Source organism: Canis lupus, chromosome 12 (assembly GCF_048164855.1).
Source record: "Canis lupus baileyi chromosome 12, mCanLup2.hap1, whole genome shotgun sequence".
Taxonomy (NCBI): domain Eukaryota; kingdom Metazoa; phylum Chordata; class Mammalia; order Carnivora; family Canidae; genus Canis; species Canis lupus.
The window spans coordinates 64,339,571-64,619,920 of NC_132849.1; the positions used below are offsets into that span (position 1 = coordinate 64,339,571).

General features: G+C 61.1%; 3 protein-coding genes and 1 long non-coding RNA gene across 12 annotated transcripts in view; 2 read left to right on the forward strand and 2 right to left on the reverse strand.

Annotated features, from left to right (window-relative positions):
• PXDN (peroxidasin) overlaps window positions 1-48,304 on the forward strand; it is a 71,795-nt gene extending 23,491 nt beyond the window's left edge. The window contains exons 2-23 of one of the 3 annotated variants that reach the window (XM_072771287.1): window positions 8,642-8,713; window positions 9,511-9,582; window positions 13,239-13,310; window positions 16,112-16,183; window positions 16,512-16,583; window positions 17,400-17,569; window positions 18,464-18,581; window positions 20,926-21,095; window positions 23,131-23,403; window positions 24,821-24,937; window positions 25,852-26,010; window positions 26,905-27,017; window positions 27,915-28,071; window positions 31,758-31,866; window positions 32,371-32,528; window positions 34,467-35,970; window positions 39,000-39,134; window positions 39,930-40,138; window positions 45,007-45,127; window positions 45,241-45,373; window positions 47,121-47,234; window positions 47,955-48,304. In XM_072771287.1, coding sequence (XP_072627388.1) covers window positions 8,642-8,713; window positions 9,511-9,582; window positions 13,239-13,310; window positions 16,112-16,183; window positions 16,512-16,583; window positions 17,400-17,569; window positions 18,464-18,581; window positions 20,926-21,095; window positions 23,131-23,403; window positions 24,821-24,937; window positions 25,852-26,010; window positions 26,905-27,017; window positions 27,915-28,071; window positions 31,758-31,866; window positions 32,371-32,528; window positions 34,467-35,970; window positions 39,000-39,134; window positions 39,930-40,138; window positions 45,007-45,127; window positions 45,241-45,373; window positions 47,121-47,234; window positions 47,955-48,074 — 4,240 coding nt within the window. In that variant the 3' untranslated portion in view covers window positions 48,075-48,304. Of the gene's footprint in view, window positions 1-8,641; window positions 8,714-9,510; window positions 9,583-13,238; window positions 13,311-16,111; window positions 16,184-16,511; window positions 16,584-17,399; window positions 17,570-18,463; window positions 18,582-20,925; window positions 21,096-23,130; window positions 23,404-24,820; window positions 24,938-25,851; window positions 26,011-26,904; window positions 27,018-27,914; window positions 28,072-31,757; window positions 31,867-32,370; window positions 32,529-34,466; window positions 35,971-38,999; window positions 39,135-39,929; window positions 40,139-40,424; window positions 40,569-45,006; window positions 45,128-45,240; window positions 45,374-47,120; window positions 47,235-47,954 lie in introns of those variants that run through there. The other 2 variants (XM_072771288.1, XM_072771289.1) reach the window with 2 other exon arrangements.
• A 26,160-nt stretch (window positions 48,305-74,464) lies between these two features.
• Window positions 74,465-110,330, reverse strand: TPO (thyroid peroxidase). Of its 7 annotated transcripts, none has more exons than XM_072771293.1 (16): window positions 109,812-110,330; window positions 105,213-105,297; window positions 99,755-99,924; window positions 98,819-98,951; window positions 93,631-93,760; window positions 90,825-91,031; window positions 88,957-89,493; window positions 85,911-86,169; window positions 85,327-85,497; window positions 83,725-83,830; window positions 82,848-83,056; window positions 81,963-82,133; window positions 79,223-79,354; window positions 77,852-77,951; window positions 75,429-75,560; window positions 74,465-74,653 (listed from the first exon to the last, which is right to left on the reverse strand). In XM_072771293.1, the coding sequence occupies exons 1-16, from the start codon at window positions 109,939-109,941 to the stop codon at window positions 74,593-74,595; spliced, it is 2,733 nt and encodes a 910-aa protein (XP_072627394.1). In that variant the 5' UTR covers window positions 109,942-110,330; the 3' UTR covers window positions 74,465-74,592. The 7 variants fall into 7 exon arrangements, with proteins under 7 accessions (XP_072627394.1, XP_072627391.1, XP_072627392.1 ...); XM_072771290.1 differs by having other exon boundaries at window positions 83,593-83,830; window positions 109,812-110,328; XM_072771291.1 differs by having other exon boundaries at window positions 83,593-83,830; window positions 88,957-89,466; window positions 109,812-110,208.
• Window positions 110,331-118,949: 8,619 nt separating this feature from the next.
• On the reverse strand, window positions 118,950-204,465 carry SNTG2 (syntrophin gamma 2). The gene is made up of 18 exons (XM_072768947.1): window positions 204,457-204,465; window positions 204,265-204,342; window positions 203,770-203,988; window positions 198,354-198,410; window positions 198,216-198,273; window positions 191,338-191,381; window positions 191,207-191,248; window positions 187,759-187,846; window positions 182,548-182,639; window positions 162,189-162,316; window positions 155,647-155,776; window positions 154,361-154,399; window positions 150,734-150,850; window positions 144,511-144,582; window positions 139,420-139,620; window positions 125,161-125,253; window positions 121,819-121,929; window positions 118,950-119,175 (listed from the first exon to the last, which is right to left on the reverse strand). The coding sequence occupies exons 1-18, from the start codon at window positions 204,463-204,465 to the stop codon at window positions 119,050-119,052; spliced, it is 1,704 nt and encodes a 567-aa protein (XP_072625048.1). The 3' UTR covers window positions 118,950-119,049.
• A 72,383-nt stretch (window positions 204,466-276,848) lies between these two features.
• LOC140600776 (uncharacterized) lies at window positions 276,849-278,208 on the forward strand. The gene is made up of 3 exons (XR_012003950.1): window positions 276,849-277,002; window positions 277,488-277,740; window positions 277,987-278,208. It is a non-coding gene; the product is annotated as an uncharacterized lncRNA (long non-coding RNA).
• Window positions 278,209-280,350: the final 2,142 nt, after the last annotated feature.

Genomic DNA, 280,350 nt, shown 5'->3' on the forward strand with positions numbered 1-280,350 from the left:
AGTCAGGGCAGCGTGGGAAGCAAAGCAGGTGGGCGGCCCGGCCTCTCGGAGGGTGCTGGGGGGCGCGGCCTCCGGTGCTGGCACTGACCTCGCCCTGGCTGCAGGCCACCGGCCGGGTGGGGGAGGAGGCTCAGGCCTGGGCCCAGGGCACAGTCCGGGGGCCACCCTGGCGTTCCGGGGGATGGACTCGCGTTGGTCCAGCCCTGGCGCATGCGCACGAGCTCCCCGGGAGCAGGGTGTCATGTCCGGACCTGGGGGCAGCTGGTCCTGCCTGTCAGGTGCAGGCACAGGTTCCCCGAGTTGTCCCTTGTGCACAAACAGCTGGTCCCGTGCAGTGCCCTGCCTGCGGCCAGGCCTCTGACCCGGGCTCGTTCGCCTCTCGTCATCACCCTGCACTGGGTTTTCCTTTGCTAACCTGCAATTAAAAAAAAAAAAAAAAAAGATTTTAGTAACTTGGAGAAAGGGGAGGGCATGTCTGCTACCCGTGCAGACAACACGAGCCCCGTGGGCTCAGCGAAGCCTTGAATGCGGGATCAGAAGGCGCTCTGGAGGTGGCGAGCACGGGCCAAGATAAACAGGATGACATCTGTGTAACTGCTGGCTTCCAGTCGTGGTGAGGCGCGGGACCGGCACGTGGAATCCAACAGCCTCCCTCCGGGAGGTCGTTTACCTGCACTTACCTGCCGGACGTTGGAGAGCATCTGTTGGCCCGAGGGCCCGAGGGATGTTCTGGGGCTAAGGAGTCTTGTGACACATCAGGCTTTGTCTTGGTTGCAGGGATGCTCCGAGCCAAGCCCGCCTCCTGCCTCTGCCCTCTGCTTTTCATCTGCTCCTTCTCCACCTTGTCTTCCCCTTTTCCTGAGTCCTTAAGCTCTCTTACCACTTGCGTTTTGTGTACGGGACTGAATTAAATTGTGTTTTTAAAAGATTTTATTTGAGAAGGAGAGACTAGAGAGCAGGGGAGGGGCAGAGGGGGAGGGAGAGAGACTTCAGACTTCACACTGAGGATGGAGCCATGCGGGGCTCGACCTCAGGACCCCAAGATCTGAGCCAAGACCAAGAGTCGGACATTCTACCCACTGAGCCACCCAGGTGCCCTTAAATTATATTTTTAAACGTCAGCTGCATAAGGACAGGTTTTAGGGGGAGACGTGAGTTAAGTCCATCCTCTGGTCCAGCTGCAGGAGCAGTGAGCACAGGCCAGAAGCCTGCGATCGGTTGCTGGTTTGCTGAGAGTTTAGGGCTCAGGCGCAGGTGATGCCGAGTGCTGGTTGTCTGTCCTGGTCAGAAACAGACGGTCGGTCTTACTGCTTCCCCTGGGCAAGTGGCCTGTGCTTCCTGTTCGCGTGGGTCCGTCAGGGGTGATGCAGGGACCCTGCTCCGTGGACAGGAGTGCTGAGCCTGGGGAAGTCGCCTTCAGGGTGAGTGGCGGGCAGGCTGGCATTGGACTGGCCAGGACAGGGCCTCATCCTGCAGGGCTGCGAGCTGCGCACACCGCCGGGGTGGAGGGGTCTGGGCCGTGTGTCCCCAGCGTGGCTGCGGAAACGGGCTGTCGTGCTGGCCAGACTGTTCCTGGGAGGCCCCTGGGTGGGGGGAGCTGTGTGTGGAGGCAGGAGAACCGCCGTCAGCCTTAGAGAGGTGACCGCGTGCCCTCTGCCTGCTTGCTCGGCAGACGCTGGCATGCACCCTTGCCTCTGGCTCGGTGGCCTCTGGGCAGGACATGCCTGCCGTGGTCCCGCCGCTCGCCCAGGACCTGCAGGGTCCCGGAGACCCGCCAAACTGCTGGCTCCCTGCTGGCACCGGTGGCGGTGCTGGCGGCTTGCCCTCTCTCCTGTGTGCTGCCCCGGCCCTCTCTGCTCGGGGCAGGCCCCTCTGTCCAGAGGATGCAAGTGCCCGGAGGCTGTTTGGTCCCCAGGCTCATGCGTTCATCCCTCCCCACATTATCCATCTGACCGCGCACTTTCTACTCAAAACCTCCGTTGGTGTCCATTTCAGGAGACGGTGGAGCCCTGTCCCCAGCCTCCTTCACCCCAGCCACATCGTGGTAGGGGCACCGTCCGGGTCTGGGTCCCAGCGGCGTCGCGTGCTAGCCGCGAAGTTAGGAAGTCTTTGCAGAAGTGAGCAGGCCGCAGCAGGCCGCAGCAGGCCGCAGCAGGTGCGCAGCAGGTGTCAGCTATTATTACCTGTGACCATCCCCCGCCAGCAGCGCGGAGCTCAGGCATCTGCTCCAGGAAGGCCTCCGCGAAGTCCAAAGGGATACCTGCAGAACGCAGGTCGCCCCGTGCGCTGGGTAACTGCGCCCACTGGAGGGGAGTCTGTGACCCCTTGAGGACCCCAGCGGGGTGACGGGCCCCTGCGAGGCTGTGGAAGGAGCAAGCTCACAACCAGGGAGGAAAGCAAAGGAGAGGCGCAGGTGCTGCACCCGTTGACTGTTCTGTAGGAAACGAGGGACCAGAGCAGGGGGCGGCGAGGGGTGGGGCCACGACGAGGGAGCCGCTGCCGCGGGGGCGGGGCTACGGTGAGAGGAGGCGGGGCCTGTGTGAGGGGCGGGGCCGCGGCGGGAGGAGGCGGGGCCTGCGTGAGGGGCGGGGCTGCATGCAGTGAGAGGAGGCGGGGCCCGAGTGTGGGGGGCGGGGCCTCGGTGAGAGGGGCGGGGCCGCGGTGAGAGGAGGCGGGGCCCCAGCGTGAGGGGCGGGGCTGCATGCAGTGAGAGGAGGCGGGACCCGAGTGTGAGGGGCGGGGCCGCGGTGAGAGGAGGCGGGACCCGAGTGTGAGGGGCGGGGCCGCGGCGAGAGGAGGCGGGGCCTGAGTGAGGGGCGGGGCTGCATGCAGTGGGAGGAGGCGGGGCCCGAGTGTGGGGGCGGGGCCTCGGTGAGAGGGGCGGGGCCCCGGTGATAGGAGGCGGGGCCCCAGCGTGAGGGGCGGGGCCGCGGCGAGAGGAGGCGGGGCCTGAGCGAGGGGCGGGGCTGCATGCAGTGAGAGGCGCGGGACCCGAGTGTGAGGGGCGGGGCCTCGGTGAGAGGAGGCGGGGCCCCAGCGTGAGGGGCGGGGCCGCGGCCAGAGGAGGGAGAGGAGGGTCTACCTTGGACGGGAAGCGGGACCACAGTGCAGAGGCCGGAGGAGGCAGGGGGGCCGCGGGCCCTCCGCATGCACAGTCCTCAACAGGTGCAGGTGGGCGCCCCGAAGGGCCCACACCGGGGTTACCGGCAGCTGGTGCGTGGGCCTGGGTCCCGGGGGCTGCTGGCTGCCTGTGGTGGAGATTTTAAACCAGTTCCCGCACATTCATTAAGACTGATTAATCAGGTGTTTCGGAGTTCTCCGTTGTAGTTTTATGGCATAAGCGTCTCAGGACACGTGGTCCTGGCTCTGCAGGTGGCCCAGAGCCTGTGGAAGTTCTTGGTCCTCGGTCAGCCCGCACGCGGTTCCCCATCGGGTGGTCACAGCTGCAGGGGTTCACCTAAGATGACGTGTGCTCCCAGTGGTGCCGTTTGGCCTGGTCTGGGAGGCCGGGCGGGTTTCCTGAGCGACCATGCTGCCCACGCAGGACAGGGCCCAGCTCTGCCCCGGGTTCTGCAGGAGGGCCGAGGGCAGGGGTCCTGCTCTGGGGCAGGGGTGCTGCCTTGGTGCCAGGAGCAGGGGGCAGTAGGGGTGGCGTTCCATCCCAGAGTGTGGGCCGGTTGCGGATGGGGCCAGGCCTCTCGCTGGCCTGCTGAGCGCTCGTCCATGGGGCAGGAAGGGGAGCGAGCGGTGGGAAACGTGCATCAGACCGCCTGGCGGTGCCTCGGAGGCAGGAAGTGCATGAGACAGGGTGAGCTGGCTCACCTGTCCAGGTGGCTGGTGCCAGTTGCTTGCTGCATTTGGAGAAGCAGATGGGGTTTGTGGGGGAAGAGAATGAGCTTCGGCTGGAGCCTGAGGTGCCTTGGGGCACCCCGGGGAGGCGCAGCCCCCTACACCGGGCCAGGCCGGACCAGAAGCGTGGCAGGCCTCTTCTTCTCACCGCTGTTGGCTAACGCCTTATTTTTGAGTGGCCACAACAAGACAGAGTGGAATGTGAGGTGCTTATACATTTTTAAGGTAAAATGCTAGATTTCAGAAAGCAGCGGCTGTGTTGAGTTGATTAGGGAGGGTCATGTCGCTCAGGTTGCCCAGATGCGGGCCACCCCTGCCCTCCCTCTGGATGGAGCAGGATGCCATGGGCGGGTCCCAGGGCCCCTTGCACAGCTCAGCCGGCTCCCTTGGGCCTACTGCCCAGCTCGGGGCATAATGCAGCATTTATAGTTCCTTGTAGAAGCAGGGCTGTGGCTACAGACACTGCGCACAGTCCCCGACTCACGATGGCTCGACTCACTTTCGAACTTCATGATGGTGTGAAGTTCTATGTGCTCAGAAGCCATACTTGGGATTTGGATTTTGGTCTTTTTTGGAGCTAGCGGGACCCAGTAGGGTCCTCTGTGATGTGGGACAGGTGTCAACTACTGATACCCGTCACCCGCAGCACTGTGCTCAGTAAATCACATGGATCAAAACGAGCTCTATGTGAGGAGGTTCTGCAAGCGTCTGAGTGCAGTAGGTAGTCCTGGCCAGGCACGGAGCCAGTCGGTTAGGTGGATCCCATGTCTTTTCAACAGGGATGTAACCCCTTTGCACATCAAGATCTTTACGTTTACGTTTTTCTCCGTATTAGGATTATTTGTGGAAATAGTTACTATAATTGTAAAAATAAGAATTATGCTTCTAAATTAACTGAGCAGTGCAGGCGAGGAGTGACCCTCCATGGTCTTATATACCATAGGGTTAGACATTTTGTTTCCCCAGGCATGTGTAGACCTTATTTTAATAACTTAAAAAATTAGAGAGGTACTTACAGTATAACTTGCTTTTAACCACTTTTTAATTGGTTTCCATTTAAATTTAACATAAGCTCTACATCAGTGATGACAGATGGCCTAAGGATCCAATGTAGAGGAAGACCGAGGGGACAAGCAGACACCTGCTGTGTATGTGTAGGCATGTGTGGGCACATGTTAGTACGTGTGCACGTGTGTAGGTATGTGTGCTCATGTTTGTGCACATGTGCAGGCACATGCATACACATGTGTGGATGCATGCACACCTGTGGGTACATGTGAACATACACGTGCATGTGTCTGTACATGTGTGCATGTACATTTGCATGCACATGCATGCTTAGGCACATGTATATGTGTGCATGTGTGTACCTCTGCATGTGCACATGTATGTATGCGTGTGCAGTTATGCGTATGTGCACATTAGTGGGTACGTGTGTATGTGCATGTGCATGCATGAAGTGCAGGTGCATGGTGTATGCACATGGCTGTGCATGTGTATAGGTGTGTGGGTGCCTATGTGTAGATACACTATGTATGCGCGGGTGTGCGGTTACATTTGTGTATTCCTGCATGCGTGTGCATATACACATGTATGCATGCACGTGTGCAGATACATGTATGCATGTGTGTACTAGATGTAGTGCACATATCTGCACACAGATGGGCACACTCGCACACACGCATGCAGTCACGCACATGCACGCTGCCCCCTCCCAGCGTTACTGAAGAGCAGTGTTTTCAAATGTCACCTGCTCCTCCTGGAGAGATGATTAAAACCCAGATTACCAGACCCCACCCCCAGAGCTTCCGATTCTGTAGATTGGGGGTGAGGCCCAGAATCGGCAGTTCTAGCAAGTTCCCAGGAGATGCTGCTGATGAGGATCGGGAGACCCCGCTGAGAACGTTGCTTAAGAGAATCATCACTCTTACGGAATTAATAAATCTCTCCCGATACTCCCCACACAGTGGGAACCAATTCAGCTGAAAAGGCCTCGGCGATCTGTGGTTATGACTGGGAATTTGGTTCATCCTGGAATCCAGGGCGGCTTCATTCTCGGGCCCCGTCTCTCCCGGGCGGCGTGGGGATGGGGGGCACACGGCCTCTGCCCATCTGTCCCGCTGCCGCTCCGGGGCCGTGTCTGCAGCGGCCCGCGTGTGTGCAGGTTGGAGTGAGAGTATAGGCGCCGTCCCCCCTGCATCACCCCGTGCGCCTTCTGGCTCCCTGCCCTCACGTTCACCCCGGTTCCTGCCGTGGTCAGGGCGGCCTTAAGTCCCTGCATGTTCTCTCCATCTCAGCTGTTCGGTGTTTCAGTTCCAGAATCTCAGGTCGCTTCCTTTACATTGTTTACATTTCTCTGTGCCTGTTGGGAAGGGGGCCCGTGCATACCCTCCACCTGGCTGGCCCTCCTAGGGTGGGTAGGGTGGGCATGTGGTCCTCTGATTGTCTGCTGCGAGAGCAGGGGGCTGGCCTGGATGCCTGGAAACAGGCCGCACCATGAGATGTGGCCACATACGGACATTTAGATGTCCTAGCGGTTTCATTAAAAACTAGAAAGAAACAGGTTAATTTTACTGACTTTAACTCTGTGTCCAACAGGCTCGTGTCTCGATGCGTCATCAGTGTGCCAGTGTGTTGACGCCACTGAACCCGCTTCCCCCTGAGGCCGTTCAGATCTGGTGCGGTTCTCCCCGGACCCCAGGTGTCCGTGAGGCCCGGTCCCACCCAGGCGCTCAGAGCTGGGTGTGCGGCGGCTGCCTGGTGTGCCCCCCGCACCACCACCCCCCGGCCCCTGGCACGGGCCTCACACCCGCGGGCCGGCCTTGCCGCGTCAGGAGGTGGCCAAGTTCTCCGGCCCTCGGTGGCTGGCTTTTGGGAGGTTTCTGTGTTGTCTCCCCTCTGTTGAGTCTGATGGGGAACGGGTGTCAGAAGCCGCGTGCGCCCAAGCCACCGTCCTTCCTGAGGACGTGAGGCCTGGCTTCTTGGTGGGAGATGTTGGACCGATTCTGCTGCGCGTGTGTGCGTGGCATTCCACGTTTCAGGGGGATGCGTTCTCCACGGAGTCCGGGGACGTCTGTCCCAGTCCTGTGAAAGCCCGTGTTTGTTACGTGCAAGGAGGGAGCTTAGCTTCTCCATCACCTGTTTACACTGAAGCTCAGCTAGCCAGTCGGCACTTTCACACGGGCCGGGTCGCGGGCTCCGGAGGCGCCTGCTCTCCCATTGGGGCCCTGGCTTCAGCATCTCCCCGGCGGAACCACCTGCAGCGTTCTCCTAGGGATGGAGGTTAACTTCTGCTGTACTTAAAAGCCACAGTCAGTGCGGGGAGCCACGTTGCCCCGGGGGGGACATGGTGGCTCTTGGGGACCCGCGAGAGCACACAGGTGAAGGCAGGTTAGCCGCCCAGGGCAGGTGGGGACCGACGCCCAAGACCTCCCCTTCCCGAGAACCCCACCCAGAGCCAGGAAGCAGATGCCCCACCGGGCTCACTCGGGACCAACACAGTTCATCTCCTCTCTGAGGAGCCTTTCGCCGCCCCGTCAACTCTAACCGGTTCTGTAAATCTACCATGACTCTTACATCGGCTCAATGTAAGCAAATTCCTGAAAAGTTCACGAACGTTCGTTAGGAAATGCCAGTGCGTGTCACAAGAGGAGCGTCATCCCCGATTTGGACCGGATGTCGCTCCAGGACCCGGGTTGGGGCCGCCCCGGGGCGCCCGCGCATGCCCCCCCCACGGAGCTCCTGTCTGTAAAGTCTCCGTAGGGACTCTCTCCAAACCCCAGCTGGGGTGCTGGAGCCGGACTTCCTGTGGGTGGGGGGTCCCCAGTCGATCCCGATAATCCTGCCTCACTGTCCTGGGGCTTGGGCCTGAGAACAAGGAATCTTAATTAGTCCAAGACTTTGATAAAGGAAGTGGCCTCTTACGTACTTTTCGGTGATGTTCACAGACGTTAAATTTATAGGTCTAAATTAAAGTCACAGACTTTAGTTTCACGTAACTGATGGATTTCAAATCAGAGGGTAAAAGCGGGCCTCTCTGGCCGCCCTCTGCCGCTGAGCTCGTGGCTCCGGGCGGCCGCGCACCTGCTCCGCGGCCGGCCGCCCCGCCAGCTGCCCCGTGCTTGCCCGAGGCCCCACCCGCCGTGGGCGGTCTCGCGCTCTGGTCTTCCCTGGGCTGCTCGGGTCGTCCCTCTGCCCCCGAAGCGTCAGTAACTGTTCTCCCGGTGCACGTGTAACTCTGCTTAAAACACGCGTGTGCGAGTCCCGAGTCTCCATCCACGCGCTGGATGGATGAACCTTCCCGGGTCACAGTGAGCTTCGCGGTTTTAAGATGTTGGGTCTAAACTCACCGAGAAAACGTGGTGGGCGGTTCACGGATAAATCCCCGAAATCCAGCTCGGGGAGGTGTTGGGGTGGGTGCTGACACGTTGACGCCCCCCCCACGGCCCCGGTGCTGCGCGTGCGGGTGGGCCTGAGTGTCTGGGGACGGCTTGGCGACCTTGGCGTGGTGGGTGGCCGGTGCCTGCCCGCCTTAGGTTTTTATCCTCCCAGAAGCGTGGTGGCAGCGGAGCTGCGTGAGGCCGTAGGTCGGGGCCCTGCCGTTCAGATCGCCACGCGCTTACTCCGCCCCCGTGAGATCATGGGCCCAGGCATGCGCTGCGACGGTTAGCTCCTCACCCGTCCTGTCACCGTGGTGAAACTCCGCGAGATGACGCGGCACCAGTCACGATGGCGTATTTCTCTGTATTAACGCATTTCTTTCTTTCTTTTTTTTTTTTTTTTTTTTTTTCAGGGATCTTCGCTTTAACAGAATCCGAGAGATCCAGCCCGGGGCGTTCAGGAAGCTGAGAAACTTGAATACGTTGTAAGTCCAGACATTCTGCTGGGCCCGAGTAGGACATGGGTATAGACGTCCCCACGGCTTTCGCTGTGGGTAGACCTCAGTGCCGCGCGGCCCGATGATCTGCAGTCGGGCGGGCGTGGGGAGCATGGACGGGGGACCCGAGAATAGAGCACGCACACGGAGATGCCAGGCCCGTGGGTCGGTGCCCGGCTGCCGTCCCGTCCTGGTCCCACACCTGTGGACCCCTGGGTCCCTCAGGAGTGCGTGTGACCCAGACCACGTGCTGCCCTTCTCCCTGTGGGGGACTCAGCCCCCTGCCCGTTCACCTGCCCCAGCGCATCTCCGGCTAGCCGGGCCCATGGGGGCTTGGAGCGCCGTCCACCTGTGCCCCACGTGGGCAGCGCAAGGCGACGGGCCTGGCTGGCATCCAGCAGTTCTGCGGCTGAGCTGGGCTGGAGGCTGGTGTGCCCTCGCCCTGGGACCCAGGGGGCGGTCGGACCCCGGCGGGACCACCCTGCAGGTGCACGCTGACCTCGCAGTCAGCCGAGGTGGACCGTGACAGAGAGCAGGACAGACCGATACTTGCTGCATAGGGAGGGAGGGGGACCGTGGGCGGCCCGGGGCCCCGTGCCCCGAGGAAACGCGTCATCGGAGGGTGAGCGCCCAACACCCCGTCGGGAACACAGGGCCCGGCCAGCGCTGGTGCCCGGCTCCGTGCCCCAGTCGTTCGGCGGCTTTTCCGGGCGGTGGGAACGTGTTCGCAGGACGCGGGCCAGACGTGCGGGCGTCGTCCTTCTAACGCGGACTTTGTCCCGTAGGCTTCTCAACAATAACCAGATCAAGAGCATACCCGGCGGGTCGTTCGAAGACCTGGAGAACTTAAAATATCTGTAAGTGATCCATCGCTTCCTGACCCCAAAAGCTTGTGTCGTCTGTACACCGACTGTTGCATCCTGGGCCTGAATTCTATGCAGTTTACAAATTAATATACATGTTTCCACCCGTTAGGGTTTATTTCCAAAAGGCTGGTGAATTTGCGGCTGGGATTTTTGAAGTGGGTTCTTACTGGTGTGAAGCGCTTCCCTGCGTCCCGGTTAGCACGCGTCTCCGCCGTCAGCGGGGCAGGTGGAAGGAGGTCAGACCACAGCCGCTTCTTGGGGACGCGTGGCCCCTCGCCCTGTGCGCGGCCGGCGCGTGAGCCCTGAGACGGAGGCCTCTCCCGCTGCGGCTCTGGTGCGGGAGTGTCACTCGTCTCTGCTCGTTTCCCCATCTTCCTCCATCTCTGCTCGTTTCCCCATCTTCCTTCCTTCCTAAAAACATAAACCTATGTTTTTAGGTAGTAACGTTGTAGTTTGCTTTTTAAAACTGATTTTAGTTCATTTATTTTTGAGCATTTAAAACGTCAGTTTGGTAGGTTAGGAGATGACCTCGCGGGCGAGTGCTGGCTTGATACCTCTGTAGGCGCTGATTTTAAGGCTGGAAGCTGTTGGGGTCCCTAGGTCCCCGCAGTTGAGCATCTGCCTTGGGCTCAGGTCGTGACCCCGGGGTCCTGGGATCGAGTCCCGCGTCAGGTTCCCCACACAGAGCCTGCTTCTCCCTCTGCCTGTGTCTTTGCCTCTCTCTCCGTGTCTCTCATGAATAAATAAATAAAATCTTGAAAAAAAAAAAAAGACTGGAAGCCATTAAGACTCACATTCCAATATTCCTGATTGTAGATAAAATACGTGTCCTGTGCTTTCAGCAACTTATTCTTACTTTTAAGACTTCGATGACCTTTCAGAGAGAATCATTTTAATGAGGGATTTAGATCAGTGGCTTTTTTTTTTGAAAATTATGTCATAAGTGAACGTGAACATCTGTAAATCACGTTGATCTTTAATTTTTTTTTATTTTTTTAAATTTTTAAATTTTTATTTTTTTCGTGTTGATTTTTTTAAAAATAAAGTCACATTGTTAGTGTATATTTTGAAACCCATTTGATTTTTAGATAACGTCATTGGTTCCTAACTAGTGATGAGTTTACCTGTGTTTATAGAAATACACATTCTTCAGTGAAAATCATCCAAAGTGTCCGGTGTACATATTTTTCCACCATGTTTGGTATATTTTGTTAATTTTTAGAATAGAATAATGTATGAAGATTTTTGTTTTGAGCATTTTATTTCTTTGAGAGGAAGAGAACATGAGTGGGGGCGGGGAGAAGGAGAAGCAGGATCCCCGCTGAGCAGCGAGCCCAATGTGGGGCTCGATCCCAGGACCCCGGGACTATGACCCAAGCTGAGGGCTGATGCTCAACCCGCTAGGCCACCCGGGCGCCCCACCTGTGAGCATTATTAAGCTTTGTTGCTCATGTTAAAAATGAGGGAAAGGCTTTCTCCTATTTATTCTTGAGTTTTTACTTATTTATGGTGTTTTGTTTTTGAATTTTAAGTGCTGTACAAGTTCCAGAAGAAAGGTTTTGCTTTCTGAGAAAGCAGGCCCAGTGAGCTCACAGGCAGCATCCGCTCTGTGTGTGCGTGTGTATTACTTTTATTTTTTATTTTATATTTTGCCTTTGGTTTGGATGAATTAAGAGCAACGTATTCTTTAATCTGCAAACAGATTTAGTGTGAAATAGTCTGGGATACCTTGTTTCTCACTCAAAAGGACTTTTTTAAAGTGATGTTTGTAAGCCTCGCCTCCGGGGACCTCCCCGTGCAGGCACCTGCTCCCGCCTCGGGGCGCCCAGCCCCTGGAGGAAGGCACCCAGGCCCTGGGGAGGGCGGGCAGGGGTCAGCAGGACAGGGCAGGGGCCATGGTGAGACGCGGCCGCAGCGGCAGGGCGAGAAGGGGTCCCCCTTCCCCATCTGACCCCGTCCTTGGCCCCCCGCCAAGGGTGCCCCCCGCAGCACCTGGACGCTGCGCGGTTTGAGGGCTCTTCTAAGATGGGTGGTTTCTGCCTTTGTGCTCAGTCAGCGCCTTGGGGAGCGGAGTGCTGGGTGTGCGCTGGGGCCCCAGCGACGTGTGGGAAGGCGTGAGTCGGGGACAGGCCTCCTGGGCCGGGTGGACGCTGTGGGGTGGTCTGGGGCCGAGGGTGCTCCCCGTCCCGGCAGCGCACTGCGTCCACGCGGGCCTTGGTGGTCTCGCGCGCTCCCGCTGCGTGTGCCGTGTGGGCCAGGAGGTGTTGGCCCTCGGGCGCTGGCCCTCTGGCTCCCCCCAGGGCCTCCTTCCGTCCCCTCCCTGCGTCCTCACTCATTCCCGTGATCCGGAACCACCGCTCCCTCCGCTTTACACAGGAGAGCGGTCGGCACTGTACCCAAGGCCACGAGCTAGTGGGTGGCCGGGCTCCAACCCCCCAGCGGGCACAGCCTCCGTGGCGGGCCCGGGGCCTGGGGGGTCACGCGGCAGGTTTGTGCTGACCGAGAAGTGGCAGCCGCCTCGCGGGATGGCAGCGGTTAGAGGCCGCGTGGCCGGTCCTGTGCAACTAGCCTGCACCGAATTCTGAGCTAGAGTCACGCAGGGTACAGGTCCCGGGGGCGAGGCCCCTGTCGACGGAGCAGGCGATCGGCTCCGCGGGTGGACGCCCAGCTGGGGTCGGGGCGCGGGGCAGGGCCTGCGGACACGCGGTGGGACGCTGGGGGTTGGATCCATCGGCAGGGGAGAAGCGCCAAGGGCGCACGTCTCTGTGTGTGTACACACGTCACCTCGACGTCACCACGTTTGTGGGGCCCAGGACACCTGCTGCCGCAGAGGCGTGTTGCTTCTGAGGACGGTACCCACCTGGGTCGTGTCCCTGGAGCCGTGGGGCTGTCAGGGCCTCGCTTGGGAGCCGACACACTGCACAGGACCAGGCAGGGCGTCTGGGGGCCTCGCGGCCACTGGGGAGGCCTCGGCGGCTGGACCGCACCACGTGGCCCCGGACGAGCCACACCGGCCCGTGTCCCGGTCGGCTCTGGACTCTGAACATCAGGTTTCAGATGACTGTCCTGGGTCACGCACCACCCGTCTTCTTTTGGAATTTCCAACCAATGAAAAACGTAAAAACCTTTAGCTTTTGCAGACGGGATGAAACGGGCAGCGGGCCATGTCCGTGATCCCTCTGACATTGCTTCTGTTTCGTAAGACTGGGACCTGGTGGGTGAGCTGTTCAGGGCACGCTTAGGCTTCGTGTCGTCGGCTCCCCACCTGGGTTCCGGGCATCTTAAAGCACCGGGATGCAGGACCTTGTGACCCGTGCCCGTCACACACGCGTGTGGGGGAAGCGGTTCTGTTCCCTTCCAGCTTTGAAGCAGGTGCATGGTCACAGGTCACGAGCCGCACTCCAAGAACCTGCGGGTTTTGGGAGGACGCGGCGGTGGTCGGGCGACCTCCGGTTTGGAGACTTCTTCCTTTGGGGGGCCGGCGGGGGGCCTCCGCCTGGGGCACCGCACTGCCGCCCGGACATGGTGCTCGTCCCCTCACATAGCCCTTAATTTAAAGTCTCTGCACGTGTCCGCGTGATTCCTCTGTCCGTGTGAAGTCCCGGCCTGTCGCGTGTGTGCTAATTCGCCTCCGTTTCTTGTTTCAGCTATCTGTACAAGAATGAGATCCAGGCAATTGACAGGCAAGCATTTAAGGGACTTGCCTCTCTAGAACAACTGTAAGTGTCCCTCTGTGTGTTGACTGTCTGGGATGTCACCTGCCCTTTGCCTCCTGCAGGGAAGGTGCACTAAGTGTGCTGTTTGCACGATGCATGTCTGTACTAACGGGGACGTAGGGACGCGTGCATGCCGGGGGGAGCCGGTCCGACCGAGCCCTCCACCCGCGGTGGGCGGCGGCCCCGGGTCCTCACTCGGGGCAGCGACAGCGAGACCGAGGGGCCCAGGCCGCCACGCTGCGCCCGCTGGCAGCAGGGACAGTCTCTGGGCGCGGAGGGGCCTCGGGGTGGGCTACCCGGGCCAGCGCGGGCCCAGCGGGGCCGTTTCCTGTCTGTGACTCTGCACGCGTTCCAGTTGACTGTCTGCCTTTATGTCCTTATTCTGGAGAAAAAAAAGGCACTTTCTCCCACGTGTTCCTACTTAGCACGCGTTGGGTGCTGTTTCTCTGGCCGCCTACGGGGTCCAGTGTTGCTGCGCAGCCTGCGTGTTCCTTTTTAAGTAGGATTCCCGGTAGAAGGGGTTTGTCCTGCTCGGTTGGGCCCGTTACTTCCCACTGAGCTGAAATGGTTCTGGGGAGTCGGGCCGGCCGCTCGGCTGTCGTCACAGGCCCGACAGGGCTTGTGGCTGTGACGCGGCCCTGTGGCCTTGGGCGGCAGCTGTCCGTGGGTCTGCGCATCTCCCCGCGGGCGGGTGGGCGGGCGCGGGGGCCTCTCCGGACGCCCAGCGGCAGAGCTGGGGTGGGGGCTCACCCCGAAACCGGGTGCTGAGGGGCTTACCCGAGGCTCCTGCATCAAGAGTGTGTTTACTCGGGTGTGACCCACGCTGCCCACCTCGTGGTGTGTGGGGCGCAGCAAGCGGTGTGTCGGATTCGTGTGATCTTCGCCCCAGAGAGGAGGCGCAGAGCACAGGGCGTGCAGGAACCCAGGGAAGTGTCTGGAAGACATCCAGGCAGACGAGAGCTCTTGAGGACTGAGTGCCCGCATCGGACACGTTCCTCTGGGGGCGGGGGCCGTGAGGTCGCCATCGCCGACACCTGGGAAGCCAGGTCCCATTTGCACATGCCGAAAACCCTAGAAGCAGGTGGTGCCCCCTACCGCCCCCCCCCCCCCCGACGGGAGGAGAGTCAACTCATTTTTAAGGAAGGAGGCCGAGTCTGGGGGAAGCACTACTTCTGAGCGACCGTCCCGGGGACGGCAGATCTGGTCAGGATGTCTTTGGAACCCCGGGTTGGGTGCTTAGTTAGGGGGTCCCTGCACGAGACGTGGCTCCCCTTCTGTGGATGTCGCGAGGGTCCGACGGGACACAGAGACACTTAGGACCGGCCCCCGCCTGCAGGGAGGGCGCCGCGTGTGGAGATGAGGCTGTTTCTGGGGTTGTGCACGGCACTGTGGTGGGGGGTGGCCCCTGCGGGGTTCCCCCTGCCCGGGGGCCCCTCCTCCCCGTCCAGAGGCAGGCCGCGAGGAGCACGCGTGACACCAGCATAGGGTGCGGATTGGAGCTGGGGCCCGGGGCCTCCTTGGGGCCTGGGAGGGCGTGGGGCACCCAGGTGGCCGGGGGCTGCGAGGTCTCTGGGCCTGGCGGCGGGCTCCACTTGAGTCCGGGCAGCGGATGAGGATGAGGACAGGCAGGTCGTCGGCCACCCTCCCTCCTCCCCGGGCACCTCCCCAGGCTCACCTGCCCACTAACGGGGTCTCCCCAACCACCCCTGTGCAGCTCCCCATTGGACATTCCTGCTGTTCCCCGGTCGCCCTACTTGCAGGCTTCCCGCCCCGGAGGGGAGGGGAGGGGAAGGGAGGGTCGGGTCGGGGGTCCTGACCGTGGGGGGCTCTGACCTGAGCTGTGCGACCTCCCCGACACGGGGTCACTGTGGCGCCCTCCTGGGGAGCTGGGCCGGGGGGCGGAAGGGGAGCAGGGGGCAGGGAAGGACAACGGAACGTGGTGACCTTGGTCACGGTGCTGCCACCATCAGGGAAGGTCTCTAAAGGCCTCGGGCTGCGTCTCGAGACCACCTTCTGGCGTCTGGGTCTGAGGACCTCGGGATCTGTGGGTGTCCTGTCCTCGTGGCCCTGCAGGGCCTGGGGGCACCTCCCGGCGGACAGTGGCGTGTCCTCTCCGTGGGTGGGGGGCCTGCTGCAGAGCACCCGGCCGCCACACATGGCCAAGTCTGCAGCCGGCGTTTTGCTTTAGGGGAAAGAAACGCCAATTTTTTCAAAGTGAGAGGAGCAGTTAGTATTCAGGAAAATGAGAAGAAATTAGTTGTACCAAAAAAATGTGCAAATTGTGGAAAAGCAAGGAGACAGCAGAAGAAGAGTGGATGCGGGACGTTCCGTGGAACGGGCGCACATTTGAGGAGACTCGTGGTCCTCGCTGTTTAACTGTCTGCACAGCCTCAGGTCCCAGTGGGAGTCCAGCCTCCCCTGAGGTCGCGGAGAGGTCGGAAGATTAGAACGGAGGTTCACGTTCTCACGTCCGTGCCGTCAGGAGGGTTGTGTGGACTTGGCCCCTCCTGGGCACCACACGGAGGCAGGGACACGCGGCGAGGCCTGGGCATGCAGGGCGTGCAGGGACTGGGTCAGCATCGCGACGCCCCGTCCACCACTCGCCCGTTGTATTTTTAATCTTGGTGTTTGGTGATTTCACTGGTTTCCCCCAAATGTAGGGCATCTAGAGAGTTCCAGACTTACGCATTTGGAATGACTTAGGAAGCATTTTTTTGAGCAAAACATCTAGACCTGTGCAGAGTGAAAGTGTTTAAAACCTGGTTCTTTGTTTTCTCTCCCTTTTTCCTTGTACGCTCTTCTAGGTACCTGCACTTTAATCAGATAGAAACTCTCGACCCAGAGTCGTTCCAACACTTGCCGAAGCTGGAGAGGCTGTAAGTTGGGTTTCCCGCCGCCCCCTCAGGTTGTGCGGGCGAGAGGAGGCCGCTGTCAGTCCAGACACCCGACGTCGCGCGGTGCGCGGTCTCCGCTCCGTGTCTCACGGTCCAGAGGCGGGGCTGACCGCCGCCGCTTTGGGAATAGGGATAAAATAGAAAAGAAGCCCAAGTTCTTTCCTAAGTGACGGTCTCAGATTCACTGAGATCAACCGTGCAGCCGCCGAGCTGCCTGCTAACAGCTGGTTTATCTGACTGTTGATGGTCTCTTCTACGCACGTGAGATGCGGTTTATAAACTCGGTTTGTCGTATTGTCTCTTTCGACAGATTCTTACATAACAACCGAATCACACATTTGGTTCCGGGAACATTCGATCACTTGGAATCCATGAAAAGACTGTGAGTGTGTGCTCGGCGCAGCCCCGATCGCCGCCGTGTGGCCCCGGGTCCCCAGGTCCCCGGCCGGGCTGCGGGTGCGGGTCACTCCCCGGGGGGCGGGTGGGGGCAGGGGCTCCGAGCCGTCCACGCACACGCCGGGAGCCCCGCTGACCTGCGTCGACCCTGTTAGAGGCGACCGGGACTTTTCCCAAAGTCTAAGTTCTTCCAATTAATTTCTAATCCCACGTCGCGTCTCTCTGGGCTGGGAGTGACATGCAGAGAGGACTCTGCTGTCCCCGGTGTTCAGCTTAACGCAGCGAGACATTAAGCAAACCGGGCTCGGATTTCCCGAGGCCTCTACACATCTTGCTTCTCTTATTGCGAGGACTTTGTTCTATAGGGTAGATGCCGTCAGGGCCGGTGGCAGCAGGTACCCGCCGCCTGCCCGTGGGCTGCTCCTCGGCCCGGGCTGGCGATCGTCCCGTGTGCCAGGGACGGGAGAGTGGGGCTGGGAAGCCCAGGTCCCAGGCAAACTCGGGTGAAGTCAGCGGCTTCCGTCGCTGCTCGGGGGCCTTCGGGTTAACGCCGTCAGCGGCCAGACTAAGCTGCACGGTGGGAAGGTCGCTCGGGGGAGCGCTCCCGTGATGGGGGCGCGGGGGCCGCGGAGACGGGCCGGAGAGGCCGGGCTGCGGCGGCAGGTGGGGTCGCCCGGCCCCCTCCACCGCCGCCTGCAGACTCACGGCGCCGTCCCGCCCGGACGCGGCCTTCTGTCCTGCGCGGCGGGCGTGCGGGGTCCCACCTGCCGGTGCCCGCGCCTCACCGTCTTCCGTCTGTCAGGCGACTGGACTCCAACGCACTTCACTGCGACTGTGAGATCCTGTGGCTGGCGGATCTGCTCAAAACCTACGCCAAGTCGGGGAATGCGCAGGCAGCAGCCACCTGTGAATATCCGCGCCGCATCCAGGGGCGCTCGGTGGCCACCATCACCCCCGAAGAGCTGGACTGTGGTGAGTGAGCGCCGCCGCGTCCCCTGGACCAGTGTGGCCACCGCAGGGCGCGGCACGTACGCGGCCCTTCCTGTCCTCGGGGTCGCTGGCCCCTGACCCCGCCTCGGGGGGACCGGACAAGGACGCTCCTCGTCGAGCAGCTCTCGGGTTCCTGGGCCTTTGTCGCCAGGCTTCCCCGCAAAATTAGCCAAGTGGACGACACGCTACGCCTCCCGCCCGTCCAGGCCCCCGTGCCTGTGGCCGCCGCTGGGCAGGGCTCTGGTGGCGTGGGGCGGGGCTGGTGGGGCTTGGTGCCCGCCGCCCGTGCCCACAGGGAATGCGGGGAATCACTCGCAGCAAAGGGGCCGAGTCCGACGGCCGGACAGACGCTTGCTGACCGCGCCCAGGGTCCTGCTCGGCGTCCTGGCGGCAGCACTGTGGGGGCCGCCAGTGGAGTTTCTCTAAAGCGTCGGTTATTAGCGTTAGAGATGGAGTCACGGGCGCTGGAAGCCCGACTGGAGGAGGCACCTGGTGTGGCCGCGGGGCCGTGGGAGGGGACCCCCCCCCGAGGACCCAACAGCTTGCGGCCCTCGGGGTGGCCGTCGCTGAAAAGCATTGTTTTCCGCTCTTGGGTTCCGTGGAGACGACTAACGGTGTAGGTGCGGTGTGCACAGGGGCCTCGCCCTCTTGAGGGTGGGCGGACGGCGGGGCCTGGCCCAGTGCTTGTCGCCACCCAGGCTCCCAGCGGCAGAGGTCTGTGTCCGCGGAGAAGCCCGTGCGTCCTCGTGGGAACGTTTGGGGTGGAGTTTATGTCTGCTTGGGATGTTCTCTTGAACGGGAGGGGTTTGGTTTGGGTGCCTCTGTGCTTTGCCGGGTCGGTTTAAGACTCAGGTCTGCGTTTCCTCCTCGGTGCAGAAAGGCCTCGCATCACGTCAGAGCCCCAGGACGCGGACGTCACCTCGGGGAACACCGTGTTCTTCACGTGCAGAGCAGAAGGCAACCCCAAGCCCGAGATCATCTGGCTGCGAAACAAGTAAGTGGGCACGGGGCGGGCTGCCACGGATGCTCGCCGTCCACCCGGGTGCCCGCTGGCTCCACCATGCACACACTCCCGACACCTGCGGACCCCTGACGCCTGTGACCCCTCGACACCTGTGACTCTCCTGACACCTGTGGACCCGTCTGACATCTAAGAACCCCCCGACACCTGTGCACCTCCCCAACACCTGTACACAACTCCCTCACGTGCAGACCCCCCCAACACCTGCACACCTTGCCAACACCTGTACACCCCCCACACCTCTGGACACCCCGACACATGTACACACCTCCGGACCCCTGATACCTGTGCACCCCCCGACATTTGCAGACCCCTGATACCTGTGATCCCCTTGACACCTATGACTCTCCCGACACCTGTGGACCCTCCAACACCTGTACACCCCCCCCAACACTTGCAGGCACCCCTCCGACATCTGCAGACCCCTCCAACACCTGTGCACCCCCCTAACACCTGTGGACCCCTCTGACACCAAGGACCCTCCGACACCTGTGCACCCCCCCTGACACCTGCGGACACCCCTCCAACACTTACGGACCCCCCAACACCTGTGGCCCCCCCCACCTGCAGACCCCTCTGACCCCTTCAGATCCCCCCACACCCGTGAACCCCCTCCACAGTTCTTTCTCTGCTGTGGAGGGAGAGGTCCAAGGGAGAGCATGTTCTGCATCTTCTGGACCCTAAGGGGTGCGTGCTGCCCCCCCGCTGGGGGTGAGGACTGGGAGGGAGTCTGGGCTCCTCGCCCGCCTGCATCTGTTGCGGGAACCAGGCGGGGCTGGTCACTGGGGCTCGCCGCTGGGACGCTGGGAGCGGCCCCTGGGTGAGGAGGGTCCTCCCGGGGGAACAGCGTCCAGGGACGCCCGTCGGGCAAACACGGCGTCCTTAGCTCCTGCGCGTCTCCTTTGCGCAGGGCTCTCCCCGCCCATCCACAAGCATTTTGGGTGTGGGGGGGTCAGAGGGGTGGGAGCAGGGTGCTCCGGAGTCAGTCCCCCCGAAGCCCCGTGTGGACGAGGACACTTGGAGGTGTATGGGGAGAACCAACTCCTTGGAAAGAAACGGCGTGAAAGCCCCTTGTCCTCGCTCTTGTGCACGTTCTCACGGGGACAGCACGGGCACCCGCCGCTCTGTGGTCTCGGGCCTCCCCTCTGAGCTCAGGGCCGAGTTTGGTCATGATGACGGCAAGGAGGACAGGAGCCAGGAGACCAGATGCCCCCCGAGCCCTCGTCCCTCCCAGCACGGGGCACCCAGCCCAGCAGCGTTCGCCCAGCAGGGTGCTTGGCATCGGGCGCCGTCTGGGCAGGAGGGAAGACGCGTTCCTGCCTCGGTTTGTCCCCATGACCCGGCTCAGCGCTGTGGGGTCGTGACACAAGCTGTCCCAGCTTTCAGATAATGCATTCCGGGTGACTCTGGGGTTATCCAGATTTAATACCCAGTGTTAACACAGGAGGAATAAGCATGTATTTAAAAGGCAGAAAAGCTTAGATTCGGCTGAGTCCTTCACATTTGCTTTCATAAATAAACACGTTAATACCGGGAATTAAAATGTCACGGCCAAACGTGGCGCAGTGAAAGCCCGAAAGCCCCGGGCCTCAGGTCTGGTGCCAGCTCTCCTTCCCCATCAGCTACCTCCTGGTTGGCCTCCCCTGAGGGTCAGCCTCACCTGCTGGGTCAGCTTCACCTGTTGGGTCGGCTTCACCTGCTGGGTTGGCCTCACCTGCTGGGTTGGCCTCACCTGCTGGGTTGGCCTCCCCTGAGGGTCAGCCTCACCTGCTGGGTCAGCCTCACCTGCTGGGTCAGCCTCACCTGCTGGGTCAGCTTCATCTGCTGGGTTGGCCTCACCTGCTGGGTCAGCCTCACCTGAGTGTCAGCCTCACCTGCTGGGTCGGCCTCCCCTGAGGGTCAGCCTCCCCTGAGGGTCAGCATCCCCTGAGAGTTAGGTTAACCTGCTGGGTCGGCCTCCCCTGCAAGTCAGACTCCCCTCTAGATCTGCCTCCCCTCTGGGCCTGCCTCATTATTTTGAATGAACTTGCCAGAAACCAAGGAAAATGTCTCCTTTGAATTTTCCCCACTATGTTCCTTTATCCCCTTTGGGAAGAGAACTGCTTTAAAACTTAAAAATCTCACAGATTGCACATGTGAGTAATAAACGGACGAATTAGAGACGCAGCGGGTCAGCACCCTTCCTAGAGATGCTGAGCCGGCCGGAGCCCGGAGGCAGGACTGGTTCCTGGCAAGGCCGGGTGTGGGTGCCCTCCCGCGGGGTCAGGCGTGTCCTCGTGCCTTACGACCCCGAGCCTCCTGACTTGTGCCTTTGTAGTAACGAGTTGAGCATGAAGACGGATTCCCGCCTCAACTTGCTGGACGACGGGACTTTGATGATCCAAAACACGCAGGAGACCGACCAGGGCATCTACCAGTGCATGGCCAAGAACGTGGCCGGGCAGGTGAAAACACAGGAAGTCACCCTCAGGTACTTTGGGTCTCCAGGTACGTGCAGAGGATGGCGCGCGAGGGCTCCTCCAGAACCGCCGTCCCCCTGCGCCTGGCCGGGTAGGGACGCGGGAGGGACGCCGGGGGGATGCACGTGTGCCAGGCCGCCACGCGCCCTCGGCCCGCGCTCTGCAGGTGTGGCCCTAGGTGACCCTTGACCTTTGCTCTGCTGTGTGAAAACCCTCAGACTGACTTTTCCTTAGAGGGGGCCCGTTTGCGTTCGCTGCCGCCAGCGGTCGCCTTAGATTTATTTGCAAGTTGATCCAGCCCGTTCCAAGCTTTGCAATAATTACCGTCCACCGGCCAGGGGAAGTCCCCGGGCACCTTGCACGCGTTCTTAGGTTTCCGGAGCCCAAGTCACCCGTGTCTGCACAGCAGGCCGAGGTCGGCTGCTTCCGCGGGTGGGACACCGACTTGGGGCCGCAGCGTCTTTCCCGCTCCCGAATCGCCCTCTCCCTGCGCGTCTGCCCCTCCACCAGCACCGCTTCCTTAGCGCCACGCAGGGCCAAGCAAGCCTGAGGGCTTGGGTCTCCCCCCCCCTGCGGCTTTAGCTGTGTCACTGGGGGCGGCTCGGGGCGGCCCACCCGGCCTGCGTGTGACGGTCGTGCAGGCCGGCCTTGCCTCTGCGTGTGTGCCTGAAGCGCTTGGCGCATGGCGGCGGCGGGAGCACGTGGCCGCCCCGTGCATTTGACTTTGGGGCTCGCGTCTGCGCGGTGGCCTCATCTGCAGCCTGCGCTCCTCCGGAATTGCTAACGTTAGGGTCGTTTCTGCGTTTCCGTCACCTGCTGCTCCTTAGGCACGTGGGGATGGAGCGTGAACGTTGACCCACGTGACCGACGCGCAAGTGTGTCTTCCTGCTTCTGTCCCCACCCACCGGCTTCCTCCTGCATCCCCGCGCCCCAGTGACCGCCAGCGTCCCCGGGCACCTGCCTGCCTGACCGCTCCTCGTGTCGGCTTCTCTCGCTCTTCCCCTTCCAGAGTTGGACACGTCACCCATCCGGTGGTCCCGGCTCTTTAGCAGGAACACCTGAGGCTGTCCCCACGTCCTTTGCTATTATAGGTCCATGTCCCTTCCTCTGGACCTCTCGGGCCTGATACCGTTTGGAATTCTGAAACTTGGGGAATTCCAGCGGGGTCCCTGGGTGCGGAACCTGTTTCGCTGGCCCGTGCTGTGCGGGGTCCCGGGTTCCACCCTGTGGTGGGCGCCTGCCGCGATCCGCGTGGACGTTGGCAGGACGTGACATACGCACACACCATAAACACCCCGTGCCGGATACGCCCAGGTTTACAAATAAGTTATGAAAAAGGGTTTTATTTTTGGAGCATTTTTGGATTCTGGAATCGGGGAGAAGCGTGTTCTGGCCTGAATAAAAACATCACAGGAACGCAAAAAAAAAAAACAAGCAAAACCCCACCCTATGTGGGTCCGTACATTGCTCCCCGGGCTCGTACAGTCCTGGGAGTGCCGTCGGGCCCGGGGGTGCGTGCCCGTGTGCCATGAGCGTCCCGTAGCCGTGCACTTGGTGCCACCGGCCCATGAGTTCTGTTGTGCACAGAATCTCTCACAAAACACACTGCTCCGGGCGTGGATTTCTCTTCTGGATTCAGATAGCGCAGCTTAAATTTGCATTTTTGTTTTCGTGGGGCAGATGGGTCATTTTCCTAGGTTCTAAATACAGTTTAAACACGGTGACTTCTGCAAGTAAGGACCTCTAGTGAGGTTTGGCTGGACTGACCGAGGTCCTTAGGATAAAGAAGGCGGGGCCGCCTCTGGGGGCTCAGTCCACGCTGCAAGAGGACGTGGCCTGGCCGCCTTTCAGGCGCTGACCGTCCGGACCCAGGCACGCGCGTCCTCACTGCCCGCACATTGTTTTTTTAAACGAGAAAGACGACGGAGAGAGCGTGCTGATTAAACTGTGTTTGCTTTACTCCTTTGAAGGGCGATAGATGGAAAGAAGATGGAAAAACCCAAGCAAAACGCGGCTGCTAACCTGGAGGAAATTAACCCAGAACTTGTGTTTCGTTGTGACAGCTCGACCCGCTTTTGTAATCCAGCCACAGAACACGGAGGTGCTGGTCGGGGAGAGTGTCACCCTGGAGTGCAGCGCCACGGGCCACCCTCCGCCGCGGATCACCTGGACCAAAGGGGACCGCACGCCCCTGCCCGAGGACCCTCGCGTGAGCATCACCCCCTCGGGCGGCCTTTTCATACAGAACGTCCTGCAGGACGACAGCGGCGAGTACACGTGCTTCGCCTCCAACAGTGTGGAGAGCATCCACGCCACGGCTCTGATCATCGTCCAGGGTGGGTCAGGGCGCCCCTCCCCGCCCACGTGCCGTCCCCGCCGCCCCCGCCCCACGGCTTCATTTCCCTGCACCCTTCCCACGGCTGACGTCTCCCCTGCGTTGGGGGGGGAAGGTCTCTTCTGAGTGGATGGACTTGCGTCTCGGGGCCTGGCGTCCGCACCCTTAGCTGACCCTCGGGTGCGTGAGGTCGGGGAGTCTGGCCTTCATCTCACAGCTCCCCGAGGACAGCTGTGGACGCAGGACGCTGAGAGAGCCTGTCACTGTGAGGCCTCAGCCGTGAATCTCCGAATGTCCCAACCGCCCCATTAGTGGGTTTAGTAGTTTAGAAATTGCCAAGTGGGGCGTTTGCGTGGAGGCTCCACGACAATATAGGGCAAAACGCAGGGAAACCGGCGCTTCCGTCCTTGTGCCTCCGCCGGCCCGGTCTGCCTGCAGGGACGCCGCCTCGTGAGCACTCTGCCCGGAGTCCCCCCTGCGGCCTTTCTCTGCACACGTGACACGCACTCCTGTCACCCAGTCAGTACATCTGTATGGGTGGACTCTGTGTGCACCTGGGCCGTGCGGCGTCAGCCGGCAGTTAACGGGCCCCTCCGGTCCCCTGCAGCTGTGCTTTGTGACTCTAAGCCACCTGCCTTGGGTTCCCCTCCCTGCCTGGGGCGGCTGGGGTGCCCTCTGTGCCCACTGTGCCCTCTGCACCCTCTGCACGCTCTACTTCTGTGCCCCCCGCACCCTCTGCACCCTCTGTGCCCTATACACCCTCTGCACCCTCTATGCCCTCTGCACCCTCTGCGCCCTCTGTGCCCTCTGCATGCTCTACAACCTTTGTGCCCCCTGCACCCTCTGCACTCTCTGTGCCCTCTGCACCCTCTATGCCCTCTGCATCCTCTGCGCCCTCTGTACGCTCTACAACCTCTGTGCCTCCTGCGTCCACTGTGCCCTCTACACCCTCTGCACCTTCTATGCCCCCCACACCCTCTGCACCCTCTGCACCCTCTATGCCCTATGCACCCTCTGCGCCCTCTGTGCCCTCTGCACCCTCTGCGCCCTCTATGCCCTCTGTGCCCTCTACGTCCTCTGCGCCCTCTACACCCTCTGCACGCTCTGTGACCCCTCTGCCCTCCGTGCCCCCTGCGCCCTCTGTGCCCTCTGCACCCTCTGCATGCTCTGTGCCTCCTGTGCCCTTGTGCCGGGTGGCCCGCAGCTGCCTGGTTAGCAGAGACCCCGACAGGATGATGCTCTTGATGTTTTCATGCCCTTCCCTATCTTGTCCCCCTGCTCGCAGACCCTCCGCCTGCAGCGTGGCTGGTGGCCTGTCTTGGTGCCCTGGCCTCTACAGGGAGCACAGACAGGGACGCTGCCTTACCGCATTTCTACCCCAAACCGTCTCTGAGATGTTTCTGTGTTTCCTTGCGAAGCTCTCCCCCAGTTCACCGTGACCCCTGAGGACAGAGCGGTCATCGAGGGCCAGACGGTGGATTTCCAGTGTGAGGCCAAGGGCTACCCGCAGCCGGTCATCGCCTGGACCAAAGGAGGTGAGCGCTGGCCGTCGCCCGGGGGACGCGCTGCACACACGGGAGGCAGGTCCATCTGCCCTTCCCCTGCCCCGGCCCCGGGGACCCGGGTGTGGGGCCACGGCTACCGCGCTGCACAAGCACACTGTCCCGCCTTCTGCTGCGCTCTGCTCCAGAGTCCCTGTCATACCTCGAATCACTTAAGGAGCATCTTGATGAAATCTAATAGCAGGTAGCGTAGAACTTTCCGGAAACCGTCAAAGCATGGGTTTCTAGAAGCTCGCTGTTGCTTCGTTCTCTGGGGCTGTGATGCCGTCTCTCCATCCGAGGTTAGATGGCCGATCCCCCTGATTCCTTGGCGCCCCCCCCACTTCAGCTGCGGGACTGCTAGCCAATGACTTGATGACTACGCAGACGTGCCCCGGGCACCAGTGGCCTGGCTGGGAGGTGGGGGGGGGTGTGGAGGTGGCCTCAGGGCTTGGTCCGGGGTTGACCTCGAGGACCTGCCGCGAAGCCCAGCCTTGCCCCGGAGGGCAGCTCCCTGCCTTCGTGCCGGAGGAGCAAGCACCTGAGGTCCCACCACCCTGTGCCCGGGCAGGAGGGGCTCGTCCAGGGGCAGGTGCCTGCACCTTCCCCGGGTGTTGCGGGTGTTAGGAACCTGTGGCCCCCGACCCCTCCCCAGCGAGTTGTCCTTGGGCCGACGCCCCTGAGCTCCCTGTACCCCCTCCCCACGTTTCATCTCTTCCCTGCTTCTGGGGAGTTCGTCGGAGGCGGGGGCGCCCTGTCCCGAGCCGGCCACACACCACTTGTGCTGGAATGTGGCTCGGTTGGCACCGGTCGGTCCTGTCGCTCTGCTCGCTCCAAGATCGTTCTGCTCCACTGGCTTTCCCGGGTGCCGCCCGCGCCCCATCGCACCGGTGCCCCGTGCCTTTCAGGGAGCCAGCTGTCCGTGGACAGGAGGCACCTCGTCCTCTCGTCGGGAACGCTCAGGATCTCCGGCGTCGCGCTGCACGACCAGGGCCAGTACGAGTGCCAGGCCGTCAACATCATCGGCTCCCAGAGGGCCGTGGCCCACCTGACCGTGCAGCCCAGGGGTACGTGCTTCCGGGCGTGTAGACCCGCTGCGGGGAAGGGCAGGCCCCCTGCCGCCGGCGCCACCTCCCTGCCCGTGACCAGCGCCGCTCTCCTCTGAACACCTGTCCCTAGCACCTGGGCCCCGGGTGCGCGTCCTGCATGGAATCCCTCCACCTCAGCCCGTGACCACGCTCGTGCTGAGCTCTGACAAGGCCGACTCGTCCGTGTTCCCCGGGGCCAACTGATTCCCTGTCAGGCGGGATGGCTCTGCGGTCCTCTCTGGGACGCTCGGTGCCGGGTGCCGGGTCTGGCGGCCGCTGGCCTGTGGACAGACCCTGACCATGTCCCAGAGATCCCATCTTGCCCGGCTGTCCTATGAGCCTTCAACCCCATCTTCCCTGTGTCATTTCTGGGAGCCCCCGACGGTCATCTCCACACGGGGCACCTGAGGCAGGGAGAGCTGAGGTTCGCAGGGCCTCCCCCGGTGCTTGGGGAGGGTCCTCCCCTGATGGCTGGGGCCTGGCTGGGTGTCCTGTTCCCTAGGCTGCTGCACTGGCTCTGGGTGCTCGGCCCGCCCTTCTTGCTCCCTGCTGGGCAGGGCTGGGGGTGCCTGTTGTGTGGGAATGTGGGGGGTCTCTGAAAGGCCAGGCCCCTCGACCCCCAGGTGAGACCAGCTTTTCTCCTAAGTGTGCATCTCCCGGCCTCACGCCAGCCTCTCCCCAGGGCCCGTCCCCTCTGCCCCCTTTCTCCGTGTTGACACAGCTGAAAGCAGCGGGGGGGACCTCGTGCTGGCCAGGAGTGCCCTGGGCCTGCCCTGGCTGAGGACGAGGGGCCATGCCCTTCTGAAGCTTTGTGGCTCAAGTGACGAGGATCCAGGTCCTCCCCCCGGTCAGCTGGCCCTCCTTGCCTTGCAGTCACACCGGTGTTTGCCAGCATTCCCAGTGACATGACGGTGGACGTGGGCAGCAACGTGCAGCTGCCCTGCAGCTCCCAGGGCGAGCCCGAGCCCGCCATCACCTGGAACAAGGTACCGGGGCGCAGGCCGCGGCGCGGGGTGGGAGCAGCCCCCAGCTTGCCGCTCCCATGCAGGGTCCCCGTGGAGAAAACCACGCACTGTAGCCCCGATGCTGTGCGACCCTTAGTAGCAAAACGGGAAGGAAATGGACCGGAACGCTCTCCTTTTCTCGTTCCTCTCAGTGACAAAAGCAAAGCAAACCCTCCGGTTAGATCCATGGCCCCATCGTCAGTAGAGAAGGTTTTCTATGGTTATCGTAGTTCTCTGCGTTGCTCCTGTGAAGCCCAAGACTAAATTGCGTTGCAGTTTTTGGCCATTAGTATCTAGGGTGTCACTGGGGTGTGTGTCCGTGGAGGGCAGGGGGCCCACGGCAGGGGGCCCTCCCCAGAGACCTGCATCCTGGGGGCCGCTTACCCCCCACCCGCCAGCTCTCAGCTGCCCTATGCCGGGACCCTGCGTGGCCGCCCCGCTGGCCCCGTGGCTGTGCTCCTGCCCATCCTCAGCCGGGCACATCGCCTGCCCTCCGCCCCTGTGGCTCGGGTGTCCTGTGTCCCGGGAGACCTTGGCCAGGGCCCTGCTGCAATACCGGGTGCCCACGCTCTGTGCCTTCTCCCGCCATCATGCAGGTCCCCCAGGGGGTTTCCTTTTCTGGGCCCCCACCGCTGGTCCTGCAGAATCCAAGGACCTCCCTCTCTGTCTTCATCTTTTTGGATCTTTTGCAAGAGTTGAAGACGAGTTTCAGTAAACTGGAGTGAATCCCCCCTTCTCTGCAGTTTTGCACAGATTCGAGCGGAGTGTCTGGGCCCCGCGCACCTGTGCGGTGCTCACGGTGGTCCCTCCGCCCCCAAGTAGAATAGCTCCTGCTTCCTGCCTAATTCCTGGCATCCTTTCTGTTCTGCTTCACTCCAGGATGGGGTTCAGGTGACGGAAAGTGGGAAATTTCACATTAGCCCCGAGGGGTTCCTGACGATCCACGACGTCGGGACCGCGGATGCAGGCCGTTACGAGTGCGTGGCGAGGAACACTATCGGCCAGGCGTCTGTCAGCATGGTGCTCAGCGTGAGCGGTGAGTTCGCGGGCCGGCGGGGACGCTCGCAGCGTGGGCTCAGGCAGCAGGGGAGCACGTGGCCCAGGGCATGTCCATACCCGCCGTCGGATTCTCGGAAGGCGGCGTGTCCCTGGTTGCAGGGGGCAGGGGGTCGCCAGGGCCCCGAGAGGGTTGCTGCCTGGCCGGCATCACGCCCTCGGGCAGCCGCCCCCTCTCGCTGCCGCCCTGAGACTGAAGGCTCCGTGGGCCCTCCTTGGTTGGGGATTCGGTGGTTGGCACGGCTGTCACCCAGACCCATTCAGATGGGACAGCGTGTGGTCGGGTCACCGTCTGGCGTGCCGAGCCGATGTGGCCATTGCTTTAAGAGCCGGTGCCGCTTTGCTGTGCTCGCTCTCGTTCTGGATGGGGCCATGTGTCTTCCCAGGACCAGTGTCCTCCATCGGGGGCCGTCCCCTGCCCTGGACCCGATTCAGCCGCTGCGTCTGCCCCTTGCCGGCCCCGTTCCCCCGTTCCGTCCACACACGGCCACCACCTTCCTCAAACTGCGGGTCCCATGATGTGTCCCAAATACCTCCTTGTGGGCCGTGGCTCCGGGGTGAAGCCCACAGTCTCAGATTTGACCCAGACTCACATCTCACACCCATCCCATCCCGTCCAGCTTCCCCTGTGCCATCCTGGGCGGCCCGGCCTGAGCGTCCACATCCTTCACTTGGGCCGTGTGTGTGGCTGCCTTTCCCACTCAAGCGCCCGCAGGTGGGACGGGGTCTGGTGGGCTTGTGTGCCCAGCACCCGCCGGTGCCTGAAGCCCGTGGGTGCTTACCAAATGGGAGCCATAGAGGAATAGCTGGGAGCCTGGTTTAGGGGGGTTTTAAAGGGAAAAATACCATTTTTTCATTGTATATGGTGTGTGAAATGGATGTAAAATTAGATTGATGAGTTCTGTGATATTAGTTTTTTCAGTTACAATTTTTGATACCAAAAAAATATTACTTTGATACAAATTACTTACATATGAGATTTAAAAATAATCTCCTACCCATGATCCTGCTTCCAAGAAATAACCACCATTGACATTTGGGTGAATTTCCTGTATTTTTTGTAAAGATAGATAGGTAGGTAGGTATATATTTTCAAATTATTTTTGTGATTATCATTTAGAGAAAAACAAATCCAAGTTGTTTGTAATAATGAAATATCAGTCACAAAAATGTGTAAAATCATCTGATTCATTTGTCTACCACTTGGCATAAAAATATTAGGTTGCACACCTTAGTAAATTTGGCTCCGTTGGAGACAAACCAAGTGGGAGTTTCTACATGAGGAAATGCTGTTGGGCCACGTGGTGCGCGGGCGGGTGAATGGTTCAGACGCTGGAGCGGCTCACCGGCAGCGGTGAGAGGGTCGGGTTTGCAGAGTGCGCAGGGGCGGCTGCACCGGGCTCTGTGCAGGGTGCCCAGTGTCGGGGTGCACCCGAGGGTCGCGTTAGGCAGCCCCTTCCCGCTCAGCGTGGAGATGCTGGTGGCGCAGGGACGAGGAGCAGCAGAGCCACCAGTAGGTTCCAGCCGGGAGCGTGGGGTTGGGGGGAGGCCCCCGGAGAGGACCACCCACCCCAGCAAATTCTGAGAAGCCGAGCCACGTGCAGCGGCCACTGCGGAGCCTGAGGTTGGATGCGTCGAAAACCAGGAGGCCCGGGGTGGCCCCGGGGAGGCCGGCCGGTCTGGGGCCTTGCTGGCCACGCTGTCCTTTGGTTCTTATTCCATGTACATGGGAAGTCCGTGGGTGGTCTGCTTTGCTCAGCAGTGGCACCGGCCGTAGGGACGGGTGCGAGGAGGCAGCGAGCCCAGTGACTGGCCGCAGATCCCACGGGCCGCCGCCGTGGCTGCCAACCTGGCTGACAGAGCAGGGCAGACCCGGCAGGGAGGGGGTGTCGACTTCTGTGTCCACAGGTCAGGGCTGGCGGGTGACCATGGCACCGACGGGATCGCCCAGGGGCAGCCTTGGGCAGGTAGGCGGCTGGCAGCTGGGCCCCGACGGCTCTGGCGGGACGAGGAAGTGGCCACACCCCCCTAAGTGGACCAAGGAAGAGTGGGTGTCGGGACGCCAGAGTGGGGACCAGTCAGGTCTGGGGACCTGTGGGTCAGACGAGGACAGAGAATGAGCCTGACCCTGCAAAGGATGGCTCGGAGGTGTGAGGAGTCGGCAGGAGGGACACCCCAGGCGGAGGAAGTATATGTATCCCAGGTGGGAGGAGGGATTTCCCAGGTGGGAGGAAGGATATCCCACACGGGAGGAAGGATATCCCAGGTGGGAGGCAGTGTATCCCAGTCTGGAAGAAGTGTATCCTGGCGGAGGGGGGGGAGGCAGTGTATCCTGGGGGAGGGGGGAACGCAGTGTATCCCGGGGGGAGGAAGCATATCCCCAGGCCAAGTGAGAAGCATTGCTCTAGGTCTTTTCAGTGGCGCCAAATTCCGTGGAAAGGCGGCGAGCCGAGGGAGGGCCGTGCAGCCGCTGGCCGAGTGCGTCCCTGGTGCCGTGGGCACCGGCCGCGGCCGATTGGCCAGGTGGGGGTATTTTGTTCGGAAGCTGTGGTATTCAGGGACAGGAAAGACGGGAGTAGGAAGTGAGGAACAGGGGCACCCCGGGGGCACAGTGGTGGGGCGCCTGCCGTCAGCTCAGGTCACGCTCTCGGGGTCCTGGGATCGAGTCCCGCGTGGGGCTCCCTGCTCAGTGGGGGGCCTGCTTCTCCCTCTCCGCCCACTCGTGCTCTCTCTCAAATAAATAAATTAAAATCTTTTTTTTTAAGATTTTATTTATTTATTCATGAGAATACACAGAGAGGAGAGAGAGAGAGGCAGAGACACAGGCAGAGGGAGAAGCAGACTCCATGCAGGGAGCCTGACGTGGGACTCGATCCTGGGTCTCCAGGATCACGCCCTGAGCTGTAGGCGGCGCTAAACCGCTGAGCCACTGGGGCTGCCCAATTAAAATCTTTTATTTTTTTATTTTTTATTTATTTATTTTTTAATTAAAATCTTTTAAAAGATGGGATCCCTGGGTGGCGCAGCGGTTTGGCGCCTGCCTTTGGCCCGGGGCGCGATCCTGGAGACCCGGGATCGAATCCCATGTCGGGCTCCCGGTGCATGGAGCCTGCTTCTCCCTCTGCCTGTGTCTCTGCCTCTCTCTCTCTGTGACTATCATAAATAAATAATAAAAAAAAAAAATTAAAAAAAAAAAATCTTTTAAAAGAAGAAAACCTGGCACAGCTTCAGAGGGTCGCAGGCTAAGCCGTGTGCACGTGTGCTCCCGCGTGTGTGGGTGGTGGTCCACCCGGGGTGGTGACGGGGATCCATGTCAGGAATCCGTGTCGGGGAGGGTTTGGCCTTCGGCGGGAAGGACCGAGCTCGAGGGTCGCAGGCCACCGGCCGTGCTGCCCAGAGCACCTGCAGCCCCGCTCTGCCGGGACAACTGCCCTGTCCCTTTCAGTGTCCCCTTTCCCGTCGTCTTAGGGGCATCGCGTGATGTCAGGACTAAGGTCTGTGATGTGTGTCCTGCTGGGAACTGGCCCCTGGGGTGACTGCAGCTTCGCTGTGCGAGACAGGACGCGGGGACCGCGTGCCTCACGTGTAAATGACAGCACGTGCAGAGGCTACCACGGGAGGCACGCGGGGGCAGTTTTTTGTAACGAACGGCTTCCTGTTTTCCAGTTCCCGACGTCAGTCGAAACGGCGACCCGTTCGTGGCCACCTCAATTGTGGAAGCGATTGCGACCGTGGACAGAGCCATCAACTCGACCCGCACACACCTGTTTGACAGGTACGGCGGGGGCGGAGGCGCGTGCACACCTCCGCTCGCTCGGCCTCTGGGGGGGCGCAGAGCCGGGACCTGTTGCGTCTGAGGGAAAACCTTGTAGTTTGAGCATCGACGTAATCGGCGTCGGCATCAGGTGTCGTGGGGGTCAGATCCCAGAGCCGCGCCCTGAGTAGGAGCCACAGAGCACACGTTCTAGGAGGTCTCGTCCCGAGAGCAGGCCCTCAGGCCGTAGCGTAGCTCGTTGGCAGCTCCTAAGCGTTTTATTCTGCATCGTAACTGGAACAGATGACCTGTGTTTTCTCTATTGACTTAATTGTTTGTTTTTAGTGTCTTTGGTTTTGTTGTGTTTGATGCCTTCCACTTGGGATGAGTAAGGTACGCAACATCACGTCTCTAGAAAAGTAGCTACAGAAATACTTAGTGGCAATAATTATATTTTTGGATGAGACTGATTTCTGTCCTCAAACGTTTCTTCTGTCTTCCCCGTGTGCTCCTGACCCCTGGCAGCCGCCCCCGAACCCCCAACGACCTGCTGGCCTTGTTCCGCTACCCGAGAGACCCCTACACCGTGGAGCAGGCGCGCGCGGGAGAGATATTTGAGCGGACGCTGCAGCTGATTCAGGAGCACGTGCAGCACGGCCTCATGGTCGACCTGAACGGAACAAGTCAGTCCCCCCCTACCCCCCCCACCCCCGAGCGCCAGCTGCTCCCCCATGCCCTGCTGAGTGAGGACATGCCTGCCCAGGTGTGGGCCATGCTGGGTCTTGCAGCCACCGCCTCCCGGGCAGGGTCGGGCCCCTGGGACCTGGCCACTCGGCTGTGGTGCGGGAAACCTGGACAGGGGCGTCGGGCCGCCCTGGTGCCGCGTGGACCTGCTGCCGGCACAGGTGCTAGCGGCCGGGGTTTCCACCCTGTCGGAGCCTCCCTTCTCCTTCGGTAGCGAGCGGCCGTTTAAAGCTCTCGTGAGCGTGTGCGCGGAGCTCCGGGGTCTCCTGACTTGTCAGTGGGCCCATCTTGCCATCAGGGTGGAAACGTCCTTAAGAATTGAGCGTTCCTGGATACAAATGTGCAATGGCAGGTGTCCGTGGGGTGTCCCAGGGGGACCGGGGCGGCAGGTGACCATGGGGTGTCCCAGGGAGCCTGGCATGGCAAGTGTCCGTGGGGTGTCCCGGGGGGGCCTGGCATGGCAAGTGTCTGTGGGGTGTCCATGGGGTGTCCCAGGGAGCCCGGTGTGCAGGTGTCCATGGGGTGTCCTGGGGGGGCCGGTGTGGCAGGTGTCTATGGGTGTCCAAGGGGTGACGGTGTGACGTGTCCATGGGTGTCCCGGGGGGCCTGATGTGGCAGGTGTCCGTGGGTGTCCCACGGGGCCCGGTGTGGCAGGTGTCCGTGGGGTGTCCCAGGAGAGAGGAACCTGCTGGCAGTGAGGTGCCTGGTGTGTGGAGCGCCTCCAGATGTGGCTGGAAGGTGGAGGTGACATCACTTGCTGCCTGAATGTGGGGAGTCAGGTGATAGGGTCTCTGCCCTGGGGGCTGTAAGTCCAGAGGTGACGCTCAGTGACCCAGAGGAGGGGGGGGGGAGGAGCTGTCTCACCTCCGGAAGCTCCAGGCGTGCACTGTGATGCAGCTCCCTGGGTCTCTGGTCCTGCTTCCACAAAGCCGGTGTCATGATCCCAGCAGAAGAGAGAGACCATCGGAGCCGCCCGCCGACAGCCCCCCGGGATCCCTGTGTCCCGGGCTCTCGGGCACTACCCGTCCTCACGTCTAGTGTCTTCGCGGGTGGCTACCTGTGTGTGTCCAGGGACAGTGCCCGTTTCTAGCGTGCAGTACGGGCCGATGTGGTCGGAGGCGGTCGGGGCGGTTGGCGGGATTCCTGGTGCGCGGCCATCATCGGGACTGGTTCGTGCTCCGCGGTGACCCGCTGCCCGGTTTTGTCAGAGGCGCGGGGCGCAGCGTCGTCAGCTGCTTGCAGCCCCGGCTGTCACACGTCTGCGACATGGGGCGGCCTGCGTGTACAGCCTAGACAGCCGGGGCCCCTGGGCGCGGTGCAGGAGGGGACCTCCCTCGGGGCCTGTCCGCGACCCCCAACCGCCGGGGCTGCTGGCACCCATGCCCCAGTGTCTGAGCCCGTGTCGGGGAGCTGCCTGCTGACGCAGCGTCCGGGGGTGCCTGAGCCTGAGCGCCTGGGGGCGCACAGCTGGTGTCCCGGGCCTCCCGCAGCCCGCCGGCGCCCGCTTCTGATGGCGACTCCTCCTGCCTCCCGCCCCGTGGGGGGTCATTCAGAAGCCGCCCCCACAGGTCGGGACTGGCCCGGTTCCATTACACCAAAGTCCGTGTCGATCGGCTCTGAGCAGACACTGCGGAGAGAGGTCGTGGTGAGGGGCTCCCGGCAGGGTGGGCCGAGGGTGCGTGTGCACACACGCGCCCCTGCCCGGGTGCGGGGGTCTGCAGGCAGCCCCCAGAGCAGGCCCCGGTGCATGTCGGGTCCTCCCTGCCGAGTGGAACCCGGGCTGTCCCCTCCCAGCGGGCAGGTCTGGGGAGGACTGGGGGCTGGGGCCGCGTGTCGCGCCACCGCCCCGGGGAGTAAGGCACTCCCCTCTGCCGCAGGCTACCACTACAACGACTTGGTGTCGCCCCAGTACCTGAGCCTCATCGCCAACCTGTCGGGCTGTACCGCGCACCGGCGCGTGAACAACTGCTCGGACATGTGCTTCCACCAGAAGTACCGCACCCACGACGGCACCTGCAACAACCTGCAGCACCCCATGTGGGGCGCCTCGCTGACCGCCTTCGAGCGCCTGCTGAAAGCCGTGTACGAGAACGGCTTCAATACGCCGCGGGGCGTCAACCCCGGCCGGCTGTACCACGGGCACGCGCTCCCCATGCCCCGGCTCGTGTCCACCTCGCTCATCGGCACGGAGACCGTCACGCCCGACGAGCAGTTCACCCACATGCTGATGCAGTGGGGCCAGTTTCTGGACCACGACCTGGACTCCACGGTGGTGGCCCTGAGCCAGGCCCGCTTCTCCGACGGGCAGCACTGCAGCTCCGTGTGCAGCAGCGACCCCCCGTGCTTCTCGGTCGCCGTGCCCCCCAACGACCCCCGCGTCAGGAACGGGGCGCGCTGCATGTTCTTCGTGCGCTCCAGCCCCGTGTGCGGCAGCGGCATGACGTCCCTGCTCATGAACTCCGTGTACCCGCGGGAGCAGATTAACCAACTCACCTCCTACATCGACGCCTCCAACGTGTACGGGAGCACGGAGCACGAGGCGCGCGCCATCCGGGACCTGGCCAGCCACCGCGGGCTGCTGCGGCAGGGCATCGTGCAGCGCTCAGGGAAGCCACTGCTGCCCTTCGCCACCGGGCCGCCCACGGAGTGCATGCGGGACGAGCACGAGAGCCCCATCCCCTGCTTCCTGGCCGGGGACCACCGCGCCAACGAGCAGCTCGGCCTCACCAGCATGCACACGCTCTGGTTCCGGGAGCACAACCGCGTGGCCACCGAGCTGCTCGGCCTGAACCCGCACTGGGACGGCGACACCGTGTACCACGAGGCCAGGAAGATCGTGGGTGCGCAGATGCAGCACATCACCTACCAGCACTGGCTGCCCAAGGTGCTGGGCGAGGTGGGCATGAAGGTGCTGGGCGAGTACCGCGGCTACGACCCGGGCGTCAACGCCGGCATCTTCAACGCCTTTGCCACGGCCGCCTTCAGGTTTGGCCACACGCTCATCAACCCCGTGCTCTACCGGCTGGACGAGGACTTCGAGCCCATCGCGCAGGGACACGTCCCCCTGCACAAAGCCTTCTTCTCCCCCTTCCGCATCGTGAACGAGGGCGGCATCGACCCGCTGCTCAGGGGCCTGTTCGGCGTGGCGGGCAAGATGCGCGTGCCCACCCAGCTGCTGAACACGGAGCTCACCGAGCGGCTCTTCTCCATGGCGCACACGGTGGCCCTGGACCTGGCCGCCATCAACATCCAGCGGGGCCGCGACCACGGCATCCCGCCCTACCACGAGTACCGGGTCTACTGCAACCTGTCGGCTGCCCACACCTTCGAGGACCTGAAGAACGAGATCAAGAACCCTGAGATCCGGGAGAAGCTGAGACGGTGAGTCCACGGGGACCGCGGGGCGTCTTTGGTCGGTAAAGGCCGCGCCTGGGAGCAGCCCCGCGGGCAGTGGAAGGGACCCTGGACCCCGAGCATAGAGACTGTAGAGGGGGGGTGGGTTGGGCGGTGGGCTAGCTGGTGCAGGGGGAGGGGACTGGCTGCAGGGAGCACAAGGGCCCCACCTGGGGGAGCCTGGCTGTGGGGGCACGCTCCTGTGGCCTCCCCTGAATGCCTGCGGGTCCTGCGGGGGGAGAAGGGTTGGGGGATGTAGGTGGGGATCTCTGGGGGTGAGCTGCGGGGGTGGGGGGTGGGGGGGGTGGGGTGTGTGTCTATGGGGGTGGAGCTGCGGAAGGAAGGCCTGCCAGGGGAGGGCAGCTGCAGAGGGGGAGGGCAGCTGCAGAGTGGAGCCCCCCCCACCCCCCCGTGGAGCTGCGGGGGGAGGGGGAGCTGCGGGTGTGGAGCTGCAGGGGGGGGAGTTGCAGGGGGCGGTGAGGAGCTGTGGAGTGGAGCCACTGGGGTGGAGCTCTGGGGTCATATGCAGGAGTGGAGCTGCGGGGTAGGGGGGGCTGCGAGGGGGAGCCGCCGGGTGCCGGGGCTGGCGGGGATAGAGCTTGGGGGGAGGTGGAACTGCATAGTGGAGCCACGGGGGTGGAGCCGTGGGGGGGTCTGCGGGGGGGGGTTAGCTGCAGGGGGAGCTGCAGTGGCAGGGCGAGGGGGGGGAGCTGGGGGGGGAGTTGCGGGGGGGGAGCCGCGGTGGTGGAGCTGCGCTGCGCGGGGGGGGGGGGGGGGGGGGTTGGGGGGGTGGCTGCGGGGTGGAGCTGCGGTTCTTCCCCCCGGTTCCTCCCCCACAGGCGGCAGAGGCTCAGGGCCACGTCCAGGAGGGTGGGCGCTGCCGGGCACCGGCCCCTCCTTTGGGCTCCGCGTCGTGCCCCCCGTGGCCCGCACGCTCGGCCCCCGCCCTCCTGGGGTCCCGCCCCGGGGGCTGCCTCCGTCGTGCCCGCAGTCCTGGTTTCCCGCCTGGAACGGCCCGGGGAGGGTTTCCCAGCGCTGACCCTGCATTTCGTCCGCGGCCACGTGTCCCGGCTCCCGCCGAGGCTCCTCCCGCCGAGGCTCCTCCCGCCGGCCCTCTGGGGTCAGGGCCCGCCCCGCCGCCCCCCGGGGACCGCTCCCGCCACGCCCTGCGCTTTCGGGGAAGCCCTCGCGGCGCGCCCCCAGCCCCTTGGGTCTCGGCCCGCGCCCACGCCCAGGCCCACGCCGGCCTCGGGGTCTGAGCACCGCGCTCCGGTGCAGTCTCGGCGGCGGGGCCCGCGGGGTTCAGTGAGCCGCCTTTAGTCCCGGTGGCCGCGGATTCCGCCCCGCGTTCCCTTCCTTTGCCCCCTTCGCTTCCCTGGCTCAGAGGCGCTAGTGCCCCTGCGGAGGGGCGGAGGGATGGAGGATCGCATAGGGTTGGAGAGGTGGAGGGGGCGGAGGGGTGGAGAGGCTGAGGGGCAGAGGGGGTGGAGGGGCGAGGGATGTAGGACCACGGAGGGGTGGAAGGGGCAGAGGGGGCAGGAGGGTGGAGGGGGCAGAGGGGCGGAGTAGGGCCGCGGAGGGGTGGGGCGGAGGGCTGGAGGGGGCGGAGGGCCGTAGGACTGCTGGCCGCGGGGAGGGGCGGGGGCTGCCCAGGAGGGACGCCCAGGAGGGACGCCCCGCGAGCCGGGGACCCCTGACCACGCCCCACCTTAGCGGCGGCACAGTCGCTCGCACTGTTGCTCCGCGGCGGCCACGGGGAGGGCGCCCTGAGGTCGGCCGCGGCCCTGCGCGCTTGGAGGCCGGCTCCTCCGGGCCGCGGGAGGAGGGCGCAGGGCCTGGCCGCAGAGGGGGCGGCCCCGGGCCTCGCGGGGAGCGGCTCCCGACGTGGAGGCTGTGCCAGCGGGGCTCGTGGAGGGCGAGCGGCGTGGCGGCCCCCAGGTGCCCATACCTGCCCCCAGCCGGCTCCTCGGGGACCCGCCGCGGCCCATGCCCTTCCCGGACCGTGCTGGGCGGGCCCAGGCCTGAGCCCCAGCCGCGGGCGTCCCCGCTGCGCGGCGGGGCCTCTTGTGCTCGGGACCCCGCGGCCGCAGGGGTTCGCCCAGCGTGTTTGTTCCCGAGCATTTGGGCCCCTTGGTCGTGGGCTCGCGGGCCGCACGTTAGTCCAAGAAGTATGGGAACCCCGGTGTTACAATTAGTCCCTTAAAGATCTGCCTCTGGGGGCGCCTGGGGGGCTCAGGCCGCGACCTCGGGGTCCTGGGTTCGAGTCCCATGCCGGGCTCCCTGCTCAGCCGGGCTCTGCTGCTCCTCGCTCTGCCTCTCCCCGTCTCGTGCCCGCGTGCTCTCTCTGTTACTCTTTCAAATAAATAAATAAAATCCTTAAAAATACATAAAAAAAGGGGATCCCTGGGTGACTCGGCGGTTTAGCGCCTGCCTTTGGCCTGGGGCGTGGTTCTGGAGTCCCGGGATCGAGTCCCATGTCCGGCTCCCGGTGCATGAAGCCTGCTTCTCCCGCTGCCTGTGTCTCTGCCTCTCTCTCTATGTCTATCATAAATAAATAAATCTTTAAAAAAGGTACATAAAAAAGTAAGAGTCTACATTTATTTATATGAAGTTTATTCACTTGTATTTATGAAAAGACACTGGAAGGGCAGACGTTACAGCGTCAGGGGTGGTTATTTCTGAATGGAGAATTGGAATGTTACTTTTCTTTCTACCAGCTTGGTTTTTGTTAATTTTCTTTGTACCAGCTTGGTTTTTCTAAACTTAAATGTGTGCATGTGTGTGTTTTATTCACGTATATATAAACAAAGTATGGAGATTTTTAGAAATATGGATAGATGCTTTAAATGAATAGAAGTGAATTTTCTTTTTCTTTGTTAACAGAAAGTGGGAAATATGCTAAATAATAATAAAAAATGAGGACTTTTTTCATGTTTGCTTTATTCACTGCTTACAGCTTTCTTCAGCAAATTTAAGGATTCACTTGTTTATTGTTTTTTTTTTCTTTTTTATGGTAGGTTATATGGATCTCCACTCAACATTGATTTATTCCCCGCCCTCATGGTGGAAGACTTGGTCCCAGGCAGCCGGCTGGGGCCCACCCTAATGTGTCTGCTGAGCACGCAGTTCAAGCGCTTGAGAGATGGGGACAGGTAAACCCAGGTGCCCCAAGGACAGGTGAAGTCTGATGCTATAGGGGACAGGTGAAGACAGGTGCTACAGGGCACAGGTGAGCGTAGGTGTCTGGGGGACAGGTGAATGCAGGTGATGTAGGCATCAGGTGAATGCAGGTGCCACAGGAACAGGTGAACACCGGTGCTGCAGGGGACAGGTGAATACAGGTACACTGGTATGGGTGAAGACAGGTACATTGGGGATAGATGAAGACAGATGCCACAGGGCACAGGTGAAGGCAGTTTACCATGGGGACGGGTGAAGACAGTGGTATAGGGCACAGATGAAGACAAGTACCATGGAGACAGGTGAAGGCAGGACCACGGGACAGGTAAAGACAGGTACCACGTTGACAGGTGAAGGCAGGTGCTACAGGGGACAGGTGAAGGCAGGTACCACGGGGACAAGTGGGTGCAGGTGTTCTGAGGACACATGAAGACAGGTGCTGCAGGGCACAGGTGAAGGCAGGGAACGTGGGGACAGGTGAGTGCAGGTGTCCCGGGGACAGGTGAAGACAGGTGCTGCAGGGCACAGGTGAAGGCGTGCACCTTTCTGGAGACGCAGGGAGGCAGGAGCCGTTGGTGGCGATGCTGACGGTCTGCCGGCTTCAGCCCAGATTCTCTGTTGTTTCTTGAGAAGGGAACCGGGCCCGTGCGTCGCCCCGTGAGTCCACGTCGACTGGGTGGCGTCGCGCGGGGACAGGCCTCCCGGGAGCGTTGGCGTTCACCCGTGTCTGTGCCTCTCTGCTTTCCTCTGGCCCCGGGGAAGCACAGGTTGTGGTACGAAAACCCGGGGGTGTTCTCCCCGGCGCAGCTGACGCAGATCAAGCAGACGTCCCTGGCCAGGATTCTGTGCGACAACGCCGACAACATCACGCGTGTGCAGCGGGACGTGTTCCGCGTGGCTGAGTTCCCCCACGGGTACGGCAGCTGTGACGAAGTTCCCAGGGTGGACCTGCGCGTGTGGCAGGATTGCTGTGAAGGTGCGCGTCCGGGGTGCGGGCAGGGTGCGCCGTCCTCGCCGCCTGTGGCTCACGGCTCGGGGCAGCCACCCACGGGGCAGGGAGGAGGGGGGCCCGGCTGGGTCTGGGTCTGGAGCCCGCGGGGGACACTGACTCGCACTCCCCAGGGAGCGCAGCACACGTCAGACTCACTGTGTAGACACGTTTGCTGCGCGTTCCAAACGCCTGTGCCGACAGGTCCTGGAGCGTGTCGTGAGGGGTCGTGAGCCGGGGCTGATGGGTCCTCGCGGCTTCCCCGTGTCCCCAGGTCCCGCTGTGGCTCGCCGTCACCATCTCCTAATTCGGATGTAATTGGGGCTTTACTCAAACTGCAGTCTGACCGCGGTCGAGGAGGCTGGGCGTGTCCTGGGCCCCCGGGAGCTGCTCTCCTGCCCCGGGTCGCGGCCACAGCTCCTCCCCTCCGCCCCCTCCTTTCTGCGGGTCCTCCTTGGTAGGGGCCCAGGGCGCAGGTTAGCACTGTTCTTGCTCTGTGCACGTCTGCGCGTGGCTGGGTGTCTGACCTGGTTGTGGCTCTGCCTCCGTCGGGCTGTCCTGTCTGCGTGAATATACTATGCGTGTGTACGGCATAGATGTGGCGCCCGGGTGTGTGGCACACGTGATTTGTAATAGTCTAGGATTCACGTGCAGATGCAGCCGGTTTACCGCCCACCCCACGTCCCGAAACAGTCACGTTCTCACTATTACATCCAAGGGAAACTTGTTTTTGTTTTGTTTTAGCTTTTTTTTTTTTTTTTTTAAGAAATAACCTCGCTGGTGTGTCCAGCTCCGCGTGCGTCTCGGTGGCTAGGGCGGCAAGCTGGGTCCTTGCACCCGCAGGAAGCAGCTCTTCGGAAGCCCCTGGGCAAAGCCGAATCTGCACAAAACGCTGTGTCCTTTTTTTTAAAAGTTTTTTTTTTTTTTAATTTTTATTTATTTATGATAGTCACACACAGAGAGAGAGAAAGAGAGAGGCAGAGACACAGGCAGAGGGAGAAGCAGGCTCCATGCTCCGGGAGCCCCATGTGGGATTCGATCCCGGGTCTCCAGGATCACGCCCCGGGCCAAAGGCAGGCGCTAAACCGCTGCGCCACCCAGGGATCCCAAAATCGTGTCCTGATAGTGTTACCGGGTCCCCCTGCTGCTCGGTGGTGGCTGAGCCGGGTTTTCCGTGGTCTCAGAAAACCCAGAGCCCCGGGACAGATGGGCACTGGCAGCGGGATTCGTCATCGGGCCGCTGTCCCCTCGTGCACCTGCTGAGACCCCCACGCTGTCCCTCCAGGTCCGGAACTGCCCTGGGTCAGGGAGGCTTCGTGAGCTTTGTCTTCCATTGTAGGTCAAAAGCCACGTTGGAAATATAGCAGAAAGACAAAGAATTGGGGTTTGATGGGCCCAAATGTCAGGTGCTGTTTACTTTGCGATTTAAAAAATCACAGAGCAGCTTGCTCGAGCTCCCGCAGAGCCGTCAGCGTGTTTGTGGAGCGAGGCGTGACGCTGGCGCGCAGGAGAGCCCTGAGAACCTCCGCGTGGGCAGTTTCTGTGTCTTCTTCTGAAGTGAGAAACTGCCCCTTTGTGAGGATTGATGGGGCACACGCATGCACACGCACACACACGCAAACACAAATGCACACAGCTTTTAAGTAATTGCACTGATTTTAAAATAGTATAAATGGTTCATGTACTTCATTGGATCTGTATGTTGTTAGTTTTATCACGTATCACTGTTCCCTCAATCCCTGTGATACTTGTGTCTGTATGAGTACATGTGCATACATGTGTTTCTGCACACACGTGTAGGTGTGCCTGTGTGCCCGCACGTGTATATGCACGCGCCGTCTGTACAAGCATGTGCACGTGTTGTGTTTGTAAGGGAAGACGCCTTTTTCCCTAAACTAGCAGAGGAGGTCGCAGGCAGTGTTCCGCCCTCCCCAGGAATGACAGGCGTGTGCAGGGGCAGCACAGGGCACACGTGCGCCCTTCCCACACGGGGGCCTCACGCCCAGCCCGTTGGCTGCCACAGTCCACAGCAGGAGCTGGGCAGGCCTTCCCCTGCCCTGCCTAGACGGACCCTCCCAGGCTTCGGTTCTCAGATTAGGTGCAGGTTGTGACATGGGCGGGGCTGGGGCCTGTGGGCGGGGCGGGGCCCTGTGGGCGGGGCGGGGCCCTGTGGGCGGGGTTGGAGCCCTATGGGCGGGGCGGGGCCCTGTGGGCGGGGCGGGGTTGGGCCCTGTGGGCGGGGCGGGGCCCTGTGGGCGGGGTTGGAGCCCTGTGGGCGGGGCGGGGCCCTGTGGGCGGGGCGGGACCCTGTGGGCGGGCCTGGGGCCCTGTGGGCGGGGTTGGAGCCCTGTGGGCGCGGTGGGGGCCCTGTGGGCGGGGCGGGGCCCTGTGGGCGGGGCGGGACCCTGTGGGCGGGGCGGGCTTGGAGCCCTGTGCGCGGGGCTGGGCCCTGTGGGCGGGGTTGGGCCCTGTGGGCGGGGCGGGACCCTGTGGGCGGGGCGGGGCCCTGTGGGCGGGGCGGGGCCCTGTGGGCGGGGTTGGAGCCCTGTGGGCGGGGCCGGGGCCCTGTGGGCGGGGCCGGGGCCCTATGGGGCGGGACCCTGTGGGCGGGGTTGGAGCCCTGTGGGCGGGGCGGGGCCCTGTGGGCGGGGCGGGACCCTGTGGGCGGGCCTGGGGCCCTGTGGGCGGGGTTGGAGCCCTGTGGGCGCGGTGGGGGCCCTGTGGGCGGGGCGGGGCCCTGTGGGCGGGGCGGGACCCTGTGGGCGGGGCGGGCTTGGAGCCCTGTGCGCGGGGCTGGGCCCTGTGGGCGGGGTTGGGCCCTGTGGGCGGGGCGGGACCCTGTGGGCGGGGCGGGGCCCTGTGGGCGGGGTTGGAGCCCTGTGGGCGGGGCGGGGCCCTGTGGGCGGGGCGGGGCCCTGTGGGCGGGGCGGGGCCCTGTGGGCGGGGTTGGAGCCCTGTGGGCGGGGCCGGGGCCCTATGGGGCGGGACCCTGTGGGCGGGGCGGGGCCCTGTGGGCGGGGCGGGACCCTGTGGGCGGGCCTGGGGCCCTGTGGGCGGGGTTGGAGCCCTGTGGGCGCGGTGGGGGCCCTGTGGGCGGGGCGGGACCCTGTGGGCGGGGCGGGCTTGGAGCCCTGTGCGCGGGGCTGGGCCCTGTGGGCGGGGTTGGGCCCTGTGGGCGGGGCGGGACCCTGTGGGCGGGGCGGGGCCCTGTGGGCGGGGTTGGAGCCCTGTGGGCGGGGCGGGGCCCTGTGGGCGGGGCCGGGGCCCTATGGGGCGGGACCCTGTGGGCGGGGTTGGAGCCCTGTGGGCGGGGCGGGGCCCTGTGGGCGGGGCGGGACCCTGTGGGCGGGCCTGGGGCCCTGTGGGCGGGGTTGGAGCCCTGTGGGCGCGGTGGGGGCCCTGTGGGCGGGGCGGGGCCCTGTGGGCGGGGCGGGACCCTGTGGGCGGGGCGGGCTTGGAGCCCTGTGCGCGGGGCTGGGCCCTGTGGGCGGGGTTGGGCCCTGTGGGCGGGGCGGGACCCTGTGGGCGGGGCGGGGCCCTGTGGGCGGGGTTGGAGCCCTGTGGGCGGGGCGGGGCCCTGTGGGCGGGGTTGGAGCCCTGTGGGCGGGGCCGGGGCCCTATGGGGCGGGACCCTGTGGGCGGGGTTGGAGCCCTGTGGGCGGGGCGGGGCCCTGTGGGCGGGGCGGGACCCTGTGGGCGGGCCTGGGGCCCTGTGGGCGGGGTTGGAGCCCTGTGGGCGCGGTGGGGGCCCTGTGGGCGGGGCGGGGCCCTGTGGGCGGGGCGGGGCCCTGTGGGCGGGGTTGGAGCCCTGTGGGCGGGGCTGGGCCCTGTGGGCGGGGTTGGGCCCTGTGGGCGGGGCGGGGCGGGGCCCTATGGGCGGGGCTGGCACTCTGAGCAGCTCCAGGAGGCTCCCCTGTGGCTGGTCCTCCCACTAGGCACCTGGACGCGGGTCACCTGGCTGGAGCATGAATTCCGCGTTTGCCAGGTGTGAGATCGGGAAGGTCTCTGGGTTGGGAAGGTGAAGGCCGTCGGTCTCGCTAGTGAGCACCTCCTGTCACCCCGAGGCCGCCTGGGCTGCGGGTCACCAACGCTGCTGGTGATGAGCGCTTCCCCCTCGGAGCGCGACCCGGGGCCTCCCGGGGCCTGTACCCTGTGAACCCGTGTCAGGCTGGGGTCTCGGGAGCTGGGCCAGGTTTGAGTGGGAAGCTGGTTGCTGCTAAGTTAAATCCCAGAATGCGAGGACGGGTTGTCTGCGGGTCTGTCCTGTGCGCGGCGGCGTCCTTGCGTTCCAGCGGCGGTCACGGCTGGCTGGCCCGGGGAGGAGCGTGCCAGCCTTTTCCGCATCCTTTCCTCCTCCCGGGATTTCTGCCACTGCTCTGGACACTTCAGCATTTGGGAAGGGCCGTTCGTAGCCTTGGCCACAGTCCTGGGTGGTGGGGCCCAGGCTGGAACCGGGTGTTGGTGGGATGGTGTAGTCGGGGCCAAGCAGAGGGCACCCAGGGAGCAGAGCCTGGGGCCGGAGGAGGGAGCACAAGGTGCCCCGGCTGCGGAGGACGGGGACGCCCTGGCCTAGTGCTCGGCCTCTGCGTGCGGGCAGGAAACACAGGGTTGAGAGGACAGCAGGTGCGGGGCGTCCCAGCAGGAAGCTGCCCTGGCCGTTGGCCAGGAGACCGGGCGAGGTTGGGGCCTCCAGGGAGCAGGAGGATGAGGTCCAGAGAGGCTGTCCTTCCCTGGAGGGAGGAGGGAGGCCACGCTGGCGTCGTAGATAAGCTGTGACGTCGAGGCGGCGCGTCCCAGGATGGGCACAATTGCTCCTGGAGGATAGCTGGCGTCTCACACCCCCCACCTCACCTCAGACTGCAGGACCCGGGGACAGTTCAACGCGTTTTCCTACCACTTCCGAGGCAAGCGGTCCCTGGAGTTCAGCTACCAGGAGGATGAGCCCACCGGGGAAGCAGGCCCCGCAGGGACCCCAAGGTACGGCCGTCCTTGGGGCAGGGTCCTGGGGCGGGGCGCCTGTGGCCCCCGGGACCCACGGCCTGTGTGACGTGCTGAGGTCTGTGAGCGGCTTGTGCTTCTTCCTTGTGCAGCATCGGGAAACGCAGGAAACATCCGGGCAATGCCACGGCCGCCTCGGGCGAGCACCCACAAGTACCGGGCGCCAATGACTTCAAGGACTTCGTTCTGGAAATGCAAAAGACCATCACAGACCTCAGAGAACAGGTACCTGTCGCTGCACGCCCTGCCCCGCGTCACAGATGGCCTTGCCCCTGCGACCCTGCTGGCATGACGTGGTCCCCGGCTCCCTCGTCGGGAGCCTCTGGGGCGTGTCACTTCTGTCCTGGTGGCTCTTCTCCTGTGGCCTGCGTCTGGCCACATGGGCCTGGCCCTGGGCTTCCTGGTGGCCGGGGGGCTCTCACGGTGGGCTGCCGGCAGGTACTGTCCTGGGCAGCCCGGAGCCCCGCAGCAGCCGTAGGTCAGGATTAGGGCCACGGAGAATTCAAACCTCAGGGGTCCTGTTCCAAAGATGCTTTTTCAGGAACGTCGGTTGACTCCTTATTCCGAGGGAGGGTCAGAGGTATTTTGTGGTCAGGCGCCCCTCGGTGCAGGGAAGGGGACCGGCACCAAGGGTTTCCGCCCTGGGCTCTTCTCCGAGGACTTTTAGGGTTTTGCAGAAAATGACATGTCTGCCTGCCCCACCGCACCCCGGGGGCTGCCGCCCGTGCCCCCGGGCCCGCCCATCTGTGAACCCTGCTGTGGCCTCATGGCTCCTTCCACCTGCAGGAGGAAACAGCACCGCTGTGCATCTCCTTCACTCTGCTCACCCTGCATTTCAGGGCAGGCTGCTTGCTGGTTGGGGGCGGCAGGTTTGGAGAAATGCAGGGGGAACATCTGCTGTGACTGTTGGCTGCTCCCCGGGGGACACGTGGGTAGTTCGTGGGCACTTCTCCGTCTGCACGGCCCGGCCTGGTTCGCACACTTGCAGCTATGTTCTAATTGTCTCCGAGGGAGACGCTGGCCGAGATTCGTCCTGCCTCTTCCGGCTTCCCGCTGAAATTTGGTCAGCGGCCACCGAGGCCCCCTTCCCCGTCCCCAGCCGCCCTGCCCGGCCCGTGGATGCGGCTTCAGGATTTGGGACCCGACTCTGAGCCCTGGGAACTTCAAGATCGATTATGCTGAGGAGCCCGAGTGCCGGAGGCAGCTTCCCTCCAGAGCCCACCTGAGAGCGGGCAGCGCCGGTCCCGGCTGCGGGCGGGGGGATGCAGGCCGCACGGGGCCAGGTGACCCGGGCCACGGAGACCATGGGTCACATCCCTGGGAGGCCGTGCTTTGCGCGGCACTGTTCCATGAAGTGGGTGGAAGGCGTTCAGTGTCCGCTGCGGGCGGTGTGCGTGTCCAGTCAGTCTTGGCGCGTCGTCCTTTATCAGAGCAGACGCATCGCCAGGTGTTCGCACCGGGTTGTCCACTCTCCTCTGGGGGGCCGGGAGATTCGGTTGCCTGGAAAACGCCCCTCGAGGTCCAGTAGATGAGGCAGGGGTTTCGTGGGCCGCCGGCCCCTCCACGTGCAGAGAGATAAGCCATCCAGCCGTGTGGCCGTTGGCCAGTGGCAGCGAGGAGGAGGGCGCCCTGGAAGGCCCGCGGCGGGGCTGGTGGCCGCTCGCAGGTGTCCGCGGCCGGGAGTCTTGGGGCAGGTGATTGTGCCTGGCGGTTGCCGCTGAGGCCTGTGGGAGCCTCTCCCTTGATTCCTGTCCTCTTGCCGGCCGCTGCCGTGGGGTAGCCTGTGCCCCCTGACCCCCGACGCGGCGGTGTCACATAGGGCCGTGCCGTGTGACACCACCAGCTGTGTGACGGGCGAATCTGAAGCATCCCTGTTGAGCAGGAGGCGTCAATGCAGGCGAAGGCACAGACGCACTTGCCAGGCTGAGCTCGTCGCCGGAAGTGACCGCTGCACCTTTTTGCTTTGCTGCAGATAAAGAGGCTGGAGTCCCGGCTCAGCACCGCGGACTGCACGGATGCCGACGGGGAGCCGCACGCCAACGGCGCCAAGTGGAAGCGAGATGCGTGCACCGCCTGCGAGTGCCGTGTGAGTACGGGGCTGTGCCATGGGAACGGGTGCGGGACCTCCCCCAGGACCCCAAGCTCTGCGCCAGGTGGCCCCACTGCCCTGGGGGCCTCGGCCCTCCTCTTAGAAGCCGGAGGCTCTCCCCCGGAGCACCGTGCAAGGCTGACCTGCACACACTGCCCCAGGTGGCCACGGGCTGTTCACGCCAGCAAGGAGCTGGGCCCGCCAGGCGGTTGTCGGTCTGCACAGAAGTGGACGGGGGCGCCGCGGTGGCCGCAGTGGCCACGGTGTCCAGGCTGGGGCTTCAGGGCAGAGGCTGGGGAGGTGGGTTGGAAGATCGGTGGGCCAGCCTGGTGCCTGAGGTGTCCACAGGGATTTGTTCCAGGGTCCGGGAGGGGAGGGTTCCCTGGGGTCCTCGGTGGTTGTGCTGTTTGGGAATGACAGCAGAGCGGGGATGGCATGGGGTCCAGCAGCATCTCCCTCCTTTGACCTCCTGGTGGACATCCTGGACGTGAACTTGGGGTCCCAGGGGCGGGCCCCGTGGTCCTGGGCTCTCTGCAGGGACGGAGGGCCGTCAGGGCGATGGGCGGGACCTCTGGACGCAGTGCGGGGTGTCCGTAGCTGCTCCTCAGCGGCCCTCCAGCCCTGTTACAGACCCACGCACGGTCGAGAAGGTGGACAGGCGGGGTGATGCCGACGCCGTGCCCCGGGAGCTCACGGTCCGGGTCCTCTCTCCTCCAGGACGGGCAGGTCACCTGCTTTGTGGAAGCCTGCCAGCCCGCCGAGTGCCCGGCGCCTGTGAGAGCCCGCGGGGCCTGCTGTCCGGTCTGCCCGAGAGATGGTGTGGGGAGGAAGCCCTAGGCGCGGGGAGGCCTCCGGGGTCCTCTGCGCGTCCTCGAGCCCCATGGCCGGCGCAGGCGTGCGCACGGGAGGGGCCCCTTCCGTGTCAGTGGAGAACGGGTGCTTCGGCCAGAGCATGCTCGGAGGAGAAACCACAGACACGTGTCCTAACTTCACGTTAGATTCTCAGGTTTTTATTTAATGTTTTTAATGAAATATTGGTGCTACTATTAAATTGCACAGTTAAGTCATCTAGTCTCTTAAATTCACTTCCCTGGATACCACCGTTTCTTCTCGACCAAAAGTGAGTCCCGCTTGGTTCTGACACCTGGAGCTCGCAGAAGAGCCAGCCGCGGTTCGGGCGCGTCGCGGAGCCGCCGGAAGGACACGTGCCGCGGCAGAAAGGGAGGACAGATCGTAGGGGTGACGGTCTGGGTGGGGGTGCAGGCCCCTGCGGCCCCGCCGAGGCAGCAGTGTGTGGTCCCCGGAGGGACAGCCCCGCCGCTCAGTCGCTCGCCCGCCCGCCCGCCCGCCTGTGGCTTCCAGCACCTCGCCCGTGAGACTGACAGGAAGCCGCACGCAGAAACGGGTTGGTTTTCGCCACAACTCGCGTGACGCTGCCTGGCGTGGACGCCCGCGAAGCCCTGTTCCTACGGAAGGCCCGCGTCCGTGTTCCGTCCTGCCCCGGCCGGGGCGCGCAGAGGACTCCCCCCGACGGAGGCGTCGGCGTTGGGGACTTCCTGACTTCAGGTCGTGTGAGTGCCTTACAGAAACGCAGTCGACCCCTTTACCTCATCTGTATTTCCAAAATGCATGACGTTGTATGAAATGTTGCCCGTGTTTAGGCGTCAGGAATGGCAGAAAAATCACTTCCGCTACGCAAGAGCTGTGTTAGAATTGAGAGAAAAGCAGCTCTCATACCTCATGGTCACTCTCTTCCTAATCGACGAAAACCTCCTGTTTTGTTCTAAACGGTGAAGTCACCTGTGTCCTGAGAAGTGTGTCCCTGAACGCAGCAGCGCGGCTCTGCAGGCCCGGACCCCAGTGCCCACCGCGTGCGGGCGCCGAGCAGAGCACACACCCAGGCCCCCGCCCCGCGTGGGGGGCCCCCGAGGACGCGGGTGGTCTCAGTACGTGGTGGCCGGCAAGTCCCCGGCGGGGGCGCCCGGGTGGCGGTCACTGTTCTGGCCTGGAGGTGGGGGCTCCTGGCGGGCAGGCACGTGGTGGGCAGCTTCAGAGCCTGGTCCGGCCCGACCCCAGGCAGGAGCCCCCCCAGCCCTGTGACCCGGCTGCCACGACCCCGGGGCGGGGCGAGCGCACCCACTGGGGCTTTAGACGCTGCCAGCTCGATTTCTCGTGCTCAGAACGTGAAGTGGGAAATACGAGCAGGTGTCTCGTGGGGCAGGGGCTTCCTGGGAGATACCGAGTCACGTGGAGTAACCAAATGTCAGAACCGATTTGTGTGGGCGAGAGAGTGGACGGCCGTGTGTGCAGCGCGGGGTCACGGAGTTGCTCAGGTACACGATGACCGCGCACCCGCGGCCCGTGAGCGTCTGGAGGCTCCCGCGCCAGTGGGAACGTGTGGCTGGGCCTGCGTGCTCGGGGGAGGGGCCGTCCGCGCCTGTAACGTTGCGGGCTCCCCGTGTCCTCACGCCCGAAGGGACCCTCGGCGGCCACGCGAGGCGAGTGTACATATTTATTTACCCCCTGACTGTCGCCAGCAGCCCAGCGCCTTCCTGTGTTCATTGTAATCAGTTCATTACCAAAGAGACGTTTGCACTATGTACCGATGCCGCCAGTTCAAATAAACGGGCACGTCTTCAAATGGAGCCTGGCATGCTTCTTTGGGTCCCGCCCGCGGCGCAGTGGCCGCTCGCGGGCGCCGTGCTGTGACAGCAGGGGCGAGGAGGAGCGAGGGCGGATTCAGGGGGGCTCTGATGCCAGGCGGCCTGGGCGCTCACGGGGCCGAGGGGCTGGCTCTGGGCCGGGTGGGGGGGGCCAGGAGAGCCTGCGGCGGCCGCCCCTACCCCCGGGTGCATCCTTGTCACAGGGACTGCGTGGCCCTGGGGACCCGGGATGGGAGGGCTCCTCTCCACGAGGTTGTGGGGTCGCAGGGCCGCCTTCCCTCTCTGGGATCGGGGACGGGGGGTGGGGGGGGCGGGGGCTGGGCAGCTGGGAGGACCCGGGGCCTTTCTCCTGCTTCAAGCGAACCTAATACAACTGGCGACGGCCGACGACCTGCATGTTGCTTTCAGAGTCACAGAGAAGGTCCAGAGACCCCTCCGCTGCCTTTTGAACACCCCTCACCCCCGTTCCCTGCTGCAGAAGGGGCACCGCTGACCTACGTCGTCCCGTTTTATCTGCTGAGTGATTCAGCAGAGAGATGCTCACGTGTGTCCACGGAACCCAACGAGCGCATCTTTTTTTTTTTTTTTTTAAAGATTTTATTTATTTATTCACGAGAGACACAGAGAGAGAGAGAGAGAGAGGCAGAGACACAGGCAGAGGGAGAAGGCAGCTCCATGCAGGGAGCCCGATGTGGGACTCCATCCCGGGACCCCAGGATCACGCCCTGGGCTGAAGGCGGCGCTAAACCACTGAGCCACCCGGGCCGCCCCCCAACAAGCGCATCTTAAACGTGTTTCATGTTTAGGAAACCAGTCCTGGCTGTCGGGGCAGCAGTTCCGGAAGTCACGTTCCACTCTGGGTGGATGGACCACGTGACGACCTGGCACTGCTGAAGCCGGGAGGCGAGACGGCGCCTGTCGGGTGCTGGGGGTGTCCTGTGGCTGCGGAAGGGGGGTTGTGGTGCCCGCCGCCTGGGACGCTGCGCCCGGGCCGTGGGGGCTCCAGACACACTGCCCAATCCCGCCACCTCCCCCTCGCACCCGCCCCGCCGCCTCCAGGCTGGCCTCCCAGCCCTCGCTGCCTCTCCCCGGCCAGATGGCGTTCTTGTTCTTCAGCTGTTGGGTGCCCGTTTGATGCTTCAGATCCTGGTTGTGGGTTCGAGGTCACTCGGGTTCAGGGGGACAAGCATCCTGCCAGCGGGGTAGCCGGTTTGACTGGAAGGTCCCAGGTGCCCTTGGCTTCCCGGAGCCCTATCCTCATCCTTCCCGCAAGCAGCCGCTGGAGGAAGGCGTGCACGTCTGTGGGATCTGCGGAGAGGCGCTGGGCTTCCACCTGCGGTCTCCGCGTCGGCCCCCTGTGCAGAGGCCCGCGTCCCGCCCACGGCGCGCACGTCCCTCTGCCCTTCTCGCGGTGGCCTCGAGGTCACCTTCTTTCCATTATGATCCGTGACAGCTGTGCCGGGAAGCTGCGGTTTCCAGGAATCGCTCCATGGGCCGTGGGGTGGGGACGAAGGAGGAAGGAAGCCCTCCCGGCCGAGTGTTCCCTCCCGGCGGGTCCCCGCTGTGCCTGTTCTCCCGCAGCCTTGGGCAACGGGCACGGAACCCGATTTTCATTATTCTTTCTGCCGTTTCCAACCCTGAGCGTCGTGTGAAACGTCATGGAAAACCTGACTCCCGGCGTGTTTCCCAAAACCGACCCCCGTCCGCTGGTTAGCGGGCCTCGTCCCGAGTTCTGTGGCCGCGTGACGTCATTGTCAGATGCTTTCCCAATGATCCACACACATCCTTCCGGCGCGCAGACAGATTTTCTTCGTTTTGTCCTCAGTGAGCAAAACCAATCAGGCGACCAAGGCAGCCGGTGCCGAGGGCCTCGCGTGAGCTGTTCTCAAAGAGCTTCCTGCAGCGCGTCGCTGTTTGTGCTCTTTAGAGATTTCTGCCCTAAAATAGTGACCGACGCCCACCGCCAGGGTCGCGGCCTGGAGGGGCGGGTGCTGGTGCGCGGGGACCATGCTGACCGGCCCCGCACCCCAAGGGCAGCCCGCCCGACCCCGCGGCCAGTGCTTCCCTCAGGGCACCAGATCCGCGGAAAGCCAGCGCCGCCCACAGCTGATTCATCGTGGATTCCACGCGCTGCGCATGCGGTGCCCGCGGGAGGGACCGGGAGGGACGGGACCCACGGAGGCTGCAACTCTGGGAGCCTGAACGCCTGGCGCCCCACTTCCTGTTTGCACTGACGGGCCTTGACCCTTGCCTGTGAGGCTGCTCCCGCCCTTCCCGCCCCCGCACAGGTGACCCGAGCGTGCGTGCTGCGGCCTGCACAGCGCTTGGGCTGCGTCCCCTCCCCACCCCGTGGCGCCCGAGCCCAGCCTCCTGCCGGGGCACTGCTGCCCGGGCTCCACAGGAGGCAACGCACGTTCCGTACGAACTGGAAAGGGCGTAGACGTGGGGCTCGGTCCGTCTTTCATTTGCTCCCTGAACTTAGAGGCCGCAAAGTTCAGTTGTGAGACTCCCCCCGACCCGGAACATCTGGGCCCCAAAGGCCGACGGCGGTGGCCCCGTCCCGCAAAGGAGTATGTCTACACATGTCTGCACATGCATCCCTGCCTGTGTCTGCCCTGGTCCTCGTCCCTCGTCCTCGAAGCGTCCCCATGTCCCCTTCAGGCTATAAAATTGTCCAGTGGTAAGAGTTTTTTGACGTGAACGCGATAAGGTCAGCGGGGAAGGAAAACGTGTGAGCTGCCGGGGGGCAGGGTGCACCCCGAGCTGGGGTGTCTACACTGCAGGCGGCTCTCCTGCAGAGAGAACGTGGTCCATGTCCCTCAGGCCCGTGGCCCTGCAGCACGACGCCTGTGAGCTTAGGGGGGAAGCCCTAACCCGTCCCCTCTTGCCCGTGTCCCAGGTGCTGCCCGCCAGGCTCTGGTTGGGCGCTGGTTTGGGCCCCACAGACACACCAACCTCGGGCTGGTGACGGGCTGTCAGCAGGTCTGGGGCTCGGCTGGGCCTTCCTTCCTCTGCTTGTCCAGCTGCTGACCCGTCGCCAGCTCTGTGCGGAGCTGCAGGTGGACGTGGGTACACGGGGCGTGGGGACAGAGAACCAGGCCAGGTGTGACACCGCGAGGACTGTGTCCACATCCCAGGGAGGGACTTCCTCACGACGCTCACACACACACACACACACACACACACACACACACGCCCTTGGGTCAACCATGTGACCAAGCGACCCGCGGGGGTGCACGAGGTGCCCTGGCTTCCAGGAGCCCCGTCCTCATCCTTCCCACAAGCAGCTGCTGGAGGAAGGTGTGCGTCTCAGGCCCCAGCCGCGGGGAAGCTGTCCTGCGGGTGGACTGCTCGCTGCAGGGGGTTCTGGTCCTGGAGCCCCCATGGCCGCGTGGGGCGCGCTGCTGGCGTTCCCGCTCCTGACAGGGAGGGGGTTCCTGATGGGGAGGGGTGCGGGCGGGGAAGGGGGTGGGCAGGGGCAGGTGGGGGTCCTGACAGGGAGGGAGTCCTGATGGGGAGGGGGGTGAGCAGGGGAGGGGGGCTGACAGGGGAGAGGGTTCCTGACAGGGAGGGGTGCAGGAATGGGGGTGTGGGCAGGGACAGGTGGGGGTCCTGACGGGGAAGGGGGGTCCTGATGGGGAGGGAGTCCTGACGGGGAGGGGGGCGAGCAGGGGAGGGGGGTCCTGATGGGGAGGGGGGCTGGCAGGGGAGGGGGGTCCTGATGGGGAGGACGGCGGGCAGGGGAGGTGGTCTGACGGGGAGGGGGTCCTGACGGGGAGGGGGCTGGCAGGGGAGGGGGCGGTGCTCCTCGAGAGGTGGCTCAGAGAGCAGAGGAGTGTTAGTGTGCAGGGAGGGGGCGTCCTGTATTTCTGGCCCGTCTACGCCCCACCCCACTGCACCCCATAACCAGAAGCCCCGCATTTCACAACTTTGGGTCCTACGTGGGGCTGAGGGCTTCTTCCTCAGAACTGTGGAGGAGGCTGGGGGCCGCCAGCTTCTGGAACACCCCGGGGTGACGTCCCCTGCAGGGGTGTCCGGAGGGGGGGAGAGTCTGATGAGCAGCAACTCCCTGAAGGCACGTGACTGGCCGGGAAGGACCTGGCCTGGACCCCGCGGGGCGTCCTTGGCGGCTGTGCCCACCACCGGTGCCCACTGTCCCCGCGGGGTGCGTGCACAGGCCGTGGTTTACCCCGTGGTCCCCGGGACTTGGAAGGCGGGTGTGCGGGGCTCCTGTCCACTGAGGCCCCGCGGGAGGTGTGGGCGCGTCAAGTGTCCAGCCCGTGTGGCAGAGAAGCGCTGACCCCTGAGGCCCTGATGACGTGTCCCCACCCTCGGTCTCGTCAGCTCATGAACAAAAGCGCCCGAGAAGGGAAATGACGAGTCCCCCGGGTCCCGTTAGAGGCGGCAGGTCAGGTGTGCGGGAGGTAAGTCCTGTCCTACTGCGTCCCCAGAACCTGTGACGTCCGGGCTGCGAGCTCGGGTTCGGGGGGAAGTGGGCCGCCTGGGTTGTCCTAGAGGAGCAGCTTTGTGTGGCATGAGGCCGTCACCCCCGTTGGGACACCCCACCCAGGGCCCGAGCCTGGCTCCCCCTGAGGAGGTCTGGGCATGGGCGGGCCGCGTGGGGGCGGCGGGGGCGGGGCCTGCGGTGTCCCTGGGCATCTCCGCAGCCCCCGACCCCAGAGCCTCAGAGTCCCGCTCGGTGGCCTTGAGGTCACTACACCTGCTGCCTCCCTTGGTTATTTTGCAATGAATCGGGTCCTTCCGAGCCGTCTGTGCGCGACCCGTGGGCTCCTCTGCTGGGAGGCCGGGCCGGGACCCCTCTCTGCCCAGAGCCCCCCACTGCCGCCCCAGGAGGAGACGGCCCTCGTGGGGACACTGCGGCCGCCGGTCCACATGGTGCGGCCTGACACCCGCGGGGCTGCCCATGGCGAGTCCACACAGGCGGGCGCCGGCGGGCCTGACCGCCCACGGGCCCGTGGGATGCTGAGCCCTGAGCGAGGTCCAAGGGCCAGCAGCCCCCATGTGCACCGTGGGCCGACCGGGCCTGGCTGGCGTCTCTGGGGGAGCGTGGCCCTGGGTGGGGGCGAGAGGCCACGCAGCCAGTCGCCCCCCATGGCCCAGGCACGCCCCGCCGGCCAACCCCGTCCCTGGGCCCCCGGCCCCCGCTTTCTCCCAGGGCTTCCCGGGTTCCGTGTCCTGACGAGGTGTTGATGGCCCGGCCCCTCATGTCTCTGCAGCGGGGACAGACCCCCGGGTGTAGGATGACCGCTCGGCCGCGCGACCCGGAACTAAGTGCCGACTGAGCGGAGGGCGGCCCGTGAGCACCCTGAGGGGCCCTGTGTGCCCCGGTCTGTGGCCCCGGGTCCTCCCCACCGTGGCCGCATCCACGAAGCAGACACACCAGCATCTGGTCCCTCGTTGAATTTTCAGGATCAAATCCGATAAAAAGTGCACGAAACTCGTATTGTGGTAGCCGGGGTTGTTCCTCGTCGTCAGCAGGAAGCGCGGCCGAGGGGCTGGCTCCGGGGGGCTGAGGAGCCCCAGGGGGTCAGGGTGCGGGTCGCAGCCTCTGTGTAGGACGCCTCCGTGCGGCGGGTCGCAGGCAGGAGCTGCTCACTTGCTGTCGCGCGAGGCCGCTGCTGGGCTATGACCTTCTCGGGGAAAGCGCTGCCAAGTGTGGCCACTGGTCGGCTCTCGCGGAGGCGCTGGGTCTGGGGGACGGCGGGGGCGCGGGGCCCAGGGCCCTGCTGGTTCGCGTCCTAAAGGGGAGCTCAGCACCCGGCACCGCATTCCCCAAATGCATGGTGGCCGTGAAGCCATCCGGTCAGCCCGCCCCATCCCTGCGGAGCCCCCCCCGGCCCCCCCCCCCCCGCACACAGCCGCCCCCAAATGCTCCCCTGGACGGCAGGTGGGATGAAGGTGACCCTTCTGAGGTCGCGAGTGGGTGGGGGGTGCTGGGCTCTGCCCTCTTGCCGTCCTCAGGAGTGCGGGGCCGAGGGGGCCAGACGGGGAGCACCCAGCCGCAGCAGGGGAGGACAGAGTGGCCGGCATGGGGGGCGCCCAGGACCCGGGACGGGGCGGGACCCCGGTTCGTGGGCGGGAGTGAGCGCAGCCGCCGGGCTCCTCCTTCCCCTGGGCTGCAGGTCAGCCGCCGCCTGCTTCTCCCGCTGCCCACTTCCTTTCCTGGCACAGCCTGTTGCTGCGGCGTGAGCACAGGGACGGCGCGGCCCCTCCGCCCCGCAGCGGGGTCCCCTGCTCTGTGGCCCTGCAGCCCGGGGGCCCCCGCGGGCCCTGCCCTCCGCTGCCCGGCACGGAGCCCCCAGGGCGGGAGGTCTAGCAGGCTGGGGGGCCGCCGGGAATCCTGGAGGGGAGCGCGTGTGCGTGTGCGTGTGTGAGACGCAGGTGACCTGAGGTCCATGCTCACCCTCGTGTGCTGCTCGTCCGCGTGGGCGCCCAGCCCAGCGTCCCGGGGCGGCGCTCTCCTGGACTTGCCCGGGGTGTCCTGCGTGGACGTCTGCTGTCCTGGAATCAGTACCACGTAATCCTAAGCGGTCTGAATGGTCCGAGAAGCAGGACGGGGTGTCTGCGTCCCCATGGAGTTCCGGAATCTTCCGGCCGGGGCGCCGTCTCTGTTTGGAAACCTTGCATTTGGGTTCTGGGAAGCGTTGGTGTTTAGTGGCCGCTGCAACAAATGTGCTCAGAATTAACCCTGGAACCACCCGCCTGGGCTTCTAGAGGCTTCTGTCTCACCCGGGCGTCTCCCTCCTCCCCAGGGACGGCACCGCTCAGATGTCTCCCAGCCCTGGGCCCCACCCGCGGGGAGGCCGCTGGGTCCCCGGGGACCAGACGACAGGCCGCAGCCGTCCTCCCCGACGGCCGGGTGGGTTTCTGGAGCCCACGGGCAGGGTCGTCCTACCAGCCAGACGGGGCCTCCCAGTGGCGCCGGCCAAGCCCGCGTTTCCTGGTGGGGAGTGGAGGAGGCAGCGTCTGGCACGGCCACGAGGGCGGGTCCCTCGGGCATTTCTCCCACCCAGACTGTCCCGAGCTCAGGTCCTGCCACGCACGGCCATCCAGCGGGAAGTGTCCCTGCCGGGCCCCGCCGCCGCCTCTGTGACCCGCCGTCCACCTGGAGTTCAGAGGCGGGGCTCCAGCGTGTGGGTTAACGTGTGATCCGGGGCACACGTGACGACCAGCCCAGCACGGGGGCGCCCCCGCGTCCAGCCAGCCCTGGGTCTCCTGGTTCCCGTAGGGGGTCTTGGGGCCGGGGCTGCGATCCCAATTGTCCCCCTGCCCTGGCGGTGTGACCTGAGCCCGCACACCTGCCCGCAGTCCCCCGAGGCAGCCCAGGGTCCCTGTGGGGCTGGCGGGGCCGCGTCCCGTGTGCTGTCCGTGCGACGGGGCAAGTCCCCCGGCTGCATTGCCCGTGGGACCGCGTGCTGCCCTCCCGCCCCCGCTGCTCGGTGGAGCAGAGCCGCGGTCCTCCAGGGGACACGGGCGTGCCTGCAGCCCCCTGAGCGTGGGCAGCCGGCGCCAGTGGGGACGGGGCTGCCACCGGACGTCCAGCCTGCCCGCGACCGCCCCACGGAGCGTCTGGTCGGCCCGCAGCAGAGCTGGGCAGGCGCCCCGGGGTTGGATCACCGTGACCCCTCGAAGCCCCGGGGGGACTCAGCCCCGCGCTCCGCCCTGGCCTTCTCGGGCTCTGATCGCCTCACCAGCTCCACGTGACACCCCTTCCTTCCCCGGGAGGGGTCCAGGCCTCCACCTGTCCCTCCACGGGGCGGTCGCTAAGGGGGACTCCAGGTCAGCCGTGGCCCCGGCCTCCCGCGTCTGCCCCGAACGCGGTCTGTGCACCCGGCACCTCCTCTGCAGCCACGCCCGTGGGGACGGCCTCCCTGAGCTTCAGGGCCACAGCGCCCCGACCTGCGGCTCGGCTGCCCTCCCGGATCCCGGCTCTGCACCCCTCCGCACCTATTCTGGGCGGGTCCTTCAGACACACCTGCCCAGACGCCTGCTCTCCCTGTGCCTGTGTCCTCTCCAGGCGTCTCTTGTTCTTCATTTCACCAAGTCCTACTTCTCGATCTTCCCACGTCCGGGCTCCTTCCATCTGGGCTGAGAAATCTTGGGGAACATTGGTACCTTCTCTTACGCGGCCCTCTAGAACCTTAACTCCCCCTTCCGGAGTTCGTTCTACAGGGTGTTTGGGGAGTATTTTTTAAACGATTTATCTATGGGACACCTGGTGGCTCAGCGGTTGCCTTCTGCTTGGGGGTGATCCCATGACCCCGGGGTCCTGGGATCGAGTCCCGCGTTGGGCTCCCTGCGTGGAGCCTGCTTCTCCCTCTGCCTGTGTCTCTGCCTCTCTCTGTGTGTCTCTCATGAATAAATAAATAAAATTTAAAAAAAATAAAAGATTCCTTTATCTTAGAGACAGTGGGAGCGCGAGCAAGGGGAGGGCAGACGGAGAAGGAGAAGCAGACTCCCCACAGGGCCCCGACGAAGGACGCGATCCCAGGGCCCCAGGGTCACAACCTGAGCCCCCAGGGCCCCCCAGGAAGTATTTGTAAGTAGGACACACCAGGGGACCCAGGCGGGGGCGCGCCCATGCCCGTGTGTGGCGACCCGGCACCCTGGCCCTGGGGGTCCCAGGGTTTGAGCACAAGCGTGGTCTGCCCCTGGGGGGTTGCTTCACCGGGTTTCCTGCGTGGAGACCACACGGCTGTGGCTGCTGTAGGTTCACGTCTGGGCGTGGAGATCCCAGCCGTGTCCCCTTCTTGAAGGTGGCCTGGCCGCTCCCCATCCCGTCCCCCGACACGCGTCAGCTTCTCACTGCCCCGCGAAGGAGAAAGGTCTTCAGGGATTTTGCTTTGCTGTTGCTTGGAGTCTATAATTAAATTGGGCCTCTAATTGATGTTTTCAACAACATTCAATCCTCTCATTCTTAAGTGCGAAATGTTCCTACATTTATTTATAATTTCTTTGTAGTTTGCAGTGATTTTTAGATTTCCTAAACGTTTTGCACATTTTGGTTATTTTCCCTGTTACCGCTATTTCATGCATTGCAAATGCTGTTTCTCTGAACATTTCACTTCCTAGTCATGTGCTGTTTCGATATGGAAACGCAGCTCAATTTTGGGCACTGGCGTCCAGTAAGCTTGATAAATTCAATTATTAATCCTAATGGCTTTTTAAAAATATTCCTTTCGATTTTCTGTATTTACAATATTTTTTTGTATGTCAGGACAGTTTTATTTGCTTGCTTGCAGCCCCCCTGGCGGTGGGCGCCCTGCTGGGCGGAGCCTGAGGGGTCTCACCTGGACGGTGCCTTCCAGGCAGCCAAGTCCCCGTTCTCACCTGCATGCACTCGGCGCTCAGTTATTATTTGTGGCCTATTTTTGGATCTAACTATTAAAGTAAATTTGGGTTTTTTTCTGCATGTTTAGTATCATTTTAAAAATATTTTCTTTGTGGTGTGTAAGTGTACCAAATATCCACATGGGCAACCTCACGGCTCGCGAACCTGGACCACACGTGTGGTTTCCTGGCATCAACGACACTGTATTTGTGGCACTAATGTTGAGTCTGGGGTGTGAGCTAGTCCGCGGTTAGTGATGTACGTGCTTCCACGTTCCCTACTGAATTCAGTACATCTTGTGCGGGAACAACCTCACCGACATTACTCCTCCCTTTGGAAGTATACGCCCACGCATGCACACGAGCAGGGTAGGTTCACATGCACACACACTGGGCACGTGCACACACTCACACGCACACCCACACGCACAGGGTAGGTGCACACAAGCACCCACATGTCCGCACATGCACACACAGAGTAGGTGCACACATGCACTCACGCCCACACTCACACATGCACAGGGTAGGTGCACATATGCACTCACGCCCACCCCTGCACATGCACACACACACGCACACGCACATGTACACACACAGGATAGGTGCACACACACGCCCACATGCCTGCACGTGCACACACAGGGTAGGTGCACACATACATTCACACCCACACCTGCACATGCACAAACATGCACAAGGTAGGTGTGCACGTGCACTCACACCCACACCCACACATGCACACACACACGCACATGCACAGGGTAGGTGCACACATGTGCCCACATGCCCACACACATACACACAGGGTAGGTGCGCACATGCACCCACGCCCACACCCCACACACGCCCACACACGTACACTCACAGCCCACACAGGTGAACACACACACTTCTGCGTCCTGCACCCAAGGGAAGGTCAGCGGCGTGGAAATTGCTGTATTTCTGTGCCAAGAAGGAGCCTTGGCTTGGAGCTCAGCTCCCTCCCCTGTCTTGCCCACCCCTCTCCTCCCTCCCATTTATCTCCTCTCTTGTCCACTCTCACCCAGCGGGTGGTTGCGTCCTGTCCTCCTTCTGAGAACCCTCCTGCGCATGTCTGTTCCTGGCCGAGCCGGTGCCCTGGGTCTTCACCCCTGAAGGAGAATGCGGGCGTTTGGTCACCTGCCGATCTGTCCTGCTGACGGGTCCTGTGTGCAGCCGGCGGAGGGCACGGGCACTGACGCCGCTCCCTAGGCCCCAGGTGGAGAGCGCTGCCTGGGGGCCTGCGGGCCAGCTCACGCCCCATGCGGGACGGGCGGCGCCCTGGTGTCGTGACTCTGGCTTCTTTCCCTCAGCCTGGACACCCATGCTGCAGCCCGGGTGTTTCGGGGCACCCCCCCGCCCTGCAGGTTGGTGGCCCGTGCAGCTGGCCCAGTGCTGGGCAGATCCCCAGGGAACCGCCCACGAGCCCGCTGCGCGCAGCAGCCCCTTCCCTGGAAAGACGAAGTAACCGGCCAGCCTGGAGGACCGGGGCTCCAGCTGACGCAACTTCACCATCACATTGAAAAGCTTGGCGGTTATTTTGGCAATAACCTCCGTAACAGGGATGTCCCGTGCCACCTGGTCCTGTCCTCGCCGCCTGGAGTGACGGCAGGGGGCTCCCGAGGGCTGTCACGGGCGAGCTGGGGACCTGCCACCGTAGCAGGGCCAGGTCCTGAGGAGCCGACCCCGCAGCCGGCGGGTGGCCCAGCGTGGTCCTCCAGGCGCTGGTAACCCTGCCCTCCCTGCGGGCGCCACGCCTGCCTCGGGGACAGACACCCAGTTGGTGAGAACCGTGATGCCATTCGCTGCGTCGCGGGGAGCGTGTGGGGTCTTCCGCTCCGTGCGCCTGCCCCTGGGCACCTTGGCCAGCCTGCCCCCCATTCCCTGCTGAGAACCACACTCTCCCCGCTCTAACCATCGGGGTCCAGAGTTAGTCCCGGGTCCGCCTCCTGCCCGTCTGGGGCCGTGTCTCCGCGGCAGGCTGGCCGCGATTATTTTGCTGTCTTTTTCAGAATTTCCATAAACCTGTGCCAGTTGCTCATTTCTCAGTATTAATTCCATACAAAGTTCATAAATTGAAATCAAGCTTTCTCTGGGTCTCGTAAGGAAAGCCTGCACGAGATAGCGGTGCGGAGAGCTCTGAAAGCCTGTTGTGGCTGCGATCGCGTGCCCCTCTCGCGGGGACCATGACAGCCTCACGCCGCCGACGAGGTCGCCACCCCAGGCTCCGGCTGCCCGTGCAGACTGAGCGTGAACATGGAGATCTCCTTTTCCTTTTGTTTGCTGAGGTCACGGTGTCCTGGTCCTTGAGCCGCACCTTCCCGAGCTGCGCCCCAGGGGTCCAACAGGGCCGCACCCCACAGTGAGCAGCAGGCGAAGCCAGGGTGCTTCCCCCTGAACGGCCCCAACCCCATTTTTTTGCAAGCGGAGGCTCACCTGAGGGAAGCGACGCTTACACGCTGGTAAGTGAACAGATTCCAGGGCGTGTCACACCCAGTGTCCCGGTGGGCGCTCCGAGTGCCCCGTTCTAGAACGTCCGTGAACGCTGGTTGGGCGCCCAGGGGAGCACAGGCCCCGCGAGCCTCTGGCCGCAGTTTCACCCACAGGTCAGCACACTGCTGCTCTGTGTTCCTGATTAAAGGTACCTTACTTGGCATGGATCATTGATTCATTAACGTGCAAGTCACGTGTGAGCTTGAAGGAAGGTGCCTACCGGGTGGATTTCTCCTGCACCCAGATCCACCAGATGACACCTCAGCACCGGGTGGGGGCATTTTAGCCAGAGGAATCACCACCACCAAGAAGCATAAAATTGAAAAAAAAAAACAAAACAAAAACTGGAGGGCGCCTGGGTGGGCTTGGTCGGTGGAGCGTCTGCCTTCGGCTCAGGTCGTGATCTCAGGTCCTGGGATGGAGCCCACGTCAGGCTCCCTGCTCAGCGGGAAGTCTGCTTCTCCCCTTCCTTACTCCCCCCTGCTCATGGTCTTTCTCTTTTATTTTTTTTTTTAAGATTTTATTTATTTATTCATGATAGACACACAGAGAGAGAGGCAGAGACACAGGCAGAGGGAGAAGCAGGCATCATAAAAAGAGCCTGACGTGGGACTCGATCCAGGGTCTCCAGGATCACGCCCTGGGCTGCAGGCAGCACTAAACCGCTGCACCACCGGGGCTGCCCTCATGGTCTTTCTCAAATAAATAAATAAAATCTTAAAACACACACACACACACACACACACACACACACACACACAACAACAACCACTGCAATAAGCAGAGCCTGAAAAAGGCCCTTGTTTGCAGGATGAGCTGAAAGAAGAAGGGGGAGTGTGGGCTCGTTCCCCTCAGCCGGCCGGTGCACACAGCTGCCCGCGCTTCCCGCTGCTCTGTGCATGCTCACCGACGGCCTCAAAGTGCTGATTCGGGGGTCACAGACTTTAGCGATGAGCAGAAGGAGGAAGGTCCACGATGATCACGGGAGGCGAGCGAGCTGGATGAGGCAAGGGACGTGTCCTCTCCTAGGCTCAGGGACAGTGCGTGTGTTGCCTTTGAGGGAAAGTGTAGTTCTGTACTGTTTGGGGTCTCGGCCCCAGGGCCTCAGCAAGCTCTGCTCGCACGTGGCGGACTCACGGCAGGCCTGGCGCGTCGGCACGGGTGCATCTCCCATGGCATGCGGCGGACGTCCGTGGGCCAACAGGATGCAGCTGCACGGCCCGAGGGGAGCACTGGTCCCGGGGCAGCTTCTCAAACGCAGCAACTGGTTCCCATTGGAGGGATCCGGCTTTGTCCGGGTTGCTCCAGGGGCGAGGCCTTGCCCCCCGGGCCCGAGCTCAGCAGCTTCCCCCATGCACCGCTGCCTGCAGCCCAGCTCCTCCGACGCGGAGTCGGGGCTCTGCGTGCACACACTTGGGCTGGAAAAGATGAAAAGTGAAAACGGAGCCCAGCTCCCCGCCATATGAAGGCCGTGCCCTTCCTAAAACCACAAACCGTAAGAAAGATGGCTCACCAACCGTGGCGTCCAAAGCATTTCCAAAGGAAAATTGTTTTTCCAGTTAGGAGCTGGGGGGAAGTGGGTTTAAGTGCTGCCAACAGAAAGCACTTCACATGGCAGTGGAGACGGCCCTACTTTCCCGAGGAGGAGTTTACGGCCTGGAGCCCGTTTGAGGGGCTTTGACCGAGTCTGTTCAGCATCCGAGGCTCTGGAAGCCCCGACGAGCAAGGAGTCCACGCACGCGCGGCCAAGTGGCTGGAGCCCGCGGCACCGTCGCTGCGGTCAGGGTCTGACCCGCGCTGATCTGCAGCCGTGTCCGCGGCCCCGCAGGACGGCCCACGTGGCCCGGGGCCCCGCGGGGGAGGGGGTGCAGCTGCCCCGACTTCCCCGCAGTGACGGCGCAGCTGAGTCACGACCGCCCATGTGTCTGCCTTCCAGAACCTTCTGGGAGCAGGCGGGCTCCACGTGGGCCGCGTCCCGGCTCCAGACCCTCCTGGACACCCTCCTGCTCGCAGTAACAGGAGGCGCCTTTCCAGGCGTCGCTCAGCCTTCTTCGCTGCTTCCTTCTCGAAACTCCCAGAGTCTTCTGAACCGTTTGGGATGAAGTGCCCGCTTCTCCCCGTTGAGTTGAACCTCCAGGCCAGGATGGAGACGGAGCGGCTGTCACCGGGGCACCCGGTCAGTGCCCGGAACCGTGTCCCCGACAGCCAGGTGCTCCCCTGTGCCTCCCGCCCCCAGCCTGTTCTGGGGTTCTCCAGACGGAGACTGTCCGCATCCTGAAGCAAAATAAAGTTTGTCACCGAATTGTCTTCTCCCAGCGGGTTCGATACCCCCAGAGCGCTCCCTGCTGCGGCCCGGCCCACCCACCTCCCCTCAGGACCCAGCAGGGGCGCAGGGGGCCTAGCAGCCAGTCTGGTAGGCCGCCCGCAGGCGCTCGCCTCCCTGTGCACGTGGGGCCGTTCCATACAGGGTGCAGGCGGGGCAGGTGGCCGGGCGAGGGGCGTCCAGGTGGATGCGGGGTCCCCACCTGCAGCACGGCCATGAGAGCCAGAAGCCCGGTCCGGGCGGGCCAGTGACCCGAGGGGATGCGCCGAGACCCGCGTGTCCTTACAGCCGTAAACCCCGGAGCCCCCCGTCGCGGGGAAGGATGCGCCTGCTGTCTCCTGCAGATGCAGTTCAGGATCTCCTGTCTCATGTTGGGGAGGCCCCAACCCCACGTCCTCTCCGACCACACCAGACACGCGGGGACCCTGCGGGGGACATCAGCACGCACTCAGCTCTGGCCTGGGCCAGGGGGACATGCTCCTCCAGGGGACGGAGCCGCCCGGGTCCCCCCGCACACCCAGCACCCTGGGGCCCCCCTCGCCGCCGGAGGCCAGCGCGGCCACGTTCCCAGAGAGCGGGAGCCGGTCCGGGTGCAAGCCGCTGGCTTCTGGCGTGACCCAGAGTGAGCCCCAGAGGCTGGGAGACCGGTTTCCATCGGTCTGTGGAAAATCTCGTGGCACGATCTCCACCCTCTAAGAAAATAGCTTTTCCAGCTCATGTTTTCATTTTCAGCAGGGCCAAGTCTTGGGACGGCTTCTGGTTCCCGCAGGCCAGCGAGCGGGGCCTCTGCGGGAGCGGCGGCCGGGCTGTGCGTTGGCGCGGGCTGGGGGACGTCCCCAAGACCCCGTTAGTTCTCCAGGCGCAGCGTCCGCGCCCCACAGCAGCCCCGCGGCTCCACTCCTCGTGGGAACCTGCGGATGTGCAAACCACACTCCGGGAAGCAAAGCATCCTGCCCCCGCCCTGGACTGGGAGGTGGCCGCCCCACGGAGGGGGCGGGGGGCTGGTTAGTGCTCAAACCTGGTTCCCGGAGGGTGGGTCCGGATTCCTGGAGGCTTCCGATTTCCCTCTGACATCACCCAGCTCACAGACCTGGAGATTCACACGTCGGGTGCACCAGCTCCCGCACCCCTGGCCCTGGGACCCTGGGACCCCGGCCCCAAGAGCACAGCCCCTGGAATCCCACGCCTGCCCGGGGGCTCCCCTCCCCCCTGGACGACTCTACCCGTAGACCTCATGGGCGTGGGAGCGGGTTTCCTGCACCCTCTGGTGGCACAGCCACGGGACCCAGGGTGGGAGTCTCATCATGGGGAGCAGGACCTGGGCTGGGCTCCAGCTGCAGCTTCCAGTGCTAAGCGGGCCTGGAGGCTGGGGTGGGCGGGCGTGGGCAGGCAGGGACGCGGAGGCGTGATGGGGAGGCAAGAGCCCAAGCCAGTACCCCACACTCCCCCGAAACCTAGAGCAGCGCCCAGCAGGACTGTCCCGAGGGAGAAACTGCGCCAACGCCGGAAATCAGTGGCACCCTTTCCGGGCCCCGGCGCTCGCCGCTCTGGGCCAGCAGCAAATCTGAGCGCTTGCCATGGCCACGCTCTGGACGCGGGCCTCCTCGGTCCCCAGGTGACCGCCCTGTGCTGGGGGACGGAGTGTCTGGGCAGCAGGGGGCAGGCGTGCGGACACCCAGCCTGTGGTGCCTGAGGCTGCGGGAGACCCAGGGCATCCGCAGGAGACACAGTGAGGGGCGCGACTCCCACCAGGACAGGACACGAGCTGTGAGCTGATTCCTCAGGACGTCCCTGAGCCCAGGAGGAAGGACGGGGCGTCCCGGGAAATCCCTGGTGTCCTGACCACAAGATGTGCTCCCTCTGTGGCTCCGGGGGCTGCAGGGTCGCTCCTCCTGCCCTTGACCAGGGCTGTGGCGGGGACGGCGCCCCGGGGAGGAAGGGGACGGCGAGGGCTGCGCCCGGGAAAAGCCCCAAGAGTGGCCGGCGAGGGCCCCCTGGGCGCTTCCTCCCGCAGGAGAGCCTGCCCTCCGCCGCCTGGCCCTGGGGACCAGCCCACGCCCTGTCTCAGCAAATCTGTATTCAAGGCCTGCTCGGCGATGACCCCTGTCTCCCCGGAGGGGGCCGGCCTCCACGTGCGCCGCAGAACCTTCCAGAAGGGGCCGTGAGGTGTTGAGGGCAGGACTGGACCGACCGCACCGCTTCCAGCTCCGTGGTTTGGGGACGTCCTCCTCTCCCGTGCCTCAGTTTCCTCTTGTGGAAACGGCCACGAGGCGGCTCCTGGCTCTGAGCTCGCTTGCTGTCCTAGGAAGGAAGCCACGGAGCCCGGGCGCACATCGCAGGGCGCGACCCCACACCCGCCATCCCGTGGTTGCTCGCGGTGGAGTGAGTACCGGCCCCAGCGAGCAGGGCCAGGCCTGGGCGCCCCAACACTTGCCGCTCGCCTGAGGCCCCAGGCAGCGAGTCCCCTATGGCGCGGCTGGAAGCCACGGGGTGTCCTCGTCCCTGGGCCGCTTCCTCGCAGTCCCCCCCAGCTCCCCGAGGGCCAGGAGCCACAAGGCCCCTCGCTCCAGGGCACAGCCCCCGCCTTGGAGCAGACGGAGAAGAGTTTTCAGCCGCGTGGCCAGGTCCGCGTCTGGAGGGGCCTCCCCGGCGCCGGGTGGAAACGACAAGGAGACGACCCGAACCCTGGCGTCCGGCCCGGGAGGGCGGGGGTCCCGGGAGCATGAGGGTCCTGGGAATATGGGGTCCAGGATGTCGAAGATCCGGGGAGGGCGGGGGTCCCGGGCAGCGTGCAGTGGTAGAGACCACGTCCTCTGCCTCCGGAGCGCTGAGGCTCTGAGCACGGGATCTGCACACAGAGGGGCAAGTGCCTCCCTCAAGTGCGTGTGCACCTGTCGGGGTGACGTGTTCACAGAGGGGGGCCCCCCGGGTGCCGTGACCCGGCCTGTCCTGCGGCCCCACCTGCCCCTCCCGCCTCCCCCATCTTGGCTAGAGGCAACATCGAGGCTGGAGCCCGGGGCCCTGGGGTCACTCACGTCCCTGGTGCCACCCAGGTGTGCAGGGGGCATGTGTGCTGACAAGCGTCCTCTGTTCTCTGGTTGACCTCCCCTTTCCCACAGCCCCCCCACCCAACCAAGAGCTCGGAGGGGCAGAGGGGCTGTGACCACTCCTCCGACGGGATGGCCTGGCCGTCAGGACACACGGTGCCTCTCACGACCAGCTCAGGTGGGGTCGGGCTGGGCTGCATCCTCCGAGCACAGGGGGGGTCCGCGTGGGGTCCTACAGGCGCAAAGCCGCCCCCAGACCCAGACCCAGCCCCAGCCCCAGACGGGCCGTGGTGGTCAGCGCCCTCGTGTCCTGACGTCCATGCAGGCCCTGACGGGTGACGGGCTGAGTTTTACGAGGGACTCGCACATCGTTGGCGAGGGTTCTGGTCCGCGGGCTGTCCTTCGGGGCACACGGTGCACGGACACACGGGGAAGATCCCCCAGGATTCGGTCGGGGTGGCGTCCCAAGTGACGGGGCCCGTCTTGGACTCGTGCGTGTGATGCAGTCCTTCCTCACTGCACATCCGGCCTCAGTGGGGCCTCCTGCTCCGATCCAGCTCGGGGAGGTTGCTGCTGGCTGCCCAGGGACCGTCGCAGGCGTCAAGGGCAGATCCCGTCCGTCCCCGCCGTCGGGGGGCCTTCCCTGCAGCCACCACGGCCTGTGCTGCGTCCCTGGCCCGGCCCCCCCACCTGAAGCCACCCCGCGGGGCGCGTCTGACCCACGGGGGTCCCCGGTCCCTTCAGAGACAGAAAGGAGGTACTGAAGCTCCCACCACCGGAGGAAACACCGTGCGTCCCTTCCTGACGATCGGCCCGCGGTGGTGGAGGTCACTTTGTCCCGGCGCGGCCCTCCTGGGCAAGGGGCGATGTGCGGCGCTGGCGGCCTCCACCTTCAGAGCCGGCCTTCCGGGCTCCTTTTGTTGGCCACGGTGAGCGGTCCCCGGCGAGGGAACCTGCGTCCTGAGCTCCAGAGGCAACAAGGAGGCAGGTGTGTGGGTGCCCGGAAGGCTTCCTGGAGGAGGCGCCACCTGGCTCTTTCAGGGCTTCATTTGCTCCGCAGAATTTCAACGGCTCCTGATGAAAACTCTGATGATGGTGTTCGTGGTAAAGTAAGGACTCGGGCTCCGTGAGGAAACGTCACAGGGTGTCCCTGAAACGTGTGCTCCTGGGACGGCTGCCGACACAGGGTCGCGTGGGTCACAGCTCCGCGGGACAAGGGGGTCGGGACTGGAGGGGAGGACAGCTGCTGGGAAGCAGATCTGGGGTCGCTCGGGAGGAGGCTGAGGGGCTGGGGGCCGTCAGATGAGCAGGGGACGTGGGAGCAGGGCTGTGAACCTGGCGGCCGGGACCCAGGCAGGGCAGGTGCGCAGGGGAGGCTGTCGGGGGGGGGGGGGGGGACGGGCCCCAGGGGCGCCCTGCCCCACCCCCCTCTGCAGAGGTCAGCTCCCCGGGGCTGGCCTCTTCCCTGGGTGGGTGGGGTGGTCACCTGCACATAGGTGTGGCCGTGGATGTGGGCACCCCCGAGGGCCAGGTTGTGGATGCTCCAGCAGAGCCGTCCCCCGCCCGGAATGGACCGGGGATCCCAGCACCCGCCGGACCACCACCATGTCCCAGGCCGTGGCCACCAGGCTGGGGCGCATGTCAGGGGCCGCTGTGTGCTGCGGAGCGTCCTTCCTGCCGTCCTGGGACGGCCGAGGGGGCGGCCGGGTGTGTCTGGGCCACTGCGCTGCTCACCGCCTGCCCCGTGGGAAGCAACCCCACGTCCCTGCCGCGCATCCTTGTCGCCCCAGGAGCGTCCCTGGGACGGCGTGCAGACACGGGGCTCCCTGCGTGTCCCCAGTGGGCGGCCGGCCCCTCCCTGGGCCGGGGTGGACGGGGAAGCACTGCAAAGCCCACTCAGGGACCGCGTCCACACTTGGAGCCGCAGCCTGGGGCGCCACGCGGCCGGCGCCTGGGAGCGGCGTCCAGAGCAGGCGCCCTGCGGCCTTGGTCCCGGGCTCCAGCCCCAGCCGCTCCAGCTACGCCGGGCGCGGGGACAGCGTCTCCGTCAACATCGGCACATGGTCCTGTCCTGCCGGTTGGCTCCGACGGGGACACGAGGGGGCTTCCCTCCGCCTGCAGCACCCGCAGCGGCGTCTAACCCAGCAGCGCACGCGGCTCAGAACTCTGGCTCCAAGCTTTGCGCAGCGGCAGTACCGGAGCCCATGAGGCCGCCCCAGGCGCGGTTATTCCTGATCCACGACTTTGGTTTATGGTTTACAGCTTCCCTTGGGGGCGTGGGGGGTCCGAGTTTTTGTAAAATTCTCAGAAAGATTTTCTACTTTGTAAAAAAAATTTATTTGAGAAAGAGAGAGAGTGAGAGCACGAGCACAAGGGAGGGGCAGAGGGAGGAGCAGGCCGCGCGGAGCAGGGAGCCCGACGCAGGGCTCGACCCCAGGACCCCAGGTTCACCCCCTTAGCCCAAGGCAGGCGCTGCACCGACGGAGCCGCCCGGGCGCCCCAAGATTTCCTACGTTTAAAACCATGTGTGTGGGGATCCCTGGGTGGCGCAGCGGTTTGGCGCCTGCCTTTGGCCCAGGGCGCGATCCTGGAGACCCGGGATCGAGTCCCATGTTGGGCTCCCGGTGCATGGAGCCTGCTTCTCCCTCTGCCTGTGTCTCTGCCTCTCTCTCTCTCTCTCTCTGTGTGTGTGACTGTCGTAAATAAATAAAAGATTAAAAAAAAAATACACCAAACCCGGCAGATGCCATCACCCTGACTTGGATGTCTGGGACGCAGGGCCCGATGGGCTTGAGCGGGCGTCTGAGGGGTCCGGCGCGCCCCAGAAATGAGGAAGGATTCTGAGCTGTCCTGGAGAAAGGGCGCTCTGCTGTGCACGGCGAGAGCCTCCCCCTGAGGCCTGGCCGAGGCCGACTGTGCGCAGGACACACTGCTGTGTCGGGACCAACCGCGTCCCTGGAGCTGGGGCCCGGGGGCCTGGGCCTGGAGCAGCCGGGACTCGGCGCCACCCCGGCGGCCGGCCGTGCCTGCACCTGTCGGATCCGTGGGGCTGAGCGACTACGGCAAGAGTGGCGGCCGGCGTGGGGGTGCGGGGCTTCACCTGAGTCCTGGCCCAAGTGAGGGTGAGTGCCAACCCCGCTCGGCCGGCCTGGCTGCTCGTCCCCGATGCAGGCCGTCCCCCGGTCCTTTCTCCTCCCTCACGGGGCAGAGGCCGCTTCACCAGGATGCGGGTGGGGGGCCCAGTGGACTTGCCCTCGCGCCTCAGGGCTTGAAGCTTGGCTCTGTCCCCAGCAGCTGCTGTCACAAGCTCACACTCCACGGCTGCTGGCGTGGGAGGGGCAGGATGGCCCGATGCCCCCCTCTGCTGGGGACCCACTGTCTGGTCCCCACCCTGCCCGTCCCCACCCGGAGCGCAGGCCCAGATCCCACGCACATCCCTGCCCGCAGACGTGCTGTCCCTCCCCTCGTCACCACTGCCTGGACCCGCGGGCAGCCTCTCCTCGCCGTGGGCGGGCTCTGGTTGGCCGCCAAAACCAGCGGGCAAAACACCAAACCAAACCAAACCAAACTCAAGATCCCACAAAACCAATAAACACAAACCCAAACCCCCAAATTCAACCCTTCTTCTCTGGAAGCCGAAGCCGCTCTCCATCTAAACCCACAAGGAAATGAGCCCTGCCCACCGCCTCGGATGCCGCCGACCGAGCCCACGGCGCTCGCCCGCCCGCCCCCCGCGGCCTCCGCCAGCCGCCCCCCCCCGTGAGCCCCCGCCCAGAGGCAGAGCCTGGTGCCGCACCTCACCCCAGACCCAGGGACAGGGGCCGATGCTCTGTCCTTCTACAGTTGGCGCCAATTTTTGCACAGCATAGAACACGAATGCGCGTTTGACCAGGAGCTGGAGTCCTTGTGACTATTCGTGGGGACAGCAGTGGGAAGCAGGTCCCTCCTGCCGCGCTTGTCCTTACGGTTAGTGGGGGTGCAGCGGGCACATGGGGGTCGGGGCGGGTGGAGGTCGGGGTGCGTGGAGGTCAGGTTACAGAGGTCGGGGAGCCTGGAGGATGGGGAGCATGCAGGTCGGGGCGGGTGGAGGTCGGGGTGCGTGGAGGCTGGGGCACCCAGAGGTCGGGGGGGTCCGTGTGCGTTGAGGTGCCCCCGTGTAGCTCGCCCACAGAGGCGGAGCGCGGCCCCAGCACGTGCAGCCTGTGGACACGTGACTCACTCATGAGCTTCAGACCCGGGACCTGAGCTGGTCTGGGCCGAGGGCGGGGCTCCGTGCGGGGGCGGGGCTCCGTGCGGGGGCGGGGCTCTGTGCGGGGGCGGGGCTCTGCGTGGAGGGCGGGGCTCCGTGTGGGGGCGGGGCTCTGCGTGGAGGGCGGGGCTCCGTGCGGGGGCGGGGCTCCGTGCGGGGGCGGGGCTCCGTGCCGGGGGCGGGGCTCTGTGCGGGGGCGGGGCTCTGCGTGGAGGGCGGGGCTCCGTGTGGGGGCGGGGCTCTGCGTGGAGGGCGGGGCTCCGTGCGGGGGCGGGGCTCCGTGCCGGGGGCGGGGCTCCGTGCGGGGGCGGGGCTCTGTGCGGGGGGCGGGGCTCCGTGCGGGGGCGGGGCTCTGCGTGGAGGGCGGGGCTCCGTGCGGGGGCGGGGCTCCGTGGAGGGCGGGGCTCCGTGCGGGGGCGGGGCTCCACGCGAGCCCTGGGAGCAGGGCAGGAAGGCTTCACGGCCACGGAGGACCCGCGTCCCCGTCCTGGGCGACACGGACGCTTCTTGCAGCGGAGGCATCGCCACCGGGAGGGGCCACTCGTGTTTCCCTGGCGCTGCCGCAGGGAGAGCAGATCGAGGCTCTGCTGCAGAGCGGGCGTGCGGGGAACGGCGGGAGCACCTGCCCCGGGCGGGCCTCGAACCCAGGGCCCCGGACCGCTCTTGCAGGCCCGGCCGGTGGGTCGCAGGCGCAGCCCGCCGGGGGGCTCGGGGTCAGGCCGCGCGGCGAGCTCGCTCCCTCCGGCTCCGGGGGCCCGGGTTCGGGGGCGGCGGGGCGGGGAGCGGTGCACCGGCGGCCTGTCCTTGGGCTGCAGAGCCCGGGAGCGCCCGCACCTGCACCTGCAGCCTGTGCTCCGGGCGGGCGCCGCCTTTCCTGCCTCTGCACCCCAAGCAGCCGCGGCAGGACCCCCGGCCTGTCATCCTGCAAACACAGCCTCCTCCTGCCTGGACTTCGGGAAGCAGCTCTATCACAGGACATGAGTCTTTTGTCCTCTAGATTCTTTTGGAAAATCTACATTAATAAAAACAGAGCAACATTTCTCCAGAATCACATTTCATGAAGAAATCAGTGCCAACGTCTATCCTTGCATATTTGCCCCACTGGGGGATGGATGGTGTTCTGATTCGCACGTCACAGCGACTCGACATGTGGTCCCTGCCGGGCGACTCGGGGCCCTGCACGCTCCCCCGCCCAGTGCAGCTTCCTGGGACAGAAGTGACCACAAAGTGGGCTTTATTTTTTTTTTTAAGATTTTATTTATTTATTTGTGAGAGACACAGAGAGGAGAGAGAGAGAGAGAGAGAGAGGCAGGGGGAGAAGCGCCATCGGGGCACTGGGTGCCCGGCAGGAACTAAGCCTCGGGCTCGGGGTGTGTTCCCCCGTGGGGCCCAGCAGGTGGTGCTGCCTGCCAAGGAAACGGGGCATCCTCGGGGACAGTGCTCCCTGCCTTTGTCACCGAGGAGAGGCCTGAGTGGGGTCCAGGGTGCTCGTGGGTGAGGCTCACGTGCAACATGCCCAGCACCCCCCATGTGACCCGGTCAGATGCCCCCAAACAGCTCACGACCTTCGAAGCCCAGGTTTTGGGGATATATGGGGGCAGGTGGATCCGCAGGGAGCCCCAGGGACGGCGTTTCCACCATCCTTGAACTTTAATCGCCCCGTGAGCCAGAGCAGGTCCCTTCTCGCACCCGGGACTCCACTGCTCCTCTGAGCAATGAGGGAGCTGCACAAAGTGACCTTGGGGTGACGCCTGGGGCTAACGTCCCCTGAGGCTAATTATCCCAAAGACGCGGCCAGCTTGCAGGGCCATCCTGGGAACAGGGGAGGGGAGCCCGGCCGGGGACACAGGCGGGCTGCTGGAACGCCGCCCACAGGGCCCACGGGCAGCTCTCCTGTGCTCAGGTCCCAACAAACTCATAAATCCTGGCTGCGGACGGCCCAGAATGGTCGTGCCAGCAAAGTGCCTGACTTCACGGTGTAGGGATCGCGGGCGAGTGAAAGGACGCTGTGACCGTGTTCACGCCCGCCAAGGGTCATCGGGATCGGACCGTCAGTACTTCATTATCCTGGGAGCCCTACGACCCGGGAGTGTTCGTTCTGGCCAATGAGTGTTCGTCAGCACAATGAGCCGGGACACAAAGGACAGAAACGAGATCCCAGGGCAAGGACTTGTCCCCGCAGGCTGCCCGCTGGCCGCGATGCCGGCAGGAGCCCCGGGGGGCACAGGGGTCGTGGATAGGATGACCCAGCACCTGTGAGGACCAGGACGGTGTTGGCAGGACGAGCAGAAGGGCTGTGGTGCAAGCGCTTCCTCGGCAAGCGCTCCCTCCTGGCGACAGGGCAGCTGCTTGGGGGTGAGCTGGTCCCCACCGGTGACTGCGGTCCGCGGCTGGGGCAGGCGCCCTGTGCGTGGTTCTGCAGAGGGAAGGCTTCCCAGCTGCTGGCGGCCTGGGTGGGACTGGCCCCCTCGGCGGGGTCGCAGCCTGCCACTGGTCATCTGGTGTGGACCACCGGGGCCATGACGGTGGCTGCTCTGTGGGGACGGCCGGCCCCCGACGGCGGCGAGGCTGGGGGGTACCCGCGTGCGGGGGGAGCTGGGGTGAGCGGCAGGTGCCCAGAGCGGGGCCGGCCCCTGGGGGGCGACACAAATCCCAAGAGCCGTCCTCTGTCCACACCACCCACAGGAAGGGCAGCGGGGGGGACGCGGGACGCGGGGAAGCGGGTGGGCGGGCGGGAATCGGGGCAGAAGGAAGAGGAGAGGGACAGACAGACATGAGGGCAGGGAAAGCATGTGTCCCCGTCTGTCGGGCAGGACCAAGAGGCTCGTGAGCGTGCAGGCACGTGTCCAGGCAGCCCCGGGGAGTGGTGCGCGGTGCACACAGCGGCATGCGGCCGAGGGCCGGCATTCAGTGGCCTGAGCTAGAGTGTAACTAGGGCACAGGCCACATGGGCCCTGGTTTGGAAAGCAGCCTCAGTGGCGATTTTGGGACCATGAACCGCGGTCCTGACCGGGCCTCTAACGATGGGCAGGTGCCCCGGCCCCATCCCACGGGAGCAAGTGTGAACGACACATGACTCTGGCTCGGGAAGCGGCACACACTTTATTAGGTAGAAACGTGGGGGTCGGGGTTGTTTCCAGAGGGAACACCGTCCCCCGTCGTGCTGGGGACCGACCTCTGCTCCCAGGAGGTGGCCCGCAGCTGCCCCTGCTCATGCCGGGCTTCCCTGCGCCACGTGGCTCCTACTGGATGTGGGGTCCACGGCCCGGGTCCTGCAGGAGAGAAGAGGTGCTGAGCACACGGAAACCCACGGGACCCCGGGCCTTGGTCGGGCTGCTTGGGGGCCCGGGGACACGCGTCCTCAGGGTGGCCGAGAGGGCTCGTGGGTGCATTCCCATGGGGCCGTTGCGGGGTCCCTGCCTGGGAGCAAACGCAGCCCCTGCTCTGCGGCAGACGCCCCGGGCACAGGGTGTCCCAGGCCGGGGACCGTCTACGTCGCCAAAAGCCGGGGCGCGCCCGGTGACTGCCGGCTCTGCCTCTCTTGCGGTTGTGCGTACAAAATTTATTAAAAAAAAAAAAAAAAAAAGAGTAAAATCAAGTCTAGACCGGATGTTTTCACACCTCTTACAATGATCACATTTTTTTTTTTAATGCATTTTCAAAGTCAGCCTTTCCTCTCAGCTTCCGGTTCGTTGGCCGTCAGTCCTCGGCCAAGACTTGGGGTGACGTGGAGGCAAATGCCTGCAATCGGCCCTCGATTTCAAACTGGTTTGTACACATGGAAACGCATTTTCAGGGCCTCGCTCTGGCTCGCTCATCCTAACTTGTCTACGCTCTTTGAACAGTCGGTTAAAATTTTCACGAACTATCCGTCCCGTATAAATACGGTTTGTATGAGGAGTAAATGCAGAGCAGGAAGGTGCGAAGTGGGACCCGATCCGCAGGGGGGAGCAGCCCGGTCGCAGCCCCGGGACCTCCTTGATGACCTGGTCCAAATGGGAATAGGCGATGTGTGGTGACCCTGCCCGCGCCCCGGCGCGCACCCACCTGCCCTGCGGCCCGAGGGGGGGCACCAGGCTGCCAGAGGCGCCGTCCTGGCCCGCTCCACGGCCCGGCGGGGGGGCTCCTCTTCCGCCCAACTCCGCGATGCTCAGTGAGGCTTTGCGGCCCGCATGTGCCCTGCGGACAAGTGTGCACCTGGTTAGGGCTGGCGCCCCTCAGAGGAACCCAGTAGTGCCTGTCACGCCCGTGCCCTGTGGCCACTGTGACTGCAGGCGGTGCTGGGCGCCTCCCCGACCAGCCGGGGGGACCCCGGGGCTGCTGGTCCACACAACATGGCCTGCTCAGCTCTCCTGTCGGCCGAGGGGCGCCTGGAGCCCCGGCTGCAGCCCAGGAGAGCGGCCCAGTGAGCACCCCAACCCCAGTCCCACCGTCCGTATCCCATCGCACGTCTACTTGGTGCAGAAATGCATCCGGCAAATCACAGTCCCCGGGGGGGAAACGGAGCTGCGGGCAGGCCCCCCGCTGCTGGTCGCCGTGTTAGGTTCCCGGGCTCAGCCAAACGTCGCGGGGCGGATGGAAGCGGACAAGCCGGGACCCGCGGGTGCAGAGGACGCTGCACACGGAGGGGACAGTCCAGTGATGCACGGAGCCGTGAACGAGAAGGAGCACCGGCCGGGCAGGGCTGCAGAGGGACAGCGGGGGGCCCAGGGCGGGGATGCCAGGCGGGGGCGGGGGGGGCGTGAGAGGGAACACCGGCCGGGCTGGGCTGCAGAGGGACAGTGGGGAGCCCAGGGCAGGCCTCCTTCCCGACGGCTGTGCTCTCAAAGCCCGCGTGGGGTCTCTGCCCCTCCGTCTGGATGCAGGGTGCAGACACGGGCTCCCCAAGGACCGCCCCCGGTGCCCTCCTGCAGCACCCGCCCCAAGGGCCCCCTTGGAGTGGGGTCCCCACTAGGTCATCCTTTGCTCTTTGCCTATTTGTGATTTGCTGCCATTTCCACTGGAGCCCTGAATCCTGGGATCCATCCACGGGGGCCCCAGGTGCACGGAGACAGGGACACAGTGGCTTCAGTGCACAGGTCGTTCCCATCAGAAGCTCCCTGCGGTCGGCTCAGGCAGGAACACGCGTGTGCACGTTGTACAGGACGCTCAAGCCCCCTAACGGCCCCGGTCCACCCGGCGAGGCCCATGCGGCCTCGGTGTCTCCGGTGATGGGAGGGGCAGGCAGGGCCTGGCTCTGTGGCTCACACATCCCCTTGCTCACAGCCTTGTGAAGGGCCCACGAGCGGGCCTCTGCCCTCCTGCGACGCCTCTGTCCTATCCACTCGAGAGATTTGAGCCTTAACTTCCTGCACATCCGTACCGGCCCCGTAAGGATGCCGCGGCTGCGAAGTCCTGACCCCAGGTTGCTTCAGTGACTGAAATCCGGGGGGAGGCCGCCTGCGCTCCCGCAGCCTCAGCCTCGAGGCTGGGCCCTTCCCCGCACGGCCGCAGGGACAGACCCCTTCACGCGCGCGCCCCGCTCCTGCCGCTGCACTTTCTCCTGGAAGACCTGTGGCCGTGAGGACCGCAGCCCTCGCCGGCCGCCAGACCCCAGCTGTCCCTCCCGTGGCCGGCGTGCTGCGCGGTGTCGGGGCGCGGGTGCGGGCTGGAGGCTGCCCCCTCGGCCGCCAAACCCGGCGGGTAGGATGACACAGTCTCGCTGTCCCCAGGCCGTCGGTTTTGTAGGTAGACGACCTCTGCCTGAAGGCCCTTAAATTGGAGCCGCGCGCAGGTCGGAGCAGACTCAGCAAGGGGGACGTCTGTCTTTTGCAGGACGATTGGCTGTGCGGTGTCCTTAGTTAACGTTTTATCCACTAAGAATACGAGGACAAGCCACAGCTGGGAGGCGGTCGTGAGTTCAAAGCCGGTGCTCGCTGGGCACCTACTGCGTGCAGGGCGCACACGGGCGCCTCGGTGACGTTGTCGGTGTCCTTACAGCGATGTGGGAGGTGGACCTCCGTGCCTGGAAGGTCAAGGCGGGCTCTGGGCCGCTGCGTGCGGCGGGACCGTCTGGGAGGGAGCCGGTCACTCTGCGGTGGGGCGGCCCCTCTGCCGGCACCAGCCCCGTCTCTCCACAGACAGAGACCTGGCCCGACACTCACGTGCACATCCTGATGAAGAAACAGACCCGAGAGCCCGGTCGCGCCCCGGGGGCTGGAGGCTTCTCCACTGCTGAGTACTCGGCGGGATTTGACCCCGGCATCTGTCACGGCGTGTGCGAGGTCGAGGCCACGGGGCCGCCTGCACTATTACCCCAAACTTCTTTTTTTTTTTTATTTAGATTTTATTTATTTATTCACAAGAGACACAGAGAGAGGCAGGGACACAGGCAGAGGGAGAAGCAGGCTCCCTGCGGGGACCCCGATGCGGGACCAGCCTTGCCCTCGGGGGAGAAAGCAACCTCGTGTGGGCTTCCGGGGAGGACTTACCACCTGCAAACCAGCGTCCAGGTGAGACCCGCCAGGCCAACGACCAGCACGATGCCCAACGCGATGGAGACCAAGGACGCCTTCGGGAGCCTCCCGGAGTCTGGGGGGAGGAGCGGGTTAGCCAAGCCCACCCGCCAAGGGCTGCAGCCAGGGTCCCCAGGGGCTCGCCTCTCCTCGCGACGGTGCGCACCCTGGGGGCACAGATCTGCCCAAAGGGCCCTTCCAACAGGCTCTCCGGAGCACGCGGGTGGGGAGAGCGGGTGGAGACCACGGGGTGCCCGCCCGTCTTCAGGCCACAGGCCCTCCCGCGAGGACCGGCCAGGGGGGACGCGTGAGCCCCTGGCGGAGGGGCTGAGGACCCGGCCCGCCTCCCCTGGGCTCAGACAGGGGCCAGGCGGGCAGGTGGTGGGACGCGCACTGCGACACCACAAGCTCGCGCCCCTGGCAGCCCTGCCTTTGGCGGAAGTGCGTAGAGGGCACACTTTGGGGCATGTGTCGGGCAGGGCTCAGAGCCCCGGGTGGGGGCCAGATGCAGCAGGTGTCCCAGCCACAGGGCCGATGTTTGTGAGCAGTGAGCAGGGTTGGTGGGCGCAGAGCAGAAGGGGCGCGTCTGCACGGGGCGAGGCCGGGGAGGGGGGCTGCTGGCATCCCCGGGACACGCAGCGTCTCAGGGACGGGACTTGGGGAGCGCCTGTGCCACACCCGGCGGGTCTCTGCCCTGCATCGCCAGCCCTTGTGTGTGGTGCGGGTCCCGCACACGACCCGCCCCCAGGTCTGCCGGGGTCAGCACAGGCCAAGGACAAACACAGGAGGAGGGAAATCCCCTCGCAGGTTAAAGGTTAGACACCGTCGCCCGCGTAAAGCAGGCCCCGCAGGGAGCACGGCGCGCCCGGGCATCGTCCAGGTGCGGGCGAGAGACACCCGGGAGGGGCTGCCTCACTCGGCTGTTTCCAAAACAAGAACGAGCCGCGTTCAGACACGCGCACCGGGGTCTGTGCGCCCGGACGGCAGGTGGCAGGTGCGCGCTGTCGGAGAGCTGCCCCGGCCTCCAGGGCGGACAGTGGGAACGGGGGGCCCAAGCCAGCTCAGCGCACCTGGGCCCGCCCGGAAGGCCCTGGCCCTCCCCACCTGCCGGATGTCCCCCAGCCTCCTCGTGGCTGTACGGAGACGGGTCCAAGGAGTGACCTGGGGTCAGTGGTCACGAGGCTGGGCCCCAATCACGGAGACCGGTGGCCATCAGGACCCCGATGGCACAGGGACGGGGGGTGAGGACACGGCAGGAGATGCCGTCCTTGAGCCTGGGAGAGAGGCCTGGGGGGGGACAGCCCTGCACATGCCTGGGTCTCGGGGTGCACGAGGGGCGGCACGCACCTACACACGTCGTTCCGTCCTCCCCGAGCACCGCAGGGTCTGTGCACTCACACCTGAAACCACCCTTGGTGTTCCTGCACCGGGCCGACCCGTGACAGGGGGGGTGGCTCGCGTCTTCACACTCATTGATATCTGCGCAGAGCACATGGGGGGCAGGACCCATGGGGGTCAGCATGCGGGGGTCAGCACACAGGTCAGAGCACGTGGGGGTCAGGGCACACAGGGGTCAGGGCACGCTGGGGTCAGGGCACACAGGGGTCAGGGCATGCAGGGGTCAGGGCACGCAGGGGTCAGGGCACATAGAGGTCAGGGCACGCGGGGGTCAGGGCACGCGGGGGTCAGGGCACGTGGGGGTCAGGGCATGGGAGGGTCAGGGCACGTGAGGGTCAGGGCATGCAGGGGTCAGGGCACATGGGTTCAGGGCATGGGAGGGTCAGGGCACGCAGGGGTCAGGGCACGTAGAGGTCAGAGCATAGGAGGGTCAGGGCATGCAGAGGTCAGGGCACGTGGGCCCTGAGGCACACAGAGGCCAGGCGATGCCCCCCAGTTCCCACCCTCACCTCGGGGCACCTGCACGCTCCCTGCACCGTGTGGGAGAGACCAGAGCCCCTTGTGCCCTGGCGGCCAGCCCGCCCCTCCCCGAGCACCCGCTTCCTTCTTGCCGGGTGACCCCCGGCCCCGAGGTCAGCTCCGCAGATGGCCGGCCACTTTGTGCCTGCGCTGTACGGGCTGAGCCTGACGCACGGGAGGCCCGGCCGAGGCCGAGGCTGATCACGTGGGAGCCACGCGCTCGTGCTTAGCGTGAGGCGAGCAGCTGGGGCGCGGCTGGGGTGGGCAGTGGAGTCACGGGAGGCTGTGGGCAGCGGCGCCTCGTCAGACGTGGGGCCAGAGCCTCCCTGGGGACGCTGGCGCCTTCCCCTCCGGGGAGCACTTGGCCGTGCAGGGCAGGAGCGCGGGCCGGGCCGGGGCTGGGTCTGTGCGCCCGGTGGACGGATTTCCAGCCCCGCGCTCACCCTCAGCGAGGGAGCAAGGCCTTGGGCCACAGCCCTGACCCTGACCCTGACCCTGACTCTGACCCTGACCCTGACCCGCGGGGCAGCACTGGCTACGTCCTTGGCTCCCAGGCCGCAGAGGGTGAGCCGCCGTCAGTGCGGGGGCGGGGGGGGGGGTGCTGCCCTGAGCCCCCTGCTGGGTCCTCGACACACGCTTCCAGGTCACTTGCCGCATCAGCTTTTCCTCAAATAACGTCTCTTTTCTGGCCAGTTCCAGGGAACACAGCGGTCTTGCTGTCGAGACCACGTGTTACGGGCGACGGAGCGCGTGGTGGGTAACCAGGACACGCACCGCTGAGCGCTGGGCCGACCCGTGTTTGGGGAGCGACGTGACACCAGCTGGGCCCTTGCCCTCATCCCGGACCCTGTGCTGCCCTCACTCTTGCACGACTTGGGGACGGGGTGCACGGGCACTCGCCGGGGGAGGTGACCCCTGCAGGGCTGGGGCGTGACCAGAGTGCAGTGGCGGACGGAAGCCCCCGGCGTTGTCCGCGGAGCACGTGCGTGTGGGGTGCAGGGCGGGGGTGAGGGCGTCCCCCCAGCTGGACTTGTCCCACGTGTACTGGCCATAATCATATGTCCTCGAGGGGTCCGGGTCGGGGTCGGGACTGCAGCGGCCTTCAGGGGACACGTTCACCCGGGTCAGCGGCCCCACGTTTGTGGTCTCCCGGCTGGGGGAGCCGCAGGGCGGGGGACAGATGTGCACTGGTCTCAGCCCCGCTGAGTCCCCCAGTGCCGACCCCCGGGGCTGTGTCCCCCTGAGCACAGGGTGCTGGCCGGGGCCCCACTGTCCCAGACGGAGCCGTGGCTCCTGGTCCTCTGGGCAGCAAAGATAAAGGGCTGCGACACCCCGCCTGTTATCCGCTCCGCATTCCCTCCGGAAAGCCCTCGTCACTGCTCATCTGCCAGCTTCTCCTTCCCTCAGCCTCCATGGGGTGGAGGTGGGGGCCGGGCGGGGGTGTGGGGTGGGGCCGGGCGGGGGTGCGCAGCGCAGAAGCAGCGGTCCAGGGAAGAGGAGAGCGTGCATCTCCCCGGGTCTGCGCGTTAAATCCTGCTGTGAGCCTGGCGCTCCGTACTGCGGCCGTGGCCATGCGCGGTGGCTCAGGGGCCCCGGGTGACAGGTGAGCAGGAGGCGGCTCAGGGCCCCCAGGTGACAGGTGTCGGGAGGCCTCTCGGGGCCCCCGGGTAACAGGTGTCTGGAGGCAGCTCGGGGCCCCGGGCGACGGGCGAGTGGGAGGCGGCTCGGGGCCCCCAGGTGACAGGTGACAGGTGTTGGTCACCCACTGGCGCCGGCGTCCTGGCTGCACGTCCGCAGCCGCGTGCCCGGGGCCCGGGGGGATGACACAGCGGGTGTCGAGTCTGCTCTGGGCTGTTCTAGGTGGAGCATTTCTTTTCAGTTTCGGTGGAGACACTGTCTCCGGAGGCCCTTCCTGTGGGTCCCTGGCTCGTCCCCTCCCCTGCCCGCGGCACCCTGATGGCCGTGCTGGGACGGGCCCGCCACTCGCCGAGGAGAGGCCAGCGGGGCGCGTGGTGGCCGGGAAGGAGCGCTCCTCGGTGCCCCAGCAGGTCCGCGGCCCATCATGAGGTGCAGAGGCCCCTCCTGGTGAGCGACACAGGCCCTTCCCTCCCGTCTGAGGACCGCCGATTTGGGGGTGAAGTGAGTAAGGCGCGTCCTGGTGGCCACTGACCTCTGCACACCGGGGCCCGGACAGCCCCGCCCCGGGGGGAGCAGGCCACCTGCTCGGGGCCCTGCAGCTTGAACCCGTGGCGGCAGGAGAAGACGAGCACGCGCCGCCCGGCCTCGCCGCAGAGCACGACGTCCCCATTGTCCAGGCTGTCGGGGAGGCCGCAGGCGTCGCCTACACAGAGATGGAAGGTGGAGCCTGTCAGGCGTTCACTGCCTGCTGGCCCCGGGTCCCCCGGCACGGACCCCACGCCCCACCGGTGGTCCGGGCCGCGCTCGCCTGGGCACACAGGTGCTTCGGGTCGAGCCACACCCACCCCGGTCCTCGGGCCGGCTCCCTGCGCCTGGTCCCCGCAGCAGAGCACCCGCGTCCGGGGGTGGCGGCCACGACCGCACCACGCACCTCCCCGATGAGGCCTCTGGGCGCCCACCAGCGCCCCTCTCCCCCCTGACCCTTCACCTCCCTGAGCCTTTAACCCCCTGACCTCCTCTCCCTCCTGACCCCCTCACCTCCCTACTTCCTCTCCTCCTTGACCCCCTGGCCCCCTGCCCCCCTCACCATCTGAGCCCTCCTCCCTCTCACCCCGTCTCTCCCCTCCCCGCCCCTCCTGACTCCCTCACCTCCCATCTTCCCGCCATGCAGCCGGAGCCGCCTCTGCACCGCCCTGTGGGCACGCAGCTTGTTGGCACCAGGGCATCCTGCGACAGCGCCATGGAGGCCAGTGGACAGCCCGCGCCCCACACCCCGCGCCCACCCGCCCAGCCCTACTCAGGGTCCCGTGCGTGGCTGACTTGGGGGCTCACCCCCTCCTTGGGTGCACCTGCGGCACACAACACTCTTGAACAATCCACGTGCTACGACACAATCTAACAAAGGGCTTCAGGTCACCTTGCGGAAGGGCCTCCCTCCACACGTCCAGGTTCAGACCCGGAATGTTCTCGCACGGCTCGAAGTCCTGTGGGAATCTGCTGACCTGGAAGGCGTCCGCGGGCACGCTGGGGAGGCCCGTGTTGTCACAGATGACCCGGGACAGGGAGTGCCTCGCCAGCTCGCGCCGCTGCTCGTCGGTGAACACCCCGCTGCTCTCCCACCAGAACCTGCGGGTGGGGGGCGCTGAGCGCTGCAGGGAGTTGTGACCCGGGGCCTCCCATCGGGGCGCACGGGGTGTCCTGTCCTGTGCCGCTGCCCGGAGCTGCCAGACGCCTGACGCCTGACCCACGGGCCCGGGGCCAGGGGTGGCTTGGCTGCCTCCCTGGGGGACCCCCGGGGCCTGGGCCGAGCCGACAGAGGGACAGCGCACGCCCCGTGCTCGGCGCCGTCCCCGGGCCCGGGCCTCACGCCTCGGTCAGTGCACACCCGCCCGGTGCAGCAGACGGGCGAGGAAAGAGCCGAGGGTGGGTTTCTGGGCGCTCCCCACACGATGGCCGCTCGGGCGTGAGAGCGCGGTTTGCACGCGTCAACAGCAGCTCAGGGCTCAAGCTCTGAGCGTGCTTGGGCTCCCTTTGTGTGATGACCCGGGATCAGGGCCCCGCAGGGACGGCCTGGCGGGCCGTGCGAGTGCCCAGGTGACCTGAGCGCCCGGTTGGGGACCCGCGCACCGCGGGCCGCAGAAGTGCCGGGCGGTGACACGCACCGGTCTCCGTCCCTCAGAGCCTTCATCTGCCTCCCGATGAGGCACGCAAACAGCGGGCCCGTGCGCGCCCGGGGGAGGAGGGGCTCGGCCAGGCCGCCCAGCCAGACGTCGATGTTGTCGGGGTGCCCGTACAGGTCCATGATCCGGCCGGCGAGGGTGGCGTTGGCGACGGCGGAGCGCAGCTCGGCCCGCGTGTGCAGCCGGCCCAGGCCGCAGAACTCCCTCCACGCGTTGTAACCTGCGGGCAGGAGCGCCGTTCTCTCCTTCCGCGCGTCCACCCCGCCGCCTCACCGGAGCTGGGCCCCACGGAAAGCCACTGCCCTGCCTCGTACCTGCCGAGTGGAACGTGCCGGAATAGTCCAGCCCAGAGTCAGGGCCTCCCTGAGGACCCTGCCCCGTAACATGCCGGCAAGTCAGTGAGGATGAACCCCAGACACCATATTGCACAGTGACCAGAGTGCCGCCGCCAGGGGCTTAGGGGGGAGGCCCCGAGGCAGCGGGACTGGCTCCCTGTGGCCGGTCCACGACCCTCCGCTACACAGCAGAGGGGACCTGTGAGGGGTGCCCTTGGCCCGGAGGAGCCCCCAGGTGCCAGGCAGGTCCATACACCCAAACTGGGTGTTGGGAGCAGGGGCCTTGCAGGGTGAGCAAGGCTGACCATGCAGCTGAACTACAGGGTCCCCTGGAGGAAAGGCCACGGCTGGCGGGGGTCAGGGAGGGGCGGGGAGGGTTGGGACAGGTGACGGGGCCGGGGATGGAGTGGGGAGCTGGGGGCAGCCCGGGAAGTGGGTCCCAGGTCCACAGAGTGGCCAGGAGATGGCACTGCCAGTGGGTGACAGGCTGGAGGTGGCAGGATGTGTGCTGGCCCCGGGAGCGGTGAGAGGGAGGGACGGCCGGTCAGTGGGCCTGCGACGCCCCAACAAGCACCAGGCCAGACCCCCTCCCTCTGCCTCTTTGGGGGCTGCTCTTCCTAAACGCCGGGCTCCTGCCCCACTGGGAGGCCTGGACATGCTGCCGGCCTCTGAGCAGCACTGAACGGTCCCCCGTGGACGAACCAGAGCCCTAGAACTCGGCGGGGGATTGGAGGCCCTGTGCTGCTGACCCCACAGGCACTTGTGGTGAGCCCCACAGCCCAGGTTGGAGGTAAGCCCGGGAGGAGTACAGGGAGGAGCCTGGGGAGGAGCCTGGGGAGGAGTCTGGGGGTGAGAGGTAAGTCAGGGGAGGAGTATGGGAGGAGCCCGGGAGGAGCCTCGGGAGGGGCCTGGGGTGAGAGGTAAGCCAGGGGAGGAGTATGGGGAGGAGCCCGGGAGGAGCCTGAGGAAGAGCCTGGGGAGGAGTCTGGGGAGGAACTCCAGAAGGAGCCCTGGGAGGAACCCTGGGAGGATCCGGGGAGTGAGAGGTAAGCCAGGGGAGGAGTACGGGGAGAAACCTGGGGAGGAGCCTGGGAGCAGAAGTTTAGCCCAGGAAGGAGCCCAGGGAGGAGTCTGGGGAGGTGATGAGAGTGGGAGGTGAGCCCCTGGAGGAGCCTGGAGAGGAGTATGGGGAGGAGCCCAGGAGCGAGAGGTGAGCACATGAAGGAGCCCTGGGGGGAACCCAGGGAGGAGCCTGGGGAGGAGCCCGGGGAGTGGGAGGTAAGCCTGGGGGTGGCCCTGGGGAGGAGTCTGGTGAGGAGCCCTGGGGTGGGAGGTGAGTCGGGCGGGGGGGAGCCCGGGGAGGAGCCGGGAGTGGGGAGACCTGGCAGGCCGTGGTCCCGGCCCCGCTGCAGGTTTATGGACGCCAGGTCCAGGCTGCCTGAGCTGCCCAGCACGAACAGCCTCTCGGTCAGCTCCTCATTCATCAGCTGCTCCTGCACCGGCAACTTGGCGGGGCTCGCGAGAAGGCCCCTCAGCAGGGGGTCCAGACCACCTGCAAAACATCACGGCACAGGCGAGGTGGTCCGAGGGTCCTCGCGTGGACAACCCGGCTTGTGCTTAACAGAAAACCCCTCAAGGCCACGCATTCACGTTGTGCGGTTCTTCGGCTTTCAGGGACCGCGTGGGTCGTGCCTGCGGGGAGCCGGCACCCGGTGGGGCCCGGGACTGACCGGCAGTGTGGGGGGCAGGTCTCAGGTCCCAAGGGGACCCAGGGCAGGAGCCCGGGAGCCCCGAGGAGCATCAGAGAGCCCACGGAGGTGTCTGGCCGAGCGCTGGAGCCACTTTCCCGTGAGCACAGCTAAGGGACCAAGCTCAGCTCAGTGTGCTGGCGGGGCCGGGAGGTGACAGGGAGCAGCGCGGGGTGGCGGGCGGATCTGGGGAGCACCAGCGGGGGGGGGGGCGCACCTTCCTTGAGGAGCCTCCAGGGGCTGAAGAAGGCGTCCTGCAGCCGCAGCGGGGGGAGGCCGGGGTGCTCCTGGAAGCGGGCGTCCAGCCGCCTCACCAGCGGGTGCACCGTGGCGTGGCCGAAGCGGAAGGCGGCCGTGGAAAACACGTTGGACACGGTGGGGTCCATGGTGGGGTCGTAACCCTCGTAGGGGCCCACGTGCTGCTGGAAGGCCTCGGGGCCCAGGACTTTGGGGACGTAGTCCCGCAAGGTGATGATCTAGGAGAAGGGAGAGCGGGACGGCTTCTGAGCAGGGGCGGCCGGCCGCAGGGGAGGGTGCCGCCCTGGGCGACACGCAGCGATGGGGGAGGACCTCCTGCTGCGCATCCGGGGGCCAGACTGGTCCCGGAAGGGACAGGCCATCCAGGTGAGGGGACAGGTGAGTGCATCCAACGGGCATCCTCACAGCTCGGACCTTTATGGGGCTGGGGGGCCATGTCAGCGACACCCCCAAACGCCGCCCGGGCAAGGCAGCCCCACAAAACTTGGGGTGCACCGCACAGATGCCGGGCTGCCCCCTGCACCCCCGACCCCATCCCTCGACCCCTTCACCCCGGGCGCCCCGTCGACACCGCAGCTCAGAAGGGAAGTGAGAGCTCCGGACACTCCCGGACCCGAAGCCTCTTTGCCGGGGTTTCTGGGTTAGGCCTGCGCGGTGCCCACGGGGCAGGGGCGTCCACTGCCAGGGTGGCTGCGAGCCGCAGGACACCCCCGCGGGGAGGAAGTGCCGGGCACAGAGGGTGGGAGGGTGGCCCGCGCTCCGAGCGGCTCTCGCAGACTAGAAGGGATGCTGGCCCGTGTCCTTCCTCCTTCCCCGGGCTGCGTCTGAGCTCCTGGGCTCTCCTCGCGGGAACGGAAGGAGGCCCCCCCGCAGGGTCTCCTCGGCAGGGACTCAAACCTCGCGCATGGGTTTCACAGACCAGGCCTCCTCCCACCGTGGTCCCGGCCTGGAGGACGCGTCGCGTGGCCCTCGGTGCTCTCGAGGGCAGCGGCGTGCTGGGGGCGGCAGGGGGGAGGGCGTGGTGGGGCTGGTGGCACCGGGAAGACGCGCATCCTGCAGCGCACGCGGCCGGCCCTCGGCCTGCGGGTTCACAGGGCGGGGGCCTGGCCTGCAGCACCTGAGCCCCGGGCTCCGATCCCAGCGCCCCTGCAGCCCTGGAGCCCCGGCAGCGGTCCCGAGGCCGCCAGCACCCGTGGCTTCTGTTTGACGCACGGTCCCGGGAGGACCGGGCACGAGGGCTCCGCTTGCAGCTTCAACAGTCATTCCCTTTGCTGTAAAAATCAGTGTCGGAGTCTTCCGGTCTTTGCAGCAACCTCGGCCAATGGGGGGCATCCAGGGCGGGTCAGCTGAGGGGAGCCGTCCCGTCTGGGCACGGGCCTCTCGGGGGTCAGCCTGTCAGGGCCCCCGGTTGCTGGAGGAGTGGCTGCCCCACCTGCGTCCTTATCGGGGTCCCTCCCACACAGGACGTGTTTCCTGAGTGCCTGGCTGTGCTCTGCAGGAGAGCCGCGGGGAGCACCCCCGCCTCCGGGGCCAGGGGACGCCGGATGGACGCTGGATGGACACTGGCCCAGCGCCGCCAGCTGGATGGCTCATCCCAGGGAGGTTCGGGGAGCAGAGAGCGGCCCCAGGTCACGGGGGGTCATGCAGACCCGTGACGACCTGGTCGTGCAGGACCTGGTCCTCAGCCCAGGCTGGCGTCCCAGGCGCGTCCCAGGGCTTCTCCCACCTGCCCAGGGGTCCAGGCGGCCCCTCCCACCCGGCGTGGGCCGGGCTCCACGGCTGCTCGGTCTGCCAAGGGCACTGGGTGCCTCGTCCTGAGCGCGTCCCCGTGCAGACCCGCACAGGCCCCGTGGGGAGGGAGACCCCAGGGTTGCACCGCCCAGAGCTGTGTGTCTCGGGACAGAGGGGAGTCCTGGCGGCTTGTTGCCGAAGACGTCTGGGCAGAGGCCTCTGCGGGGAGCGGCGTGGGGCTCTGGGGGACGGAGCGGGGCTGGTGTGGGGCTGGTATGGGGCTGGGCGGGTGCAGGAGGCAGAGGGGCACCTCCGCTCCGGGTGCGTGGAGGGAGCAGCAGCCACAGCCCCCGCTGCATGTCCCTGCGCCTGGCCGCTCAGAGCTGGGGTGGCAGCCGCGGGGCTGGGCGCGCTCTCTCTCTCTCTCTCTCTCTCTCTCTTCTCCTAATTTGCAGGCACTTCTTTTAACGACATAATGCTTGTCAGGAGGGAGCGATCCAGGCCAGGGAAGCAGGGAAGGGGGACAGTCTTACGGGCCACCAGGGACCCCTCAGATGCAGCCCACATCTCGCAAGGGTTTTATCGACGCTGGACGCGACCTCGCGTTATTTTAGGGTTTCCACCGTATTTGCATAAAACACCAAAGAGAAGCTATTGGCTGAAAAAGCACGCCAGGGAACCTGGAAGTAAACGGTGACGCCAAGAAAGGCTGACAGGTCCTGGGCAGACGCGGGGCGGGACTCCTGGGGTGACTTTCTGAGGCTTTCCTCGCAGGCTCAGCACACACCCCCGAGCACCCTCGCCGGGCACGGCTGGTCCAGGGCCCGGGACAGCAGAGCCCACGGAGCTCACGCGTGGGGAAAGGGCATGGACACAAGGAAGCTGGCGGCGGACACAGCTGGGAGAACTGCCCAGGGCGGAGGCGGGGGTCAGACACCCCCAGGTGGGGCCCGAGAACCGCTCCCCTGAGCCTGGGTGAGACCCCACTTTGTTCAAGGTCGGATCCCGTCTGACGAGCTATGGGATCGTGCTCCCAACGGGGCCGGGCCTCAGGCCGCGGTGGATCGTCCCGCAGATGGGCCTCCAGCCCGCTCACGGAGCCCGCTCGGCTCCCGCTCACTCCACCAACGCCGCGAGGTCACCATTCGCTGCCCGGCTCGTCCGGGCTCAGCTGCGTGTGTAACGTGAGCCTCGGGCCATCGGTGGGCGTGTCGGAGTCCCACGCTTTATCCCGCCCCCACCGAGCACGCGGGGCACCCCAGCGGCTTGCGCACCTGGTGCAGGGCGCCCACCACCTTGCGCGCCTCCTGGTAGGCGGTGTCCGCGCTCCAGTGAGCGTTGAGAGCCTTGAGCGCCGAGGCCAGGCGGTTGTGCTCGCGCAGCCACAGCGTGTGAAGGGCCGCCAGAGTGGGGACCTCGCTGGCACGGCTGTCCCCCGCCAGGAAGCAGGGCGCTCTGGCCGTCCCGCGGGTGCCGGGCTCGGGCACGCAGGCCAAGGGCGCGGGCGGCCGCATGAAGGGCAGGTGGGCGCGGCCGGCGTCCCAGTGGCGCGTGTTGACGCGGAGCAGCCCCTCGGCACTGGTCCAGTTGCGCAGCTGCTTCTCCAAGGCCGGGGAGCTGCTGTACACCGTGGACGCGTCCAGGAAGGACGTCAGCCCGTTCATCTGCTGCCGCGGGTTGGCCGAGCTCAGGTTGCCGAAGAAGGCGCCTTGGATCCCGGTGCCACAGGCGGCAGAGGAGCGGGAGAAGGGCAAGCAGGCGGGCCCCGAGGCATCGGGGGGCAGCTGCCGGGACAGGGCGGTCAGCCGGCTCTGCAGAGACCCCGGGCCTAGGAGGGGCCGTGGCCTGCGACGCCGGCGGCGCTCTAGCCCGTCCCCCTGCACTCTGGCAGGAACTGTGTCCTGCCCTCACTCCAGCGGGCCACCCGGTCCTGCGGGGTCAGCGAGGCGACTGGGGCCCAGGGTCAGCGAGGTGACAGGGGCCCGTCCCCACCCGGTCCTATGGGGTCAGGGAGGTGAGGGGGCCCATCCCTACCCGGTCCTGTGGGGTCAGCAAGGTGACAGGGGCCCATCCCCACCTGGTCCTATGGGGTCAGGGAGGTGACAGGAGCCCATCCCCACCTGTTCCCACCGGGGTCAGTGAGGTGAGGGGGCCGTCCCCACCTGGTCCTGTGGGGTCAATGAGAGGACAGGGGCCAAGGGCGAGGTGACAGGGGCCCATCCCCACCCGGTCCTGCCAGGGTCAGCAAGATGACAGGGGCCCAGGGTCAGCTAGGCCACAGGGGCCCGTCCCCATCCAGTCCTATGGGGTCAGCGAGTTGAAAGGGGCCCGTCCCCACCTGGTCCTGCCAGGGTCAGTGAGGTGACAGGAGCCTGTCCCCACCTGGTCCTGCTGGGGTCAGCGAGGTGAGGGGTCCTGTCCCCACCGAGTCCCGCCAGGAGTCAGCAAGGAGAGAGGGGCCTGTCCCCACCCAGTCCACAGGGTCAGCAGGCAACAGGGGCCCGTCCCCACCTGTTCCCACCAGGGTCAGTGAGGCAACGGGCCCGGGGTCAGCGACGCGACAGGGGCCCGCCCCACCCGCCCCTGCAGGGAGGTGTTAAAGCCCCTCCGTGTGCTGCTCCTCCTTGCGGGAGGAGGGCGATAGGACAGTATTTACAAGGACCACCTGGCTCGTCTGTGGAAACCCTGGTCGTCCCGGCACCCAGCCCCGGGGCCACCCCACAGCCCGCCGATGGGTGGACATGTCCTGACATGTGCCTCGCTTCATCGCGTGTGGCGGCGTGGAAGCAGCAGAGCTTAGAACGATGTAGATGCTCGTGGACGAGGGGTTTGGTTAAAGAGCCATAATGCATATTTCAAGACTTTAAGAAGCCCTAAAACAATCAAATTTCTGTCCACTTAATGAAGTGGGGAGAAGTGCACTAATTATGGCTAATGACCCCACGAGGCTCAGAGCTGCACACGGAGAGGACACGTGGGCACACACAGACGTGGACACCTTCTGGCCAGATGCACAGGATATTCCCGACCACTCACCTCCCCGCGTAGGACACGTGGGGATTTTGACATTTCACTTCCTAGCTCTCCCATTCTGTAAGTGACGTCTGCCATAATGAATATCTTAGGAAGTTTAAGATTCTACCTGGATGGGAAAACACGGGCTCCGGTTCTCACACGTCAGCTGGCAGTCAGCTCCCGCCCCGAACGCAGCTCCGCTGGCACTCTGCGGTGTGAACGCGATGTCGTGGTCGATGTACTGGCCCCACACCGTCAGGAGATCCGAATACTGGTCGTCCTCTGTGACGGCCTCGTTGGGGACCCGGATAACCTGTCTGGTCACTTCCCGCACCTGGTGAGAGATACCAGCTTGTCACATGGGACGGCGTCTGCAGAGAAAGAGGTCACTGGGGGAGCCTGCGTTGTGGTGCGGCAGCCGCTGGCGGGATGGGGAGCCCTCGGGTCGTGGCTGCTCGTGGGATGGGGAGCCCTCAGGTCGTGACCTCTGGGGGGCTGGGGAGCCCTAGGTCGTGACCTCTGGCGGGATGGGGAGCCCTAGGTCGTGACCTTTGGCGGGACGGGGAGTCCTCAGGTTGTGTCCGCTAGTGGGACGGGGAACCGGCACACCGAGGTGTGGCGCCTGCTCACAGATGGCTGGTGCCCGTGAAGATCCAGCGGTGCGGCACAGCACCACCCTGAGCCCGGGGCGTTAGTGGGGAAGGCACGCGTGGGCTGTGTCCAGCCTAACGCACTGGTTTGAAGTGATTTGGGGCCTTAGGTAACTGCTCTGAGTCTCAATTTCTTTGTCTGTGAGTGGCTGTGAGATGCTGACCTTTGGGGTTGTCGTCGGGATCAAACCAAGAGTCGTTTACTGAACGTCTGGCCATCAGTGAGGTGATGGCTGTGACTCGGGGCAGGGCCGGGGGCCCGGAGGGCTGTTCCCAGGCTACCATACGTTTGCAGACCTTGAGATGGGGGCGAGCCTGGGTTTCCACGGGGATCCAACACAACCGTGTGGTTCCTAAACTCTGAGAGCCTCTCCCACCTGTATCAGAGGGGATGCGGCTTCGGGGGCTGGGGAAGAGGATGCTCTGTAGCCCCGTGCACACCAGATGGTCCCCCTGTGAGCCCCGCACCTGAACTGTACCCGCGAGAGCCCTGCACCTGGACAGTCCCTCTGTGATCCCTGAGCCTGGACGGTACCCCGCTAAGGCCTGCACCTGGACGGTCCCCCTGTGAGCCCCGCGCCTGGATGGTCGCCCCAAGAGCATCACTCCTGGATGGTGGCCCCGTGAGCCCCGCACCTGGACGGTGGTAGCGTTGAGTAGTTTCAGCAGGAGCAGGACATCACCAGCCCGTGTAAGGATTCCTGAGCCCCATTGTTCTAAGTAGCCGTGAAATTCTGGCAAATATGGGTTTACAGACCCTAGTCCCTGAGCGCTGAGTCCGGAGGGCGCGGGGCTTGAACAGCCTGGCATCGAGCAGGAAGGGGAAGGTGTTACCCCTCTTTAGGGACGGGCAGACGGAGGCTGGGGGACCTCAGACACCCGAGGGCCCGTGCCCTCCCACAGGGCCCCCGGCTGCGAGGAGCACCCATCCTCCTGCTCAGTGGCCCCCAGCAAGAACTGCCCGGGGAAGGGGATGGCTTCGTGGGGGACGGCGTGCTGGTCCCCAAGCTGCTGTGGTCAGGTCCCGACCTCTCAGGCTGAACAGAGCATCGCTGTCATGTTTCTGCAGACGTCCTTCGTCACACACGGCACGAGGCCGCACAGACTAAGTCACGGAAGCAAGTGGTCGGATTGAGGGTAAAATGCCCACTTTTTAACCAGAGCGATTGGTGGATTGGACATGGCTTGCTTAACCAAATAACGTGATGCTGGGGGTAAAGCCACCCACTGGCATCAATGAGTGAAACGCTAAACACTAAAAAGTATCTTTGCTACGCCTCATCCTCTGCCGGTGGGTAAAGGAGTAAAGGAGTTTATTTCAAAATGTCAAAAATGAAGGGCCCCCGGGCGGCTCCGTACATTAAGCAACTGACTGTTGGTTTTCGGTCAGGTCATGACCTCAGGGTCTGGGGCCTGAGCTCAGGGCTCAGCAGGGCGCGTGCTTGGGATTCCCTCTCTCCCTCTGCTCTCCCCTCCACCCTTATAAATAAATATTAATAAAAAAATGTAAAAAACCCAGAAAAGGCAAAATGATGCCAAATTAGATGAGCCTTGATCTAAATCTGTTTTGTCCTGGTCACTGGCCGGTGGCACTAATCCCTCCACACCTCAGCTCCTAAAACATGGAGCCCTGAGCAAAGCTGCCAGACACAGGTGCTGGGGGGTGGAGGGGACGGGCCCTGAGCCTCCCTGGGGAGCCCTCATCCTGAGCAGGTGCACAGGTGCTGGGGAATGGACGGGACTGGCCCTGAGCCCCGCAGGGAGCCCTTGTCCTGAGCAGGTGCACAGGTGCTGGGGGGATGGAGGGGACCAGCCCTGAGCCCCACAGGGAGCCCTTGTCCTGAGCAGGTGCACAGGTGCTGGGGGGATGGAGGGGACCGGCCCTGAGCCTCGCAGGGAGCCCCCATCCTGAGCAGGTGCACAGGTGCTGGGGGATGGAGGAGATGGGCTCTGAGCTTCCGCGGGGAACCCCCATCCTGAGCAGGCGCACAGGGGCTGGGGAATGGAGGGGACCGGCCCTGAGCCTCTGCGGGAACCCCCCGTCCTGAGCAGGTGCACAGGTGCTGGGGGGATGGAGGGGACCAGCCCTGAGCCCCGCAGGGAGCCCCTGTCCTGAGCAGGTGCACAGGTGCTGGGGGATGGAGGGGACCGGCCCTGAGCCTCCGCGGGAACCCCCCGTCCTGAGCAGGGTCTCAGCGGCAGGCTGGCATAGACGGCGGGCGGTCTGGGGGCGTCTCGGGGACCTGGTCCAGTGCAGTGTGCGCAGCGGGCCACAGTGCCTACCGGGGGCAGCGGGAAGCCGCTGTACAGGATGTGGGGGTTCCACCCTCTGGGCTCACTGATGCCGTCTTCGTAGGCGGGCGGCAGCCACCTCGCCAGCGCTGTGTTGGAGGCTCCCCACCTGGGGTGGTCTCTGTGGAAATAAACGTGACACGTTCAATCACAAAATACCCTGTATTTGTAAAAAAACAAAAAAAAAAAGCAAAAAACAAAAAACAAAAAAACTGATAGATGCATTCGAATGGAAATATCAGTGCAACGCATGAAAGAAATGCAAATTTTCTTATTGAAAAAAATTTGATATTTTTTAAAAATGGCTATTTGGGCATAAGATGGCCAGGGTACTCCCGTTCCCTGGCATTCATCAACCAGACCCGTGGGCACCCCCGGCAGTGGGCGTCCCTGTGGTGGCTGCAGGGTCTTTGCCGGGAACGGCGTCAGGCGGCCACTTTGGGGCGACGTGGGGACAAGTGCCCGGTGCGGGAGGTCACGTGGCCGGGGGGCGAGAGCTGGCAGAGATCGGGACCCAGACTCAGTAATCAGCCTGCGCATCGAGGTGCAGGCACTCGGGACACCGATGTAGCCAAGTCAGCAGGATCGTGACGAGGTGAACGGTCTCTTACAGGTTTTGGAGTTTTCAGAAATATAAATATTCATATGCTCGTTGCTTTGCTCTGACCGAAGTCGTCGTCGCTATTAAGGACAGCGTGTTCATGGATCCTTCTTACGTACGGGACCGATTTCGACGCGGTGCTGAGGGCTGAAGGGAACCGGGTGCCCCCCAGGGCGTCGCCGGTCTGGGCCTCGGAGACTCGCCGCGTTTGAAGGGGACACTCGGTCCTGGCGTCAGGGACTGACTGAGCGGTCGGCGCCCCGCGGCCCTGGACTGACCGCCGTGTCCCTGGCGGCCGCTGCCCCGACCGGGAGCCTGTGGGGGGGCTCGGCGGCAGTAGCGACAGGCATGTGCGCGTCTACAGGGCCCGCAGGGCCTCGTTCTACTATCGACCCGCTGTTGACTCCAGGACACCGAAGTGGCTCGATTTGCAGAACAAGGGGCGGGATGGGTCCGCGTGGACGCGGGCATGCGCTTGAACACAGGGTCCGGCTCCTTATGGGTTCACCGTGACTGACAGTCCAGGACGTGCCGCCCGGGGGAGGCACAGCGTCACCCAATTAAAACCAACAAGACGCTCGCTTCACCGCGTGGTGAGTGTTTTGCTGATGGACGTTGATCGTCCAGGAGCTTCCAGGGCGTCGCGAGAGCCCCGGGGCACCTGCCCATGTCCGTGGGTCCTCAGCCGGGGCGGGACCCTGCCCGCGGGGCCCCGGGAGGGAGTGCGGCCGTGCTGGGACGGCGACAGTGCCGGCGGGGTCACTGGCTGTCACAGGGCCGCCGCAGCCCGGCGTGGCCGACGTCACTCATGCGTCACTGGCCCTGCCCGCCGTGGGATCCCCGGTCCTCTGCGCATCATGGGTTGTGAGGCTCGGGGGCTTGGCCGCGTTGGGGAAATGGTCACAAGCTGACCTGGGTGAGCAGACGGGAGCATCTCTGGCGGAGACGTTACCAGGGCCGCGGCGCCTCCAAATCGCTGTGATGAGCTGAACGTGCCAGCACCCCGTCCGAGGCTCAGGCACCCCGGATGCCCTGACGTCCCGGGTCCGAAAGACAGAGGCAGGTCTTCCCGCCTGTCCGAGCTGGAGGCTGGAGGCTGGGAGGCTGCAGTCAGTGTCTTCCTGGCCATGGCAGCGGGGGTGGGGTGGGGGTGGGGGAGGGGGCAGGGGGCACACGCTCTCGAGGTGTCTTGAGGTGTCACCTGGTGTCACATCCTGGGGGGCCCTCATGGAGCTCTGACCTCTGAGTGACAACCTTTCCCACGTGGCTCCACCGTGCCTGATGCTCTGTCGTCGGTCCGAGGTGTGAGAAAGCTCAGTGCACGGCGCGGGGGCCTCTGGCTGGAGCTCCTACCGGAGGTGCCGAAGCCCCGAGAGGGCGGGATCCACGTGGGTGGACGCCCGGGCCCCAGGACGTGCCTTCCCATCACGGGTGTGGGGTCGATACCAAAACCCCTGAAGCCTCACCCGTCTGGCGACGCTTGTTCCCGTGTTGGGCCCCACATGTCCCATCCAAGCAGCAGCAGCAGCGACACACGCGCTTCCTCAGAGGGTCAGGCTCCCCGGGCCGGGGTGGCCGCGGCCCCGTACGGGTCCTGTGTGGTTTCGGCTCTTGTTCCAATTCAAGTTCAGGGTTCGTCCACCACCATCCCCGACCTCGTGCTCCGGGCAGCCGGCCTGTCCTGTCCAGTGGCCGCCGGTTCAAGCAGTGTCAGCGCAGCCCCGGGGGCGCCGCTCTGTGAAGGATGCTCGGCGCGGGAGCCGCGAGCACCTGTGGCTGGGAGCACCCAGGTGCCCGGAGAGAAAGGGGCGAGCGCATGTGCACCCTCACCTGCTCACGCTCAGAAGGCGGAGCCCATGTTTAATTTGGGTTTTGACAATTGTTTCGACGAGTGAACCTGAGAATTACGTTGTCACGGAATTACACCCTGACGCCCGGCGTCCCCGGGGCCCATAACTCAGGAGCAGACGTCAGACGTTGCCTTCGGGCGGGTCCCTCCATCTGCAAACTCCGGGGTTGGAGGCCAGATTCTCCGGCGAGGGGGCTCCGTGCAGAATCACCGGGTAGTGGGGTCACGTCCCGCAGCCGCGAGGTGTCCCCAGTGTCGGGGAATGGCAGGCCGGGGAATGGACCCGCTGACGGGCCGCGTCTCCGTCGCCGCGTCGATGCCAACGGCGTCTGGGTCTCCATCCGTGCGGTGGGCGGCGGTGGGCGCGGGCGGGGCTGGCGGGCCGTCGTCGATGACCCAACGTAAGCCCGGGCCGCAATAATTCTGTGCGATTTGGAGAAGCAGCCGTGGCCGCGCATGGTGGGTCACAGCTGCCGCCCGGCGGGAGCCTCCCCGCGGCCTCAGCGGTCACGCTCACGGCCTGTGGCGAAGCCTCGGGCCACGAACCAAGAGGTCAGATCCCGTCCGGTCATCCCGCGGTGACGTCCCTTCCGGTGTCGCGGTCGAGGGCTGCAGGCAGACACCAGTACCGGACACACTGCGCCAGGTAAGCGCCGTCGCCCTTCGTGGAGGCAGAAACGGCCCAGATGGCCGAGAGCCACCGGGTGGTCACTGCCCCGTCCTGCGGCCCGACCCGACGGCACCGCTCACCTAACACCCCGCTCCCCGTATCTGGAGACCGGGTTTGCTCCCAGGGACGACGGCGGCGTGCTGCCCACACGCTCATGCGCGGATGAGGGAAACCGAGGCCCCACAGAGGACCAGGCTCCCGAGCGCAGAGCAGGGCCCCGCGTCCACGGGCGCCGTCCCCGCTCCCACGCCAGCAGCCCTCGCAGTGCCGATCACGTCACGCGAACAGGACTGCCGGCGGGACAGCCTCCTTGCCGCTGCCGCTAATGCCTCGTGTGATGTGTCCAGCCGCCGGACAGTCTCGGTGAGCGAAGGCCAGGCCGCACCCCACGGGACACCCGGCCCGCGCGCCCCTGCGGGAAAGCTAGTAGAAGTGAGGAGCTTCTAGGTCCAGCCCTCGGGAACTCAGAATTCACGCAGCGGGGCCCTGAGCGCATGTGGCCTAGAGACGGTCGCGCGGCCGGGAGGCAGGACCCGAGCCCGAGCCGGCGGCACCACGACGGATGAGAGTTGAGGGGAGCAGGAAACAGGCCACTGTGCGTCCACCTTCCGTCCAGGAGAGACAGGGACCCGTGGGCAGGCCCCAGGGAGTAAGGGACCAACGGCGCTGACGCTTTAGTGAAAAACAGGGAGCGCGTGGCGGCGGAACTACCCGCACATCCGAGCCCGGAGCCCGGAAACCGCGTAGGGGAGTCCGGCCGCTGCGGGGCCTGGGAAGATGGACGGACGGACGGACGGCCTGCGTCCTGCTCACCCCAGACGTGCCCTCCAGCCCGAAGTCCGAGCCAGCCACGCGGGGGCAGCCACAACCATCCAGGGGCGCAGAACACGCGTCAGGAGGACACCAGCCTGCCTGTCGTCCCCCTCCCTGCACAACCGCCGTCGGACGACCCCGCGGAGTGGGCTGGACCCGGGCAGTGAGAGCACATGCACGCCGACGGGTGGCACGGACCCGCCTCCGGGAACTGCCCTGCGCGGGGTGTCCCGTGTGCCCTGGGGACGCCCGCGCTGCACAGCCTGTCCCTCGGGCACACCCAGCGCCATTGGGGGGCAGAGGCTGGCGGAGGAGCCTGTGGCGACAGGAGAGGTCCTGGATGGGGCACAGGGGCCTGGGGATGCCCACGGGTGGACAGAAGCCCAGGGGACACCCACGTGTGGGGTGACAGGGGCCTGGGGTACACCCATGGGGGGGATACAGGGGCCTCGGGGATGCCCACAGGTGGACAGGAGCCCAGGGGATGCCCAGAGGTGGGGTGACAGGGGCCTGGGGGACACCCATGGGTGGGGGACAGGGGCCCAGGGGACACCCACGTGTGGGGTGACAGGGGCCCGGGGTACGCCCATGGGGGGGTACAGGGGCCTGGGGGACACCCAGAGGTGGGGTGATAGGGGCCTGAGGGACACCCAGAGGTGGGGAACAGGGGCCTGGGGACGCCCATGGGTGGACAGGAGCCCAGGGGATGCCCAGAGATGGGATAACAGGGGCCTGGGGGACGCCCATGGGTGGGGACAGGGGCCTGGGTGCCCCCCAGAGGTGGAGAACAGGGACCTGGGGATGCCCACAGGTGGACAGGAGCCCAGAGGATGCCCAGAGGTGGGGGACAGGGGCCTGGGGGGCACCCAGAGGTGGGGTAACAGGAGCCTGGGGGATGTCCAGAGGTGGGGGACAGGGGCCTGGATGACAACCCTGGGTGGGGAGACAGGAGCCTGGGGGACACTCGTGGATGGGGTGGGGTGGCATCCAGGATGGCGTGGGGTGGCGTCCAGAATGGGGTGACATCAGTGGAGGGGTGGCTCCAGTGGATGCTCGTGGATGGGGTGGGGCGGTGTCCAGGGGACACTGGTGGATGGTGTGGCTCCAGGGGACGCCCGTGGACTGGCCGTGTGAGGGGGCCCAGGGTGCTGAGAAGCGGGAGGAGACCCCCCCAGGGCCCGCAGCCCCTCCGGGTGGCCTCTAACCCCGCTGCCCCCGAAGCGGAGCGAAGCCGGAGTGCACCCACCTGTTGTTGCAGGCGCCCGTGATGAGCCGGTACTTGCGGGCCAGGCAGGTGTCCGGGCACCTGGGGGGCAGCATGTGGGGCCGACACCCGGACGCGTTGGCAATCGTGTCCAGCACGGCTTCGGGCAGCGTGTCTAGGGGAGCACCACGCGCGTCATCCCCGTTGGCAGCGGCCAACCTCCCCGCTGCCTCCCTCGGCCGACCTCTGCGCTGGGCACGCGCGTGGGCCCGGTCGCTCCCCACGGGGCCCGGCTTCTCCTTCAGGCCGCGGCTCATCAACCCGCGCCTCCCGCTGCAGAGACGGGCTGACAGGCGACGGCGGCTCCGCGACCCGCGGCGAAGAAGCCAGAGCTCGGGGCGTGGAGCCGCCGGTGACTGTTGTGCAGCAGGTGCCATCCGCTGGCCCGACGCCGCCGAGCCCCTGCCGACCCGGGGCCCCATGTCCTCGCCCCCACCCGGCGCCCCAGGTCTTCGCCCCAACGCCTCCACGTCCTCACCCGACCTTCAGCTTCCCTCCATCCTCGCCCTGACCCCCGATGCCCCCGCATCCTCACCCTGACCCCCAATGCCCCTGTGTCTTTGCCCTGACCCCCAGCTGCCCCCCATCCTTGCCCTGACCCCCAGATGATCCCATCCTCGCCCCGACCTGGTGCCCCCACATCCTCACCCCGACCCCCAACTGCCCCTCATTCTCAACCCGACCCGCTGCCCCCACGTGACTGCGCCTCCTAAACGAGCTCCTGCAAACCCCCACCTTCCGTCCGGGCCGCGCCAACACCCCCACACTCTCTGATGCCAGGACGGGGCTGCCTGGGGGCTTGAGCCGTTTCCCCACGTCCGGAGGGGGCTGCAGGACCTCCCAGGGGAACCCAGACACCTTCCCTTGGCCATGCTGTCCTGGGTCGAGGCCCTGGGGCCTGCCCCTCGGGGCGCTTACCGGTGAGAGGCCAAGATCGCCCCAGCTTCCCATAGACCCGTGTCCTCACGGCCTGCACGGAAGCTTCCATGATCTCCGCCGCTCGGGAGACGGCTCGGCTGGTCGGCTCGGGGAGTTTGGAAAAAGACAGAAGCTGCGACGGGGAAGGGAGCCCCCTTTTGCTGAGGTCTCTATGGCACAAGGGGGGACATAAAGTGGGTCACTCAGAAGCAACCGCTAAGCTCTCGAGCGGACTGTGGGGGCAGGAGCCGGGGAGCAGCACCGAGCACCGTGCGGGTTGGAGGGTGGGCGTCCCCGGACCCGAGCACGGGGCCAGCGGGAGATAAACCTCCTCGCCAAAGTCCAGGTGGATGCCCTCGTCGTGCTTCCCCGGGGACTGGGGCCCTGGGTGCATGCACCCCGTCGAGGGCCCCGGGCCAGCCAGTGCTCCCAGCCCAGCTCCTCCCCTCCAGCCAGAGCATCACCCCCAAGGGCGAACACGGCAACAAACCTGCTGTGGGAGAGCCCAGACGGCCCGGGGGGGGGGGGGGTCGACCTGCACGGTCCCCGGGCTCTCACGTATCACCTCAGCCCAGGCCCAGGTCGCCGTCTGCCCCTGACCCGGGACCCAACACGTCCCCACCACTGCCTGCACCCAGACCCCAGGACGCTCCCACCACTGCCTGCACCCAGACCCCAGGATGCTCCACCACTGCCTGCACCCAGACCCCAGGACACTCCCACCACCGCCTGCAGCCAGACCCCAGGACCCTCCCCACCACCACCTGCACCCAGATCCCAGGACCCTCCCCCCACCACCTGAACCCGGACACCAGGACCCTCCCACTACTGCCTGCAGCCAGCACCTTCCTGCCCCTGATGGGTTGGTGACCCTTGTCACTGTCTGGGGTACGTGGGGTCATAGTCCTGAGCATGTGGGTCCTGGCCGTGGGCACGGGGGTCCCATGGCCAATTCATGCACCTTCCTCCTTGAGTCTGCAGCTGCTCCCTCCGGGTCCTCCCCCCCCATCTTCTCTCCTCCTGCTCCCGTCTGTCAGCCTCCCTGTGCGTCCGTCTCTCTCTCTCCCAAGCAGCAGGACCACGGCCGCTCCCTCCTCCAGCAGAGGACCCGTGGCGGCTGGGGCGACGCCTGCATCAGGTCACGGGGGTCATGCGCTTGGGGAATGAAGACCTTAGAGGCGCTTGATCCTTCCAGTCCCACCAGGCACCCACAGATGGGACTTTTCTCCTGGTTTTAGTAGAATTCACGAGAGCCGCCGGGCACCCAGCGCAGGGACCGCGGCTTTAGCCTAGGATGTGCTTTGGAAGCCTTTCAGGGATCAGGATAAAAAATACTGAGAAGTGGTCTCGTTTGGAGGACTCGGGTTGCGCGTTTCATTGTTTCACAGGCCAAGTGAGCGAGCACGGAAGTGTCGGCGGATCCTCGCTGCCGTGGAATGACTTCCTGGAACACGCCGATGCTTTCCCTGGTTAGTGAGCAAGGAGCAAACGGCCGTTAGCTCGCCGACCGTAACCGGGAGGCGGCGACGGGTCAGGGGTCTTTCTCGGCGTTTCGAGTGGGAAGAGCGGCTGGGGGACGGGGGTCAGGGTGTCGCGGGCCACGACGGAGGCTGCGGGGGGTGGCCCGGCGGCTCCCGGACATGATGTGCGAGCGCCGAGTGGTGCCAACCGCCCCCCTCTATCCTGCGAGCCGGCGCCCAGCCCCCGCCGTGCAGACCCTGGACCCGTGGGGCTGACCTGCCCCCTGCACCCCCCCCCCCGGTCCCTGTTCTTCCAACAAGCGCGGAGGCCGCTGGCTTCACCCGCGCAAACGCTGCCTCCCCTCCGAGCATGTTTCCGGTTCCTGCGTGTCCTGGATCCGAATCCCCAAGGACCCCAGGTGCAGCCGCAGGGACTTCCCGTTGGACGCTGGTCCTAGAAGACTTTTGAAGAAACATCTAGAAGCCACCTCAGAAGACCTCGCCGATGACGTCCGTGATTGGTTTCGTCGTCGTGGCGTTTCCATGGAGCCTCCCCACAAATCAAGGGGGTAAAAGGAATCCGGGCCCCAGTTCCAGGGCGCAGGGAGGAGGGAGACGGACAGCCTTCCTTCCCTGGGACGTGGCCGGCCCGGGCAGCCCCAGGGACCCGGTCCTTGGTCCTCAGAGCGCAACAGCCAAATGAGCCTTGGGAGGACACTGAGACGGCGGCTGCCTCCCCGTGCACCTGTGACGCCTGAGGGTGCAGGTCCCCTCAGGCCCAGGGAGGAGCCGTTGGCCCTGAGGCAGGCCCCACGGCCCGGCTTGTGCAGCGGGAGGTCCCTGGAAAAAAAGCATCTCACCTGCAGCCTGGGGTCATGGGGCAGCCGCTGACACGTGGATGTGCCCCCGCCCTGGTGCTCAGACCCACGGAAGCCGTGACCCGGGGACAGGCGCGTGGGAAAGCCTGCGGAGGGTGGGGCGGTGTGCGCACGGGGGCAGACGCCGCTGGGGACAATCCCCTGGAGCTCTGGGCTGCTTCTTGACACCTTGTGGGGCAAAGGATGCTCCCTCTTTTTTCCCCGTCCACCTTCACAGGGACGCTTAGGAAAGGGGCAGCTTTGGGGACACCCGGCGGGCTCAGGGTCCTGCTCTCAGGGTCATAAGTTCAATCCCTACGTTGGGCGTGGAGTCTGCTTAAAGGGGGGCAGCGTCGGAAGGCGGAGGTGGTGTCTCCCCTGCAAAACGGTCCAGCGTAGCACAGACAGCGTCCCACCGTCCTGTCCAGGGCAGGGGCCGGGGGTGGGGGGCGCGCCCAGGGCACGGCGGGAGCTTTAGAAGAGCAGGTGACGCTGGGTGGGGGGCCTCATCTTGGTGACTTTAGGGTGCTGCCTCCATCGTAGGTCCAGGGACGCAGACTTGGAATTGCCGGCGACGGGGTCAACAGTGAGACTGTGGGAGAGCGCCACCTCCATCCCCAGACTGGACAAACCCACAGGTACGGCAGCCAGAGCCCCCGAGCCGCCGCCGCAACGGCGGGGCACACGCGGAAGCCCCGGGGAGTCCGGTGAGCGAAGGACGTGCCTGCTTCACGGACAAAGTGCGGGGCCTCGAGCTCGGGGCATCTAGGGAGGGAGGGGCCTCGGGCCGCACGGACCCTGCAGGTCCCCCTGAGGTGACAGCGTGACGCCTCCGTCCCCAGCGCCTCTACCATCAGCACGGGGCGCGGTGGGCTGGCCGCTGGCCTGTCCACAAAAGCGCAGACCCCCCGCCGTCTTGACACGGGCAGGGCCTCGTCTGTTTTCCCACCGGCACAGCGAGCGGGGACGGCGCGTCACGGCGCCTACTCTGCGTATCGTGATGAGAAAGCCGGTTTCTTCTCCAGCTGCAAAGTCATTAGATTTGTTTCGAGGCGTAAAAATATTTCATGATTAACATGTTTTAGGGCCCCTGGGTGGCTCGGCGGTGGAGCATCTGCCTCCGGCTCAGGGCGTGACCCCAGGGTCCCGGGATCGAGTCCCCATCGGGCTTCCTGCACGGAGCCTGCGTCTCTCTCGGCCCGGGTCTCTGCCTCTCTCTGGGTCTCTTGTGAATAAATAAATAAAATCTTTAAAATTTTTCCTGCAAGCTGATGCTTCACCAGCTGGTCGAGCGCCGTACGTGTCTGGTGATCTGCAGCGTGCCCGTCCTCAGGGGCAGGTGCCGCGTGCGTGTGTGCAGAGGGGGCGTGAAGCGCGGCCCATCCCTGCGGGCCTGGCACCCGGCGCACAGCTGCGTGGACTGCAGACGGCATTGGCTCAAGAAACAGAGTTTGAGTGAGTCAAGCATGATTCGAGGGTCCTCCAAAAGCAGATCTTTCCCATAAAATGCCCCCGCTGAGTCCCACACGCTCCCAGCACGCAGTCCATCCTCGGGGACGCGAGCCCGTCCCCCACGACCGTCCCCCACGACCGTCCCCGTTCTTCAGGGTAACCTGACACGGCACCGCTCCCGCGAAGGCACGAGAAACACAGTGTCTCTCTCTTTCCCGTGTGGACTCAAGCGCTTAGAAGACAAGTAAAAACTGGCTTGCAGCCAAGATGGACAGCAGGGGATTTTTTGGGCGAAATAATGGCAATTTGGAAAGAATCCACTCTGCCTTGTGACCCGTTGTGAGAGCTTATGTGGTTATGAGTCAACAGCCGACGAGATGAGCTTGAGGCTAAGACCTGCTCCTTGTCGCTTCTACGACATCTCCTGTGACCACAGTCCCTTAGTATTGATGTCGTCATGCATTTAAAACCAAGGTGCTGGGGATCCCTGGGTGGCGTAGGGGTTTAGCGCCTGCCTTTGGCCCAGGGCACGATCCTGGAGACCCGGGATCGAGTCCCACATCGGGCTCCCTGCATGGGGCTTGCTTCTCCCTCTGCCTGTGTCTCTGCCTCGCTCTCTCTCTCTCTGTGTGACTATCATAAATAAAAAATAAAAAAAAAAAATAAAACCAAGGTGCTTCTCAAGGACTTGGAGCAGAAGGACAGGTGGACTTGGTCCTGCAGCGAACGCCCGCGTGAGGCTGTGTCCAGCCCACCCCGCTCTGGCCTCCCGGCTCCTCCTCTCTGCCCCCAGGAGAGCAGCCTGCCTGCAGCTGGGACCCCCGCCTGCCGCCTGGACTCCCACCTGCTGCTACCTGGACCCCCACCTACCGCATGGAACCCTGCCTGCCACCTGGACCCCCACCTGCTCCCTGGAACCCTGCCTGCCACCAGAATACCCCACCTGCTGCCTAGACTCTTTACCTGCTGCCTGGAACCCTGCCTGCCACCTGGACCCCCTCCTGCCACCTGAACCCCCACCTGCTACCTGGAACTGTGCCTGCCACCAGAACACCCCACCTGCCGCCTGGAACCCTACCTGCCACCAGGATCCCCCACCTACTGCCTAGACTCTTCACCTGCTGCCTGGACCCCCCCCGCCGCCACCTGGAACCCCCACCTGCCGCCTGGAACCCCCTGCCTGCCGCCGAGAACCCCTGCCTGCTGCTGGGACCCCCTGCATGCTATCTGGACCCCTGCCTACTGCCTGGATCCTCACCGGGCACTGGGACCCCCCACCTGCCGTCTGGACCCTCTGCCTGCCACCGGGACCCCCCACCTGCCACCTGGACCCTCACCTGCTGCCTGGACCCCTGCCAGCCACTGGGACCCCCGCCAGCCCCTGGGACCCTCGCCTACTGCCTGGACTCCCACCAGGCACTGGGACGCCCAGCCAGCCGCCTGGACCCCCGCCTGCCTCCAGGACTGCAGTGCCGAGTCCTGGCAAGATCACCCTGCTTTGCTCTGTGCCTCGTTCTTTGAGGACCTTGCCACGGACCAGGGAGGTGAGCTCCTCCTTGGGAGACTGGAGATGGGGCCTGGCAGTGGACGGCGCACGGGGCCAGCCCTGTCCCGGCCCGGGACTCCGCAGCCCTGCCCCGGCCACACCCGGCCCCCCCCGGCCCCGCCCGGCCCCGCGGGAAGGCCTACCTCCTCACGGTGTGCTGGATGGCGCCGTCCACCACGCGCCGGCTCTCCTCCACGACGCCAAGGACACTGGCCTCTCCGCTCTGTCCTGTGGGACAAGGTGCCACATGGAAGCAGGTTCGAGCGCATCACCCTCTACCACAGCCAGTGTCCCCCACGGGCTCCGGGGCCGTGTGCGGGGTCCTGACCCGGGTGCCCCGTGGGCCCTGTTTCCACGCATCCCAGGGGCGGGGCTCCCCCTGCAGAGCCGCCCGCCCGCCCAGACGCCCTCTGGTGACCCCGAGAGCCCTGAGTCCTGTTACCTGACCAGTGACGTGGTGAATTCATGATATTTCCCTGATTTAAGCTGTGCGTTTCACCAAGATGAATTACTCCCATACGGCAGCGGTTTCCAATGACAAGACTTGCATTTTATTTCACGCTGGAGCTGTTTACCAAGTCCTATGCCCCGAGCGCTCAGTCCCCGGGAACTTGGTACACTGAGGCCTAACCCCCAGCGCCCGTGTGAGCACAGTCCCAGGGTCCCCGTGCTGGCCTTGGGGATGAAAACGCGAGCCACGGGGGCCGCGCGGGGGCTCGGGAAATCCGTGGGAATCGCAGAGGCAACAGGCGCCCTGCCCACGGGACCCTGCGCCCGTGGGTCCGTGCAGCGGCTCTGGAGCCAAGCCCCCGGGAGCCCCCCGAGGCTGCACCGCCGGCCTGGTGCTCACGTCAGCTCCGCTGCCCGGGGATCGCTGGGACGGAGGCGGGAGGTGCTCCCGGCGTCAGGGGTGGCTCTGCTCCCCAGTGCCCGCCGCCAGCCCCCCGAGCGCCCCTCCTCAGGCCCGACCTGTGACCCCTTGGTGGCTCCCAGCCTCCCGGCCAGCAAGGCCCGGCGAGGACAAGCTCAGTGGCGGCCTTTCGTCCCTTCCTTCACCTTCCGGTGCTGACCTCCCCGCAGCCGCTCGGCCCGCGCTCACCTGCTCACCTGCCGCGGGGCTGGGAGGGCCTCCACCTGCGGCCTGGCCCGGTAGGCGGCGGCACCTGCGCCAGCCTCGTAGAGCAAACAGCTGCTAGGCCTGTGCCACGTGGGGCGGCTGCCAGGACCCCGGGGCCGTGGGGACCCTGCCGGGCCTCCCTGGGGCGCCGCGCTCGCTGTTGGCTGGAGCCCGTCCCCTTGGGGACAACTTCTTGGCCCTGTGCACCCTTCACCTTGGGTTCGGGTGCTCCCGGCTGCTCCTCCCAACACGCCGCGGGGTCCAGCACCGGGAAACGCACTTCAGTCCGTCCTCCCGCCTGTGTGCGCCTCCCGCGTGGCCTCCGGAAGGGCGGGCTCGAGCTTGTCCGCGTCGGGGTCTCCTCCCGATGGCAGACCGAGCGCTGGCTGTCGCTGGGCAGTGGCCAGGGCCAGTTAGCGGGTCTGCGGCACAGGCGACCCCGGACATTGGCGACCGTTAGTGGGTTGGGCCTCCCCTCCCCCCCCCTCCTCCAGTGTCTTCCGACCAAGCCTTTGCTGGCGTTTTCACATCAGCGGCACAGGCTTGCAGGTTATTCTTCAGAGCGTGTGTATGAAATATGTTCTGGTGCTGACAACCCTCGCCCAGGGAAACCTGATTCTCCAGCGTGACCGTCCCTGGCAGCATCTGCAGGAGCTGGGTCGGTGGGCTTTCGGGTTCAGGGCTGGCTCCAGCTTGGGAGGGGGTTCCCCACACCCCGCAGAGGCCCAGATTTCCGATTTCCACTCAGTCCTGCAGGATCTGCCTGGAGGTGGCATCACAGCCCAGGGCATGGGGGCCACGGGCCACAAGTCCCAGGACGGCAGCTGTGCCTGTGGCCCATGGCCACCCCCGGGGGGCTCCGAGGACCTGGTTCTTAGCCCCTTGACTCTGCAGAGTGGCCCGTGGAGCTCAGGAAACACTTGATCCACTAGCTTGCTCAAGGATGCAAGTCAGCAGCTGGAGGACAAATGTGTGGGGTGAGGTCCCCATGACGCTTGGGGCCAGCTCAGCGGGGGCGTTCTGTTCCCCAACCCGGACGTGCTCCAAGCCCCGTGCTTCTGGGATTGTAAAGGCTTCGTTACAGAGTCACGGTGACGAAGACACTGGCCATTGGTGCCGGGTCCACCCTCCAGCCTGTTCCTTCCCCAGAGGCGGGATTGGGGCCTCGAATCCCATGGTGGGTCCTGCGGCCACCAACCCCCACCCCGGGTCACCTGAGAGCTTTCCACGTTCTCCTTATTAATGTCAAAAAGGGATCCTATGGCCACTATCAGGGGAGACCCCGAGTGTTTAGGGGCCTGTGAGCAAGAAAGGGGAGCAGACTGTCTACACAGGAGACATCCGTCCTGGTGTCGGAGGACTGAGTATGTCCTGTGCGATCACGGCAGCGCAGACGGGACTCCTGAGATCCTCTGTCCTGCCTGGGGCGGCGGGCCCGCCCTTGCTTCCGCGTCCCGCACCCCCAGCGTCTCAGACCTGGCGACTCTGCACCTGCCCTCTCCCTTTTGGAGAGTTCCAGGGCGGGTCCGACCGGAGGACACCTGCCTTCCGAGACGGTCCCGGCTTCCCGGGGACATAATCGTGTACGTGTGGGCGGCTGGAGCCTGGGAGGCCGGGGGCCAGTAACCCCCGTGCTGCCCAAGGAAGCAAGTGGAGCGTTTCCGGAGTGCTCGTGACCAGCAGGGAAGGACAGGGGCGCCCGGACCTGCCTTCCGGGAGGCCGCACCCCGCGGAGACCCCCGCGTCGCTGCACCCTGACCTGGGACTGGTTTCGCTCCGAGCCCTGCGCCGGGGGCCGTCTTGACGGAGGTGGCTGGCCGAGACCCGATGGGCCGGAGGAGGTTGCCCCCTTCCCTGGCGCGGCACATCCTCGCCGCGGCTTGTTTGCAGCCTCCCGCGGGGCCTGCGGTGCCTCCCGTGGCTCCTGGGCGTCGGTTCTCCGTGGCAGCTGCAGCTTGTGGCGCACCTGCCGTGGGGGTGATGGTGCATTGGTCTCGACTCTGCACGGACGATGTGCACCCCCCCACCCTGTGCTGATGAACAGGACTTCTGTGGGGACCTCCACCGGTCTGCAGAGGGCACTCGCCCTCTCCTTAGGCTCGCGGGGCCATGCAGGTATTTTCAAGCAAAAATGGAATCTCCCAGGACGCCTGGGGGGCTCAGCGGTTGAGCATCTGCCTTTGGCTCAGGTCATGACCCCCCCGGGGGTCCCGGGATCGAGTCCCGCATCGGGCTCCCTGGATGGAGCCTGCTTCTCCTTCTGCCTGTGTCTCTGCCTCTCTCTCTGTGTCATGAGTAAATAAATACAATCTTGAAAAAAACCCTAAATCTCCCTCCACCACCAACTCATTCTTGCCCAGAACGTTCAGGTGCCGCCGTTTACTGCCCCCTGAGCTGCACCCACCTGGGTCCCACTCTGGAGCTGTACCTTAGTACGAGGGGGCCCCGGCCTCGCTCCTGCCCCCAAACTGCCGTAGGCCACAGCCTGACCCTCAGGTGTGCGTGTCCGGGACCTACATGTGTCCTTGACCGCGTGTCAGCCGGTCTGCGGTCCAGGGGTGGGGCTTCCATGGAAGGACCCAGAAAGACAGTGAGCTTGGACACAGCTGCACCTCTGGTCTCTGGGGCCCCCGGGGGTGACCGGACCCTGGACCCGGGCCTCTGGGCCCCCTTGGGTGGCGGTCCTCTTCCCGGCTGCCAGCCCGACGAAGACCCCACCCAGTCTGGTGATAAGAACCCGAACTCACGCAGAAGCACAGCAGCATCACTAGTTAACTCGGCTACAGTGAAATGTGACCAATGAAAATGATCTTTGAAGGTTTACCACCAGCGATCATGTCGTTTCTAAGCTGCTGTTAGCTGGTCGTCAACCGGAAAAAAATTATCCGTTATATTAATGAATGTAAACTGGGAGCACTAGGAGAGAAAATATATTTTCTAAGTAAGTAATTTGTAACGTAAGCAGTTAATAAGCCAGCTTCCAAAATATGGCAGTTGGCAATAAAATACCCCGGAGCGCAGCGTTCTGGTCAGACGGGGCATTGTGCGTCACTTATACACGTATTCCGGGTTTAAGCAGGAAGAAAATCCAACTCTGGGAGACGGGGCAATAACAGAGTATCGCTCTAGCGACGCTGCAGAGACCACATGTCCCGGTTTTTTTAAACTGTGATTCCTGAATCTAAAAATGTGCTGCAGGCAGGCGGCGACGGTCAGATGAACGGCTCCGATGCATGACCACTTGGTCACGTTTGCCACCCGACTTCTAGCTTTGCTAGTTTGTGGTTTTTATGGAAGGAATGAAGTAAGAGGACCAACTCCTTCACTGGCAACACGTCTGCTGGACAGCCACGGTGCGGGCGGCTGGGGTGGGCTCTCAGCCCCGTCTGTCACCCAGGACTCTGCTTCCAGAACATGCATCATTCACAGGAAATGCGTCTACGGCAAAGGCATAAGCAATTTCTCCCAAAGAAATGTTTTTTTTAGATATTCAGCAGGTAATACAGGGATTCTCAATGATCAGAGGACGCGTGGGGTTGTGCTGGGGTCCCCCGACTCCCCCGACGGCGACCGTGGACAGTGACCTCGTCGAGGGTCGATGGTCACAGACCTAGTTGTTACTCACCCCACAGGAGGTCCCGGCCTCCGAGGAAGAAGGGGAGGAGGCCGCGCGCGAGGGCCACCAGCAGCGTGACGCCCAGGACGGCGAGTGCTCTCCCCCGCCAGGCGGAGCCGGCGGGGACCAGGCCGACCATCGGGGCAGCGTGCTCGGGGCGGCTGTTCCGGGAACTCGGTCGTCAGCTGGACGCTCTCTCCTCGGCTCTTCCCTACTCGTCCCGACACCGGGCCCGACCCCACAGCTTGCGTCTGAAGCCCTGGGAGACTGGTCTCCTCCCGGACCGAGGGTGCGGCTGCGCGGGGCCGAGGCTGCCGCCCTATAAACCCTCCGGCGCCCACTCGAGCGTCAGGAGCCGCGGCGGCTCCGGGGCCTTGGGTCTGTGCCAGGCTGCCTGGTGCCGTCACAAGCCGGTGTCGCCTGAGCAGGTCCTCGAGAGGCGGAGCCCCGGCCCCGCGATGGAAGAAGGGGGGAGGGTGTGCGTGTAGAGGGGGAGAAGCCAGCAGGTCGCCCCTCGGATGCGGCCATTCCCGGTGGGCCGTGAGCCCGGGCGCCTGGGGTCTCGGTCCTGGGTCTGCGCAGCCAGCGGGCGCCTGTCCCGGGCTGGGCGGGCACGGACGCCGTGTGCAGGAAGCAGGGCTCCCGCCGACCTGGGGCCGGTCTGCATCGCGGGCCTGAGATGGGCCCAGGGCCCCTTGGCCGGTGGGGGCAGTGTTTCGGGGTGGGCCTCCTCTCCGGCCGCGGACTCAGCAGGAATGCGGTCAGCCTAGCTCGTGGCCGCGGGGCCTCCCTCCGGCTAACGATGCGCCGTCAGCCGGGCTTCCGTCGCCGAGGTCCTCACGGGTCCTCACGGACACGTAGACCCACCCTGAGGGGCAAGGAGCGGCAGGGATCCAGCAATGTCACATCCGAACCCGGAGCCCGGGACTCGGCACACAAGATGGGGTGACGGGCCTCGAGGTGGCAAGGGGACAGGCCCCCCGCGGGACGGAGGCCACAGGCCTGGGGGCGGCGGCAGGGGCCGGAGGGCTGGGACCACGACCACGCAGGTGCCCCGGAGCCGGAAGGAGCGAGGGACAGACTCTCCCCCGGGGCCCCAGAAGGAACCAGCCCTGCGGCCCGGATCTGCTTCCCTGCGGCGCCCTCAGCTTGGACCTGCAGGACCCCGGGGACTAGGTCTGTGCTGGCCGAGGCTCGGAGCGCGTGCTGGTTTGTGGCAGGGGCATGCGTGTGGACGGGCGGTGGCGGTCGGGCACGCCTGGGGACTGAGGAGGGCGGCGTTCAGAGCCTGAGCCGGACCGTCGCTGGCTCACCCCGCCCCTCCGTCACGGTGACAGCGGGAAGCCCCGCGTCGATGGGGCCTGGGGAGGGGGACGCACACCCGTGGGAGGCTCGATCACCCCAACCCATCTACACAGCCGTTCTGCAGCATTTCTTAGGCGACGTCCTCACCTCCGGCCCAGCATCAACTGCAGAAATAATCTGTCAGCTAGAAATACACATATTTAGCTGTTACTTTGTGAGTTTCTTCCAAGATCCACTGAGCCCAATAAGGGTGCGGCCAGAAAGCAAGGAAGACGCGCGGCATGGAGGGGTCGAGGGATGCAAGGGGCCAAGGCCCAGGACGGCAGCGCATCTGTTTCTAGAGACTTTGGCAGGAAGGTTCTCCAGGGAAGAGCCTCTGGGGGAAGATGCAAGGACGCAGCACGCCGGGAGTGGGAGGGCAGGGAGGGCAGGAGGTCCAGGTGGGGAGGTGGTCCAGGTGGGGTGGGTGGGGTGGGTGGGGCGGGTGGGGCAGGAGGTCCAGGGGGGCAGGAGGTCCAGGTGGGGCAGGTGGTCCAGGTGGGGCGGGAGGGGCAGTAGGTCCAGGTGGCGCAGGTGGGGCAGCCTGTGCGGAAAAGCCCAGAGTTCTACAAGGAAGTGGCGCCGTAAGCATCCTGCAAGCATCACAGGCTCTGCGGGGAGGCAGCCAGGGCCTGGGGGGAACGGGGGGAACGGCGAGCGTGGGAAGGACGCCAGGTGCTCCCAGAGAAGGACGACAGGAGGAGGAACGTGACGGGAAGGAATAGATTTCTTCTTCCACCAAGACAAAGGTGGACAAGAAGTTCCAGCGGAAACAAGGAAATTCAGGGTAGAATCCAAAGCGGCGAAGCGCGGTGGGATGTCCGGGGCGTCGGGGCCTCACAGACGGCAACATGTCCCCACACTCGGGCTGAGCACCGAGCACCGAGCACCCAGGCAGCCCTGGGGTCCCGGCCCCGCACGAGTCAAGAGCAGGGTTCCCGCGGGACTACGTGGCTGTTCCTTTTTCCACCAGTGGAGCTTGCACCGCACGACTCGGCTCCTGGAAGCATCCCCGGCCCTGCGTTAGAGGACGCCCTCCGCCCGGGGTTGGGGTGGTCCCAGGACCACGGCGTCGCGGGCAGGGGTCCAGCCAAGAGCCACCGGGTGCTGGCTCCCCCCGAATCCTTCCAGAAACTTCCATCACAAGAGCCACTCACAGGCTCGGTGAGGCCAGGCGCCCTGCCCCAGGGTTGGCTCCCATCCACCTGCGGAATGGGGCACACACTCTCCTTTCCATGTCGTCACCGTGTTCCAGAACATTCTGTTTCTTCTAAGAAAATCTCTCCGAGGTCGTCGACCTTCCTGCAGACTTGTTGCTGACGTTGAGAGAGTGAAAATAACCACTTTGGAGGGTTGACCCAAGGAACTGCTTGTAAGAGGCTCTAGAAGCACGTTTCTGGGTCGCCTCCCGCCCCTGAGGACGGGCGGCGGGTGGGTGTGCGGGGAAGGCCCCGGCGAGGAGCGGGGCTGCGTCCCAGGGCGCGTGGACCACGAACAGGCCGCGGTGCAGGGTGCGTGTGCCAGCCGCGGTCTCAGGCCGTGTGACCTTCCTGGGTGCGAGGTGCCTGCTGTGCCCAGGCTCACGTGCCTCACGCTTGGGGAGTTCCTCCCGGAGCCACGTGTCCCCCACACTTCACTTCAAGTCAGCCGGCACCTGCCAGGTCTAGCAGGGAGAGGGCCCCGGCCCACGTGGATGGACTGACGTGGGGGGGGGGGGGCTGAGACCGAGTGCAGGAGGCTGGCCGTCGGGGCAGACAGGCCTGGCCTGGAAGAGCCGCAGGAACCCAGTCAGGCCCATGGGGGCTGACAAGGTCGAGCACCAGGGCACGACCTCCGGGTTTGGGTTTGGGGTTCCCCGTGGCGCAGGTGCAGCGGGTCTGGGCCTTTTCCCACCAGTGACATCGCAGTGGGGACTCCCCTGGGGCGGAGCCCCGTGGGCCCTGCTCTGGCCACATCCCGGGCTGGAGGCCCCTGCGCGGACAGGGCCCCTCCTCCCGCTGTGGGCCGCGGCTGCTGGGCCGCCAGCCTCGGAGCGACCGGAGCTCAGGCGAGTGAGCCCATCTCTACGGAACTCCCCGCAGGCTTCCTGGAGTTTCCACTCACACCAGCCCTGCTGCATCTGTCTGTCCAGAGCACCTGCCGCCTGCCTCCCTGACCCACGGCCACGCCCTGCCGCTGTGGCTCTCTGGGGGCCGAGCCCCCTGACTCTGCCCACTCTGGACAGTTTGCATTTCCCAATGCATGCCGAGCTTCTGAACGGGGCGCTGCCCTCGGGGAGGACCTCCCATGAGTCCCCGCAGGTCCCCAGCTGGGGCGGGGCCCCGGCAGTCTCCACCTGTCCTCGGCTCCCGCAGACACTTCCCTCCACCCTGGTGGCACCCGCAGCTCGCGTCGCAGAAGACGAGTCACATTCTTTCCGCCACTTGTGGGGCCCGGGCTTTGTAAGGTCCCTCCCTGGGGGGAAGCAGTGGGCCCTGCTCTGAGCCCTGGGGCACCGTGCCCGGGGCAGTGCGACTGCCCAGTGCTCGCCACGTCCCTGTGTCTGGGGGCCCAGCGCCCAGAAGGACGGACTTGGTTACGTGAGTTTTGTGCTCAGAATCTCGTAACTAGCAAGTGGTCCGAGTACGTGCTCAGTGAGCCTGCGGATGAGGAGGGGCCCTGCGGCGGCAGCACCTGCTCGGGACTCTGGGGCCGCCCTGGCTTCCCTGCGGCCACCAAGGTCCCCGTGAATGAACGCGGCCACGTTGCAATGAAGCTGCGTTTACAAAAACCGTCCCTGGACTGGACGTGGCCCACGCCTCGGGCTTTCCTGACCCCTGCTCTCGAGTAACTTCAAGTCACTCATTAATTAAAAAAAAAAAAAAAAAAACAGAGGCAAGCACCCAAATTATTTACATCCTGAGTTTGAAATCAGAGAGTATAAGCCAAGAGCGACTTTATTTTCCAAATAGAATACACGTAAGTGGGCGCCAGCAATCGCCCTAAATGCGGGGCTGCGGCGCTGGCTCCACCGTCCGGGCACCTGTGCGCTGAGCCCCCACTTTTCCTCTGGGGCGGGAGAGGCTGTGGGGCTCAGCTGCAGCACCTCCCTCAGGCCCAAGGACGCACGACCTGAAGCCAATGACGCAGGGCAGGGGCCTGATCTCGCCCCGTGTCAGCGTCTCTGGGTCGGGGCTGCGCTCCTACGAAGGCTCACAAAAGTCCTCGCCCGTGAACGAGTGGCCACGTGACAGCCCCCCAGAGCTCCCGGGGTGGAGGCTTGGCACGCGATCCTGGACCACGGTGGGGCGATTCCACGGACCGTGACGGGCAGCGGGTCTCACTCGGCAATCCGCCACCAGACCTCCGAGGGTGAGGAAGACTCTGGTCTGTGTGTGAGGGTAAGACGCAGCCAGAGACGTCTGCTGGCGCACGCAGGCCACCGCCTTCCCCCAACGACACACCGGGTAGTCTGGTTTTGCATTTGCTTTTGGTTCCACTTTTGTTTATTTTTAGAGCATTTTATTTTATTTATCTATTTATGAGACACACAGAGAGAGGCAGAGACACAGGCAGAGGGAGAAGCAGGCTCCATGCAGGGAGCCCGATGCAGGACTCGATCCCAGGACCCCGGGGTCGCGCCCTGAGCCAGAAGCAGATGCTCAACCACTGAGCCATCCGGGCTGCCCCCGGGTTCCAGTTTTAAAGGAAAAATTCATTACAAGAGAAAACTTTTGCTCAGGAAAATATATATTATTTAATATTCTCATTGCTGGTATAAATTTACTGTTAGGGACACATGAGAAAATGCTCTGCATCACTTACCATCAGGGAAATACAGATCACAACCACCATGAGATCCCACCTCACTCCAGTGAGAATGAGGACAATTAACAAGGCAGGAAACCACAAATGTTGGAGAGGATGCGGAGCAAGGGGAACCCTCTTATACTGTTGGTGGGAATGTGACCTGGTGCAGCCACTCTGGAAAACTGTGTGGAGGTTCCTCAAAGAGTTAAAAATAGACCTGCCCTAAGACCCAGCAATTGCACTGCTGGGGATTTACCCCAAAGATACAGATGCAGTGAAACGCCAGGACACCTGCACCCCGATGTTTCTAGCAGCAATGGCCACAATAGCCAAACTGTGGAAGGAGCCTCGGTGTCTATCAAAAGATGATGGATAAAGAAGCTGTGGTCTACATATGCAATGGAATATTCCTCAGCCATTGGAAATGACAAATACCCACCATGTGCTTCGACGTGGATGGAGCTGGAGGGTATTACGCTGAGTGAAATAAGTCAATTTGAGAAGGACAAACATTATATATTCTCATTCATTTGGGGAATATAAATAATAGTGAAAGGGAATATATTCACTAGGGAATCACTTCACTCACTAGGGAAGGGAGAAGAAATGTGTGGGAAATGTCAGAAAGGGAGACAGAACATGAGAGACTCCTAACTCTGGGAAACGAACTAGGGGTGGTGGAAGGGGAGGAGGGTGGGGGGTGGGGGTGAATGGTGACGGGCACTGAGGAGGACACTTGACGGGATGAACACTGGGTGTTATTCTGTATGTTGGTAAATTGAACACCAATAAGAAATAAATTTATATATATAAAAAAGAAACAACAAATACCCACTATGTGCTTCAATGGGGAGGGACCTGGAGGGTACGATGCTGAGTGAAGTCAGTTACCGAGACAAAGACAATTATCATAGGATCTCACTCCCATAATTAACAAAACAGAAGATCACTGCAGAAGGGAAGGAAAAATAAGACAAAATTAGAGAGGGAGACAAACCATAAGAGACTCTTTTATTTTATAAATTTATTTTTTATTGGGGTTCAATTTGCCAACATATAGCCTAACACCCAGTGCTCATCCCGTCAAGTGCCCCCCTCAGTGCCCGTCACCCAGTCACCCCCCCCCTCCTCCCCTTCCACCACCCCTAGTTCGTTTCCCAGAGTTAGGAGTGTAAGATACCTAGGAATACACCTAACCAAAGAGGTAAAGGATCTATACCCTAAAAACTACAGAACACTCTGAAAGAAATTGAGGAAGACACAAAGAGCTGGAAAAATATTCCATGCTCATGGATTGGAAGAATTAATATTGTGAAAATGTCAATGTTACCAGGGCAATGTACACATTTAATGAAATCCCTATCAAAATACCATAAGAGACTCTTTTTTGTTGTTGTTTTTTGTTTTTAATTTTTATAAATTTATTTTTTATTGGTGTTCAATTTGCCAACATATAGAATAACACCCAGGGCTCATCCCGTCAGTGCCTCTTAATGACAGGAAACAAACTGAGGGTTCCTGGAGGGGGCGGGTGAGGGGACGGGGTCACTGGGGGACGGGCGTGAAGGAGCAAACGTGGTGGGATGCCGCACCCTGGACCTCTACCTCTGGCACTAATAATCCACCCACCGTATGTTAATCAATTGAATTTAATTTTAAAAAGCATACATTTGCTACAGTAAAAATAATTTACTATTCGATAAACGAATAAAATAGAAATCCTTGTCCCAACCATATTCTGTGTTGCATTTCGTCATTGCTAATCTTGGCTGCCAAAGCCCTTGGGAGATTTTTTTTTTTAGAAAAGTGGATTTGGTTTTTTCCTTTTGCCAGAAGCATTTACGTGTGCTCTGCTTTCACAAAAGCGCTGTTTTCACGTGGGGGTGATGTGATGTTGTGTGATAAACGTGCTTACTCTTAGGTCATGGGGGGCTGGGCACGGGATCAGGAGTCAGACGCAGAGGCCTCAGCCCCTTAGGGTCCTATCCCACAGGTGGGGGGTTAGGGGACTGCATCCCCACCTGTCCCCACCCAGCTGGGCGGCCACCCCAAGGCCGACTGGGAATGAAAGCCGGGACGGTGGCGTGGATTAAGCCACCGTCCAGGGTCGTGTCCCCACTTTGACCACAGTCCTTGTCACCAGGTTTCCATAGTTCCCGTTGAAATGGGATAGAAAACCCCCAAGAATGGGAGGGAAAACAGGCCACGTTTACAAGACAGCCGTTTCCTTCCCGAGAAGGAGCCCCGGGGCCGGGGCGTGAGTTCCGAGGCAGAATCGGGCTCAGCCTGGGGTCCGAGGGCCTGGCTCACCCGGCGCCGCGAGCAGCCCGGCCTCAGTCCTGCACGGAGCCTGCGCCTGCCCTGCCCCGTACGGCGGGAGCGAGGGTGCACCTGCGTGTGAGCCCAGAGGGGACGGTGCACAGCCCTGAGCGTGTCTCCCGAACCAGCCAGCTTCCCACACAGGAGATCCGCGGGGGCCCCGACTGAGTAAGGCGCAAAACTGAGATTTTTAGGATTAGCCACATATTGTGAATGAAAATAAAACCATCTCCAACCCAGCACCCGACAGCCTGGCGGAGAGACTGTGCCCTTGGCCAGCTCTGCTTCCACCTGCAGCGATAATTGTCATTTTACCCTCCTCCCTGGTCTGCATGGGGCCTGACGGGGCCACCTGGGGGCAGGGATGTCACCTGTGCTGGCAGGACTGGCCAGCAGGAACGCAGAGGGAAGGACACGTGGCTGTGGCCACCGCTCGCTTAGGACTTTCGCTGTTTTCTAATTTTAAAAAAAAGTTGTGCATTTTTTCAGAGCCCCGTGTATTTCTACAAATGTAAATTTCAGCATCAACACTTCCTGGGAATGTATTATTCTCTTCTTTATGATCCAGGAAAGGGACACTTTAAAAATCTACAGTTTTCATGAAAATAAACAACAAAATCCTCGCCAGGTCTTCACTCTGGTGCAGAAGGGCACCTCCTGTTTTCGAGAGTCTGGGCTCTGCCGCAGGTGGAGGCCAGGACGGCCGTGGAGACGCTGCAGGATGGGGTGGCCCAGCTGCGCTCGGGGGGAGGCTCTGTCCCCAGGGCCGCGAGTAGTGACGGTGACCGAAGGGCACAACAGACGCTACGGCGGACGGTGCCTGACGCTCTGCGGACACCATTCCCTTGGAATAATATTTAAAATCCACTTTGAATCCTCTGCCCGTGTCGGTCTTGCCCAGAAGCCGTTACCGCGTGAACGGGAATTGTGTGTGTGACACACGTAGTACCCGCTACGCATGGATATGTCCTAAATATGCCTGTTCTGAGTCTGCTGTGTGCCCGTAAATACCCGCTACGTGGGGCCGTGGGGCTGGGCCCCGTGCACCTGCCTTCCCACACCAGCTGCAGGAAACACCTACCTTTCCCTACAACTGTTTTCCCAAACTTTACCATCTGATGGTTGACCTGCTTCCTGTCCGGGATCCTTCGGAGACCTCAGGCAGTCTCCCTAAGAGACCAAGAGCCTATTAAGTCACTTTTAATGACAAAAGGAGAAAGGACCTTTTCAGAAGCAGTAAACAGTTGAAAAGACAAGGAAACTCCAGCACAGGCTCTCCTTCAGGAGTTAGGAAAGTAATTTAAATTAGCATTTAAGTGCTGTGCTATTTAATTATATAATAGTTTATAAAAGTATAATATTAACATTAAATACTTGAAATTAATTTTCTTTCCGACACGTTTCTCCTACTCATTTTTGAATGAGCGAATGAGCGCCTTTGCTCAGCCCCTCCTTGAGGAAAAGGGGAACTAATGACCCCAAGGCTCATGAAGCCCTCCTCTTCCGGGGGAACCAGGCAGAGGGCTCTCAGCATCTCCCAGCACCTGGTTTATGGGAACGCCGTCCGCTGTTGGCCACGTGGGAGGCGGAGCGCGTGGTGAGAGCCCACCCTCGGGGGACTTGGACACAACGCCAGCGGCGCCCTGGCCCGTCGGACCCAATAGGAACGACCCATCTCTGGAAACTAGTGACGTCTTTTATTGGTATCACAACTATAGGCTCGTTATAAAATCACACACAGTTGCAACAGTTGCAGGAAAAGAGTTATTTCTTAAAATAATTTAACGTTCAGCACTCAACAGAAGCGCCTTCCTCCGATGCTCTGGCTGTCCACGAAGGCGGGATCCACGGAGGCCACCTTTGCTGCGAGGAAGGCGTGAACGCAGTGCAGGACGGCCGTCAGGTCCTGGAATTCAAGTTCCTGTAAGAAAAAAATGAAATAAAATGCTGGAAACGCGCTCTGCTTGTGAGGATGGCCGCGCACACACGGGAGGGTGCATATGCACACACGTGCACTCGCGTGGTCACGGGGCTACAGCGCGGTCAGGTCTGGGCTTTATTCTGAACACCAGGAGCTGCTGGGCTGAGATCCGTGTCACCGTGTCACCTGGGCACTGACCCGGCTGGCGGGTGTGGCCAGGGTCACATGACCCCCGACCCAGCACAGATGGAGCCTTACATACGTGAGACGCAAGGAAGCACCCAGCCTGTCCGTGTCCGTGCAGGACGGGATCTCGTGTCTGTGGTCGTGTTCGATCACCAGACTCTGCCTTTGACGATAAACCTTCCTCGTTTGTGTAGCTGCATTTGAGTGACTTTCTTGGAGCTCAAAAAGCATAGAATCTGTTCAATGCCGTCCCTTGCCCGGAGCCACTGCGGCTCCAGGAGCCCCTTTCTGCAGCCCACGTTCCTCGAAGTTCCTCCGTTGCATGCAAATGAGCCTTAACCTTGACAACTACACTTGATTATTGATGATCGATTACGGTTTAGTTATGCTTTTGCTGAGTAATGAGATGCAAAACGTTCAAGAGGCTGAGGTGCACTCCGGCGACAGCGTCCTAATATTCCCGTGGTTACTGAAGAGTCACGGGGACACGCCATCCAGCCCCACGAAGGGAGGAGGAACGGCACCTGCTCCGGCCGGGACCGGCCTGGAGGACGCTGTGCTGGGCGGGGCGGGCTGTCCCTGGAGGTCACGATCCCCAACACCAACTGGTGAGATTCACAGAGACAGGAGTGTGCGCAGAATGGGCGCAGGCCAGCCCCCTGCACACCGTCCCCCCCACAGCCTCACCTGCCACGCGGCAGGGCCAGCACCCCAGGGGACAGCTTCCACGCCGCGGCAACCCCGACACGGCATTTTCACGTGGGCCTCAGCCTGGCTCTTCCCAAGGGTGGCTCCCGAGCTGGTGGTGAAGCCACGCCCACAGGGATGCTCGCCCCACGCACAGATGTGCACCCGGGACCAATGAGGCGCCCCATGAGGTCACGCACACTTGCATGTGGGACTGAATCCGAGGGCGCTGGGAACAACCGGGACTGGACACCCAGGGCCCCACTTCTGCCTCCCGGGGACCCAGCGGGGGGGGAGCTGCGGAGGGAGCAGGACCCGGGCAGGGGCAGGGGGCTGGGGGTGGTGGGGTTGTAATCTCAGTCCGGCTCCCGGGGAGAAAGATCAGGACCTGTGGTAAGGCCAGGGCGGGGTGGGGAAGGGTGACAGACCCCAGAGTTCACGGGGAGTGGTCACGGGGCAGAGGTGGAAAAACCAAGGCCCCAACCCCCCAGAGGGGCAGGAGGTGGCGGGAGTCTCCCTGGGGCAGCAGGGGCGGGAAACCCTCAAACTTCCAGTGTTGCCTCATGCCTAGAGAACGCACTGGAATAAGAGGTTTGTGGGGTTTCAGCAGGAAACCTGTAGCTGGCTCCCCCCGCCCCACCCCCTAAAAGCCAATCAATCGATCAATGAGAAGAGGAGGACGTGCTGACGCTATGCATGGTCACTGTATTAACGCAGAAAATGCCAAATATAAGAGTGATATTATCTTGTGTCCCCGCTCCCTCTTGGGGTTCCCAGGCTGCTGGTGGCAGGTTCCCCGGACTCCACATACCCTACATAGTGGCTGTGTCACACGGCTCATGACCCAGGTGCCTCGATGGTGCTTACGTTCAGACTGATTTTATCCGTTTCCTAAAGTTCAGAATGTTGACAGATTCTGTACAGTTGCGCTTGGTGCTTAAAAAAGTAGACGTGGGACATTATTTCTTTAAGCTCAATAGAGAGGTGCTAAGAACAGACATTCAGAGACAATGGTGTCGAGGTGACGTGTCCCCTGAAGTCATTGGAACAAGATACAGGCCGAGTGTTGCATCTGTTTCCAAATGGCATGTGCTCACAGGTCTCACATTTTTGTTTCTTCTTTCTTTTTTTTAATTTATTTTTTATTTTATTTTATTATTATTTTTTTTAGTTCCCTGGGTTCATCTTTGGACTTTTCTTCAGTTATATTAAAACTGGGTTGTTGACAGCACACGCATCCATAAAATATGGACAACGCCAATCCCTTGTTGGAGGTAAAGACGATAGCTCAGTGCGGTGAACCTGAACTTCCTTTCGACGCCGGCTTCTCACGTCTTTGGAGAGAGAGGGGGAGCGTGTGCACGTACATGTGCAGGGAGGGAGGGGGCAGAGGGAGAAAATCTCAGACCCCGAGCCGAGCGCAGGGCCCAGTGTGGGGCTCGACCTCACGCCCCTGAGATCATGACCTGAGCCGAACCCAAGAGCCGGATGCGCCACCGACTGGGCCACTCAGGCGCCCCGTCTCACGTATTTTTAAATACTGACTTCCTGCTAACGTTTAGTAAGGAACCTGTGATTTTCAGCAGAATCTGCTAATGTGTTCCAGTGACCACGGTCTTACGCCGCCAGCGTCTCTACCGAGATGGTCTGGGCTCTTCCACGGGACCCCTGTGCCCACGGTCCGCATGGAGGGGACTCGGAGACTCATCCCGTGACCACTGAGGTCGTACCCGCGTGTGGCCGGGCGGCCGCGTACACCGGGCTCCCTACCTTCACCTCTATCTGTCGGCTGTTGAGGTGCTGGAAGAGCAGCTTCACTCGGGTGTTTCCATCATCTGAAGATCCCTTGAGCTGGGAAAACTTAAATCTCCAGAGCACATTCTGCAAAAGGAGGGACTTAATGAGTGATTCAGAAACAAGAACTAGTGTCTAGGCACATCGTAAATACGCTGCTTTGAGGAGCACAGGCAGGTGCTGAGCCTTCTCACCTGGCCCGAGCGTGCACTAACTCCCCGGAGCGCGCCCCGTCTGAGCCAAGTGACCTCCTCCGACCACCGCTTCCTCTCCGTCCCACTGCCCGCCCCGCCCCTCCCCGTCCCATACGCAGGCTCCCAGCGTCGTGTGATCACCGCTCCTTTATCTGCTTGTGAGACTAAAACCCACTACGAGGCCCCCTTCTGCTGCACTGGGCCCACGGTGCAGACGGGGGGGAAGCCAGTCCCGCCCACGGGCCCCACGTGGGGCTCCCCATGGAGCTCCGCGGCCTCACCGAGAGGGCGGTGAGCACCTCACGCCGCTGCAGACACTACGGGTTTGTTACCAAGGAGCTTCAGAGGCGAGACCTGCTTTAGAGATTCTTACTGTTTAATTATGAAAGGGTCTGCAGCAAGTAAAGACTTAGTGGCTTTTACACAAGTCAGTCTTCGGGGACAGCTCACGGGCAACGGCTTGGTCTCCGGGAGAGCCCGGCAAGGTCGAGCTGTTCCATGACGGTGCCGGCCTGAAGCAGCGCCCGTCCTTCTCCGAGGGTCTCAGAAGGCAAGTGGGCTTCCGCCCCGGCTGAGCCCGACCCCCACTGCCCTCAGGGTCTTGCACGTCTTTCTTGGGTTTTCGAATCCCGTCTTGTTTCAGGGCAAAGCGTCAGAACAGGGTCCTTCAGGTGCTGGAGCTCTGTGGGTCTCCGGGAACAATACCGGGTCTTTGGTTTCACGATGAGGAAGGCAGGTCTACGCCGGCCTCGGGGGGCTGGTGTCCTCACTGCCTCTTTACCTCAGAATGAGGAGGTTCTGCCCAGACTCACACTGCAGGCACCGCTTCCTGGGGAGTAGCCTCCAGAACAGGTGGCCCGCTGCCCCCACCCCGGGGCCACCTCGGGGCCACCCCGACGCAGGCAACCGGACAGCACAGTGGGGACGGTGGGGAGGGCGCTGGGCCACTGCCCGGGCCCCAGGGCTCTGCGGCTGCCTCCAAGGGTCAAACCAGCCAAACCCCGTGTGCTGTGGGGCCAGCATGCCCTGGCACTCACGCGGGATCCTGCGCATGGTCATCGGGAAGTGGGGGGCATCGAGGGCACCGTGGTTACACCCGATTCCTGACAAAATCAGCCAGGCCCAAGCAGCCCTGGGGACCGCGGTGAAACCGTACGCGGCTCAGATCAGATCAGGAGACGGCTCAGCGGTGGCCGACTCCCGTCGGGATGACGTTCTAGGAATAACCCCGATAATTAATGTTTCACGTGGTGCCAGGTGTGGAAATACCGCAGACAAAGGGGGATGAAGTGACCGCGGGGAAGGCCCTGCCGGTGACCCTCAGCTGAGTCCTGGGCTACGCTGCCTCATGGTCCAGAACCTTCTCTCCATGCTTAACCCGTCCTACCCCCTCCACCACCCCTGTCCCCACCCTGTCCCCTCCCCCACCCATCCCCATCCCCACCCCACCCCCACCCCATCCCTGCCCCCACCCCCACCCTACCCTGTCCCCGCCCCACACCACCGCCACCCCTGTCCCTGTCCCGACCCCATTCCCACCCACGCAGGACAGGACAGGACAGGACAGGACCATGGGGCAGGAGCAGGGCGGCGGGTGGGGGCCCCCCCGAGCAGCAGCACCTCCTCTCCCGGGGGGCAGTTTCCAAGTCACTTCAAACTCCTTCTGAACTTTTCTTCCTTGAACCTAAAACCCAAACTTTTCCTTAAGAAACGATATGTGCCATTTCCACGGTGGATGCTGTGTCTGCTCGTGTCACCTGACGGAGGTTCTAGGCCATCGTTTAGTGTCGGGACACTGAGCGCTTCTGAAAACCCAGTGGCCCTTCCAGGTGGGGAGGTGACGTGCGCTGGGAGCCGTAGGGAGCGCTGGTGCTGCCTCGCTCGGCCCCGGGTGCGGGGTCTTCCCACCCGCTGGGGGAGGCTGGCCTTGATGCTGGGAGACGATCGCGGGCCTGGGGTTGCAGTGATCCCAGGACCGTCCCGCGTCAAGAGCGTGTCGGAGGACCCTTGCCGCCCGTCCTGTGCTAGGATTCCAGGTTGTGGGTCACCACGCGGTGGCCGTCCCCGCCCACGTCCTTCCTAGCATGTGACTTGTTAACTTGTGACGGTGGGAAGTGGGGCCTCCACGGCCGTGCGGGACAACGCTGTGTCAGGGACGCGGTACCCTGCTGCGCGGCCACGAGGAGTGGCTCTTCCCGCCCCATCTGGCCAGACCCGAACCGCCATCCCCGCTCCCACGGGAAAGTCATCCCTCTTCAGGGTTCGCAGATCTCACGTTTCTGCTCCAGGTCAGCCTCGGCCTCATGGGGCTATTGGATTCCTGCCCAGAGGGGCTCAGGCCCGAGGGCTTCCAGGAGGACCCTGTGCATCACCTCCGCGGAGGTGCGTCACTCTCCTGCTGTGTGCGGGACCGTCCCGTCGGCGGGAGAAAATCTGGATGGGAAGCTCGTTTGTAGACGAGGCTAGCGTGCAGCTCGTGTCCAGCTAGCGTGCAGCACGCCCCCAGGCGGTGAGCAAAACCGCAGAAGGGTCCCTCTGGTCCCAGACCCCAGACGATGCTGGATCGCTCCTCTGTGCGCCCTCCCGGGTGCAGACTCTGCCCACTGTCCAGCGCCACAGGGAGCCCGTCCCGCGGGAGCGGTGCTGCCGTCGGGGAGCCCACGCCCTCTCTGTGGCCTTGGAGCTGGATGGGGCACAGAAACCTTCTTGGTGGTAAATGTTCCCACAAGTGGACCCCATTGTTGTTCTAAACGCCAGTCAGCTGGGCCCCTGTGGGGTTGGCACCGGCCAAGTCCCACCAGCAGCCCTTGCAGTGTCTCCGCAAAATGCTCAGGATTGTACGTCAGGCAGCCCATGCGTGTCTTCCAAGTGTTTACGTTACGGGGGGGAGGGGGTCCTTCCTGAGAGCAGGACGCCCGGCCCGTGCTGGGGGCAGCGGTGTTGGCCACACCATGCAGTGGGGGGACGCGTGGCCCGGCTTGGCTCTGGGCACACAGACGCTGGCCGTGAGGGCGCCGCGGTCACATGGCCACCCTGGCAGGGCTGGCGGCGGCCGGACACACGTCTGCTCCTCGGAGACCCTGTCGCGCATCACGGGGGCCCTGTGCACCTGCTGGCACCTTACCTTTGTCTTGCTGTCGTAGCAGGTGAAGCCCAAGGCGAAATCCACCGTGAAGCACAGGGGGTCTCCTTGCCAGCTGCACGTGTACGTCCTGGACTAGAAAAGAACGTCGGCTTTGAGAAAAGACTCTCCGGCCCCGGGTCTGACGGGAACTCGCTGGAGGCAATAATCCCCCCACGATCACAGCCTCGGTTCTGGCAGGACCCGACGTTTTCCCACAGGCCGTACTCTCCCGCTTTGTGTGCACGGGCACACGTGCCCTACCGCGTGGGCGCCGGGCACCCCGTCACCACACACGGGCCCGTGGGTCCCAAGCCACAGGGAGTTCCGGAAACCGCAGACCCCTGGATCCCTCTGCTACCACGTCCGGGAGGAGCGGGGGCGGCTGCACTCCCTCCACGCACTCACGGCCCCGCAGGGCAGGAGGTCCCGGCCTGCTCCCGGGGAAGCCACGCGTGCTTTGGGGAAAACACTCTGAGGAGCCTCAACAGCCACGCCCAACCTCGGACCCGCGCAGGGGGAGGCTGTGGCCGCGTGGCTCCCTGTCCCCGCCGGGGGCTCGTTTGGGTGGGTCACCTGCTGGGCCGTGGGCACACGGACAAGGCTGGCTTTGTCTCTGGTGCGGGCGCCTGTGTACACACCCACACGTGCACACGCAGCCCCAGGAACAGGTGCACACATGCACACACACCCGCACACGCAACCCCAGACACACCCACACGTGCACATGCAGCCCCAGGAACGGTGCACACGTGCACACACACCCGCACACGCAGCCCCAGGAACAGGTGCACACGTGCACACATGCCTGCACTTGCAGCCCCAGGCACACTTGCACGTGCACACGCACACATGCAGCCCCAGATGCACTTGTGTGCACCCCCCACACACACACGCAGCCCCAGGCACACGTCTCCACATGTCCACCCGCAAGGGACATAAACACAGAAACGCAGAGGCCGTGCAGTACGAGTGTGCACAGCACTCCCAACACAAGCAGCAAATACGGGAAGAGGAACGCGAGTCTCCTGCAAGGCGTCACCTTGCAACCGGGTGAGCAGCTTGCAGACGGGAGCTGCAGCCCCGCAATCACGCGGGACGGGGGACCAGTGCCTTCTGTCCGTCCACTCGGGGGCTCCCATCAGGGGACCCCCTGACTTCCCCTGCCCCCCGAGTTCCACCTCCGCACGAAGGTCAGCCCCCTCCAGCCCGCGGGGCTGCGCTGCCTAATTCCTGGGCCGTGACCAGCTCCGTCTGCCTCCCGCTCCGACGTCCAGCACAGTGGCCGGGCCTCCCTGCAGAGCTTTCCCCGCTTTCCCCTGGTGTCCGTGTGGCGTGGCTGCTGGGACACGGCGTCTCCGTGCTGGCGCCCACACGCCGTTGGAGGCATGAGGAGTGGGCCTCACGAAGCCCGGCTGTTTCTGCTGTGAGGCCCTCGAGCTCATCCAACTCCTTCCAGCTGCATCTCTGGCTCACCCTCCGGGGCCGGGCTGTCCCGGGGCCGCCAGGGCGGGTGGGAGCCCGGGGCCCCTCTGGTCCTGGTGGCGTCGGACCCTCACTGCCCACGGGATGGGAGTTCCAGCCCCTGCTCCCTGCCACTGACGCTGGGAGACGCCTGACACTGCCTGGGGCGCTTGTGCCTGCCTGGACGGGGACGTCCTGCCCCCACTCCCCCTGCGGCAGCCCCTGGAGGGGGACGCCCTGGCCCCACTTCCCCCCCACCAGCCCCTGGAGGGCGGAGGCCTTTGCTGAGGGTGGGGGCGTGAGGTGTCTGTGTGTTTGGCTGCAGTGGATTGGTTCCGTGTAAGAGGCTTCTGGGCACCAGGCTGCCCGTCCTGGTCCCGGGCAGCGGGGAGCAGGCCTTGGTGGGTTTTGGGGTCTGCACCCGTCGGCCTTTCTGGGCCAAGTGTGGGACACACGCAGGAAAGAACACGCGGGCCTTCAACACCGTGTGGTCAGGGGCGCCCGGGGGCTCAGCGGTTGAGCCTTTGCCTTGGGCTCAGGGTGTGACCCCGGGGTCCCGGGATCGAGTCCCACGTCGGGCCCCCCGCAGGGAGCCTGCTTCCCCGTCTGCCAGTGTCTCTGCCTCTCTCCGTGTCTCATGAATCAATACGTAGAATGTTTAATAAAACAAAAGCAACAACAGCGTGTGGTCCTCACGCCCTGCGGCCCCTCCGGGACCCTCCTGACTCACCAACTCTTAAAAGATCACTGAGTTTGTGCCACCGCGTTATTTAACGTAACAAACTGAACACTTAAAAATTAACTCGATCACTACTGAGGATGCGCCCAGGGCCCCGAGGGCTGCGGTGCTGTCGAGATCTGGGCTCGATGCAGATGCGGGGGCCAGGCGGGGGCCAGGTGGGGGGGCAGGAGGCTCTCCATCAGGGCCCACGGCCAGGAGCGCAGCCATGGGGGGGTTGCACGGCGGGTGTCACGTGCCTCTCACACGAGGCTGCAGCTCTCGCCTGTCGGGCTGTGCCGGCCACGGGCGCCTGGTCCCCGCCCTCCGGGTGACGGTGTGCACAGCCCGGGCGCCCTCCCATGAGCCTCCAGGGGGACGGGTCCACGCGCACCTGGGCACCCTGGCGGGGGCGGGGCACACAGATGTGCTGCTTCAGAAACAGTCTGTGGGGGGAAACTGAGGCCAGCGCAGCCGTGGAGAGCATGGCTGAGGGTCTGAGGTCCCCGCAGCACGGAGCCCATGGCCCCGACGGCGAGCGTGCCTGACACTGCAGGGCCCAGGGGCGCATGGAGGCTCCCGGAGGCTCGCACGGCCGTCCCACCTTCCCCGGCGCCTGGGAACACCGCGGCTGCAGAAAGGTCCCGAAGGCGCGGCAGAGCAGGTCTCACAGGGCAGCAGGCTGAGCGAGGCCGTGATGGGGACACGGCGCCACCCAGCGTGTTCCAGGTCCTCCTGGCTGTGCTGGAAGCCACCCGCCGCTGCCACTAGATGGGCGAGCAGGAAGGGGCGTCTGGAGCGTGGGTGTTGGCCCGACTGGGCGACAGAAGGGATCCTGCCCACGAGCGCGAGGTGCCAGCACCGTGAGAACCTGAGCGTGCCGCGGGGTCAAAGGGGACGGAAGGGGATGGAAGGGGACGGAAGGGCGATGCCTTGGGGACCAGCAGAGAGCTCCCCCCCGGGGCGGCAGGTGACGGCGGGACTCAGGCCCCGACTCTAGAGCTGTGTCCTCAACGTGGCCAACGGACGATGGACGACCCACCACGGACCCGCCCTGTTGTCCCCTGCGGAGCCACCCACCCCCGGCCAGGGGGCACCCGACACCCACGCCGAGGGAGCGGTGACGGCAGACGCCTCCCCACACCGCGTGCCACGTGTCATCCTCAGCATCACGGATGTCAGCTGCGTACAGACACCGAACAAGTCTGGGAGATCCGCGCTCTTACAGAACAGGGAAACTGAGGCAGGGGCACTGTTAGCAGGTTTCCCAGGGTCCTGTGGCTACAGGTGGACCGGGCGGGGCCCAGGCTCGCAGCCGCTGGGACGAAGGAGCCTAGCGTGGAGGGTGGCAGGTGGACAGGTCACAGCCAGGAGGAAGCTCCCCTCCCCACCCGGTCACCACGGAGGCCACAGCCATGGGGTGGGGGCCGCAGGCTCTGCTCGCTGACCTGGACCCCCGCGGACGAGCCTAGCGCCTGTAAGGACGGCACGGTCTCCCTTCCCGCGTGAGTCGTCTCTGCTTAACGGCCACCCGGCCCGGCGGCTCTGTCCATCACCGCGGGGCACGGGCCGTCCTGGAACCCACGGAGGGCGGCGCTTCAGGAGCCGAGGCCCGTGTCCAGGGTTTCCGGGCGCCTCTGTGACTGGGAGATGCGGCGACGGCTCTGCGGACGCTCTGTCCGGTCGGCTGCGGGAGGCGCGGGCAGGCGGGAGGGCCCCCTGCTGCTGGCGCCGTGTCCCCCGCCCCGGCCCGCTCACGTGTGGACACAGACCCTCCCCGCCCGGCAGCTTCGTTCTGATGGAACAAAAATGTCTAAAGAAAGCGCACACTGTTTAAGTCTTTCCAGGGTTTGTCACTGGGGACCAGAACTCGGGTGTTTGGAGGGAGCCGAGAGCAGAGGATGGACCTGCGGCCCCTCCACGGGGCGAGCGCGGGGCGAGTGCGGGTTCTCCCCTCGGCCGAGGCGTGCAGGCTGGGCAGGTCCCCAGCGATGGCCACCGACGGACGGACGCCGGGGAGGGACGTCGGGGGATGGATGCCGGGGGAGGGACACCGCAGGATGGACGCCGCGGGAGGGACGCCGCGGGATGGATGCCGGGGGAGGTGCCACAGCAGGAGGGTTATGACAGGTGACGCAGGTCAGTCTGCAGACACAGAAGCTGGCTTCTCGTCTTGGGTGGGCTTGGGGGGGTTACAGTCCAGCGTGCGTGGGGCCCAGCTGGAAGCCTGGCATCCTAGGGACACTCGGTGCATTTCTGGTTCAAAAACGAGCGGCTGCATTTACTCAGAGGGACAACGTTCCCACCGGGAAGAGCGAGGAAGTGGGTGAGTCGTAACTGGGGCGAGCACACACGGCTGCGGTGCCCGTAGGGACGACGCCACCCCGTGCCCACGGCAACCATGCCACCCCTCTAGCCAGTGGAAGCATGTGTGTGTGCACGTCCTGAGGTTCCTGGAAGCCCCGCGCGTACGTCTGCATCCGGGATAGGCTACAGGCACACCTTTGCGTCACGGGAAAGGAGAGACACACGCTCCTTCTTGCGCCCGGAGACAGGGCTGCGGGAAGGCCCACGTGTGCGGAGCCTCGGAGCCGACGGGTGAGCGCGGCACGCCTGGGAAACGCGTCTCCCTTTTGTCAACACCTAACGCGTTTCTGAGGACTCAGCAACAGGAGGCCCCGACCGGCCAGAGGCTCATATGTCAGATTCTCAGTCTGGAAACTGTTTTTCCTGAGGGAACAGCAGCGGCAGGCTGAGCCACAAGGGCCATCGTGCCCGACGGCCCGAGGGAGCCGCAACCGCGCCGCGGGCCTGACGCCCCCTCTCTCCCTGGAGGCCGACCCCGTTCCCGCGGCGTCAGCCAATCCCCAGCTGGGACCCCGGCCCGGGTCGCGTCCCCAGTGCTCCGTCTGACGTGGGGCCTCGGTCCACACGGACGCCCAGGCTGGGAGCGAGTCTTACTCTTCATGTGGCTGCAGTGGGGCTGTTGGTGCACAGCAGGGCAGGTGCACGGGAACCCACACACGTGTGTGCACGGACGGGGTGGTGGGGGTGCCTGACGGGGTGGGAGCCCACGTGGCCGCCCAGAGGAGAGCACGGGACCGGCAGCCCTTCCGGGTCCGGCAGGCGGGAAGGGGGCCTCAGAGATTCTGTGCCAGTTCCCGAGGTCACGGATCGAAGGCTGGGCCTCCCGACTCTACGCAGACATGCACCTTCTTCCCAGGAGGACACGGACGCCACGCCGGCGACGGTGCCTTCGGGCTCTTATCCTTCTTACTAACATTGTCACTCACACACAAGCATCCCGCCCCAAGGGACGTGTGCTCCCTTAAACTATACATTATTAGCATCTCCTTACAGAAAAGGTATGAAGTCTTTAAAACTATTTCATAAAAATTTGTAAATTTGAGGAAAAAGACTAAAAAGATTTAAGAAAGAACTAATTTTTAAACAAGGCAGAGAGGAGGCGACTGCAGGCCCAGCCCGTCCTCGTCCACAGGCCTCTGCGGCCGCCGTCCTGTCTCCCCACTCGGCGTCCTCACCGGGTGCTGGTCACCTGCAGGGCCGGGCACTTGCTGGCTGTCTCGGGCCGTCCCCTGCTGGCGGCCAGGGCCGGGGCCAGCGCATCTACAGGGGCATCCCTGTCTCCCTGTCCCCATCATCCCCCGAGACGTGCAAGCAGGTGCCTCCCCTGCATCCCAGCCTCAATGCCCACCCTCGCCAGCTGTGTGCAGTCTCGCGTTTGCCCCACACGCAGGCTGCCTGCTGCTGACACAGACACACACGCAGGCCGAGCACGGGGCGGACACGGTGTCCAGGGACGGTGCTGGGGCGGGCAGGGCGGAGGCCCCAGGGCCTGTGAACGAGCATCCTTCGCAGGCGGGATCAAGGAAGGAGCCAGCAGGGAAGGCAATCAGGGCTGGTCCTTGTCTAGTGCCGTGCAGCCCGGAAGGGGAAAGCTTCTCCCTGCCTCCTCGGAGGGCCCTGACTCCGGAGGACAGTATTGGGGGGTCGGCGGCCCCGAGGATGGGGGGTGCCAGTGGCTCTCAGGACAGGGGTGGGCCCGGCGGGGACGGCCGCCACGAGGACGGGGCTAAGCCTGGGGAGGGACGGTGGCCCTGAGGACAGAGCTGGGCCTGGGGGAGGGGGGATGGTGGCCCCAAGGACGGGGGCTGGCCCAGGGGGGTATGATGGCCCTGAGGACAGGGGCGGGCCCAGGGGGGACAGTAGCCTTGAGGACGGAGCTGGGCCTGGGGGGGGAGCGTGGCCCCGAGGATGGGGGGCCTGGAGGCCTGTGGCTCTGAGGACAGGGTGGGCCCGGGGGGGGACGGAGGCCCCGAGGATGGGGGTGGGCCCGGGGTGGGGGACGGCGGCCCCGAGGATGGAGCTGGGCTGGGGTGGGTGGACGACTACCCTGAGGACAGGGGCGGGCCCAGGTGGGATGGTGGCCCTGAGGATGGGGGTGGGCCCAGGGGGAATGGCGGCCCTGAGGACAGGAGAGGGCCTGGAGGGCCGGTGGCTCTGAGGCACACGCTGGCCCCTGCGCTGGCGGCGGGCACCACAGGCCCTGGGGGAGGAGCTGCACCCACAGCGGGAGCTTGGCACCGAGGGCCCCCGTGGGCCGTGGGGCGGCTCGGTCTCCGCAGCAGCAGGGACGGAGCTGATGCAGACGCTCCAGGTGTTGGGCTGCATCTGGCTGGACGCCTCTGCACCAATTTTCTGTGACTTTCAGCAAATGCCCCCCAAGGTCGGCTGCGAATAAACGGTTTTCTCAGGCTCGTCCTTGAACAGATGTCGCGTTCCGCTGCACTTCAGCCCTGCCCTTCCCAGACGGTGTCTCCGAGCTGTGCTCCGGGAAGCCCCGCCTGCCACCCAAGCCAGGAGCCCCGGCCGCGCTCAGTGTGGACGGATGCTCGCGTGCACCCAGTTACCTGCCTGCCTGGAGTGGTGCCGGCGGGACACGCCGTCCCGGGACGCGTCAGCATCTACCAGGCTCGAGGATGTGACCGTCAGGCAGGGACGAGCGGAGCGGGACAGGCCAGCTCCACCCCTCCCGCCAGCCACGCGGGCGCCTGTGTGTCCATGGGGCTCATCTGAAGACACAAAACGGTGAGCATCGGCTTGGGACGTGTGGGACACAGCAGCAAGCCTGACAGACACGGGACACTAGTCACGTTCACGTCAATGGTCACCTAGATCTTTCTAGAAAGTCATGTCAATGGTCACCTAGATCTTTCTAGAAAGTCTGAATATGACCGTATCTAGTAAGCTTAATAATGAGGTTGTTCGTGAGTCAAGCACAGAGACTGTTCCTCCAAACAAATACTAAATTTTAAAGAAAAAAATTTCAACTTTAACATGAATTCAGATGGGGCTGGAGAGTGGCCTTGAGACCCGCGTGACCGCCCAGGCGCTCCTTGTCCGAGCGAGAGTCGTGAGGATGCTGGACGGAGGAAGAGGGCTCCCCCACTCCCCCGGCCCCCGAGCTCAGGGCCCTGCAGGTCTTTCGGGGGAATGTTGTGTATTTAAGGGAAGTAAAGCATTTAGAGAGTAATCAGCATCAGCTGCACCATTAGATCGACGGACCTCCCTTAAATCTGGTGGCAAAACCACATCAGCAAAACCAGCAGGTAAACGGGAATTGCAGGAAGCTTCCTGTGTGTAATGAAAACCACCTGAAACTTAATCGTGTAATTAAACTGGTGCTTCTGGTAATGAACCAATAATTACCTTTTAATGATCCCATAAATCTATTCTAATCCAAGTGCTGCTTAATATTTCACTGGATCGTCTCTCAGGTCCTCCGGGTTCATTTTTTTCGGGAGAAATAGCAGAGCGTACTTGTAGAACTGCGCGTGGTGTTCCCAACGCTCACGGACGGCAGTGTTTTGTGTTTAATGCCTCAAGCTTGGGATTTCTTAAACGTGTGTCTGGAAGATTGATTTAGGCACTGAAGGAAATTATGTTGCGCATATTTCAATATCAAGCGCCTTATAAACATCAATTAATTACATTTCATAACGTCACTTAAAGAGAAAACGGCCATCACGTTAGGAAGAAGGAAACCAAGGACTAAAGTTACGTGACTTATTTGGAACTCTTACAAGTTCAAAAAATACTTAAGAAGGCAGCAAATGCCCCTGTCGTGCGCGTAAGCCCATGCACCCTGTTAGGGTCGGTGGGAGCGCCGTCGTGATGCTGGGACGTGGCCCGCGGACAGCACCTGCCCCCACGCTCCCTGCAGCCCCCGCCAGGCCCCACGCTCCCAGCCCACGCCTGGTCCACCTGACGAGCACCGTCCTGGCGCTCGCCCGGCTCGGCCGTCCCAAGGCCCGCTCACCAGGAAGACGCGGCCAAAACGTCGAGCACTGGACGAGGAGGTGAGCAAGGAGACGCTGGGGGACCGACGCGGGATCTGGGACCGAATACCTGATTTCAGGGCTGCCTCCAGGTGTCGGGACCGCTGACCCCACGCCAGCCCAGGGCTCTGGGCCTCGCCTCCTCAGGGCAGAGTCCGAGGTTGGCCTGCCGGACGGACGGATGGATGGATGGACGGAGGGACGAGGGCTGGTGGGGCCCGCGAGCTCCAGGCATGGCCTTGGGACCCGGTGTTCCTGGGCCCTTCCCGTCCCCTTCGTCCCATCTGCCATATCTGAGGCGTCCAGGAACGCAGCTGCAGCAGCTCATGGCATCTTCAAAGACAAATGCTTGTGATCCTTCAAATGCTTTTTCTCTGCCCAGGAAGGATGATGAAGCACAGGCACGTCAGGTCAGGGACAGCAAGTGGGGTTAGCAGGTGGCTGAGGTCCCGCTGAGCCCCGGTCACCACCTCGCGCTAAAGCGCCTGCGGTCAGCCTCCCGGTGGGTCCCAGGACACGCAGGCAGAGGCTGACCTTGCTCAGTTGTTTCTCGTCACAAAATCATCACCATGGGGGGTCCTGAGCTCGGGGGACCTGGGGCTGGGGGTGTCCAGGCTGGGGGACCGCGGGGTAGAAGGTGGGAGAGGTGCCGGAAGCCAGGGCAGCAGAGCCGCGGACAGGGGCCCGGCTGCAGTGCCCGCTCGAGGGGCTCCCCCGGCGGGGACGGGGCGGGTGTGCCGGCAGGTGCCCCGGGGCGGGTCGCGCAGGGCGGACCTGGAGGCGACGCTGAGGCGGGCGGGGGCTGCAGGCGTGTCCCTCCCAGATCAGAGGAAAGATGGACAGGCCCTGTCGGGAGGCGGGAGGCAGCCGTGCTCCCCCTTCCTGCCTCCACTTGGGAGCTGCACAGCGGAGCTCGCTGGCGCACAATCGCAGACCCGGCTCCCTCCTCCGCCAGCGCACCTGTCGGTCCAGACATGTCCTCGCCTGCCCTGCCCCTGCCCCCTGCACACACCCGGTTGCCGGCGCCCTAGCAGGCTGCTCCCCCCTGGAGCTGCTCCAGTCCAGCCGGTGGCTGCGTCCCCGAGAAGCTGGACTCTGTGGATGCTTCCGATGACAGGCCGCTCACTCCTCCGTGGACCGGTCCCCATGGTGGTCAGCAGGTCCTGGCCGCCTCGTACGACGATGGCAGATGAGCCCCAAACCCACACACTCTCACACGCCCAGTCTTGGGGACGTCCGTCTGCCTTGCAGGCCGGGGGCACTGAGGCCCGACCGCTGGGCTGGAAGGCAGACCGAGCAGACCGAGCCCTCGCGCAGCGTGGGTTCCCAGCCCTGCAGCTTCCGTCTGGAGGAGCTGCCCCTGAGCCGCCCTCACCCGGCACCTGCACCCACCCGCGGGCGGCCGGGCCTCCCTCACTGCTGCGCCTACAGAGACGGCGCGGACAGGAGCCCTACGGAGGGACACGCCGCCAGGAGCAACGGGGCCCCGGGCCCCGTGAGCCTCCACGGACGACGGTGACGGCAGACATATATAAAGCCTCCAGGTGAAGTGGTCGAGAGGGCGGAGGCGGGTGCGCTGTGGCGGGACCACACTGGCCGCTGTCCCGGTCAGACGCAGGGACCAGGACCCAGGACACTCAGAAGGACGGACGCCGAGCCGAGCTGCGATTCTCTCGCGGAGCCGCAGGTCCAAGCAGTGTAGGGGGCGGACGTCCCTCCCCGACACTCGGTGACGACAAATCAGTATTTATGAGGCAAGGCTTCATAAATGATTTATTGCGTTTTCTGCCCGGAGAAGGTGCGACAGTCACCCAGCGGCCCCCTGCCCTGGCGCACAGGGACCACAAGGGATCTCACAAAATGCACGGATGCCCATGCCCAGGGGGTGACGCCCGGGCGCCGAGACCTTTAATGATATTGGCTCGAACGTCCACGCGTGGGCCTCCCGGTGTCCTGCCTGCCTCTCACGGGCCCTGGGTCCGCGTGGCCCCGGCGCTGGCTACACGTCCGTGTCCTTAGGGAAGCGCTGGTGCTCGCAGGCGGAGAGCAGGGTGTCCGTCCACCATTCCTCCCCCGGGCACACAGCTGTGAACATCCTGTCCTTAGTTTCCGAGAAGCACCCACAGAAACGACTCGGGTGCCCGACAGGGCAGGAGCGGGGCCGTGCCCTCCACCGTGTGGGTGGGAAACCCAGGAACCCTTGTGGGCCCGGGGTGCACAGCCAACCCCGCACCTGCCTGGCCCCATAGCTTTGCCCGGTCGCAAGCTTTCTGACCGTCCATGCCGCTTCCACTGGGGAGGGAGGCCAACCGCACCCCAGGCCCCAGAGTGGATGATGGGCGGCGGACGGCATTCCCCGACAAGCAGCTTAACCCACTGGCGCTTGTGACCTAACCTGGCGACCTCAGGTCCCAGGGGTGACCCCACGTCTTCCTACCGCGGGGGGAGAAGCGCTCTCCTCCAGGAAAGGTGAGCAGAAGGCCGCTGCGGCCTGCGACCAGGACGGAGTTCACGCTCTAGGCCGACAGGTGAACGTCGGAGCTCAGCCGGGTGCAGGCGGGAAGAGCACGTGCGTCCGCAGGAAGCCCCTGCAGGAGGACGGTAACGGTCCCCGGGTGTCATCGTCAGGCAAGGCCGGCGTCTCTGCCGCTGTGGCCAAAGGCAGCGCCCCGGATGCAGGTACTTCACACGGCAGGTCGGGATGAGGAAAGACAGTGTTTGTTTTTCTTAAATTCTAAGAGGATATTGCTGGTGTAAATAAAAAAAAATAAATTGACGTGGACAAAATGCACATTTTGCACATTACAAAGCACTCTGTGCATGTGATGAATGTGTTTTTAGTAAGAAAGAAAAACCGGTGCTGCCGTCCGCGTAAAACCACCTGAAGAACGTACGTGACACCTGCCCTTGCACCTGAGCCTGGAGTCGTACAGCCTGTACAACCAGGGGGCTCGGCATTTATTTCCTTATTTTTAGTTATTTATTTATCCATGAGAGACACAGGTGGAGGGAGAAGCAGGCTCCATGTAGGGAGCCCGATGCAGGACTCGATCCCAGGACCCCGGGGTCACGCCCTGGGCTGAAGGCAGATGCTCAACCACTGAGCCCCCGGGCACTTCTGTGTGTTTATTTTTTCAAGAGAAACAGAGAACGAGAGACTGAGGGCGAGAGAGGATCCCAAGGCGACTCCTACTGAGCACAGAGCCGGATGTGGGGCTCGATCCCATGACCCTGACATCGTGACCTGAGCTGAAGCCAACAGGCGGACGCCCCCCGACTGCGCCCCCGGCCGCCCCGAGCAGGGAAGCCCCTCATCCGGTCCCGCGTGTGAAGGACGCCTGGACTTCGGGCGTCTGTGCGGGTGTGTAACACACATAATACTCAAGACATCATTAGTCTGCAAACGTGGCTGAGCCAGCGCCGGGCAGGAGGCGAGCCCCCCGCTTCTCCACCGCCGAGCCCGAACCAGAGGTGCCCTGAGCCCACGCCCAGAGCTCTCGTTCGGGAATCCTTACGGAGAAGCACCGATAAGGAGGTTAAGGCAGGACCCGGCCGGCTCGCAGCCCGCTGCACACGGAGAAGGGAAAACAACCCCATGCACGCTGCAGACCTAAACCGTGTCGAGGACTGAAGCTGGGCTCCGGGCTGCGGTGAGATCGGGGTCAGGAAACGGGAGCAGCTGCTCCGTGAGGCCGACTCGGGTGCGGGGAGGGGACACAGAGCACCAGGGCTGCGCCGCCCGAGGCTCCCCTCCAGGTGGCCCTGGAGTCTTCTCCCGGTGAAGGGAAAGGGCAGGCTCGCGGCTTAGGCTCCCTCCCCAACCGCACACCGCTGGCCCCGGGCCGCAGCGGGATCAACGCCGCTTCCTCGATGGCTGCGGCGTCCATTCCACGATCCTTAATTCGCAGGTTAAACGGAGGAGCCTGCAGGAGTACTTTGCCCACGTTCCTGGAGGGACAAATAGTCAGGCCAGGCCCCGACCCCCCACGGTCCAGACCGGATCGTCCTTCCTTCCCACGTCCGAGTCCCGAGAACCAAGAGTCCAGGACCCAGTCGCCGGCGCTGGATGTCTCCCCCTGGGGTGCAACACATGCAGGATGGTGTCTCAGAGAGGCCCCCGTGGGCATGAGGATCGCACACCGGGAAGGCCATGGGGGACCCTCCCGTCCTGCTCGAGGACACCCCGCCTCTCCGGGGGCACCTGCTGCACCAGCCGACCCCGTACGCATGTCACCGGACGGTCTCCGCCAGGAACAGTCATCCTGGTCTCCTGCACCCACGAGGCCCTGGCCATCTCGATCCTGGACCTGATCGAGAGGACACTGCCCCAGAGTTCACCGGGCGCACTCCCCCCGTGTCCCGGCCCAGGGTTCACGGCCTCCCTCGTCAGGCGGCTTCGCTGGCCTCCCCCTACATGACCCTAAGACCAAGGATGCTACAGAGGGAGCAGCCACGGCCCCTGGCGGGATTTCCGGCTAAGGAAGCACCGGTGCCCCGACCTGCCCCTGCCCCGGGCACAAGGAGGGGCTCAGGCCCATTCTTTAAGGGGAGGGTGGGTCCTGCAGCCTCCTGCCACTGCAGGACGTCATGGTGAGTCTCCTGGATGGTAACTGAGTCATTCCTTCCTCAGGGGCTCGAACGTCCCCTCACGGGCGGCACGGCCAGGGACAGCGTGGACCCAGCCCCTGCACACCAGGCGGATGCACGATGCTGCCTTCTTCCCCCAGCGTCACACAGAAGTGTGACGCTGGCCTCTGTGCAAGGACATCGAGGTCACCTGGGCCACCACACTCCAGTACTTCAGCCGTGCTGAGCCGCCATGTGTCCCCGCCATCAGGGACTGGGAGTCTGGGGGCTCAGGGCCCCCCCTCAGCCGCCTGCAGCGCCTCTGGCAAGCGGGTCCCCGGGGGCATCAGAACCCGACTCCCAGACGCGCTGCCCCAGGGAAGAGGAGGGTCGTGGACGCCAAAGGGTGACGTGTGGACCCCACAGGTGGCAGCGACGCTCAAGCCTTCCCAGGGAGCCCCCACCCCGACCCCCGGCCATGGTAGCCACCTGGGGATGCGAGCAGACGGTGACACAGGATCTTCCCTCTTCAAACATGGGATGGGAGGGACGTGGCAGCCTTTGGGGCCTGGGGAGCCCTGTGCTGTCAGTGCCAACGTCCCCTCCCGGACGCACACAGCGCTGCTTTTCTGCCTCTGACTTGTTGGTTGACGTCCCCAAGAAGGGAGCTCCGCGATCCAGGAGGATGAGGATTGTGATGCCTTCTGATGCCTTCTGAGGACGCGCAGACGCATGAGTGATGTGTCTGCCATCGAGAGAAGGGGCAGCGCGGCCACACAAGCTGGTCTAGACTCTGCCCAGGATCGCCGGGACCCAGGAAGGGCCACCGAGCACCTGACCGTGACAGCATCCAGGGACTCGCGCACCATCCATGGGGCCGCGCAGCCAGGATTGGGGCAGCCCGCGCCTCCTGGGGCTCGGAGGGAACGCGCGTGGCTCCCTGCAGACATGACGTGCGCCGCGCGGAGATGCGAAGCACCCGGGCTTGGACCCGTCGCCACCGCGCCCCGCATGCACCCCCGGGAGGACGCCATTGGGCCTGGCGACGCAGGCGAGAGGGCTCCACCGTGAGAGTCCTGTTGGCCCAGAACAAGCGGCTGACGGCCGAACGGCGTCGGGCACCGCACACGTCCCCGCGGGGCGGGAGGCACTCACCCCTGCTCGCTGCACTTCCATGAAGGTGGCTCTTTGGAAAGACGTCGCCCATGCGGCCAGCTCACTGCCCAGCTCCACGCTGAAGCGGCGGCTCTGGCCGTGGCCGACCAGGACGCTGAAGCAGTAGGGCTGTGGGTCCTCGAGGCCCCAAGGCTCCAGGCCGGAGTCCGCGTGCAGCCAGCAGTCGTCAGGGAGCCAGAGCTGGAAGAGAGCGGGCGCGTGTTGGCGCGGGACATGGGCCGAGGGCCGAGGACCTACGCTGTGACGCCTTGGAGCTGCCAGGACCGCATCAGGGATGCCAGGACCGGGACGCGGCTGCCAGCCCGTGGGGGGACCGCTGGTGACCCCGGCCACACCGGGAGGCACATGGCTCCTGTGGAAATGGGCCCCAGAGAAACATGATTTTGAGCAAATTACATGCAAAAGCACCTTCCACTTGAATTCTGGTCCCAACAGCTTCTGCCTCAATGTGTCACTTGATCGGCAAAGGTAACGTCCTGAGACTCCCCTGCTCCCATTCGGCATAAAACCAGCGAACAGTGAAAGCACCACAGGCCCTCACCGGGCTCGTCACCCCGAACTCACCGGGCACCGCGGGCACTTCCCCTCCGCCACCTAGCTCTGCCAGCGCAAGGGGACCCCCTGCTCACGAAGCCCCCGAGTCTGCGGGCCCTCGGCCCAGGGTCAGGGACGTTACCCCGGCGGCCCCGACTGCGCACAAGGACGCGGAAACACTTCCAGGGCAAAGGCCAGAGCGTGTGCCCTGTGGGTGGCGGGGGCTGGGGGCTGTGGCGTCTGCACGTCTCTCCAAGGCCTCTAGGGACCCAGCCTAGCAGCGGCGACTGGGCCATGTCCGCGTCCCACATCAGGCGGGCGGCCGTGGGATCACGGGGCACACCTGCCTGGGGGCCGCCCTCCCTCCGCCCCAGCCACGAGCACCGCACGCCCGCGCCCTCCTCGCGCACACGCCTGCGCGCACACCCAGCCTGCCGTGCTGTTCCTCTGCGTGGACTCTGCCGACACCGCCGTGTCCGTGAAGGGGATAGAGGGCAGACAGCCTCGCTGAGGACGCGGGCGCCTGCGGGCCGTGTTCACCGTTGCTCAGGTGCGGCGGCAGAGGCTGCCCAGGTGCTGGGGCTCCTCACTGTGATTCTGAGGTATCCTGAGGCAGAGGCCAGCCATTCGAGCAAGACATGCATGTTCAACATTAATTCTCAAAATCCCCCTGAACGTGGTGTTGGCCCCCTGCTTTTATTGCACGTGTCCTTCTGATGCTTCCAGGTGCAGGTGTGCAGGGCAAAGTGACGGCTGATGTGTGTGTGGGAGGCTCATGGGCTCCCTGACTTCCCCCGCTGACCCTGGGGTCCGCTCTGCAGGACTCCCCCGGCACTGTGCCCACCGCTGCGGCTCCCCAGACGCATTTATCCTCGTGCACGGTCAGACACTCCTGCCTCATGGGTGTGTGCATACGTGTGTGGTGCGGGCGTGTGCATGCACACATGCATGTGATATGGTGCGTACGTGTGTGCATGTGTGTGATGTGGTGGCACGTGCATGGGTGTGCATGTCTGGCGTGGCATATGCACATGTGCGTGTGTGGTGCGGGGTGTGCATGTGTGTTGTTGCATGTGCACGTGTGATGTGTGTGCACATGTGGTATGTGTGGACACATGCATGTATGTGATGTGGCGTGTGCACGTGTGCATGCATGTGTGGTGCAGTGTGTCCATGTGTGTGGCATGTGCGCATGTGTGCTGTGCCCGTGTTCCTAATTCTAAATGAACCCCGGCAGCAGAGGCCGCACCCTGATTCTGTAGCCCCCCAGATCCTCCACTTCAGCCTCACCAATGAATACGGTGCGAGTTCTGGGTTGTCTCTGATGGAGCGGGCCACTGGCGAGGCTCAGGGGGCTGCCCCTGGCAAGGAGCAGGGCCCCCAGTCCAACAGCCTCCAGGAACCGAATCCCACTGGTCGCCTTGTGAGCAACAGCATAGACACTGCCTGCCCCGGGGGCTGAGATAACGTGCGTTGTCCTACACGCCAATGCGTCTGGGTTATTTGTTTCCCAGCAGTAGATCATCAATACAGAGGCAGCTCACGCGCGCTCTCTCTGTCTCTGGGACTTTAATTTTAGTGCATGAGCTAATAAGTGGGCAAGTGAGTTTCAACTACTGCAGAAAAGTAAGTAAGTGAAAAGGCAGCATTTGAAGAAGAAACGCGTGAAGGAGGAATAAGTCAATACAGTTACGATCACGACCAGTGTTGCAGCCAATTAATCTTCTCAGGGTTTTGTTAAGGGTGTTGCTACAGCAACACCTCTGATCGCTAAGGTTCTATCCAATGACTCAAAGGGATTTGTCAGAGCAAGAAAAGGGTGTTTATTTGCAGGGAGCCGTCCACCAGCTGCATGGCAGCTACGAGTAGTTTTGAGATTTGGCTGCATGTGAACATCACCGCGGAAGCCTGTAGAATGAATGCAGACGTCTGGGCCACGTCTCAAATAAAATGAAATCTTCAGCTTCGCTTTAAATCTCCCTCCAGGTGACTTCATGTAAGACAAGGTGGACTGTGGTGGAGAACCCCTGCTCCCGGGGTGCACAGGACGGGAAGGGACCCCAATGATGCCCGGGAGGCCGTGAGGAGTGAGCACTCACCATGGCCAGGGCAACAGCATCACACTGACCAACACAGCCCTGCAAAGAGGATCGCCCAGTAGGGACACCCTCAGTGGTTATTACGGCCCCTGTTCCTCAGATGACTTCACTGACACAGTAAGAAGCTAAAATGGATGAAAGATCTAAATGTGAGACAAGATTCCATCAAAATCCTAGAGAACACAGGCAACACCCTTTTTGAACTTGGCCACAGCAACTTCTTGCAAGATACATCCATGAAGGCAAGAGAAACAAAAGCAAAAATGAACTATTGGGACTTCATCAAGATAAGAAGCTTTTGCACAGCAAAGGATACAGTCAACAAAACTCAAAGACAACCTACAGAATGGGAGAAGATATTTGCAAATGACGTATCAGATAAAGGGCTAGTTTCCAAGATCTGTAAAGAACTTATTAAACTCAACAGCCAGAGAAACAAACAATCCAATCATGAAATGGGCAAAAGGCATGAAGAGAAATCTCACAGAGGAAGGCATAGACATGGCCAACATGCACATGAGAAAATGCTCTGCATCACTTGCCATCAGGGAAATACAAATCAAAACCACAATGAGATCCCACCTCACACCAGTGAGAATGGGGAAAATTAACAAGGCAGGAAACAACAAATGTTGGAGAGGATGGGGAGAAAGGGGAACCCTCCTGCACTGTTGGTGGGAATGTGACCTGGTGCAGCCACTCTGGAAAACTGTGGGGAGGTTCCTCAAAGAGTTAAAAATAGACCTGCCCTACGACCCAGCAATTGCACTGTTGGGGATTTACCCCAAAGATACTGATGCAGTGAAATGCCGGGACACCTGCACCCCGATGTTTATAGCAGCAATGGCCACGATAGCCAAACTGTGGAACGAGCCTCGGTGTCCATCGAAAGATGAATGGATAAAGAAGATGTGGTTTATGTATACATGGAATATTCCTCAGCCATTAGAAACGACAAATACCCACCATTTGCTTCGACGTGGATGGACCTGGAGGGTATGATGCTGAGTGAAGTAAGTCAGTCGGAGAAGGACAAACATTATATGGTCTCATTCATTTGGGGAATATAAGAAATAGTGAAAAGGAATAAAGGGAAAGGAGAGAAAATGAGTGAAAATATGAGAGACTGCTAACTCTGGGAGACGAACCAGGGGTGGTGGAAGGGGAGGAGGGCAGGGGTGGGGGTGAATGCGTGACGGGCACTGAGGGGGGCACTTGACGGGATGAGCACTGGGTGTTATGCTATATGTTGGCAAATTGAACTCAAATAAAAAATATACAAAAAAAAAAAAAAAGAGAAACTTACACTTCAGGGCGGGGAGTCCGCCCGTCCGACTCCAGAGCTCGCACTTCACACAGAACAAACCCTCTGCCGCAGTCACCACCCGCCTGCTGCCCGCACACTGTGGGGCGGCCTGATTTCAGCGGGTCCGGGCACAGCGGGTTGAGGGTCAGGGCAGGAAAGCTCTGCCGCCTGCACCTCTGCCCCATGACGGGGGGTGACATCCCCTGGTCCTCTCCGAGCAGCCCCCAAGCGTCCCCACCAGCCTGGGCACCAGCCACAGCCAGGAGCACTCCGAGGTCGCTGGGATGGGGCAGCGGTGGCTCAGGGGTGCCCAGCCGCCCTCCCCTGGGCTCGCTCAGGGGCCCGGCTCACTTCCTTCCCTCGTTCTCCATCTCAGGTTCCACTTCCCAACCCCGGTGTATGATTTCATGGTTTAACGAATCCTCTACAAACCTGAGGTCTGTTAAAAGTCCACCGACGGGATAACTGTGTCTCCTAGGCCTGTGCCGCTTGGTGGAATCGCATTGGCACAGCCAGCTGTCCTCCCCTCCGACAGGGCAACACGCGACGGCCCGGGTAAGCGGGAGCCCCGAGCCCCGGCCCCGCCAGGCCCAGGTGAGGTGTCAGCCCGGCAGAAACAGAACTGATTTTGTGGCAATGGATGCGCTACTCTGGAACTGTTCGAGTGAGCGGGATGATTCGGAAGGCCCAGCGTGTGTGTAACGGGTGACACTTTGCCCGTCCCTAGCCAATGAGTACTTCCCTCTGTAGGAGTGGACACGGATCCGTCGCTCTGGCCAGCTCAGGCCAGCCCCTCATAAGAAGCACTCTTAGGACCCGGGCTCGTATCTGACTGATTGGAAACAACGGCAAGGACGACAATAAACCGAAGATCCTGGAGGATGTTACTGTAGGGGGTGGTAACGGGGACACCCTCTCCCCAGTGCACGCGCACATCCCACTCGTGCACACCATCCACCCGCCCGCCCACCCACACATCCGCCTTCATGAGCAACAGGGTGGCATCACTGAGGATGGGAAATGGGGTGAATACAGAAGATGTTCGGCTTATCTTACTATTGCAATGTACTCCTTAAACCCGGAGGCACATCCTATTTATACGAAAGCATCCCCTGTACGAAGGACACCCACCTTGTGGAGTTTAAATAGGACCTCACAGAGGTTGTAGGTTTCTTCTGCTCGTCCCCAGTCTAACGTGCTCACCTGTAAGAAATGTAAAACACACACATAAACCATAAGCATCCTCCTCCTTGCCCAAGGAACTACAGGAGACGCTGTGTATGCTCGTTAACTCGGCCGGGGAGGCCGCTCACGGCGTCCGTGTACACAGACGTCAAACAACCACGCTGCACACTTTAAAGGACTGTGGCTTTGCTGGGTACGCCTCAGTGAGGCTGGAGGAGGCTGCACAGTGTACGTGAAAAAAAAAAAAAAACCACGACTTTTAGTTGGACAAATGCGAACATTTCCAGCAATGGAGGGAGTCGCCATGTCTTTGCCTTAACTACATTCTAAGCCACGAGCAGGACGGCAGGGACGCCGGACCTCGTACGTGGTGGTGGATGTGAGGAGTAGCCCGGCTCGCCTCCGTCGGCGCGTGGCACAGCTCGCCGGTGTGTGTGGGGCTCATCCACTACGCCTGTGCAGGTGCAGGCATACGATTCATTTCGGATTCCCTTTACACTGAACTAAGGACCAATTCTAGGTCAAGTGTAGAGCTAGTGTGTGTGAGCGTGGGTGAGTCCGTGCGTTTGCTGCAGCGTGACCTCCAGCGTGTGTCCAGTCTTGTGGTTTAGGACTAAACTTACTAGTTTGTTCCATTCCAGAAATAATACAAATTTATTAGCTTATCAACATGTTTTTGATTGGCCTGCCGTTGGGTTTTGCAACTCTTTTAACAATAATCATGATCAACTCATCCAACTTTTGGACACAGCTGACGATTCAGTCCACGGGTATCTACAGCAGAGCTGTTCCCGCAGAAGACCTGAAATAGTCAACACCGTGACACATCCTGATGTTTATTGCTCACCCGGCACTTGTTTTCCAGCTGTTAAAACTACAGATAAAAAAAAAAAAATGAAACTAATCAGAGGTTCACTGTGTCTTTGAAATGTTGAAGGTACTTGACGTGCCAAGTGGTGACCTTCTCGAAATCGTTCCACCAAATAAACACGGGGACGCAACCAGGCATTTCAAACCCATCTCCTCGAAACGTTTCACCGAGCAGTTAATGACACGAAAATCACAGGGATGTGTTGCCACTTAAATATCAACGGACCCAGAGTTAAGTCACTGCTCCTGTGATTTAAAAAAAAAAACAAACAAACAAAACAAAAACACCAAAACAATGATGCAAAAGGTAAAATATAAAAGCAAGAAGGTCAGTGAGAGTGGTACCTGGAAGGTCACTTTGGGGCGCAGGAGAGCACGGGGCCACAGGATGAACCTGGACACACTGTTCAACTTTCCCAGAAACAACAACGCGGCTGTATTTTGGAGAATCACAGAAACACAAAGAAAACAACCCCAGTGTCCAGAACATTCTCCCTTGAGCTTCCTCGCTGCTGTGAACCTGCACTATGCACGCCTGCGTCAGCGCGTGGCTCTGCCGTCCTCAAGCTTCGCAACTGTGAACGCTCCTCCGATTCAGCAAAAGCACAAGCACCAGGCATTCCTAAGGGCCTGCTTGATGCAAATGGCCCCCAAGGGACCCAGGATGCCCCTCGGGGCTCCTTTCACCTTCTGTTTCATTAGTTCTGACTCTGCAAAGTGTCTGGGCTGTGCACATCCCACAGTAAACCCGGCCACCGCACACGGAGGGATGATGCAGGACATGGCCTTTCCCAGGATGCGACCAGCATCTCCGGAATTAGTAAAGTGACAGATTACACGTGTGTGTGTGTGTGTGTGTCCACATATCTGTGTGTAATCAGAGGGTTGATCTAAGTTCAGAATCAGAGGTTGGAGGGCAGCGGTGAGTGATGGGGTGAGATCTCAACCGAGCACAGCCATGAGTTGCCCGCGAAGCCCGTCAGGAGGCAGGGGCCGGCACCATCTGGGTGACTCAGAGCTGGCAAGCGTGGAGTGGGGCTCAGAGGCCTGGACTTATAATTTTTTAAATTTATTTATTCATGAGAGACTCAGAGAGAGAGATAGAGAGAGAGAGAGAGAGAGAGAGAGGCAGAGACACAGGCAGAGGGAGAAGCAGGCTCCATGCAGGGAGCCCGACGCAGGACTTGATCCCGGGTCTCCAGGATCACGCCCTGGACAGAAGGCAGCGCTAAGCCACTGAGCCCCCCGGGCTGCCCTGAACTTTTAATCTTAAGTAAATTTACTTAAAATGTATTAGATGATTAGAAAGCTCTGCAGGTGTGAGGCCATGTGAACCAGCAGCACCAGCACCGCCTGTGAGCTTGCCTGGAATGCAGGTCCCCAGGTCCCACCCCAGCCCGAGCAGATCTGAGCTGTGTCTTAAATATATGGGCCAGTGACGACTCTTTGTGGGGACTGTGAAGAAAACAGTCCAGGTGTGACCGTTTCACAAGGCAAGGAAGACGGACAGACGTTGGGGAGGAAGGTGGAGAGTGAGCGAGGAGACCGTCCTTGCGCGGAGATCATCCTCAGTCGGGCCTGCTGGCTTTGCGAACTAGATGCTCTGTGACGTCACGTCCTTACACCCGAGGTCCTCAGGTGCACGTGGCCAGTCTGCACGGCCTCTCGGGGGAGCGGGGGAGATCTCCTCACGGCAGGAGAGGACGAGGAGCGGCGCTCCGAGGAGAGCCCACGCCTGCCTGTCGCAGAGACGGGGATGGGAGCGGAGCCCGGATCCTCACGCGCCTTCCCGGGGACTCAGCGGGGAAAGGAACCCTGACCCACGGGGCACCTCAACCTTTCCAACCAGCAGGCAACGAAAGGGGAATAACCAGACTTTGCCACAAACGGGAAGGTCTGTAAGCACCTGCCACTGATACTCTTCCCCGGGCACGGAGTCAGAGTCGGCAGTTTCTACGTTTCGGGACCACATTTGATTTTGAATGTAGCAGAAATTTTAGGCCATGGGAGGTAGTATCTGTCTGTTAATAGTATCGGGACACCTACCGTGCAGCCCCAGGGGCGACACAGTAATTCTGCATTAGACACGCGATCGTCTGGCATCGCTGCAGCCTACAGAGCTTCAATTAAACTATTTCTTTTTAGGAAAAAAAATTCTAGATGATAGAATACATTTGCCTAATTGACATTCTTACAATTGCCTCTGGTGTTTCCTGCACGTTCATAGGTAACTGCCACGGAATTCACACGTTAATGTGTGAGACGCTGTGAAACTGGCCCTGTAACTGTCATCAACACACTTTACTGATGTTTGCCAACAGGAGGAGCTCACGGTTCCTCAGATCCCAATTTGCGAGTCAGAAAGAACCGGCTGGTGGGAAGGAAGGCGGCTGAGAACGATCCTGCTTTAACCCATACCTGGGAGCACCTGGGAGCACCTGTGGGCCTGGGAGATGGGCCAGCCCCCCTCCGGGCCCCGCCTCTGCCCCGACACCTGGACCCGGAGCCGGGAGTGTGCACGCCCCCCGTGCCCCTGACTCTTCCAGCCCCTTGTCCCTCGTTTCCCTGATTGGCATCAGTGTTGTCCCTTTGCTTCATCTTGAGGGAGCTCAGAAACCATCCCTGACACATGACTCTCTTCCAGCTCTTCCTGGAGTATCCGGCAGAGAATCTTTGGACCTTTCAGAAACTTACTCAAGTGTTGTGACTTGACGTGTTGAGAGCCAGGCTCCGTGAGTGTGCTCAGGCTTTCTGAGTGAAAGAAAGAGGAGAGGCAGCGGGGACGGAAATGGGACAGCGAAAGCGAAACGTCAGGGACACCTGCGGACCTGCCTGCCTGGAGCCACCTGTCTCCTCACAGGTGACGGGCTGCAGCCCACGTCTCCACAGAGCCCTGTCTGCATGGTCAGCAGGGCAGAGTCTCCCCTGGGCTGCGTCCCCCCTCTGCTCAGACCTCTGTCCGTGTGGAATGCAGTGGCGCCCGGAAACTGGCGCTGAGATGTGCGGGGAGTCACAGCAAGTCTGTCTCAGGTTCAGAACCCTCGTGTTTCGTGTCACCGTAGCATAAATACAGACAATAAAAACTTAATATGCGGGGATCCCTGGGTGGCGCAGCGGTTTGGCGCCTGCCTTTGGCCCAGGGCGCGATCCTGGAGATCCGGGATCGAATCCCACGTCAGGCTCCTGGTGCATGGAGCCTGCTTCTCCCTCTGTCTGTCTCTGCCTCTCTCTCTCTCTGTGTGACTATCATAAATAAATAAAAATTAAAAAACAAAAAAAAACTTAACATGCGATTGCTACAGATTTGGGGGCCGAGCGGAATCGTTACTGGCAAATTGCCACCAGCTCCAGGCTACGACGTCCAAGGGCCGGCCAAGTACCTGTACATATTTCGGAATAAATTCACTTGCTGTATTTCATGTGGTGCTTTTGCAGTGAGAAGCTGCAGAATGCTAACAGCAAAGTTTATCAGTTAAATTGACATGTTCTAGAGTTTCAAACACATTTCTGAATGTCCTAGTGCCGCTTCTCAATGCTCACCGCGGTCCCGTGGGGCGTGCCGGCTGCCATCCACTGTCCGGCGCCCACACTGCGGACACTGTCGGTAAAGGTAACAACACTCGTCAAGTCCTGCGCTGGCACATGGGCAGGTTCGGGTCACGGCCCACAGCCAACAACTAGGAATTTATAGCTTATTTGTGAAGCTCCTCTTTTCCTGGTATTTTCACAGTAAAACTCCTTACTGTCTTATACAATCTTTCCAGTCCCCATTTAAAGGTAGACTTTTGTTATTTTGGATAATGCATGAGAACGATTTGTTTAAGCCCGCATAACACCGTGTCTGGTGCGCAAGGAGGCTGCAAGTCACTGGCCCTACGGTACAAGTGAAAACCTGGTGCACACGGGCCGTAAGGAGGATCCAGGTCAGCTGGGCCCCCAGGGCGGCGCCTTGGAGGGGAGCCCACTGCCCCGACCTGCGCCGGCAGGAGGACGCGGACCTTTGGGAGCAAACTGTGGGGGGTCCGGGTGTGCGACCCCAAGAGGTCAAACCAGCAGGGCCCCCAATCATGGGGTCAGCAAGGCCACTCAACACTGCGAGGTTCCCCTGCAGGAGCCCAGCCAGGTTCCCACAGAAAACGACAGGGGATGTCCCCCCAGAGCCTTCTGGAATGCCCCAGAGCACAGTTCTTCCCGGGCACCTTGGGGGCCACTGAGCCAGGGCCACTGCTGCTGGGGCCCCCTCTACCCCAGCAGGGGAAGCACCCAATTCCAGCCCCCAGCCATCCTGTCCCACCTAAGCGGGGAGACACCCAAGAGCGTCCCCTGAGGGACCAAGATGTTGTCACAGGACTACAGACCATCGTCTGCCACGGGACAAGGGACAACTCACACCTGCTGCTTCTACCCGGAGCATCAGGCCAGGGGTCGAGACTTACTGCCGAGACAACAGCGCCCCGGCCTCTTGGCTCCCAGGAAGGACCCCAGGATAGATACTCAGTGGTCCACGCACACACGGGGATGGATACTCTGTGGCCCACGCACACCCCGAGAGGCGTGATGCCAGGCGTGGTGAAGCAGAGGTGGGTGCAGGTGAGATGCTCCCAGACCCGAGTGCACTTCCAGGATTTTGTCAGGACAGACAACTCCCACGTAAATCTCCGTTTAATACAAGCCTGTCCTGGGAGCATTTACTTCACTCTGATTTTACAGGTGATATTTAGCACCGACAGTTGAGGTCACCAGGGACGTTTAAACTTAATGACATTAGGAGGCATGCACATAAGTGAACTCGCGCTATCCTCAGATTGAATATTTATAAATACCTCGGCCTTCGCCTTTTAGTTTTCCACGGGCATTACTAGGACGGGACTCCCCAGGTGAGCCGGGAGGGTTAGGGTGGGTTGTGGGAGCCGCTCCGGGACGGGTGCGGGAGCAATGCCCGGGAGCATGTCCCCCTCCGCCCCTGAGCTGCCTCCCCGATGCAGTGACAGGTGGGTCCACATGGGGCCAGATGCCCGACATGTCTCACTCTGTGAGTGGCTGGAGCTCCCTGGCCTGACAAGGGCTCATGTGGAGCTCAGAGCCGCGGGGCCCCCAGACTCCTCCAGAGATGGCGAGGTGCTCCTGAGCACCAGGCCAGAACCAACTTTCTATACAACCAAATCTCCCCTCAATTGGGCCTCATTAACACAGATGCACCCCCGAGGCCTGTCCTGTAGAATAAAAACGGTCTCACCTCCCCTGACCCCGCTGCCCCTCAGGTGGGCGGCCCCTCCCCCGGGAACCCAAGCGTCCTTACCGGCGGCGTGCTGAACACGTGCAGGGACGAGCCTTTCAGCACTAGGAACTTGGAACAGCAGGTCTGGCAGGAGCCGGTGTCTTTGAGTCTCTCGATGACCCACCCCATGTGCACAACCTGCAGACGGAAACCTCTGAGATTAGATCCAAGCCCTAGCAGGTGCATCACTATCCCAGGGGCTGGGAGGGTCGTCCCTATAGCAGGTGCGTCCCTGTCCCGGGAGCTGGGGGGCCTCCCTGTAGCAGGTGCGTCACTGTCCCAGGAATTGGAGGGGCCATTCCCGTAGCAGGCTGGTCACTGTCCTGGGGGCTCGGGTGGGGGGTGTCATCCTGCCTCTGCGGTTTGCAGGACAGTTCCCATACCTGGTGAAAGATGTCCTGGTCAAGATGCAAATGGAAACTCACAGAAAGAAATTTCATAAAACTCTGACTATTAATCATCTGAAATGCCTATAAACTACGTAAACTTAATGAAATTCCATATATAATTGACTTCGGCCTGGATCAATTAGCAGAGATAAATTAGAGCTTAGCTGTTATTGGAAACGTTGCCTACTTTATGAAATCTTTTTTAGGTATATGTAGTTCATAAATAATCTTAAGGTTACCTAATTTTATGTTTTACATTATGAATTTTCTAATGGCTTATTGTGTTTCCAAGAAACGTATATTATATTTTTATGAACACCTACCTGATCACATCACTATGATTAAATTAAGAGAACACGACCATTATAACAAATGAGCATATTTTCATTTATCTCTTCTGGTGCCATTTCCATAGGAAAGCCCTTTTTTTTCCCACTTGAATGAGTCAAGATAATTAGTTAAGTGTCCTTCGGATGACGCTGTACAGCTGGTCCTTTACAGAAAAAGCCCATGTTACCTGAGATTCGGGTTCCTTTTGGATTTGGTGAATAAGGCGTTCACAGTTCTCTTTAACTCAAGTTTTCCAGGTGAAATTTCATTTGGAAATGTACAGAGCTATTTGCTATTTTAGCAGGGAACATGTGTTCTGGTTTGCCCAGGGAAATTTTTTTTCACATTTCAATGATTTTTATTATATTTTATCAACATTCTGTGACTTTTTTAGTTACAGGTCACGATATGATTTTTATTTCTTATTTCTTTTTCTCTTTTAAATTGGAGTTCAATTTGCCAACATATAGCCCAGGGAAATTTTAAATGTATGACTGTCCCTGTTAGGCTGGCCGTCATCCCAGAAGGGCCTGCCTCTGTTTGGATGGCAAAGTATACAGTCATCTTATTCACTAAATATGAGTCTAAATATATATATATATACACACACACTCCAGGCCTTTTCTATGATCTTCTAATTCTACTTTAGATTTGTTTTTTGCCAATTTCAGGGGTTCCTAAATACACTTATTTTTTCAAATATTTATTCAAATATTATATATCCTTGCTACATATCAAAATCAGGAATTAACTGCTTAGAATGAGAAAAGCATTACTTCTTGTTCTTAAAGGGCCCAATTTCACTAAATTCCTATCACATAGACAAAATGTTTACTTCCTGGAAAAAAAGTGCACTAGTCCCCTGCCAAGAGCACAGTGAGACACGGCAGGGGTGGTGCGGCAATAAACCCACGCGGTAACACCCATCTCTGATATTTCCTTCCTAATAAACTAACTCGAGCCCCTGAGAAGCCATAACATAGAAATTTTAAGGTCAGAGAAAAGTGTTTAGGTTACGCATTAAAGCGTTGTGACCTTACGGAAGAGACTGCGGCTCAGATGTTACTCCGGCCAAACTGTCACCAGGAAAGGGCTTACCTGGGACCAGGACACAGGTGTTAATGACACGGGGGCACGGAGGAGCCTTGCACAAACGCGGTTTAAGTCATAACACCGCGCCAAGATGAAGCGAGAGCAAGATGATCCCACTGCGCTGCCGTCTCCCGCCCCGACCACCTCGTGTTCTCGGTTTCGGGGGTTTTGTTCCTCGGAGAGCTTTAAGTTGCTTTGAGCTCTGCTGAGACCCTAACCAGACAAGGCACGCGCGATGCCGGCCTGGAGCTGCTCCTCCGCGCGTGGTGCTCGAGCCCCGTGGAAGCTGCGGGCGGCGCGCCTGCCCTCCTGTGAGGACCGCGGACCGCGGGGGCCCTCCACGGAGTCCGGGCAGCGTCCCACCCAGCGACGGAAACGCCGCATTCCTAGGACACCGAGCGTCCCTCTGTCCGGCGGTGTCGTGAGAACCACCCCGTGGGACGCGCTGCCGATCTTGATGTCCAGGATCAAGGTGGGGGGGGACCGTTCCCGGAGGCGAGCGGACGGGCCCGGTCCGGTGTCCGGCCGACGCCAACCCAACGGGTGAGGACACACTCTGCACGTGGGCCATGGAGCTCCGTCCCCCGTGGACGAGTCCACGAGGGCCTCCACCTTGGAGACACAGCGCGGAGCAAGACAATGGCATTTGATGCAAGGACAGAGAGGAACCTTACTAATCTGGGGACGAGCTAGAACTTTCGCTGATGAACAGCCAAGCAGCCTCAGCTCTTGAATGCGGATCGGACTGGTCGTGATCAAGAAAAACGTGACAAGAGGTAAAGGCGAGCTCAACGGGGCATCCTCTGCGTCCGTGCCGCTTACGGCCACTGACTGGAGGGCCCAGCTCCAGCAGCCCTGCTCCCGCCCTGCACACGCGGGCTCCCCGGGCCGCAGGCCTCCTGACCTGGGCTGGCTGTGCGAGGGCTGCACCCAGCGCCCTGAGCGGGCGCCCACACCCCACACCCACCCAGGCGTGATGGGAACTCGCTGCCCACGCTCACAGCCCCAGCTGCACTTTCTCGGGAGGGACACGACCAACAGGGTGGCTTCCAAGCTTCCTCCTCTGCTGCTCAAACTGCCTGGGCAGAGGGGTCACTCCTGTGAACCCACAGACTTGGGGGAGACCCCGGATCGGGGAGGTGGCTCAGCCCTGTGAACCCACAGACCTAGTGGTGGGGACCCCGGATCGGGGAGGTGGCTCAGCCCTGCGAACCCACAGACCTAGTGGGGGGACCCTGGATCGGGGAGGCGGCTCAGCCCTGCGAATCCACAGACCTAGTGGTGGGGACCCCGGATCGGGGAGGTGGCTCAGCTCTGTGAACCCATAGACCTAGTGGGGGGGACCCAGGATCGAGGAGGCGGCTCAGCCCTGTGAACCCACAGACCTAGTGGGGGGCACCCCGGATCGGGGAGGCAGCCCACCATGGCTGGCTCTGCCCTGAGGACTGAGGGGTGGATCCTGGTCAGCAGGCCTGGGTCACTGCGGGGACGCCACCTGCCCAGGGTGCAGGCTCCCCTGACCCCCCACCATCTGCTGGCCAGAGGCCTCTCCGGGGCAGAGCTCTCCGGTTGAGGAAGTGTCTGGAAGTCGCACGAAGCCACATCATGCAGGTGTGTCTGCAACAAGGAACACCCCTCGGCTTACCCGGCACCCGCCTCCCCCACAGACACACAGCCGCCCGGAGCCCGTGTCGCCTGGAGGGAGGACCAGGCCATTCCTCCTGCCCTGGGGGAAGGACCCGACTCACCCCCCCAAAGTCCCAAATCAAGTTCCAAAACCAGGAGGAGCTGCTTGTGGAGACTCGCGCATGCTCAGCGTGAAAACTGCAGGACCCACCTGGTCACAGGAGGAACAGCACTTGTTCGCCATCCTCACCTGCAGAGAGAGGGAGGCAAGGTGTCAGCGGGACGAGAACCGAAATGCCACGAGTGTCCCACCTGTCGGAGCCGCACGGGGCGTCCCTGGGAGCTTGTGTGTTCCACGGGGCATTTCTCACCCAAAAACCAAACCACGACGGCAGCAATCCTCACAACGGAAAGGAGTCCTAAGGTCAACTCGCGGAAATCATTCTGTGTCAGGTCAGCACGTTGCGTGAGTGAGGCTTTGGGATGGGAGATGTTTATGTGTCAACATCTGGAAAAATGGGGAAGACGCCTGCTGCTCTGGGGATCCCAGGGGTTCCCCTTCCGTGAGCTCCTTCACTGAAGTGGCCCCAAGGTCCTGGGATGCAGCCGCGGGGTGGGGGGAGGCCCAGAAGTGACGCGCGGGGCGGGGGGCGGGGAGCCTGGCTCCGGGGGCGACGGCGTTTCCCTCCTCTGGGCTCGGCCTGCGGGAGCACCTAAGACTCGCCCGGCCTGGGGCTGCCGTGGGCACCGGCACGCACCCACCCACCTCCCCTGCTTGCTTTTCTCTTTGCTTTTAGTCCACCCAGATTCTTGCGGAATTTGAAATGTCAGGTCTGAACACTCGGGTCCTAGAGACGCGCCGGGCTGCAGAACCGAAGTCGAGCACCGTGCCGCTTCCCAGATACGGGAATGTGCTCGGTTAGCCCGTCTCACAGCTTCCGGGAAGCAGGGGGTGTGGAAAGGGGGGGACTGCGGGGTGGGGGATGGGGGCAGGCGCTGTTGCAGGGCGGGGACAGGCAGGGGGTGGGGACGGGGGGGGGGGGCAGGTGCTGCTGCAGGGTGGGGATGGGTGGGGGATGGGGAAGGGGGGGCAGGTGCTGCTGCAGGGTGGGGACAGGCAGGGAGGTGGGGACTGGGGGCAGGTGCTGCTGCAGGGTGGGGACGGGCAGCAGGGGGTTGGGATGGGGGCAGGTGCTGCTGCAGGGTGGGGACAGGCAGGGAGGTGGGGACTGGGGGCAGGTGCTGCTGCAGGTTGAGGATGCGCAGCGGGAGGTGGGGTAGTGGGGGTTGGGGACGGGAAGGGGGCGTGGGGATGGGGGGCAGGTGCTGCTGCAGGGTGAGGAGGGGCAGCGGGGGGGGGTTTGATGGTGTGTTGAAGACAACTACATGCTTCCCTATTAATCTTATAACTATTTTAGGGTCCATCATAAATAACGAAAGCATCACACTATTTCGTGGACAAAGCGTGGAGGCCTAAATCACGGGGCGTCTGCTCACACTCTGCAGCGTCAGGTCCCTGATGTTCGCAGACACGGCTCTCAGCCAGGCGGCGCCCTCCTGGGCCGAGCGGAACTGCAGGATCCCCGTGCTGACCCCGTCCAGAGCCAGCACCTCAAACGCGCTGCACCTGCGGGAAGAGGGAGCCACGGTGTGCACACGGCCCGAGGGGGGGCCACACCCACGGCACCTGCAGTGCGGCCCGGGGCCCACGGGAGCCGCGGCCACGCGACTAGCACGTACGGCCCCCAAAATTAGGTTCCCAGCTTTGAAACCCAGACCTAAAGGCCATCTCCAATTCAATTAAAAAGTACAAGAGCGAAGCGGTGTAGGAAGTAACCGTGGGTCTTTCAGTAAAGGTGAGTCGTGGTCTCGGGGTCCCTGGGGTCCTTGGGAACCGCGGCGCCAGGAGCCCCCACGCAACGACCCGGCAGGTGGACCTCGGCGTGCTCGGCGTCCACGGGACTTCACCGCGCACACGGCCTCTGATTTACGACGGAGCGCCCCACGGCCCTGGTTCAGTCCTGACCACGCGCAGCCTTTCTCAAAGGCTCCCCACACGTAACTGCCGTGATTCGCGAGCTCCAGCCGCGATGCCCCGCGGGCACGACCCTGGGGACGGGTGACCTGAGTGCGGCCCTGACCCCGCAGGGCTGCTGTCCTCATGGGAAGACACGCCGGCGCTCCGTCCCCACCCGGGGAGGACACGGCCGTGTGCAAGCCGGGAGGAGGCCCCGAGCAGCTCCAGCCCCACGGGACCTGCGCGGGGACGTCTGGCCCAGAACTCCGAGTACAGAAGCGTCTGTTGCCTACGCCCCAAGGGGGCCCCGGGCTCTGCAGGCCCCGCTGGCCCACGCAGCTGCCACGGAAAGGGCTGCCCGGCCGCTTCCTGCATTCTCTGTGACAACACGGCGCATCAGTCCACGCCGCCCACCCTCACGTCCTTGCGCAGACGACGGCCAGATAGACGTGTCAGTCGGGACGAGAGTCTGACCCCGTCCCCGAGCCACCTCCCGAGCGGACGGTCCTCCCCTCTGGCCCAGGACACATGCCGACCCCGTGTCCTCTGTCCCCCCTCCCTCTCCTTCCCCTCCCAGGCCCGACCTCTGACCATGTCCACCCCAGTCCCGACCACACGACCTCTGTCCCCCTATCCTCTACTCTCCCCAGGCCGGACCCCTGACCACGTCCACACGACCTCTGTCCCCCTCCCCTCCTCCTTTCCCCCTCCCAGGCTGTGTCCACCCCCAGTCCAGGCCCCACCTCCTCTCCGTCCCCCCCGTCCCCTCCCACCGCCCCGCGGAGCCCGGCCACACGGCTCTGCAGTCAGAGCATCTGCTCAGCCTTTTCAGGATTCTGTCCCCATGGCCACGGCTGCCGTCGCAGCAAACACCCACAGACACCACGGCCGGTGGGCTCGGCACTCCGGGGCACCCCACCCCGGGTTTCAGGGATCGGCAGTAAGGGCTTCCCTGGGGACAAACCAGGCCATGTGCAGAAACTGTCATGGATGGGAGGGGAGGACCGGCCACACCAAGGGCTCCTGGGGGGCTTGCTGCTGCCTCTCGGGGACCCGGGATGGGACCCGGGGGAAGTACGGCCCGCGTGCGCTGCGGTCCCTGCAGAACTGGAGGCCCTCAGGCCGTGAGGCTGACGCACAGGCCGTGGGTTCCTTCTGCTCGTGACGGAGCTTGGAGCGTCCACCCGAGATGAGAAGACACCATGCGCAGGCCTGTTTGTCGACCCTGGGAAGGGTCCCCATGCTGCACCATCGGGACCGCGTCCCCTCCCGGGGGGGCAGCTGACAAGCCTGGTGACTGGCTTCGGCCCCAACCCTGTCCCTCCAGATCCCGTGCTCTGGACGATGACCACCTGACCACCTAAAACACAGTCAAGGTCCACGTTTCCATCCATGAGGAGAAGCAGCCTCAGCGTGGGCTCCGTCCGGCCTCTCGCACACATATCGCCACTCCACCCTCGCTCTACACACCCCCACGCAGTCCCCGCAGGGACAGGGACAGGGAGATGGCACTGATGGGGTAACGCATGTGCCCGAGGCCACGAGACACCGCAAAGGAGCAAGCATGCGGGGCATGAGGCGCGCACATACATGCACACACGTGCACACACACGGGCACATGCACACAGAGCCCTGTCTCGGCGTCTACAAGCTCGCTTCTCACCACAGCACGCCACCACGCGGATAGTGTCATTTGCATGTTGGAGCCGCGCTGGTTGCGGCCCTACAGGCCACACTACATGTGCGTGTCTGCTGTCCGGGTCCCTGAACCTGCTGGGCCCGCCCCAGGTGCCAGGACCCTGAGCCCCACGGGTCCTCCCCCGGGACGCAGACGCCACCTCGGGCCCGGCGCTCACCGGAGCCGCCACGGAGCATGAGGCTGGCCAGGGGCTGTGCCGAGGGTCTTGCCTTCTTGCACGGGATTGGAGACGCGAGTGGGGGGCCACGTGCTCCCGCCGGCTCCACCTGCGGACCCCTCTGCAGCCTCCCCACAAGCCGCACCAGGAGGCACCTCGGGAACCTCCGACCTGGGTCTTGGGGGCGGTCGTGCCCTGGAGAGGTGGGGTGTCTGGGGAGCAGTGGGGCGGGCGTTGAGGGGCACACCCAGGCCCGTCCCCTGGGGCAGCAGAAATGGAAACCCACGTGACCTGGGTTCGGCGGGTTTCGTCTCAGGAGTAGTTAGAGAGCCGGTCAGGTGTGTGACAGGCGGGGTCCCGCGGCCCCGGGCCAGGCCAGGGCCCACGAGGGGGATGAGGACAGGGGCCTGCCCGGCGGAGCGGCCTAGGAGCTCTGGGCGTGCGTGGGGATTCGGCTGTGGACACGCCGACGTTGACCCCACCAGCCGCCTGTCTGGGCACCCGGTACAGATGAGACCCCGAGTGCCCCGCGCCCGCTTCCCCCGCCCCGGATCCAGCCACATCCCACACGGGCTGCTCCCCGCACGGAGACGCCCACGGCCCTCCGTTCGACCGCGCCTGACCCACAGGCCGCGCAGGCCGTGACTTCCGGGGTCCCAACCACAGACAACGAGCTACAGACGAGTCCTGTCCCGGCAGGAACGCTCACGGCAGACCATCCTTTCCAAAACAGGTCAGAGTGCTCAGCAGGATCGCTGTGGGCGCAGCGTCACTCCTCAAAACGTGCTTCTGTGCAGCGTGTCGGCCCCATGCAGGACGCCGGGAAGCCTGTCTGGCTGCTGATGGGCGCTTTCTTTTTTTTTTTAAGATTTATTTTTATTTATTTATGATAGACATAGAGAGAGAGAGAGAGAGAGGCAGAGACACAGGCAGAGGGAGAAGCAGGCCCCATGCAGGGAGCCCGACGTGGGACTCGATCCCGAGTCTCCAGGATCAGGCCCTGGACCAAAGGCAGGCGCTAAACTGCTGCGCCACCCAGGGATCCCCATGACGGGCGCTTTCCTGTAGGATAAGGTCACCTCCTACAGAGAAGACTGGCATCTTGCTGTACAAGGCAAGACATCGTTTCACTGTTCTTCTCTTTTGCTTTTAAAAGATTTTATGTATTTGTTAGAGATGGAGCGCGAGCGAGCGTGGGGGGAGGAGCACAGGGGGAGGGGATCTCCCACAGACCCGCTGCGGAGCGTGTGGCTGGGTGTCCCGGGGACTCGATCCCACGACCTGGGCCGAAACCAGGAGTCAGATGCTCAACCGACTGAGCCCCCCGGAGCCCCTCCGCTGTGGCCTTCAAAACACAAGCGGGACAAAGGGCCCGAGGCTCCCTCCTCCTGCCGCACCTCCTGCGCGCCCACGTCTCGGCAAGGGAGGCCAAGAGCTGCCTCCTCCTTCTGCGGCCAGCACCCGCGCACACACACGAAGAGGCGGTCCAAGCGGGAGCAAGAAGCCGGCTGGCGGCGGGGGGGACCCGTCGCGGACCGACCGATGCTGCTCTTGGGGGATAATCACTCGGAGTGAGACCGGCCTCCCCGTGAGGCTTCTTGGTCCACAGAACCAGGAACCCACCAGTGTCTGCTGCACTTCAAAGCTTCTTCAGACCCGCACAAAACCGTGGGAAGAAGGAACGCCCACATCTTCTCCTCTGTCCTGCGCGGGCCACAAGCACGAGCCCAGAAACAGCCTCGCAGGGCGAGGCCACAGGGCCCTGGAAAGGCGCAAGGCGATGTCGCTATCTTGCTTCCCGTGGGCCGTGTCCCTGGGGTCAGGCGGCGTGTCCACCCCTGGGAGACCCTACCCTGACCGCACACGAGGGCTCCTTCCCGTGGGCCGTGTCCCCGGGGTCAGGCGGCGTGTCCCCCCAGGAGCCCCTATCCTGACCCCACACAGGGCTCCTTCCTGTGGGCCGTGTCACCGGGGTCAGGCGGCGTGTCCACCCCCGGGAGCCCATGCACAACGTGCCTGGTCTGCAGCGGCCTCAGGAAGTGTCCTCGCCATGGGGATGGCCTGGGACGGTCGTGCGGCTCCTCCTGCCTCCACCTTCTCCCCCCGCCCCCGAGCACACAGCCCACCCAGGTCCAGGTCCTGGAGTCCCGAACCGGCCTCCTTTCCGGGTCCAGGCAGAAGCACGAGCAAGCCCAGACCAGGCCCATCGCCACAGGCGGGTCGGGTCTTCCCTTCCCGAGACACAGCACGGTGGCCGGCCAGCGGGAGCTCGGGGACACTCAATGGCCCTAGTTTCCCGGGAGCCCTGCGGTCACGGGCAGCGGTAGGTGGAGATCCAAAGCCGCTGCCCGGCCCGTCGGGCTCCGAACAAACCAGCTCCAACCGAGCAGCAGGTCCTAAGAAAACTGCACACGGGCATCTTTTAGGAGGGATCTGTGGCCACGGGAACCTTGACGGCTCGTTACACACGACGTCTGTACTGACCTGCCTACCTGTCGTCGTCATCTACCTGCAGACCGTGTTCCTGCGCATCCTTCGTCTGTCGCCGCTCTCTATCCATCAATCTCTCCTCTGTCGATCCATCCATCGTCTATCTCCAACATCCGTCGCCTCCACCTCCACGGTCTATCACTGTCTTACTCGCCACCTACCTGGGTATCTACCGTGGAGCTCTGGTCTCTGTCCCCGTGTGTCCCCAGCCTCTGTACCGTCGTCTCTCACCTCTCACCTAGTACTGACCATCGGTCGTCTCTATCCAGGTTTCCCTTTACCTCTTCCCACCCTCCTAACTTTTCATGGCTGCTGACCTTTTCCAAAGACGGCCACACATTTAACACTCGACCCTACAGTTGGGGTTCATGCTATGGTGTCACAAGCACCTTTCACAAATGTGCACACTCACTTTAAAACACTGTGTAACTAATGTCGGTTATTACTGAGAATCGATTATAACCATCGGAAGCCTTATCAGACACACTTTCCCTTTCCCTGAAGAGAACCCAGGCCTCCCCTCTCCTCCACCTGACACCCGAGCACACACGAAGGCACACACAGCAGGTGCATATGCACACAGGTGTGCACACGGGCACACAGGCAGGCGTGTACACAGACAGGTGCGCACAGGGGCACATGCTCAGGCAGGTGTGCACAGGCATGTGCACACAGGCACACGCTCGGGCAGGCATGTACACACACAGGTGTGCACATGGGCATATGCTCAAGTAGGTGTGTACACACACAGGTGCGCAAGGGGCACACGTTCAGGCAGGCATGTACACACACAGGTGCACACGGGCACATAAGCAGGTGTGTACACACAGGTGCACATGCGGGCACAACCTCAGGCAGGTGTGTATACACAGGTGCAAACACAGGCACACACTCAGGCAGGTGTGTAAACAGAGGTGTACACCCAGGCACACGCTCAGGCAGGCATGTACACACACAGGTGTGCACACGGACACACGCTCAGGCAGGCATGTACACACGTGGGCATGCACGCACATTTTATCAAAGCCAATGCTCAATCTCAAAACAGCGAACTCTTCGGTTGCTGACACGCACGGCCCATGCGGTTCTCTGCACGCCCGTCTTACGACAGGAAGGACGTTCCGCAGGGGCTTCCCTGCCGGCCTTTCCAGGGGCCCCGGCAGCACAGCTACTCATTTGTCACCCTTCCGGGCAAGACAGCAAATGCTCTCCTTCCACAAAACACACCCCTCACACACACAGGCTTGAAACGGATTAATTAACCTCGCTCCAAGTGCCGCGGGCATCACGCAACGCGGATGCTGGCCTAGCCTCTCGCTTCACTGGTGTCGATGAAGAGGCCCACAGGGTGTAAATGACTTTTCGGGAACCGTCTGCAGCTTGGACTAGAATGCGGTCTTATTTCCAGTCGAGTCCTGTGGACACTCACAAGTGGACATACGATTCCTTGTAATCGCTACGTTTGAGCAGAGCTAACGAGAGACACGTCAGCCCTTGACACAACCACTGCTCCTAGGAAAGCAGCTGCTGCTCGGATCACCGCCTGGCTTCCATTCCATTCATCCATCTGCCTGGACACGACTGCGGTCGGACGCTCGGGGCCCTCAGGGGCTCCTACGGACCGGCCAGTGGACGGGGTTCGTGAGCTTTCGCCCTTTCGGACCCGGGTCACACACCTTAACGTTTCCGCTCCAGCCTTGTGCCTTGAGATTCGAGCCATAGACAGAGGAACGGACAGCGTGTCTAGCCAGCGCTTCTCGTATTTTGGTTCGTTAGCTACGGGCGAGGAGGGTGACGATGGAGCCTGTGCAGAATAAGGAGAACCAACAGTGACAGAGTCAGTGAGGCGGCACCGGCTGCAGGCCCAACACCGCGCCCCAGAAAACTCAGATCAGGTACATTTCAACTGTTACGGAATCGTGTGATAATTTCCTCAAAGATCTTGGAAGAAACAGATGCGCTTCCATGAGCATTTAAACTGTTTTCTTAAACTACGGCACAAAAGAGAGAAAGGTCAAAGGGGAACTGATGGGGAGAGACTTCAGCTGGCGAGTGCTGAGTCCAGGGGGCCGGGGGACCCCCACTTCCAGCGTCACAGAAGAGTGACTCTGGGCCCGAGACAGAGATGGTGCCTTCTGGCCCTGGGCACCCCACAGAGCCTGGGACACACGGCCACAGTGTCCGTGGGTGACAGGCCGCCCTGTCCAGTGGATGTGGGCACCATGCGGGGCCGATGGGTCCAGAGAGCCGGCCGGCCACTCCTGCGCGGGGCCTGCAGACCCCAGGAGGCAGCCTGGGAAGTGTGGGACCTGTGCAAACAGGCCTGGGGCCCGACCCCACGTGGCAGGTACCCGCCAGCAGCAGAATCACAGGTGGCTCTAGGCAAGAGGACCCCGAGGTTCCCGTCTGGGTTCTGGGGGCGGGGGGGTGACAGGGACTGATCCATCTTCACTGCGGAGCCGACAGCCCGGAAGAAGAAAGCAGCCCTGGGCAGGGGCGAGGGTCACGGCAGTGCCTGACCCAGCGCAGTGGTTCCAAATGCCAACGACAGACGCCCGAGTTCCCTGCTGTTCTCTTTCACATAAGAAGCCGACCCCAGGTCTCCCTGATGCTCCACTGATAGATCAGGGGCTCTTCCGAGGTGCCCCAACGCCCCCTCCCAGACCAGGGCAGGGGACCCCGCAGAGGAGAAGGAGCCCACCAGGTGCGTCCCCACGGCGTCTGTGCCTTGCTCCTGCCCCAGGACGTCCAGCAACTCGTCCTCTGTGGTGCCACCCGGAGACCCGAGGAGGGCATCCCAGGGAAACAGAGTCAAGGGCCCAGCCCCGCAGGAAAGCCTGCACCTGTCTCTCTATGAGAACCGCACGCAGACTGAGTCCAGGTGGACCTTCTGGAGCCTCTGACCTCAGGAAGCTCGCGTGAGCAGTGTGAGCAGGTCCCCCCGAGGGAAGCTCTCCTCCTGCACAAAGCCGACCTCCTCCACTCTGATTTCTGCCCCAGACCTCAGCCTGGTAGCTTCCAGAAGCATTGAGGGTGTTCCCACCTGCGGAACTGAAGCGCCAGGGGCCGCACCAGTCAGCACTTTGCCACCAACACGCCGGGCACTGCCGGCGACCGTGGGAGACCCCGACCGTGGGAGACCCCGACCTCGGGAGGGGAACGCAAAGCAGGCCCTCCTCCGTTTCCTTTATGCTGCGGCCGAGTTGCCAAGGGGCTAAGGAAGAGCAGGCCGCTGTGGCACGCTTGCGTGAGACTGACCATGTCGCAGGGCCTTCCCAGGAGCGGCCTCGGTGACCATGAGGTGGACTCTGGCCCGGCTGGGGCCACGGAGCTGCGGTGCGTGGCCCATGGGGCAGCGGCCGGGAAGGGGACACCGTGTCAGGGTGGGCGGGCACATCCCCTCTGCCGGGAGTCCCCATGGTGACGCGTTCACACACCTTCCCTGTTTCCCCAAAATGCCACAGGATGGAGACTCAAGCAAAACCAAGAACTTTTAAGACAAGATTTATACAATTTGGGGAAATGAATAAATGCAGATGAGAGAAGAAACCTCCAAATCTGTCACCACAGAGTGAGAGGTAGCACGCTGCGCGTCACCTCTTCTCTGCAGGCACACACGCACGGCCACACGCACAGCCACACACACGCACGCCCACACACATGCACGGCCACATGCATGCAGGGACACATGCACGCACGGGCACATGCACGCAAGGGCACACATGAGGCTGACGACCACCACCGCAGGCCACATGCTCCGAGCACAGGAGAGACAGGACCGCACCCTCGAAGTCCAGGAAATACAAAACCCAAACAGAGAAGGACATCGGTCCAAACCTCATCATCCACCCGTGTATTTCCCGACGCTCCTTCCCCCATTCTCTAAAACCTAGTTAGGGTCCTACCACACGTAGCCATCACCAAGGGTGGTACCAAAGGAACCTTTATGGGTCATAGTTGACACAAAGCGGGACTTGAAGACCGACCTCTGCGCCCGGAGGCAGAGCACCTTCTGTTTAACAGAAACTCTGCTTCTGGAGCGTGACAGGATGTGACCTGTTTATTCCCTGCGTGGGGAGAACCTCCTCTTGCTCAGTAACTCCCTTGGAATCGTGTCTATATTTAAATATCAGTTAGCGATTATTAGCATTTGATGGAAGAGAACACAGGTTCACACGCTTTACGGGATTCCCTGACACGACTGAAGCTCCAGCCGGGAAGCAGAGTAAGGGCTGGGCAGAGAGGCTGATGGCCTGTCAGGAACGCGCACCGCCCGAGGACAGGACGGAGAACGCTGCCGAGTCGAGCCCCCGCAGAGGCTGCTGCCTGTCAGCCGCAATCCCTAATCTGCCTGAGCACGGGAGCTGAGCACGGGAGGGCGCATCTCCAGGCTCTGCTGCACCACCCCGCCAACACCAGCCCTCGCCTCTGTGATACGCCTGAACACGTATGTACATCATTATTATTATTTTTTAACGGTTCTATTTATTCAGGAGACACACGCACACAGAGGCAGAGACACAGGCAGAGGGAGGAGCAGGCTCCATGCAGGGAGCCCAACGCGGGACTCGATCCCTGGTCTCCAGGATCACGCCCTGGGCCGAAGGCAGCACCACCGCTGAGTCATCCAGGCTGCCCTAAGTCATTATTTTTTAACAAAAGAAAATATTAGTTGCTTTAATACTTTACAGAAGATTTGAAAGCAACTTTTTAGGTATTGCTGTCACATTTCTACATTGGATGGCTCTGGACTCTGCAACTCATCCTTTTATTTTATTTTATTTTATTTTATTTTTTATTTTTTTTTATTTTTTTTTTTTCATCCTTTTATTTTTAACTGACTCCACTGAGGCACATACTTCCCACCACGGCACGTGCTGATGGACTCGTGCAGTTTGAGTTCTGACCAGCAGATAGGCCACAAGCCACCAGAGTCTGTGGGAGACGGGATAGCTCCACCCCCTCCGTACGACCCCTGCCCCTCCGCACCCCCACCCCCAGCAGCAGACGCTCACTGTGCCTGTTTGCAGGCAATCCTGCCCTCCAGCCCAGGCCGTCACCCATCTGACGTCTGTCAAATCAGGTACGGTGGTTTGTATTATTTTTGTTTTTTGTTTTGTTTTATTTATGATAGTCACACACATATACACACACACACACACACACACACACAGAGGGAGGCAGAGACACAGGCAGAGGGAGAAGCAGGCTCCATGCACCGGGAGCCCGATGTGGGATTCGATCCCGGGTCTCCAGGATCGCGCCCTGGGCCAAAGGCAGGTGCCAAACCGCTGCGCCCTCGGGGATCCCAGGTACGGTGGTTTGGCTTCTAGAACGTCTACAAATAGAGCCCTGCAGGAGGTGTGCACACTTGGCTCCATCCAGCAGGAAGTCTGAGATGCACTCACCGATCACGCATCGTCATCAGGGAGCGGTACTCTGTTGTTTGCATGCACCTGCTGAGGGAGACCCGGCTGCTCCCCGCAGGAGGACGTTATGAACACATCCCCGTGCTGTCAGGTGCGTCTGGGGTCTGAAAGCTGTGCCAGGCTTGCATGGCTGAGTAAAACCTCACTTGCCCAGGACATATTATCCCTCTGACCTTCTCGTATGTCACATCCACATTCACGAGGGCTGTTGTCTGTGACGTTCATTACTCATCACGTCATTGGAAGGTTCCGGCCTCAGTATTATCCTGGCCTAGCAGAGTGAGTGGGATGCGTGTCATCCTCCTCTCTCCTCTGGACGACTTTGTGAAGGTCACAGATTATTCCTTTGATGGAATTCACCAATTCCAGAATTGTTGTGTTTATCATTCTCAACAGCCCACGGGAGCCCCGTATGGGATCTCGGTGAATGCTCCGTGCTTGCCCTACGGGGTTTGGGTGTCATTCCCTCTGAAAGTCAAGTCAGGTTCCGGTTGGTGGCGTCTTTTATTGTCCTTACTGATGTTCTGTCTACATGTCCTACCAACTTCTGCACAAAAAGTACTAAAATCTCCAAATATGATGATGGGTTTGTCTAATTTTCATTTCTGCCAGTGTTGGGTTCATGTGTCTGGACGCTTTGTTATCAGGTGCAAGCCATATTTAGAATTGTAATGTTTTCCTGATGAATTGATACTTTAATCACAATGAAATGTTCCTCTTTTTTTTGTACACTCCTTGTCTTGGAGACTTTGCCAGTCTATTTCTATTAACAAAGCCACCTTTTATGGTTACTTTTTTATAAGATATACATTTTCCATTCTTAATCCCCACCTGTCTGTACCTTTATATCTAAATAATATTTTCAGTAGTAAGCAGAACTGGGTCTTTCTAATTCAATCTGATAATTTCTATGTTTTATTTGGAATATTTGATTCATGTACATTTAATGTAATTCTCATGTCACTCGGTTTAATCACATACGGTTAGTACTTGTTCCTCTTGGACTTTTTCTACTTTGTTGAGCATATTTGTCTTTGTGGGGATTAATTAACTTTTTCCATTTTTATTCAATTTTATTTTTTTCAATTTAATTCTCTTTTCAATTTTATTCTTTTTTTTTTTATCTCCCTATTGGCTATAGGGATAGTAATACCCATCCTGAATTTATCAGTGTTGACTCTGAGTCAATACTGCATCACTTCACACCTTGTATCTGATACACCCGCCTTCCCACAGCTCACTTCACAAAGAAAAGAACTTCATAACAGAGCAGCTCATGTGCTTGGTATTTACCTTTGGTGCTATTTTTTTTTTTAAGATTTATTTATTTGAGAGAGAGAGTGTGCACATGAGCAGGGGGAAGGGAAGAGGGAGAGGAAGGGAGAGAGTCTTGGAGTGTGGAGTGTGGAGCCCAATGCAGGGCTGGCTCATGAGCGGCGATCATGCACATATTTACCATTTACGGTGCTCCTTACTCCTTCCTGTATATGCACGTCTCCATCTGGCATCCTGTCCTTTCGTCTGGAAGGCCATCTCCTAGGATTTACTCTAGTGCAGCTCTGCTGGTGACATTTTCTTAAGTTTGAAAGAATATTTTCCCCTGCATGTAAAAATCCTTAGTGAATATTCATTTACATCATTGTTCCTGGGTAGGAAATACCTTGTTAAATCTGGCTGCTGCCTGAACTCCCTCCTCCTCTTTGGTTTTCATCAGTTTGATGGGGACATACCTGCAGATGGCTTCCTTCACGTGCATCCAGCTGGTGTTCATTCCCATTCTCCTTCTGGACTCTTCTGCTTGACGTGGCCACACGTCACTGGTGCTCATTCGTCTGTCAGTCTTTTTCTCTGTTCTGAGGTTGGCAACTTTTCCTTTTGTCTGCCAGTCTCCTGACCAGCTCTCCTGCCATCTTCAATCCGTGGGAAGCCAGCATAGTGGATGTTTTGTTCCGGTTGTTGCACTTCCAGTTCTATGATTATGATTTATTTTCTGAAATTTCAGTTTCTTCACTGAGAATCTCTATGTGGTCAATCATTAAGACCATGTTTTCCTCTGAGGCCTTATACATATCTGAAGTGCCGCGTTAGGACCTTTGTCTACCAAACTCGACATCTTAACATGGGGTCTGTTTCTACTGGTTATATTTTTCTTAGTTTCCTATCACTTTTTCTTGTTTCTTTGCATCACTAGTGATTTCTGATTGCGTACTGGACATTGTCAATGACAAGGTAGTGACTGTGGATTCTATTTTCTGCCTGTGGGTTTTTGTTCAACAGATGGCTCCCTTAACCATAATCACCTTAAACGTAGGTTTTTTTTTTTTTTTTTTTTAACTATCTTGGGGTGGGTTTGTGGACAACGAAGGTGTTTACCAAACCTCTGTAACTTTAAGCCATTCAGCCTCCGATGCGGTCTCACCTGTAGGGGTTTCCAAAGCTTGGTTTTTGGCTTAGTCAAAGCAGTTTTATGGTGACCTTCATGCCCGCAGTGTTGCTCTTCTGGATTCTGGGAGTTAACGGTTTCTCCATGCTGGCTGGGGTGGAGTTGCAATGTTACCAGCACTGCTGACCTCGGGTATCTCTGTCAGAGCCTTTCCTGAGGGGCACTGAAAAGTGACTGTTGGCTTCACGGCCCGTCTTCAGTCTTCCTTGTAAGGAAGACCAGGTCATTCAGACTGTGTTAGATTTTTTTTTTTTTAAGATTTATTTATTTATTTATTTATTTATTTATTTATTTATTTATTCAGAGAGAGCCAAAGAGAGGCAGAGACACAGGCAGAGAGAGAAGCAGGCTCCATGCAGGGAGCCCGACGTGGGACTCGATCCCAGGTCTCTAGGATCACACCCCGGGCTGCAGGCGGCGCTAAACCGCTGCGCCACTGGGGCTGCCCTGCGTTAGGTTTCTAATAAAATTAGTGCTTTTAGAGGTGAAATGGATTAGAACAAAATGTGTCAGACTTTCGTAAACACTTCTTTTTTTGTGTGTGGAAAACAAGATGCACCTCACCTACACTCCTAAAAAATGGAAAAACAAAATAAAGAAACCAGGAGTGGATTTGCTTTTATTTTTTTCAGAAATAGTGAATAAAAATTACATTCACCCCAAGAGGAGTAATTCACCATTTCTACATTTCCAGTAAAAAGGAATTATAATTTTTATCTAGTACTCATACAAAACTATAAAATTAAAACAGTTCTAATATAATTAAATGTAATTTTGGTAGAAATCTATTAGAGGCAGAAAGATTTTGTTGAAACTCTGAGTGTGGCGGGGAGCACTGTGGGCACCGTGTCCATGGCAGCTGCTGGCCGTAGGCGAGGGCGAGGATGCCCAGGTCTCCCTCTGTGGTTCTCTCCTGCTTCCCCAGTGGCACAGGGCCACCCACGGAGGCCTGGCCCCGCCACCACCCCCGCCTGTGAGTGGCTGCTGGTGCCCTCGCCCTGATGGCTGCCCCATCCGCCGGGCGCATCCCTCATCCCCTGCCTCCCCGTGACACCAGAGGTCCCTGCAAGGCCTTGAGGCCTGCAGCAGGTGGTCACGTGTGCTCCGAGGGTGGCGGTGGTGACAGTGGCACGAGCTTCCCCACGGCAGGTGCTTCCTCCTGCAACAGCTCAAACACAGCTCACAGCTCTGGTCTCTTATGCTCGTTACCAGGTCCCCGACACGGAAGGATGGGGGACGCCGACCTCAGACGTGGCTGTTGCGTGCACAGTCGTCCCAGGGACAGCACGTGTGAGGTCATCAGATACAGGGCCGGGCGCTGAGCGGGGGGCCCAGGCAAAGCCAGGCGTCCAGTGGTCCGAAGACACAGGTCGTGCCGATGCTGCAGCGGAGCTCAGACCCGCACACGCCCAAGCGCAGCCTGCGAGGAAGCACTCGTCAGCGAGAACTCACTACTCGATCCTTCAGGGCCTGAATTTAAATCAGTAAATTTAATCAGTAAAAAACCTGAGGTATTTACACACTCGGGGAACCTGTGGACAAGACGTATATGGGCCGTCCTCCGTCCGTCCTGACGTCTGTCCACGGTCTCAGGTCCCAGGTGAGCACAGCTGCCGGCGGACAAACCAGAGCAGAGCAACCAGTTAGTGCAGCACCAGGAGGCCCAAATCCAAGGACCTTGCAGGCCTGGGCGCCTGCATCTCGGCATTGCCCCTGAGGCCCCGGACACCTGCCGCTGCCGTCGTGTTTTTCTGGAGCAACTCAGCCTGATGGTAAACACGTACATGCATCAGATAAACACACTTAGTATAACGTACTGTAAATAAAGGAGGAACGGATGCTGAGTTACGGGGCCAGCTACACGTAAATGTCTATTCCACACGAATATATCCTTTAATGAGCTGCTGTTTAACCATCCCAGCCCTGGCTCCGACCCGGCTACGTATTTTTGCTGCTCGCTGCTCGGGGCCGGGAGGACCCGCGACGCTCCCTCTACGAATCTCTAGTAGAGTTACTGTTGCTGCCTCTGGGCCCCCGGGAAGGGTGACGTGCAAGGCAGGTGGTGGCTGCGGCACAGACGCGACAGCCTGTCCCTGAGATCGGCCCCACACCCGCCCAGCACCCGTGTGCACTCCACTCCCCGCAGCTCATCTGTCATGGACGTTGGGCTTGTCGGCCGGGCTTATCTCCGTGACATTACGGATGCCACCTTGGGGGTGCACACACGTCGCTGCTCCGTTTACATTTCTGTTTAGGGTCTGGCAGCGTGGGGAAGGGACCTGAGTGCCGTCCGTGGGAGCGGCCCGGCTCCCGCACACCCCATGCCTCGCACGGTTGGGCGTCCGCCGTCATCCCCAGAATGGAGAAGTCTCACAGCCCACGCCCGCTGCCACGCTGACTTCAGACCATGGTATCTTTCAGGGAAGAAAGGCAGCAACACCTACTGATGACACACCTGGCCTATTACCCAGGCAGGTTTCCTTCACACCTCTGGCTTCCTGTCATTCAAACACGGATCCACACCCACGAGGCAGTGGAAAGTGGGGAGCACGGGCCTGATGACATCTCGCAGCCCGGCTGGTGCCAGGCGCCTCCTCTGGGAATAATGCATGGGTGCTGGGCTGGTGGGGGGCTGTAGGGGCTGTGGGGGCTGTGGGGGGCATGTGAAGGGTTGTGGGGGGTTGTAGGGGCTGTGGGGGGCATGTGGGGGCTGTGGGGACTTGTGGGAGTTGTGGGGGCTGTGGGGCCGTGGGGGGCATGTGGGGGCTGTGGGGACTTGTGGAGGCATGTGGGGGCTGTGGGGGCATGTGGAGGGTTGTGGGGGGCATGTGGAGGGTTGTGGGGCTATGGGGGCCATGTGGGGGGCATGTAGGGGCTGTGGGGGCATGTGAGGGCTGTGGGGACTTGTGGGGGGCATGTGGGGGCTGTGGGGCTGTGGGGGCATATGGGGGCATGTGAAGGGTTGTGGGGGGCATGTGGGGGGTATGTGGGGACATGTAGGGGCTGTGGGGGGTTGGAGGTCTGGGGGGCTGGCAGCAGGTACTTGCCCCCATGGCAGCCACCCCCCCAGCTCCCAGGAGACTGGGTGATCAGTCAGAGAGCAGCCCCCCACGGCCCAGGCCGTGCCCCCGCCCACAGACGCAGGGAGGGAGCGGGGCCGGGCCTTGGGCTCCAGGGGCGCACGCAGTCCCCCCACCCCCTACGGGCCCCCCTGCCCAGGTGCGGCTCAGAGCACGTGGCAGAGCATCCTGCGGAGACCGGCCGTTCTTCGTTTGCAGATCAACACTTTCCCAGGAAACAGTGTTAAACACGGGACACGCAGGACGTCACGGAGAACTTGCCAGAATCTTGCCAGAATCTTGGGACCACCTTGGGGGAGAACGGCTCCCACATGCACCATCCACGGGACCCCGGGCACGTTCACTGGCAAAGTGGGGCTTCCCTGAAGCTCATGCAGCTGCACCTTTGAGCTGCAGCGTCTGGTCCAGGGAGGCACCAAGGGAGGAACCGCATCGCGCCCCGGGGCACAGACGCTGGGCTGCCAGCTGTGAGCCTGCGTCCACGGTCCTGGGCTCGGCATCCACGGCGGGCTCGTGGGGTGCTGGTCTGTCCTCCAGCTCCCAGGGACCAGGGAGGGGGCTTCGCGGGCACCTGCCACAGCCGGGGCCAGGGCGGGTGCACCTGCTGGGCCTCTGTCCTCAGGAGCGCAGGGCACGGGCTGTAAGCAGCTCGATAGGAGGGCCGGGCACGTCGCGGGGGCGCTTTGTGGGCATCCTCAGCTTCGTCTCTTCCGGCGAGGCTCTCCCGGCCGTCCCCGTCCTCCTCGAGCTCCGCGTGTCCCCGCTGAGCGTCCCCGCCGAGTGTCCCTGCCAGCCCGGGGCACCTGCCGCAGGAGCCAGCGGCGAGCCCATCACGGCTGCGGGGGAACCGGCCGCACGCCAGCCTCCGGGGACCGGTCCCAGCAAACGCAGCAGCTTCTCTCGAGCCGCGTCCGCTGGGTCCACAAAGGGGTGATTGTTTGATCAAGTGTGTTTCCCCCCAAAATAATATTTCTCATGTGTTTTCTCTCCAAAAAGCAACTTTTAAAGGCTCAAGTAGCCATCAAATATGAATTATTATTGAGGGAAAATGTTCATTCTGATCTTTTTCTGCAGCTAAATTAAGACATACGTCTCGGGGACGAACAGCAAGTGCCGCACAGCATGGTCTTGGCGTTTCTTAGGAAATATGTAAAAAATTTTTCTATTTAAATTTGGCATATTTTGAGTGGAAACGTTTAGACTGATATTCTAAAATATAAATATTAATTTTGTGAAGACAACCAGCTAAATTACTCGCATCGTAAAAGTTTTCAAATATCACAGCAATACAATTATTAAAAGCAAACGAACTTTCCTGACAATAGATTGTTGCCATATGCTGCAAACTGAAATCATTATCATCATGACAAGATTAAAAATGTCTTACAAAAAAAAAAACAAAAAACAAAAAGAACAAAAAAAAATGTCTTACAAAACATGAATAATGGAGAGAAAACAGGACCTGACTCTTCCTAGACTCTCCATGGCGTCTGGAAGCCAGCGGGGCTCGGCCGTTACCCAATCTATTTAAGATAAGGATCAATGAGACACTGAAGCACGTGATGAAAAGGACAGGGCGAGGGACAAATGTCATTTTTAGAGAAATACGACATTGCTGGGTAGGCTCGGGGGCTTCCAAGGGGGGCCAAGCCCCAGCGCAACCCTAACCCATGCAGTGCCGCCCCGAGGTGGCAAAGCCTCGTCCCACAGTAGCTGGTCACCCGCAGCCCGGCTTCGCGTGGAGGTGACATGAAGAAAGTGCATGAGAGACAGTCGCTCCTCGTGTACAAGAGGATGAGCCGGCATTCTGCGACTTAGTAACAACGAGGAAAACCAAACCCAACTCAAAAAGGGGTCCGTGAGCTGCTCCTCTGTGTGGCTCCACCCTGCGTCCAGCATCCACCCCCGACGGCCGTGCGAGCCCTAACCCCGGCGGGCTGTCGCCGCGCGTGGTCCCCGCTGACACCGCGGGAGGGCTGGTCCCCCCGGCGAGCCTGGCTTCCCAAGACCCGGCTTCCTGGCTCCAGAGCGGGGCTGTGGGGTTGGCCCGCGTCCCCAGGTGGTCCCGGTTACCCAACGCAGAGCCCCGGAGCCAGACGGTGCATCCGGGTTCCAATGCAAGCACGCGGCAGCTGCGTTTCCACGGTCAACGAATTCACCTCTTGGTGCCAGGTTTTACCCGTTTCTGCTCAAGGAGGTGGTGACGTAAACGCACGGCGTGCAGGGGATGGCGGCCGTGGAACACCTGCTCTGCCCACTGCGGTCCTTGCCGCCAGCGTCGCCATCCCCGTGACGTGGGTCCTTGCGTCCAGGGAACCGCATCCCCTGCACTCTCCCCTCTACGGGTGGCCCCAGAGCACGCGGCCCAGGCCCTGTGCACGACTGTGCTCCCACGGTGTACAGTCATTAAAAGATCCCGGTAACATTCACCGTAAGGCGCCGATGGCTCTCGTCCCGCGCCGCATGGGCGCCACTTCAGCATCGCCCTGGGCCTGGGCGGTCGGCTGGCGCGGGTCTTCCTGAAGCACTCGCCACGCGCGCTCGGCACACGGCCTGCCCTAAGCTCTGGGGGCGGGGGCGCCGGGCCGAGGACGACACCCAGGGCGGCGCTCCAGAAATACCGCGCCCGGCGCCCGGCGAGGTCGCCCCGGGAGCCCACGGCCACAGCCGCCCGGCGGCCCGTGTTCCCCGCGCCCACTGCAGGATCCCCCGATGTGAGGACTCGCGAGACCCCCGGCTCGGGCTGCTCCACGAGGGCCCGACACACAGCTTCTGGGGCGGCTTCAGTCCAGCTCCGGGGACACCTGTCCCGAGCAACTCGTTTATTTTTATCCAGATTTCCTGGTGCAGGGCAGGCAGCTGTTCACCCTCGGCCAAATCAGCCTCACGTTTTACGGTGATTGAGTCATCGACTTAAAGGTCTGTCGCGTCTTTTCTCCTCCCAGCAGCTGCACCAGTTGTCACGTCCTGCTCAACACACACCAACGCCTAATCCTAGGTCCATGTCACACGTGACGTAAAGCGACTCAGGGGCACGGCAGCCGGGGCTCCCGCGGGCCCTCTCCAGGCGGCCAGCAGCCTGCGTTCGGCGGCTTCCGTGAGCACGAGGAGCCAACTCTGGGGGCCCCCTCGAAGAAGAACGCAAAGCGGAGGCACCCACGAGGGCAGCCCCCGGCACCAAAGCCGCTACCGAACCCACTCCCGACAAACCTCCCCGCGCCGCAGCCCAGAGCCGCGGTCATGCGCCACCAGCCCACGCGGCAGGGAGCCCGACGGAGGGACGCCGCTCCGGCCGTGAAGACACGGCCAGCGCCCTGCCGGCCTCACGGGACCACGGACCCCAAGCCCCCCGTTCCTTGGTCATTCTTCTCTTGTGCCCTCTTACCTCCAATTCTGGTTGTTATAACTTATTTTTAGGATGTTTGTTTTAAACAGAAAAAGAGGGATCCCTGGGTGGCGCAGCGGTTTGGCGCCTGCCTTTGGCCCAGGGCGTGATCCTGGAGACCCGGGATCGAATCCCACATCAGGCTCCCGGTGCATGGAGCCTGCTTCTCCCTCTGCCTATGTCTCTGCCTCTCTCTCTCTGTGACTATCATAAATAAATAAAAAAATTAAAAAAAAATTAAAAAAAATAAAAAAAAAATAAACAGAAAAAGATTTCCTGGGCACCCGGGTGGCTCCACGGTTTAGCGCCGCCTTCAGCCCAGGGCGTGCCCCCAGGGTCCCGGGATCGAATCCCATGTCAGGCTCCCCGCATGGAGCCTGCTTCTCCCTCTGCCTGTGTCTCTGCCTCTCTCTCTGAGTCTCTCTTGAATAAATAAATAAAATCTTTAAAAAAAAATTTCCTTCCTTCTGACACTGTTTTATCTAAACAGTCTATGCTAGCGGCCAGTGACTCCAGTCGGATTTCACTCCTGCCGCCTATTGTTCTCTCGAATTTTACTGAGATGTGATTGACACATGACACTGTGCCGGCGTAAGGTGTACCCAGGAAGAGTTTGTGTTTCAGTTCTTCTCTGCCGATGAGAGCTTTAGAGATCCGCGGTCTGGCAGGTACGCAGCAGAGCACTGCTGACCGGGTCGCCCCACTGGCCTCACGGGTCTGCACCCCGACCAGCAGCTCCCGAGCCCCCCTTCTCCGCATCCCCCCAACAGCTGCTGCTTGTCCAGCCACTGACGGGTGTGAGGTGGCGTCTCCCTGAGGACGCGGCACGTTGAGCATCTCCCCGCGTGTTGTCGGCCACCCGTGTGCCTTCTGTGAGACGCATCTATTTAGCTCCTCTATCAGATTTTTAATCAAACTAATGTTTTTTCCCCCCTTTAGCTATATGTGTTCTTTGTAAATTCTGACTATTAACCCCTTACAGCTCACATGCTTTCTCCTTCTCGTTGATGGTTTCCTCCGTGTGCAGAAGACTCCGTGGGGGGGGGGGGGCGCAGAGGGGCGATCTCCAGCTGACTCCGTGCTGAGCTCACAGCTTCATGCGGGGACTCGATCTCAAGACCCTGAGACCATGACCTGAGCCAACATCAAGAGTCAGACGCTCAACCGACTCCGCCACCCGGACATCCCCATGCGGGGTTAGTTCCACTTGTTTATTTTTCCTTTTGTTGTCTTTGCATTTGGGGTCAAACCTCAAAAAATCATCACCAAGAGCAATACCAAGGCACTTATACCCTACATTTTCTTCTAAGAGGTTTATGGTTTGGGGTCTTAGATTGAAGCCTTTCCTCCATTTGAGTTATTTCTGTGCACGCTCTAAGAACGTGGTCCCCGTTCACTCTTTGGCAAGTTGCTGACCAGTTTTCCCAGCATTATTATTGAAGAGAATCTTTTCCACATTGTATATTCTTGGCTCCTTTGCAATAAACCGACTGACCATATAAGCCAAGGTTTACTTCTGGACTCTACATCACCCTACTGATCTGTGTGTCTGTTTTTATGTCAATGCCACACTGTTTTGATTCCTACAACTTTGTAATGCAGCTTGAAAGCAGAGCGCGCGATGCCTCCAGCTTTGTTCTTTTTTCAAGAGCGCTCTGGCTCTTCTTGGCGTCATGCAAACTTTAGCATCGTTGGTTCTAACTCTGTGGAAAATGCTATTGGGATTTTGAAAGGGATTTCTCTGAATCTGTAGATAGCTTTGGGCAGAATGGACATTTTAAGGATATCAATTCTTCCAATCCATGATCATAAATCGTCTTTTCATTTATTTGCGTCTCCTTCAGGTTTTCATTGATGTCTTAGAGTTTTCAGTGTACAGCTCTTTCATCTCCTTGGTTAAATTTATTCCTAGGTATTTTATTCTTTGTGATGCAATTTCATTATTCTTATTTTTTTAGAGATTTTATTTATTTATGCATGAGAGACGCAGAGAGAGGCAGAGACACAGACAGAGGGAGAAGCAGGCTCCATGCAGGGAGCCCGACGCGGGACTCGATCCCGGGACCTGGGGTCATGCCCTGGGCCGAAGGCAGACGCTCAACCCAGTCCCCCAGGTCTGTGTCGTTCACACTATGTTCCGCAGCCCACATCTCTGCTCCTTCAGCTGCTAGCACTTCACACAGACGACGTTTCTGTAGCTCCACATACATATTTCTGTCTTTAATCTCCAGCTGCCCTTCCGAGGTCACTTTAATCTCTCTTCCTGAAATGCGCTCCTTGGAAATTCTGTTGGTGGAAGTCGGCTGGTGACAGTCTCTCAGCTTCTCTTCGTGTCGCCAAGTCTCCATCTCTACCTTGTCCTGGAGAGACGGCCTTGGGAGGAGCAGGACAGATCAACAGTACTTCTGTCCCCATCGCTCTGACAACATTACCGGACGGTTCTCTGTCTTCCTCTGTTACCATCGTGAAACCTGCTGTCAATGAAACTGTCAATTTTCGTAAGTGTTTTCTCTCGTTGGTTTTAAGATTGATTTTTTTTTTTTTTTTGGCAACAAAGGTGAGAGTATGTGATTCCATCTGAAATTCAAAAAACTCAGGCAACATTAACCTATGTTGACCGAGGTCAAGGTAGCGGTGACCTTTCCTTGTGGGGCGGGGGACTCGGAGTCTGATGTGCGACAAGTGTAATGGAATTTCCTGAGCTGCGGCTTCCGAGCTGCATACTTCCCTGTAAGCGCCTCCTGCTTTAATCAAACGGTCAAATATTCATTCATTCATTCATTCATTCATTCATTATCTCCACCTGGGAGCCCATCTGTTCTCTCATGAAAACATTTCCTTCATTGTCTCTGTATTTATTTACTATTCATTAAGCAGCTTACTGGTTTAATTATTTTATTATTCTGCTCTTTTTTTTGGAAATATGGACCAATTTTTGCCTGTTCTCTCATAATTTCTATAAAATTTTGTTTTACGTATTCATATATTTTTTCCTGTATGTTTCTTGAATCATTTCGTTCTTTGCAATACCCCAGTTTCCTAAAGCTTTTTTTTTTTTTTTTTTTTTGAAATTTGGAGCTTAGAAAATCAGGTATTTGCTATCAGGTTTCTTTTCCTTAATTGCAGGTTTGGTAAGGTTTCCTCACGAGGGGCAGGACTCAGACCAGTGTTACTCTGCATCCACCAGTGCAGCCGGAGGCAGGCAAGCATCTGGTCGCTCGGGGCCCGGGGGGTCAGGTGCACACCCGAGAACTCAAGTGGGAGCACAGGGCGGAAGCACCAGGTCCCGCTCAGGACCTCAGAGACCTTCCTGGGCAGGAAAGCATCAAGGTGCGTGCTGTGGCCTCCCTGACGCCCAGGTGACCACTGCCCGGTACCAAGGGGCCAGCGGGCTCACAGGGGAGTGGGAGGTCACGGGGAAGCGTAGAAACAAATTCTGCAATTTTCAACCTAAATAGATGAGGGCAATGCGCCCGAGACCTTGTTGTGGTGAATAATATTTATCCCGGGAGGATTTCTGATAGAGAGACAGCAAAGATGAAGTCAAAACTGTAAACCACATGAGGCACACGCAGCTGCGGGGAGGGAGCACGAGAGCCGACCCCGGGTTGCAGGGGGCGGGGGGTCACGTCTGGGGGCCGAGGGCGCTAAACACACAGAGAAGCGGTCAAGGCCACACAGGGACGCGCCCAGCAACCGTGGACAGGAGCGTGTGTCCCGTGAGGCCGGGCCACCTCCACCCGAGAGGCTCCAGACGCAGCGGGGTCAGTGGGGTCCATCGTGGGGCCGGAAGTCCAGCCCCAAGGGATCCTGAGGTCACAGCCCTGCTCTGAGCAGACTCCGTCCCCCGCTCGGGCGGCCCCAGGCCCAGGAGAGGGAAAGGGATCGGAGCAATCCTGAAAACGGCGCAGTCGGAAATGCGCCACATCCTGAGTCTGAGGATGATTCCAACTCTTCTTTCCACGAAACACAGCACAGGGTGGAGTCTGTTCCTTCTGAGACCGCAGATACCGTGATTCCAGCACGATCTCTGCCGTTGGACACAATCCGCTGCTGAGCACGGGGGACGATGACAGCGCCCAGCCGCACGTGGACGAGGAGGCCTGACGGCTCCGAACGTACAACTAGCCGCCGCCAGATCATTCGTGGGATTATTGTTTCCATCCTGAAAACCGGGTGGGCAGTCTTTAAAAAGTTTATAGCACCCGGAGTCTTGATATCTTTTAAAAAATGACTAGTTTTTGACTCTGAGATTCAGATTCTCTGTAACTTGTTTTGAACAACTCGGACGTTTTGTCTGAAGGTGGACTGTCCGGTGAATTCAAGAGGATTTATAAGCTCTGCGTCCCTCGTCCCCCTGCCGTGGTAAGGGTGAGGAGGACGGCCGAGGACACGCACCCACAGCACCCGCCCGTCACCGTGCCTGCACCAGCGAGAGTTTCGTGTGCACGGAGCCCAAGAACACGGACGGCCTGAGGCCGTGAGCAGGTGCCGGGGGCCGCGGGAGGGCCTCCCCGCCCCGTGTGCTCCTTTCCCGAGTGTGCCCCCCGCCCCCACAGGCCGTGTCCCCTTTCCCGAGTGACTGCTGGTGTGTCCCACGCCGTGCACATACTCTCTCCTTTAGGAGGAATCACATTATCGTGACGGTTTTAAAGAAAACAGCCTTCAGCAGACGGTTCAACCAGGACGCTGGACAGAGCTGGACATCCCAGGAACCGGCCTACGAGATGCTCGGGCAGCAAAGGGAACCGTGGAGAGGCGAGGCTCCGCGACAGAGGGGCGCTGGGCAGGCGGTCGGAGCCCCACTTGGGGATGGCGGGAGGCCCGTGAGGGTGCACAGAGGATGGAGACCGAGGACGCACACTCGGGGAGCACAAGGTGCTGAAGACAAGGAATCCGGTCACCGGGCTGGAAGCTGCCCCGGGAGACACCCCTGTACCCGCAGCCACATGGAGAGAGCTTCCCGGCGTCGACGCCAGAAACCACAGACACGGAAACACGCCCACGTTTAGAGACAGTCACTTGTTGTCAAACAGCTGGACACAGACTTGCCGCCCACAGGCCGTGGCTTCCAGCAGAGTCGGTGAGGAGACGGGACGCCGATTCCGTGAGAGCATCAGGCACAGCAGGTCGGGGTAGAGGACGGGCGGCCGTAAACCTCCCCACGTAGAGCGACGTCTGCGGGGCGAGGGGCCTCAGCCCGCACAGCGGGGGCAGCGGGGACGGCGGAGTCACCGGGTCCCGCATCCTCCTGGAAGGGGCTCAAGTCGCCGTGGGTCTCTAAGCCGTAAACAAAGCAGCCCCAGCGCACAGCCTCAAGGGCAGGCTCTAAAGGAATGGAAAGCAAGTATCCACATTTCAAACGTGCAGAGGACAATTTTAGAAGAAAGACGCATGAATAATTTAAGCAAAATAATTTAAAATCAAGAAGAAGATGATGTAGCAAAATGGGACCAATAAAACCTCAAAGTCCGCGATCGGGGACAAAAGCCAGAGCACAGGTCAGCCATCCCCACACCCTGATGAGGCGTCAGACTGTGCCGCGAGAAGCAAGAGCGCGCAAGGGTGCAAACGGAGAGAAAGGATTACGGGGTCAGCATGAGAAGAAACGGCTGGTGTGTGGACCCGTGGAGCCAAGAGGTGGGAGGATGAGCAATCTGTTGTCAGGATTCAAAAAGGATAAACATAAACCCTACGGAAAAATATTAAAGATGCCCGAAGTTTCTTCCGCAACAGGAAAGAGGACGTGCCCTGTCGGCCTAAACTTTGTGCGGTCACAAGAACGATCCCCAGAGTCCCGCGGAACCCGACCAGAGCTTTTAAAAATTCACACGAAAACAGGGGAGAGAGAGGATGGGAGCCATAGAGGGGAGGATGAATTACAGACACGTAGGGATTAAGAGCAGAACCGGCTTAGGGACGCGGACGGCGCACACTGGGGTCAGCGGTGAACCCGCCGTCAGGACGCGTGGCCGAGGATGCAGGTGGCACCACGGTCCCTGAGGAAACAGGTCACCAGTGGTTCCCAAAAAACTGAATCTGACCCCCACTTTTCCCACGTTTTACAAAAATGAGACCTGAAGGGGAAAGCAAACGGGAAGTATTTAGAGGCAAATACAAGCAAATCTCTTTTACGGGCAAAGGCAAGAGAAGCTTCCCTAAGTCCACGAGATGGAGACGCAGGTGCGTTCAGCGACGCTGAAATCAACGGCTATTTACAGAAAAATTGTGCAAGGACAACAAAAACGCTAGCTGTAAACTGAGGATCGGCGACCTGGAGCCCAGGGTATCGGCTCCCAGCATCCGCGCGGAATCCCGACGGGTCAGAAAGGAAGACACGGGCAGCCTCGAGTCTACGCACAAGCGCGTGGCCAGAGCTTCACCGAACAGGCAAAGGCGAATGCAGAGGAGAAAGCACACGGCCCCGCGCTGGCGGCGGGAATGGAAACAAATCCTTGCGACACACCTGTATTTGCAAACATTAAACCCAAAAGGTCTGTAGCAGCACGAAGCCGCAGGCCAGCAGGGACTCCCGGGTGCACACGCACCTGCTCGCCTCTGCACACGCGGCGCCGCTGCTTTGGGAGCCCAGCCCCGGTGTCTGCAGCAGGGGCCTGGCGGGGGGTGGCTGCAGCCGTACCTCAGCACCGAGTGATGGAAAACCCAGAGAACAAGCTGCGTGTTCGCTGCTGATCAATAATCGATAAATAAACAGCAGCACATCCACAGAGTTAGATGCCGTGTTGCAACCGGCAGACACAGGACACCCGGCCCCTACACGACACGCATGGGCCCTAAAAACAGGCCCGTAACTAGAGGCACAAACCGAGCAGCCTCTAACAGAGTGATGTTTTATAAGCCTGAAAATAAAACAAAACGGCCTATTTTCAGGGACGTCCACACACCGATGACGCGATCCTTGACCAAGGAGAAGGCAGCTCTGGACTCAGGACGCCGCTAATTTCTGGGCGCGCCAGATAACGGTACGGGGCCTGGCACCCATATCATTGACTTGAGCTCCTGGGCTCTGGTTTTTAGTATTTTAGTGTTTTGCTTCAAAACTCACAAAGACGCTAACGCAATTTTTAAATATCAAGAGCTACATTAAAAGATTAAAATGAAAAGGGTGCAATTTTAGGAACGTGTCCTCAGGCCCTCCCCGCAGGCCCAGCGGCCGGGCGTTTGAGGAGAGCAGCCGCTCTGTTTCCCCCAGACCAGCTTGAGGCCGCTCACAGGATCCGGGTCTGCGTGCCCTGGAGGGAGGCTGTGGGGCCGCAGGCGCCGCGGGGAGCGGGGAGGGCTCTGGGCCTGCGGGAGGCGGCACCGCGGGGGCCCAGCCATCGGGGTGGGGAGGAGACTGGGGCAGGAGGACGTGCTCCACCTGCACGGGGCGTCCTACTGGCTCAGGGCCCCTGCCGAGGGTGAGTGAAGCCCGTCCTGCGCCCTCTCAAGGGAGCCTGGCCGCGCTCTGAGCCCTGGGTCAGCAGCTGGGGGGGGGGGGGGCTCGTGGCCCATGGGGCCGGCCTGGGGTTGGCCTCGGAGCACGGCCTCGTGGGGCCCGAGCATCACGCCCGATGTCCGCGCGGCGCAGGGGCGGCCTCCACCCTGCCCCGTGCACCCTCCTCGGTCCCCGCGAGCCCCGGGGCGTGTGGGCTGGCCGCGCTCCCGCTCAGAGGGGGTGAGAGGAGCCGCGCTTACTGTGCTGCTGGGGTCGCCGTTGAGGTGCAGGCCACTGTCAAACAGGGGGGAGCAGGCCCCGCTGCCGTGGTCGCCGGCCGGCCCCGGGGACCCTGGAAACAAGCAGAGACGGTCACTCAGAGGAGCGCAGGCACCGACCCCGGCCCGGAGCACGTGAGGTTCCCGCGGCCCCCGCCGACTCCCGGACAGGCGGTGCCACCAACGCCCGCCCTCCCGGCCCCCGGCCCGCAGCGTCCCCTCCGTCTGGCCTCACGCAGAAAGTGGACGACCGGCCACCTCACCGGTCCGCGCGCCAGGGTGCAGAGCCTGCGCCCGCCTGGGCCGGGGGGCCTGTCCACTCCGGCCTGGGGACCTCAGCGCCCGTACTTCCCGCCACTACGGTCGTGTCGGCTAATGTAGACGCTAGTCCTGACTTTCTGTCCTTAATTTTCGAATTACTGATTTGTTTGACGTTTTCTGCTAATCCTGCCACGGCAACTCGCGTTAGTGGAAGACCCACGACGAATCAGGTAGGTCTTCAATGCGCAGAAACCCCGTGACCGGCCGGGAGCAGAGGTCGGGGGCCGGGAACGCCTGCACCTCACCCGCCGTCAGCAGGTAACCGCTGGGACCTATGGGCTCCTCCGCCACGCGCCCGTCGCCCCCGCTGAATGGAGACCGCGCCGCCGGGGAGCCTGGACACGATGCATCCCATCGGGCGCAGACACCAAGCTGCCCACGGGGAAGCTCAACGGGCCCTACAGATTCGTGTAGGGGCTTATTTTGAGAGGGGGGAGGGGGGAGGGGAGAGGGGGGTGGAGAATGGGGGATGGGGGATGGGGTGGGGGAGGAGGGAACCCCAAGCAGGATCCATACCCCGTGCAGAGCCAGCACGGGCTCCACCTCATGACCCCGAGATCGTGACCTGAGCTGAAACCAAGGGTCAGAAGCTTCCCCAACTGAGTCCCCCGGACGCCCCGACACGTCCGTTTCTCCTGCCCCTTGCGTCCTGGCCATGCTGCACCCAAATCTGCCCGCCCGTGGCTTTGGGGTCCCCGCCCCTCAGGGCCGCGGCGTGAGGTGGCCCCGGGCAGGGACAGAAAGGGCGCCTGCGCCGGTCACACCATCGTCGACGTCCCCATAACTTCCCGGGAACCAGGCTGGAAGCCCCGAGAGTGTTTTATTTGCTTCCTCAAAATACGAGGCTCTGCCCCAGGCGCTCCACCCAGCGCCGTCGATCCACAGAGCAAGGAAATCAGCTGGGTTCGTGCCTGTCCCAGTCCACGCGGCTCGGGCGCTCGGGGCGCTCGGGGCTCAGGCTCAGGCTCAGAGCACCCTCTCTGGGAAGGACGCCCCCGGCTCTGAACGGCTCAGCGAGACGAAGATGAAGCCACAGACCTTCACGCAACAGCGAATTTTCCAGGGAAAGGAGAAAGCTTTCCTGCCGTTCCCCACACGCGAGGATGGCTTCAAACAGAAGGCGTTCTCCGACGACCCCATCCCGACGTCTTCCGGCACCACCTGAGCACCTGTGGCCCCATCTTGGTGGTGAGGCCACGTGAAGACGAGAACTTGAGACCCCTGCCACGAGCACGAGCACCCAGGTTTGTCCCACGGGGACCTCTGTGCACCCCGCACTGACCCGGGTCCTGGCCTGGGGCCGTCTGGGTGCCTGACGGGGGATGGGGGGAGGGTACCAAGGACGCAGAGCTGCAGGATGTGTCACAGCCGGCCACCTGTGACCACGCGTGTCCCGGGAGTGTCCCCCCGGCAAGGACCTGCAGGAAGGGGAGCGCGAGCCTGAGGCCCCGGAGCCCGATTGGCACCGTCTGGGACACGTGAACTCGAGATGCCCTCGAGCTTCACCCATTTCCCTGGATCAAAACCAAGGTCCGGTGACGCCACGTGTGCAGCCCTTCCCGGCCACCGGGCTCGCTCCCCGCAGACAGAGGCTGAGCGCTGGGGCACGCGGAGCTGCAGCCACACCGACGGCCCCTAACCCGCCCCTGCCGTGGAGAGACGCACCGGCCACCCCCTCCCCCGCCCCCGCACACCCCTCTCCACACATGTGGGACGCCGCGTTCCTGCATTTACAGTGACCCGCGCAGCCCGAGATCTGGGGAGACGCGCTCGGTCCTCCTCTGCTCCCCCAGGGGTGCTCGCTGGCATCGGGCGACCCCACTGGTCCAGTACCTGACTGCACGGCACCCCCCCAGGACGGCACGGGGCGCCCCTCAGCGTCTCCACGTGGGCTCTCATCTGGCTCCCCGGGCTGGAGAGCAGTCAACGCCTCCCTAAGTCCCGTATCCTCCACGATGGCCAAGGACGGCGCCGCAGCCAAGGGATGCGGGATCGGGGGGTCCAGGCGTGGTCCCCGCTGCGGCGCAGAGCAGCTCCCGCCAGTGATGACCCGATTGCAGGGCGGGGGGGGGGGGGCGAGGCAAGGGCGAGCCTGCCCTGGCGCCACGGCCTGAGTGTGGGAGGCGCCCCGCGTGTCCCCCGCGCTCAGGGCACCAGAGTTTCCTAAGGAACCAAACCACAGCAGGAGGGACGTTTACTGAACGAGCAGAATCAGTGTCCCTGCGGCCGAGGGAGCCTGGGGGCAAGTCCATGTGCCCAGGGGCCCGGCCACAGCTGGCGCCCCTCCTCATGGCAGCCAGAGGCCTTTACAGACATGGGGACCTGGGTGTCCAGCCGACGTCACCTCGCAGGGCCGGCAGGACGCGGCCGGCGGTGCCGGGGAAGCGACGAGGCCGCTGACGGCCGGTGTTGACGCATCTCTCCACAGCGCAGCCCCCTGCCCTCTGGCCGGCAGCTCAGAGTCCCCCGACGTCCCCGGCCGGGGACATGCCCTTCAGGCCCGCGGTGGCTCCGGGTCAAGCCCCTGCTGCTGGCCTGCAGCACCGAGCATCCTTCCCCACCTGCCTCAGGTGCCTGCGGGACAGACGCCTGCGGGACAGATGCTGGGGTCGGGGGCTGGTGGAGGGACGGACACACAGGCCACGAGGGCACCGCCGTCCACGTCCACGATGCCGCACGTGTGACGTCCGTGTGCATGGCCGATACTCGGGGCCTTTCTGTTTTTCTGGAAAGACCCGGGACACCCTGGCGTCCTCGCTCACGGAGCCTGAGGCCGGAGCCCGGGCGGCGGGAGGGCCAGAGGCCGTTGTGGGACGAGCGTCTCAGAGCCACGTCGCTGTACGACATCCCGGGACTCAGAAGGACGAGGACTGACGCTTCCCCAGCCGTCGTGCTGTCGGGCGAGGAAGACGTCCCCACGTCATGCGCCCCAGCTTCCGCGCGCTTTCACCTGCCCACGCGAGTCCCCGTGCTTCACCCGAACGTCGCCTCCGTAGTGACCTGACGGGGTGTCCCCGAGGTGCGTAGGTTGAAGCTAAGTCCCCGAACACGCAGGTGCTGGTGCTGCAGAAGGCGGGGAGGTCACCTTGTAAAAGGTGCCGAGGACATGACGAGCAGGGTCCTCGCCTGACACCGTCCTGCGGGACCTGCGGCCTCCAGGACGTGACACGCTGTGGCGCGGTCACCGCAGCCCAGAGGACCAGCCGCCTGCCGCCTCCCCGCGAGCTGCTGGACGCGCCCACACGCCTCTCCCAGTCCCCGGCACCTGGCGCAGCTGCCAGGGCAGGGCTCCTGTGGCGCCCGCGTCCCCGAGGGTCGTCCTCTCCTGGGGGCTGGCGGGCAGGCTGCTGGGGAGGGACAGCCACCCGGGGAGGGCTGCGGCGCTCTGACCTTCTGTCCTCTCCCGCCCCCTCCCGCTGCCCTGGGCGCCCTGTCTCAGCCCCGCAGACAGCGCTCCGACCCCAGCGCCCCCAGGGCTCGCGTCCAGCGCCCCAACCGCGACATGCCGTCCCCCAGGAAGGGGGCACGCGGCCTCTCCCCCGCCCCTCTGCAGCAGCGGGAGGAAGCCCAGCTTCCCAAGAACAGAGGCCGGGGGTGCCGTCGCCCCGTTGGGGTCTGGCAGGGACACGCTGCCCGAAGCCGGTCCACTCTAGTCCTCAGGGAGGGAAGCACAGGGCCTCAGGCCTTCGACCACCGTCAAACGTGGACCCTCCTCCTGCCACAGATGCCCCAAGTGCGGAGGCTGAGCCCCAGATGGCAGGGGACGGGGCGCAGGGGGGGCTCCACGGCAGAGGATGGGGTGTGGGGTGTGGGGCTCCATGGAGGAGGGGGTGCCGGGTGGGGGGGGGCTCCATGGTGGGGGATGGGGTGCAGGGTGGGGGCGCTCCACGGAGAGGGATGGGGTGTGGGGTTGGGGGGCTCCATGGCAGGGGACGGGGTTTGGGGCAGGGGACAGGGTTCGGGGTGGGGGGTCTCCACGGTGGGGATGGGGTGCTGGGTGGGGGGCTCTATGGTCGGGGATGGGGTGTAGGAGCTCCACAGTGCGGGATGGGGTGCAGGGTGGGGGGCTCCATGGGGGACGGGGTGGAGGGTGGGGGGCTCCATGGTGGGAGAAAGGATATGGGGTGGGGGGCTCCATGGCAGGGATGCGGGTAGGGGGATGGGAGGCTCCACAGCAGGGGAGCCGCAGGAGGGAGAGAAGACCAAACACACGGGGTGGCCCTGGGCTGATCCACACACTCACTGGGTGGGAGACCTGACCGCGAGGGGATGTGACGTGACTGCGAGGGGACGAGCACGGCTACAGCCCCGTGAGCACGAAGGTGCCCAGCGCCCGGCCCGGCTGCAAAGACAGGACCCGACCCCGCTCCGCCCCAGGGGGTGACCTTACACCTGCTGTGAGGACACGGCGGCCATGTAGTCGGTAAAGGTCACGGCGACCCCAACATTAACACGTCCTCCTAGACGTGCGACTCGCCACCTGCCACCGGGTCAGGGCTCAGGTATGAGAACGAAACCCCCGCGTGAGCGCAGGGCAGGCTCTGCCCAGTGTAGACTCACCATCATCCCCTGTTCTGTGGTATAAACTCCTCAAGCTGACCCAGATATTTTACCTGCAAACGTGTTTCTCTGCAGGTGCGGGGGGGAGGGGTGACTATACCCAGCGAGCTGACCTGGCGGGGCCTCACAGGACGCCTGGGGATGCTGAGCACGCGGGGTTGCAGGCCCACGCACAGCGGAGGCGTCCCCACGCGTCCCCCCCGCAGAGCACGAGCGCGGCCCCGAGTTGCCCCCGTTGGGCAGCGCCGTCCGTGTGGACGTGCAGGGGGAGCAGGAAACCCCCAGGGCCCCGAAGGTCGCGCGGCCCCTTACCTGACGGGAGGTTCAGAAACGACGGCGCGTCCCTGAGATACTCGACGGTGATGGTCACTTCGTCGCCGGCGCTTCGCAGCAGGTGCACCTGTCGACACAAGAACAGCGACTTGACCATCACGAAAGGACGGGACACAGCTAAAAAGACAAGATCCCTACGCACCTGGCCTGCTTCCTCTGCTCCACGCGGGCGATGACCCCACGGCCCCAGGTACCCCAGGTCGCGTACAGCGGCCCACACCCATGTTCAGGGCAGACCAGCCTCCCGCGCCCTTGAGGACGAGCACCTGAAGGTCAGGTCAGGTGAGGGCTGTTTATCGGCTCAAATCGCCAGTTTTCAGACGTGGGGAGCCAGGAACCGAGACACAGCCACACGCACGAGCTTCGGGGTCTCCATAGGGTTTTACCCCAGAGACACGGGCAGGCGCCCCCTCTGCGCACCCCACGCTTCCCTGCTGGACGTTGGGTCACCCTCAGGGTTTGGGGGGGATGGGGCGTCACGGCCCCCGGACCAGGGGGCACAGTGGGGCATCCCTACTGTCCGCACCGGCCTCTCCACGCGGATAGGATGCAGCAGGACCCGACGGCCACCGGGACCCCTGGGATCCATCACGCACCTGTCGGGAGCGCCGCGCAGGTCGCCGTCTGGCCCAAGCGACCCCACAGCCCACGGCCTGCAGCAGCCCCCCTCTCTGGACATGGGTGGGACGGCAGACGCTCGCCACCTCGAGGAGGGGACGGCCCCGGAGCATCCGAGATGCGCTGAGCTCACGGAGATTGAAGCCTGGAAAGTGAGCGTCCCCCGATGGCAAGTCAGGTCACCGTGACCCGTCTCTGCGGGCAGACACGCGCCGGCCGGCCTGCTCACGCTCTTCCTGACTCGAGACACGCACGTCCCACACGCTCCACGCCTGAGCCCATCGCACCTTCCATCGCTTGAGCCTTTCTGGGGACAAAATGTACTGGGAAGCGCTAACGCTTCCCCCCTTAGTAAAGGCCGACCAGGCCCCCGAGGACCCGGGCACCACAGCGTGTCCTGGGGCAGGTGTGCTGAGTGCCGGCGACACCACGTCGGGTTTGCCGAGTGACGGTGATGCCCGCGGCGCAGGGCTGGAGCAGCTGGGCGGCTCTTCCGGGGGACCGTCGCCCTCCACGTCCTGCGTGCCCGGGGTGTTCTGGCCCCTCCTGGGGTCATGCAGGCTCCACTTCATCCTGCATCGTCTCCATCCTACTGTGACGTCCGTATGTGTGTTCGACAACATCCGTGAGCCCCGACTAAGGGCGTCCACGCTCACCGACGCCTCCAACCCTCTCCCGTCAGCTCAGCCCCTGCAACAACAGGCTCCAGCCTCGACGGCCCGGGAGCTGCATCTGCACACGTGGGGCTGCCCCTGCCCCTAAGGAGACTCGTAACCGCGCCCGTCGGCCTGCACTGTGCTCCTGGGGCGCCTGTGTCCTGTCCCCCCGGGGCTGCGGGTGGCTGCCCGACTCATGCCCAGCTGTGTCAGGTCCTGGGGACGCCAGGCTCATCCTTTGATGCAGCTTCCATGCGACTTTCCCGAGATCTCAACAAAAGCCACTCGAGCACCCAGGGGCTTAGCCAGCCGGGGGGCGGGGCTCCATTGCAGGGTCCTCCCCAGGGTCCTGAGGCCAGAGCCCAGGTCAGGGGCGAGTCGTGGACGCTGGGCCCCGTGTCCGAGGCCGCGCCCCATGTCCTCCTGCATCCTGTCCTCACGGGGCCTCCCCCCACCCACACCGCAACCCTGGGGCACGGGGATGGGGGTGGCCTGGAAGGGGCAGGCCGGGCAGTGAGGGCGCAGGGTGACGACAACATCCCCGGGACACGTCCTGCCACACCAAACCACTCCAGCCTCGATGGCCCGGGAGCTGCGCCTGCACACACGCCCCAGGCCTGGCCCCCGACCCGCAGGGTGGCCTCCTCCTCCTCCTGCCCACGCACACGGCTGTCGCGCTCGGCTGCTGACCGGGCCCCGATGCGGAGCGAGGTGCGGAATGTGCCGGAGAGGAGAGGGGTACGTGTCCCACACGTGTCACCTGGAAATAAGCAGACTTCTGTCCTGCCGCGGCACAGAGCTCCTCTGAAGCTTGGGGCAGCGCGGCGGGGTGGGGGGACGAGTCGTCTTGGGGTGCTCGGCATTCGAGCAGGGCTGATGTCCTTCCTTTTCCGATGATTTGCTCTGACGCGTGCTGGTGTGGACCGTGTGATCCATGAGACCTTCGCAGGTTTCATGTGTCTTGCAGGCGCTATGACTGTGACAAGGCGCGCACACACCCCACAACCTGACTGAGAAGCTCGTGGGGCCCGAGGATCGGAGCAGGCCTGTTTCCAAGGTGCCGAGCACTCGCGCAGGCAGGAGTTTGCAGGGGGACGCTGCCTTCCCCGGCCTTCCCCGGGCCGGGGTCCCTCGGGGTCGCGCCCTGTCCGTCCCCCGAGAAAGCAAACCTGCGCAGAGGAACCCACCCGGCGCGCGGCTGGACCGTGACAGGTGGGGGTGCCCCAGCCGCGGGCACCGACACCCACACCACGGTCCCTCGAGACCCACAAATGTTGCTCCCAGCCATAAGTGCCTCCCCAACGCCTGGCGTGGATCGGGGGCCGAGCGTGGCCCCGAGGGAAGAGGAGGGGTGCACGCGAGCTCCTGGTGGGCGGGCAACAGCACGGGCTGCAAGCCGCAGTCCCAGAGCTCAGTGGGCCCCACTCGGGTGACCGTCGGGGAGCAGCTGTCACCCGCGCCGGGAGCTGAGGCTGGTTTTATGGAAAGTTGAACCCTGAGGAAGGGACGCCTGCCGCCCCCTCGGGGCTGTCACAGGCTGAAATCACGCCTGTTCCCCGTGAGGGGCGGTGATGCCAGTGCCCCTGGACCAGGTGTTCTGGGCTCACCCCCCCCGGGCCACCCCTGCCCTGCCCTGGGCCCCCCGGAGACCCCTTCACCCCCCCCCCCGTCACTTGAGACGCCCTGCGGAGCCACCCGGCCCGCCCCCGCCCCATGTGCACCAGGGCCCCTCACGTCCTCCCTGTATCCTGCAGCCTGACCCGACCCAGAAGGACGGGGTCCCCGTCCCGGGCCGTCCGCAGGTGTGTGCCCCACAAGCCACCCTGCCTGCCCATGGGATGCGGAGCGCCCAGAGCACGCCTGCCGCGCCCGCAGTCCCCAGCGTGCAGCTCCCGGGTCGGCGCGGAGCAGCACCAGCGCCCCGCACGCCTCTGCAGGCCCGTCGCCGGCCAGCACGCACCGCCCGCATGGCCCGCACACGGCGCAGGGTGCAGCCAGGGGCCTCAGCGACGCGCCCGCTAGGCCCTCGGGCTTCTCTCCCCTTCTCAATCTCCGCGTCTATGACCCACTCGGTGAAACGTAATTTAGAGAGAAAAACACTAACCAAAGGACACGACAAGCAGAACCAAAGTTAGAAGACGAGCCACACTTACCACCTCTCCGTGGGTCGCGTTTTCTACATTAATGCCGTTGACCTGAACAGACGACAAATGGAGAAGGTTGAGGATGACAATTGATCACCGTAGTGTACACAGAGCCGACGGCTGCGCTTCGGAGCACTGACCTGCAGGATGGCGTCTCCCACGAACAGCATCCCCGTCCGGTCGGCTGCAGGGTCGCAACAGCGGCACAGGTGTTAGCAGACGTTCAGGGACACCGTGCACTCGCCCGAGCTTAGGGTCGCAGCATCTGGGGTGGCTCGTGTGGGGGCACATGCATGTTCATGAGCGTGCACACACGTGTGCATGGGGACTGCGTGGGCGTGCACGCGAGGGTGGGTGACTGTGTGGGCACGTGTGTGCATGAGAGCACACAGGTGGGGCATGTGCATGCGTGGGTGTGTGCACGTGTATGTATGGCTGTGCGTACGCGTGCATGTGTGGGTGCATGTGCGTGCATGTGTGTGGCTGGACATGCAAAGGAATGTGTGTGCAGGAGGGCGCACATACGTGGGGTATGGGCAATGTGTGCATGTGAACACGTTTGTGTACCAGTACGCATGTGTGCACACCTGTGTGAACGTGTGTGCATGAGTGTGCATGTGAACACGTGTGTCTGGGTGTGTGCACGCCTGTGGGTGACCACGTGCATGCAAGCTCGTGTGTGTCAGTGTGCGTGGGGCACGGCAATGTGGGTGCACAAGGGCCTGCATGCGCGTGCAGGGGCTGCGTGTGTGCACATGCGCGTGCGGGGGCCCCTGAGGAGGCAAGATGGCAGCAGCACAGGAGCAGCCCCACCCGGCGAGCAGACAGACCAAGGCTAAGCACGTTAAGAGAGTTACCTCCACGACACGCGTGTGTTCACAACACGGAACATGAATATCACGTGCCCACAGACATGCGCGTGCCCGCTCTTCCTCGGGAAGGACTCCACACACTCGCGTGTGATTAAAGACTCGGTGTGGAGGACACGGACGGGAAGGCGCCCGGGGAGCCCGAGCACAGCCGCCCGACACTACGGCGTGTCCACTTCCGCCCCGTGAGCTGGCTTCAGTCTTTAGTGTTTGGTTAAATACGGGAGCCGGCGCCGTTCCAACCGGCAGCCGGCCCTAGGCCCACGCACGCCCGACGCTGCCGCTAGCGATGCCATCCCTGGTCTCCGACGAGCATCGCACACGACGAGAAGGCAGCACGGCCTTTAGTTTGCCAACCGCCACGGTCCTGAGTTCAGGGAATCGACCAAGTTCTCGTCTACACGGACTCTGCCCAGGAAGCCCCCCCCGCGCCCCGACCGACCCGTGCGGCCCGAGCCGGGGCAGGAGCAGGACAGGCTGGCGTCAGGGGCTCACTCTCTGTCAGGTGGAGCCCGCGCCGGGCAACACGGGGCTAACGGACGCTGGGCCTACACGGGTTTTGTGGAGTCTCACGTGGTCAAGTCCACATCCGACTCCGGCCTGACCCACGAGAGGTGCGGGCGGCGGGCAGCTGAGGCTCGGCGCAGGACACCTAGTCTGTGGGCGCGCCGGGACCTCGGGAAACCCCAGAACACACGTGCCAGGGTCCTGCCCGGAGGCCGGGCAGGAACCAGGTGGGTTCACATGGGGCTCGGTCAGGTGGATGGGCTGACGCAGGACGGGCCAGGGAGGGGGCGCCGAGCCCTAGACGCACATGCACCCACACGCACAGCCATACACACACGTGCTCACACCCACGCATGCACGTTCCCCACCTGTGTGCTCTCATGCACACGCGCGTCATGCATGCACGCAGACCTGCGTCCCACTGGCAGGTGCGTCCTTCGGGGCCTCAGACCCTCGCACACTCCCAGCCCCGCCCACCCCAGCTGAGCCCCGAGCTTCCGGTTCCGGCCGTGGGACCCGCCCCAGTCCTGGCTGAGGGGACAGCCTAGTAACTGGGCCACATTCTCACGGGGTCATCAACTGACGTCCCCGCTGCCCGGCACCTTGCGGCGCTCCCCCATGAAGCCCTCAGTGGCTCACACGGTCCATCCTGCTGCTGCCCCAGGACGCCGACCGAGGGAAAGCCCCAGATGGCGGCTCAGCGTGGCGCACCCCTGGAGGGAAGGGGGGACTGCCCCGCCCAGCGCCCCCGACAGAGGGGTGGTCCTGACGCCCTGATGGCCTCTGCCGACCGCAAGACCCAGCTGGGCCGGCCTCTCGCTCATGTCCGATCTTTGTGCGTCGGCGAGATCTCCCCGCCCGTCGCGTCACGGCGAGGACAGTGAAGCCAACCAGGACCAACGACCTCCTCGATTCCGCGTCGAGACTCCAGGGCCGTCTCCAGAACGGGCATCCTACGCGCACCAGCCGCGAGGCCCCGGTGGCGTTTCCATCCTCGGACCGGAGCCGGCGAGCGAGCTCTCCCCACACCCTCCGGGGTAGTGGGCCTTCCACCGCGGAGCTTACATCTCCGGTAAGGTGGCTACGGTGCGTTCTGCACACGCTCACACGTAGGTGTGTAGAGGCACACGGGTCTGTGACGACACACAGGCCCGGCCCGAGCACGGGCATCCACGTGTGCACGCGTCCAGGTACCGATCCTGCTCTTCCTCCAGGCCGAGGTCCTGCGCAGTCCCCGGGGACCAGGCGTACGCAGCAGGGACGGTTGTCAGGGAGGGCGGTGGGCGGGGGTCGCAGAGCTGCACGCGGAGGCGCGGGGCCCCACGCGGCCTGGGCTGCGATCCTCACCATTTCCTCTGCCCCTTATATCCTATTCCTTCGTGTCATCATTAGAAAAACAAAAGCCCACGAGTATGCAGGCGCTTCCCGTACACATTTTAGACATTTCTGTACAAGGTAAAGGCGGCGCCGCCCCAGATGCACGACTGCGAGGCGCTGAGGTCAACCGGAGACTCGAGGAACAAGTGCTCACCAGCTCGTTCGTCACCGCGAAACAGAGGCCTAACCGGGACGAGACGCTGGAGTTTCCAGATTTGAGCAGCACAATTTCACTACGTCACGTCTAAGATTTTTTTCGCAGTTGGGTAACCACCGGTGGCTCCTCAACCAGTAACAAGTAAAGAGTCAGGCGGCAACGGCCACACGTTGCCGGAAATTTATGCATAAAACACAGTAAATTAGGAACAATTTCCGTGTGAACCCGGAACCTCGAAGAGTTTTCACGCTCGCTCCGCGACGCGGTCCCGCAGCCGCCGCACCTGCCCTCCCACTCGTCCGCGCGTCCCCGTGCGCCCCTGGCTCCCTGGCAGGACCGAGCGCACGCCCGGCGCAGATGCAAGCGCACAGCCTGGGAAGGCAGCTACGAGCTCCTGCAACAGGAGAACCAGGGAGAAGCAGCGGAGGAGGCGGGGTGCAGCCAGAAAGGGCGAGGGCCCAGCAGGGACGTGACCGTCACCACGTGGCGAGCAAGAAGAAGGGCGCAGCGCTGTGGGCCCTAAAGACGGAGCAGTCGAGGGCCTGGGTGGCTCAGTCGGCTGAGCTTCTGCCTTCGGCTCAGGACGCTGCTCGAGCTCCGCGTCGGGCTCCCCACTAGTGGCAGCCTGCTTCTCCCTCCCCCTGCCTGCGTGGGCCTGGGGTCCACTTCCAGTTAAGGGGGTGACAGGCTGCTCGAAGGCCTCCTCCTCCTCGGATGAGCAGATGGCCCTTCCCAGGGTTCGCCGCCCCGTGTCTCCGTGCCCTACGGGGGCCGTCTTGCAGGTGTAACCGGAGCGGAAGCCCTGGCTGCTCAGGACGGCTCCGCGGAAGGATGGGCGAGCTGGACGCGGACGACTGGACGTGCGCCGTGCTGAGGACAGGCCCCGCTCCTTTGGGGCACCTCACGGCCCCACGCCTCCCCACCTGGACCTGAATCCACGACCTCCGTGATGCTCATTCTCGGCCCCACCTCACGGGGTCTTGGGAGTCGGCCCTGGGGCCTCGGACCATCTCTGTGGTGCACGTGACCCAGCGTCCCCACCGCACGACGAGGGTGCCGCACGTCCCCACTGATAGGCTCCCTCAAGGTCCACGGTTCACGCCTGGGCGCAGGGGGTGCCGGCTCATCCACGGCTCTCGTCACAGTACCATCGACAACCGATGTTACGCCCTGTGTCCGTGCGTGTGCCCTGGCCTCCCCGTGCAATGCACACTTGGGAGGGCACCATCCGCGGGAGGACAAGCTAGTGCCTGGAGCTCTGCCCATGCCCGAGAGCGAACGGGCACGGCCTTACACGGGGCACGGTGTGCCGGCGCTGCCTGCAGAGCCGAAGAGCACCAAGCGCTTCGGGAACTACATGGAAGGTGCAACCCCGGCCAGGCTCCCAGTCTGCACCTCCCTGGGCCCCCAGTTGCACCCCACCTGGTCCCCCAGCTGCACCCTGCCCGCACCTCACCCATGCCCTCAGTTAACCCCACCCAGCCCCCAGCCACACCCCATCCGCACCCCACCCAGCCCCCCAGCTGCACCCCACCCAGCCCCCCAGTTGCACCCCACCCAACCCCCTGGCCACACCCCAGCCGCACCCCACCTGCACCCCCCCAGCCACACCCTGCCTGCGCCCTGCCCGGTCCCACAGCTGAACCCCACCCACACCCTCCCTGGTTCCCCAGCCACACCCCATCTGCACCCCACCTGGCCCCTCAGCTGCACCCCACCCACACCCTGCCCTTGCCCCCGGTTGCACCCCACCCAGCCCCCCATCTGCGCCCCGCCCACGCCCCGCCCTTGCCCCCAGCAGCTCCCCTCTGTGGATGTCACATCCTTGGGAAATCACCCGTTAATTCAAATGCTCTTGCTCCAAGCCCCTCAGCCTCACACAGATAACCGCGCACCGGAAGGCACGTACCTGCCATGGGCTGTGACCCCCCCACGTTCCCCTGACCCCTGGAGCCACCGCGTATCCGACCCAAGGCCACTGGACGCGGCTGCCGCTACGGACACAGGGACCCTGTGGGGCTGGCCGGCAGCTCAGAACGGCACCCGGGCTCCCTTCAGAGCACACGCGGGTCGGCCGCTCGCTTCCATGCTCCCCAATGTCCCCCGCGTGCGAGGCCCCTCCTGCGCACGTGCCCGAGCCGCCAGCGCGCCTGCTCCCCATGGCAGCCCCGTGGCCCTTGGACGTACGACAGATGTTACCGGCCGTCCGCAAAGTCCTCGCCCGCAGGTCCGCCCAGGCTGTCCGCGTGCCCCTTCATGTGCACGGCCAGCACCCTGTCGACGGCTGCGTCCCCGGAGCTCGTCGCACCAACACCCCTCACGCCCATCCCCGCACAGGCGAGTTCATGCATGGCGGCCGCCTCCTGGACGTGGGGGCCTCCCCGCGCTGCCTGGTTTCCCAGGTCTCTGACAGCAGGTTTGCAGCTGACGCCCCGAACACGCGACGCCCCGAACATGCGTTCTCCCCAAGAGCTTGTCAACGTGGCTGCACGAGTGGCAGCCCGATGGCCCCTTGACCCTACAGCTTAGAGCCGCCCCATTCCTGACCCCAAACCAGCAGGACGTCAGGTTCCCCAAGTGGGAGGTGGAAGCTGCGTCAACGGCTGGGCCTTCCCTCTGGGGACGGCGACACCTGCCGCCACCAGGGCAGGACTCCAAGCCGCAGAGGGTGCTGGCCATCTCCCCGGCCCGACAGGGTCCCACCTCCCACCACCCACCCACCCGGAGTCTCTGGTCTCCAGGAGCAAATCCCAACTCGCCAAGTCGCCGGACTGCGTAGTGGTTTGGATGATGCAAAGTGGTGATTTAAACCTTTTTTTTTTTAAAGAATTTATTCACGAGAGACACAGAGAGAGGCAAAGACACAGGCAGAGGGAGAAGCAGGCTCCAAGCAGGGAGACCGACGCAGGACTCGATCCCAGGACCCCAGAATTATGCCCTGGGCCGAAGGCAGGTGCTCAACCCCTGAGCCCCCAGGTGCTCCTGAAATCTTTTATTTCTGCACGAATGAGTCACAGTCGGTGTCCCCATGCGCTCGCCTCTGCAGGACGCGGTGGACGCCCAAGGCCTGGACTGGCTCTCAGGCGTCCCTGGGCTGCCGGGTGCTCTGACATGGGGCTGCAGGCGGGCAGGCGGGCGAACAGTACGAGCGTCTGAGAGAAAGCAGAGCAGGTCCTCCAGTGCTCCCTCCGGCCGGATCCCTAGTGCGGGGCGTCAGTGTTCAGGAGCCCAGTTCACGTGGGTCACCGCACCCCGGCCCCTGATTTCAGGTCCACGGACCCAAGAGGCCCCTTCCCCCTTCCCGTTCACGTCCGGCTCGGGGACAGGAGTCCCTCCCTGCACACGCAGCCCGGGGTCCCACGCTCCCACCCTGGCAGGGTGCACGGTCGCAGGGGACCAGGTCAGGGCGCCTGGGTGGTCGGGTCGGGTCTGACCCCTCGTATCAACTCGGGGCATGACCTCAGGGTCTGGGATCGAGTCCTGCGTCGGGCTCCCGGCTCAGCCAGCAGCCAGCTCCCCCTCCCCCTGCCTGCACTCACTCGCTCTGTCAAATACGTAAATAAACTCTTAAAACAAGGAAGGAGCTGAGCTCCTACACACCATCTAACAAAGTGAATTTACTGGAAAGCTCTCCCTGCTGCAAAAACAGCCGCCCAACCCGGGAGTGTGGGCAGGAACCCCACGTGCACCTTCCACTTCTGCGCACGGTGACCTGAGGCAGCGGCGGGTGCGGTGTGCTCGCCCCCAAGGCCCACGCGGCCGCTGCTCCTGGAGGGCGGGACGCGGCTGTTCCCGCAGACGCTTCGTGAGCGCGGCCGACTGCAGCCAGGGGCGCCTGGTCACCTGCCGAGACTGCCCGGCGTCCCAGCCCCTGTGGTCCCCGAGCCCGGAGCGCGGCTCCGATGGCCCCGCGGGGAGTCGGTACCTCCTTAAGGGCTTGGGGTGTCGGCGGAGGTGAATCCGCACGGCCGTGTCGGGGGGCGCAGAGGAGATGGACATAAAACAGCAGCCAAACCACGAAGCCGACAAACAGCGCAGCCGCCTGCCAGCCTCCAGCGCGCCGCCTGACGAGCCGCCCCCGGTGCACAGCAGCGTCCGGCCGCGTTACCTGTGTGGCCTCTGAACATCCTCGATATGACGACAGGGACCCTGTGCTCAGCGCCTCCCTGGAACGCACACGGACGGAGGGTTAGGGCCGCGCCGACCCGCGCACGGGGGAGCCTCACGGGGAAGGACACGTGCCTACCTTGATGCTCAGACCCAAGCTGCCACCGGGCTGTCTGCGAAGCGTAACAGTTCTGTGCTTTAAGAGATTTTAGAAAACAGAATAAGTTTAGGTTAAAACGCAGCATCACAGTGAGTGCAAAATGCAGATAAAAGATTCTTTGTTTAAACTGAAGTCACCGTTTGAAACACGTTTGCAAAGGGACCCCTGCTCACGTGCTCACGTTCAGCAGCCTCGCCCCTGCAGGCGGAGTTCCTGGGCCACAAGGACGCTGATAAACCAGCGGACGGACGACGGACACACGGACAGGCCCTCCCACAACCGCATGCACGATGCTCGGCCGAGTCCTGCAGGGGCCCCGCCTGCGCTGGTCGAGGGTCGCAGGCCCCAGAAAGGGCCACGTGCCCGGGGACAGGCCGGCGAAGCTGCAACCGCTCCCAGCGCACCCGTTCTTCCCACGGCCCCAGCCTGGCTCCCTCCCACCGCTCCTCTTGCGAGTCCCACCACTTCCAGGCCCGTGTCTCAGGGGTTGGCGTTGAGCCTCACGTGCTTGGAATCCCCGTCTTGGGCTCACGCGGCTGGTGGTGACGAAGCCAGGGGTCTGGGCACGGCTGCAACCAGCAGCAACTCCAAGGCCGGTACATGGTTACGTCACCAGCAAGGCTCTGCGTGGTCTACACCCACCATCGACCGTCAGCCAGCCGTGCCAGCTGAGGGGGCGGAGGGGGCAGAGGGTCACGCGGCTCCAGCCCCAGAAGGATTTTATGGGAATACCAGGAATGTCACGCTTCCTCCTGCTTCCAAGCGACAGTGTAGACACTGTTGGTCTGTTTGGTCGAGTGTGGGTGCGAGCATGGTGACTGGGGACAAGGCAGGGGCTGCGGGGCCGCGGGACCCGGGATGAGGACAGAGCCAGGGTTTACGGGGCGTCTGTCCCACCCCAGGAGGTCACACTTCACCTGGGAAGCTCGCCCTGCGCGCCTCCCTGTGGGTGTAACGCTCCCGCCGGGGACCGTGTGGGTGAGGGTCGGGGACGTGGCTCCAGGCCGACGGGACGGACCTGGGTGTCTGTCGCCCTGAATGCTGGGAGCACGACCCAGCCACGCAGAGGGCCACGGAAGGAGATGCGACCCGAGTCCCGGGGCGGGAGGACGGCGCAGCCCCTGTGCGTGCGGAGCTTCCCCCACAAAGCCCCGGAGCCTCGGGAGGATCGTGGGGGAAAACAGAAAACGGTCGCCTTGTGGCAAAATGGGTCCATGCGCGCAGAGCTCCGGGGCGCCCGTCCCAACAGGTGAGGAAGGGACACAGGTCGCCGACGCTCCACCACGTGGGTAAGGAGCCCGCAGACCCCGCGGCCCGGTCTTCACGTTACCGTATCCACTCCCTGCCACCCGTCGACTTGCCTTCAGAGCAAACGAGGCTGCGTGACGGGACGCCTGCGAGGCCGAGATCTCCATCTGCAAGTTGAGGGTCACGTTCCCACGTAGGAAGTGGCCCCGCGCCCAACTGCCTGCCCCCCAACCCGTGTCGCCGTCCCATCCCCGTGGGACGGTATCTGCAGAGGATCTGGGCTGGAGGGTCACAGGCTGGGCCGCCGTCCGCAGAAGAACAGGAAGGGGGACCCCAGCACGGGCCGCGGCGGGCATGGCGGGGGGATGCCGTCGGGGGTGGGCAGCCCGGGCCGCGGACACGGAGCAGCCCCGGGAACTCCGGGAAAGTGCCAGGCTTCACAGAAGCGTCAGGATGCGGAGGCTCTCGGGAAGAGCTTCCCGGTCTTCCAAACTCCCCCGTGCAGCGCGGAGGCATCGCTGGGTCCACACGGGGAGGAAGGCTCGGCCGTCGGGCGCTCGTGATGGGGGCGGTGTCCGTACCCGGGCTCCAGCTTGACGGTGGCCTCGTCCGTACGTAAGAATTCCGAGTTTCAGAACAGGACTTGTGAGCATCCATGGATGGCAATGAAACCAGGCGTCCCCGGCCCAGGCCCCACCGGCGGGTCCCGACCCCCCGTGACCTCACAGCCACTCCAGACACCGACGGCTGGACTTAAAGTCCTGGAGAAGCTCCTAAAGCCTCCTGCGGGCCGACCCGCAGGTGCACACGGGCGTCATCCCACGGCATCTCCTAACTCCACCGCCCGGCTGGTCGTCCTTCATCGTGGGGTCCACGTCCCCCCGACGGGACACACCTGTCCCCCCACACACGGTCTCCTCCGGCCAGGCTGCTCCTGCTCGTCGGGGAACAATCACCAAGTCAGTCAAGCATCTAATGAGACTTGCGGAGAATGAAGTCTGGAATCTAAAGTATTCAAAAACCCCGTTCCCAGCCCAATCCGGCCGTGTTCCTCACAAACCTAAGAGACGAGGTCCTCACGGAGATACCGTCTCATCCCTTGGTCCCGAACCGGGCTTTGACGGTTACGTCTGCCTGACGTAGGGAGCGGAGAACGGGCAGCGAAGGGCACCGCGGGGCATGAGCCCAGGGAGGAAGCAGCATCAGGTGACGACAGGGCCGCGTCCCCGAGCACCGAGCCGGGCAGCCCGCAGCGACCTGGGGAGACGGCCCGACACCAGGCTCCCCGGCTCGGGAAGTTAACACAAGTCTGACTCTTTTGCTCCAAACTGAAATGCCAGCCGAGTCCTCCGGGCGCCTGCTACGGAAGAGGTGAACCCAGGGCTCGACGACGTCGTGACGCGTGGAGCCCGGGGCACCGGCCGCAGCGCCTGCCGTTCCTCAGCCGACTCCACTGACCCGCCCGCGCCCCTTTTTCTAAAAACACCTCTAGACTTTTAAGACCTTTAAACCCTTTTTCGAAGCAGCAAAGAGGGGAAGCAGCCAGTGCGACGGCGCGGAAGCCACCACCCGGCCCTCGGGGCGCAGAACCTGCCGCCGTGCAGGCCCCTCCGCCCAGAACCCGCCGGCTCCTAGACCCGAGGCCTGATGCCCGTCAGCGGCACCAAGTGAGATCGGCCGTCCTGCCGGACGCGGCCGCTGCCTCCGGGGAGCCCACCCTGGGGAGCCCACCCGGGGCCCAGCTCCCGCCGGCGCGCGCGAGGCTTCGGGTCCTCTCCCAGACGGCGATCCGCGTCTCCTGCGTTGACGGACTGGACACAGGTGTGGGCTCCCTGCTCCGTCTTCATCTTGGTGCACAGACACCCCCATTGGGAGCTCGCTGCGTCACTCTCCATGGCCGTCATGCTCCCACGACCCCCCGTGTCCGCGCAGGAGACGCCCCCGTGATGCAGCCCCGGCCTGCATGGGAGCCCCAAGTGTCCGATGCCAACGTCCGCAACGGTCTCCATGTCCGCTCCCCGAGGCCAGGACTTCCTGGTGCTCCTGCTGTGGCAGGGGACAGAGGGGGCACGACCTGTACCCGCTCGGCCCGGGTCGTGCAGGTGGACGGACGCCGGCTCCCCCGCTTCCCCGCGCACGCCAGAGGGGCCGACGCCAGAACTGGGCTCGTTCCCTGCCGCGGACACGCCGCCCGTCCTCCTGCGCTCCCGCTCCCTGCGAGGCTCTCCGAGGGTGTCCCCAGGGCCCAGGCCGGCAGACGGGCGGCGGACATTAAGCTGAGCTCAGACCCCGAACCCCTGCATCCTACACGGGAACGCGAGGACACAGTCCCCTACGGCACCCCCACCGGGACTGTAAGCGCGGACCAGCACCCGCGCCCTCGCACCCTCCCCGGGAGCACCCACCCCCTTGTGCGGACTCAAACCAGGAGCATAAACTCAGGACTCAGGAAGACGTGTCACCGTACAGGGATGAGCAGAATAAATCAATCTAAACAGACTCTGAAACATGGGAAAAAGCTACTTCTTACCCTACAAACAGACATTTTCTTTAGGTGATAAGGGGGAAGGGGGAGGAGAAGGGGGATGGGAGGAGGGGGGGGGAGGAGGAGGGGGAGGGGGAGGGGAAGGTGGGAGGAGGGAGGAGGATTTCCTAAACGGTCACCAACACTTCCCTAACGCCGCTGCCCCAATCCCACCAGGACAAGTGGGCTGGGAGGTAGAAGGAGGGGCTGGTGACCCGCGCCCTCCAACCCTGACCCCGACCACAGGGAGGGCAGCGGCAGTGGGGGCAGCACCCGTCCCCCGCCCTCTGTCCCGACCCGCAGGGAGCGTCCAGAACGGCGCCAGCGACCGGGGAGGGCGCAGGAGGGGCAGGCGAGGTCCCGGGAGGCGCAGGAGGGCTTCAAGCGGGAGGCACGTGCACCTGCGTCCTCCACGTGTGTGAGGTGCACACGAGCCCGGCATCGCTTCTGGGGGGAGCGCATCGGCCGTCCCAGGACGGACCCCACACTCTGCCATCTGCGCCCATGGAGGACACTCTGGGTCGAGGCTAGAGATGGGGGCAGGGCTCCGAGCACCACATTTCCAAGGAGAAGGTCGTGAGGACCCAGAGAACCACAGAGTATGACCCGGGGCCACGGCGAACGGGACGGGGTCGCGGCGAGGATGTCCCCAAACAGGGAGAACTGCTGTGCAGTATGTGACTCCCGCGCGGCGTCCGTGTGGCTCCTGCCTGGGCCTGCGCAGCGACACGTGGCGTCCGTGTGGATGTGGACGTGCTGTCGGAGCCGCGCAGGAGGCGGCAGGTGTGTCCCATCTCAGCCGAGCTCCCCGGAGTCCCCCAAGCTCTTTCCCGTCATCTCCAGGCAACACTGTGTGGCATCGAAGCAGCACGTCGCTTCCCCGTCGGAGAAGTTCAGGCCAAGTGACCGAGGCCGGAAGGACGCAGCGTGGGCAGCGAGGCCCCTGGTCGGTCCCGGGACGCCGGGGACGGAGGAGCAGCTCCCAACAGGACGTCGCGGCTCCATTGCTGCTCCCACTTCCGGCAGCAGGTGCTCGGCCATAGGTGACCCTCATTCCGCGTCTTCTCCGTTTCCACGAGAACGTGTCCACTTCACACCGTGGCCCGTGGGGCGGGGGTGGGGGTGGGGGGTGACGGCGCTCATGGGAGAAACTAGGAAGGCAGGGAGGGCGCCACGCGGGGGACACGAAAACCATGGGGGCGGCTGTTCCTTAAGGAAGAGCCCCAGAGCCGTAAGTGGTCAACCCGCCCGTGTCCCCCCGTGTCCCCCGCTGCCCGCGTCCCCCCCATGTGTATCCACCATGTCCCCCCGCCCATGGTCTCCCTCTACAGGCCCCCCACCCACATCCCCCCACCACCCGCATCCCCCCCTTGTGCATCCCCCCATGTCTCCCCCCACCTGCATCCCCCCACATGCATCCTTGCTGCCCGCGGCCCCCACCCCCACGTGCCCCCCATGTGCATCCCCCACATCCCTTCCCGCCCACGTCCCCCCTCACCTGCGTCCACCTCCCACCCGTGTCCTTCCTGCCCGCAGCCTCCCGCCCGCCCCCCCGCACCCGCGTCCCCCCACCCCCTGCGGAGCCCGCAGAGCTATCGGAGCCCGGGGGCGCAGGGCACTCACGTGTGCGCGGTGGCTGCCGCCCCGGACGCAGACCACGTCCTGCTTCTGGATCGTGAGGACGTCCTTTGTCAGCCTCAGGCGGACGTCACAGGCGCCGCCCGGCCCCTCGTGGTGCAGCCGGGCGAGGCCGGTCCTGGGCTGCGGGCGAAGCAGAGGGCGTGAGCGCGGACGGGGCCACAGCACGTGGGGTCGGCCAGAGCACCCAGCGGCCTCGTCAGTCTAAGCACAGTCCGGACTCTGACGTCTCTGAACGGTTTTTACGGGATTTAAATAAGGACCTTCTTAAAAGAAAATCAGTTTTCTCTAAAAGCTACAAGTTACTGCTCTTGTTGGAATCTATTTTTCTACCTGTACAAAGGCTGCGGTCCCGCTCTCCCCAGGGCCGTGTGGGCGGCGACCAGGGCTCCAGAGGCTCAGCGAGCACCTGTGTGAGGATCTCCTGCAGCAGCGAAGGCCGAAAATGAGCAAAACTCGTCTGAGGATCCTGGTCGTTACCGGAACCCCCGTGTCAGCGGTGGCCGCGGGCTGGGCCGGCTCGGGGGGCTTCCGGGGGGAGGCGGGGCCGGGGGCTCCCTCACCCGCCCGACACGGCAATCGGGGGGTGGTCAGGAGGCGGGAGGCCGGCAGTGAGGACGGAGGACGGAGTCAGGCTCACGGACCGGGGTGGCCTCCACGTGTCAGACGCACGGTCGGCATCGACTTCGGGTGCCCTGCCAGGCCCAGGATGGCCACGTGCACAGAGCTGCCCCACAGCCTCAGGGTCACCCTGCATGCAAGGGTGGGGAGGGGCCTGCGGGGTGGGGAGGGGCACCCAGGGGTCGGGAGGGGGCACGTGGGAGTGGGGAGGGGGCACGTGGGGTGGGGAGGGGGCACGTGGGGGTGGGGAGGAGGAACGCGGGTATGGTGAGGGGCCCATGAGGGTTGGGAGGGGGAATGGGGGGTTGGGAGGGGGCACGCGGGGTGGGGAGGGGGCACGCAGGGGTGGGGAGGGGGCACGCAGGGGTGGGGAGGGGGCACCCAGAGTAGTGCCGGGGCATGCGGGGTGGGGAGGGAGCATGCGGGGTGGGGAGGGGGCAGGATGCTCGGTGAGAGGGCAGGGGCTGCCCCCTTGGGCCAGGGCCCTGAGGACGGGCCCAGGACACGGATGCCCACCCTGGGGGTCCCAGGGCAGCTGGCGAGCAGGGAACTCGTGGGCGCGACCAGCCTGCCCCGGCCGCCCCACCTCCACCCTGCGGGCTGTGTGCTGGGCCTCCCGGCTGGACCGAGCGCAGGGGATGCGACTGAGCACAAGTCTGGGAAGGAGGAGCTCAGACCAGGGGGCGCCCCCTGCATGCGCCCTGGAACAGACCCCTGCCCGTGGACCCCACCCCACATAGTGCCCCTCGCCCAATGCCCCTGCACCCCTGCACACCCCAGGGTGCAACCCGTGGACACCGTTTCCTGCCGGTTTAGGGTGGATACAGGAACAGGCCGGGCTGACTGCACAGCCACACGCCGCGACCACACGGGCTACGGACACACCCGCGACCACGACGCACGCTGTCCGCACGCCGCGACCACGCAGGCACGCACTGTCACCGGGTTGCCGCCGACCCAAACCCCAGCAGGTCAGACAGACAGCCCACATCCCAGCTGCTGTGAAACTCCATCTGACTTGACAACATACACAAACGGGACGTCCCACGGCGTCCCCCACGGCCGCAGAGCCTCTGTGCACCCTCGGTGCCCACGACCCCCGCCGTCAGCCGCCGGGGCCGGGAGTGGAGGGGACCGCAGGGCCCATGGGCACCACACTGAGCGCTGAGCTGCGGTGCGCAAAGCACGCTGCCTCCTGAGGGCCGCGGTCTGCACAGGGTGGGGGACCCGCACTCGGTTCCAGGCACCGGGCTGCCCCTGACTGCGTCACCCGGTGACTCGGGGAGACCCGGCCAGCTGAGCTGCAGGGCACGAGCGCCTCCCGCAGCCCCAGTGGCGCAGGGGGAGCCCCCCACGTCTCCCCCTCCGTCGGGCCACACCCAGGCTCCCTGCTCGCAGGCACCCGGGCCCCTGCCCACGATCTGGGCCCAACGCAAGGTCCGGGCGTCCCCAGTGAGAAGGGGATGTGCCGCATCACCCGAGGAAGAAACCACACAGTTCGGAAGAAAGGCTCCCGGCTGCTGCTTGGGGTGGGGGTGGGGGTACAGACGGGGCTCTCGCCCTCCGGCTTGTTCCGTGAGCCACCGGACGCTTCAATTGCCAACGTGCAGAGAAACAAGTTTGTGAAGAAAACACGGGAATGTGTGTATAAACAACGGTAGGTGAGCTTGACTCAAAAGGCAGGAATTCTAGAGGAAAAGACTCACGGAATTGACTGTGTGGAAACCTAAAGCCCTGATGGACGGGCTCCCCGCGTAGAAAAATACGTGCATCACACGGACACGGGGCCGCCAGGTGAAGACGCGCACGCGGGCAGCCCGGGGAATGGAAGGGACACAAAATCCCCAAAAGAAGGAATAAAATGAACAATGCATTTGACAAGATCCCACGGCCGGGCGTGACCTGGCCCCACAGCGGCTGCGACCGGGATTCCCGCTCTCACGACCACGGCGGCCGCTGCGGAAGTGAGGGCGACCCAGCGAGGCCGCGCAGCAGGTGCCGTGCTGCCCCACCCGCCCCGCCGTCCCCCGAGCGGGGACCATCCCTCCGGCGCTCCCACCTCCAGGACGTCGCCCTTGGGGCGTGGTCACGTGCGACGACACAAGGGAGCCGAGGGCTACAGGGACCCTGTGCTCAGCAGCTCAGCACGCCCCTCACCCTCCGGCGCGTGGTGGCACCTGCTACGTGGAGCATGATGGGGGCGTGCGGATGTGCCAAGGAAAGGCAGGGGGAGCTCCCAGAGGCCGGGTCTCCAGACGCCAGCGCTTCTCTCAAGGGCTGCCCTTCCGTGTTGCCCACCGGACGAGGCCCGGGGACACGCTGCTGTGGACACCCGCCCCTGCCCAGCCCCCCCGCCCAGCCTGCAGACCCCTGCACAGCCCACCCCTGCACAGCCCACCCCTGCACAGGTCAGCTCCATCTAAGATACCTGCATCCTCCTGCCTCCTCAACGTCCCCTCGGTCGCCCCCAGAGCTCTCAGACTGCCCCTGGTCCACCCTGAACTCCTGTATCTTCTCTGAACCGGCTCTGTCCTCATCTGGCCAAGAGCAACTCCACCCCCCAAGTGTCCAGGCCATGGCTGGGGCCAGCCTGACTGCTTTGCTCCCCCAACTGCACAAACCCAGCAAGAAGCCCCGCCCGCCCGCCGGGCAGCCGCACAGATGTTCCCTCCCTGCTCCGCGCTGGCTGGGCCACGGCACCACGGCACGAGCAGGCAGATGCCAGCCCGCAGGATCCCTGCCCGGCCTCCCGCCCTTCCACTCTCAACAGAGATGCCAGCGACCCTGAGGCACGGCGTCAGATGGTGACACCTCCCGCCCGTCACCGATCTCCAGGAGGAGGAGCCAACTGGCCGCGGGGCCCTCCCGCCTGCCTGCTGCAGACCCCTGGCCCCCGCCCCCCTTGCTCCAGGCTGGCTCCTCCATGTCCTCGTAGGCGGCCGTATCCCAGTCCCCTCCCGCAGGAACACCACCGACGACACACACGGACAAGATGTAGCAGACGGGAGCAGCTGCCCCCCACGCAGGACCCCGACTTCCGGAGGCCGTGCGCTGGAGCATCATGAGGAGGCCCCGTCCGCGGACACACGACTCCTCGGGCTGGGGGGACACTCCCCTGTGGTCAGGTGCGCATCCCTGAGGGGCTTCTGTGCCGGGAAGTAAAACAACAGGTCGGAGGACTGGGAGCCACGCGTCCATGGGTCGTGGAGCCGCCCTGGGGCCCCGACGGTCAGGACTCTGCGGGGCAGTGAGAGAGAACAGGTCTGAGCAGGCCCGCGATGGTCGCCCTTACAGCGCTGGGAAGAACCAACAGCGAGGGTCTCACTGCCCACGCGATGTGCTCCGCGGGACAGGGCGCAGGCACGCCGGGTGAGGCCGCAGGGAGCTCAGCGCGCTGGACGGGTGCTCGGGCCGGGGGAACCGCCGCAGGCTCCCAGACGCCTGCACTCAACCCCCGCCACCAAGACGACACCGGGGGCCTCAGCCTGGGGACTCCTGGACTGGGTGCAACGGTCATCCCCGGGGCACGTCCTGCTGAGGCAACTGGAGCCGAGGAAACAGGGAGGCCGGGGGCTCCGCGGTGGAGCGTCTGCCTCGGGCTCAGGACATGACCCCGGGGTCCTGGGATCGAGTCCTGCGTTGGGCTCCCTGCACGGAGCCTGCTTCTCCCTCTGCCTGTGTCTCTGCCTCTCTCTGTGTCTCTCATAAATAAATAAAATCTTAAAAGAAAAAAAAAAAGCTGAGCCACGCACTTTCAAACTGCCACAGACCAAGGGGAAATGCCGCAGTGGAAAGAAGAATAAACTCTGAACGGATAATGGCGTTACAACCCCTCAAAGCCTCTAGGATTCCTTTAAAACAGTGTCTTAAGGAGAATTGGCAGCTTCAAATGCATTTTTTTATTTTTACACAGCTAGGTTAGAAAATCAAAGATCTAGCCCCAAATGAGCCAACTGCCTGCCATCATAAGCAAAGTTTTATTGGAACATGTTCACACTCACCCAGTTACTATGATCCTTGTGGTCTTCAGGCGACGACAACCTCAGAGTTTAGTACTTGTGACCGACCATATGGCCATAAGATACTACCTGCCCTTAAAATAATAAAAGCTTGTTGGGGACGCCTGGGTGGCTCAGGGGTTGAGTGTCCACCTTTGGCCCAGGGCGCGATCCTAGGGTCCCGGGATCGAGTCCCGCGTCCGGCTCCCTGCACGGAGCCTGCTTCTCCCTCTGCCTGTGTCTCTGCCTCTCTCTCTCTCTGTGTCTCTCATGAATAAATAAATAAAATCTTAAAAAAAAAAAAAGCTTGCAGACCTCAGATCTAAGTTTCCGTACACCAAAGCTAGAATAAGGTCAAAGGAAGGGAATAATCGGAGAAGAAGTACATGCAGTGGAGCATCGACAAAGCCAAATGCCAGTCCTACCCAAGGACAAAGAAACAGAAGAACCCCATGTACAGACATCATGAGCAACAGGCGGAAATCCCACAAATCTAATACTCTGCCAAAGACGATAGGGTGATCCCCACGACGCTATTTCATCCAAACGTTTTATAGTTTGTACGCAGAGGTGAAATTCTTGAAAACACCACACTTCACTAAAACGGACACGATATGAAGTCACGAATGTGAACATTGATATACCTACTTAAAAGGCTGAACTCATTCTTAAAAACCTTCCACAAAGTAATCTCTAGGCCCGTAGACCTTCATTAGTGGATTCGTCTATCTTGGGAAGATAACGCGTATTAAGTAAACTCTTGAAGAAAATTCTAAAGAATAGAAGTCATTTACAAAACCGAGCTTAGCTGGATACAACCTTGCACGGAGGTTATAATAAAGTAAAGGTACTCGTCACCCCCTGAACAGAGAGGCAAAAATCCTAGAAGAATTACCAAATCTAATCTAGAAAATATGAAAAAGGAAAAACGCTTTTCAAGCCAGTGAAACAAAGAATACCCGATGCTCTAAGTAATAGTTCTCTTCTGGCGCGTCATAAAATACCCACAAATCTACAGCTGAAAACCAGCACGGCTCCTGGAGTCTGGAATCTGGGGCGGCTCGCTGTGTGTGTGTGGACCAGGGTCCCCTGCTCCAAAGCCGTCCCGCGGCTGCTGGCGGGAGGCTCCAGGTCCTCACTGTGGGTGCAGCGCTGAGCCCGGCCTCCCCCAGGCAGGACCTCACACCCAAGACAAAGCTGCAGCTGTGTCTATATAACCAAACGCCGTCACGTGTGCCGTACGCAGGGATGCTCCAGAGCAGCCCCTGGGACGACGTGGGCGGGACCCCGCGGGGACCACGGGACCAGAAGCAGCAGCAGCTTCCAGGATCCCTGGTGAAGTTCGAGGACAGCATCTGGTAAATATGCAGGCACGGTCTTAACCTTCTGGAAAACTGCTAAAAAAGCTGAGGAGCATCTGTCATTCGTCTCGTGGAGTCATGGAAAGCTTTCCTCCAAAGACAGAGGCTGAGAAGAAGATGTGCGTTCACTCTGCGGCTCCAGCGCCGTGCTCCCGGCCACGCCATCACACGCATAGCATACACCCAGAATACACGACATGAATGCGCACACGCGTACGCATCACAGTCCAGGAGAAATCCACACACCTGTGACCACACGCTTGTGACTCGTGCAGCACGATGGTCAAGTCCATAAAGAATCTGCCAAACACAGGAAGGCACGAGCGGACCGCGCGGCTGCAGGGCGCGGAGCCCGTGGACCTAGCGGCCTTCAGAGCCGCACCTGAACAGCAAACCAACATGAGGTTTAAGAGAAAACAGCTGAGAATAGCTCCGAGGACTCGGAATGCAGTGGACCCGAGCAGCACGCCGAACGGTGGCAGCCTAGAGATGTTCTAACCTGGGAGTTCTAGCCCAGAAAGGGGCTACTTGCTAAACGCCGAGAAATTCTGTTCAACAAAAGACACAAGGAAGAGACCCGCAAGGTGCCGCCGCGAGGGATCCTCGCATCGCGCGGATCTGATAAGGACGTGGAAGCAGATCACGCGAAGCGCTCCCAACGTCGGCAGGGATCGCAGCAATCCTGTGACTCCGAGAGACAGGGACCGGTCCAACCGGTGAAAGCCCCACACGGCGTGGCGAGGACCCCGGGATTCCGGGTTTTCTCGCACAACCTCGTCTCCCGGGAGGCAGGAAGAAAGAGCTTAAAAGACACAGAAACTTGCAGGGGACACTGAGGTCCGGGAATACAAAGGGCCAGTGTACAGGCGTCAGAGTCCCCGAGGGCTGGTGGGCCGCTGCATGAAGACACTCACTCCCGGGGGACCCGCCGGCTCGGCAGCAAAGTCACAACAGGGCCCGGACACGGGCATTAAGAATTTCCTCCAAAAACTCCAGGACGGGCCCGGGGAACAGATCCACCAAAACGACATGAAGACCCCAAGCGAGAGAACTGAATCCTTTCTCGGAAACCCTAAAGAGACAGGAACCAAGAGGGGTACCAGGGCAGGCACAACGGAGGACAAGTGTGTCCCCCGTCCCCAAAGTCCTCAATTCGTCATTGGATCTGACGCAGCCGCTGCCGCCGGATGGAAGGCCCCGCGATCCCGCGGGCGCGGCCGGAGGATGGGGAAGGGCCGAGCAGGGGGCGCCTGGGCCTCAGCGCACTGCCACAGACGTGCTTCCTCAGTTTCCCCGCTGCCGGCCCCGCAGTCTGTCGTGCTGCGCGAGTACTGGCCTGGATCCCCACACTGACGGCATCGCAGCGTCACAGGGCTAAGGGACGGTCCGGCTGCAAGACTTTCACCTGCGGGGGAAGCGGCCAAGAGCGGCCAAGGGTCCCCGGGAGGCCCACCACCGCCACCAGGCACAGCGCCCGGTGCCCATGGAGCAACACGCGCCACCTCCGAGGCCGGGGCAGCAGGGTGAGAGGGCGTCGTGCCCCAGGGCCCCGGGGTGACCCCGCGCTCCAGGAGGAGGACCCGCCGGCCAGGAGCCCACCTCCCCCCATCCCCGGCCAAGCCAGGCCCCCGTGAGGACCCGCGCCGCCCTCGACATCTGACCGCGCGTCACCTTCCACCGCAAACCCTCCCCACGTCGCCCGATTCCGACCTGACGGGAAAAGCAAAGTGAACAGGGAGCAAACCCAGAGCGAGCAGCTCCCCCCGACACTGGCTGAGCCGGCTCCGCGTCCTGAGGCATCCTCAGCATCCAGCCCCAGGCGCGGCCCCTGAGAAGTGACGCCGCCTCACATCTCTTGAAATGACCCCTGCCATCAGGTACAAATTTTAAAGAAAAACGTCTAAGTCCCTTGTACCCCGGGACACCAGGAAGGGAAACTCGCACCTCCGGAGACGTTTCCTACCAGCCCCAGAGCAGCAGGATCCGTAGATCGTCGTGGGTTTGAGCGAAGGTGGGTAGAGACCCACCTCTGCACCCTGAGCTTCCCTAGGGCGTGGGACCCCAAGGCCAGGAGGGGCGCCCACCCCAGAGCCACAGGGCGGGGAGGGAGCAATGGGTGGAGGTGGGGGCAGGTGCAGAACCAGGAAGAGGAGGTGGAGGCTGGAGGCTGGAGGCTGGAGGCCGGGGGCCGAGCAAGGGGCTCTAACCTGGGCTGCCCTGAAGTCACCTGCTGCGCGTCCAAAGCCACTGGCCCCAGGCCCCCTTGGCGCTGGCCTCGCCCTCAGGGGTGACGGGTTTACACACTCCCTGGGCATCCTTCCGGGCGGAAGGGCCGAGAACGGCGGCGCAGCGGCCGGCTCGTAGAACCAAAGGGGAGAAGGGAGCCCAGATCCAGGGAGGGCGAGTGTGCAGGGGCAGACGGGGGATGAGAATCAGAACCTGGGGATGCAAACGCCCTCGTTTCGCCAAAGGCCAGCACCGGTCATCAGCTGGCCCCGCGCACCCAGGGCGCCAGGAGGAACTGAGGCGCGGGGAGGGCCCCCAGTAGCCACGGAAACGTGCCGATGCCAACCTGTGCCCCAACCGTCCGGGACGGCGGCATCGACTGGACGCTTGGGGACAGGGCTGCCCGGTGCTGTGAAGGAGCAGGGCTGTACTTCCCCACAATCCAGGGGAGTGCCGGAGCTGAGGTCTCCGAAATATGGTTTAGACGTCGTTTGCAGTCAACCCTTAATCAGTAACCCTGACCAGGCACCTGCCATTCAGGAGTCTGATGCCCAGTGATGGGCCATCGGCCCGGTGAGTTCAGAGCCATCAGGGAAAACAAGCAAGGTCTGTCAGGGATGACCTACTTATGATATATTTTTAGGGGGAAGAAGGTAGGGCTTCATGCTGCTAAATGATTCCTATTTCTGCAAAAATAGATCGCTATAATAACTCAGAAAGATCAGAAGACACTTAGCAAAATGGCATAACATTTGAATAACTTGGATTTGACACACACACACAAAAATAGCATTTCAATGTTATTTAAAATAGCCACCTGTTTAAAATGCGTTTTAAAATGTGATCAAGGGGGTCCCCGGGGGGGTTCAGTGGTTTGGTACCTGCCTTTGGCCCAGGGCGTGATCCTGGGGTCTCGGGATCGAGTCCCGCTTTGGGCTCCCTGCATGGAGCCTGCTTCTCCCTCTGCCTGTGTCTCTGCCTCTCTATCATAAATAATAAATAAATCATAAATAAATAAATAAATAACTAAATAAATAAATAAATAAATAAAATGTGATGAATTGTGAGGAAAGTGCTGGGGGAAAAGTCTTACTGTAGACACACCCGACAGTCAAAAAGGACATTAAAACAATCAAAGCAAAATAAATGAATTAGCATTTACAGTTACGAGGATTCCACTGTCACTCATGCGACTGCTGAAGCTGTCAGAGCAATCCTTTATATGCGTATACGTATTTTCAGATTTACTTACTCATTTTAGAGAAGAAGAGACAGACACAGCACAAGAGGGAGGGGCGGAGAACACCGACTCCAGACTGAGCGCAGAGCCCGGGGCGGGACTTGATCCCGCGACCCTGAGATCATGACCTGAGTGGAACGCAGAGTCGGACACTTAGCCGACTGCACCACCCAGGCGCCCCGATAAATATTTTTTAAAACAGTTTTTATATGTATTTTAATTTATCACTACTTTCAAAAAGCAAAATTTAAAAAAAGCCCTTGGGACGCCCGGGGGACTCAGGGGTTGAGCGTCTGCCTTCGGCCCAGGGTGTGACCCCGGGGTCCCGGGATCGAGTCCCACGCTGGGGTCCCTGCATGGAGCCTGCTTCTCCCTCTGCCTGTGTCTCTCATGAATAAATAAAAAAAATCCTTTTTAAAAAAAATAAGAAAAGCCCCGATTCCTGCATAGGAGCTACCACTGCTCTTAAAAGCAGAGCCCATGTGAGCTTCACATAAACCTCACACGCAGGCGGGTTCACACAGAGGAACAGATGGTCGGGGCGCACCTGGGAGTGAAGTGTCCTCCCCCCACACGACATGGACTCATCTGGGAAAAGCCAAACCACAGCTGGAAGGTGGATGAAGAGTCAGCAACACACCTAATTTCACAGACGAGCTGCACTTTGCACGCGGGGCACACGTCCCATCAGACTCTGGATCTCCAGCAGCCGGAGGCTTCCGACGTTTTCCATGCTCAGGACTTGAGTAACTGAATTCGGCAGGTTCGTTAGCATCACCTGCAACGCTTGCAAACTGTCCCAAACCGAGCGCGCACCTGACCGCGCACATCAGCACAGCCGTGCACTTTATACGCAGTTTCCTCTGCAGGAAGGTCCGTGTAAACCACACTGAGTTTCTTCAGAGTTTGACTCCTCGTATTAAGAAAGAAAACGGTGGTTCACGTGGACGCGATGCAAACGAGCGGGAGCACGGCGGGTGACCTCAGGAGGACGCGGTCCCCGGGTCAGGGGCCTGCTCCACGGGAAGCCGTCCCATGAGGCACCTGCTCACTGTGCACTTCACGTGCAGAACAAGGACGCGCAACTGCATTCTTTTTGCACAATAGTCTATCTTGTGTTTTCCAATCTGGTAGCAGAAATGCTCAGATTCATTCACGTGTGGATCTATGAGGCTGTAGTTAGAGAAGCAGCAATGAAATCCGTGCGCTCACGGGTGCACATTTCACAGCCCGCTGACGCACCCGTTAGATGCTCACAAACGTCGACTCTAGAATTCAATGCTTGACCTTAAGGGACCCACAATAAATCTACTTGAAAAATACGTTATCAGATAAACGTGTCACAAAACCATGCACAATAGCGACACGTATAAAACCACCTACGCGCTCCATGTTGGGGACTAAGGAGACGGAGATGCAGCCCTCAGGAGACGGCACCCCGGGGCCTGTCAGTCCACATCCCAGAAGAACACGAAGCGGGGTTCATGCCGCTTTGGGCTCGAGCCGCAAAGCAGAGAAGAGCGGCGGCCCCTGGGGGAGCATCGTCTGGGAAAGAAGGAGGGAGGACAGGAGAGGCGGGCTGGTTACACCCGAGGTCTGAGGGGCCCCGTCGGTGCCGCGGCGGGTTTGCCTCACGTTCCACCCGTCCACCCGCGTCACTCTGACCACAGCTCAGGGTCCTCGGCCACTCACAGGCCCCAGGGCACTGTCATCAGGAGGCTGAGGAACAGGAGCTGGCAGCACGCGTGTGCCAGGGGCCGACACCGTCCTCACACGCGGGTGTCCACGGCAGCACTCCTCCCACCAAGCCACAACCACCTGGATGTGCGTCAGGTGGCCGTGGGCGCGAACACCGGCCTGCCCGCCAGACGGGTCACAGTGGGTAACACCACCCACAGGGGTGGGGCGCTGACACGCATACCCAGGGGACGAGCCTGAGGCCAGCGTGCTGGTGAAGCAGCCCCAGACGCCCCCAGACGCCCCCAGGGGCCCAGGATGGGCAGGTGCTCTGAGCAGCGGCGGCGGGCGGGGGGGATGGGGTGCAAGCGGGGACCCGGGGAACGCACGGACACACTTCCAACCAGCAGACCATGCCCCTTAAATGTATGGCTTGTGGGGCCTGTGGCTCCAAGGCGATGAAGCCAGGGTGTGTGGGATAGATTTTAGGTTTTCTGAGTAGGACGGCCAGTCTGATCTCAGCTCAGATCCACTCAATTAATTAAAAAAAAACAAAAAACAAAAAACAAAAACAAACAAAAAAAACCCAAACTATTGTTGCAATAACCCGGACCATCCTGACAGCAAGAGAGCAGAGGCAGGCACGTGCCAGAAACCACGGGCTACGCCTGCACAGTGAGCTTCCCGTGGGACTGGGGCACCCCCGCCACCCGGACTGGGCGCAGACCTGGGGTCCTGGAAGGCAGCAGCTGCACACGCGTGTTCTTGTGCGTCCACGTGCACGGGGAGCATGGACACGCAGCACAACCAGGGCAGCATCACGTGTCTGGGTCCCAGGAGTGGGCTCTGCGGGCACACCGGGCAGGACGCAGCTGGGCTGGCTCAGGCTCAGGACGTCCTGGGCCGCGGCCTCGAGGCACGTGGGCTCCCTGACTCCGGGAGAAGCGGAGGGCTGCGCTGTGCAGAACCTCGGGGAGGGACGGCCCGGCCACCAGCCCCCGACCCGACCAGGTCTCCCCCTGCCTCGGCTCCACAGACCTGAACGTCAGGCTGACCCGGCAGGCGGTGGGCGACACGGGGCAGCGGCCCCTCCTCAAGGCGAGCGCGGCCCCCTGAGAGGGGACACAGCAAACCTGGCCTCGCGGATCCATGGAGGAGGGGGAGGAGGGGGGGAGGAGGGAACACGGGAGGGGAAGGGGGAGGGGAGGGGAAGGGAGGGGGTAGGGGAGGGGGAGCGGGAACCCATAGGTGCGAGTTCCGACAACATGCAGTGGTCATGACACAGGGATCGGCCGGGAGCCTCAGGGGAACATGACACCAAATAAAATCATTGCAGAAACAAGAAACAATTTATTAAATTCTGAATTCAATGTTGGCAATGCCCCTGGAGGAACTCCAATGTCTACAGGCCAAAGTAGAAAAGCTCGTGGATGAAACGGCTGATTAGGAATCGAGCTGAGGTAAAGCGGAGGTGGGGAGGCAGGTTCACGGCGGCCACAAGCTTCGTGAAAATTAAACTATCACAACTAACGTAGGTTTCCAGACAATTAACAAACCCAGTGTTATCAGTGCCTTCTTGTTTTTTTTTTGTTTTTTTTTTAAGATTTTATTTATTTATTCATGAGAGACACAGAGAGACCCAGGCTGGGGGAGAAGCAGGCTCCATGCCGGGAGCCCGACGCGGGACTCGATCCTGGGACCCCAGGGTCACGCCCTGAGCCTAAGGCAGACGCTCCACCACTGAGCCACCCGGGGGCCCCTTGGCGCCTTCTCTATAAAGGACTCCGAGCTCACCCCGGGAACAGGGACAGAGTTTTCAACGCTCAAGGAAAGAGATCCTATGCTGCGTAAAGGATTTCAAACTATGAGAAAAAGAAATCACTCTCGAAACGAGACAAACCACGAGCGACCCTTAACTCTGGGAAACAAGGAGGAAGGGGAGGTGGGCGGGGGACAGGGTGGCTGGGTGAAGGGCACTGAGGGGGGCACCTGACCGGATGAGCACTGGGGGCTGTACCAGATGTTGGCTAATTGAACTCCAATAAAAAATATACACATATTAAAAAAAGGAATCACTCTCAGCACATATGACAGAAAAATTAACAGCCTGACAAACACAGAGAAAGAAGAGAAATAAATGTGGAACGAATGTCACTGCTGAATGTAAACAGGCTGTCGTCAGGTCCCAGGCAAGGGCGCTCGGGGCAGAGTAAAAGCCCCACGTCGGGGAAGGGCTATCCCACCCGTCACAGATCACCCACGGAACCCAGGAGGAAAAGTTCCGCGATGCTGCTGACACGATGCCAGACAGCTACGGCTCACCACCGACCGTCATCCCAGCGACCTGCTACTGGTCTTATGCACCCGGCTACGTCCTCCTATGTGACAAAATCCTGCATTTAAGAGGATGAAAGCCTTTCCCTCTGCCATCCAAAACAAGTCTCACCTACCCGCACCTACCCGCACGTTCTGACTGTGCATAGAATGGTCCAACCCAATTCTGTGGACACTAAGCTCACGCGGCACAAGGGGAGAAGGACGCCCTAGGAGCTACACGCACCTGCTCCCGCCAAGAGAAGCCGCCACCCGAGCAGTGACACCCAGGCCCGGTGCCGGGGCTGAAATTCAGCTCCTCCAGTTCAGCCGGGATGACTCCTCCGGCTCCTGCCCAGTTCCCAGCTGCACAAAGTCCAGGGGCGAACAGTGAACAAAGCCCACTTAGCTTGTTTCTCACCGCAGCTCAAAGATAAAGTGAAGAAGTTTTCATTTCGGCCCATCGCCACGGCGTATGAAGGGCCCGTGAGCCCGCACTGGCTAGGGCCTCCCCATGACCCCCACGCCCCGGATCACGGGCTGTGTCCTGGGCCTGGGATCTCGTCCCTGGGCCCGTCCTCCTCATTCTCTTCCCGAAGTAGATCTCCGCTCTGCCCGGGCCCTCGTTCTTCAAGGCCTGTGGGTGCTCCTCGGCTGTGTGGACGGCGTCCTGACTGCTTCCCCGGGGTCCCTGCAGCCGAGCAGCTCGTCCCCGGGGGTGGTGGTGCAGAGACTTTGTGCAGTCCTCACGCACTGGGAGGACCGCATGTCACTTGGACACGCATCACGTGTTCACACATACGCCTGAGCATGCCCCTCGCACCAGGCCCACGCGGCTCTAGGCCGAGACAGCCTGGCCCCCCGACGGCCTCCGAGGTGCACCCCCCCGGGTCCTGCAGCCACTCGGGAGCTCAGTCTGACCGGGAAGGGTGAGCATCGTGATCAAAGCAGACCAGGGACCGCGGAGCCCCTCATGCCTGACTGGGGGCGTGGAGCCACTTGCACCCCCGAGGCAGGGGGTCCCCACCCTCATCAAACACCAGAACTGCTGCCGGAGAAACACCACCTGCCGACTTCCCACTTGCTGTGACTCAACGGTGTCTTACTGGCCTTCTTCACCGAACTGGCTGCTTGCCTTGGCACTCGGTCCGTTCATTTGACAAATCAGAACCGAGAAAGAAAACCAAACTGTTTTCCTTACGTAGAGTAAAGGAATAACGTTCCCGAACTGAAGTCATTATAATTCCCGCCCAGGAGCTGACAACATGAGCTAAGACGGCATCACGGAAACCAGCCTTGTTTCTTTTGAAGGAAGAAAGCCTCTTCCATGTGTACAGGCAGGCACTCGACCGCGAACTTCTACACAGTTTTCCTAATATCTTAGGGTAAGTTAGTATGAAATACTTCAGCCAAGCTTTGAACCTAATTTCATCAAATCCTCACGGCTCCGCACTTGAGAACCGCAGGTCACTCTTCCCTTAACTTCCGATGAACCTGCCACGTGTTTCCCTAGGCCGACTGCCCACCGGTACTTCGTTCCATTATTTTACGTTTAAAAATAAAATCCAATACCCCAGTTTATCAAATGTAACACTCAGTGCTGGACTCTTCCTGTAACATCACGTTTCTTCCCAGAGAACTCCTCCTTAACAACACGCGTGGACATTAGTCAGATGTGAGATAGGAAACAGAGCTTTTACTCTTCAAATAAAAGGTGATCCAAATACCAAGGAAAAACGTAGAATCCATGCCAGATTCGCTCCCCTACGCTAAAACCATCCTTACATAAATGCAGGAGAAAGGCATGTGGTATCCCCAAACTCCCCGTGTCCTAGAGATGGGTGTTCCAACCAATCCCAGCATCTCAAAAGGTGGTTTTGTGTGATGTAAATAAAACTCCTATGCAGACAGTACCTAATGAAAAATCCTGTGGTCAAAACTGAAAGGAGTCTACTACCTGTGTATGACTATGTGTCAGCAAATCGTTAATTTCGAATTACAAAAATGGTCTTTGTTGTGTTCGTTATCATTCAGCATTAAAACCAGGGATTTAGTAGAATTTGGAAGAGGAGCCTTTGGACACTTTTAAGTGGAGACAAATAGTTACCTAATGCAAACAGAAGTTCTAACTGAAAGTTCTGGAATCACTTCACTGCACTTGAATACCCTTAATGGTTATAGCATAATAAATTAAGTCGCTGTTCAATCAATTATCTGGAGGTAACACTGTAATGAGACATCTTAATTTCTTAATTGTACACTAAGTAAGTGTCATCTGAGATGTGTACTTTGATTTGGGGGTATACAGCAGACTTTTCACAAAGAGCAAAGGATAGCCTTGTTGGGGACATCCTTTGAGAGACACCCTGGGAGGCAGACTGGTTCCCACCCTCTCTGCAGCCTCACGGAGTAGATGTTCCCTGGTGTCCAAGAGAATGAAAGTGAATTAGCTCTCAGACTATGCAGTCAATACTTTATATAATGACATTTATAATGAAACCCATGTCCGGTCAATAAATAATTAAGTAAGAGTGTCACAGCAATACTACTGCAAAGGAAAACCCCTTTGCATAATTAAGTTAGAGAGTCAATTTCAGGTTCTCATTGGAAAACTGTAGCTTTTTAAATTTAAATTGCTACACATCTTTCAAAAAACCTTGGAGACCACAGGACAGCAGGTAAAAGTGGCCCACACTTGAGGTATGACCAGGGGATAGATCGACACTATAAATTTGTGTTTGCATGGAAACGTGAAAATATACATTTTTAACCAGAAGCACGGGCCCTAAGTCCTCACTTGAGAAGCAAAGTATCAGTGATCTCACACATAAAGAAACACGTGACAGCACCGTCCGCTGGTCAACACCTGAAGGAAACTGCAATCTCATGAATGCTTCCACTAAATGCAAACTGTCCTACCCCAGGGAGAGAAGTGTGCATCACCTAAGAAATATGCATTTATGATGTGGCCTGTAAGACCCTCCTCTCAGAGGCTAACTGCAAGATACCCTTCACATACAGAAAACAACACAGGGGCAGGGATATTAATCGCAACATCGTTCGTATTTGCAAAAGCCAAGAGCACAGAGTACCTGTGAACTGGGGAACCTCTGATCGCACTGCAGCCCTGACAGTGGAGCCCGGAGCCACCGCCACAGCAACTTAGTAGCACGAGGTCAGGACAACCAGCACAGCTCCCTCATCTTGCATCAGAAGGAGAGGATAGTATCCAGAAAGAAACACGTAAGAGGAAGAAAATACAAATTTTTCCCCCAAAGTAAAAAACTTGATATAAGTAAGAAAAAGCTGCCGTGATTACAGGAAGCACCAGGGCCCAGGCACAGGGACTGATGTGAGGTCTCTCTAGTGATCCTTTTATCTGCATTGAATTGTGCACATTTTAAGTGTTCAATATTAAAAAATTAAATGAAGTCAAAAGAAAAATATTAAAACCCAAATAGTAGAAACTAATATAAATAATCAAGCTAATTGTATGTTAAATTGATATTATGACCACAAATAGAAAATAACTCTTTCAAAAAAGTTGTGCACATGGTACTGGTTTGCCCGTTTGTAACTGATTACTACCTAAAGATCAAAGGTGAGCAATAAATAAACCTTCAGTCAACCATCTTAGTGCTGAGATTTTGATATAATCTAGAAAGTTTTTAATGCACACACAGACAGGACTAATAATAAGCATAATAAGATGAGTAGGATTCCAGATTTTTACTGAAAACGTAAAGGACAGAAAAGAAAAATCAAATCTAGGCAGAAGTTCTGTAATGTGAAATTTGGAAGTCTTGACAATTTAAAAGTATATTTTCTTTTTCTGTCCAGTAAATAGTCTTGGAAGCTTTTGTTTCTCCATATTCGATAAAACTCAATAAAAAGAGCAACCCCAACTTCTCAGGAGATGGAAAACCACATTTCTGGGTCCAGGAAAGAAGTGACGAGGGTGAGCCTGAGATCATTTACTGTCAGAACCAAAGGACCCGAAGACGGGGTGCATGTCATGGAGACAAGGAGGCGGCCTGCAGAGCCTCCCACCCCGGGCACGGGGACCTCACCACCCACGGCCAGGGTGACTGTAACTGGCTGGAACACACTGAACAATATGCAGCCCAGCGTGTGCAAGGACGCTCAGAAAATTAAGGAGAAGGAGGAACTGAGAAGCAGACAGAAAAGCCACCCGGACTGTGGCCACCAGAAGTCCAGGGATCCAGACCCAGGAAGAAGCAGTGCCCCTGTCTTTCTACGACAAACTGTAGCACATGTCCAAGCAGGAGTGGAAAGGAAGTCACCGCTGGGCCAGATCTGATGGGTTAAGTGACTCAGAAGCATCCCCAGTAAATGCAAAAGCCATCGGGCAAACCGTTGCCGGTAAACAGCATATTTTCGTGGTGCCAGCCACTTACCATGAGCGAGCAAGTGAGAGCGAGCGAGAGTGAGAGAAATCCTTGAGTCACTCCCTTAACCAAGTGAGAACCTCACATCATGGGAAGAGACAGCCTGATGTGACGGGCAGGCTGACAGGTTTGTGACATCTGCAGCACACACGCGTGTGCACGAGGAAAATATATAAAAGCATTAGTTGTGGAACCTGGGTGATGGCACACAGGCATTTACTGGGAAAGTCTATCAGCCTTTCTGTGTTTTAGAAAATACTCATTAATATGAATTTGGAGAAAAATTGCAGTAATCAGTACACAGGTGTGGGAAGCTCAGACCCCATCTGGACAGAGGGGATGATGAATGGTTTTGTGAACAGCACCCTTCTTGTAAAGATGAGTCACTCTGGAAGCTCGGGCTCCCGACGACACAACTCTCAAGCTCTCCTGCTGTCTGGTGGCTTCAGTCTTTGTCACCATCTGGGGATCGAGTGCCAAGTGTGGAGAAAAGGCACAGACACTAGAGCTGGCGAGGGCCCACCCCAAGCCCCAGATCTGCTGGTTGCTGGCCATGCCTTAGACACTGGCCCTGCCACTAGCCAATGGCCCAAGTAGACACATGGGGGTCACCCTGGAGCCCCTGCTCCACGTCTCCATGCCAGCAGCCTGGCCCAGGAGCTCCCCCGTCTTCCCACTTCCTGGGATCTCATCGCCACCTTCCTGATTCAGAGCATCCCCTCTCACCTGAATTGCTCCAATGAACACTTAGCCCACCTCTCAGGTTCCAGGACTGGAGTATCCACAACATTGTCTGCAACATGACCAAACCAACAGGTATTTGAAAAATGAATTTAAAAACATTAAAACAATCAAAATTCCCACTTTCCAAATGCAGTTCTGTTGCATTGAGCAGAGTCTGAATTTCTTAGCAGACCCTACACAGCCTTCCTGTCTGGCCCCCGATTACCAATCACCTCATGGTGGCCATGCAAACCAACACAGTAAATCACCAGGAGTTCCTCCACAGGTCGTCTGCTCTGGTCTCTGAGAGTTTGCACACACTATTCCATCTGCCTGAGAAACCCTTCCCTGCACACCTTCCCTATGCTGTCTCAGCCCTTATATCCTCACCTGCAGGGAGCCCTCCCTGACCTTCCAGGTGCCCTGGGATGTCCTGTCTTCCTATGAAAGTACCTGACCACCCCGCGGGTCAGAGTCGAGCCTTCCATACGGTGTCCCACTGCATAAACCAACACCATGCACGACCTCCTCGACTGTTATCTTGAGCTATTTCTATTATAAACCACCCTGGTCACTGATAAACAAGACTTGTACCCGGCCATTTACAACGTCTTGCAACCTGGCAGGTGTCCTTGTTGAGAGTGGGAACTTTCCAGGTCCCCACCTAGAAATGCACTCTGCATCATAAAGCCTGAGCAGAGTTCCAGGTGTTGGATTTCCTGCTTCTACCACTGGGCTATTTTTTTGTGTTTCTTTATTACTTTTTAATTATTTCTATAATATGGAAATAAGTCCTTCATATATTAATCAAAAAAAAAAATTTTCTAGCCTATGGTCTGTGGGTTAACCTTGTTATGCTGTCTTTTTGGAGGAAAGAAAAGGCAAAAACATATCTATGTATATGTAGACATTTTGACTATAATGTAGTCAGATTTTCAATCTGATTCTTGACAGTTTCTGTTTTGTAATCTGCTCTAAAAATCTGTTCTACTGAGCCTTTATATAATCCTCGTAAGCTTTGTTCTGAGCATTTTTTGAATGTTTGAGTGCAAGAGAGATGTCACATCTCCAAGTGTGTGTACAGAAGTCAGTCTCCCGGGGGGAACCTGCCGTGCGGCATTTGTGCACAGCTGATGCCACTGTGGCCACACACAGGAGGCTCCGTTCCAAGTGATTCCTCTGTGCCCCTCGTCCCCTTGAGCGAGGGGCGCTCGCTCACCCGTCCACCCGCCCCCTGCAGCCCGGCCAGCGCAGCACCTGCAAACCGATCTCCCAAGCCTGAAGGGCCCTTATTCTCAGCAGCGTGGGCCTGGTCCTGGACGCCCACCTCGCCAGCCTGCACCAGTCTGCTGAGCCGCTGCCTGGTCCCCTGCAGCGAGCTGAATCCTCTTCCATCTCTGCTCCCCCGGCACCCAAATGACGTTAACACACAAACACCACCTTGTCCTGCCGAGTCCCGCACTGCTTCCCCTCCTCTCAGGCTCCAGGCCTGCTGACCACGTGCAGCCCCCGCTCACCTGCTTTCTCCACCTTCCCGTATGATACTATAACAACGATACATTTCGTGATCCATTTGCCCAAACTCAGAACTTCCAACACCACAAATGGACCCTATGGTGAACTATGGGTACAGGTGATAGGGACATATCTGTAAACATCAATTGTGACAGACATCCCCTCTGGTGGGTGGTGCTGATAATCAGGGAGGCTGTGCACATGTGAGGGGCCGAGGTACATGGGGAATCTCTGTACCTTCCCTCAATTTTGCTGTGAGTCTTAAACTTTTCTAAAAAAGTCTTAATAATTTAGAAAGAACTAATGAGCAGCTATATTAAAATTCGAGAAGACTCCTGGAGGAACAAATACTGTTAAAACGCCTATGCTACACAGAGCAACCTATACATCCAATGCAATCCCTATAAAAATACCATTGACATTTTTCACAGAGCTGGAACAAATAGTTGTAACATTTGTATGGAACCAGAAAAGACCCGGAATAGCCAGAGGAATGTTGAAAAAAGAAAACCAAACTGGGGGCATCACAACGCCTGACTTCAAGCTGTATTACGAAGCTGTGATCATCAAGACAGTGTGGTACTGGCGCAAAACAGACACCTAGGTAAATGGAACAGAACAGAGACCCCACAAATGGACCCTCAACTCTATGGGCAACTCATCTTTGACAAAGCAGGAAAGACTCTCTACTGGAAAAAAAGAGAGTATCTTCAACAAACGGTGTTGGTGAAATTGGACAGCCATGCACAGAAGAATGAAACTAGACCATTCTCTTACACCAGACACAAAGATACGCTCAAAATGAATGAAAGATCTAAATGTAAGACAAGAATCCATCAAAATCCTAGAGGAGAGCACAGGCAGCAACTTTTTTACCTCAGCCACAGCAAACTCTTACAAGGCACGTTTCCAAAGGCAAGGGAAACAAAGGCAAAAATGAACTATTAGGACTTCATCAAGATACAAAGCTTCATCCACCTACAGAATGGGGGAAGATATCTGCAAATGACGTATCAGATAAAGGGCTAGTATCCAAGATCTATAAAGAACTGGTCAAACTCAACACCCAAGAAACAAACAATCCAATCATGAAATGGGCAAAAGACATGAACAGACATTACACCAAAGACGACATCAACATGGCCAACAAGCATCTGAGAAGCTGCTCCGTATCACTGGCCATCACGGAAACACAAATCAAAACACCATGAGATCCCACCTCACCCCAGTGAGAATGGGGAAAATTAACAAGGCAGGAAACCACAAATGTTGGAGAGGATGTGGAGAAAGGGGAGCCCTCCTGCACTGTTGGTGGGAATGTGACCTGGTGCAGCCACTCTGGAAAACTGTGTGGAGGTTCCTCAAACAGTTAAAAATAGAGCTGCCCTACGACCCAGCGATTGCACTGCTGGGGATTTACCCCAAAGATACAGATGCAGTGAAACGCCGGGACACCTGCACTCTGATGTTTCTAGCAGCAATGTCCACAATAGCCAGACTGTGGAAGGAGCCTCGGTGTCCATCGAAAGATGATGGATAGAGAAGCTGTCTAGATATACAACGAAATATTACTCAGCCATCAAAAAATGAAATCCTGTCATTTACAACTAGGTGATGTTATGCTAAGTGAAATAAATCAGAGAAAGACAATTATCATATAATCTCACTCATATGTGGAATTTAAGAAACAAAATAGAGGATCATAGGGGAAGGGAGCAAAGAACAAAATAAGATGAAATCAGAGACGGAGACAAACCATAAGGGACTCTTAATCATAGGAAACAAACTGAGGGTCCCTGGAGGGGGTGGAGAGAAGGGGTAACTGGGTGATGGGCATGAAGGAGGGCATGCAAAGTAATGAGCACTGCGTATTATATAAGACTGAGGCATCAGTGACCTCTACCTCTGAAACCAACAATATATATTAATTTTTTAATTTAAATTAAAAAATAAAATTTAAATTAAAAAAATTACGAAGACTCTAGCTATTTGCAGATTCCATCATCGTACCCACAGAAAATCCTAAGGAATCCACCCAAACATTATTTGAACCAATACATGAGTTTAGAAGTGTGGAAGCATGTAAGATAATATATATATAATCAACTGCAATGAATAATCTAAAAATGAAATCTAGAAAATTCCATTTGTAAGAGCAGAAAAGGAATAAAGACCTGGGAATAATTTCATTAAAATAGATGCAAAACTCTGAAATTACCTATCGTTGTTGAAGGGAATTACAGAGCTAAATCAATGGACAGAATCCATGCTCATGGATCGGAAGACTTAATTAAGATGGCAACAAGCCCCTGATTGATCTACAGACTCAGTGCAGTCTCTATCAAGATCCAGCTTCTTTGAAAAACTTACAACCTGATCCTAAAATTATAAGAAAATCCAAGGGACCCAGGAGAGCCAAAACAATCCTGACAAAGAACAAAATTGGAGAGGTCACATTTCCCAATTTCAAAACTTTCTGCAAGGTAATCAGGACAGTGTGGTGCTAGCAAAAGGACAAGGATATACACAAATGCCTTCAAGGGCGGACATAGATCAATGGAATAAAACTGAGAATCCAGAAATAAACCCTGACATACGTGACCAATTCATTTTCAACACACTGACTGACAGGACAATTCGATGGGGGGAAGAATAGAAGAATAGATTTTTTTGCCCAATGGTGCTGGGATACTTGGATACACACATCTGGAAAAATGAATTTGCATTCCTTCCCTACACCATACACAATAGGTAACTCAACATGGATCCTTTACCTAAAAAGTAATAACTAAAACTATAGAAGTCTTAGAAGAAAATAGGAGTAAATCTTCAGGACCTTAGGAAAGCAACGGTTCATCAGATAAGACACCAAAGAATATATGACAAGAGAAAAAGCAGACCATGAAAAGTGCCATGGATGTCATGAAGAAAATAAAGATAACGCACGGAAAGGCAGGTAACTTTTGGGAATCATATCTCTGTATCTACAAAATATTCTTTAAAAACCTTAGACTGAATAAAGCATTCAATGAACATAGAGGTAAAGGATCTGAATACACAACCATCCTAAGAAAATAGACAAATGCCCAATAAACACATGGAAAGATATTTAACATTTTTAATAACCAGGGAAATGCACATCAAAACCACTTAAGATACTACATCCCGTCCAGTGCTGTGGCTATAATTTCTTCAGGAGGAAAACTGATACGTTTTAGGAAGGCTGTGCAGGAGCTGAACCCTCTTATGCTGCTGGTGGGTATAGAAAATGGTGCAACCTGCACGATCCACTCTACCTTATGAGCACTTGGAGATACAGTACTGAGAGCAGGGATCCCAAAACTAATGCAGTAGAGCTGGACATCTTTGGAAAACAGCTGGGCAGTCCTTCAACGAGCTAAACACAAAGTTCCCATGACAACCAGCAATTCCGCCCTGAGGTCCACTCAAACTTGCCCAGGAATGCTCACAGCAACGTTGCTCATGGTGGGCCCCAAGTGGAGGAACCCGAACATCCACCCACAGGATGGGACACAGTGGAATGTATTTTGCAGTAACGAAAAATAAAGCCCGAAACTTGCTAAAGTGTGGACGACGCTTGAAGTCATGACGATGGGTGAAAGACGCCAGTCGTGTGATTCCACTAACGTAAAATGTCCACAACAGGCAGATCCATATGGAAAGTGGATCCGTGTGGCCACAGACCTGGGGAGAGGGACGGTGGGGAGTGACCACTCAGTGGGCAGGGGGCTGTGCTGTCAGGTGTGAAAAGGTCTTAAAGCCGATTGTAGTGATGAGTGCACAACTCTGAACATCCTAAAAACCACTGCAGAGTGTGGTGTGTGAATTACACACTTCTTCACATTTGTAAAGAAAATAAAGAGCAGTAGGAATAAAGACGTGGTGGGGCTCTGCCTAAATGCCAGGCACCATGAAGCTCATTAAACGAACCTGACAATCTCCGGCCCTGGACCCCGAAATGCACAACGTGCTGGAGACCTTCAGGTCACGACCTCTTTCCAAAGTGTCACTTAGTGCCTCAGACGTGAATTCTGTTAATGATCATCAGCTTCTGAATCTTATTTTACTGATTTATTTCGCTGCAAGAATTCCGGAAGTCTTTGTATTTATTTACTTTTGCAATTCCTAATGCCAATAGTAGATTTCTGAGGGTGCCAGAAATAAATACTGGACAAGAAAGTTTTATAATTGCAGTCAGATGACTGTTTTTGTTCCATTTCTTTAACTTCCTCCATAGGAATATCTATGATTTGTCCTGTCTTCCAGGTCTCTCAACTTCTTTATCATATTTTTGTCTTTTTTTTAATAGTCTTAGAAATCATAATTTTCTCAGTATCATTAACTCAATTTCTACACCTGTTTTCTGCTTATTTGTGCTGATGCATTTTAAGATGTTTTCTTCCATAAAACAGTCCAATGTTTGCTTTCCAGGTTGGCACATGGTGCTGGTAATTTATACAAAAATATGCCATGTTCTACAGGAAATCCTGATGAGTGTCCTTTTCTTCACCTGCACGGTGCGCCTTACAACACAGACACGGACGCCCTGGCTAAGTAAAGGTACTACTGTTTTGGGTCCCCCCTGAGCGCAGGGACCTCCTGGTCCTCTCCCTGCCAACCGAGTGCCCAAGTAATCACCCTCCCCGATTTAAGCTCCTGGGCAACATGTGCAGTTTCCCAGGAAACTTCTTATCATTTATTTATTGATGGTGCTCATGAACTGCGAGGGGATCCACTCTTACCACTGCTGCTCGGTCCCGTGATGACAAAGAAATGCATTCCTGGGAAAGCAGCTGTGTCTTCACCTCCCTGGAAGGAGTCCTGGGGCCCCACAGTGCAACTGGCTGGTTTTGAATTACATGTGCTGGACGCCTTCTGTCAGGACACGTTGCCGTCTACGGTTGGTTCGCATTACTACCGGGCGTTATTGTGGGGGGAAAACTGTCTCACATCCTGACACATGATTATGAAGTTAAAGGCTTTTTAAGAGGATCACGGAAAATAAAGTAAACCAGAAGGACTCCAGTGGGTTACTGAATATAAAAATCCTCATAGAAGAAGGGACTTGCTTTTGAGGAGCAAAAATAATCATAGCGTGTGCTGTTGATTTTGGACTTAAGTCATAGTTTTGTTCTTTCAAATATGATAGAACGTAGAACTTCTCCACCTCCACCGCCCTCAGAGCCACGATGTTCATAGACTATATTTAATAGTCACACATGACTTAGAAAATTAAATCATTTATTTGAGGGATTGGCATTCATCCTTGAAATTCATTAGATATTAATACTTGCAACAGACTTTCAGGAGACTTAGCTATAATCCCTAAAGTCATGGAGCAACACATAATAAAGTTGCCATCTGGTTTTCTCTGTCTTCAGTATTAAATTACTGATTAGTAACAAAAACATGCAGATTAAGAGCCAGTTTTCTGAGTTTTTTAAAAAGACTTTATTTATTCATGAGACACACAGAGAGAGAGGCAGAGACACAGGCAGAGGGAGAAGCAGGCTCCCTGCGGGGAGCCCCATGTGGGACTCGATCCCGGGACCCCGGGGTCACACCCTGAGCCGAAGACAGATGCTCAGCCGCCGAGCCCCCCGGGCACCCCAGGAGGCAGTTTTCTGTAAGCAGTTACTTCTGCACAGCGCGGGGGTGAGGGGTGTCAATCCCCACAAATATCCACACACGACCTTTGTCTCCCCCCAAACTTAGCTACTGATAGGCTGCTGCCCAGCAAAGCCTTACCAAAAACATAAACGGTAGATTAACACCTACTTTGTCCACGTATTATGTGCTGCGCTCTTACGGCAAAGTAAGCAAGGGAAAGGAAAATGTCATTCAGAAAATTGTAAGAAAGACAAAATGCATTTACAGCACTAATCTGTATTTATGGATAAAACAAATCCACGTATACGTGGACCAGCACGGTTCACACTGTGTGGTTCAAGGGCCGGCTGCAGTGTTGGCGAGAGACACGGGCCATTTCCCGGCTTTCTGAAAGCTACAGCGATCTGCATCGCGTGGTTCTGGCGTGTGTGTACTCACATATGTGTGTCTGCGTGCGCACGTGTGTGTGCAGGAGTCCAGGGATACACCCGGAGATGGAGCTGATTGATTTTTTAATAAAAAGGCCAAAGAAGCCTCATGAGGAAAGGGTAGTTTTTGCAAAAAATAAATATGGCTGGAACGATCAGAGAACTATCTGGAAAAAAATGAACCCCAGTCCATGCTTCACGACTTACACAGGCCGCACCCACAGCGGATCCCGGACTTAACGTAAGAATAAAATCTGTGAAACTGCAAGAACAAAATAGAGTGATGGCGGTGGGTTCAGCACCAGAAATAGGAGCCGAGGAAGGAAGGAGGGAAGGAGGGAAGGAAGGAAAAGAAAGAAAAGAAAGAATAGAAGGAAGGAAGGAAGGAAGGAAAGGAAAGGAAGGAAAGAAAGAAAAGAAAAGAAAGAAAAGGGATCCCTGGGTGGCGCAGCGGTTTGGCGCCTGCCTTTGGCCCAGGGCGCGATCCTGGAGACCTGGGATCGAATCCCACGTCGGGCTCCCGGTGCATGGAGCCTGCTTCTCCCTCTGCCTGTGTCTCTGCCTCTCTCTCTCTCTCTGTGACTATCATAAATAAATAAAAAAATTAAAAAAAAAAGGAAAGAAAAGAAAGAAAAGAAAGAAAAGAAAGCCACCTGGGCCCGGGGACATCGAGGCCGAGCGCGTTGTAACCGGAGGAGCTGAGGAAAGGAAAGGACCCAACGGCTTCGAGAAGCACTTGGCCGGCCGCGAGCCTGAGGCCGCCAAGGGGCCGCCTCCCGAGGACATGACACGACTGTCCCCGCTCAGTGTGATGGTGAAAAGTGACTGTAAAAAACAGGTCCAGTTTAATCAGAGACCTTCACCGGGACATAGACAGAAACCTCAGAACTTCATTCACACCCAGATGAACAACGCAGCCGCGGCCCCGATGGCGCTCCCCCGGGCACCATCCCAACGCCCCCACCCCGACAGCGCTCCCCGCGAGCCAGTGGCGCCCCGGGCACCTGCTCAAGAGACGTGAGGCCACCCGCCAAGCAAGTGTGTCCCCAGCCTCACGGGGCGGCACCCCGAGGCCGGCTCCGCTCGGCGTTGAACCCTCAGACCCCAGGCTCGAGCGCAGGACGTGAAGGCAAGAAGCGGCCTAAGTGACGGGGGAGCGGCCCGGAGGCTCCGCAGGGTCCCCAGAGGCCGGGGGCGGGGGCGTGGGGAGCGCCGCCTTCTCGAAGCTGCTTCTGGGCGCCAGTGGCCCCGGGACCCCGCTCGTCCGAACCGGTACACCTCACGACTACCGAGTGCCAGCGTCACGTCACACAGACGACACCTCGGCCAGCGCCCCCCGCCCCGGCCCAGGCACGGGACCCCTCAGGTTCCTGGGCATCCCACACACAGACGCCCATGGGGATGGAGCCGCTGGCCACATGGCAGCTCCTTGCCGAGAGCCCGGGCCGGGTCAGCAGAACGGCGTCCGATGCGGGTCCCTGCCCTCTGGTGAGGTGGCCACAGACATCTGCACCCCCGGCGGAAGGCTGTCCTCGGGGGCTGCGTCCTGGCCTGTCCCCCGGGCACACGTGGCCGCCATGGCCACCAGCGCCCCTTCTGGGCTGTCCCTCAGACACGGTCCCCAGACCCCATACCCAGTCCCGTCCTCACCCCAGAATTCCTAACGCAGCTTCCCAGTGGGCATGGGGCAGCCTGCATCCTGGGTGCTGACCACCTCCCTCTGTGCCCCCGTCACACCTCCCCCTGGACGCCCTTGCCTTACGGGCCGGGGCCGCCCTGGCCCACGACATGCTCCTTCCTGCTCTACCACCGCCAACCCTCTGTCTACCTGAAGTGACACGTCCGGGTCCTGGGAGGAGGTCCAGGTGCCCACTGCACCTGCTCACACCTGCTCACCGCACCTGCCTGCTGCACCTGCTTACACCTGCTCACTGCACCTGCCCACTGCACCTGCTCACAGCACCTGCTCACTGCACCTGCTCACAGCACCTGCCCACTGCACCTGCTCACACCTGCTCACTGCACCTGCTCACACCTGCTCACTGCACCTGCCCACTGCACCTGCTCACACCTGCTCACTGCACCTGCCCACTGCACCTGCTCACAGCACCTGCCCCCTGCACCTGCTCACACCTGCTCACTGCACCTGCCCACTGCACCTGCTCACAGCACCTGCCCACTGCACCTGCTCACACCTGCTCACTGCACCTGCCCACTGCACCTGCTCACAGCACCTGCCCACTGCACCTGCTCACACCTGCTCACTGCACCTGCCCACTGCACCTGCTCACAGCACCTGCCCACTGCACCTGCTCACACCTGCTCACTGCACCTGCCCACTGCACCTGCTCACAGCACCTGCCCACTGCACCTGCTCACACCTGCTCACTGCACCTGCCCACTGCACCTGCTCACAGCACCTGCCCCCTGCACCTGCTCACACCTGCTCACTGCACCTGCCCACTGCACCTGCTCACACCTGCTCACTGCACCTGCCCACTGCACCTGCTCACAGCACCTGCCCGCTGCACCTGCCCACACCCAGTTCTGCTGGCTTCCAACATGATGTCTAGCCCTCCGTCCCCAGCCTCACCTCCTCGGAGCTCCCACAGGGCTCCCAGCCCTCCCACGGAGCACAGCTGCTCCGTCTGCATCTCCTGCCGCTGGGGACACGCTTCCCTGCCCACGCAGCTGCTGGCTCCTGCAGACGAGCACCCTGTCTCCTACAATGCATGCATTTTCCGAAGCACTTGGCAAAAGGTCAAGTACATAATCCACATTTCAAAATGTTGCATCGAAAAATTATTTGTTGGGGCCCCCAGGTGGCTCAGTGGTTGAGCGTCTGCCTTAGGCTCAGGGCATGACCCTGGAGACCGGGGATCAAGTCCCACATTGGGCTCCCTGCATGGAGCCTGCTTCTCCCTCTGCCTGTGTCTCTGCCTCTCTCTGTGTGTCTCATGAACAAATAAATGAAATCCTTTAAAAAATTGTTAAATACATCTATATAAAATAACATAATACCTCATTGATTCACGGATTAATGAAAGCCACATTTCAGTTATATTTAAAGCTGTTAATGAGAGAAAAACTATTATATTTTAAGAATATTCTATAAAATTCATCCTCTAAATAAGCACCCCAAAAACGCTAAGCATTTTCTGGTTTCTCTGACATGTTTCTTGTCTCAGGAACGCGAGGACATTTTCTTTAAACACCACAATCTGTGCTTCGATTAGAACGGGGCTACGTGTCGTCTTCCACGCCACACGATCGCGTCCTCTATTTAAGGAAGGAAGCCACGTCCCACACGCTCGCAGAGCAGGCCGCCCCGGCTCCTCCACAGAATCCCGAGGCTCCAAGGGGGGTCGCTGCTCTAAAGGACGTCCCGTTGGGGGCATCCTGCCTCGTCCTGAGCGTCGCACACCTCCTGGGGCACCTGTACTTTGACCAGGGCGACCTCGGTCACAGCACCTGCTAAACACGGCTTCTCCATGGAGAGCGCCATTTAATCACGGCAACACCACCTCTTATCGAGTGGGGTTCACCTCACGTAAAGGGGCACCTCTGCCAAGACTAAAAGTGGGACGGAAAGCGGATCCCGGGAGAGACGTCCAGCGCGGCCCTGGCAGGTCGTGGCCCCGGGATGCCAGCTCTCACCCACGGTGCTGGCCTGTCCCTGCTCCCCGCGAAGCTGCAGGACGGGGACACGCGGCCAACGGGCCGTGTCACCCACACACACGGGGACGTGTGTGTGCTTCACTGTTACTCGCAGGGGGACACGCAGGTGCTCCAGGAAAAGCGCGTTACACGGTGATTTGCACTCACAGTAAGAACGAGCCCTCAGAGGGTGCCTCTCCCCTCCCTCCTGAGCCTCAGTTCCCAGAAAAACAACAAACATGCTGCATCTCTGAACACAATAATTTCCTCTATTTTCCTTCTTGCCTAAAACCATGATGACACTCACCAACTTTAACACGACCCCTTGAGAAAAAAAAATTTTTAAGATTTTATTTTGGGGTCACCTGGGTGGCTCAGCGGTTGAGCATCTGCCTTTTTTTTTTTTTTTTAAGATTTTATTTATTATTCATGAGACCCAGAGAGAGAGGCAGAGACGCAGGCAGAGGGAGAAGCAGGCTCCATGCAGGGACTGGATGCAGGACTTGATCCTGAGACCCTGGGGTCCGCCCTGAGCCGAAGGTGGGTGCTGCACCCGAGCCCCCCAGATGTCCCAACGACCCCTTGAGCAAATTAAAGCAAGGAGCCATGGGTTCATGACAAAGCGTTTGTATGGCTGCAAAGAATGGCCAAGGAGGTAGGAGCCGGCGACCCTGTCGGGGGAGGTCCCGGTGGCCCCGCACCGAGGGGGCCGTCCCCGCTGCAGGGAGCAAGCATCCCCCCAAAATCAACCAGAGAAAAAGCCAAATTTCTGACCGCAGTTCCCGGGGACCAATTTATCACAAGTCAGGTTCTCCTTTAAAATACAAGGACTCCAGAGCTACCCTCTGCCCCGGCACCAACACGTGTGGCCCAGGTCGGGGACCGGATCCCCGGGGCGTCTCTGCACAGACCAGCACCACGCCTTGACCGCCGGGCACGCACGTCCCCCGGACAGGGGCACACGGTTATCGCTGGCCCAGCCCCGAAATTCAAGCCAAGCAGCCTGCCCTCCTCTTAGGAAAGGGCAACCGAGGGGCAAGGGCAGACAGACCCGTCAGCCAGGCCAGTCTACTGCGGAGGAAGGAACGTCTAAACTACAGAAGTCGTGCTGGCCAAAGTGCGGCCCTGCCGCCTCCACGGTGGCCACGAAGGACAAGCGCCGCCCAGCCCCAGCCTCGTGTCGGGCAGTAGCCTCGCGGTCCTGGCAGCTTCTCTTCCACGGAAGCCGATACACCGTCACTACGGAAAAGCCACTTTCTCCAGGGGAGCTGGGCTCGTCTTTGTCAGGAGGTACATGTACATCTCTGTCGTCAGAAACCAGACCGTGTCTAAGAATGAGTGTGACTTATGTATATTTGGATTCCTGGCAACGCTTGATGATTGGATTTTGTATCTTCACAAATTGAGGTGATTGCTTTCCCCAAAGACTGAGAACTTTCCTGGGAAGAGAAATGACATACAATGTACTTCTGCCCAGAAATCCCCCCTGGCAAGAGGCTGTCTCTCCCCTGGTGTCATTGGGGAAAACTGCTAAAGGGAACAAACAGGCTCCCGTCGGTCCCTGTGAAATTTGGGTAATAACCCCCCGCCGTGCCGTGACAGTGGGTGCCCGGCCTGCGGGCATAGGGCACGGGCGCAGAGTTGAGAACCATGCGCTCCACCCGCCGCCCGGGGCCACCATCACCTCAACGTGGACCACATGGCCTCCTCGCCAGCTCAGCAGTCGCTGTCCTCGGGGAGCGGCGATGCCCTCCTGACGCCGCATGCTCCTGCCAGACGCCCCCGAGGAGGTGGCTATGCTGGGGGGGTGTAAGCCCCGTGTCTAGGAGACGTGTGTGCAGGCCTGTGTGACTGTGGACAAGCGCACGTGTGTACATGCATGTGCATACTGCAGCTGTATGTACACAGGTGTTCGTGCGCTGGTGTGTTTGCCACACGTGTGTGCATGCACGGTGTATTGTATACACGCATGTGTATGTGTGCACCTGTGTGTGCATAGATGTGTGTGTGCCCGCAGGTGTGTGTATACATGAACAAATGTCTGTCACTGATGTGTGTGTACAAGCACGTGTCATGCATGTGTGCTTGTATGTGCACACGTGTGTGCGTGCATATGCAAACATGTGCAAGCATGTGCAGGCCATGTTGGGCGTGGCTGCATAACTGTAACGTGCAGGCAAACGTGCACGTGTGTTCTTTTCAAGGAAAATTAAGAATATTTTCTTTTTGTGACACCAAATATTAAAAACAAAGTTTCACTACATTCGTTTTTTTTATTCATTGAAACATAAATGCTATTAGGCCTCCCCATTTAATTACACTTTACCAAGTAGTTCACGGGAGCTGAAATACTGCAGGTGAACATCTCGCAGAATATATGAGCTTCGCGGACACCACTGTGCTCCTGGCAAAAGAGATGATAAGTCAAAATTTCACTTTCTGTTCACTTTAAATAGAAGACAGGATGAGAAGGTAGATATCATCACCCCGACTTCTTTCCTCGTTTCGGCAGGGCCCCCCGACTCAGCAACACCCACGTCCTGAGGGCGCTTGCACCCTGACCTGTAGGAAACAGAACGTTTTCCACCATCTCGGGATGTCGTGAACCCACCGTGAAAATCACCTCTCACCTGCTGACCAATGAAGCCGAACCCGAAGGCTGAGCTGTGCGCTGAGCACGAGGCGACCCCGTACAGCTCGGCCAGACGGGCGCATGGCGAGGAATTAACTGCAAATAAAAGGAGGCTAATGGGGCGAGTCTGGATTTAAGATACTTTTATTTCAAGCGTACAAGTCGGGAGAAGTTGCAGATGCTCCACGGAAAGCATAAAATCACAAAATAATCTTGGACTTGTAAAAATTTGGTCCATGAGACATTTTGAACGGTGACGTATCCCCTTCATTCATGGCAAGAAAACTGGTGTGACTCTCTCCCGTCACCCTGTCGAGGTTCAATCACACGACAGCCTTCGTGCACAGCTCGGCGGGAACTGTTCAGAGGAGGCCACGCTGCGACCTGCGGCGGGAAAGGACATCAGGACAGCAGGACAGCAGGACATCAGGACGGGGCATCAGCAGGACGCCAGGGGTGATGAGGCCTTGGGGCGGAACGTGGCCCGGGCGGCCGTGGAAATGCTCCCGCCGCGTCCCTGTGGGGATGCTGTGCTTCTAGTCCTGAGCTCGGGGACGGGGTGTCCCCGACGGAGGATGGAGCAGGACCACAGCCAGGCTCTCCCCAAGCCGACTCCTGAGAAGCTACTCCTGGCGGCCCAGCCCCGCCGTGGACAGCGGCCGGCACGGAGATGCTGCCCCCAAGACACGCCGGGGCGCCGGTCCCGGGAGGCTCCCATCCGGCGCCCCAGAGCACGGCAGGTGGGGGACGCTTCGACCTCCCAAGAGTGACCCCAAGAGCCACCCCGGCATCTGCACCCACACACCTCGGGCCCACACGCCTCCCTTATTCCAGTGTACGGGGACTCAGCCCAGAGCCAGCGCAGGACGGCAGACTGCCGAGCTTCTGGAATGTCACCAACCGGTAGGAAACCACAAATGTCACCAACCGGTAGGAAACCACATGCGCCCAGAGCCGGCCACCAGGGCTCACAGCAGAGCTCGGCTCCTCCCCGAGCCCAGGCGACCAACCCTGCCCGCCCCAGGCCGCCAGCCGTGTCACCGTAGCCCGTCACCCAGCTCCCATCTCTCCTACGGACCCGAATTAGGGGGTCCCCGACGCCCAGCCTGAGCCGCGACATGGCAACTGCTCGATTCTCAAAAACGCGTACGTCATGTTGATGATCGAACATCACCGGCCAGGCGTATCCTTATAAATGACCTCGCGGGTGAGGAGGCCGCCCTGGAGGACACAAGGGACTGACGCTGAGAGCACAGGAGACAGATTCCGGCTCCTGCTCCCTCCAGGCCTCCCGGCTGCTCACACGTGTTCGGAATCTCAGGATAATTCTGCTGCGATGCGATGCACGTGTTGCCCAACAAAAGCATCCAGCTGGCCCCAAATGTCTGTATTTTGGGAGTTTGTTTTCCAGGACCTTTAGCGCGGAGCGTGCATGTGGGCGACGCGGCGTCGTATCTGCGAGAGACGACCCCTACGCAGGTGAGCGGCTTCCCACGGGCACGGCCCCGAGCTCAGACGCGTTCAGTGCGAGCACCAGCAGACGGAAGCTGGTCACACGCGAACCGACAACGCACGGTGGCCGGCGGGAGGAGCTGGAGGCAAGCTGGCGTCCGCCTTTGCGACCGTGAACTTCACCCTCACGGCAGCCTCGTCGTTAGTGATAACGATGTCATCTCCGTACGTGCAAAAATATTCCATAAAACTCAACATGTAGGTCTGATAAAAAATGTCCCAGAGGATTTCTGTGAATGAGGCACGGGGTGCACAGGTCTCCAGATTCGAACCCACACCTCCAGGGGGAGCGGAGCCTCCGCCCAGCACCCAGACCGTGCAGCCGCACGCCTTCGTGCCTCCCGACAAAAGCCTCACCCAACTAAGACGGGAGTCCCTCAGCCTGAAACAGGCGTCCGCAGCATGCGTGCGTCAAACACGCGTAGTGACGGGAACTCGGGCTTCTCCCCGCACGACGAGGAAACAGGGCGGCAGGGCCCTCCCACCGCGTCCATCATCCTCGCACAGGCCGCCTGCCTGCGGGTGACGGAGGACACAGAGCCCAACGGACAGAGAACAGCATCCGCCTGGGCAAGCGGCTCAGGTGTCCCCGAACCCAAAGACCACATGCTTCAGCTGGGGCTGGGGGACACCCCGACCCGTACTTGAGGCCGGGTAAAATTCTTTGCTATTTAAAGGCAAGTTTAAATCCTCTGCACGTTTTCCTCTTGGGCTGTATGTGTCTTTATTTTCAGATTTTCAGCAGCTTTTCCTGAATTAAAAATATAGCTCTTAGGACGCCTGGGTGGCTCAGCGGTTGAGCGTCTGCCTTTGGCTCAGGGCATGACCCCGGGGTCCTGGGATCGAGTCCCACGTCGGGTCCCTGCATGGAGCCTGCTTCTCCCTCTGCCTGTGTCTCTGCCTCTCTCTGTGTCTCTCATGAATAAGTAAATAAAATCTTTAAAAAAATATATATAGCTCTTTAACAATCATCCCTGTTGGAAAGGATCTTCTATTTCATTGTTCCATATTAATTTTCCGTTTCTACCTTGTGTTTGGTCCTATAAGATTCTTAAACCCCATCTTCGGTCTGATTCTGTGCCTCATACAAAGGCTTCTGCATAACAGAAACCTTTGCAAGTCCTGGAACCGCAGGAGGTTTAGAGCATCCACCCCTCAGAGATGTACAGTCTGCACATCACGTGTTCCTTTATGAAGGAGCGTATCCGTCACCGTCAGAGCTCCAAGGAACGCGATGAGAAATCATTTAAAACACGGGAAAAAAATCAATCAATCACAGGACGATAAATAATATCGCTAGAGTTAAAATAAGAAAACGGATGAGGCAAGGGTTGCAGATGCTGAGATTACGGGCAGGATACGAAACAACTACCAACAAGCGACGTCATCCATCGAAAAAGCCCGTTCTGGGGACCAGGAGAGGGACCCTAAGGATGCGACGCCTGACGCACGAGGGAGACGGGAAGGGCGGGCGGGACCCGGGCCTCCCGGAGCCGACGCCAGAACAGGTGGGCAGACAGGAGCAGGTCTGAGGGCCGCGGCCTCGTCCTGCACCCGTAACCCCCGAACAGAGGCAGCTTTCAGGGTTGACATCGCAAGCCTGGATTGGGAGCGGCTACCTGGGCGGCCAGGCAGGGGGGACACTGGCAAGCGGTGGCGGCACGGTGTGGGGGGGCGCGGGGCTTCCCGGAGCGTGGGGACTTCACCGAGGGTCGGGGACCCAAGGATCCCCAGGAGGAAGGGATGATGTGGGCACTGCAGCCGGGAGGAAGGTGCATCCGGAGGGGCGGGGGGCCGTGTCCAGGGCCCACAGGGGTGGTGGCGGGGGGGGCGTGTCCGGGGGTGCACAGAGGGGTGGGGGGCATGTCCAGGCGGGACCCCGGGAAGGGGCTGAGGTCCTGTGTGGGGCGCGGAGGCTGCGTTCCCCACTCAGGGACCTGCCACAGCCCTGGAATTTCGCCTCTGAGGGTTTCCTCCTCCAGGGTTTTGCATCAACGTTGTTAAACACGGACTACTCATTTCTGGGGGTGCCCGGGGCGGGGGGGGGGCTCCACGGTTGAGCATCTGCCTCTGGCCCAAAGCGTGACCCTGGGGTCCTTGGATTGAGTCCGACGTCGGGCTCCCCGCAGGGACCTGCTTCTCCCTCTGCCTGTGTCTCTGCCTCTCTCTCTCTCTCTCTCTGTGACTCATGAATAAATAAAACCTTCAGAAAAGCCCCTACTTACTTTCCACGAAGACCTTAGTCGTGCACGGGAACACGTGACAGCTGCGTCGCACTTCACGATACCAGCTGCTTCTGCAACAGCAGGTGGAGGAACACAAACACCCTCACACGGGATCTGCGTGCGCCTCGGCGGCAACGGTCCCGGGATGGACACCTGTCCGCGGGCGGCACCCACTCCCGACGGCGCGGCTTCTTCCTGCCCCTGGCCACGTAGCCCATTTCCGACTGAAACAAACGGCGCAGCCGCTTCCCTAGGACGGATTCCCGGCCGCAGCCGTCACCTGCCGGGCCGAGCCGTCTCCAAGGCTGGCCTGGAATACATCGTCGCCTGCACCTGCACGGGTACCAGGGGTGCGGGCACCCCGACGTCCGTCCAAGCCTCCAACAAGCGCCGGTGCCACCAAAACCAAGGGGAGTCGGTGTCACATGTCGACACTGCAGTCCCATTTGCTCCTGCATGACAACGGGGCATGACGATGCACCCGACGCCGCAGCCGGTTTCCAGGGCACGAGGCGCAGCTGCCTGGGAGGCCAGACGGGAAGGGCAGCGTTGGAGCCCCGCGGGGGGACGCCTCTCCCACCTGCGATGCGTCCACCTGTCCCGTGTCCCATGGTATCTTTCGGCCGCATCCTCCAAGGGGGACATGCTCATTTCCCTTAATCTGAATGCTCTGCTTAATTAAACATCAGTGGTGAAGAATAATGTGATGGGACGTGAACGTGCACTTTTTAGAAAACACGACTATTTTGGTTGGAAACTCAAAGGATCATGATATTTGCAGCGCGGATTCAGCATCTCAGATGCCGCGGGAGGGAGGAGCTGCAGGGCGAGGAGTGGGGGGCGCAGGGCCGGGGTCAGCGAGACAGGACAGAGAAGAGGACAAAGCGGCCTCTGCATCCGCGAGGGGGGCGGAAGTGACACCTAGGGCTCACTGAAAACACTCCCCATTTCAAGATCGGATTCCTTGTTTCTTGGGTGTTGAGTTTGATAAGCTCTTTCTAGATCTTGGATACCGGCCCTTTATCTGATGTGTCAGCAAACAGAATTTAAATTAAGAAGATGTAAAACAAGAACCAAAAAAACCCAAAACATGTATGTATGGAAACTAAAAAAAAGGAGCCTTCAAAAAATCTGTGGATTAAAGAAGAAATAAGGGCTGCGAAATACTTAGAACTGAAAGAAAAAGAGAAGGAGAAAGAAAAAACAAGACACTGCCAAGGCTTCTACCCAAAACCCCAACCTGGACGCCGGGGAGCAGCATGGGGCACAGCGTGGGGAGCAGCGAGGGGCGCAGCAGGCCACGAGCACGAGGACACGCCCACTCAGGATGCGGGGACACCTGTCCTGAGATCCTCATGCAGCTTTCCTCCAAGACCGTTTCCTCCACCCAACCTCTGCAGGGGGAGCCCACGCCCACCCGCCCTCAACTCTGCAGGGAGAGCCCACCTCCCACCCCCCCTCACCTCTGCAGGGGGAGCCCACCTCCCACCCCCCCTCAACTCTGCAGGGGGAGCCCACCGCCCACCCCCCCTCATCTCTGCAGGGGCAAGCCCACCGCAGATAACAGCAGGCCCTGCCAGCCTGCACTCTTGTTTCCAGCCCCTTGGTTGTGATTTAGCAAAAACAACAACAGCCACCCTGGTGCAGCACACAGGCACACTCATCCCCGGCACAGGCACGCTCATCCCTGGCACAGACACACTCATCCCTGGCACAGACACACTCATACCCGGCACATGGGCACACTCATCCCCATACTGGCGCTCCACATGGCGACGGGGGAGTCGGGGGCCCAGGTCACACCCTGGCCCAACCCGAAGGAGCCCGGGATTTGGACCAGCGCCAAAGAGGCTTAGGAGGGAGGCTGCAACCCTGAGCGAGACCCTTGCGCTCGCGGGATTCCCGTGATGCAGGCAAAGCCGTCACGACAAAGGACGTGCTGCATTTCTGACTTCCGAAAACAGACTGACGAGAACTAGAAGGGGCTTAAAACAAGTTTCCTTTTCGTCATCTTTTTTCTAATTAGAAGCATTAAGTTCCTTCCTGAACAGAAATGACTAGCTATGCAAATGCAATGGTATTATGCAAAGTTATTGATACAAAAATCAATACTTCTGCGTGGTTGTCTGAACACCAACCGCTTCAGTAAAAATTACCGGCCGTCCAGCTCCACGGTCAAGGGGAGTTAATTAAACCATGACCACAATTAAACCATGACCGACCGCATGCTCTGTTCGTGTTTTTAAAGACAAGTGTAAATTCACTTTAATGCTGAGAATCTGAGCCCTGAGCCGCAGCTCAGCGGCGCACTGAGCATAGCCCAGCTTGCTATTTCGGATCGCGCAGCTCTTACTCTGCCCCCCTATGCCCTCGCTGTTACGCTAGCACCTGGGGCCCCGCCGCGAGGGGAGCTTACTTGCACGTACAGGTCACACAGGTCACATCATGTGTCATCATCGATGCTCTTCTTACAGAGAAAGCGCTAAACACGCCGTGTGCAACCTTGTGAACGGAAGCCTTCCCCCCAGCGCACCCCGAGTCTAGAGCCCAGGGAATCACTTGGCGCGCTGGGGAGTACTGACTGGACGACTTGCGGTTGATGGTTTTTTTTTAAAACCCAGAGTCCCTGCCAATTCATCACCCGGTGGATCAGGCGGCGTGATGAACCCCCTTCAGCTCTTCCTCCCCAAGCACAAGGGTTCTAAGCAGGACCCGCCGCACGAGCACCTCACGGGAAGCTACAAGTCTAACCATGGGGGGAATCGTCTTAAAATTCAAAGCAGCAATAAAGTGGAAAACCTATCACTCCGGAGCTTCTCTATTTTCTTAAACAGTTTACCGCCAATTACTCCAAGCACATCTTGTAGGGTTTAATTACCATCTGCAACGGCTGGAAAGCCATTCATATCACAAAGTACTTTAAAAAATAAACACAGAATGTTACATGGGACTGAGTTCTAAGATTTTGTGATAATATCCCAGAAACGCATAACATGATAAAAGAGGCATCTATCTCTACACTGATTATATACATATATATATATATATATATATATATAAATATATATAAATCATAGTTCTAAGTACCGCTGGAGTTTAGAAGCATTCTGACCAGTAAGAATCTGTGAAAGCCTTGCACCCGTCCTCCTTCAAAACATTTATCACTTACTGCAAGGACAGTCCATTTATCCCCGGGTTTTACGGGCACCCAGGGGATGGGGACTTGTGTGGGGACGGATGCCACAGAGGCGGCTGCAGGACACCTGCGGGAACCACTTGGGAGACGCTCTCCTTCCAGGGCCTCCACGGCCTTGGTAGTCAGCTGCTTTCTCAGACTGTTTCCAGAACACTTGGTTACCCTGTGGGTGGCAACGTCAAGGCTTCCTAGAACTTCGTTTTTGTTTGAACCAACATTTCTTCTTTTTTTTCTTAATTGGAGTTCAATCTGCCAACATATAGCATAACACCCAGTGCTCATCCCATCAAGTGCTCCCCTCAGTGCCTGTCACCCAGTCATTTCTGTTTTGTATCCATCAGCAGTTTAGCTTTTCAAAAAAGAAGGTAGAAGGGGAGTTGTTTGGGGCAAGGACTGGAATGGGTGTGAAAACAGCATCCTTTGGAGGAACTGGACTCAGAGATGCCCCCAGGTGGAGGGCACATGGTGGGCACAGCCGTTCCCAGGTGCAGGGCGCCCAGTGGGCACGGCCGTCCCAGGTGCAGGGCGCCCGGTGGGCAGAGCCGTCCCCAGGTGCAGGGTGCCCGGTGGGCAGAGCCGTCCCCAGGTGCAGGGCGCCCGGTGGGCACGGCCGTCCCAGGTGCAGGGAGCCCGGTGGGCAGAGCCGTCCCCAGGTGCAGGGCGCCCGGTGGGCACGGCCGTCCCAGGTGCAGGGCGCCCGGTGGGCAGAGCCGTCCCCAGGTGCAGGGCACCCGGTGGGCAGAGCCGTCCCCAGGTGCAGGGCGCCCGGTGGGCAGAGCCGTCCCCAGGTGCAGGGCGCCCGGTGGGCAGAGCCGTCCCCAGGTGCAGGGCGCCCGGTGGGCACGGCTGTCCCAGGTGCAGGAAGCCCGGTGGGCAGAGCCGTCCCCAGGTGCAGGGCGCCCGGTGGGCACAGCCGTCCCAGGTGCAGGGCGCCCGGTGGGCAGAGCCGTCCCCATGTGCAGGGCGCCCGGTGAGCAGAGCCGTCCCCAGGTGCAGGGCGCCCGGTGGGCAGAGCCGTCCCCAGGTGCAGGGCGCCCGGTGGGCAGAGCCGTCCCCAGGTGCAGGGCGCCCGGTGGGCAGAGCCGTCCCCAGGTGCAGGGCGCCCGGTGGGCAGAGCCGTCCCCAGGTGCAGGGCGCCCGGTGGGCAGAGCCGTCCCCAAGTGCAGGGCGCCCGGTGGGCACGGCCGTCCCAGGTGCAGGGCGCCCGGTGGGCACGGCCGTCCCCAGGTGCAGGGCGCCCGGTGGGCAGAGCCGTCCCCAGGTGCAGGGCGCCCGGGGCACCCGCACCAGGAGGGACACAGGAGTCCAGGGGACGGGGTGCAAAGTGGGAGCCCCCTGACCTGGCTTTGACCCGGGGCCCCGGCTCTGACACTCGCGGATCCAGGGGCCGCCCAAGTCAAGGAACTGGGGCCCCGACCCCAAACTCAATTCTAGAAAACTCTGGATCCCAGGAGCATTGGCCCCTGCGCTTCCCGCCAGGCCTCCGGGCGCTGAGCAGCAAGTCCGCAGTTTGCATTCGGGGTCGGGTCGGGGGCGGCCGGGAGGTGCGCGCCCCTCCAGCCAGGACCCAGCGCCCGCCCCGCCCGCGGGCCGCCCAGGTGACGGGGAGGTGGGGTGCGGGTGGGGGAGGGGCGCGGCGAGCGGCGGGGGCGGGGTGGGGGGCGGGGGCGCACTCACCGGCGCGGGGTCCTGCGGGCGTCCGGGGCGGCCTCCGGGGGCGGCGGGGGGCGGCTGTCCGGGCAGGTGCGCGCTCATGGCTGCCAACGCCCGCCCCAGCGCACCCGAGGCCCCGCCGCCGGCTCCGCGCCCCGCCCCGCCCCGCGAGGGGCCCGCCCTCCGCCCACGCTGACCCCCCGGAGGACGGCTGCGCGCGGCCGGGGGGGGGGGAGGAGGGAGGAGGGAGGGGAGGGGTTGGAGGGGGGAGGGGGTGCGGAGCGCCGGGCGGGGGGTGGGTGCGGAGCGCAGCCACACCGGGAGCGGGCGGGGGGGCAGGGGCGGGGAGTAGGGAGCGCGGGGAGGGGGGAAGGGGAGGGGGCGGGGAAGGGGAGGGGCGGGGAAGGGCGGGGCGGGACGGAGCGCGGGGAGGGGTGCGGAGCGCAGCCACACGGGGAGTGGGCGGGGGGCAGGGGCGGGAAGTGGGGAGCGCGGGGAGGGGGGGAGGGGGGGAAGGGGGGAAGGGGAGGGGCGGGGAGGGGGGAGGGGGTGCGGAGCGCCGGGGGGGTGGGGGTGGGTGCGGAGCGCAGCCACACGGGGAGCGGGCGGGGCCAGGGGCGGGGAGTGGGGAGAGCGGGGAGGGGGGAAGGGGGAGGGGGCGGGGAAGGGCGGGGCGGGACGGAGCGCGGGGAGGGGTGCGGAGCGCAGCCACACGGGGAGCGGGCGGGGGGCAGGGGCGGGGAGTGGGGAGCGCGGGTGGGGGGAGGGGCGGGGAAGGGCGGGGCGGGACGGAGCGCGGGGAGGGGTGCGGAGCGCAGCCACACGGGGAGCGGGCGGGGGGGCAGGGGCGGGGAGTGGGGAGCGCGGGGAGGGGGGAAGGGGGAGGGGGCGGGGAAGGGGGAGGGGGCGGGGAAGGGGAAGGGCGGGGCGGGACGGAGCGCGGGGAGGGGTGCGGAGCGCAGCCACACGGGGAGTGGGCGGGGGGCAGGGGCGGGAAGTGGGGAGCGCGGGGAGGGGGGGAGGGGGGGAAGGGGGGAAGGGGAGGGGCGGGGAGGGGGGAGGGGGTGCGGAGCGCCGGGGGGGGGTGGGGGTGGGTGCGGAGCGCAGCCACACGGGGAGCGGGCGGGGGGCAGGGGCGGGGAGTGGGGAGCGCGGGGAGGGGGAAGGGGGAGGGGGCGGGGAAGGACGGGGGCGGGGAAGGGCGGGGAGGGACGGGGGCGGAGCGGGGCGGAGCGCGGGGAGGGGCGGGGGGTAGGGGCGGGGGGTAGGGGCGGGGAAGGGCGGGAAGGGAGGCGGAGCGCAGCCACGCGGGGAGGGGGCAGAGGGGTAGGGGGGTAGGGGGCGGGGAGCGGGGAGGCGGGGGTGGGGCGTCGGAGCGCAGCCACGGGAGAGGAGGCGGGAGGGGCCGGGGGGGGGGCGCCCGGCAGCGCGGCTCCGGCCGGAGGAAGGCGCCCCCGGCCCGCGCCCCCCGCGCCCCTCCGTGGGCGTCCGCCGGGGCCCCGCGCTCCCGCCCGTCTTGCGCCCTTGGACCCGCACGGCCCGCCCCGGCTTGGGACCCACGCAGCGGCCCCGGGGCCCCCGCTCGCGGCCACGAAGGCCCGGGACGCCCCGCCGGGCCCGCTCACCCCGCGGCGCCCCAACCCCGACCGGCCCCGGCGCCCCGACGCTGAGCCCCTCCCCAGGCTCGGCTGGAACCGGCTCTCCGGGTGGTGACCCCCGCGGTGTAGACCGGACTCCTCCTGATTTACGTGTGAATGTCATCTGGGTGGGGATAAATGTCCGGGGAGAAGCTCCAACAGGAGGCCCCGGCCCCGCCCTCGGAGGAGGTTCCCGCTCCTGGTCAGCGCGTGTCCCGGCCCCGCCCCTGCTGGCTGAGCGCCCTGGGGCTGCCTCCGGCTCAGGTGGTGTCCGCCGTCGGGCTCTAAGGCATGGGATGCCCTGGGGCGGGGCTCGCGGGGGGCGCCCCTGGAGCGGGCCTCGGGGAGTGGGACGCCCTTGGAGAGGGCCTCGAGGGGCAGCAGCACCACCCGTGCCCCCCACCGCCCGGCCCCTCAGTCCCCCCTCCTGTCCTCAGCGCCCCTCGGATGCCCCCGACCACCGAGATCAGACCGTATCTCTAGGTCGGGCTCGTGTCGCTGAGCAGAGCGTCTTCCCGGGCGTCCACGCTGCTGCCCGTGTCAGGATCTCCTTCCTCAGGCCGAGCTCACTGCCCGCGCACAGACCGCACCTGCGTCCTGTTGGTCTAGGCCCACCTGCTCTCCCCATGCACCCCCGCCCCATCCATCCGTTCAGCCGCTGAGCCCCGGGGCACGGGGAGCCATGGTGTCCTGAGCACGGGAGCGCACGTCCTGGCTCCGTTTCCTCCACGTCTATACCCGGGGCTGGGCGTGCTGGACGCCCGGGTTGCTCCATGTTGCGTCTTGAGGACCTGCCACCCCATTTTCCACGGTGTCTGCACCCCCTTACGACCTGTTTGGCCTGCCAGCGGGCCTGGGCGCCCCCCCGATGGCGACAAGGTCGGACAGTCCGGTCTCAGCCCCCTGTGGAGCCCGAACAGCCTGTGCTGCACCATTTACTGGAGTGTAAGCTGTCGAATGGCAAAAATTCGGTCTTTTTATCCCTGCCTGGAATGCCCCAAACACGATCCGTTTCTAGGATGAATAAAGCACCACTTTTGGTTTATAGCAAAACAGAAGCAGAGAAAGCTGGGAGGAGAGAGTTCGATTAGCAACGTCGCCTTCTAAGAAAGCAGGAGGAGCGTGGCCCCGGCTGCCCCGTCATAGCTCCACCTCCTCCATCAGGGGCTCCGTTGTGCTCACTTGCACGCACAATTGCACAATTGACTGTCATCGTGTCGTCCCTCCCCTTGTCTAACAGAGTTATCTTCCACTGGACGCCAGCTCACCTGCCTCCGTCACCTGCACCCCCACCTCACGGCCGGTGCCACGACCCGGCCCTGCCCCATCTCCGTGTGGCCGTGCTCCTCCAGCAGCCCTGATGACCTGTGGCTTCGAGGACCAGGCGCAGAGCCACACGCAGGCGCCACTGCGTCCACCTCTGCTGTGGCTTCTGTTGCTCCGTGGCCTCCGTCCCTCGAGTCCTGCTTGCCGCCAGCACCAAGGCCCAGGGTTTGTCTCCGCGGACCATGGGGCGTCTTGAGCCTGCACAGTGTGCAAACGCGCAGAGCCCTGACCAAGGGCTCCCAACTTCCCCTTGTCTCCAGCACCTTCGGCCACTGGGTCTCCGCGTCCCGAACGCATGTCGTGTTCCCTGCGGCTTTCATGTTTGCTCATCTCCGGAGCGGCGGCCGGATCCAGGTTTCTCCATCTCAACGATGGGCAGCAAAATCCCTTGTGGTTTTAAAACCGTTATGTGCTCCCAAAGAAGTATGTCTGTGTACAACATCGTTTCCTGGTGGTGTTTAAACTGTGAAAATTCACTGAATGGTAAAAAAAAAAAAAAAGAAATCTATTAATTATTTTCAGAAAAGAACATCGTTTATGAGCATACGTGATGACATGGTGTTCCCAGCCTTCTAAGACTGATCCTCATGGGAACCGTATCTGACCCTCACACGTTGCTGTTGAAATCTGTTGATATTTATATGCTGAGGGGGAAGTGGATGCTGTTTTTGAGATTCTTTGGAAAGATGATGTCTCGTCATAAGGATGCTGTGAGGTAATGCTCTGCAGGACAGGAAAAGGGAAAGAGGGGGAGGAGGGTTGTCCTTAGGGAAACCTCCTCTCCCGTAGACACGGGGCGTTGGGCCTCAGGCCGCAAGCTTGGAGGATGAGGGACCCGCGGGTGCGGGGGGCGCCCGAGTGCCTACAGCCACTCGTCGATATTTCTGTCTCCCAGCACTGCTGGTTTGGGGTACTTTCTTCAGTCCTTCCAGGGTTCAAGCACCGCTGCTGGAGCGCTGATGTCGTCGTTGTCCCGATGCCTTAGGAGGCTCTGGGAGCATGCCCTGCGGGCTCAGCACGTCCCCGTGCAGCTAGCGTCCGTGGGGCCCTCCCTCAAAACTGCCACCTTCCTCACTGGATGGATCCCAGACATCTTATTCCCCCTGCAACAAAAATGCCCACGAACTAGGTCCTGAGTACCCGTGGTCTAGACAGTGTCGGGAGCGAGTAGATGAGCTCAAACGGGTGACGTCACAAATCCTGACCCGAGTAAGATATTTGGAGAAAATGCTAAAGAAAAATACCTGGTAGGTGCTGCAGTATTCACGTACGCACTCCCGTTTATAGCTCGGTCTCCAGGTAGAAATCAAGTGTGCACACATTAGGGCTTGACTCACACCCAGCAGGTACTCGAACCTCGTTCCCGGGTATGGACGCGCGGAGGCTCTGAGGACAGAAGCGGTTTCTTTCTTTCTTTCTTTCTTTCTTTCTTTCTTTCTTTCTTTCTTTCTTTCTTTCTTTCTTTCTCTTTCTTTCTTTCTTTCTTTCTTTCTTTCTTTCTTTCTTCTTTCTTTCTTCTTTCTCTTTCTTTCCTTTGATTTTTTTTTCAGAAGCGGTTTCTGAACACGGATACTCATTTTCTTAATAAGTACATCAGAAATGTATACAGTACATGCATTTTGACAAGTCCGAATTTCTGATTTATTTACTTGTTCTTACAGAAAATTACTTGCAATTGACAGGTTATTCTTTATAAGAAAACGCTTTCATAAAACACCCGGCTGTAACCCAGGCGTATGGGTCCCTCTGCTTCGTGATGGCACCAGCGGCCGTTCAGTTCTCTCACTCATTCACCATTCATGGACACGGGTGACGCTGCTGCTGTGCTCGGGGCCTGTGTCGTGTGCTCGCTCTCCCGGAGGAAGGGTGGGAAGGCCATCCCGGTTCTTCCGTCCAGGGCCCCAGAGGGGGAATCCAGGGGCCTTGGCTTTGTCAGGAAACTGACAGGGAGGCTTAGTCCCCGGCCCCTGGCCCCTCTACCAGCCCCGGAGCCCCCAGTCCCCACCAGGGCCCAGGCCCCTCAGCCCCCGAGGCCCCCAGCAATCCCCAAGGCCCCTGTCCTCCCCACCAGGGTTGTCAGGGTCACCAAGGTGCTCACCTGGGTGGCCGCCCCCCACCCAGGTGAGATGGGACCTGCCTCCCCACAGCACCACTTACCTTGCAGACCCTCTTTCCCATCCTCCCAGGCTGACGTCCTAGGGTCCTCGGTGTCCTGTGCACCCAGTCAAGCAATGGCCCTGTCTTCCCCGCCACCACCGACCCCATCCCCCAAAAAGACTTCCGTTTCTTCGTTTCTTCCTTGTTTTGAATGGAGAGATCCACCCGCATGGTCCCTACAACCATTCTTAACCCCCCCCCCCCCCCCCCGTCACACCTGCAGCGAAGCCACAGGCTGCTTAGGCCCAGCCGCCCGCCTGTTGCACACCTATCCCCAAACACCTGAGCGAGCAGGTGGCTGACTGCTCTCCGCTCACCCTTGCTGCCTCTCGCACCCAGGCCCTCAGACACTCCCCTGGAGTTTGATGTCCCGGGTTCCACAGCAGCTTCCCCTGCCCTCATCCCCTCTCCCCACCCCTCTCTCCCTTACCTTTCCCTCCTCCCTCCCCTGTCCTCCTCCTCCCGCCCCTCCCCTACCTTTCCCTCTGCTCCCATCTGTCTTCCCTGCTCAAAGAGGAACCCGAAAGGATCAGGCTGGCCGTTCTTCACCCTACGAGGACATGGACCCTTCTCTGCTGCGCTGTAGACACTCTCTGCTTCCGCTTTCTCCCGAGGACACCCCGGCGTCCCCTCCCACGGGGATAAGCCCCGACTGTGCGATGGGACCTCTCACTTTGCCTTTTCCTGCAAGTATTTATTCTCTCCACTGGGAAGAGGAGACTATTCCCTGGTCCTGGTCCTCGGGGCTGATGCCCCAGCTGAGCCCCCCCCCCCCGCAGGCCGCAGCAGCAGGTGGGCGGCACCCCCACCTCCTCCTCGCACCCCTAGACCTCTCCCACCACCCCACCCTGTGGCATCTGCTGCTGCTCAGCCTGGTCCAGGCTTCCTTCCAGGGACGTCCCGACAACCCCATACCTGACTCACCACCGCAGGCTCCTGAGTGATTATCAAATGCAAGACTTAATGATAAAGGACGAGGTCCTCTGTGATTACCTGGAGGCCCCGCTGCAAGTCGAGCCTTGGAAAATGAAAACCATAATTACTTTTCCCGGAAAACGTAAGGAGGGGCCCGAAGGTCCCTCGGGAGGGATCTAGACGAGGCTAAAAGTGCATCTCCAGCTCCATGGCCCCTGAGCCAGGTCTGTGGGATCGCCCCGTTCCTTCCTGAGGGCGAAGGCAGGGTCTCTGGGCCTTGGCAAAGCAGCGTCAGGCAAGGGTGACTCCCAGGGGCGAGCTCCGGAGGCAGCGCTCCACTCACCCGATGACCCCGATGACCCCGACGACCCCGATGACCCCGATAACTCGGCATCCAGAGCGGAGTTCCCAGCGGAAGGGAACGGCCGATGCAACCGTAAGCTTTCCCTTGGCCGTGCTGCGCCTGACAACCCATCACGGTCTAGGATTCAAACAATTGTGGGGTCACGTCCACGAGGGCCTCACTATGCACCTTTGTGCGTGAAGAGCTCAATTGAATAAAACGCAGTCCATGCACGGCGTTTCTGCAGCTGTTGGGGCTGAAGCGGGTCTAGGTCCCCGTGTGTTAGACGAGGTGCTCGGGGTGTTGGGACACAAAAGGTCACAAAATGTGAACGTCGCCTAACGCACTTTATGAAGAGCAAACGTCAAGACCGTTCATGTACAAATGTATGTCTACGGGACGTGTGTTAGGGACACGAGGTCCCACGTCTGCCCAACCCCGCGGGCTCAGGCCCGGCACCGCGATAGCGGGCAGATGGCCGGGGTCAGGGGGTTTTCACCGGAGAAATTGGCAGTTTTCTTAAAAGAGAGCCCGTTTAACCGCATCAATTTGATGTGTGCCCATGGCCGCGCCGAGAGCGGCTATCTCAGGAGCAGGTGCCGCGAGGTGATTATTTCATCTGCTTCATAAAGTGTGTGTTTTTCACTTCTTAAAGGAAATAATACCCATATTGTCAACGCGGTTTTCTGTTACCTGCACTGCATAGCATACATGCAGCGGATCCGAGGTACCGTGTGACCAGTGCTGTGTAGATGTGAATGTTTTCTTTGATAAAGATCCACCCTGACTCACATTCAGTAGATTTCCTTTTTTTTTTTTTAAGATTTTATTCATTTATTCATGAGACACAGAGAGAGGCAGAGACATAGGCAGAGGGAGGAGCAGGCTCTGTGCAGGGAGCCCGATGCAGGACTCGATCCCGGGACCCTGGGGTCACACCCTGGGCCGCAGGCGGTGCTAAACCGCTGAGCCCCGCCGGGTGCCCATATAGCAGATTTCCAAACACGATTTTGTCTGTTTCCTTGGGGCTTACTACCTGCAATTCCTTATGAAGTTTTATGTAAAATACAGATTTTTTTTTATCTGAAGGAATCTATTTTGCTTTAACTTCCATTACGCATCATTATTTTATAGGCCAGCATAACATGTGTAATATATAGAGAGTGTGTATCTATAAAAAAATATATATAGTATATGGAAAAAATCATTAATTTCTAACAAAGAATGGATGTTGCTGCGTGGAGAGTGTTTGAGCATCTAGTGGAGTTCTCGCCACATACAGGGATCTTGGAGCACGGGGAGCCGGGTCGCCGCTCGTGTCTGCAGGTGGCTGTGAGCCCCGACCCCCGCCCGAGAACCTGGGCGACTCCCAACCCCTACACCTGCGCGTCTGATGCCTCTTCTGAGAGCATCTGTGACGATCGTCATCACCGCGGGGTGAAATGCGCCCTGCCTCAGGAGGAGGGGAGGTGGCCCTGCAGCGCCTATGTCACCACGTGGCCACGGGCCGGCTCCTCTGGTCCGTGAGGAGGCTCTGGACGGCCAGGTGAGCCCCCCCGCCCTCACACCCGCCCCCGCCCCCGCAGGATCTACCCTCAGGGACACGCACTTCTAAACACTGGGGTGTGGGCTTCAAAACACGCAACTTCCAGGGACCCTCGGTGGCTCAGCCTTTGTGCAACTGCTTCCAGCTCAGGGCATGACCCCGGGGTCCCGGGATCGAGTCCCGCATCCAGCTCCCTGCATGGAGCCTGCTTCTCCCTCTGCCTGTGTCTCTGCCTCTCTCTCTGTGTTTCTCGTGAATAAATAAATAAATTTCCTTTCTTGTTTGAAGTGACGGTGAGGGCAGTTTTGTCTTAAGGGTCCTGCTTGAAAAAGTGATATTTACTTTTATTCGTGGTCATAAAATGTAGGTTCAAAAGCACCGAATGCAAATACCCAGGTGTGTTGCTCAGTCATAGAAAAAAATTTCAAATCCTATTTTGCGGTTTAGCCCCTTTATCCTTCTAAAAATACACAGCCTTAATAAATAAATAATAAATTAATTAATTAATTAATTAAAATAAAAATACGCAGCCTTGCAGCTGCCTCACAGCCCCGGGGGGGGGGGGTTAGGGGGACTGGACTCAGCCCTCCCCTCCCCCCACCTCTCTGCCCTCCCGCCCCTCCCCTCCCCGCCCCCGACTGCTGGAATCCCTCGTCCCTGGCACCTCCTGCACCCGTGCTAGCTTTCTGGGTGCACAGCTCGTCTCTGTCCTTCCCCCCAAGGACAGTTTGGGTTTATATTTATCCGCCTCTGCTCCTGTCATCCCTGTTTTTTTCTTCCTGGAAGTCCAGTGTCTTGGATCCGATGCTGTTTTCTCTCATATTTGTCTTCTCTCTGTCACTTTTCCATCTTGGGAGACTTCCCAGCCTTCCTCCACAGATGTGGATGCCACTGCGTCTTTATTGTTTTATTTCTATAACCATCATTTTTCTCTATCCCACTTATAATTCTGTCTCCCTAAGGATGGGCAGTAGACGTGAGTGCGGGTGCCACCCTCCAGGATTCCCGTTACCCCATGCGGCCCCGAGTGGGGGGCGGCCGACGCTGGCTCTGCTCAGCCTGGGCACCCCCGGCCTCACGCACGCCCCTCCCATCTCCCCGCATGTTCCCTGGGTGCCGCGTGGTGGGAGGCGCAGCGGCCGGGGCTGCGCTGTCGGTCACTCGGTTTCTGACGTTGTTCTCTTCACCGGGCTTTTTTTTTTTTTTTTTTTAATTTTTATTTATTTATGATAGTCACACAGAGAGAGAGAGAGAGGCAGAGACATAGGCAGAGGGAGAAGCAGGCTCCATGCACCGGGAGCCCGACGTGGGACTCGATCCCGGGTTTCCAGGATTGCGCCCTGGGCCAAAGGCAGGCGCCAAACCGCTGCGCCACCCAGGGATCCCTCACCGGGCTTTTGACGCATAAGCTTGACGCGTTACCCAGGTCTTCAGGCAATTCCATCCCGACACTTAGCTCCTTTCAGACACATGCAGGACGAGTGTGCAGCTCATCTCCGACTCTGCTGCGCCCAGCGACGAGGTGGTGACAGCCCGCGCCTCTCGTGGATGCACGGAGACCTTGGAAGCTGGAAACTCACTTAATATTTACGGCCCACGCGGTGCGTCCCGTCCACATTCCCTCCCGGCGCTCATCCTGGCTGGTCCATCACGTCAAGGAAGTCCCAGCACAGCTGCGAGCTCGTGCCGCACACCGTAGGCCCGCCCGGGGATCAGCGTCCCGCCCCCCTTCCAGATTTCCACTCATCGGAATGGCTCATCCTGGAAAGCCAGTCGTGCAAGCAGTCGGCACAGCACGTAGACAATGATGGGAAGCTCTCGGCAAATGTATTTCTAAGGAAGGAAGCAAAGGATTTTTAATTTTGAGACCCGTGTAGAGCTTTTCGTGAAAGGGCTTCAGAGCGTTGGGCCGGTAGCGGGGTGGGTGGCCTGTGGCCTGGCCCCGACGGCAATGTTTGCTCGGAGCACATCGAGGCCGTGTGACAGAGGCGGCTGCGGCTGACCCTCCTGCCCCCGAGCCTCGCATAATAGCAGTGGCCATGCTAGGGCAGCGAACACCTTCCAGAGCTTTCTGTAACGGGGACGGGAGCTGAGGGCCTCTGTGGAGCGGCCCGTTTTCCCTTCCGCGTGGCCGTGAGCTGGATGCTAGTCCTGGCCCCTTCCCGGAGGAGGGACTGGTGGTCGGGGAGCTGGGCCTGGAACCGAGCACGGCCTTAGCAGCAGCCGCCCCACGTCCGGGTGCCCAGCCACAGTTTGGATTCCCCAAGCCCAAACTGTGATGCCTCCTCTGGGAAGTCGTTAGAACAACTAACTGGTAAAATGCCTGCGTTGCCTGGAATGTGAAGGAAAATCAACAAATGTAGCCTTTCTCTGTGCTCATGAAGACTGTCGCCAATTGCAGTGACATTAGTCACGTCCCAGCCTTGCCAGCTGCCATCACGGTGGCACGTGGACAGTCCTGATGCGGCCACAGGGGCCCGTGCTGACCCTCCTGCCAAAGGACCAGTCTTCCCAAAGAGCCTATCCTTCCGAAGGGCTGTTACCCCAAGGAGCCTGTCTTCCCAGAGGCCTGTTACCCCAAGGACCAGCCTCCCCAAAGGGCTATTACCCCAAGGACCAGCCTCCCCAAAGGGCTATTACCCCAAGGACCAGCCTCCCCAAAGGGCTGTTACCCCAAGGACCAGCCTCCCCAGAGACCTGTTACCCCAAGGACCAGTCTCCCCAGAGGCCTGTTACCCCAAGGACCAGCCTCCCCAAAGGCTGTTACCCCAAGGACCAGCCTCCCCAAAGGCTGTTACCCCAAGGACCAGCCTCCCCAGAGGCCTGTTACCCCAAGGACCAGCCTCCCCAGAGGCCTGTTACCCCAAGGACCAGCCTCCCCAGAGGCCTGTTACCCCAAAGACAGTTCCTCTCGAAGCTCTATTATCTGCGAGCTGCACTGGGTGAGCTGAGATTTCTGGGATGAGCCTCGAGTCAGAAGAAACACCAGGCGCGTCTGGAGGAGTCGTCTCCTGGTGGTCTTGACACAGTCGCCGAGCAAGTCGGCATCCGTCCGGGTTCTCTACATCACCACGGCTTGTTTTTCCCTTTGTAGATAATATTTTGTGGGGAGATCCTAGGAGGTGTGTAAAATCGTTATTTACCTAATTTAAACCCAATAATTTTAGATTTTGTGAGCACTGATGATACCGTCAAATGAATAGTTTCCCTTAAATCTTTGCCTCAACTTTGACCACATCAATATTTCTGAGAGTGAATCTGGGTGCGGCATTCTCCAGACCCTGGGTGAAAACGGAGTCACACCGCAGAAAGGCGTTCGTGGTGGTTTTGTGCCCTCTGAGCCCCCTGGTCAGAACTGCCTCGTCCTCCCCGTGCCCTTGCAGCGTGGCCCGCAGGCAGGCAGGCACGGCGGCCCTCGGCGTCCGTGTCTCTGGGTGGGAGGGCTCGTCCCACGGCCCCTCCTCGTCGCCTGGAGCGTTTCCTCGGGGTGAGGGGGGGAGATCAGGCTGGTAACCTGGGAAATCGGAAAAATTGCCAGAGAGGTCTCGCCCCTGATGAAGGTAGGGCCACAGGTGTCTGAGCGCGGCGGGTGCTACGGCCCACTGGCCTGTCTCGCTCGGTGACGCGGCCGCTGCAAGCGGGACCTGGGGACGGCGTCGACGTGGAGGTCAGCCTCTGCTCCCCTGGAGGAAGCCGCACAGACATTCTAATAGGGACGGAAAGGACGCGAGGGACGCAGAGCAAAGCACGACCCTGGGGAGACGCACATCGTCTGTCGTCGTAGATCATGGGAGGTTGGCGGGGCCGAGGCCGGTGTCCTTCCTACGGGGATAAGCTCGGCCTCACGGCAGGTCACACTTGGCTGCGGCGGATCCCCGGATCCTTCGTAAGAGTCTGGTATGAATCTACCGAGGCGGAGCCAAGGCATCGACAGCTCGCATGGCTGCCCTCGGGGTTCATTGCTTTAGGCCTTGGGGCCCAAGGCAAGTCCGGGGCCCGTTCACGGGCCCTCCTCCTTCTCATGCAGGACTGGCCGCAGCTTATTTTTATTTTTTTATTTTTTTATTTTTTTATTTTTTTTATTTTTTATTTTTATTTTTATTTTTTAATTTTGTATTTATTTTTTATTTTTTTAACTTTTATTTTTTATTGGATATTTTTCTTTTTTAAAAAAAGATTTTATTTATTCATGGGAGACCCAGAGAGAGGCAGAGACACAGACAGAGGGAGGAGCAGGCTCCATGCAGAGAGCCCAACGCGGGACTCAATCCCAGGACCCCGGGGTCACACCCTGGGCTCAAGGCAGATGCTCAACCACTGAGCCCCCCGGGCTGCCCTCTTTCTCTCTTTTAAATTAACATCATTTATTTCCCAGAAACTATTTTATCTGGTGATGGATTTTCAATATCATAAGTTGAGGGGGTTTAGGTATTAGTTGGATGCAAATTCAGTATGAAAGATATTTTTATAAGTACTTTGTAAAATTTCATGAAGTAAACAATTTTTATAAAAAACTGTTCCAAACCTAACATCGTCCTGTCTTGCGGATTGTCCTGAGAGACTCGATCCCCTGAAACTACCGCTGCCTGGGGGTCCCTGGGACGCCCACAGCCGAGGATGCTGGCGATGATGCGTCTGCTTGTCTCCTGCCGGGGGCCCCGGGGCCTTGGGGGCGCATCCACAACTGGGGCGACAGCTGGCCCGGGGCTCTGTCCCCAGTCACTGCCCCCGCAGCGCCCCTGAACCCTGTCTGCCGGGCGTCAGAAGGGACGCTGGCCAGGGAGGCGGGACCCGGTGGGGGCACCGCGTGAGGTCTGCACCACGGTGCCCACGATTCTGATGAGGACACGGGAACACGAGTCTCCAAATCGTTGGGATCGATTTCCGGTCCGATGGTTATAATCCCCCAAATGATTGACTTTGGGGGAGAATTTACCCAGAACTGACACGATTTTCAGGCTTGTTGATAATAGCTGATCTTCCCAATGAATATTTGTTAAATAAGTAAACAGACGGGGTTTCTTTCTCTTTAGGAAGTTGTTATATCTTATCTGTGAGAACCGAAAAAACGCAGTACAAGGTCTTTAAGAATCCAGGACTTAAAAGGCGATCGAATCGGGAATTGCATGATCTCGTCGCACAGTTTGGGAATGACCACGGTGCGCCGGGAACTGGCTCAGGTGGAGCAGGTCCCGGGCAAGCAAGGCCCGTGTGAGGGGCGCCATGCGGCCGCGGTGCTATTTTACGAGGATGATTTCTCGTCACCAGAGGGAGTTGAGGTCAGCATCACAGACGTGAGCGATGCATCATTCGCGGGGCCGTGGAGAAGATCCTGCCCTTGCAAGCCCGCACCAGGCTAGCTTTTCAAAACATTCGGATGCTCAGTGGGTGTTGGGAATACACGTCCCCAGAAAGAAGCCCTTGATGCGGGCTGCACGGAGCCCCCCCACAGAGGTGACCAGGGGGCCGCCCGTGAGCACGCGCCTCGGGCCACCGTCTGTGGCCCCGGCCCGCTGTGCCCTCCAGCTCTGCTCCAGGTCCCTGCACGTCAGCCTTCCCCGCCCTCGTGGTGTCGCCGACTCCAGGCGCCTGTGGGCCGCTCTCAGCGCTGCAAGGTCCCCCGGCGGCCGCGGGAGGGGCTGGCCGTCCCCCCCCCACGCATGTAGTCCCGCATGGGTAGAGCCTTCACCAGACATTCCCGGGATAGTGCATTTGAGGTCATTTACAACGTGCTACAGTCTTCACGGAGAAGGTGCCCACTCCTGACGACGGCAAACTCCCCCGCCCATTTTCTCTTCGTATGTAATTCAAGATATTTGAATATTATTGATATTTGAATCCCCCCCAAAAATTGGAAATCCAGATATTCAAAACTACAGAAAAATGTTGAGCGACGTTTCATCGCGTTGCCATAACCATCGACGTGCACCTTCTCGAGTCTCACGCCTCTGGCCTGGTGAGGGTACCTCCCACCACGTAAATGTGTGTTATTATAACAGCGCGCAGGGGGCGGGGGGGGGGGGGACACTGAGCCCGCCCTCTCTCATGCTTTCTTGGCTAAAATATACTCACGGGTTTGTCCCCGTAATTACAGGGTTAAATCACTCTGATTGCTCCGTGACATTTCCATTTCGGGGCGTGGCAGGAGATGTTTGGCTCACTTCATATTGTTGAACACTGCGACGGCCCTTTTTATATGTCAGCTTGACGGGGACCCCGACCCCTTGATGGGGAGCCCAGGCGTGGGCTCAAACGTCATGCTAGACATGTCTGTGAGGGTGTTTTGGGGTGAGACGAACAGTGGGATCGGTGGACTTAGAGTAAAGCAGCAGAGCACCACACCCCCCAGTGCGGGTGGGCCTCATCCAACCCGAAGAAGGTCCAAGTAGAAGGGAAGGGCTGATGCTCCCCCAGCTGGGAGGGCGTTCCCTCTGCTCGACTCACTTCACGTGGGGACGTGGGCTTTCTCCTGCCCTCATGCAGGGGCATTGGATCATCCTGTCCCTACGGCCCCGTGGGCGCGTCAGCCCGCACAGTCAAGGGTCCCGCTCCTTAGGACGGAGCTTGTGCATTACACGTATCTGATTATCATCATGTGATGTCATATTGTCATTATCGTATCATCCCGTCTGTCGCATTATTGTGCGATTATCCAGATTTCTAATTTGTTCGGCTTCCCTGGAGAAGCCTGACGCAGGGGATGGGGTGCTCTGGCCCCCTCCCCAGCCACCGCCCCGAACTCCGTGCAGCATCTGCTCCTTCACATAGAGGGCCTCACGTGAGACTTGGAGTGTCCTCCCTCCACCTCCGCAGCCCCACGAGCGCAGGTGCTCTGAGTTTCTTACCTGCCTTCCTTCACGTGGACCCCACTTTCTCTGAACATACTGATTGTTTGGTATCTGGTTTGACGGTCACTTATATGCACGTGTCTATTCCACACAAAACCTGAAGGAAAAATGCCCTTATTTTCAGGAGAACTAGACAAAATGCTCTGCATGCAGCAGGTGCTCGTGAGCATCGCCCAGCAGGTGCCTGGAGGAGCCCAGTCCAGCATCCGAGGAAGGTGACTTTGCCTACACGACTCCTGATAAAGCGCGAGGCTGGTTATTTTTGGAAAGCTGCCCCTAGAGGTACGGCTACCTCGTATAAGTGGATCTGCTTAAGTCTCGTCGCATAAATTCACCCTTGATGGGGCTGCGGCTTACTTGCTGCCACATATTAGGAGACTTGTGAGCTGGAAATATAGCTCCGCGGGGCTAGAGACCAAACACCGAGCACAAGCCCGCACCAGGCAGGTGCGCAAGCCCGCACCAGCGGGCACTGCAGAGAAGCTCTCAGTAGGTCTTTTCAGGTGTGACTCCTGCATGGCTGGTGATGGAGCTAAAATGGCTAAATTTTTTTTAAATTTTTATTTATTTATGATACACAGAGAGAGAGAGAGAGAGGCAGAGACACAGGCAGAGGGAGAAGCAGGCTCCATGCACCGGGAGCCCGACGTGGGACTCGATCCCGGGTCTCCAGGATTGCGCCCTGGGCCAAAGGCAGGCGCCAAACCGCTGCGCCACCCAGGCTGCCCCCATGTGTGCTTTTATTAAAAAATCCATCCCTTGTGAATGAAGGTTAACAGACTGAGAGCAAAACAGCAAACAGCCTGATTATCAACTTTCTCAAATGTGCAAAACCAGTTCTTGTAATCATTTCATGTTTAACAAAGATGTCACATTTGACTCGGGTTGCCTGCAGGGGTTAGCGGCCGCCTGGATCTGAGTGTCGCCAACTCCGCCAGCTCCACGAAGGCACCCGACGCGCAGCTACAACTCCGTGCAAGTCTCCCTGCAGCATCACTGCAGGCGAGAGGCCGGCCGGAGCGCGCCCGCGGGGACAGGACCGTGGCCTGGAGCGGGGGAAGCGGGGGGCTGTGCGCGCCGCCAGGGGCCCCAGGAGCTCCCATCAGCGCAGACGGGCCTCGAGGACTGAGGCAGCGTCCAGGGAGGGAGAGGACGAGTCGGCGCAAGAGGCGGCCCCGGGGCAGACAGGAGCGCAGGCGGCCGAGGGGAGGCCCGGGCCCTGCAGAGGCCACCGGGGAAGCAGCGGGAAGGCAGGGCCGCGGGTGCACCTGCCCTGGGAGGGGACAGCGGCCGCTGGGGAAGGCCGTGTCCAGACAAACGCGGGGCAAGAGTCTAGAGGTGCCGGCTGATGGAAGCGCACCGCCCCACGGCCCCGGGGCCCAAGCGACGGCGGGATGGTGGCGCCCGGGGGCCTCTCCCCACACCCTGCGGTCACACCAAGCGCCTCATTCACGTCTGCGAATGGACAAAACCGGAATAACTGAGTTAAGTGAAAAGCGGAGGCATTGAGGAAAGACAAGAAGCAACCAGAAACACTGGCTGAATGTTCGGTATGTGGACGGGCGAGAGCGCAGCGTGGGCCCCGCAAACCTGGGCTCCCAGCCCCCGGGAACCTCCCACGACGGGAACTCGCAGCCCGCGGGGCACGAGGAGGCCTGGGGGCTGGACCCGGACACGGCCTGTGAACTGCTCACCTTTAAGGCGAGTCCCCGCAGACGTCGCGGGAAAACTACCAAACAACCTCCGTGCGCAATAGCGTGGCGCTGACGCCATCCTCTCGAGGACCACGCACGATGTCAGCCGTGGTGGACACACGTCCTCGGGGGCCCGCGGGTGGAGCTGGCCGCCTGCCGAGTACCGGGGAGCCCGACGCCCGCAGCCTCTAGGGACGCGGGGTCAAGCACCCGAGGACCCACTCCCGCATCCCCCGGCGCCGCCCTGACAGCCGTCCCTCCTCTGGGTCGGGGGCCGGTCCTCTCCGGCGGGCTCCCAGGACCCGAGGACGCTCGGTCACGAACCCCGACCCCTCTCCTAGGTCTTTATGTCCGAAGACAGCGGCCCGGTTACTTCACGCAGCTGGTGACACAGGTCGCGTCCGCTACTTTTCAGATTAGAGATAAAAGCCCCGATGCTTTACTTTCTTCTTGTAAAACATATTTTTAGACAAACGGAAAAAAAATGAATGAATGAACAATCTGGTGTTTCCATTCACAAAAATAGATAAATTAGCAGATTTTTAAAAAGGTTTTATTTATTTATTCATGAGACACAGAGAGAGGCAGAGACACAGGCAGAGGGAGAAGCAGGCTCCGTGCAGGGAGCCCGATGTGGGATTCGATCCCAGGACCCGGGGTCACAAAGGTGACGCTAAATCGCTGAGCCCCCCAGGCTGCCCAAATTAGCAGATTTTTAAAGAGATTTGTTTATTTGAGGGAGAATGCAAGAGAGAGCAAGCGAGCGGGGGCAGGGGGAGGGGCAGAGGGAGAAGCTGTGCAGGGGCCTGACCTGGGACGCGATCCCAGGACCCCGGGGCCGTGACCCAAGAGCCGAAATCAAGAGCTGGGACTGAGCCACCAGGTGCCCCTATAAATCAGTTGATTTTAAGATTTTCTTTGGTCAAATATTTCTTTCTAAACACAGGTGGTTCAGACACAAGGTCACGTCCTGCCCAAACGTAAGGCCCCATCCTGGTGCGTTTATCGGGGATTTAAGACAGTAACTTTTTTCTCTGTTTTTTTCAGGTGAGGAGAGGGAAACAGCAATGCACATAATTTCATATCCAAGTTATAAGAGAACCCACAGCAGAGCCCTCCCCCCGTGTGTGTGCACATGCATCACCGTCCCCGGGGCTCCCTGACCCCCCTCACTGAGGACACAGCGAGGATTCTGGTAAAAAGGCCCCTCCTGGGACCCTGGGCCGCCCACGCAGGGCTCGCAGCCTCCAGACCCCAGACGTACGCGTCTGCAGCTCGCACGCTCCCCGCGTCTGGTATCCGTTGCGGCAGCCTGAGTGGGAAAGACAAGGCACGGTGCGTGCTTTCAGCCCTAAAATTCTAGATACCCTACTAGTGGGAGAAACTCCTTCCACCGGGTCAGGAAACGTGCTTTCCCTAAGTGTCACGAGGAGACGCAACTCGATGATCCGCGTGCACACACCACGTAGTTCACGCTCCACGCGCAACGTCTGGGCGACGCAGGTGCCTGGAGGCACCGAAGATAAAGGTTCTCTTATTTTGACCTTGATTCTTCCCAAAAAAGAAAATTCTGTGTCGCACAAGCATTTTTACAATGAGCCATTGAAATACTAGCTGCACGACAGGTAGCAGATCCTGTATCTCAGTCCGCTCTCCTCACACACACTGTAGAATGCCCTCGGCTCACGTCTTCACCTGAGATTCTAATAGGGGCGTGACCTATCGTTATCGCTCCAAGGGTTTCATACGAGGCGCCTGCAGAGGACAGGTGGATTTCAGAGAGGGTGTTTTCAGACAAATGAACAAAGTTCGACCGAAAATGTGATGCAAAAATGGAAGTATCGTAGTTATTGTGCAGTTAATTCAAGGATGTTTTAAAGACATTTTATCATTTCTTTATTTTTTTTAAGATTTTATTCATTTATTCAAGAGAGACACAGAGAGAGGCAGAGACACAGGCAGAGGGAGAAGCAGGCTCCATGCAGGGAGCCCAATGCAGAATTCGATCTCTGGACCCGGGGTCATGCCCTGGTTAGAAGGTGGTGCTAAACCGCTGAGCCACCCGGGCTGCCCGCATTTTATCATTTTAAACAAAGTATTTAAAGTTGTGCTTGGGTGTGTTAGGAATCGTTCTTGTCAGAAGACGCTCCCGGCCAATGCCCTCTGTGCCCCAGCAGCGTCCTACGGTCCCGGAAGGAGGCCGCGGCTCTGCACCTGCGGCGGGAGGACGGCGTCCGCTGCCTCCTCTCGTCTCTTTTTTTTTTTCTCAAGCAAAGTCATAATTGTATTTATTTTAAATTTATTTATTTATTTTTTTAATAAATTAATTTTTTATTGGTGTTCAATTTACCAACATACAGAATAACACCCAGTGCTCATCCCGTCAAGTGTCCCCCTCAGTGCCCGTCACCCACTCACCTCCACCCCCCGCCCTCCTCCCCTTCCACCACCCCCAGTATGTTTCCCAGAGTTAGGAGTCTTCATGTTCCGTCTCCCTTTCTGACCTCTCGTCTCTTACTGACATTTTTGGGTCATTTTGCCCCAAACCTTCAGCATTTGCAGACAATTCGGTGCTTTCCTTCTCGTTCTGTGTGACGCCGAGAAGGCCAGTTTCCCGGGCAGCAGGGCACACGGAGGTCGTGGGGTTCGAACACCACGGCCCATGGTTTCCGGGTGTGACCCTAGGGCCCCGCGGCGGGTGGTGGGATGCACAGGCCCCGCACAAGCACACAAGGCTGCGAGAGGGTGTGACGAACACGCGCAGGGCTCGCTGGGAGCCGGTGCTTCTGTGCCCGCGGGGGGCGGGGGGAGGATGGCACCCCCTCCTCACCCTGCAGCCGGGCGGGGCTGGAGAAGGGACTCTGCACCCGCTTACCTCTGCTAGAGGGTGCGTTTCGTGCAGATGGGTAATGCTCCCCACATACACCCGGCACCACACCCTGTACGCACACGCGCCGAGGAGGCATCGCCCGTCGGAGGGAGCGGCGGTCACTTCTCCGTCGATGACGCAGACGCGATGCCAGTGTCTCTGTGCCAAGTGTTGCGTGTCCGAATGTGACGAGCTCTGGGGCCCACGCGGCAGGGCCCCGGGGTTGGAGCTTTGCAGGGTTCTCCCGCCACATCCGCCACATTCGCTTTGCCCCATTGTCGCACCCACCTCAGCGCACAGGCTCCCTGTCCCCACCTCTGACCCTGCTCGACTTGGAGACACCATCGCCGTGAAGCAACAGTGCATCGTGCTTCTGATTCGTGTTTCGAGGGACGCTGGGGAAGCTCGCACCTGCTCAGAGGATCGGCTGCGGATTCCTTCCTGTCGGTCCCCCCGCCGCCTGGGGGGTGCATACTTCCCCGGGCGACCATCCCCACTGCCCTTCTTATGAGCGGGACTTGGTCCTCGTAGGAATCCCCGGCTGACCTCGAACCCTGGGCCTCAGAGTGTGAGTGTCTTGGAGACAAGGTCTTGTGGGAGGCGGGTTAGACCAGGCCGCCGGGCTGGCCCCTAATCCATATGGCCCTGTGTGGCCCGGAGGAAGGACACTGCGGCACGGACGGACGATGCCAGGCGTGACAGTCATCCACAGCCACCAACACGGCCTCGCGAGGGGCCCATTCTGCCCGGACCTCCACTTGCCGTCCCGACCCCTGAGGGCGCGACGTCTGTGGAGCTTCGTCGTGAGAGCGGCCCGGGGTGTTGGGAGGGTCCCCTCTGTCCTTTCTGGGTCCACGCCCTGCGGTCCTCTCTCCCACGGCCGCTCTGAGCAGCGCATCTAGTGCCGTCGTTGGGGGTGACACATCCTCCTGCTGCGCGTCCACGCCCCCCTCCGTGTCCCTAGCTCGCCTGTCCTGTTTGCTGACCCCCATTTCCTTTTGTACCCATGACACGAGGTGCAAATTGACGTAAGATTTATGATTCTGGCGGTTTTGTTGGGAATCTTCCGCCTTCTGCTCAGTCCTCGGGATGTTTCGGCCTCAGCTCACTACACTTGCCCATAAATATTGCATTCGGTTGACACGCTCTTCCAGCTTCTGGGAATTTCGGTGGGAAATACATGGGACCGTCACAACACCGAGGGACCGCTGGCCGGACCGGGGCTGTGACGCGTCATCTGACTGGCCCCGATCCCCACTGACCCGGGTTTCTTTGTCTTTTGATGACTCTTTAAACTCTTTTCTCCCTAAAGGGCTGGATTATCCGTGTCACCATTAGCTGACTTAGGATTTTATCCTAGTGTAAGTGGGATCTTCGTTACATAAAGACTCTAATTGTTATTGTTCAAAGAATATAATGGTTTTTTTTTTTAATATTAGTGGAGTCCGCCTAGAATCCAGAAATCACGTCACATCTTTCTTTTAATGAAAAATCCAAATGGTTCACTGTCCAGACGTACAGAAGGTCATGAAAAATGACATAAAGGACCCTCCAGTTAATAGAGTTCTACTGTGGGGACCTGAATTCCATGGAACAGACCGCACAGCACCCGGGACCTGCATGACCCGGGGTGCAAAGCCGCTACCGGCGTGGGACCCTTGACCTGTGGAAGGGAGGGCCAGACCCACGGAGCCCCATGCCCCCACCCCCCTAGCCCTGGTCATACCATGGAGCCCCATGTCCCAGCTCCCCTAGCCCCAGTCATACCCACGGAGCCCCATCCTCTGCCCCCCAAGCCCCGGTCATACCCACAGAGCCCCACCCCCCGCCCCCCTACCCCCAGTCATACCCACGGAGCACCGTGCCCCCATCCCCCTACCCCTGGTCATACCCACAGAGACACGTCCCTCCTGTCCCCTACCACTGCCCCCAGCTCCCAGGACCCACCGGGCACCCCCCTCCTGTTGCCCCGAGGACCCCGTGGAAGGAATCGTGCAGGATGCGTCCTTCCTGGCCTGTTCATGGCCTGACGTCCCCCAGGCTCACCCCCACGGCTGCACAGGGCAGGGTTTCCTCCATCAGAGGCTGAGTTACCCGGTTGTATGGACGCGTGCTGCGCAGCCGCTCACTCTCCGTGGGCCGTCGTTGACTTCGGAGTTGGAGTCCCCATGGGCACCTGCACACAAGGTGTGGTTTTTAGGTTAAACTCGCCGTGTCCTGTGTTAGGAATAAGCTGCTCATGCGGTGTTTGCTGTAAACCTTTCAGTTTAAAATGGTTCTGTGGGGGATCCCGGGAGGGGGGAGGGCTCAGCAGTTCAGCACCTGCCTTCAGCCCAGGGCCTGATCCTGGAGTCCTGAGATCGAGTCCCGCGTCGGGCTCCCTGCATGGAGCCTTCTTCTCCCTCTGCCTGTGTCTCTCCCTCTCTCTCTCTGTGTCTCTCAGGAATACATAGAATCTTAAAAAAATAAATAAATAAAATAAAGTGGTTCCATGGAACACTGGTTAGAGCGACGCTAATCAGGAGGATGTAATCTGAGGTCTTCGTGCCCCCGCGGGCCGCTGGCTCTGCTGTCCCTGCCATCCCCGCTGCCCTTCGCCCCCCGGGACTGCAGCCTGTGTCCCAGGCCAGCTCCTCTGGGGCCGCCCGGTCCCGCATCCGCACCCGCACTTTGCGCTTCATCTCTCCCCCGAGATGGCGCCTTCCACCCCCCGTGAGTGAGCACAGGAGCCTCAGTGCATAGAACTCCTTCTGTCTGTGCAGCGAGCACCTCGGGAGGTGTCAACTAAGGCTCCAGCTCCCGGAAAATCAAGCCCCTGAATTATTTCAAATCTACAACCTGATAACTGTTTTTCATTCTGTGTGGTTAGGAGGCGGGCACAGGCTTTGGGAATTTACAGCAGCAACCAGACCTGTTCTTTTGTGACCTTCCTACTTTTTTTTTTTTTTTAAGATTTGATTTATTTATTCATGATAGAGAGAAAGAGACAGAGAGGGAGAAGCAGGCTCCATGCAGGGAGCCCGATGCAGGACTCGATCCCTGGACCCGAGGATCACGCCCTGAGCTGAAGGTGGTGCTAAACCACTGAGCCCCCCAGGGATCCCCCTGACCTTCCTTCTTTGTAAGACATTCTTCGTGCTGACTCCCCTGTGACCCAAAACATGCTAATGGGACTTTTACGGTATTTTTGGCTTTCCTGTGTGCCCTGTGACGAACATTTCTGAGTGATTTCTGAGTGTTTTGTAGGTTGATCCTGAGACGAGAAAGCAAGCACAGGAAGGCCGGGTACTCTGCCCAAAACAACTCTGCCAACTTCAAGAGATGGGATTGAATGCAGGCATTTTGAGAGCAAAGCCCGCAAGTGAGCAAATGCATTTTATGATCCCTTTATGTATGAGAGCTAGAAAATTAAAAATAAAGGGAGCACAAGGGTAACTAAGCATGGCAAAAAGAGCGAATTAGCAGACGGTGATAAAGACATCTTTAGAAGTATTTTTGGAAATGCTGCTTTGATTTGGCAGAGAAATGAAATTTCAATATTCGATGTATAACGAGGACGGATCTATGGTTTCCTCCTCACTATTCAGTCTGCAGGGAAGTACAACCAACCACCTCCTTCATCTGCCTGTGCGGCGTTAGCATCCTTTCAAATGAAAATGAAGTATTAAGTAAAAATGAAAAGAAATCAGTGTCATTCTCTGCAAGTAGGGACAGTTCAAACCTTTAAAAAACACTCTATTGTGTGTTTTCTGGTACAAACTGCCATTCTCAGGAGCTCACTGCTGATGCAACACTTAACCACACAACCTCACGAATGACTCTTCGGCGCTAAAACTTTTACGTGGACTTTACACCTGTTTTCAATTAAAAAAAAAAAAAATCAAAGCTCAGAAATTTCAAGTCCAAGCGCCAAGGCCACACAGCCAGTCGCAGATGGGAGGCGATCTCCAAGCGGCCTGGCCGACGCCGGCACCCGCGGCCTTAAACATCGCGCTGCCTTTCCCGGATTGTAAATGCCGGCATTCGCTGCCGCCCTCCCTCTGGCTGCTGTGAAGTGGCTGCTCTGATGAATTGAGAGGATTCCTAAGGGGGGTTCCCGACACAGACCACAGACACACTGAGCTGGGCCTCTGGGCAGGCCCGGCGGCTGCCGCCAGATGTGAGGGATGCAGATGCTCTCGTGCCTGTACCCTAGTAGACACAAGTACTTCCTGAGAGCACGGCGGCGGCGGGAAGGGGCGCCGTCTCGGCCCCTCTCCACTGCCCTGGGAAGCACACTGGCTACAGAGGGAGAAGGGGGCCAGGTCCGAAGGAGCAGCTCCCAGCACAGCGGGGTCACAGCCTGAGAGCCACTTGCAGTGCATGGGGACCGCTCTTGCACCAGCTGTGCTGGGTATCCCGTGGGGGCCTGGTCTGCGCGGTGAGGATGGGAATACTCTGGGCAGCGGCCAGAGGTTGTGCGAGGCTACAAGCTACGGGCTGAGTCTGTGCTGTAAAGTGCTTTCAGCCTTAATGCCGATGCATGCATGTGTGTTATTAAGCTCGCAGAATCTGAGAACCACATTATGCTCTCCATTCATTACTCGGCTCTGCTGTTTTTTTTTTTTTTTAATAAATTTATTTTTTTATTGGTCTGCTGTTTTGTTGATGGTTTCCTTTTTTTTTTTGTTGTTGTTGATGGTTTCCTTGTCTGTGTAGAAGCTTTCTCTTTTGATGAAGTCCCACTGCTTTCATTTTGCTTTTGTTTCCTTTCCCTCAGGAGACAGACCCAAGAGTTCCTACAGCCGATGTCAGAGATCATGGCCTGTGCTCTCCTCTATAGGTTTCATGGTTTTGGGTCTCACACTTAGGTTGTCAATCCTTTTTTAGTGTGTTTTTGTCAGTGGGGTAAGAAAATGTCCAGTTTCGTGCCCTTGGATGTGGCTGTCCAGTTTTCCCAGCACCAGCTATTGAAGGGACTAGCCCTTTCCCATTGCATTTTCTTTCCTGCTTTGTTGGAGTTCAATTGACCATATGGGTTTGTTCTGGGTTCTCTGTTCTGTTCCATTGATCTATGTGTCTATTTTTGTGCCAGGACCAATCTGTATTCATCACTACAGCTTTGTAATACATCTTAAAATCTGGTATTGTGATAGGGATTGCATTAAATCTGTAGACTGCTTTGGGTATTTACCCCAATGATATAGATGCGGTGAGACGCTGGGACACCTGCACCCCGATGTTTCTAGCAGCAATGTCCACAGCAGCCAGACTGTGGAAGGAGCCTCGGTGTCCATCGAAAGATGATGGATAAAGAAGCTGTGGTCTAAAAAAAAAAAGAAGAAGAAGCTGTGGTCTATGTATACAACGGAATATTCCTCAGCCATTAGAAATGACAAATACCCACCATTTGCTTCAACGTGGTTGGAACTGGGGGGTATGATGCTGAGTGAAGTAAGCCAGTCGGAGAAGGACAAACATTATATGGTCTCACTCATTCGGGGAATATAAAAAATAGTGAAAGGGAAAAAAGGGGAAAGGAGAGAAAATGAGTGAAAATATCAGAAAGGGAGACAGACCATGAGAGACTCCTAACTCTGGGAAACGAACTAGGGGTGGTGGAAGGGGAGGTGGGTGGGGGATGGGGGTCACTGGGTGACGGGCACTGAGGGGGGCACTTGATGGAATGAGCACTGGGTGTTATGCTATATGTTGGCAAGTTGAACTCCAATAAAAAAACTAAATTTATAAAGAAAAAAAGAATGCTTTGGGTAGTATGGACATTTTCACAATATTGGTAAAATAAAACAAACAAAACAAACAAAAACAATGTTGGTTCTTCCCATCCATGAGCATGGATTATCTATTTTTTGTGTCATCTTCAATTTCTTTCATTAATGATATTTGCAAATGACATATCCAATAAGGGGTTAATATACAGAATATCTAAAGAACTTCCTCAACTCAATACCAAAAAGAAAAATAATTTGATTAAAAATGAGCAGAGGACCTGAATAGACACTTCCCAAAGAAGACACATAGATGGCCAGCAGACGCCTGAAAAGGCGTCCACATCACTCATCATCAGGGAAATGCAAATCAAAACCACAATGAACTATCAGGTCATACTCATCAGAATGCCGAGAATCAAAAACACAGAAAATAATGAGGACGGTGAGAGTGTGGAGAAAGAGGAACCTTCGTGCACTGTTGGTGGGAGCACAAAGTGGTGCAGCCATGGTGGGAACAACATGGAGGAGCCTCAAAAAATTAAATTAGAATTACCATATGATCTACTAATTCCACTGCTGGATATCTACCCAAAGAAATGAAAACATTAATGCAAAAAAATATATTCACCCCTATGTTGATAGCAGCCGTATGCACAACAACCAAGAGACAGAAGCAGCCCTAGTGTCCATCCACAGACGAATGGATAAAGGTGTGGAACACACACACACACTCACACACACACACAGGAATATTACTCAGCCAGAAAAAAGAATGAAATCTTGCCATTTGCAATACGGATGGAAATGACAGTATTTTGCTAAAAGCAAAACAAGTCAGTCGGAGAAAGACAAATACCACATGATCTCCCTCATATGTGGAATTTAAGAAGCAAAACAAAAAAAAGAGAACCCAACCAAAAACCAGACTCTGAACTACAGAAAACACACTGCGGGTCACCAGGGGGGAGGTGGGCAGGCGGTGCGCGACCAGGCGATGGGGATGAAGGAGGCACCTGTCGTGATGAGCTCCGGGCGATGCACGGAAGGGACGAATCACTACACTGTGCACCTGGAACCAATATTACGCTGTATGGTAACGACGCCTAAAGTCCAAAAAAAATTGAAGGAGAAAAAGAACCACATCATGACAGCGGGACAGTTCTTGTGTCCAGTGTGGAGGCAGCTTCTGAAATTATAGGAGAACGTCCACTGTGTGCTGCCCCAGGACGAGGCAGACCAAGGCAGAAGGGCTCCTGTATCTTTTACTTTCTAATTAGCCATAGAACCCCGGTTTCTCCACGGAGAGAAATAATCCCTTAAAAGCAGTGATATTTGTACAATAAGTTGAAACACAAGACATCAAAACAACATTAAAATCTATAATTAATAAGGATATTGTGAGCGGAATTTCCATTAAGGCATTGACTCCCCCTTCTGGGTCATAAATCAGGGATGAATTAAACTCCAAGAGAGGAAAGCGGCCTTGGGACTAGATAGTTCAGAATTGTTTACGTCGCCTAAGCATTTACCATTTCCGTTTGCTACTGAACAGTTAGCCTGTCAGGTACGACTACGGACTCGCCTGCTTCCCCGGCCGCGCTGTGGGGCCGGGGGCCTGAGCGCACCGCTGGGATGCCGGGGCCCCGCCAGGCCAGCCGGGGTCTGTTTCAGGCATGAGGTTGCTAAGAGCTCTGCTCAGACATTTCTGATCCTCCCCACAGCGGCGTTGTTCTTTGAACTTAAATAATTAGCACATAAAGGGCAAGTTTTCTGTTTAAAGGGACTGAACACATTCCAGATAAAGTCCCCTAGAAATGACCTAGGTTTTGCGGTGCCTTCAAGTCAGGAAGTCTCTGCCGGGGATGCGCTTTGCTCTCGAGATGAAGGCAAAGGCGTTGCTCAGACGTGGAGGGAGCCCTCACGCTGGTCTCGGCCCTAGAGACTCACGAGTGTGTTTTTAACCAAGATCATAAGGAAAACTGTTACTTGTTTTCTTGTGCTCATCAGCAGGACCCCTAATAATTACCTGAATTAATTTTGTTGGATTTCCCTCTCTGTTTTCAATGTATTTCGGTGCTTCAGACCCTTGACTTCTGCACAAGCTGAGAGGTGCAGCCTTCGTGGCTTTCGGGGCTTGCAGCTCAGACTCACCAGCGGCAGCCTGTGTAGACCCGGGCTCACCCACCCGCTCGCCCTGTGGCCTTGGGCCCCCGACATCCCTCCTCTGGGCCTCAGCACGATGTGGACATCAGGATTATGTCTGCAAAGATTGTGCTGCTCTGAAGCTTAAGTGAGTGAACGATTGCTGCAGGCACAGCCGAGCGATACGGATGATAAGAGGCAGAGTCTTACCCTTTGCTGTGTCTTTGTCCTCAGAGCTCGGAGCCTAGAACATCAGACAAGCCACGTTCACCTTCCCTGGACACCGCAGATTAGCCACCTGCACGCGACTCGGCTTTCCAGATGCAGGAGAAAGAACTGGCATCAGTGGCAGGTCGGTCAAGCTGACGGGGAGCAGGTGCCCGGGATGCAGTGATGCTCCTCGGTCTCTTTTGCTGGTTTGGTGTCTGTCACCAATTTGGGCAAGTTCTTGACCTTTCTTACTTCAGATACTTATTTCGCCCCCTTCCCACCTCCTGCTCCGACCACGAGCACGTCCCGCCTTGTTCCTGGGCATCTGGGCTTCTGTCTTCACCCTTCACTTGCTCTTTCCATTTCCATCCAGCAGGTTGCTGTTGAGCTGTCTTCAGGTTCACTGATTCTTTCACTGGATGCGTCCTGTCACCCGCTGAGCCCGAACTGGCACTTTCCTTTGTTCCTGCTACAATGCTGCTCACTCTAGTGCGTCCTTCTTGTACTTTCGTGTACACACAGTGCCTGTCTGCCTGCTGACGGCCCACGCGGCCCTGCACCTTGTACTTTCCCCATCAGAGACCCTAACACATTTGTCACAGTTGCCCTACGTTCCTCGTATGGTGACTCCAACTCTGCCGCCTCTGGCTCTGGCCCCCGTGACCCCTGCGCCTCCTCGGAGTGAGGCTTCTCCTGCCCTTCCACCTGCCTTACGCATTCTCAATGGAAGTCAGATGCCCTGAATCCGGCCACGGGAGCTGGGGTGCCTCGGCCTTCAGTGGGAGGGTTCGCGCCCACCCGCGGAGTCGCTGGGCCGCGTGTGCCAGAGCTCTGCTGCTCCCTCCTCCCCGCGGTCTGCGTCCTGCCTTCTGGCTGAGCCCACTGTCTCCGTGCCGAGGGGCTTGGTTTGTAACCTTCAGGCTGGCCCCTGCCCTCCAGCAGGTTGTGTGTTGGGGTGTGGCCTTCACCGGTTTCTGTCCCTCCTCCTCCAGGTCAAGACCTCACCCTCAATCCTTCTCTGGCCACCGTGTCCCGGATCTGATTCCTGACCCCTGAGGATTGTACTTTTTGCTTCTTTTATCTCTCTTCCCCCCGTAGGAGGAGGTTTCCATATCTCCCTAAGGTAAAGTCTCCCCCTGGGGATACTGTGGACGTGGTCGGGAGGGTCACTCCGTGTCTCCTTCCTCCTGCCCCAGCCCTGCCAGAGCCACAGGCCACAGGAGACTCTCCCCATTAGGCTGCTCGGCACCCACCACAGCGGCTCTTGATCAATGCAATGCGTGTTTCCACCACCGTGGCTCCCACTGGCTTCTGGACAGGTGAGCAGCCCCCAGCTGCTGTCTCAGAGAACATGTCCATCCTTGATCTCAGGGTGGGGTGTGCCCCGTGACCCTGGTTCTCTGAGGATTGACACCTGTCCCCACACCTGGGATGTGGGGTCTGCACCAATGGACAGGACGTGTAGCATTTTCATGAGACCCAGAGTCCAACGCCAGAGCGCTAAAGAGAGAAGAAACGTCAGCAAGTGGTGAACAATTAATTAAACTACGTTGGGATGTGCTGCCCGTGACGGACCGCAGTGGACGCGGAGAACGCCAGCAGCATCTGCTCTAGGCAGGTGGTCAGGGCAGGTTTTGGAGGAGGTCTAAGCAGAAACCAGAGGAACAGATGGACCTGGTTGTGGAGAGGGGGAGGAAGGAAGCGATTCTGTGTGTGGCCCCCGATGGCATGGGCTGGAGATGGATTCTCGTTTAAAGTCCTCACACGGGGACTTATTTTGGTGACACTATTTGGGGCTGAATTGTCTCCCTCTAGTTTCATTCACCGGTGTTCCCGGCATCTCACACCATGGCCATATTCAGGGAGGAGGCCTCTAAGAGGGGATTAAGGTAAAATGAGGTCATTGGGTGGGCCCCTGGTCCCATCTGCCTGGTGCCCTTATGAGGGGAAGTCTGGACACGGCCACACGCGGGGGGAATGCCAGGTGGGCGTGAGACGGCTGCCCACGGGCCAGGGGAGAGGCTTCAGAAGAAACCACACCCGCCGACGCTGATGTCAGGCTTCCAGCCTCCAGGGCTGGGAACACGTGTTGGTGGAGCCACCCCGTGCGGCATTTCAAGATAGAGGCCAGGGCTGAGTGGCGGGGACTCGGGTGCGTTTGTGCTATATCAGCCACATGGCAGGAGGGACGTCTGGTCACCTGACAAGGGATCCGGAGCCAGAGGGCGGGTCCTCCTGCGTTCCCTGTGCTTCTGGTGCTGAGTCCGGCAGGTCCAGGAGCTGGAGAGGGAGCACCACGGAGCACGGAAGCAGAGACGAACTGGAGGCTGACGTGTGGGGTGCAGGTCGCAGGGACTGGGGGAGGCGGGGCCTGTCCTGGGACGCTGCTGCTCTCCCAGCTGTGGTCGGCCAGGAGACGCATCGAGGAGAGGCCCTGCCTGCGTCTGGGGCAGACTGGAGGACACCCCCAGCTATGAGCCCCTTTCAGGGGGTGGTGGAAGGGGAGGTGGGCGGGGGATGGGGGTGACAGGGTGACGGGCACTGAGGGGGGCCCTTGGCGGGATGAGCACTGGGTGTTATGCTAAATGTTGGCAAATTGAACTCCAATAAAAAAAAAAAAAATCCCTTTCAGGATTGCATCATTCTCCATTTTACTATGAGACGTTGACCTTATTGATTAACACACACATTCTGGTCTTAGAAAAGTTGGAGATTTTAGCTACGAGGCTGCTTTTCGAATGAAGTTACTCACGGCCAGGAAGAGGCCCTATGGTCCTCGTGTGAGGAGCGCCGAGATGCAGGCCCCTACGGGCAGACCTGGTGACCGAGGAGTCGCTCCCTTGCATCGGGCCGGGGGCTTCCCCTGGGCGGAGAGCCATGCGGGCCCGTGCCCTGCTGCGGGGGTGGCGCTTGGATTATTAAGACCAACGGGCGGCGGGGGAGCCGTGTGTCTCCTCACCTTCTGCGAAGAGCAAACCAGCTCAGAAGGATCCAGAATTCAGTGGAGAGGAGAACCTTTCCAATGGGAACCGGGACCCGAGAGCACTGCGGGCTCAGTGGGCTCTGGTGACAGATGCCAGGGCCTCCCCCGGTGCCTGTGTGGGGTCGGAGCACTGTCTCCCCACGGAGGACCCCAGACGCTGGAGCTGCGCAGCTCTTGGTGACCGGTGCATCCTCCTGCGGGCGTCACGGGGCTACGCTCAGTGACGTGTGTCTGTTCCTCCGAAATCAGGGTTTCCGTCGACTCAAAAAGGAACAAAAACGAGCCTAGATTGTGGATATGAAGCCAGAGGCACTCACCGGGCAGGACGTGAAAATGCGTGCAATTTGTGAGCTGCCGCGGGCACCCTCCTCCCCTCTCTCCCGCCTCCGGGGTCGGGGAGCCTCACCCGCTGCCCACGTGCCCGGTGGTCGTCGGGGTGGAGTGGCGCCGCTGAGGTCACCACTTGCCGGGGGAAACCGCATGTTCCCTGCGGGATTGTGGCCAGGGCTCCGGGCTGTGTGTGCCGCGTCACACCCAGGCTTCCAGCCGCTCCCACACGGTCTCCCCCATGGTTGTGCTCGGGCTCCCCATCCTTGGGAGGCGTCGGCGCACGTCCCACGACCCGTCTTCGCAACCAAGGCAGGTACGTTGCTCCCTCTCCAGGGCTGCTGCTCTCAGCGCCTGACCCACGCGGCACAACTAACAACCTCACCACCGCAGACTTGGCCAAACCTCCCGTTTTACAGGCGAGCAACCGGAGTCCGGGGAAGGACAGCGGCGCACCCAGGTCACAGGGCCAACCCCGGGGGGTGCACGCCTGAGCTTGGCTGTCCTCTGGGTCCGGCCCCCACCTGGACAGCAGCTCGGGTCTCCCGGGAGGCCGTGATTTTCCTGCCAGGGCCTGTGTGCGCCGGGGTCCGGGGGGACACAGAGCCCGGACGTGCATCCGAGAGCCCGTGTGCCCCGGGGAACCCAGCCTTGGGTCGGTCCCAGCTGGAGGGTGAACCCCTAAACACCCGGAGAAGGTCTGCAGCAGTAAACGCGGCCCGAAGCCGACCTACACGAGCTCCTTCCGGGGCTTCACCCTCCGACGACATTCCGAGGACGATGGAGGGACACCGCCTGCTGCACGGGAGGCGCCGGCCGTCAGGCCTTGGGCACGGGGCAGCGCTGAAGCCGAGCTCACGCAGCGACCGTGGTGACGGGGCAGCCGAGGCTGCGCTGAGCGTGCGGCGCCCGCGGGTTCTCAGCTGGGGACACGCAGGCCTCCTCCGTGAGGTTCTGCGAAGCTGGTTACTCGCCCGATGAAAATGCGCAAAGCACGAGCCGTAGCGGATTCGCGGGGAAGCAGAAGCTCGCTGTGCGGGGCTCGCGGCTCCCTCCCCATAGGGGGGATTGTGAGCTCTCCCAAGCCCTTGTTAGTTTGTGCTGCCTTCCTCCTTCACAGGAGGGGGTTTCCGTGCTCCTTGAGGCGCCCTCGGCAGACCCTAAATGGATTTCTCCTCTGGGATACAGTGAAAACGGCAGAGGATGCGGACGTACAGAGGCGAGGAGTAGGGATCATGCAGGGAAGGTTCCTCTGGCTTCCAAGCAGAGCCCCCGCCCCCCGACGCTGCAAGGTTGCCATGGTAACAGATGGGCCACCTCAGAGCTCCGTGCAGACGAGGCGGCCGCTCCCAGGACCCCTGAGAAGCCCCACGCCGTGTCCCCCGCCGGCCCGGGGGCAGCGGGACACCTAGCAGGACGCTGCCAGCTGGAACCATGACTGTCTATGCAGCAACCTCTACATGGACCTACGGCTGGGGAATCTGTCGAGCAGAGTACAGGGTCGGCGCTTTGCATGGGTCACCCTTCAGGACCCCCATTCTCCTTAGGAACCCCGTGAGTGGGTGCAGCTCACTGTTGCTCTGAGACTTCGGCCTGGACTCCCCGCACGGCTGTAACATCGTCCTCGGGTCGTACTCGTCTGCAGGCCTCCAGGACCCGTGTAGGGCTGCGGCTCGAGTCCGAGGGCCCAGTGGGTGCCTGGGGGTGGGACTGGCTTTAGGACACGTGAGCTGTGGGGATGCAGACGTCCCACCGAGCCAGAGTCACTTTGAGCGACGCCTCTCTCAGCAGAGGGCTCGTGTCTCCCCCTGAGAAGCCACCCCGGCCCCCACGTCCAGGGGGGTCCTTGCCTCTCTCGGAGCAGGTGTGCGTAGGGTGAAGAGTCTGGGGGGAGGACGGGGTTGGGGCGGCTGGAACGTGACCCGTAGAAGCTCCATACGGGCCACTGAACATCGGTTGAGCTCCTGCTGTATTCCAGGCCCTTTAATAGACGCCCGTGGACAGTGGCAGCGGCGCGGGTCCTGACTTGGAGCGGTGGGCAGCACGTGAGGAGCGGTCAATCAGCCACGAGTAAGGAAAGTGGACGGGTAGGGCCTCCTGACGGGCCTCTGCCATCAGTCTGTGGGACGGGTGCCCAGGTCGAGGACAGGGACCCCGCTCGTCCGCCCCTGGAGCGCCCCCGGAGCTCAGCACACCTGCTCTGCAGCCGGGAGAGATGTGGGCCCGATGCGGTGAGGACGCCGGCCCCCTGGGCAGGGAGGGCACCCCGCAGGCTAACCCACACCCGATGCACAGGCCCCTGGGCTCAGAACGGAGGAGCCTGAGGGCCTCCGGCACCACTGGGGGAAACACACGTACACGCATCACCGGCAGCCAGACTGTTTCTGCCTCTGGAAATTATCACCGGGTGGAGTGGGAGCTAAAGCATCGCCGCAGACTCAACCCCGAAGCCACGTCCTTGCGACCCCGCTGCCCAGGGGCGTCGATCACACCGGGGTCCATGCCCGAGAAGCGTCCAGAGCCCTGGTGCCTTTGAGGTCGGAGGCCAGGAGCGTGTTCACGGTGAGGAATAGGAATGATCGCTTCCAAAAATCGCCAAAACTCCCAAATACCAGCATGACAGGTGGAAAGAGATTCCACCTAAGGATTTTCAGACATCCAGGCTGTTGCAGTTTCTGCATAAATAAAGAATTCTATTGAGTGACTCCCGGGGCTCGTATTTCCAACGATGCGCTTGCGTGTTTTACCGCAGTTGCTGCCAGTGAAAGTCAGGCCGTGCCCACGGGTATGAATCACTCACATCAGCCCCTCGATATGCGGTCGCTGATTTTCAAGATCCTGTTTGTAAACGCCGTGACGTTGTATCAAATATTCATATAACCGTGATAGCTAATCCACAAACTAGTTGTAACGGGAGTGAAAGCATCTTGCATTACGAATAACCGACTAAAATAAGACTTTAAAAGCCAGGAGGTGTCACCTCAAGGGTTCCAGCTGATAAAGTACAAGTGAGGTCACGATCGCGTCCCAGGGCTTGCGCCACAACGAGGGGAACCATCTCCTGCATCCAGAGCTTACTGCCTGTGGGGGGAGGAGCAGGGGGAGGCCGGTTCTCCTGGAGACATGATGCCCTGGGAGCAGGTGCCAGAGGCGGCCACCCGCTGCGCCCGTGCACGGGGCTGGCCGCCGCTGGCTTTGCAGCTTTGTCTCACCTGCCACCATCCTGGCGTCGGGCCCCATGCGGCCCCAGGGCTCGTCCAGAGCAGTGATGCGCCGAGGGCAGGGGTCCCTTGCGTCCGGCTGAGACGTGGCACCGGCCGTTCAGACGGTCCCACAGCTCGGAGAGGCCTCGGGACGCTCCGCCCTTGGCTCCCGGCGGGTCGGCCTCCGGAAGGAAGGACGGGAGGGCAGGAAGCCAGGGCAGGGACATGTGGGAGGCTGAGCTGCAGGCACAGCACTGGCCGGGCCCTGCCGAGCTCCCCGGGCAGCTCCCGGAGCCGCGTCCTCGGTGGTCGGCCCGCCGCGGGCCCAGGCCGGGGATGAGAAGCCTGCGGCCGGGTCTCTGCCCACCCGTCACCCCCAGGCTCCTCCGCCCAGAGCACCGCACCCTCCCAACTGCCCCCAGCGAGGGAGGTAGGAAAGTAAGGATCCAGGATCGAAACTGTGGTCCTGGATCCAAATTCTCACCTCTACTGGCCCCCTGGCTCTGTGTGATCACGAAGCAAGGACCGTATGACCGTACCCTGGGCCAGCAGCGCCCCTGCGGCCCGTGGAGGGGGCCGTGTCGGGTGCCGCCCTCGCCCCAGGGTTGAGGGAGCTTCTCACGCGCACTGGCTTCCCGAGACATCCCGGGACCGCTCCTGAGAGCTCGGTGCCCGACGGCGTCTGTGCTCAAGTGACGCTGGCACCGCGGGCCCCGGGGCGGCCTCGGTCACGGCGGCTCCGCTCAGCTTGGCGGACGCTGCCGAGAGCTGGGGTGTCAGATTCGGGGACCCCCAAGCCCAAGGATGGAGAGAAGTAGGCGGCGGCGCCCCCAGAGGAATGGGGCGAAGCAGCTGGAGAAGCAGCTGATGATGACCCCACGTGGCACAGAGGGGCCTCTCCTGCGGGAGGGCGCGTGGCCCTGGGGTGCAAGTCCTCACCGGGTGCTCGTGCCGGGCTGGCTCAGCCTGTGGGGGGAGGGGCTGCTGTACCCCGAGCCTTTCCCAGGTCAGTGCACATAGGCCCATCGCCGGCGGCCGGGGGCGCAGGACGAAAGCCAACAAGAGTGAAGAGGGCGGTGGCGGAGCAGGGCCACCTGCAGACACCAGCAGGGTGGTGGCTTACTCGGCCTTCTCCACCTCAGTTCTCTCTCCCTTTATGGCGCCGCTCACGTTCAGGATTCCCGAGGAGTTTGGGGTCAAGATGTGGGGGCTGGGATGCTGGTGAAGGTGGAAGACCGTCGAGGCACCGGCTGCTGCGGGGGGTCGCTTTCCGTCATCCCCGTCTCTGTGCGGTTGTCCTGCTGCGGACGAGGGACTGGGTCCCACGGAGGCCGATGGCCGCGCAGCTCACATCACCCCAGTGCCCCGTCACTCAGCCAGGCGGGCCGTGAGGGCACGTCCGTGACAGGCAGGGCCTGGCACAGGGTTGTCTCTGACGTGAACAGGAGGGCCGTGCGTCCCAGGGCCGCGGCCTGCCCACGGCTTGTCTGGAGCCCCGGGCGGCAGGCAGCCACCTGCGCGGCCCCGTCGGCCCCGGGCGCTCTGCGAGCTCGGGGGTCCCCCCACCCCTGGCCGGCACCACACCTGCGGGGGCCACTGCCCCGCGTGGTCTTCGCTTGCCTGTGGCTTCTCGCGGCC

Coding starts and splice junctions, on each gene's coding strand:
- TPO (XM_072771290.1), bottom strand. CDS start 109,941: ATGGTCGGCCTGGTCCCCGCCGGCTCCGCCTGGCGGGGGAGAGCACTC. Junction 105,298..109,811: donor AGGCCGGGACCTCCTGTGGG/GTGAGTAACAAC, acceptor CTTGTCCCACAG/GACAGAGCGGAGAGGCCAGT. Junction 77,952..79,222: donor GGACGGAACGACGTGTGTAG/GTGCGTGCCGCC, acceptor TCCTCCCCCCAG/ACTCCGGGAGGCTCCCGAAG.
- SNTG2 (XM_072768947.1), bottom strand. Junction 155,777..162,188: donor GCTGGAGCGGAAACGTTAAG/GTGTGTGACCCG, acceptor CTCTTCCCGCAG/GTGCAGCGCGTTTGAGGTGC. Junction 154,400..155,646: donor GGGACCTGACGCTGCAGAGT/GTGAGCAGACGC, acceptor CTCTCTCTGCAG/GTGAGGATGGCGAACAAGTG.